Raw genomic sequence first — 282981 nt, 5'->3', positions numbered from 1 at the left:
TTTTTTTTCTATTTTTAAGTTACTTAAAACTGTCATATAGATACAGATTTTGACTAATAACAATAATATTTGCCTATTTTACAAATTTTTACACTTTTGGGACACCCTGTGCATGTTTTTGAAAAATGATGGTTTTTGCCCATTTTTGGGAGGAAGGAGTCGTTTTAAGGCCATAGACTATTTCTTCATTTTTGTAGAACTTTTCAAGATACATCATTTGTTATTTATGCAAAAAGCGCAAAAACCGAACCGTTTTGCCGTTATTCACTGCCAAAGGCGGAATTTTTTACGTTTTTTGCCGTTCCCGAGGATTTAATGCGCATTTTAGGTAGGAAGATGTTGATTTTTCAAGATAACTGTGAAATACTTTTATTTAGGCATTTTATTTTACTAAATTTCATGTGAAGTAAAATTTTTTGTATATCTAACCGATTTTTGTCAAAAGGAATTTCAAATGCACATGGTTTATGTTTCTTTTATTACTTATGTTATAGCAATTATTTATATTATATACACTTCATTTTCTTGTTTTAACAATTGAAATCCATCTCGACGAAAAACAAAAAGCTGCACAAAAAATTTGACTTAATATGAATTTTAGAAAATTAAATTTCCTAAATAAAAGTATTTCAGAGTAATCTTGAAAAATCAACGTCTTCCTACCTAAAATGCGCATTAAATCCTCGGGAACGGCGAAAAACGTAAAAAATTCCGCCTTTGGCAGTGAATAATGGCAAAACGGTTCGGTTTTTGCGCTTTTTGCATAAATAACAAATGATGTATCTTGAAAAGTTCTACAAAAATGAAGAAATAGTCTATGGCCTTAAAACGACTCCTTCCTCCCAAAAATGGGCAAAAACCATCATTTTTCAAAAACATGCACAGGGTGTCCCAAAAGTGTAAAAATTTGTAAAATAGGCAAATATTATTGTTATTAGTCAAAATCTGTATCTATATGACAGTTTTAAGTAACTTAAAAATAGAAAAAAAAATTTAAAAAAAACTAAAAATTTTTTTATCTTTTTTTGAAAATACAGGGTGTCCAAAAAATAGGAAAATATTGATCTGGTCAGAAAACACTATGGCCAAACATACTAAGACACATATGAGAGTAATTTGAAAAAAATAGCCAATTTGGACCAAGTTTTAGCTCTACAGACACAAAAATCACATTTACAGGGTGTTCCAAAATGAAATTTGACAACCTTTTAGTCCCGGGTCCTCCAAACCGTTATATACCACATATGCCCACAGATAAAACACAGGATTTAAGCCAAAAAAAATGATTATTTTTGGACAGGTATTTTGGGTATTACGCTAGATATCCAAAATACACTTTTTGTTGGACACCCTGTAAAATTAGAGTTTTGGCCAAAATAGCATTATGTGCGCTTTTTACATGAATAAACGATCATTTTGGTGTATAAAATGTATAGGTTGGATGTAAGATTGATGAAAAAATTAATTTTTAAAATTGTGAAAAAAGGGGTGTTTTTTAAATTTTTGTTACCTACCTTCATAGATAGCTAGATATCTAGACATCCAGGGACTCTGAAACTTTTTTTTGGCCATCCAGCATCCTTGAATCACCCAACGGACCAAAATATAGAGTATTAACAAAATCGGAGAGGTAGTGCAGAAAAGTGGTACATTTGGCAAATAATGCACCTATATAAGAGAAAACCAAACCAACCTGGAGGAGAGAACTTCTACATTACCTGGAAGATAATAAAATCTTATCTCTCAAATGGCTGATGACATAACGGACAGATTAAATAAATTATATAAAAGCTATATAACAAGGATGACAACATCCATAAAAGCGAAGCTCTGAAACAGTAGGCCGGACAAACGGACATTAACACTTGCATAGTGTCATAACAGAATAATCATAATATAAATGTATAAGAGTCAAAGCAAAATTGTAAGTAAATTTGTTGAAAAACTGCTTGATTCAGGATAATGTTTATGGCAGTCATATCGTTAGTTTCAAAAACTAATTTACGGCTTCAAAATATTAAAATTGGTGCCAAATATTGCTAAATTCCCTAATTTTCATACTGGGGGTTAAACGTGTGAAAGAAAGGGGTTAAATAGGTATTTGATAAATATTGAAATAGCTATACATTTTCATACGGCCAGGATATCGTTGTAAATCACTAATTATCCCTTTCAAAAACTTAGCTAGACCGTTTGATTTTATTGGGCAATTTGAGTTTTTTAAAAAATAGTGGATTTCTCAAATAAAATAGCCTGTTCATATGATCACGGAACCTTCGCATATTTCTAGCAAAAGTTTTTTTTTGTTGGCTTTTGTCTGAAGCTTAACATTAATAAATACATAAATTTTTAAAAGCAAAAAAGAAAGATAAATATACGAATTAAACTATAAGAAGCTACCCTGTAAAGGTCAGCTAGATCAAAACAGACGCACACACGCACATTCAACATTTAAAATTTGTGCCGTGTTGTTATTTTTGTTTTTTTGGTCAGTAGCTTAAGATTAAGAAATATCTGAACTAGTATCCTATTAGTATTATATAGGTTATTTTTTTCTAAATACTTACTCTTCTTATATTTATTTAAGTCTCGTTGTAAAAGATCCCTCCCCTAATATATGATATGATATGTCATCGGTCAACTTTTGCTAAAAGAGGTGGGGGGGGGGGGGGGGAGTATAGGTCAAGTGAAAGTTAAATCCTAAAGGGTATTTATATTTCCATCCAAAGTTGCAAGTCAAATATGAATATGAAAGGGGGGGGGGGGGGGGTTAAAATGTATATTGTCCTTGTTCACGTGACTAAGTTGACCCTTTTATCAATATACCTTGTATATTGGGGAATATTAACAAGGATTAAAACATCCATAAAAACTAGTTCTGAAACTTTATGACAAACGGATACAGGAAGCAAATGCCTACATTACCAGAAATGAAAAAAGCTATCCGCTTTCTTACGGATTGACCAGCCCTAATTATAAAAAAGCTATTGTTCTGTAAGATTAAAACGATTTCTGAAACTGTATAACAAACGGATAATAACACTTAAATAGTTTCAGAATAGTCGATGGAATCAAATGCCTAAATTACCAAAAAAGCTATCCGTTTTTTACGGACGGACAAACTGACCCTAATTATAGAAAATTATTGTTCTGTATGAAGATCTCATATTTCTCATGTGAGTTCAGTTAAGTTGACCCTTCCAGTTTCCCTTCCTTAATCAGGTGACATAAATTTTTCCTCCCCGCCCCCCCCCCCCCAAAAAAAATATTGTACAGCGATTAAGCGAAGATATGTTAATTTTATTTACCATAAAAACGAGTACTTTTAAGTCAAGTTTTTATTTCTATATATCAATGATTTCTTTGTATGTAGATTTCTAGAATGATTTCTATGTTTTTTTAATCAAAAAATTTAATCAACTACTGATATATCATATCTTCATCTTAATTGCTATATAATTGGCCAAAAAGCCTTCATAAAAGACAGGAACTAAAATCTTTAGTTGGAACATATAAAATAAATACAATCAATCTTACCTAACTTCCAGTCAATTTGGTTGGTCTAAATTAAATTACTGACTTTTATGAAAGCTATATTTATATCAAACTTAAGTTAACATTTCTTAAAATATTTTTGTAAAACTTTAAATTTCATTTGTGTTTATTTGTTTTCTGACCAATGAAAGTTTAAAAAATGAAAAACAATTTGAAATATTCATCCTCTTACGGATATTTAATGTACTAAAATTTCAACCACTTCCAACCACCCCCCCCCCCACCATCCCCTCCCGTACCTCTTCATATATACCAGTGGTTACGATATTCTCCACCCCCATCTTGTATCAATGTATTAAATCCTGCTTTGTGAAAACAAAACTATAGATATATTTTAAAAATTAAAATCCACGGAAAATGTCTATAATATGATGCGATGCTGGGGCTGGGGGTTAGCGAGATCTATTAGTACAGACACATAAAAGATAGACAGACAAAAAGAAACCAATCAAATGAAATTCTCCCCTCTTTTATAAGTTTTTAACACCTGCCTTTGCATTTATATTTCTTACAGATTTTTCTTTCTCATAAATTTAAATGAATTCTATTTCAAATATTATTTTTTCAAGATTATATTAAATATTAAACACAATTTTACGGATATAGGATGTACAATTATAATTTTTACTATGAGTTATCCTAAAGGGTACTTATTTCCATCCAAAGTTGCAAGTCAAATATGAATATGAAGGGGGGGGGGGTGAGGAAAATTTTTAAGGTTTAATTTATACTAGGACAATTCTAAGATGCTTAAATTAATAATGAAGAGCTATTAATTACTGACCCAACGGTTTGAAATAGATATTTATCGCATTGTGCCGTATATGTAATTTAGAAGCCATATTGGAATAGATATTTATCCTATCATATTATAGACAACTGACATTATTCTTTTATTTTAGTAATTATGGGAAAAGTGAAACAAATTTAAAATGCACGGAAAAATGTCTATAAAAAAAACCTAATTATGAAATAGCTTCGCTCCAAAAAAAAATAAAATACTGAAGGGAAACAAATCTAAAATCTTAAATATATATGAACATAGCTTTGTAAGTATGTCTGTCCAGTAAGATCTCGTAAATTTACGTAATATTCTTTAAGATTTAAGAAGTTTTAAATGAAAAATAGTGAAGTGAACACAATGGAAATTCTTTTAGCTTGGACAATATACTCCCCCCCTCCCCTATTTAAGAAGGGTTGACCGATATGAAATTCTATATTTAAGAAAGGTTGACCGGTCACCGATATATGAACTTGATTTATGACCCCCCCCCCCCCAAGAATAACAACACAAGGTGACAAGACATATGGAAATTAGGAAATAATAAATAAATTCCCCTCTCCTCTTTACTAAACAAAGCTTTTCTATAATATGTGTTGGTTATAGACGTCAGTCTGTCCATCATCATTAATATCCACTTTCCGGTCATCCGCTTTTAAAGCCGGGATTAATAAGTCTGTATAACATGGGTTGGGGGAGGGGGGAGGCGAGGGGTTATTAATATTAATTTATTTATTACTGCGGAAAGCTGTCTATAATACGTTGCGATAAATATCTATTGTTTTACTTTTTTGTTTTTAGTTTAGACCTTTTAGTTTAGACCTTGGATTATTGGATGTAATGATGTATTTAATTCCTGTCTATAATACGATGCGATAAATAACTGGTATTTATAGTTTTCCAATATAATGTAATAAATAATTCCGAAAAAAAGCCGGGATTAATAAGTCTGTATAACATGGGTTGGGGGAGGGGGGAGGCGAGGGGTTAACTTATTAATTTATTTAAGACAAACAACGAAATTTCATGTCCCACTGCCACTGCGGAAAGCTGTCTATAATACGATGCGATAAATAACTGGTATTTATAGTTTTCCAATATAATGTAATAAAATTCCGAAAAAAAGTTTTTTTTTAATCTTGCAAATGTAACTCAAATTGTAATCTGAATCTATTTATATTCATTTCTATCCACCAATAAGAAAATTTAGAAAGTTACTATTTTTAAATTTATTATTTACAACAATAGTTAAATTAAAATTTAAATACAAGTTACAAAAATTAGTCATGACTGTTACTACAATTTACAAATAATAATAGTTTAATAAAAATACTGGTTTCTTATTTACACAATTACAAATTATATAATGTTTGTTGCTGGTTTTGGAATGATGACTGTTGGTTTCTTATATACAATATGATGCAGATGGTATATACAATGATGAAGACACAAGTTATTACTGGTTGGTTACTGATGATGATGGTATATACAATGATGGACACAAGTTATTACTGGTGATGATGGAGGCCGTTGCAATTTATACTAAATTTTAAATTTTTAATTGTTAAATTTGTAATGGTGCCTGTTAAGCCAGAGAAATGCAAAACAATTCCAGGCGGGTGTTGTACGGCAGCTGGCTGCGCTGGTTCCGGCTGCTGCGCTGGTTCCGGCTGCACAACCGGAACTTGGCGGCCACGACCCCTGCCGCGGACCGGAGCTGGTACGGGGACTGCTTCCGGTTGTACAGGTGGCTGCTGTGCCAGAACTTGGCGGCTGCGCCCCCTTGGCCTGCCGCGGGCCGGAGCCTCACGCCTGGAATTGGCGACATTCACGACAACTCGTGAATTATTGCCTGCTCTTGCATTGATGGTGGTTCTTCTGGTCTTAACGGCCATTATATATGATGATATATGATAAAAATTAAATAAAATTATAATTTATATAATGATGAATGAAGGTTGGTGAGTGAGTTGACTTGGTGACTTGTAGACTTGACTTGGTTACTAATTTCTTAATACTGAGGATATCATAGCTCCAAACCTGTCTTTTATACCCAAGTGGGTGGAGACTTATATTTACGGCCATGGCGGAGCGTCAGCGGTCAAAGGCAAAAATAAAAGAATAGTCAATAGTTATTTGATCTTTCTTTTAAATTATATATTATAATTATCATTGAAAACCAAAAAATAAATAAAATAACAGGATGTCTGTAAAAAGTTTATATTTAAATCACCAAATATTTATAATAATTTAACAAATTTAAAATGCACGGAAAAATGTCTATAAAAAAAAACTTAATTATGAAATAGCTTCGCTCCAAAAAAAATAAAATACTGAAGGGAAACAAAATAATCTAAAATCTTAAATATATATGAACATAGCTTTGTAAGTATGTCTGTCCAGGCGATAAATTTAATTCAAAAAATAGATATTTATCAAATTATCACATCGTATTATAAGCGTATGACCGGAAAGTAAAAACGATTTCTTTCAACTGAAGTCCAAAAAAAACGTATATAGTTATTCCGAATTTTACGATTTGTATTTAATAAAAGATAGACAGACAAAAAGAAAGAACTAAAATTATTAAAGTGATTATCTAAATTTGGTTACTATCATCATATCTTTGTATAATTGGTCAAAAAGCCTTCATAAAACTCCTAGGAAAGTACATAAATAAAAACGAAAATGTCTATAATATGTTAAAAGTAAAACTATAGAAACTAACTTTTGAAGCGAAGCTATTTCTGATTTATTTACATAAATAAAAACGAAAATGTCTATAATATGTTAAAAGTAAAACTATAGAAACTAACTTTTGAAGCGAAGCTATTTCTGATTTATTTACATAAATAAAAACAAAAATGTCTATAATATGTCTATAATACGATGCGATAAATATCTATTTTCTGAAGCAACATAAAAGATAGACAGACAAAAATCAAAATGTATTTCCGTGAGAAATTAAATCTTGTTGTTTATCTCCCTCCCCCACCCCTCCTTCTAACTAACCATTACCACCAGGCTAAACCAATCTAATGAAATTCTCCCCTCTTTTTATAAGGTTTTAACACCTGCATTTATATTTCTTACAGATTTTTCTTTCTCATAAATTTAAATGATTTCTGTTTCAAATATTATTTTTTCGAGATTATATTAAAATAGTATTAAACACAATTTTACGGATATAGGATAGTATGTACAATTATAATTTCTACTAAGAGTAAGAGTTATCAAATATAGTAAAGACTTATTAATCCCAGCTTTAAGTGTATGACCGGAAAGTAAAAACGATTTCTTACAGATTTTTCTTTCTCATAAATTTAAATGATTTCTATTTCAAATATTATTTTTTCAAGATTATATTAAAATAGTATTAAACACAATTTTACGGATATAGGATGTATGTACAATTATAATTTCTACTAAGAGTAAGAGTTATCAAATATAGTAAAGACTTATTAATCCCAGCTTTAAGTGTATGACCGGAAAGTAAAAATGATTTCTTTCAACTGAAGTAAAAAAAAACCGTATAAAGTTATACTTACAAAATTAACTGTATTAACGTAAAACGATTATATATATAGTTATACTTAATAAATTTATATTTTATATCATAAAAATTCAAATCTTAAAACCATGTTAAAACCATCGCAAATCCGTCGTATGATGACCGTAATTATTATTTAATTATTTGTTTTGTATGTATTGTAAATAGAAACTTAAATAACTATATTGAAATTGAATTGTAAATATTATAAAAATAACTTTTGCGTGATATTGTAAAAAATAAATGTGATAGAAACTCAAAATAATAATACTTGTGTTTGGATTAGGAACTTCGGATAATTATATCGCATTATTGGATTTACGGCCTAAACTAACCGGCTGCTTATTATATACACTTTTTATATTGGTGGATAGCTTTTAGATTTAATTTTATCAGACACTTTAAAAGTTTAAAAATGATTCTGGTAAAAAAGAGAAAAGATTTTAAAAAAAACTTAATTATGAAATAGCTTCGCTTCAAAAATAGAGATTTATCGCATCGTATTATAGACAGCTTTCGGCTTTATTTAAATAAATCAGTTTTTATGTAAATAAATCAGAAATAGCTTCGCTTCAAAAAATAGTTTCTATAGTTTTACTTTTAACTTAATTATTAAAACCAGATTTTTTAGCCCCGAGGAGCCGTTTAACTATGAAAGAAATAGCTATCTGTCTTAAAGAACGAACGAATTAAAAAGTAAAAACTTTGTATATTTGTTTTACATAGAAAGAGTAGTTTTTATTGCAAATCAAATATATTTTTTTATCCGTGGACCATGGGACATGAAATTTCGTTGTTTCTCTTAAATCGCCTCGCCTCCCCCCTCCCCCAAGCCATGAAAAAAAGAAAAATCTAAAATTCAATATCAATTTTTCAAATAATACAAAAAGACCCAATAAGTACCCTAAAAATTCATCTCAGAAAAATTTCATTTGATACTTTTTTGTAGGAACAAATTGGATTTGTTTTTTTTTTCTGTCAGTCAATTAGAACATGGAGAAAAATGTCATTTAATGAAGGTGGGGAAAAAAAAAACTGAGATCGCCCCGCTTTACCCTAAGGTTTAATTATTTAATAAACTTGTTTAAAGCTACATTGTGAGATTTTTACAAATTACACCTCTAAATATATAAAGATAGAATATAGATTATTATTATTGTCAACTGTCCTATCCCCTCCTAATATTTATGTTTTTCCCCCTTTTTTTTTGGGGGGGGGGGGAGCTAAACAGATATCCTATTACCTCCTAATATTTATTACATACAACACCAACCCCAATTTTAGGGGGTTACATGGAGAAAATGTTAAAAATTTTGAGATTTTTACAAATTACACCTCTAAATATATAAAGATAGAATATAGATTATTATTATTGTCCACTGTCCTATCCCCTCCTAATATTTATGTTTTTCCCCCTTTTTTTTGGGGGGGGGGGGGAGCTAAACAGATATCCTATTACCTCCTAATATTTATTACATACAACACCAACCCCAATTTTAGGGGGTTACATGGAGAAAATGTTAAAAACCATACGTTTCAACGGCGCGCATTACCACTCCGCCCATATTCATAATGAGCGGTGAAAATGGACAAAATTGTAAAATACGTGATAAAACATTTATAACAATCTTTTTCTATATATAACAATATAGTGTATTTCCGTAAAAAGACTCGGACGGAGGGACGTATGGACATACCTTAATTATAGAGTAACAAGGCTTCTTGTAATTTCATTTTCATTATGTTTATATATATGAGGGGGGGGGGGGGTCACGATTAATTTTTAACTTGGGGAGTGGGTAAGAATAAGATTAATTTTACTTAGGATGCTTGAATAAAAGGGTTACATAATTTGTGGGCGGTTCTTGGGGAGGAGGTAAGATTAATTTTACTTAGGATAAATTTTTAACATGATGCTTAAATAATTTGTGGGCGGTTCTTGGGGCGGTGATTATTATGGGCATAATGGCGGTAAAAAAATTGCGTTATGATGGGTGGAGAAAAAAGATTAAATATATTCAAATAAGAGGAGGTCCTGGAAATTTGGTAACCAAGTGGTTAGTGTTCTTGGGGGGGGGGGGGGGGTTGGAAATTTGATGCTGAAGTGTTAAAAAATGGGGGGATTTCATTAATCTTACGGAGCGTAACATTTTGCACACAGGTATGATTAATTTAACTTTGGGTAAGTGGTTACAAATTTTCATTTAGTTTGTTTAAAAGAATTATCGAGTGATGACTACAAGAAGATCCAATTTTGGAACATTAAATTCCTCTGGAGTTGACCGGAAATTACTTAGGTACAATAAATCAATTTCATTTATTTCTATCTACTAAGCTAATAAGCAAATCTATTATTAAATATTATTTATACAGTGTGTTTTTTTATGAGAACTTTTTTGAAAGCAATTTTACCAGAATTTTACGATTAATGGCTTTATTATTTCTTTCATCTTTCTACGAATATAAAAACGAATATAAACGAATTAAAACGTATTTTCCTTCATGATAGATTCTAATTTTAAATTTTTTTTTCGTTTTGAAACGTATTTTCCTTCATGATAGATTCTAATTTTAATTTTTTTTTTCGTTTTGAAACGTATTTTCCTTCATGATAGATTCTAATTTTAAAAATAGACGCATTTTTCTTATGCTTAAATCTTCTACCCATAATCATATTGAAAGACAAAAATTGGATTTCCTGTATAGTAGTTGACTTTGGGTAAAATAAAATTGGTTTCAAAAAGTTCTCAAAAAACACACACTGTATTATTATATAATAGTTATTTCTTTCTACGAATATAAACGAATTAAAACGTATTTTCCTTCATGATAGATTCTAATTTTAAAAATAGACGCATTTTATTATTACATACAATATTTTATTTCAGTTTGGAATCTCAAGAAGAAATTGAGCAGGAACCCGGGGAGGAAACTGTTCATCAAGTTGTAAAGAGATCAATTGAAGAACAGTATCTTTATGAAGAAGAAGTAGAACAGTATCCAACGAATAAAAGATATAGGTAAGAGATAGAGGTATAGAATAGATAAGAGGAGGGGGAATTTCTTATTGTAGATTTTAGATTTAAATAAAAAATATAGGTAAGATATATAACACTATTTTTTGAAATTTATAAACTTTAAATTTTTTAAAAGCCAATAAATAAAATAGACGCATTTTATTATTACATACAATATTTCATTTCAGTTTGACTTTGGAATCTCAAAATATTTCTGGTGTTGAAGAAATTGAGCAGGAGCCTGAGGAGGAAACTGTTCATCAAGTTGTAAAGAGATCAATTGAAGAACAGTATCTTTATGAAGAAGAAGTAGAACAGTATCCAACGAATAAAAGATATAGGTAAGAGATAGAGGTATAGAATAGATAAGAGGAGGGGGAATTTCTTATTGTAGATTTTAAAAGTAAACTAAGAAAACTAAGTGTTAATTTTTTAAATAATATTTTTTAAACCTATACACTCATGTTATATAAATAAAAGATATAGGTAAGAGATATAACACTAGCGACTACGCCCCTAGAGGCCTCTTATTGTAGATTTTAAAAGAAAACAAAAAAATAACATACAAACATATATCATGTTATATAAATAAAAAATATAGGTAAGATATATAACACTAGCAGCTACGCCCCTATTTTTTAAAATTTATAAACTTTAGTCTTTAAGTTTAAATTTTTTTAAAGCCAATAATGTTATTTTTTTATTTATTTAGGCTGTCAGAATCAGAAGATGAATATGTGCTCCCTGTTATTCCCCAGTTAAATGTGCCAGCAGAGGCAGCTAAGCCACCTAAGACTAAGAAGATGAATGCTGGTACTGGTAGGTCAAAGAAGCCCAGCTTACCCACCGTACATGCAGCTAAGCCATCTAAGCCTAAAAAGATGAATGCTGGTACTGGTAGGTCAAAGAAGCCCAGCTTACCCGCCGTACATGAAGAAGTACAGAGTACTCCAGGCCCATCTAAAAAAGTGTACGAAAAAGTGAAACCACAGGTAGCAGAGTTGGCTAAAGAACTTGGATATGAAGATCAATGTCTGCCTGAGATTTCACAGATTCAGAATCAGTCTGTGCCCGTTACCCCCACAGAAAATGGACAAGAATTTCGGTTTTTCAACACTTCAACACCTATACAGGCAGAGGCAGCTAAGCCTAAATCTAATAAATCTAAGGCACAAGAAACGGAAACCCCCACCAAACCTAAAGGTAGGGGGGGAAGGCAGGTGGTAAGTAACTGGTAACATGATATTACGGTCAGCCAAGGTGTTCGTACAGAAATGTTGTAAGAATTATTCTTTAGAAAATTCAAGCTATATTTTAAATTTGAGAACTTAAGTAACTGATATAGATATTATATTAATTATTATAAAAAAAAATTTTGTTTGGTATATTAGATAAATAAATAGCTATTTCTGATCATTGATACATCAAAGTCAAGCAATATTTTGAAAAATTAAGTATCACATATAGATATTATAAAAAAACCTTTGGTTGGTATATTAGCTACTTCTGAATCTGATGCATCATTGTAACCCCCCCCCCCCCCCACGCCAGAATTCATTAACAATATATATGCACCTGTTTCTCTACTTTGTGTGTGACTCACGTATAAGATATTTTAAGAAATATGATTGGGGGGGGGGGGGGGCTTACATAACATTTTTAAAAAATAATACATAATTAATAAATCTACAAAATCCTATTTCTTTATTTGAACTGACAAACACAACAGAACATAAAGTAACTGGAAAAGTCAAAAGATAAATTAGCAATAACAACTTTGGAGACTTTTTTTCTTTAATTGTGATTGGTTGGTTTATTAAGCATGAAATGCTGCCAAAATGGAAATAAAAAAACAAGCGAAATTAGCAATAAGAACTAATATTAACTATCTTGATAATCTGGCTACGAGATTGCGTGATGCTATAAAAATAATCTATTCACCAAACCTCTATTATTCCAAGTCATAAAATTCTAGTGAGGTCATAAACCTTCTTAGTATGATAATATTTTCCGGAATTTTTATGATTTTCTGACAATGTTTGACCGTAAAGATATGTGAACATATGTAGTATCTTAGAAATACATCCCAAATCTAGCATAAGTTGACCCCTTCTCTCCGTATGAAAATGTTAACAGAGGTGTGAAGTCTCAATTTCCGGTCGTTTGAATATATCGGGGAATTTGTATATTTTTAGGGTTATTTTAGTATTTTGAAAATATTGAAAACAGTAACATTTCTCTACGAAATCACCCATCGTTTACGATTTTGAGTATGTTTTGAAAAATACTATAAACTAAAACTATCATTGGTTTATGGACATACTTACATTTTTAGGATTGTTTATAGAGTTGCTTCGCTTATTAAATTATACTTTGTTGTCCCAGGAATTAATATACCAAAAATCAGATCAATCGGATGATTAGATCACATAAAAATTTGTTGTTAAAAAAGTAAAAAAATCAACATGTTTAAAATGGACGTACGGACATTTTGGTGATGATTATAGAGTTGCTACGCTTTCTAAATCGTACCTAACTACTAAAGGAATCACTATGTAAAATTTGAAATCAATAGGACAATTCTAACATGCCAAAATTATCGAAAAAAGCTATCCGTTACGGACGTACGGACGGACCGACCCTAATTATAGAAAAGCTTTGTTTTTAATAATTATAGAAAAGCTTTGCTTTTAATAATTATAGAAAAGCTTTGCTTTTAAAAAGGTATAATAATTTGTTCATAAGTAGTACAGCACTAAAAAAACTTACAAACTTGTAAAAAAAACTTGTATATGAATTGTAAACTGCGTAAAAACAAAACAACTTTGCAGCTGCACTGGTTCGCAGCTGACATTAACTTTTTAATCAATTTGAACCTGCCAAAAGTAATGCTTTAAATAAAATCCACACATCTATTCAGAAGAACAGACCCTAATTATATAAATGTTTAAATTGATTTGTTTTCCTTTTTTTCTGTTTTAAAAATGTTAGCAAGTAATAGTTATTTACTTGATTGTATTATAGACATCATTTCGCGGACAGTAAAATGAAAAATGTAGGTTCAATTCCAGTTTTATTAACCCTAAGGGTATGCAGTCGCGTGCTGACAAAACAGATAATTTTGTGGTTCCTATTTTATTAGCGGAAAACTCTCTACATTGAACAATACAAGATTTTCCATGTGGTTGAGAACCATTTTGCACCAGCGGATATGAATCGGATTTAGAACCATACTGGAAAACTATTATCATCACGTTTTTGCAATAACTTTTTTCTTTGTCATTCGTGCTAACTTTTTATTTGTTCTTCGACCTTCTTGTTTGATTTTCTTACAAATTTATTTGTTTTATATTATTGCCTTATTTGAAATATTGAGATCATGGCGGTGCTTTTCCTCAAATGGCCGTTAGAGCACTCACACACAACCCCCCACCTTTAAAAAAAAAAAAAAAATTGTAAATCAGAGTGGAATAATTTTTCTATGCCTTTCTCCTATTGGGGTTATAACCCTGTAGGGCTTTCCAGTATATACTTTAAAGAGTGGGGGGGGGGGGGTTAGAAGGGTTATCAGTGCTCAAGAGGTCCCATTGTGTGATAGTGCCAACAGGGCTTAGCAACCTCATATTTTTTTGATCATCTGAGGAGTATTATAAATAATGGAGGATTTACTGAAGGTGGGCTGCCTGTTCACTTTACAGCGTGGGGCAGTCACTCTATATGTGTCAATATCCGTTTGAGTTGAGATTAGCTTTTATAATAAATCGCCCCTAGAAGAAATAAAATTCTCTCAATTATTTTTACTTAAAAATATAAATCAAATCGATCGAAAGTTAGTGTTTCGACTTCCACCCCTCTACCCCACTCCAACTAGCCCCTAACTCCTAAGTTCCCTTAGAGTCCTCAATGAGTGTGGCCGCTGGTGATGTATAAAGTTAAAAAGAAACCAATTAACAGTAAAATATTTTAATAAGCTATTGCAAACCAATATGGCTTTTATAACGGTGATTTGAAATGTCGTCATCCATGCAAGATAATTTAAGAATCTATAAAAAATGGATATAGGATATATACGTTGATATCATGACACGGGAAAATTTGTCGTCAATTTAGCTTGCTAATACGGACCTCAATAATAAGTCAATCACTTTTACAACGATTAAAAAAACCTTCTATATATTTTTTATCGCGCCTTTTCATATTGCCTAATATTATGTGTCAATTAAAAAAAAAGATGAAATAAATAGTTTATAAATACAAATGGAGGGAATGTTAGTGTTAACGGATTTATTATTTTTTTTTGGAAAAGGTGCTTTAAAATAAAGTGCCAGGTGATAAATTCAAATAAATATTAAGTATGGAAAGTGTTTTTTTTCATAGTGGGCCTTAACCCTGCAGGTTAGACTGGCCCAAGAAAACAAGAAATTTTAAATCTTTACCATATTAATTTGCGGATAGCTTGAAGTTGTTACCGGCTCAAATGTAGACCTTTTAGTGAAAACTAGACCTCTCTACAATGAAAATTGATCTCGAAATTTCAATCTTAAGCTTTTTATCAAAAACTTCATATTTTCATGATTTTAACAAGAAATAATTAAAGAACTTTCAACCTAAATTAATGTAACAAGAGTTCAAATATGAAGCAATATCAAAAATTAGGCAGAACCACCATTCCTGCCGAATAATTCCGAAAAACGTCTAAAAACATTGTTTTATTTAAATTGATAATTTGTGTAAGAAATTGAACTAAAACATTAGCTATTAGTCTTATGAGAAGAGAAATGATGAAAAACTCTAAAAAATATACATTTTAAAGACATAAAATAGGAAAAAGTGTTTTTAATAAATTTCATAGCTCAACAGACATTATCGCCAATAAAGAGACAATTTACTTAAATAAAAATTAAATGAAGGTAAAAAAATATGTAGTATACTTATTCTCATATTCAACTTTTAAAAAAGCATACTAATATAAAAATTAATATTGCAAAAAATAATTTGATTGTTTTTTATTAAACCAGGAATAAAGAGTAAGGCTTATCTTTAATTATTTTTCTTCAATGATTTTGCAGTATGAATTAGCTTTCCCAAATTATTGTAATTGTACATAAATAAATTTTTATACTTTCATTCTTCATATGTTTATTCCTGGCGATTTTAATATTTTATTTCAATGTTTGTAAACAAACAGACAGAAAATTTGATGTTTTGCTTTATATCTGGTGTAAGGCTTTCTTTATTTGGGGAAGAAAAGGTAAAAATAAATATGCATTTGACGAAATAGCGATAGATTTTTTCTTAAAATCAATTATAGGGCTAAAATCTACAAACAATACATAACCTATTTTTACATTCCGCACTTTGAAAAGCGATTTAGACCTTCATTTGGGCCACACTACTGCAGGTTCCATACCCAATATAACCTAACCTAAACTTACCTAAAGTAGCAAACAAACAACCAGTGCTTAGCAGGTGCTCAGCAGGTTGCTTTGTTTAGCTTCTGTGACTTTTTAGAATTGTTGAAAATTTTTGCTGTCAAAATACAATAAAACAAGGATGACAACATCCATAAAAGCGAAGCTCTGAAATGGAAGGACAAACGAACATTAACACTTGTAGATTGTCAGAAATGAATTAGCAGAATATTAATGCATCAGTACAAACAATATTTTAAGAAAATTTGTTGCAAAACTGCATAAATAGATGATTCTGTTTAAGGACATACTTACATTTTTGGGACTTGTTTATAGAGATGCTTCGCTTATAACATTGTACCTTGTTGTAATAGGAATCAGTTTTCAAAAAATCAGAAGAATCGGATAATTTTAACATACAAAAATTTGTTGTCAAAAAAGTTAAAAATCGACATGTTTAAAATGGACGTACGGACATTCTGGTATTGTTTATAGAGTTGCTACGCTTTCTTAATTGTACCTAACTACTATAGGAATCATCATGCAAAGTTTGGAATCGATAGGACAATTCTAACCTGTTTAAATTAACGAAAAGAGCTAACTCTCTGTGACGGACGGACGGACCGACCCTAATTATAGAAAAGCTTCGCTTTTAATAAATTTAGCGTTAACAAAATAAATCCCTTTTATAGGTTATTGCTTCAATACAAGCAAATATTAAATCCTAAAATTATTGCCATATTTAAATTTAAATCCGCTCATCTTTGCTAATATTTGGGTTGGTCATTGCATTGATTAGGGACAAGTATTCTTGAAAACATACATACAGACTTATATGAAAACTCGGGGTCTGAAGCCCTAGACTCAGCCATCATCAGCCGTGCGGCTTAGAGAAGCCTAAAAATCAGCCGCGCGGCTAAAAAAAACAAAAGTCACCCGAAGCCTCATTCACAGCCGCACCTGGCCTCATTCAGCGAACTACACTCTAAGCCTTAGCCGCGATCAGCTGCGCGGCTTATAAATATGGAAACTTCAGCCATACCCATCCGCGCGGCTGCTAATTATCATTAAAGATTAAAACATAAATGTTATAAGACAAAAATCACCCAACCTCGTGCAACCATCTAATTCTACAAAGTTGTAAAAGACTGTTTGTTTAGGAACAGGTCTAGGTATCCAGCTGAAGTTTAAAGCTCGTGCATGTTCCCTGTTTGATAATGAATATCCGACTATAAGTGAGTCAAAGTCAATTTTCGCTTCCTTCACCCTTTTATTTAACAACCTTTATTACTTAAAAATTTCAAAAGGCTTTCATTTTTTTTTCTCAGAAATTGTTTTTCTTTATGTAAATTTTATATTAGAAATCTCGAAACATTCGGCGGTTGCAGCTGTATGTGGCAGCTGCCAGCCCCCGCAGTCGGTCGGCGGTCGGCGGGAAAACGGCGGCGGATCTTTATGAAATTTTATTACGTTATGCAGACATGTAAGAAAAGCTTAAGTGTAAAATTTGAAGTCTCTAAGTCAAAAATTGCGGCCACAGGAGGCTTTTAAAGATTTCTGAAGACCTGGAGGATCAGGACCTATAGGAATTATACCTGGAACCTGAAATTGACTTGAACACCTATATTTTATAAAAGATTTTACTACTACGGAATATTTTTGTATTTTAGTAAGATAAAATGCTTTGTTTAAGTCAAAAAATATTTTAGCTTTTTACCTGGATGATGACCCTGCCAGGTTTGTTGGCATCCTGTGCCCACCGAAGATATTAAAAAAATCCAACTCTGAGTTATATATGTGTCATACCCATATTTAAAAAGTCTCTCAGTTAAAGCCCTCTATTTTTCACACACAGAAAATGAGATAAAAAACCAAAAGAGGGGGGGGGGGGTTTCAACGCCCCCCCCCCCCGACCATTAAGGATTAAGCGCGTCTGCAAAGCTCTGGTAGAATAGTTATAGGATTTATTAAGAGCGAATATTTTCTATAATTAAGGGGCAGTTCGTCCGTTTGTCTGTTCGTACGTCCGTAACGGTTAAATCTTTGCGTTAATATAGACATGCTAGAATTATCCTATTTATTTTAAACTTTAAATGATGTTTCATATGACAGTTATATTCAATAAGCGTAGCAACTATATTGTCGTTACCAGAAAGTAAATACGTCCATTTAAAACTTTTACAAAACAGTTTGTAAGTGATATAATTATCATTTTCATCTGATTTTAAAAATATTGATTCCTATAAAAAACAAGGTACTATGTTGTAATCCAGTATTTTGCAATGGATAACATTTATGTTTTGCTTATTCCGTTCTGATACTCCAGAAGTTTTAATGTTCGTTTGACCACATTTCAGACCATTGCTTTTATGGATGTTGTCATCCTTGGTTTAAGAAAAAACTTAGTGTTAAATGTCTTTCTTGTACAAAGGCAGGAGTCGTCTTTGATAACTCAAAGAGTTATCAAGAATATTTTGATATTTTTGTTGAAATCCGCTCCTTATGCGGGCAAAGCGTCTTTTGAAAGGTAATGAACAAATATCTTCAAATTAACTGTAAAACTATTCCCTAACTTTAACATGATACTGAAAATTCATTCTCAATGATTATATAATTACTGAATCTGATGAAATTCACTGCATATTTATAAGAAGCAAAACTTTTCCAAATGTGAATTGTTTGTTAAATTAATAAATTAAAATTTTCCGTTACATAATGTTTGTTTCTTGGATGTTAACTACTACTAGATATTATGACAGGGGAAAAATTATCGTCAATTTAGCTTGCTAATATGGACCTCATTTATTGGTAAGTTCGTTCATGCAGTTGGAGCAGAGGGTATTGGGTTAAATGGCGGTTAAATTTGGGTACTTCTATTAAATTTTTATTGGTTGGTTCTTTAATTTGAGTGTCAAAACGTGTCAACCACTAATTGTAATCTAATTCTTTAGAAGGAGTAATTTTGTGTATAATCATTGGGAATATACATTAATTCATCGTTCATTTTCTTATCCCTGATAGAATTTATGTATTGAAAAACGCAACTTGTATTACGCATATCAAAATTTTAAATTATGTGTGATTTTTTTTGCAATATGCTAATTATTATACGTAATTATTCAATACAATTCAAATTCATTTATAAGGTTTTACTCGAGGAGGACAATTTTATCCTAAAGTGCAAAGTAACGTGGTTAAAAGTTTCTAATTACGAACAATATTGCTTCGCCCCTAACTTTAGGGGAGGGCTGTAGAAGATAGCCACCCTAAAGACGTATATAATTACAACGTATTAAGACAAGTATTTTCAGAGATCTTAAACATTAGACAGACAAAAAGCCTTACTACATTATATCATAGTATGGTAACAATCTATAAAGGACAATAAAAATAGTCAAATCAAAGCTTTCTGAAAGAATTCTTATTTTTGAACAAATTTTGAATTTCAATTAGATTTCTTTCAGATTTGATGAGGAAATGTAGTAGCTAACCGTCCATAATAAAGACATGATGATAATAGTTTTGCTGTAAAAAAGAATTGTTGTAAAATGTGTACTTTATTAATCGCATCGTAGACAGTTTTCCACGGATATCAAAATTAAAAATCATAATATTAACAAAAGTTTTGTTGTGTCGTGAAGGGCCGATAGTTCGGGCTAACAAACCAGGTAAAAATTTTAGGATTTTTATTTTAATTTTGTGGAATATTTGCCTGCTAAACTATGCAATACATGATTTTTCAGCATGGCTAAGAACCGGTTCTAATCCAGCGGATATCAATTGGTTCGAAGCCTTACTGGAAATTAATTTACACTTCCGCCTAGAAGATGAATCAATTCATATGGGAATTAAATTAATTAGAGATAAAGGAGAAGTAAATAAAATTTAGTTTGGATTTTGTAAAATCTATGATAAATGTTTAATGATTTCTATATTTTGTCAAATTTAGTTAAATAATCAATTAATTTTATTGATTTTTTTACTGTTAAATATCTCATCAATTTTATATAAATAATTCATTATTTTTATTTGAAAATGAATAATATTCATAGAGTAGTGTAGTACCAATTCGTTTTTCCCTGATAATGAATACATCATCGAATACCCAATTTTTTCACCATAAAAGTGTTGATTAAAAAATTGGCAAGCACATTTTCCACGAATTTGAATAGTACCCATCATATCTTTTCAATTTGCTGGCCTAGATTTTAGCAATATTCAATGTGTGATTGAATGATTGATCTAATAAAAGAGATTAACTTTGAGTGGTAAATAAATCATCATATTAGACTTATTCATCCATTTTTAGTAGCGAAGCTACTCTATAATTCGAAATGTCCGTCCGTCTGTCCGTCCGTCTGTCCGTCTGAGACAAAGTGGGGGAAACGTGATTTTCTCGGCTCCTAGAAAAGATAGACAGCTGAAATTTTTAGTGAAGATTCTTATAACATATGCCCATCTAATCTATACATTATTTTGTCCATCTGTCTGTTGTTTGGGGTGCTAGATCGATTCCTAGATTTTCATGTTTTTGTAATTTTCTCAACTCCTTTTTAAGATAATGGGCTGAAATTTTCAGGGATTGTTTAAATTTACATTCTACATATTTTCTTTAAGTTTTATTACGATTTTTTTTTATTAGTTGGGGTGCTAGATCGATTCCTAGACTTTTAGGTTTTCTATGGTTTACTCGATTCCTATTCATAATTTGTGGCTGAAATTATCAGGAATTGAATATGCTCATATTCTACATATTTTTTATCAAGTTTCATTAAGATTTGTCTATAAATTGCGATGCTAGATCGATTCCTAGATTTTAAAATTTTCGTGGTTTTTAAGGTTGCGTGATTTTTAAGGTTTCCTTATTTCCCTATTTTATCAACATTAATGTTTATTGTATGAAACTGCTTTATAGCATTTTTTTCCGATATCCATTCATAATTTTTGAGCTTCGCTACTTATGGATGTTGTCATCCTTGTTAGAATAACAATTGCTTCGCCTCAAATACAAAGATTTTATATATTTGAAAATATCCCCCCAACTCTTAAAGACAATATAGAACACTAGTTCTAATTTATATGTAATGTTTTCAAATTTTCTTTTTTATAAACTGCTCTAAATAAATTGAAAACAAGTAAATCATCCCAAAATATTGGATTTCAAAATATAAGAACAGTATTATTTGATTTGCCTCCATAATGTTATCTTTTTAAAATAATTTCTTTTGTATCACAAAATTGAAGAATATTTATTATTTACATGATTTATCTTTCAAAACACAAAATTAATGATTTTTAATACAGTGTTAATTTAATGTTTATAAAATTGCCTCACCAAATAATTAAAATCAGTTGACCATGTTGTTGCCATAATGATTAAGAATGTAAAAATTAAAAAACTATCTTAAAACACCTATATATATTCCTTTTATTGTTTTTTTACACATCTAAATCAAGTGAACCCAAAATATAATAGATATAAAAAATATGATAAACATTTTAATTTTAGATATAGATTGGATAGCTGGTGAAGAACTTTTTTTGTCACCAGGTTTCTTAGTTGTCATTATTTCAGAACTTGTGGTTGATTTTGTACTTTTAGGAGTTATTGTTGAGGTGCTTTTTGTTGTAGTTTTAGGTGTATTCTGATATGGAGGAGTTTTCAACTTATCTTTGTAATCAAAATTACTAAACAGAAACAAATTATATAGCATCATAAGACCATTAAACAAATCCTATAGTGAGAGTAAAAGAGAGAAATATTTTTTCCACCCAGTCAGGGAAGGTCTGTCTGAACAACAATTCTATTAAAATCATGCAACCTCATCACGAAACCTTTAAAAGTTTTGAATGTTATGAAAGCTTCAACTGTTATCAAAAAGGGTTTATAGTAAAGTAGATAAGGGTTTAAATTCACAAAATCTCATCACTAAACCTCACTATTAAATAAGAAATTAGCAGACAATTTTTCAAAACAAACAACAGAATTTTTACTAAACAATTCAAAAGTAGGGAGATTAAAAAAATATTTTTAATTACTTCCTAAAATTAAAATCTTAAAATTTTTTCATATTATTTGTAACTGATTAAAGACAAAAAACAAATATTTTAATAAATTTTTACTTTGATTCATTTTTAAACACTTTTATTAACCCTTGACAATTTTTATTTATTCATAAAATTGAAGGGTAGAGACTTTCAGGGGAAATCGCTCCTTAATATTTAGTTTGAATTAAAGTGTTACAAATACTTTGATACTCACATTCCAGTATTTGTTTGAATCCAATCAAGAAAAAAGGTTACACTAACAGCAACATCAGTAACATTAGGATGGCCACAAGTTGCTATGGTATTGTTTGGAATTGCAACAATATTTTTAAAATAAATAGTAACTAGGGAATTGGTACATGCTTGAAAATAAAATATTATCCATGCAAATTAAGTGAACTCAACAGATTTGAATGACAAGATTTGATCAGTTATTTCAACTTCTCAAAACCCAAATCAACAGGTAGATGCTCTGCATTTTATGGTTCGGTGCAGTTCAGCAGATATGCACCTAGAGCTCTTAAGAGGCATTTAAGGAAGAAAGCCGGGAAGAACGACCTTCAACTTTTAATTTCAGTCTGATGAAGATAAAATAAAAAAGACAGGGGGAGACAGAGTAGCAATTACATTATAACCTGTTATAAAGGATGTTACACCAACCTTAATTTAATAAGTAAATTTCATGGTCAATATTTTAGTATTATAAAAATGATACATTTTTTGAGCAAATAGTCTGAATTAAATAAACTAAAAAAATTTCACCTGAACATATCTTCCATTGACTTGACGAAAAACAGGTCCTCCAGAGTCACCTAAACAAATACAGGTATATTGACTTATTCTGGGGGAGAGGGGGTGTTATTAAAAGTCCAAAAATATCTGTATTATATCCTAATGCTGAATTTGAATATTGACTGTTTTTGTTACTTAGGTTACCACAAGACAGTTCAAATAAAATTCAAAAATTATTTAGATTCTAGAGAAAGTTATAAAACTTGACATGTTAGTACCATTGCACCAACCAGCATATTTAGGAGGAATTGTACATAAAAATGATTTATGCCATATCCGGGGAGAAAGTCTGGGTTGACACTTTTGATTAGGAAGATAAGTTGATCTAAGCTTCATTAAATTTTGTTCTGTATCTGTAGGTTTATCAGGTACATATTTTCCCCATCCAGCTGACAACACCTAAATTAAAAGATTATCTGGTAAATTATACACACCCAAGTTAATATTTCACTAAGCTTTTCCATTTAAAATATTTGCAGTCTTAAACAGGGTATCTTAGTGCCCTAAATGATTCTAACACAAGAAGAAAGCATATTCTGATTCCCATACTTTTCTACAATGTTATTATAGCGTAAGATATTATCAAATGAGAACTACATATAAAAGTATTTATTCCTGGGTTAATCAAAGTTCATTCAGCAGAATTGGCTTATATTGGCCAAGGGAATAAAATAGGAAAGCAACTAGTCCCTGTTAGTCCATTTAAAGGATTTAATCATCTAGAATGTCTACATTTATTACCTTGATCTTTATTGGAGTAAAACTTACCTCTAAACCTTGGATGAATGAAATATGAATAAATGGCAAACAAATTCTTCCAATATTAACATTATCCAGACTCAGTTCAGTCTTTGCTTGTAAGAGTGCCACATCATTGGTAAACAACTTTTAATCCAACCAGTAGGAATATTAACAAAATTAATGTAAGTAATAATTTGTTAGTGAGGATCATTTATGGTAGTACTTAAATAAATTGGACAGTCTGGCAGGTCTATTGAATTTTGCACTGTATGTTTTTGAATAGTGGTATATGTACAACAAATCAGCAGTCCTAAATAGCAGCATTTCTTCGATAGCATTAGGGATAGACTGAGATGAAAAGAGAGTGTGAATTTTAGCAATGATTAGCTAGTAAAAATAAATTACATATTCTTACATCATATTGCGGATGAATTATAATTTTTTCAACTTGAATTCTATGCTTTGGGTCATCAACAGCATCAGCAAATGATATACCCCATCGCATTATTAATAAGGCATAAGAGTCCAAGTTGCCTAAAAAAAATTTTTTTTTAATGCGGAGATATACTAAATCAAGGGTCTTTCCACTACTGATCACTGAGTTATAGATGGAAGTATGTATTATTTATAGGGTAGCTGTGCTAATGAAATAAACTGAATTAATTAAATTTATAATAGGATAATAAATACTGTATCACTTCCACTATAGTCTAGGGATTTTACCCCATGTGGTTAAATGGTCTTCCACCCCAAAAATAAAAAAAATAACATATATTCACACTTTTTCTAAAGAAACAAGGATGGCAACAACCATAAGTAGCAAAGCTTAAAAATTATGAATGGATAACATGAAAAAATTACTAAAAAGTTGTGTTATACATTTAACATTAATCTTGGTAAAATAGAGAAATCATCAAACCTTTAAAATCACGAAACCTTATAATCATGAAAATTTTAAAATCTAGGAATCGTTCTAGCACCACAATTAATAGAAAATCTTAATGAAACTTAAAGCGAGTGTGAACGTAAATATTTCTCATCTGATTATCAAATCTTAACATTTTCTATGCTCATTTCACTACACTGATCAACCGAAAACGTCCTATTAACAAAAATATCCAGAAATAAAGCCTTGATTTTAAGGTATTTTGGAAGGGAAAAAGAAAAAACCGGGAAAATCTGAACGTTTTTGCTTCTTATAATGTTTGTAGGGATATTTAACTTGTCATATATAGTTGAAACAATTTACTTACTGTTAAGGATTTATTTTATGATATAAAATTGCCAATAAAATTTTTTATAACGTAGTAATTAGGTAATAAAGACCTATTTTAAATTTGTATTATTGACAAAAAAAAATACCTCACTGTCTACAAAGGGTTGAATCTCATAGGTTATTTAAAATAAGAATATCCCTTTTTATTGTGTTGGACAATAAATAACCCACTTTTGAGAATTAGTTTACACTTTTATCAGACTGTTTATAACATATAAAGAAATATTGCGTCTTTATTATTTACAAATTTGTAGTTAAAGGTGGGCGAGAGATGGGCCATCTAAAGTTAATTGGATACTAATAAAATAACCTGTTTCTAGCTTTGTTATTGTATTTGGTTTTCAATAAAAAATATTGCTTATTTTATCAATTTCTAAGTAACTATACATTGGTTTAAAGCAAGGATTATGTTAAAAGTCAGCTTAACCGTTAGGAAAAATCCAGAACTATGTGAAAAAGTTTAATTTTAGCTATAATGGGAGAAAAAAGCAATTTAATGCACATTTTATATAATACGGAAAATTTCTTCCTTTCCCTTTACCTTATAAAAATCGTCGGAAAAAGCCGTTTTTTAAGCAAACAAAAGCGCGTTTTGCTCTATCTGTGAGATATTATGAATGAGATAATGTTAAGATATGATATTAAGATGAGAAAAATTTACGTTCACAGTCCCTTTAATGGGAAATATGTAAAACATGAGCATATTCAATCCCTGATAATTTCAGCTGACAATACTAAATAGGAACCGAGAAAACAATAAATCTTAACATAGGGAACATAGGGAAAATATGTAGAATATAAAATTAATTATTCTCTGAAAATTTCAGCCCTGTATCTTGAAACTTGAAACTTGAAAATCTGGGAATCAATCTAGCATCCCAAACAACAGACAGATAGACAAAACAATGTACAGATTAGATGGGCATATGTCATGGTAATATTCACTAAAAATTCCAGCTGTCTATCTTGAATAAGAGCCGAGTAAATCACATTTCCCCTAAAACGTTTCAGACATACATTATACAGACAGACATTTCAAATTATAGAGTAGCTTTGCTGCTATAAATGGTATAGAGTGTCTTTGTATTTTTCTCAATGGAAAAATAGTAAGCATGATAATGATCTTACTTTTATCATAATCATGAAAACAGTGAGCCGCACTGAGAACCCATTTACTGCAAATAGAAAAGTTTTCATTATTCTCATACATACTGCCTGTCTCTTAATCAATGAGGAAACATTATTTTCTCAACCTATATGAAATAAATAAAGTTAAATTCTATATATATATTTCTGTTCTATGCTACTTAAGGATGCAGTCATCCTTGGTTTCATTATGGTTCAGCTTTTATTATGTTTATGTTAACCTTTTATTTATTAAATTTATTTAAACTTACCTTGAAATAATGCTCCCTCCACAACTCGGCAAATTGTTAAATAGTATTTGGACCTAATTCAATTGTGAAAGTTATTAGGGAAGGAAAGGTCATTGAAATATAAATAATACTGAACTAGAAGTTTGTAAACTAGATAGTTTTCATTGTCTTAATTGATTGTTATATTTTCATTGGATTTACAAACTAAAGGTGTCAAACTTTTCCATCTATAATTTTAATTTACATAATGTAAATTTATTTAAAACATTTTTTTTAAGTCCAGGGGGATTCCTTTTAAATTTGTAAATATATAAAATATAAATATATAAAAGATACTACCATCCAGATGAATTCTCCATCATTGGATTGAGTGCCATTAACAATACATGGCTGCTTTAAAGATGATTTAACTTTTCCACATTCCTAACATAAAATACTAAAAGTCCTGAATTTGATAACTCAATTTTTTATTTTAGTTTTTAAAAAAAGATGAAATCATTTTGGAGGTGTGAGTTATTTCCCCAAAGTTGTTAAAAACCTTCCAAGGACCTAAAAGAAGATACCATGTAAAGGAGAACCATATTAGATCAGCAGTTAGCAAGATCACTCAGTACAGACAGACAAACAAAGATCCTGACACTTTATCATTAGAATTTTATAAAAAAAATTGTTTTAAATTTATTAATTTTGCCAATTAATGATGTTATTCTTGTGAAAGCTTAAAAAGATTAATATTCTGCTGATACATAATTTGAACTTACTTCATCTTCAAGCGAACCCAAAAATAGTACTGATAGTAGCAGAACCAATAATATAGTATGATACATTTTCATCATTTTTCCATCTTCAAAAACTGCAAAATATTTATCATTTAATTATTTAAAAGAGCAAACAATGTTTTAAACGCTAAGCTACTTTATTGGTATGTAAGATTCTTAGATTAAAAGTCGGATGACAAATATTTGTGATATTTTGATATTTACTGTTAACAAATATAAATTGTCATCTTTTTTCTTATACAATCACTAAACGTGTATTGACTCAATATCAATAATATTATTTTAACATGTAATTGAATTAAATGTTAGAACCTATAAAAAAACAATAGTGAAATTGAATGCCATGAATTTTTGTTAGTTTTCAGCTACTCTATATGTGTAAATGTTCATTTTACATTTTAAAACAATTAGTCATAAAAAAAAATATTATTACAAGAAGTAGGATGTTCTTTAGTTCTTTGAGTTTCTCTACAAATCTAAAAAACTACAAGATATAAAAATATATTAAAACAACATTAACAAGACATCAATAATGAAATGGATAAAAAATGGCTACACACAGATGACAACATCAATAATCAGTGAAGTGCTGAAGGAATTCAAGTAACATAAAATGTTCTAGATGTCGAAATAGTCATCAATGAGGCTGAGAAAAGAAAGGCTAGAAGTAGCTGACCTCAGCTTTTAGTGGCTGATTTTTAAATTTATTTGTTGAGGCTTCCAGTGGCTTTAAAAATTAGGTAAGTATTTTTAACTGTTAAAAGTAAAAGATTTGTAATTTGTTTTGTTAGTCTATTACTTTAGTCATTTGAGAAATAAGTAAATATTAAAACAGATTAAAGGAACCCTGCAGGAAATACACCGCTATAACTGCTAAAAGACTGTGTAAAGTAGACTTAATACACAAAATTAAAAGCCTCCAACTTCAATAAATTAAAAAAGTTATAGGCATTATGAAATGACATTTAAGGTATATGAAAATTTTTCAAGTTTTCCACACCTCATGTGATAGAAATTAAATTATGTTCTCTAGAATCAAAATCAAAAGGGTATTATCAGCAGAAGGTTAGGTTGTCTGTAACAGATTACATTACCAGTGGACCGTGGCTCAATACGAGCTCATTTGCTAAATAAGTCAGTTTAATTTTATGTTTGTAAGTGTAAAATCATATGAAAAGTGAAACTAATGAAATGTAACCTCAGATGATCAGTTCAACCAAAGAAAAACTCTAAAAAAATCATGAAAACTTAAAACCAAAAGGTTTTAATCTTTTGAAGCATGACCGATAGAGAGACAGACAAAACAATATAGGTATATATTAAATTGCATATGTCATAGAAATCTTCAATAAAAATTTCAGCGGTGTATAAATTAAGTTGTTGAGAAAATCACCCTTTCCCCATAGTGTTATGGACTGATGGATGGAAGGACAGACAAAGTGAATTTGTTGATTCACTACTAAAAATATATTTTTTTTGAGAAATTAGTAGAGTGATTACTCTAGAGAAATAATGTCTAATGTGAAATTCTGCAGGAGGATGGCAGAACTTTAATAACTTGTCATTGGTTAAATTAAACTGAAATTTTCTAGTTTTACACATTAGAGTTATTTAGAGCTGTTCTTTCAACTTTTACTCAAATCAAGTCCATCACATGAAGTACTGCCTTCATATTGTTGTTTCACATCTATGTTTTATCTGTGCATTAATAATAAATATGCTGTATCTATTGTAATTGTTATAAAATAATAAAAATCCCTTTATGAATTTAAATTAATAAAATCATAGTTTTTTCTTGAGTTTCTATTAAAACAAAAAAATAACATCTTGGACTTCAAATATACATGATTTATATTCTTTAATTCGTAATTCATATCTATTAAAAACATTTAAAATACATAAATTCATAGTTTGTTTCATGTTTACCTCGAAATAAATTATATAAAAATAAAATAACAACAAATAGCAATACAACAGTACGTTCGTTACGTTTTCAACAGGACCTAGAGTTGTACTGTGTATACACTGTACACATATGGGTAAGAAGAAATGGCATATTCTTTTTCATTTTGTTCATATAAAGAGTCAGCTGTAAATAGTCGTATTTCTTAAACTGTTTTTAAACTATTTTTAAAAGGTATATTAAAAATATACTTTGACATCTGTAGAATCATACTGCAAAGCCAAAAATGAGAACAATTGCCCACATCAAATTTTATTAGGATTTTAAAGTTTATTTTTTACTATGGATTAAATAATTTTTACTGAATCGTGATGTTTCTTCCCTTTGTAGGTAAAATACTCAGCTTTTAGAGTGTCTTGCTTCGTAAATATTGTATGCTAGTATACAGTAAAGTTAGGTCTTTTGATTTTATCTATCAATACTAATTAAAAATTAATTCTTTACAATATATCAATGAATTAACATAAAAATGTTTCATGTCTATTATACATTAAAACACATAAAAATTGGCTGTAAAGGGTTAAATAAATTAAGATGGATAGCCTGATATCTAGTTGCCGAAAGTGTACGCAGTTTCCTGGGTGTTTCCTCATCCTCGCTCAATATTTACTACTAGCTACAAATCTTCAAACTTCCCTTAAAAAAATCAAAATTTGAATGTGTAAACGATTTATACAATATACATTATAAATTTGAATTTTTTAAATTTTGATTTTTTTTTTTGAAGTTTGAAGCTTTTTTAGCTAGTAGTAAATATTGAGCTAGGATGAGGAAACACCCAGGAAACTGCGTACACTTTCGGCAACTAGATATCAGGCTATCTTAAGATGACAACAAATGTTTATGCAATACAACAAATTTATTTTTGTCACATATACAAATATGATATAAAATAAGATTATTCAAACATATTTTTAAAAATATTTCTAAAAAGTATGTATCTTTTATGAGTAGAGTTTTCATTCTTTTCATTTTTATTAAATAAAATTATTTAACTACATTTGAAATAAGTCACTTTGTGAAAACACTCTTTCGGAAATTCTAATTTCTAATTGGTTTAAATTCAGCATTATGTTTTTATTGTATTATGTCAGATTTTTTAATAAAATTAATTGTTTAAGAAAAAAAATTATTTCCATTGAACAGAGTAATGTTTTTTTTATTGTATCAGTATAAAGTGAATTATATAAAATTGTTCACTAAGTTACAATATTACACGAAGTAAAAAAAGACCTTTTGATCTGGTAAAAATGACCAGAGCAACAGTAAAAATTAATTTTTAAATCCCCCAAAAAAAGTTTATTGGGGACTTAATTCAAATTTGGGCTCTGCAGTCTGATTCTATAGGTGTCCTAGTATATTTTTGACCCCCCATTCAAAAATAGTTTAAAAACAGTTTAAGATAAAGCTTTTCTCACGTAAATTATATCGTGTAAGAATTTATTTTTCTAGTATGTGTAAAGCATATTACAAATCCTTTAATAAGTTAGCTATGGATTGTTGAATTCCTGAATATAAAGTTAGATTTCTAGAAATTATATACTTAAAAAATTTTAAGGTGTTTTGTCAGCTGGAGGAGTTCCTTTGTCAGATTTACGAAAAAGGGGTTCACACCAGTTCTTCTCTTATAATTCTATTGAGAAATTATTGATCATTGATGTAACTTGTGTTTCAGAAACCTGACTCACCAAACTCTTAAATCAATTGATCCAGTTATTTAACCCTTAGCATTGGGGCCCCTTGCTGCAACTGAATCAGTTCAATGCCCCCCCCCCCCCTATTATCTCAGTTCATATTAGAGTCCCCTGTTTGATAATAAATTTCCGACCTTAAGTAAGTCAAAGTCAATTTTCGCTTCCTTCACCCCTTTATTTAAAGAGATCACGAATTAGTTTTTTCAGAATTCATTTTTATTTACCTTTCCTTATTTATTAAGTAATTTTCATACAATAATTTCTTAAAAGCTCCAAGAAGTTAGAAAAAAATTTGATTAAAATGCCAAAATCAATTCCACACGAAGTTAACGTTAAAATTTGAGCAATAATTAAACTATAAGAAAAAAAGCCATTTCTTCACTTGCAGAAAAAAACAAAAAAATCAATACTTAGGAAATAATTTTGTAATAAACCTCTATTAATATTTGTCTTCAAACTTTCCTTAAAATGTAATGAAAAAGTTTGGTTTATTTTATAAAATCATTAACAAAATTTCGGCATGTTTGAGTTGTTATGAAGACAAAAGAAAAATTGATTAAATCTCTATAAGGAATAATATTTAAGAATTAAATTGTTTAAAAAGTGAAAGTATAATATATTTGCTACACACTTTTAGCAAAAGATTCAGTCATTTTACTAAAATATTTCCATAAAAATTAATATTCTTTTTTTTAAGTTAACCCGCGACCGTGGCTCAACACGTAGCGCATCCGCTTGTCGTTGGGAAGGTGTTAGGTTCGAATCTCGGTCCGACACCGCGTCATAACTAAAGACGTTAAAAATGGTTCCCACTGCTACTATGTCAGATGCGCGACGTAAATAGTTAGAGTGGGGGGAATGCCTTGGCCCAAAACAGGCGCAACTCATTACCATGCACAGTTAGGACTTCTCAGACAAAGGTCGTGCATCACAGAGAGTTGGTTGTCTGTAATGTACTGTACCATGGGTATGAGGTGAAGGACCAAGAGTCTGGCCCTGAGTTGACAAGTTGACTGTTCAGTCCAGGTGCAACTCACCCATACGACATTAGCATTAGCAAGTCAATGAAAGATTAGTAATAATCCACACACACACATTGACACACCCCAATTATCTACACACACACACACACTACGTAGCCTAACATTCACACACACACACACGCACACACCCACACACACTTATTCTGCCTAAAATGCCCACTCCCCAAACGTATCTACACACACACACACACACGCACACACCCACACACACTACCTATAACGCCTACCTATAACGCCCACTCCTACCACGTAAATACACACACACGCACACACCCACACACACTCCTACCTATAACGCCCACTCACCCCAGGTAAATACACACACACCCACACACACTCAAACGCACACACCCACACACACTCATTCTGCCCACGCCCATTCCCCTAGGTAGAGTTAGGTATAAAGATGACGGGTAATAAATATCTGAAAATAGAAATGACGCAAATTATACGCAAATTCGGTTCACAATTCTCAAGTTTATCTAAAAATGCAACATATAATAATAGCTATTAAAACAATTTTCAAGCATAACTTTTATCTTATTAGGCTAACAATTAAATAAGAAAAATATTTTTACCATATGAAATTCGTGATCAAACACCTAATTGAAAAAAAATGCATGACATAGCTTTTATTTTAAGAAAGACTAGGGGCAATGAACGCCCCCAAGAAGCCTCTAGGTGTTCTTAAGGTGGGAGCGGGATAAGTCAACCGCCCTTCTACTTTTTAATTTAAGTTTTAATAAGAAATATTCAGAAATAAAATTTGGGGGGGGATTTTTAAGTGGGAGGGTGGAGATACGCTCTCCCAAAATAGTTAAAAACCTTCCCTGTACCTAAAAAAAAGCTTAATTGCAAAGGAAAACCAAACATATGTCATTTTTTAACAATTTTATAAAAAAAACATTGGTGCACTTGTATAAACACCTTATCGCTAATAAGTTTTGGAATAGATAATCCAGAATTATCCACTTCAAAGAAAGATATCCGAAATAGTTATGATCACCAACTTCTACCATCAGGTAGAAAATATTACCTCTTTTGTATACTATATTTAGAGAGAGAGAGAGAGAGAAAGAGAGAGAGAAAGAGAGAATGCGAGAGAGAGAAAGAGAGAATGCGAGAGAGAGAGAGAGAGAGAGAGAGAGAGAGAGAGAGAGAGAGAGAGAGAAAGAGAGAATGCGAGAGAGAGAGAGAGAGAGAAAGAGAGAATGAGAGAGAGAGAGAGAGAGAGAGAGAGAGAAAGAGAGAATGAGGGAGAGAGAGAGAGAGAGAGAGAGAGAGAGAGAGAGAGAGACAGATAGATAGATAGATAGAGAGAGAGAGAGAGAGGTAATAAAATGTCGTGCCGGTAAAAAACATTTATTTTTCGAACTTCGACTATTTTTCTTTTTTGCATTTTTTATCATTAAAATGATAATCATGTTGTGTTACTTTTAAATGACATTTTAAAAAATACACAATGCTTTATCTATTTTGAATACAATTCCCTATAAATGACTGTAATTGTTCGTATTTAATGCATTTATTATTCAGTTTTCATAATAATGATAAGTGCAGGATCGTTATGTTTAGAAAATTTGAAAATTCTTTTTCATCTAAATAAATATTTGTTATTTTTTTAGGCAATATTTTTAAAGATTTATCTTCAATTGTCAGTTATCTACCTATATATATAATGTTATTTGCAAATTCACAGCCACTTTAACGTTTGTTTTTAGGTCCTTTTTTACTTAAAAATTTCAAACGGCTGTAATTTTTTTATTTTTGAAGTTAGAAGAAATTTTTTTTTGCAGAAAATGTTTATTTTTATGTAAATTTTATATTATAAATATCAAAATATAAATTTCAGCTGCCGCAGCTGTACTTAGCAGATCTTTATACGGCGGCGGATCTTTATGAAATTTCAATACGTTATGTAGACATGTAAGAAAAGCTTAAGTTTAGAATTTGAAGTCTCTAAGTCAAAAATTGCTGCCGCAGGAGCCTTTTGAAGATTTCTGGAGACCTGGGGGATCAGGGCCTGCAGGATCATACCTGGAACCTGAAATTGACTTGAACACCTGTATTTAATATGTTGATGTAATACTAGAGATCGATATTTTAGTATTTTGGTAAGATAAAATGCCTTGTTTAAGTCCAAAAAAAATTTGCTCTTTATCTGGACGACCCTGCCAGGTTTGCTGGCATCCAGTGCCCGCCAGGATGGAGATATTCATAAAATTCCAACTCTCAGTTATGTGTCATACCCATACTTAAAAAGTTACGCAGTTTGGAATCTTTATCTTTCACACACTGAAAATGAGATAGAAAAAACCAGATGGGGGGGCGATCAACGTCCCCCCTCCCCCCGACCATTAAGGGTTAATATTAAGGATACAATGATTATAAAAATACATAGAATACATAAAATTTTCTATTGTTTTTATTGAAACAAACCTATATCACGTTTATTAGTTCCAAAATCTAACAGACATAAAGACTATGATGAAAATTTTAAATTTGGATAAAAATTGGAGAGCTGATGATGAATTTTTCTTGTTTCCAGGCTTTGTTGTCATTATTTCAGAACTTGTGGTTGATTTTGTACTTTTAGGAGTTATTGTAGAGGTGCTTTTTGTTGTAGTTTTAGGTGTATTCTGATATGGAGGAGTTTTCAACTTATCTTTGTAATCAAAATTACTAAACAGAAACAAGTTATATAGCATCATAAGACCACTAAACAAATCCTATAGTTAGAGTAAAAGAGAGAAATATTTTTTCCACCCTGTACATTAGAAAGTTTGGATCATATGAAGGAAATGAAGTCATTCCTAAAAAGGACAGAAATTCCCTTCCTTGGGTATAGGAAGGCTATTTCCTTTCCTTTTTCTTACAAATTCTCAGTAAGGAAGGTGATTTCTGTCCACTATCTTACAAATTCTCACTAAAGGAAGGTGACCTCTGTCCACCATCTTACAAATTCTTCCTAGTTCTTAGAAATTCTTCCTTTTCCTCACTATTACAACCATGTTCAATCAATCTACCTTATTTTACCAAATTCTTCCTTATTCTCAGAAATTCTACCTTAATTACACAAATTCTCCCTTATTCTCAGATAATTTACCTTATTTTAAGAAATTCTTACTTATTCCAAGAAAACCTACCTTATTCCCCCAAATTCTTTCTTATTCTAAGAAAATCTACCTTATTCCCTCAAATTCTTCCTTGTTCTAAGAAATTCTACCTTATTCCAAGAAAATCTACTTTATTCTAAAAAATTCTTCCTTATTCTAAGAAAATCTACCTTATTCTCCCATATTCTTTCTTATTCTAAGAAATTCTTCCTTGTTCTAAGAAAATCTACCTTCTTCTAAGAAATTCTTCCTTATTCTAAGAAATTCTACCTTATTCTAAGAAAATCTACCTTGTTCTAAGAAATTCTACCTTATTCTAAGAAAATCTACCTTATTCTAAGAAATTCTTCCTTATTCTAAGAAATTCTACCTTATTCTAAGAAAATCTACCTTATTCTAAAAAATTCTTCCTTATTCTAGGAAAATCTACCTAATTCTCCTAAATTCTTCCTTATTCTAAGAAAATCTACCTTATTCTAAGAAATTCTTCCTTATTCTAAGAAATTCTACCTTATTCTAAGAAATTCTTCCTTATTCTAAGAAATTCTACCTTATTCTAAAAAAATCTACCTTATTCTAAGAAATTCTTTCTTATTCTAGAAAAATCTACCTAATTCTCCCAAATTCTTCCTTATTCTAAGAAAATCTACCTAATTCTCCCAAATTCTTCCTTATTCTAAGAAAATCTACCTTATTCCCCCAAATTCTTCCTTATTCTAAGAAAATCTACCTTATTCTAAGAAATTCTTCCTTATTCTAAGAAATTCTTCCTTATTCTAAGAAATTCTACCTTATTCTAAGAAAATCTACCTTATTCTAAGAAATTCTTTCTTATTCTAAGAAAATCTACCTTATTCTAAGAAATTCTTCCTTATTCTAAGAAAATCTTCCTTATTCTAAGAAATTCTTCCTTATTCTAAGAAATTCTTCCTTATTCTAAGAAAATCTACCTTATTCTAAGAAATTCTTCCTTATTTTAAGAAATTCTACCTTATTCTAAGAAAATCTACCTTATTCTAAGAAATTCTTCCTTATTCTTAGAAAATCTACCTTATTCTAAAAAATTCTTCCTTATTCTAAGAAAATCTACCTAATTCTCCCAAATTCTTGCAATATATAGGGGTCCCAAAGTCAAAAACAAAGTTTCAGCGCGATCGGACCACCTGTTCTTGAGATACAGTGACCTGGTGTTCTTGGTACCTACAGCAAGATTTGGGAAATGGTTCGAATCCTTAGTAAATTTGGTTAAAGTCCAAAAATATTTTGACACTTTGATCAAAATTATTTGTCCACCTGGGTATTTTTTCTTCAAAATTTTGACTAAGTGCCAAAATATTTTATTAAGGATTCGAACCATTTCCCAAATCTCAACATCAGTGCCAAGGACACCAGGTCACTGTATCTTGAGAACGGGTGGTCGGATCGCGCTGAAACTTTGTTTTTGAGTTTGGGACCCCTATATATTTTCTTAGAATAAGGTAGAATTTCTTAGAACAAGGTAGATTTTCTTAGAATAAGGTAGAATTTCTTAGAATAAGAAAGAATTTCTTAGAAGAAGGTAGATTTTCTTAGAACAAGGTAGATTTTCTTAGAATAAGGAAGAATTTCTTAGAATAAGGTAGATTTTCTAAGAATAAGGAAGAATTTCTTAGAATAAGGTAGATTTTCTTAGAATAAGGTAGAATTTCTTAAAATAAGGAAGAATTTCTTAGAATAAGGTAGATTTTCTTAGAATAAGGAAGAATTTCTTAGAATAAGGAAGAATTTCTTAGAATAAGGAAGATTTTCTTAGAATAAGGAAGAATTTCTTAGAATAAGGTAGATTTTCTTAGAATAAGGTAGAATTTCTTAGAAAAAGGAAGAATTTCTTAGAATAAGGAAGAATTTCTTAGAATAAGGTAGATTTTCTTAGAATAAGGAAGAATTTCTTAGAATAAGGTAGATTTTCTTAGAATAAGGTAGAATTTCTTAGAATAAGGAAGAATTTCTTAGAATAAGGAAGAATTTCTTAGAATAAGGTATACTTTCTTAGAATAAGGAAGATTTTCTTAGAAAAAGGTAGAATTTAAGAGAATAAGAAAGAATTAGGAAGAATAAGGTAGAATTTCTTAGAATAAGGTAGATTTTCTTAGAATAAGGAAGAATTTGTTAGAATAAGGTAGATTTTCTTAGAATAAGGAAGAATTTGGGAGAATTAGGAAGTTTTTCTTAGAATAAGGAAGAATTTCTTAGAATAACATAGGATTTCCAAGAATAAGGAAGAATTTGGGGGAATAAGGTAGATTTTCTTGGAATAAGGAAGAATTTCTTAGAATAAGGTAGAATTTCCTAGAATAAGGAAGAATTTGGGAAACCAAGGAAGAATTTGGTGGAGTAAGGTAGATTTTCTTAGATTTAGAAAGAATTTCTTAGAATAAGGTAGGTTATCTGAGAATAAGTGAGAATGTGTAAGGAAAAGGTAGACTTTGTTATGAAAAGGTAGAATTTTGGAGGAACTAGGTTAATTTTCTTAGGATTAGGAAGATTAAGTGAGATTTAGGAAGGTGATTTTTATTCTCTTTTTCAGATATGTGAGAAAAAGGAGAGTGATTTTTGTCCATATTTCACTTATCTGAGAAAAAGGAAGATGATTTCTGTCCTTTTTGCAATGAAATTTCTGTCCTTTTAAGGAATGACTTCATTTTCTTCATATGATCCGAAAGTTTTTATGGTTTCTCTCAATGTCAAGCTCAAGACCTCCCTAATTTAAAGTTGGTTGAAAATAAGGAGGGGGTGAGGGGGTAGTATACCCTTGAGTTATTGCTTCCAATAAGGTTTGATAATAAGAAACCCCTGCGGACCCCCGACTATTTTTTAATTATTAAAAAAATAAAATGGAAGGGACTTTGGGGGGAAATCGCTCCTTAATATTTTGTTTGAATTAAATTAATATGAATACTTTGATACTCACATTCCAGTATTTGTTTGAATCCAATCAAGAAAAAAAGTGACACTAACAGCAACATCAGTAACATTAGGATGGCCACAAGTTGCTATGGTATTGTTTGGAATTGCAACAATATTTTAAAAATAAATAGTAACTAGGGAATTGGGACATGTTTGAAAATAAAATATTATCCATGCAAATTAAGTGAACTCAACAGATTTGAATGACAAGGTTTGATCAGTTATTTCAACTTTACAAAATCCAAATCAACAGGTAGATGCTATGCATTTTATGGTTCAGTGCAGTTCAGCAGATATGCACCTAGAGTTCTTAAGAGGCATTTAAGGAAGAAAGCCCGGAAGTACGGCCTTCAACTTTTAATTTCAGTCTAATGAAGATAAAATAAAAAAATAAGGGGAGTTAATAATTAGGCTTTAAGTGATAGATGTGCAATTACATTATAACCTGTTATATAGGATGTTACACCAACCTTAATTTAATAAGTAAATTTCATGGTCTATATTTTAGTATTATAAAATTATTTTAAAAATGATACATTTTTTGTGCAAATGGTCTAAATTAAATAAACTAAAAAAAATTCACCTGAACATATCTTCCGTTGACTTGACGAAAAACAGGTCCTCCAGAGTCACCTAAACAAATACAGGTATATTGACCCTATTCTGGGGGAGAGGGGGTGTTATTAAAACTCCAAAAATATCTGTATTATATCCTAATGCTGAATTTGAACATTGACTGCTTTTGTTACTTAGGTTATCTAAAGAAAGTTCAAATCAAATTCAAAACTTGTGTAAATATAAAAAAATATAAAAAGTTATAAGTTATGAAAACTTGACATGTTAGTACCATGGCACCAACCAGCATATTTGGTAGGAGTTGTACATAAAAATGATTTATGCCATTTCCGGGGAGAAACTCTGGGTTGACACTTTTGACTAGGAAGATAAGATGATCTAAGCTTCATTAATTTTTGTTCTGTATCTGTAGGTTTATCAGGTACATATTTTCCCCATCCAGCTGTCAACATCTGAATTAAAAGATTATCTGGTAAATTATACACACCCAAGCTAATATTTCACTAAGCTTTTCCATTAAAAATATTTGTAGTCTTAAATAGGGTATCTTAGTGCCCTACATGATTCTAACACAAGAAGAAAGCATATTCTGATTCCCTTAATTTTCTACAATGTTGTGTTACTACTAAATTGTATAATTTATGGTAGCGTACGATATTAACAAAAGAGAAGATACATAAAGTATTGTTTCCTGGGTCAATCCAAGTTAATACAAAAGAACTGGCTTTGGTTGACCAAGGAAAAACACTTCAACAACTAGTGTACAGCTGTGTCCCTGTTGGTTAATTTAAAGGATTTAATCATCTAGAATGTCTACATTTATTACCTTGATCTTTATTAGAGTAACACTTACCTCTAAACCTTCGATGAAAGAAATATGAATAAATGGCAAACAAATTCTTCCAATATTAACATTATCCAGACTCAGTTCAGTCTTTGCTTGTAAGAGTGCCACATCATTGGCAATGATGAAGGGATTACCCTTAATATTAAAGTATGTAATGCAGACCAAGTCAATTCATACAGGCTGTTAAAATTTTTTAATTCTACCATTAGGAATATTAATAAAATTAATGTAAGTATTAAGTTGTTAGTGAGGATCGTTTATGGTAGTACTTAAATAAATTGGACAGACTGGCAGGTCTAATGAGTTTTGTACTGTATGTTTTTGTATCTGTACAACAAATCAGCAGTCCTAAATAGCAGCATTTCTCCGATAGCATTAGGAATAGACTGAGATGAAAAGGGAGTGTGAATTTTAGCAATGTTTAGCTAGTAAAAGTGATTTACATATACTTACATCATATTGCGGATGAATGATAATTTTTTCAACTTGAATTCTATGCTTTGGGTTATTAACAGCATCAGCAAATGATATACCCCATCTCCTTACTAAGAAGGCAAAATAGTCCAAGTTGTCTGAAATATAATTATTTTTTTTTTAATTCAAAGCTTTCCTAAGGTAAGGATCTTTACACTACTGATGACTGAGTGATAGACAGAAAATTAGGTATTTATAGGGTAGCTGTGCTATTGAAACAAAAGTGAATCATTTATATTCACATTAGGATAGTAAATACTGTATCACTTCGCCTATAGTCTTAGGACTTTTATCTCAAGAGCCCAGAGCCTCACCACACTTCCCAAAAAATTTAGAAAAACATCTTTTCACACTTTTTTTAAAGAAAAAATCTTTTATTGTGTTTGTATTTTTCTCGATGGATAAATAGTAAACATAATAAAGAACTTACTTTTATTATATAAACCAAAACAGTGAGCTGCACTGAGAACCCATTTACTGCACAAAAAAAGTTATTTTTTTTCTCATAGCTTCTCTGTTATTTATTTTATTAGTCTGCATGTCTGTACGGCCATGGGGAAACATGATTTTCTCAACCTCTTTCAAATATATAGAGGGTGGGGTAAATAAAACCGGTCATTTTCAAAACTGAAAAAAAGAGGATAACGCCAAATAATCTAATAGTCATACACCTAGTCTGCTTCCCAGTTTTTAAAATCAAATAAAATCTTTAAAATTTACGATCTTATGTTCATTTGTTTACAAATCAGAAAAAGTCCGGTTTTATAGGATTTATAGGTTTTCCCAGTATAGGTGAATTTTATTTATATTTCTGTGCTATGCTACTTAAGGATGTCATCCTTGTTTTCATAATGGTTCAGAGTTAATTTTGGTTAAGCTTTTATTAGATTTGTGTCATTTCATTAAATTAATTCAAACTTACCTTGAAATAATGCTCCCTCCACAATTTGGAAAATTGTTAAATAGTATTTGAACCTAATTCAATTGTGAAAGTTATTAGGGAAGGATAGGTCATTTAAATATAAAAAATACTGAACTAGAAGTTTGTAAACTAGATGAATGTCATTATCTTAATTGAGTGTTATATTTTCATTGGATTTACAAACTAGAGGTGTCAAACTTTTCCATCTATGATTTTAATTTACATAATGTAAATTTATTTCAAACATTTTTTTTAAGTCCAGGGGGATTCCTTTTAAGGAAGTTGTATCAACTTTTTTGCTTTTTATTTAAGATAGCTAGCCGGTCCTTTCAGTAAGTAGTAGATGTAAAATTTTTCATAGAATTCAGATATGCAATCGGTTTTTTTGTAGACCTCTTATTTTTTAAGTAATTTAAGTTTTTTTAAAAAATAATTAAATCGGTTTTAAGGTACTAAAACGCAACAAAATAAAAGAAGAAAATGGCCAGTATGAACAAAAATAGTAAGATCTTTAATTTGACACCTTACTTTTAAAATTCTGTTGAGTAATTATTGAAAAAATCTATTTTTTTAACCTCGGTTTAATAAAAACTTTAGACCTAAATATTTTCTCAAACAGACATAAAAAACATGGGTTCATATATACCTTTAGAATCAGAAATATATTACGAATCTATTCTAAGCAAAATTGAAAAAGTTTTATAAAACTATAATAAAAAAAAATAAGTTTATTTTAAGAATCATAATTTTCGGCTTTAAAGGGTTAGCTTGAACCAAACCTGAACAAAACCTAAACAAAAGACAATGCAATGTAGCAGATATTTTTTAAACACAAGAAACAATAATGTATTTTTAACTGCATTGTTTTGAAGTTTATAAACAGACTGATGCATATTTGTTCATAATTTTTCATTCTTTACATGTTCTTTAATATCACTATATTTATTGTAGTATCTATTGTATATATTGTATGAACGTTCTCCTTTTTTTCTGGCAATTCTATAGGTTAATTTTATAGATTAAGCTTCCCGATTCGTCAATTTTTGCGATTTGTGATTGGCTAGTTTAGTAGTTACAATTCTTAAAATAACTTTTTTATTTTTTCTATTTTTTATTACAATTTTTTAGAACTTTTTCAATTTTGCTTACAATGGATTCATATTATTTTTCTCATTCTAATGGTATATATGAACCCATATTTTTTATGTCTGTATGAGAAAATATTTAGGTTTAATGTTTTGATTAAACCGAGGTTAAAAAAATAGATTTTTTCAACAATTACTCAACAAAATTTTAAAAGTAAGGTGTCAAATTAAAGATCTTACTATTTTTGTTTATACTGGCTATTTTCTTCTTTTATTTTGTTGCGTTTTAGTACCTTAAAACCGACTTAATTATTTTTTTTAAAAACTTAAATTACTTAAAAAATAAGAGGTCTACAAAAAAACCGATTGCATATCTGAATTCTATGAAAGATTTTACATCTACTACTTACTGAAAGGACCGGCTAGCTATCTTAAATAAAAAGCAAAAAAGTTGATACAACTTCTTTGTAAATATATAAAATATAAATATATAAAAGATACTACCATCCAGATGAATTCTCCATCATTGGATTGAGTGCCATTAACAATACATGGCTGTTTTAAACATGTCTTTACTTTTCCACATTCCTAATATGAATAATTTTAATCACTTTTGTTTTAATATCAGTAATAATTTCACCTGTTTGTGATATTTTATATTAGCTAATTGTTTTCAATTTACAAGTTTGCCAATTGAAGTTGCTATTCTTGTTAAAGCTTAAAAAGATAAATAATTTGCTACTATAGAATACTAGAGTTGGCTCAATATAACTATATCGCTATTGGCTAGTTTTCTATAAGTACATATCTATTTATCTATTATCAATAAATAAATTTTCCTCCCCCACCATTACTATCTAAAAGAAAGAAGTAAATATTTATTAATTTAAATGATTTTAAAAAGATTTTTTCAATTATATTTTTTTTCACATTACCATCACCAAAGGGTTAATCTGATTAAAATTTTAGTTTTAATATTTTAACACAAAGGAAGTGTCGCCACAATCGAATTCTTTTAAAATAGAGTTTTCTTAGATTTACTCTATTATGAACGTATATTTTTTATTTATGAAATAAGGATTAAATACTTCAATGTAATTCAAATATCTACATGAAGTGAAAAACTTAATTCATTCCATAAACAAATAGAATAAAGGTCTTATGGCTTTGGTCAATGAGAGTTTAATGAGGATTATTGGAGCACTATGAGTTTTAAACACTTTACCATTGGAAGACTCGAGCTCATTTATAGACGTTTATTTCCTATATAGATCTGTCATGGATCTTGATGCAATAAAGCAGGCTGTTTTGTAAATGTTTAAAATTGGAAGATTTCATTAAATAAAAGTAATCACAAATATACTTAGTAAATGAACTTACTTCATCTCCATGTAAACCAGCAAATAATATTGACACTAGCAGAACCGATATTATCATGTGATACATTTTCACCATTTTTCCATTTCTGCTAACCAAAGTTTCTTCTTAATGATCTATAGAAAGAGAAAATAATGTGTACTTCTAAGCATGATTAAATGTAAGATTCTTGGATTAATATATGGATAACAATTCATTTTGTAGATTTGCTTATGATGGTTGTTGTCATCCTTATTTCATCACTTTGATAAATATAATGTATAAATTTAAAAAAAAATTTATTTCAATAAACTTGATTGAGTTAAATGTACAGAAACAATAGTGAAATTGTATGCTTTGAAATTTCGAGATTTTTCTAGCTCCTCTGTAAGTGTGATAAAAAGTTTGAATTTGAAAATGTAAGATGATATATTTAGAATGTATGTTTGTCCATAAAGGGTGTTTAAAAAAACAATCGCTCACAATTTAAACCAGAGATAAAACCTATAATGTTTAGAGCTTATATTTTTCTATAGACACCTTAACACAATCCTTGCCAATTTGGCATAAAACAGACAGACCCATCAAACATTGAGACATGACATTATTTAATACTTGATGTTTGACAGATATGTCTTTTTGATACCAAATGGCTGCTTGTGACAGTTTGATCTTTACATAAAAAAATACAAAACCGTCTTAATTTGTAATAAAAACAAGCACTATCCTTTTAGCAAAATTCTTCACAAAGGCCAGGTCTCGAGTTATGGTGCTTTGGAGAGTTGAGAAGACTCACAAATCAAAGTTGTTTTCTTATTGACATTGTTTAAGTATGAAACAGATTAACCAAAATAAAGTTTAAACCAATGTTGTAGGGTCTATAATGAACAACCATTCTGTAAGAGATAGGATGTTTGTTTGTATGTCGTGTTTCTTGAGATCTCGGAAGTTACTACAAATTTTGGGTTCTCTTCTCCTGTTAATTTTCATAAAGTTTATGTTTAGGATAATCCTCCAAAGATAAATAGACCAAGTATTTTAATTACCTAACCCTACCATAAAAATAAATTTTAAGTTCTTTGAATTCGACCCCCCTGTCTAGAGATGCCCTTAGAGGTTAAGTATAGTGCTGGATACTGTAGGCTTGTTGCAGCTGAATGAAAACAGTAAAGTGGTTTGAAAATATATTAACTAATATAATTTTTGTATTTGTACATTCTTTGTTTTGGTTGTATGCATGCTTTTCTTTTATTTTACTGTTAAGCTTCTAACATTCCATAGCTCAAATATACTTATAACAGAGTAATAGAATCTATGTCTATCTATGTGGGTGTCTATACCAACGGATCTCGCTAACCACTGAACCAATAGGGTTCTCCTTTACAATGTAGCATCTTATAGGTCATGAGAACCACCTTAAGGGTCCCTAGAAGCCCCAAAGTGCGTAGCGGCTAGTATATGATATCTTATCATGTATTTCTTGGAAGTAATTGTTCTTGTTATATTTGTACAACTGTAGTATTGTATTGAATTAAGCGCATAACTCTTCCTGTTAATATAATTACATTTGGAACAAGTTTAATTTGATTTATAAGTAACGCAGCATAAACAAGATAGCAGAAATTAAATAAGTAAATATAAAGGCATGCACAAAGAGCAACGAAAACAAGGATGACAATATCCTTAAATAGTAAAGCATTGGGAGGAAAACAAGTCATCTATCTTCAATAGCTGCTGAGTTAAAGTTCTTATATTTATTTGTCAGCATTTTGTGTACAAAAAATTCAGCCATTTATCTCTTATACCAGCCCTGTAAAAAAAATTAACATCTTGACAACAGACAAATTGATTACTGGATTGACAGACAGAGTTGCGTAGCTTACACAAAAAAAGAAGACGGGGAAGTGAAAAGAAAGAAGGTAGGTTGGTTAAGAAAGCTAGCATTAATTGTATTTTCTTTGTTGCAAAGTTCCTTCTCTATGTCTGTAGAATCTTTCTAATCGCTTAAGCGATACGGTTCTCCTTTATAGTAAAGATTCTCATAGGTCCTGGGAAGTTGTAGCACCCCCGCCACAAATTTCCCCTCACAAAAAATAATAAAAATTTGGATGGGATCAAATTCAACTCCCCTACCACCTTAAGTGCCATTAGAGGCCTCTAAGGGGCGTAGCTGCTTGTCAAGGATACAGACAGACTGACTACCACAGCTAGGTTGAGTAGTAGAGAAGTTGTGCTTCTAAAAATTTGATTCACATTAATTATATAATTACTGACTAATCAAAATTAAACAAATTTAAATCATATTGTTGTTTTAGAGAGAAGCAAATATACAATTGGCAGTTAAGGAATGTTTATCTGTTACTAAGACATTTATTTCTCTTTTTATTTATCTACTCTCAGTCTACGTATCAATTTCAATACATCTTCAATTTATTGTTCTCATATTCAGCTTTTAATTTTGGTAGCAAAGCCTCTAGAGAATTTTTCTAAGATTCTCGTGTCCATTTCTAAACTATTCAGAGTTTTGCAAAGCAGTGACTTTGCCGCTGATTATAATGGTAAACAAATTTCTTAAACAAGATATTTTTTATAAAAACTTATAACTGTTAGATATGAAAATAATTACAGTCGTTTTTTTTTGTACAGACGTTAAAAAAAACAGAAAATTATTTATGATTCCCATAAGGAAAAAGGATAAGAGGATGAATACTACTTCCCCATCCTTAAATTTGTAAAGAAAATTTAGCAGACGAAAATCGAAAGCCGCCCAGGGCTTTTTGTATGTCAATCATAAATATTAATGTAAATAAAAAGAAAAGCGATATTTAGCAAACAGCCGTGGGCACTCAAAATCAGCTGAATGTGTATTATGAAAAAAATTTTCCCCTTTTTAGAAATGGAAGGATTCGTCTTTCATGCACAAATTTTTTAAAATAAAAATAAAATTCTATGTAATTTTTAATTAAAACATTAAAACGAAAATATCTAATCTAATAGTCTTGCCCCAAAAATGGAAGTAGTGAAAGTAAAAAAATATTTTTTTTTTGATAATTTTTAATCCTCCCATTTGAAAAGTGGTGGAATAGCAATAAAATTTAGCGCGGCAACAGCGCTGAGTAGGCCTCTAGGCCCACTGCCTATTTTCGTCTTCTAGTTGCTTCGATTCCTCTCTTTTATTTTTTTCTCTATGATGATTCCCAAATTCGTTTATATATAAGATATAGTTGTTAGACAGAAACAAAAACGGGATGACGGGTAATAAAAATCTGAAAATAGAAATGACGCAAATGACGCAAATTCTGACGCAAATTCTGAACGCAATTCTCACGTTTATCTAAAAATGCAACATATAATAATAGCTATTAAAACAATTTTCAAGCATAACTTTTATCTTATTAGGATAACAATTAAATAAGAAAAATATTTTTACCATATGAAATTCGTGATCAAACACCTAATTGAAAAAAAATGCAAAACATAGCTTTTATTTTAAGAAAGACTAGGGGCAACGGACGCCCCAAAGAAGCCTCTAGGTGTTCTTAAGGTGGGAGGGGGATAAGTCAACCGCCCTTCTACTTTTTAATTTGAGTTTTAATAAGAAATATTCAGAAAAAAAATTTGGGGGTGTGATTTTAAATTGGGAGGGTGGAGATACGCTCTCCCAAAATAGTTAAAAACCTTCCCTGTACCTAAAAAAAGCTTAATTGCAAAGGAAAACCAAACAGATGTCATTTTTTAACAATTTTATAAAACAAAAACATTGGCGCACTTGTATAAACACCTTATCGCTGACAAGTTTTGGAATAGATAATCCAGAACCATCCAGTTCAAAGGGAATGCAGAAAGAGAGGGGGTGAGAGGGGGTGAGAGGGGGTGAATCTAGTTTGAAGAGATCCGAGAATAGTTATGATCGAGATCTTCCTTCATCAAAAACGGACATATTTATAAAAATTAAGATTAATAAGAACATTGTAAAAATATTTTAACAAAACCTTTTGATTATTCAAAATATAAAAAAATCACGCAACCTTGTGTTAAATTTAAAAACCTTATTTACTAAGTATATTTGCGATTACTTTTATTTAATGAAATCTTCCATTTTTAACATTTACAAAACAGCCTGTTTTATTGCATCAAGATCCATGTCAGATCTATATAGGAAATAAACGTCTATAAATGAGCTCGAGTCTTCCAATGGTAAAGTGTTTAAAACTCATAGTGCTCCAATAATCCTCATTAAACTCTCATTGACCAAAGCGATAAGACCATTATCCTATTTGTTTATGGAATGAATTAAGTTTTTCACTTCATGTAGATATTTGAATTACATTGAAGTATTTAATCCTTATTTCATAAATAAAAAATATACGTTTATAATAGAGTAAATCTAAGAAAACTGTATTTTAAAAGAATTTGATTGTGGCGACACTTCCTTTGTGTTAAAATATTAAAACTAAAATTTTAATCATATTAACCCTTTGGTGATGGTAATGTGAAAAAAAATATAATTGAAATAATCTTTTTAAAATCATCTAAATTAATAAATATTTACTTCTTTCTTTTAGATAGTAATGGCGGGGGAGGAAAATTGATTTATTGAGAAATAGATAAATAGATATGTCCTTAAAGAAAACTAGCCAATAGCGATATAGTTATATTGAGCCAACTATAGTAGACACATACCTACAACTATTTTGAGACCATTATTTTGACCAATATAGCAGTAATATGATTGGATTATTCTGTCACTGTTTTCCTATTGGCTAATTTAGAGAGTATGTTTTATAACATAAGTCCAAATCTCTGTAGTAATGGTAAACTTGTAGAGAAATGCATTCTTTTTTAGAAATGACCTCTTCATACCCCGTTCCCGTATTTTTACTTTTACCTTTTCGACATCGATAAACCAATCGGTAAATCGCCTAAAAAAGAAGGATGAGAACATTTATAAAACGAAGCTCTCAAATGGTAGGACAAACAAACATTAATTCTTGTATATTCTTATATAAATACATAAGTTTAAATAAAATCTTAAGTAATTTTGTTGCAAAACTGAATAATACAGGATACTGTTTAAAGATACACTTACATTTTTAGGACTTGATAATAGAGAAGCTTCACCTATAACATTGTCTATGTTATAAAAATCATATGAATATTGAATAGGATAATTATAAGAAAATTGTTTCAGGAAAAATCTATTTTTATATAAATATACTTAGGAATTGTGCCTGCGCTTACCAAATACAACGGGTTTACTTTATTTGTAAAATAAGTCCGCTACAATATTATACATATATCATCTCATGGTTATTCAGCTTTATAAAAGCACAACAAAGTATATTCGCATATTGAAAACCTTAAAACATACAGAAAGTTGATTTATATTATTGACAAGAATGGCAACATCCATGAGGAGAGATATAAAAATAAAATTTGTTAGAGAAAATAAACTTTGAGCAGAGCAACAGATAAGTTTTAAAGAAGCTACATTTCTGTCTGCAAGGACGTCCGAGCTTTTTTGTGGGATGGGGGAATCTCCAGGGGTGCTTGAAGGGTGATTCAAGTTTAATAGATCCCCCCACCCCAGCTTTATTACTCCCCTAAAACATTTTTAAATGGACAAAACCAAAATTTAACTTATTGGTGAAAACCAAAAACGTTGAAACACGAAACAACCCAATAACTGTTTGTGGAGTGACTACAGCACCCATATCTTGACGACAAAAATTAAAAGTGGGGGTGACTATATCTTCACACCTTCGGAGTACAAATTAAAAAAGGGAGGAGGAGGGTTTAAATATAATACCTTTAGGACTGGAACAATTTTTAAGTATTGAGGAGAAATAACTGATCTTTTTATTCAAGGAAAAATCCTAATGTAACGATGTGCTTTTGTTTTTAGAATCTTCAATTTAAAATGCGTTATTTGTAAGTATTCTAAGAAAGGATACTTTTTAGAAATGGAAAAAAAAAAGAGAGAGAGAGAGAGAGAGAGAGAGAGAGAGAGAGAGAGAGAGAGAGAGAGAGAGAGAGAGAGAGAGAGAGAGAGAGAGAGATAGAGTGGGAGAGAGAGAGAGAGAGAGAGAGAGAGAGAGAGAGGAGAGAGAGAGAGAGAGAGAGAGAGAGAGAGAGAGAGAGAGAGAGAGAGAGAGAGAGAGAGAGATAGAGAGAGAGATAGAGATAGAGAGAGAGAGAGAGAGAGAGAGAGAGAGATAGAGAGAGAGAGAGAGAGAGAGAGAGAGAGAGAGAGAGAGAGAGAGAGAGAGTAAAAGAAAGAGAAAGATAGATAAAGAGTAATAGAAAGGGAGAGAGTAAAAATAAACGAGCTCTGAAAAATTTCATATTCTCCCATGATATTTTGATCTCGTCTAATTTAAACAGAAAGAGATATCTTGAACCAAATTTTTCAAATATATTTAAACATGAAAACATGCATGTATTCCTGAAAGGCTTCAAATAATCACTATTACTGAAACAGTAAATAAATCAACTATAAGATAAATTATGTACCTAATAATCAGTTGTTGATATGTTTCATTCTAGAATCCTGATTCCTTAGCCCCCCCCCCCCCACCTAGTATCTTTAAGTGCCCCTTGAGGCCTCTTAAGGCACAGCCGCTTGCGAAACATAAAATGTTTGTCTATTAGTAATTTGTGTGTGTGATAAGTTCTGTAACTTTAGATAGGACCAAGGACGTCCAAGCTTTTTTTTGAGAGGGGTGGGGGGAGGTTAAAAAATTAAAAATACAATTTTTGTGTTTGATGGGGGGAGGGGTAATCTTTATTTCACATAGGCAAGAACGTCCAAGCTATTTGGGGGGGGGGGGGGGGATAATTACGCCTTTACACCCAACCCCTTGAACGTACCTGGCTAGGACAATCTTTTGAACAATATGGTTCTCCATTACAGAGAATCTTCTTTTTTCAGCCAATAATTCTTAAAAATCCAGATTCAACTGAACCCAAGCACTCAGAAACAGTTTTTTTTTCTAATGCAACATTACCAGTAAAAGAATCAGTATGATGTCTAAAAATAAATATTTAAACGCGGCCTCGCTTCAACTAAAGTATATATTGGCATGTGTTTGCGATATGATTGCTGCATGTACCTTATTTTGCGGATGAAATACAGAAAAAATATATTTGTTCTTTAAGATCCTAAATTTGCTGGACTCAATAATTCTTCATTTTCGGGAAGCTTACTATTAATACAATGGCATTGACTAAATTGATTTATAATCGAATTTGATTATTTTTAGAATGTAAAACTGTAAAAAAATGTTAAACTTTCAATTTTTATATGTTTATCCTTTTATTCCTGAAATTAAAGAAAGGATCCATATTCAGTTATATTAGCACTGAGAAAAGTTATATTAAACATAGCTACTCTTTGAATCACGTTAAAAAAACTTTTAAATCCCCACAATTTTCATTTATAAAATGTGAAAAATTCTAGGAATCTGAAGGTATAAGACAATGGCCGATAAAGTTATGTACATCCCCAATGATAATACATAAAATTAGCCCTTGTTTAGTAAAAGTCCCCAAAGTAATTAAGCCTAACTTTGTGGGAACTAGTGTAATGTAAAGTCCAATGTCCCCTTCCTCCCTGTAGAAAATCTCTTTTAATACTAACCCCCCCCCCAAAAAAAAAATGTGGGGTTCAATTATCATGAAAATAGCTTGATAAAATATAATATACTTTTTCAAACATTAGATACAAATACATATGAACTTAAGTACCTTCTTTGCATGCAACGCTTTCTTGTTTAATTCATTTTGAAGTCATTGTTGACAAACATGAAATCTTTTTTTGTTTAATTTTAGTGCTTGATGACAAATACCTAGTAGTATACAAAGGTCCCTGGTTATTCATTTATAAATGGAGACTTAGAATCAGGGAGCCCTGAGTACTTACAAATTAGGTTTATTTTTTGTCATTTCACATTCAAAATGCAAGTTTTTACATCAAAAAAATTTATTAACCCCCTGTATTTAAATTTTACACATTTTTTGAGCATCACCCATCTCTCAAACTTAAAATACCAACTATATTGCGATTTTGTAACCTCCCCCACAACATTTTTTTTGAAGTTCTCGCTTAGAATTGTTCAAGACACTCCCTAAACTAGATACTGTGACGCAGCCACTAGTGTATTTAAAAAGCATTGGTTTTACATATTCATCTGGTTATAATGTTAAATTCAAAGTTAATTTAGACAGATAATTGGATGGGTTTAGGCTATTTTCTTCTATCCTCTCCAAATACAGAGCCAATGGATGTCAAATGGCGCTTATCTATCCATGTCCATACTTGAGTTACATAAACAATATCTCAATAACCAACTTTTATGAGATAATGCACAGGGATCTCACATGAAATTTTTTTTTTACACGAATTTTTTTTAAAAAGGGAAGGGGGAGAAGAAAAAGGGGGAAAAGGGGAATTAAAAAGGGAAGGGGATAAGGCAAGAAAATTTTAAAAATACACGACTTTTTGGCAAAAGTCGTGTAAAAAACACGACCTTGTGATCACTGATAATGCATAAAAAACGACAAAATTACATTTATTTATTAGATGATTAAGGACTGATGTGAAATACATCATCAACATCTATACAAATAAAAAGAATTTTTTTTTCAGGTGATGGTATATAGTGGGACAATGTGAAGCGGCTAAATATATTATTTATACATATTAAAACTTAATGATAATGTCTTAGTTTCATGTGCCTTAGTACTCCGTGAATTAAAGTTTTTAATGTTAAATTTAATCATTGATTTACTTAAAAATGAATTTACAAAAAAATTTAAAACCTAAATCTTTTTGCTGTAGTCTAAAAATTAATATTAAGACGCCTAGCGGTGGTATTTTAAACTATATGTAACAGAACTTTAAGACCTTGCTTAGTGACAACTGAGAAAAACTATTTTCAGTGAAGTTGGGATAATTATGAATAACATATCTATAGTATAGATGTATATATAGGTAACTTATACATCCCTCCCTTTACCGATGACCTTTTTCGTCTGCTAACAAATTGTTTTCTGCTACTTGGCTGTGTTAATATTCCCGATACCATTGCATTGGAAGATCTACAAAGACCCTGAGATTTCAGTCATTTAACCCCTTTCAAATCCAATGTTTTACTCTAATGTATGAACTTAATTAAAGATGGAAATACCTAAAATATATGATTGTCCTAATTCTGAGATAGATAGATAGTTGTGAATTCGCAGCTCGGGAGAAATAATATATCTTAAAATTATAACTAATAAAATTACATATTAAAATTTTATGAAATTTCTTTATCAAACAGGGGTGGGGGAAAACATATTTTTATCTCTCTAGCTCTATCAGAAGCGAATGTAACAATGGGTGGAGAGTAGGGAGGGAGGGGACATTAGGCTGTTTATAACATTAGTCCCCAAAGTTTTTTTTTATAATAACGTTTCCAATTCAATGGCTTAACAACTTTTTGAACTTTTATTGAATTTTGATTGGTTTGTTCATTAGGTTAGAATACAAACGTTTCAACCACTAATTGTAATCTATAGAATGGGTAATTTGGTATATTATCATTAGGGATGTACATCAATTTATCGGCAATTGTCGTATCCCTCCGATCCCTGAGTGGAAAGGGCGTTTAACGCATTAATAAGCAAATAGACACATTTACAAATTGTAATAGAAATAATGCTTTAACAGATGTATACGCTAAATAATTGGATGGTTTCAGGCTATTTCCTGTCAATTACAAAGTTGTTTTTTTTAATTATCATTACAACAGTCACCATAAGGTTTATTAGATGTTTATAACTAGTGTGAATAGCATCATCGACAACTATCCAATAAAATTTATATTTATTTCTATGAGGAAATATTAGGAAATAAAAATATTCTTATTACCCCATTATTGATAACTGGATTACTCTTAATTTAAATGTTGTGATAACTTTATTGTCTTAGTTTGTTGTGTTTTAGTTTTCTGTAAATTAACGTTTTTTTAATATTCAATTTTATTATTGGCCTAATTGAAAATATAATTTACAATTTAATTTTGAGACCTAAAACATTTTGCTAAAGTTTTTAAAAGAATATTGAGACACCTAGCGGTGACATTGTAAACTACATGTAGTAGTTTTTTCATTCTTAACGCAAAGTTAAACTATATTTGGTCTAGTAATTGGAATAATAGATGAACTGACTATAGACTGTGTTTAATTGGCCTGCTCCTGAAAAAGTGTATACATAGATAGGTAGATAGATTGACATATTATGTATAAACATAAACAGTTAGATATATAGATAGAAAGATTAGAAAGAAATATAGATTGAAAAATCAATAGACAGGTAGATAGATAAAAAGATATAGTTATGAACTGACAGATGGATAGTTAGATAGATAAATACTTTATTTAAGATGGTTAGATATATAGATATAAATATAAATAGAATGGTACTCAGATATATGTACAGATAGATAGATAAAAATACATAGATAAACAGCTAGATAGTTAGATAGATAAATACCTGAAGGTAGATAGATAGATATAGAAAGAGTTACTAAGGGCAGAGATGCGTCAAGGATTGGCTCACTGCAATCAACACAAAGGGGGGGGGGGGAGGTAATTATTGTGGGGGAAGATAGTCAGGCTGACGCATTCAACCACAAGAGGAAGGCAAAAGGCAGATGAGAAGGTTAATGGTTGAATGAGAAAGGTGTTGAAAGGGGAGGTGGGAGGAAAGGTTATGAACTTGGAGTGGTGGGGGGGGGGGGGTGAGCTGTAGTGTACGCATTTGCGTATCTTGGTAAGGCACTCTGTTTCAGTTCTATGAAGGAAGTCATGCAATACGCATATTCAGCGTATATCCCACACACACTTACACACACACTTGCGTATGATCACATATATACGCATGACTGCGTACATTACAAGCGTGTCTCTTGTTAATATATCATCATGTATATATATTAATATATATGTAAATCATCTTCTTTTATTATGCTACTAAATAATTAGCTTGTATGTATATGTGAACTAGAGCGTATGTGTGTGTGTGTGTTTTTAAGGCTTTGTTTGCCTATAGAGCTGGCTTTAATTGTGATTTTAGTGTTTTTGCAATACAGACAATAAAACAGTGATTTATTTAGGCTTTATATTTCAGTTTTGGCCTTAAATTATTTTGAAAAATAAGTTTTTAAATGTAAAATAGTTTTTTATTTTATCCCTTTCTTTTAATTTATACTTTGGTTTAAGGGGAATACTCTAACAATTAAAAAAATATAAAAGATACATTTTCATATTTTACAACAAATATACTTTTGTAAAATCATTTAAATTCTATAGATATTATTTTTGAAATATTACTGTTTATTTTAGTATTGTTTTTACACTAATGAAAAGTGAATAAAAAGCTGCAAACATTATTTAAACATTTTAGTGATAATAATTGCCAAAAATTAGTGATTATAGTTTTTATTTATTCTACTTATGTGATTTGAAGGCTCGGCAACCGTCTAGTGCTCTGTTGCGGCTGCGAAATGTTATTAAAGTCCGACTCTTAAGCGGCTGAAGTATAAATTATAAGCGGCTGTAGTTTTATCTTTGGTATACCCAGAGAGATGGGACAATGGGCTACCTATTACACTAGCCCCCAAAGCTTTATATTAACGTTTTCTGATTCGTTGGCTTAACAACTTTAGTGAAGTTTTATTGGTAGATTCATTAAGTTGAGTGTTCAAACGTTTCAATTACTAATTTTGATCTACAGAATGGGTAATTTCTGTTGTATCATCATTGGGGATGTACATCAATTTATGGCCATTTTCTTATCCCTGGGAAAGGTATACCCATTATAATGGGTATACCTTTTCCAAAATAATATGACTTGTACACGGACTGTATTTGAACGGATTTCTGCGATAGCTGCTTCATAAAAAAAGTGCGGCATAATTTTGCAGCTGCGGCTGCCGAGCCCAGTGTGATTTGAAACCAGAAGTAATATTTATCATTAATATGTACATAAATGTTTTTATTTGTCTATCCATCCATCTCTAATTTAGTGATTAAATCATCTACCCGAAGCGTAATTTTAATAGCGTTAAATTGAATATTAATAATTTAAACACAATATCAGCAATAGAAAATAAAGAGTTGTACATTTACTATAACACACTTGAATTTTTCTATGTAAAAAATTAGGGATTATTGATGTGAAGATAAGGTTGCAATTTACTTTTATTCTGAAATGTTTGTCTGTCTTGTTTTCCCAGTTGGACCTGGAAGTACTTCAGGATTTTGTTTAACTAACCCTTTTCATTTCTTCTTGGTAATATATTAAGAGGGACCACTGGACTGTAAATTATCCTGGCCCTCAAAGTTAATTAACACCTACGCTTATTCGTTGGAACTTTTTATTGCGCCTTGATTTAGTATTACAAACTAACAGTGCCCGTACCAATAATTGTATTCTATAGAAGGGTTAACTTTTTCTATCATAATAGGGAGTGTAAAACAATTCGAGTTCATTATCTTATCCCTTATTACCCCTGGTGATATGTAAGCACATAATATTCATGTAATACACATGCGTTAAATGAATATCATTTTGGTAAATGTAAATTTGTAAGAAGGACGAAAAAAAATTTACATAAAAGGTATAACAGAGGATATATATATTATATGTATATATAAGACATATTCTAAATTAGTCAGAATCTCACTAATTAATCTTTAACAAAGAAAAAGGGGTTAAAGGTGACTATTTTTGCACTTGATATCTAGGACAAACGAAGGATTATCTAAATATTTAGCTGATTAAGTATTTCTATACAGGCGATATCGAAATCAAATACTTTAAAAAAAACATGAATTTAAATAAAGCTTTCTTGAAATTTCTTAGTGTTAACGGGATCTTAACGGACAAGTCCAACTACTTTATATAATAGAATTGATTTTTTAGTCAAATTAAAAATAAACATTTTGAGAATAAGGTTATAAAAATTGAATTATTCAACATGCATAGTTAACAGATAGGAAATGTCTTACTTAGACTTTTGTCTTTCGGCATGGCCTTTACAATTCAAAACTTATTTTTAGTATTTTTAAAAAGCAAAGCTTTTTTTTAATTAGGGTCATATACGGAACAGATGATCTTATCGTTAATTTGGGCATGTTAAAGTTGTCCTACTGATCTTAAACTTTTCAGGATGATTCCCGTATCATCTGGGTATTGTTAGTTTGCTTATGTCACCAGCTACTGAATGATTCATTTATTAGAAATAAGTATATAAGCAGCACAAATAGTAAAAATAATATGACCATTAAAAAACATAAATATTTGAAAAACTAACCTTTATTTACTTTGCTAAAATGCCTCAAAGGTTTAAATAATAGAACACTAATATAAATATTATTTAATTTTTCTGTATCAGTTACCAATGGTTTAAATAATCATAGATTTTGTACATAAGTTGGACAATACTACAAAAATGAAAAAGTTTACATAATGTACAAAAAGTTAGGACGACGTCTAGTTCATCATAAAAATGCATTATAACTTTTTTTTCTCAGGCATAATGAGTTTGAAATCTTGTTCCATACATACACATTTGAGTTAAATGGGTATTTCGTTTCAATTTAGTATATATAAAAAAAAGTGTTAGGTCAGATGAGGAATATGAACAAAAAAGTGATAATAAGCAAGGAAGAAAAGTTATTTGTATTCAAACTAGTAGCTGCGCCCCAAGCATCTAAGGGCTCTGTATATGAATGTGTAGGGAAGTACAGAAAAAAATAGCCTAAAACCATTCCGGAACCCATGTGAAGCTGCCTTAAATGAAGAACTCGTAGTTATGGAAATCTTAAGCTACAGACAAAATACGTTACTATTTTATACATGTAATTTTTTTTACTGCTAATGAGCAATACCTATAATGATTACATAATATTAAATTAATCGCAGGGATGAAAGGACAATGGTATTTAAACTACGCCTCTTCGTTCCCTACTTAAATACATGCTACAAAAGACAGAATTCTACACACAAAATTTTGAAAAGATTCATTTATCATTAAAGTAAGACAATTGGGTCTTTGAATATCAGCCAATAGCGTTGGGAATATTAACACAGCAAAGTCGATACAAAAGAGCAGAAAGTAATTTGGTAGCAGACAAAAAAAAGTTTCTAATACTGGATCCAGGCGTTATACAACTGTACTTACACATTTATTGATTTATCATTCATCAACATATCCGAGTTTGTCTGAAGAATGAATGAAGAAATGATAATTAAAAGATGAGTTGCGGATATTTATTTCTTACTTATCATTTGTAATCACTTTATACTTTCAATAATAGATCTACAAATATTAGTTTTGCCTTAATAGGCTTTATTGGAAATTGATATTTCAATCTTATGGGGCTGTTATATCATTATTAAAAGTTTAATATTGATTTTATCAATCCTTATATGAAAGTAACAAGATGTTTGTCTGTCTTTCTGTACCTAAGGATCTCGCTAACCGCTGAACTGATATGGTTCTCATTTATTATGCAGCTGAGAAGGTTTATAACTATTGATTGGTTAGTTGAAACTAACAGTTTTTTTTAGGAATTTTAATTTACAGAGCGGGTAAAATTTTGTTTATTTTCATTGGTGATATACGTAAATTTATTTTTCTTTGTATTGAAATAATTTAGTTAGATTTATTTGATTTTTTTAAAATTAGCATTTTAATTTTTATTCTGGAACAACGAAAAATATCAAAAATATTTTACATATCTTTGTTGTGGTAGAATTGTAACATAACTATGATTTTATTTCTAAACATAAAGTTAAAATATTTGAGTAAAAATTGAAAATATGAACAATGAGACATAGTTAAAGAAATCCACATAAAGTTGATGCAAATTGTTTAGCTGTTTTTGCCAATTTCCCCAATTTGTTAAAAATAGATAAAAACCACCACCCCTTTACTGCATCTTTTAAATACACAAGCTAAAATATAACTTAATTTGTCTGTACTGTGTACGTTAGCCAGTCCGTCCGGTAATTTACAGAGGAAGCATGCTTAATTTTATTTGTTTTGAAGAAGATTGCTTTTGGAATTTTATCCGTTTATTCATCTGTACAAAGATTATATTTGTCAAATATTCAAAAGAGTACATGGTAGAAAATAAACATTTATATTACCTTTTTACTTTTGAGTATTACATTTTCACTTGATGGGAAACTGTTTATGCAATGATCTCTGTACATGTCATTTCTAAAAATTATTAAAACTGTAAAATCACAGTTAAATTCCAGCTTATAATATTTTTCTAATGTTATGAGAAGATATGTAATAGGATGCCTTTGGAACCAGCGTATGTTGTAACTTGTAACCTTTCAATTTTTGCACGTTCAAATTCTTGGAATGAATCTCCTATTGTCAAATCCCTGGGGATAAAGGGATGGGACAATGGAGTACAAACTCACAAAGAATATATTTCAATTGCATGGAGAGAGGGGACTTTGATCATTTATAAACAAGGTCTCTGATTAATAACCAAAAACTTTGGGCATTTGTACAAACCTTTTATGTATAAAACTTTTCGACCAAAAATTCAAATCTACATAATTTTGTATTTTATTTTTCTTAATTGGGGATTTACCTCGATTACGATTTCGAGTTAGGGGCTATTCGCATAGCATTGAGGTTTTACTATTCTTTGAAGAGTAATATCCAATATTTATATCTTTCATAAAAAGAGGGAAAACCGTGATCATTTTTAGAAATGTTTTAGTGAGAAAATTTTATATAATTTGATATGTTTTATAATTTGATATGTTCCTTACATGAAAAAACATTTTTTCTTCAAAATTTACATATCCCTTTAATGCCAGCAAATCAGGTTAAGCGGGGATGTGTGGCCCGCAGGGGTAGGCCAGGGGGAGAGTGCAATGTACTTACATAACACTCTGAATACTGTGGCTCATACTTGAAGAATTCTTCAAATGATTATGCCCTATGGCTTTTTTTGCTAGCAAGGCAAAAAAATAACTTAATTGATAATAAGTATACAAAAAATAACATGATAGCTGTTTTTATTAAAACAATAACTTTAGTCAGAATGTTATTTTAATTTTAGGGAACTGAAGGAATAGAACAATGGACGATAAATTGATATATATCCCCGATAAAGATAGACAAAACTACTTCCTTACTAGACAAAATTTATTTATTGAAAAGTTTGTACATTTCTAGTTTGGAACCAAACAATCAAAATCCAATAAAAGTAATTAACATTTTTGAGCCAACAAATAAAACTTTGGGAACTAGAGTAATTTATTCAGGGATCCAAAGAGATAAGACTGTGGGCTATACATTGATGTATACATTCCCGATGATGATAAACAAAGTCAACCCTTTGGAGATTTTAATTATTGGTTGAAACATTCGAACACTCAGCTTATTGATCCAACCAATCAAAGTTGTTAAAAAAAGAAGTAAACATTGTTATAAAACTTTGGTGACTAGTGTAATAAAAAGCCCATTGTCCCCTTCCTCCCTGCGTTATTGCCATGAAGTTATTTGTATTGAAAAACATTAGATTTTAATCATGATATAACTTTATACTACAGCCTTCTCTTAACCATTTCGTCGGGGGGACTGCCATTTACACATCCAGCAAATTTACAGTGGATGTGTTTTCGCCAGTGCAATGGATGTATTTATGACAAACTGAATTTTTACTGTATAAATGACAGTAAAATCGATTCTCTTGCCATAAATACATCCAACACTGGCATTTACACATCCATACTTTTTCAATTATATGTCATAAATACATCCGACACAGGCATTTATACATCCATAGAAATTTAATGTAAAATGATAAGAAAACAATACATTTGTATATTATAATATATTTTTATCAGGTTAAAATAAAAAGCATTATAAAGATTTAAATTATAATATATTGGTCAGGTTAAAAAGCATTATGTGATGGATTGTTGTGATGATCTTGATCTTTTAAAGGTTTAAATAAGGCTTTATCATAGAATAACAAGAATGAGCATATCCGTAATATCAAAGGATATAAAGACACACTTTTATCCTCTTACTTAATATAGGATATAAATTATATAATATGTAGAGACAACCATACTAATAGGAAAACAGCGGTGCTATTTTAAAAGTTTAATTAATGCTATATAGAGTAACAAGATTAAGCATATCCGTAATTGCAAAAGATATAAAGACACACTTACAGCCTGTTACTTAATATAGGATGTAAATTATATAAGAACTAACTTTTTATCTTTGTGACATAACAAAAATTCATCTCTTTTTTAGGGGTTTCCTTTCCCACCTCCTCTCTCATCCTATATATAGGTCGACCAAAATCACCACTTAATAAGTGAATCCCTGTACTGGGTATCCATAATACTTCTTTCGAGAAAAAAAACATCATCTTGTATTTGGAATAAGTTATTTCTACATCTGGATTTTCATTTAAATCAAAACATGAAATTTCAGTATCAAGTAATGGAGCTTCTACATTTGACTGCTATGTGACTGGTGCCAATGGACAAATATGTCTTTTAAGATAGGCATTACTGTAGTACTATGAACTAACAATAATATCTAAATTATCATTTTATTTAGAAATAATTTGACCACTTGCTCAAAGGTATTGATGTTTTGTTGGGAGCAACTTGAGAAAAAGGGAAGGGAGTAAATAGGGGGAGAGTAACTAAAATAGGGCATAAAATTTTGAACTATACTGTACATAATCTAATTGATTGTAAATAAATATTCATATAATATAAATTATTCTAGATGTGTATTTGCCAGTGCTGGATGTATTTATGACATATAATTGAAAAAGTATGGATGTGTAAATGCCAGTGTTGGATGTATTTATGGCAGTTGAAAAAGGAAGAAAACATTTTGCCAAAAATACATCAACTGTAAATTTGCTGGATGTGTAAGTGCTATAGCCCCTTTCGTCGACATAACAATTTTAAAAATAGGATATCTAAATTCTTCTAAAGTTTGACTCTTTAACTTAATGCCTTTATTGTGACAAAATCGACAGAAGTAATTTTGTATCTAAAGAAAGAAAGAAAGAATAAGGATGTCAACATCCACCAAAAGGAAATTAGAATGATACAGTGATAGCACTTACAATATTATACATACTGAAATATTGCTTAGAACTCTTAATTAATTTCAAATTGCTGTATATCTGGGTTCTTAATATGGAATTACTTACAATTAAAGTCTTGATCATAAACATACATAGATGCTTTATTATATGTAATCTAAGAGATTTCTAACTAAAAAGAAACATTTTGGTTAAGGGTATATAGTTACTTTGCCTTCCAAATTGCACCACTTTATTAAGAGAATCCCCATGCATATGGACATACGGATATGCGTCACTTTAGAAAAGCTTTATTGTTATAAAAAGACAGCTAGAATTCTTTATGAAGAAATGCTTCATTCACTTAATACAGATAGAAAAATGTCCTGTCATTTTTAAAGTAGCAAAGCTTCTCTGAGTTTAATTGTGCCCACATGTATACTTTATTTACTGCATTTTAATGTACAAATTTACAAAAAAGTTCATAAAACAAGCGTATTGGCCCCTAGAATACTTGGGTGAGAGGGAGATAAAATAACATAAAACCATCCCTTGACCTAGGCTTGCTTGCCGCTTTATTTATTAGAATTATGTGTAACTTTACTGTCAATAAGTTACTTGGTAAAAGATTTTCCATTTTGTGCTATATAACTGTCCTTGACCAATATTTTGTAGTAATGTTTTTTTTTATTTATGTTACAGCAATTTCTAGCTGCGCTACTCTGAATAACTGTTCTTGTTCTACCTGATAATTGATACAATCGACCACTTCATTTTTTACGTTGTAACTGATTGTTTTCACAAATATAGGTATCAACAATTCATAATTGTTTTATTTACAATATATTTTAGCCTCTATACTCATTGGACATAATGTAAAGATATCATAAGGTGCTACGTGGTAGATTTATAATGCTCAATATTGGAGTTAAAATCTTGAATAGTTGCATCAAACTAACTTTGTTAACACTTTTCAATTAGTTTGATCTAAATAAGGGGTAATTTTGTTTATCATTAATGGGGATTACATCGATTTATTATCCATTGTCTTACCCCTGAATATTACTGTCTTCTTAGATTAAATAAAAATCTAAGCATTTATTTGATTGTCTATACTTTTATTCATGAAATATGTGCATTACTTTAAATTGGTATTGCTAGGAATTCCAAGTCATTTTATTGATAGAAAAAATTACCAGGATTTTATCTACCAATAAGTGTTCCTGTTAGTTTAATGTGCTGATATTATGTCAAAATATGATTTAAATATAATTCAAACTTGGTATTTATTGGTTTCTAATAATAAAGCCCAATGCCTGTCAATTTAAAATCAACAGTCGATATGACACTCATTATCTGGGGTCAATAGAAGGATTCTTTTTAACAAGATAGGTATTAGTAAAGTATTTTTGAATTAAATATAGTAAATACCTCTTAGAACTAAGATAGGTATTGTATACAAACTTTTATTTAAGCTAAAGGGGAAATAGTTGATATTACATTCGTCAGACGTCCTAATTGGATTTAATGTATTTATTTCTTGGAATTTTTAGTAATACTTATGAATGTTGTCATCCTTGTTTAAAGATGTGCTAAAATACTTATTATATTCTCCCAAAACCCCAAAGAGGTTGGATTAAAGTGCATTAACTTTCTAAATAACTGTAAAATACTTATGAATGTTGTCATCCTTGTTTAAAGATGTGCTAAAATATTGCTTGTATACCCCCCAAACCCCAAAGAGGTTGGATTAAAGTTTATTCGTGCGTTGCACACGTTTAATCCTAGATTGTAAATCAGTGGGGCGGTAGAACACTTTTCTCCTTCCTAAACGATAGAATATTTCTTTTGCTGTATTTTTTTAGGGATTATTAAGATGTTTCTACCTTTAAATATGTGTTTAGTCCCTCTTAGGTCTCAAGGCAAATCTCCCGTTCTTTTGCAAACATTAAGAAAATTCATCTAGTAACCATAGGGAACGTATTGCCTTTAAGACTACCCTAACCCTTACCTAACCCATTAAAACCTATATAATATATGCTTCAAATATTATTTACACCAGAATGTAGTCATTTTCTTTGCATATATGTCAATAAATTATGAATAGTCAAAATAGAAAATATGTACGATTTAAAAAATGGCATATCGATATTGTGTTAGTCATAGCCACCTCATATTAAAGCCATATATTGGACATAAATTATGGACAAAAATATCTTTACATGGTTGTATTTACATAGATGTTTGAATTATAATTTGCACCGCCTAACTGGTAAATGGCAGAGTTTGGAATAATAAACAAATAATCATTAACCTTACCAAAATTTTAACACACATCGAATATACTCATAGATAAAATAGTAAGTTAAAAGGTCCACAATAATATTATTTGTATGTTTTCATTTTGTATTTGAAAGAAGCTTTCCAGCAAATTAAAACTTTTAGAAAATATTAAACTTTGTTTTAGTTAGCAGAATAAACCCTGATTAGACTATATTACATTTAAAAAGTAGTCAAGGGTGACATATGTATTATTTTAGTTATAAAAAATAACTATTGTTTAGGATCTTATTGTTCTCTATTTGATCTGAAACTATAATTATTTAAAGGCAGAATCATGATTTCTTTATCCATGTAACGCATCACACTAATTTTAAACGGTACCCATCTCTACAGGGATGTAAGGGATAAGACAATGGATCATAAACTGATGTACCCATTTATGATAAACAAATTATCCCTTTGGTTTATCAAGATAATTAGTTGGTCACTGCTAGTTTGAATTAAAAAATGTTTTAGCCAATAAATGAGTGAACGTGTGTATAACACAGTACGGCCTAATGTCTTCTACCTCCCAGATCTATGGTGACCCAATGAGGGAAGGGAACATTGGACTGTAAATTACCCAGAGTTTTAACATTGCGTTATCTTATTCGTTGCAATTAAAACTTTAGTAACTTCCATTGATTTTTAATTGATTAGTACCAAACTAGCTGTGTCAAAAATTTTCAACAAATAATCGTAATACAGAGAAGGGGAAAATTACTTATTTTAGCCATAAATTTTAATCAAAATGTTAAAAAGAGTGTTAAAAATAAGGCGTTTAGCTGACATTTAAGATATTTTCGTCGACATGAGGACAAACACCACCAGTAGTAACCTAATCTATAACTTTGTAGAAACAATAACAGCTAAAACCAGCAGGGAGAAAGGGGACACTGGGCTGATTATTACCCTAGTCCCCAAAGTTTTATAATAACGGGGACATTGGGGACTTCTATCGAATTTTGATTGGTTGGTTCATAAAGCTGAGTGTCCATGGTATTAACAATTCATTGTGATCTACAAAGGGGTAATATTGTGTAGATTTATTGGGGATGTACATCAATTCATCGGCCATTGTCCTATCCCTTTAGATCCCTGCATTATTATGCTGTTTTTAAAGACCGAACTTTATTGAATACTTAAATGTCAAATTGTTAAATATTTCTCGTGGATTATATAGGCATAAGATTTAATATAAGGTCAAAGCATAAAAATTACAATTATGATGTTTTTGATAAAAGATTTTTTCTAATTTCAAATTTTAGTTAATAGGATAAGGAAAATTGTTAATTGGTAATTAAGCTAACATATCTATATTAGAAGAGTGATTCTAAGATTTCCTAGCATAAAATCTATTGGATCAGTGGTTAGTAAGGTCTTAACAATCTTAACAATAAAATACCTCACAACTTTATATATTAGGACTAGCGGCTAAGTCTCTAGAGGCCTCTAAGGGAAGGTAAGGGGGGAAGTCGCGCTTAGCATTTTAAATTTTAGTTTTAAATAGAAAAGGTAAAACAGAGGATTGAGGTTTTTTTCTTTTTAAAGAAGGTTAGTGGTACCCTGTAAAATACACTGCAAAGGATAACTATTTCGGTTCAGTGGTTAACAAGGTCCTTATATAAAAAGTTGATTAAGTTTAAATCTCGTAACAAATCTAGAAGTAATTAAACTAATTAGAACCAAAAGGAAGAAGATATCCTTATAACACACTCTAAAAACTAACAATTTATTTTGTAAGCAAATACATATTTCCTAGTTTCTGAAATGCTTGGGTGTTTGTCTGTGTGTTTGTACATGTGTTTCTTAACCCTTAACGGTCGGGGGGGGGGGGGGCGTTGAACGCCCCCCCATCCGGTTTTTTCTATCTCATTTTCTCTGTGTGAAAGATAAAGAGCCCAAACTGCTTGACTTTTTAAGTATGGGTATGACACACAACTGAGAGTTGGAATTTTTTGAATATCTCCATCCTGGCGGGCACAGGATGCCAGCAAACCTGGCAGGGTCATCCAGGTAAAGAGCAAAAATATTTTTTTGACTAAAACAAAGCATTTTATCATACCAAAATACTAAAAAATCCTCTAGTAGTACATCCTTATATGAAATACAGGTGTTCAAGTCACTTTCAGGTTCCAGGTATGATCCTGCAGGTCCTGATCCTCCAGGTCTCCAGAAATCTTTAAAAGGCTCCTGTGGCCGCAATTTTTGACTTAGAGACTTCAAATTTTAAACTTAAGCTTTTCTTACATGTCTACATAACGTATTAAAATTTCATGAAGCTCCGCCGCCGTTTTCCCGCCGACCGCCGACTGCGGCGGCTGGCAGCTGCCAAGTACAGCTGCGGCCGCTGAAATTTATATTTTGATATTTCTAATGTAAAATTTACATAAAAATAAACATTTTCTGGGAAAAAATTTTTCTTCTAGCTTCAAAAATAAGAAAATTACAGCCGTTTGAAATTTTTAAATAAAAAAGACCTAAAAACAAAGGTTGTTAAATAAAAGGGTGAAGGAAGCGAAAATTGACTTAGACTTATAAAAGGTCGGAAATTCATTATCAAACAGGGGACTTGCACAAAAAAATTTAGCCCTCTAGCTCTAATAGGAACTGAGATAATTAGGGGGGGCGTTGAACGCCCCCCCCCCCGACCGATTAAGGTGCGGCAAGGGGCCCGACTGTAAAGGGTTAAGATATCTAAAATGGCTGAAGGATAATTCTACCTTTTCTGTTAATACTTATAATTTTCCTAATTAATGCAGGGATCTAAAGGGATAAGAAAATGGACGATAACTATATGTACATCCACAATGATGGAGCACAAACTACCCTTTCTATAGATTACAATAGGTGGTTTGAACACTTAACCTAATGAACCAACCAATAAAAAATTATTAAAAGTCCCCAAAGTTGTTAAGCCAACGAATATGAAAACATTATTATAAAACTTTGGGGACTAGTGTAATAAACAGCCCGATGTCCCCTCCCTCCATGTAATTAATGTCATTTGTAGCATACTACACTATATTCAGAAAAGCAGCACATTTTGTTCTAATAATGATTATACGTATATTTAGATTTTTTACAGTGAAGTCAAGGTAATTAGAACGGAAATACGTGGCTCATTTTTTCCCCAAGAGTGTGTTGTAAAAAATGTGGTGTCCTAACTTTGAAGCAAAAATTAATTTTCAGAGTGGGAAAGGGTTCCAATCCCAACAAAGCCCATTTAAATACTTAAAACATAAATTGTACTTTTTCTGTTGTTATGACAGATGCGTGATATCAAAATAAAGTGTTAACCATTCTTAAAAGATTCGAATATTTATTAATTGATTCTGTTTTTTGCTTTTGAAGATATTTCTAACAAGAATATATAGGTCCATAAGTAGAGCAACAACAACAGTTTAGATATAATAGACAAACAAAATAATTTTGCATAATTACATATCAGCATTAATAGAATTTTAGTTTTAATTTTATTATAAATAGATTTGTAAATATTTACAAAAGTATCTAATTTAAAAAAAAAATCTATTAAATTTTAGTCAACCTAATCGGACGGAGTGACATATGATCGTAGAGCTTAGTTATAGAATAGCCGAACTGCAAACAAATATGTTTATTTTGTTGAGTGTCCAAACGTTTCAACCACATATTGTAATCTACAGAAGGAATACTTTTGTGCATCATCATTAGGTGTGTACATTAATTTATCGGCCATCGTCTTATCCCTCTAGATCCCTGCAAATATTCACTACGGAAGTCTCATTATCTTAATAATAACAACAAGAACATGATAACATGAAAATTAATTTTTGTAATAAGCATACTTTTTTTGTAGTGTGGCTATTCTATAACTAATGAATGTCCGTTTGTTTGTCTATCTGTCTTATGAGATGTTAGTAAAGATTACTGTAACGCTGTTTTTAGATTTATAAAATTAGAAATATTACTCTTCTTTATTGTTATGATCGAAATAGTTGTGAATTTGTAATTGTTGCACTACTTGTGAAATAGCTGTCCTCGTTATAATAAGATACTTTTTATTCTGCAGGTTGATAATTATAATTCAAATTGAATTATAATGAGGAACTACGAATAATATGACAAAAAAATATTTGAAGCTTTTCTTCTTTGACAGACTGTCGGTCGCTCTAACTATTTAACAAGTAAACATTTAACATTACATGAAGGAGAGGCGTGTAGAAGGGGGGTGTAAGGGGTTGTACTTACTATCACCCTGGCAAAATTAAAGGGGACGGAGAAACCCCCCCTTACAACTTTACGGGGGTTGATACACCCCTCCAAAACCCTGATACTAACCCCTAAAAAATCAATGTTTTGGGGGTTAAAAAGTCAGTAGATCCAGTAAAAGTGTATTTGATGTGTTGATTATGCAAAGAATGGATACTTTGGGGGGTGTAACCCCCCCCTAAAGTTTATGACGATCTTATATATTAAAACAATTATTTTTGAAAAAGGTAGAAAACAAACAGACAAAAAATTTAATGATCTAAACATTAGTTTTTAAATAACGACAAGGAAAATTAAATTTATCTATTTTAGAACAAAACCATCTAATTTCATATATGACAACAGATGAAATATAATATAGGCGTCTCTTTGTCCAGGGATATAAGGATAGGCCAATGGGTGATAAATTTATATTTTACCTCAATTCTTAAGTATGAGATATAGCTCTTCAAATATGAAGTTGGAGATTGGTTTTGAATTCATCTATCCGTCATTGTTCTCTCCCTCCCTGCTATACTTCTCTAGGACACTATCCCATGTGTGAAAAATTAATAAATTAATCAGCAGCTATCAGCTGGTTCCATAGATTATTTTAATTCAAAGTATCACAGTTGAATCATCGCCTTTTTACTCTTAACCCTTAACGGTCGGGGGGGGGGGGGCGTTGAACGCCCCCCCATCCGGTTTTTTCTATCTCATTTTCTGTGTGTGAAAGATAAAGAGCCCAAACTGCGTGACTTTTTAAGTTTGGGTATGACACATAACCGAGAGTTGGAATTTTTTGAATATCTCCATCCTGGCGGGCACAGGATGCCAGCAAACCTGGCAGGGTCATCCAGGTAAAGAGCAAAAATATTTTTTTGACTTAAACAAAGCATTTTATCTTACCAAAATACTAAAATATCCTCTAGTAGTACATCCTCATATTAAATACAGGTGTTCAAGTCAATTTCAGGTTCCAGGTATGATCCTGCAGGTCCTGATCCTCCAGGTCTCCAGAAATCTTTAAATGGCTCCTGTGGCCGCAATTTTTGACTTAGAGACTTCAAATTTTAAACTTAAGCTTTTCTTACATGTCTACATAACATATTAAAATTTCATAAAGATCCGCCGCCGTTTTCCCGCCGACCGCCGACTGCCAAGTACAGCTGCGGCCGCTGAAATTTATATTTTGATATTTGAAATATAAAATTTACATAAAGATTAACATTTTCTGCAAAAAGATTTTTATTCTAGCTTCAAAAATAAAAAAATTACAGCCATTTGAAATTTTTAAGTAAAAAAGGACCTAAAAACAAAGGTTGTTAAATAAAAGGGTGAAGGAGGCGAAAATTGACCTTGACTTACTTAGGGTCGGAAATTCATCATAACACAAGGGACTTACACAAAAAATTTTAGCCCTCTAGCTCTAATAGGAACTGAGATAACATGGGGGGGCGTTGAACGCCCCCCCCCCCCCCCCCCCCCCGACTGATTAAGGTTCGGCAAGGGGCCCGACTGTAAAGGGTTAATATTTGATTTTTTACAACATAAATAGATATTAGAAACCTTTTACCATGATCACTTCCTAGTGTCAAAAATGTACAAACAACATTTTAAAAAATCTGCAAAATAAAAAATGTACTTCTCATGTTTTTTTTAGGAGATAATAGGTGTATACAATTTAATATATGTCTATCAATTTAAATAATTAAATCAATATTTTTTTACATTATACATCATAGAATTTTAATTAATATTAGAGCTATTTTTTTAATGGAAGGTTGGTATCAACACTTTGACAGAAAAAGGCCTGAACAAAATCATTAAAAAAGCGTCGCCTTTTTTATATTAGTTTATAATCGCGCGTATTTGTGTGTGATTTAATTAAATCATAATATGCTGATAGATTTTTTTCCTATCTAAAGAAGTGTTAACCCTTACAGATCGGGGGGGGGGGCTCAAAGAGCCCCCCCCTCTAGTTTTTTCAATCTCATTTTTTTTGTAGGTAAGATGGAGTGCTGTGACTTCATGACTTTTTAAGTTTAGTAATTATACGTCGGCAAGAGTTGATTTTATTAGGATATCTGGTCTGTGTCGGTCGTGGTGTCCGGTCAAAGTCGGTTGGGTAGCACCAAAATTAGAAAAAAAATTCTAAATAAATCTTAATTTCTACATTATGACTTTTGTGTATAAGGAGAAACCTAAATTTTTTTTGGTGAATACTTAGAAATCAATGACCCTCTGAGAAAAGTTGTGTTATGACCGTTTGACCGCTCCCTGACCGACTTTATGACCGATTTTTGTCCGGCTTTTACTACAGACATATATCATGAATATAGTGGCTTCTATTACAGTTAGAGTCCTATAAATTTTTTTGGTAAATCCTTGAGCAACATCAAACAGATAAAAATGTTAATTGGCGCTGCCAACCGCCGTTTTACCGCCGTAACCGCCGAAAATGGCGGTTTCCGTTATTTGCCGTTTTTTGGCGATGATCAGAATAAGTAATTTTTTTGTTATGAAAAATAAAAGTTCGTCCTAAAATTTGGTCATCCTAGCTGCAAAATTGGCCGCTCTACAGCTGTTTTAAAATTTAGCGGCTGGCCGCTAAAAAGCGGCTAAGGAGCGGCCTGGCCGCTATGACTAGAAAAAGTAATTTTCTCTAAAAATACACATGAACCACCAGAAAAAAATTTTACGTCTTTATCTGTAACAGGAGCCGAGATAGAGGGGGGGGGGGCTCAAAGAGCCCCCCCCCCAATCTATTAAGGTGGGAATTGGGGCCCGAGCTGTAAGGGTTAAATTCCTATAAGTTTGATAACACAAGAAATATTTTATAGACTATGCTATATTTGTATCTTGGGTATTCAACTTCTACATGCATTCAAATCCATATGGAGGGAGTGGATATTGGACTGTTTATTACACTAGTCCCCAAAGTTTTATAATAACGGCTGCTTATTCGTTGTCTAAACAAATGAGACCTATATTAAATTTTATTCGCTTGTTTCAAATTGAGTGTGTAAACGTTTCAACCAGTTATTGTAATCTACAGAAGGGGTGCTTTTGTGTATCATCATTGGGAATGAACATTAATTTATCGGCCATTGTCTTATCCCTTTGGATCCCTGTATTCAACTACAAACAGTCTTAGTTATGTATAAGCTGCGCTATTTTTTTTGTAAAAAAAGCATGGCATTAAAAATGCTTTTTGCCAGAAGGAAGTAATTGAAAATGTTTTTTATTGTACACGAAAAAAGTGCAATTGTAGAGAAAAAATGCTAATGAGATAAACTTATCTTTGCCATCGCTTCTTTTTCAGGCAAAAAAGTTTAATTAATTTGATAAGATAAGGAAGGAAAGAGAAGGATAGGGCAATGGATGGGATTTTAATGTTTTCTCAAATACGTGTTTGTAATATTATTGCTTGGATCTTACACCAGATTTTTATGTTTTCTAATAAAGCGAGACACGCAGCTGGCTAAAATAACAATTCCCCCCTTTTAACCTCTTTATTCCATCATCTTCACTCATATAGGATGAACGAACAGACCATTATTTATGTCCATGTTAGCAACCTAAATTGACGTCAATTTTCCCCTTGTCATAATATCTACATATATTCTACATCCATTATATGTAAAATTCTGTAATTTAAAAATAACAATAAAAGCGAAACTAAGATTTATAGAACCCTTCTTACTTCTTAAAAATGCAAAGGCTTACTTTGCAGAGCTTGTCTCAAATCAAAGGGCTTCTAATTGACCTATTACCGAGTGGAAAATACAATTGTCATCATCGTATAATCCTTGTTCAAAACTAAGACTCACCAAATTGCCCTAGACCGATCCATAAAATACCAATTTCTACTGATTTTTTAAGGGAATTTTATTTTTATCTTTTTTTCAATAAAACTAGTAATCAAAGTTTTTGAATATTTGGTTATTTTCATTTATTCTTGTTTGTTTGGTTTGAACTATTCAGCAGTGTCCAAACTTTTAAACCAATTATTTTAATCTACGAAAGGGTTAATTTTATGGTTTTATTATTATAGTTGTACCAAAATTTATCGATTCTTTCAGAGAGTATAAAATAAGGTTTAAAAACTCAAATTGGATTCGAGTGTCTTGCTTAATTCAATTATTACAATTGATATAATTGTGCAGTGGTATTTAAGTTGTAAATCATGACGATAGTAAAAAGATTTCTAGATAGGCAATGAGAACTATAATCATTTATTTCAGTTTTGTACTTTTATTTAAAGTTTAATTTTATTGTTTGAAATCTTATGAGATATTTTCTTTAGCTTTATGTTATCACTTTAATTGTTTACTAGTTTCTACGCCTCTAGCATATAGGGGCTCTGTATTCAAAGTTTTTAAAAATATCCAAAAACCATTCCAAGGCTTTCTTGAAAAAACAAGAAAGTCTAAAACCTTTCCTCAACCAATGTGAAGCTTCACAAGAAAAGAAAACTCCATTGGTTCAGAAGTAATTAAGATCTTAAGCTTCAGACTAAAAAACCTTACTACTTTATTTAATAGAATGTCCAATTGAAATCTATCTAAGTGTCTTTCTGTACCACTGAACCGATGTGAATCTTATTTACATTGAAGCTTCTTATAGGTCCAGGGGAGGTTTATAACTATTTTTTTAGGGTAGGGTTGAGTACCCTACCAAGAGTAATTGCCACTGAACTTTCCTCCGTCATGTGCTTTGGTGATTTCTAGGGACGTAGCTGCAAGTTGTTATTTGATAATAGCAATGCTTATTCAGTTTTCTAATATCTCATGTCTTTAATGGCAAATTATTCGTAGTATTACATGGTATCTAATAAAAAGAGTATCGTATTGTTTATTTGGTTGATTAAGCCTGTAGACATTGATTTACATGGATTTCCGACATGTTATTCAGGCTTCTGGGGTCGTTTCTTGTTACAGAATTACAATTGATTTTATTTTTAGATTATCCTAGCTTTTGTGGCGTCGTAACATGTGTTAGTCAATTTTAGAATCACATTCCATATTTGATTTTAAAAACTGTTAGAGATGGAAAATAAAATTGAAATGCTATTTCGAATTTTTGTAATTTAGAATCGGCCACCTTAAAGTTAAGGAATGAACTTCATACCCCCCTCAGATAAGGAAATAATCTTTAAGACCATTGGTGCAGCCGTTTTATAGATCTAAAATAGCAAACGAACACGAACACAAAATTGTTAAAATCATTGATATCCTTATAATAAAGGAACAGGATGTTTGTTTGTACCGAAGGATCTCACTAACTGCTGATCCGAAATGTTTCTCCTTTGCAGGGTAGCTTCTCATAGATTCCGAAAAAGTTTATATCTATTTTAGGGTGGGAGAGGGGTGTAACAAATTCAAATCACCACCACCTAAAGCATCTAGAGACGTATATTATATCATAATGAAATTACTGGAAAAAGTGTGCTAAACTTTATATCCTGGTTTTGCATGTGTAAATTATAATATTATGTGCATTAAAACTGAACAAAAAGAGTTATGTTGAAGCCAATTGGACCAATACAACACACTTCTTATAACTTACTTTTTGTTTCAAATATTGGATTAATGAAAGGGATGGATGAAATCTTTTGAGGATATATAATTGTAGTAAAACGTAATAATGATAATATTATTTTGTTTTCAGTTTCCGATTTTGTAAAAAAACCTCTTGATTTTTAATACACTTATTTTTTCTTGATATAGTATACCTACATACTTCTTTAAAAAATATTTACTTTTGAATTTTTCACTGGGCCTATAAAAAAATAGATGCTTTATCCACCTTTTAATACAATGAAAAGGTGAACAATTTAAAGGATTGTTTTCCTTGTCGATGAGGTTAGAAGAAACAAGGACATATAAGTAGCGTAGCAATAACAGTCAACATTAATTCAATTTAGCAAATTTAGTTTCTCATTTTATTGTCAGCAATTTATTTTAGCTTTAGTGTTTTATAGACACGTTCTTTCATTCGTTGTTTTAGTACTCTTGTTTGATTGGTGTAAACTAGCAGCGTCCAAATTTTAATCACTAATTTTAATCTACAGAAGGGTTAATGGGTTAATTTTGTTTATCTTTAATGTGGGGTTGTATATTAGTTTATTTTTCAGTATCCTATTACTTAAATTGATATTTTTAGAGTAGCTGCGCTTACAAAAAAATAGTCCGGATGACTAAAGAGTGACAAATAATAGCTATTAGTGAGAATATTATTTTAATAACACTTTTATTATATTTTAAAGTATGGTGTTTTTTTCTCATGTGTTTTTTTTATTTCCCTTTAGTCAAAGAACGTTTGAAATTACTAAAAGTTCTTGTATATTTGTGTTTATGGACTTGGCATGTTAAGAAAATGGACTAAAATTTATGTACATACATTACCAATGTTGATGAACAATATAACCCCTTCTGTTGGTTTATATTATTGGCTGTGAAGTTTGTACACTGATTCTTTAAACTAACCTATCAAGATCGTGTATATACAACTTTGAGTACAAGTATAATTTAGAGTCCAAAGTACTTGTTTCCTTGGCCACTTCTGGACATAGTTATTCTCTTGAATAATCAATGGGTCAATTTTTCAAGAAATGTTTCCCTGTCCGTCAAAAATAACATGGCAATCATGGAAAATTATGACTTTACTGCCTGTATATGACCTCTGTAAATGACAAAAATGTCTTATCATATCTTCGCATACAAAGGATGTTTGTTTGTTTATAATGTTATTTTTAACTGTTAAGTGGAGAAGCTACCTAGGGTTCTAACTTCTGATCCTAATTATTAAAAAATTAGTAAGATATCTAGTAAATACTATTGTATGGTTCTTCTTTAAGTAAATAATTTTCAAATCATAATCGAGTTAAAAAAAATCTATTAACTTTTAGAACTTTTATTGATGGGAAAAAGTAACACATTTTTATAAAACAGTACAAAGCGCATCAATTTATATGCCTAAGCTTTTTAAGATATGCCAATCACAATGGTCTAAAAATGAACAATTTTAGCCTCTTTAAATTTAAGAGCATACAATCTCAATGGTTTTATGACGAATATTTGGCTTGTAATAAAAGTGGTTATAGCTGACATATTATCGACATGCTGCTGTAAAAAAAGATTGCGTCTATCGTACAGAAAAGCTTTATGAAACCTCTATCTACCTTGTAACGCTATTGTTACTCTGATACATTATATTTTTTTTGTTGCTAAAATGAAACATTTATTGTATTTTTTTCACTGTTTGGCTAAATATGCCATCCGCGTCATTTTGTTTTATCAAATATTGATTTTCCGTACTTTTTTACATCCGGAACTTCTCTTGATTATGAACTTTTGACTTACTTTTAATTTTGAATTGAGATATTTTTGATAAGTTTATATTTACTGGCTTAATTATTTATGTGTGCAAGAGCTTCGCTTTTATCTATGGTTCTACATGTGTCATCATTGTTAACTTAATAAAAAAACAAGCATTTTACTGTATAAACAAAAACCAAGGTTACTTTTCAAATTACCCCATACGTTATATTTAAATTTATACATCAATTTACATTAAAATTATATTTTTGCCATAAAAAATATGATTTTGACTAATTTGAAAATACATTCCTCTTTTATAAGCTATGTACCCTTTTTGAATGGAAATCTTTTCTATAAATTAGTATAAATTATGTCCTTACGTATTTACGGCCTACGTATCATGTAGCTCATTTCTTTAATTCATGCATTTTACAACTGTACGATGATTCCTGTAATAGTTTGGTACGATATTGAAAGCGTAGCAACTATATAATGGTTACTGGAAAGTCGTTACGTCCATTTAAATCAAGCTTATTATTATTATGAAACCCATAAGGTGTATCTAGTTTACACAATTTTAAGTCTAATTGCTTTAAATTGTATCTTTGCTTAATATGACCATATGCAGGGAAAAGAGAATGATATTCTGACAGACAATTATAATAGAAAATTTCCCCCAACACCCTTCCCCTTTTGCTCCCCTTCGTACCCACCCCACTTCAGTTATATGAAAAATCAAGATATACCCCCAGCTAACTTCCAAAGGTTTCGTGATTTTTTTTGTAGAATTGATAGCTAGGCCCGGACCATATGCAGTATTGTTAATTATTTTTAAAAATCAACAATTCAATGCTTCCTTGTGGCACAAATTTCAAGAATTATTGATACAATTGTAATAAAACAATAAAGCCTGTGAGAAGTTTTTACATTGCATTTTATCTTCTTAAGGAAGAAAAATCTCAAGATTCTCAGACTTTTTTATCTTCCTTTCCGAAAAAAAAAATATTTTTGTATCTATGTGTGTTGTGTGTGTGTGAGAATGTTTGAGTGTGTATGTGTGTGTGCGAGTGTATGTGTGTGTATGTTTATTTAATGAAGGAAAAAGGACAAATTAAATAAGGAAGAAGAAATATGATGATCTCTATTAGTACCATAGCTATTCTATAACTATGGTCCGTCTGTCTGTTCGAGTCAGCTATCAAAGTGAAAAGCTTAAAGTTTGTGTGTAGTTTTCTGCTCCCTCCCTCTCAGAAAATGGCTATAAGTTATAAGTAGCTTAGTTTAATCAAAAACATATAAAACTCGCATTTTTCTTCCTTATACATAAATTACATATAACTATTATCTTTTTACAAGGATAACAACATTCATTAGTGCCAATACTTTCTCATTTGTTTGCTTAAAAACTTTGAATACTGTATTGAAATGACTGATTCAAACTAGCAAAGTCTAAACTTTTCAATTAATAATTTTAAGAATTATTTTGTTTATTATCATTAATGTACATCAATGATTCTCCAGAATTCTTATCACGTAAGAAGTTATTGGATATGAAAGGACGTGTATATATGTTTTTAGAAAGCTTCGCCTCTTTAAGTATATTAATAACTTGGGCTGATTGTTATCTATGTCTTGCGCTTTAGCTACTAAACACTTTGTACATATTATTAATAGTCACAAATTTAATCATTTTGGACAATACATGATTATAGATAATTTGAGGCAGTTTTGCTATATTCAATAAATCCCAGATTACGACTTTAATAAAGTATCAATACTAAGACAAGTATATTAAAAACACATAACATTAAAATAGCATGCTGTAATGGTATCAATAAAGTAATGATTTCAATTTTTAAAGGAACCTTTTTTATACTACTAGAAATTATAGAATAAAATATAGAGCCCTAGCTACAAATTAAAAAAGTGTACTTTCTATTTAATAACTTATTAAATCCGAAACAACCCACCTAGGTCTGTCTGTAAGTCTATTATCCCTGGGCGGAACCCAAAACATGAAAATGTATTTATTAGCCAGATATTTAAGTCAAAGCGCATCACGGACATTGGGATACGTAAAAGAAGTTATCATAGAGGGATGGGACATTATATCAGTACCCAATGTTTTAAAAGCACTTTCTCTCACTCGCTAGTTAAAAACTTTGGTTACTTCATTGATATTAAATTCTGATTTCATAGTTCAAAACTTTTTACCCGGTAATTTTTCTACAGAAGGGGTATTTTTAATTATCAAAATTGGGGATGTTCATTGCATTATGTTGTTAACTCACTTTTAGGCACTGGCGGACACATCTATTAAGTAAAATGTTGCAGATATTTTTATCTAATATTGATACAATATGACTTTCATACCGTTCTTTTATCCCGCAAAATCCCCACAAAATTCCATAAACCTAACCATAAAACTCAACCAAAGAATTCTATTTTTGGAATTCTTAAAAAAGATTGAATACTTCTTTATTAAAATAAAGATTTTTTGGGGGTTTTCAAAAAAGCATTATAAATAGTTTTATTCAGAATGTTGATTATTAACTGGATATTACACCAGATTTTCATGCACTCTTATAAAGTGATGCTAGTAGCTGGCTACAAAAGAACGATATTTACCCCCATCCCCTCCCCTCTTACTGGATGCCCTATAAATAAGGTCCATGTTACCAAGTTAAAATGATTAATAGTAACCCCCAAAAGAAGACAAACAGACAAAATTAGTTATGGAGTAGCTTTGCTAATAAAAATATTACATTGATATAAATGTAAGAAATACAACTTATGAAATGACTTTAACTTGTCACGCGCAGACATAGATAAAACCCAGGGCTCGGCAGCTGCGCATTAGCCTCAAATTTAAACCTTCTCCGGTGCTTAAAGGAAATAATGGAATAGACAGATGGCCATACAAGGAACAGTTTTAGACATCCATGTGATTTTTTCAATATAAAATTTCGATTTTGCTGAAGCTTATGGGCGGCTGCCGAGCCTTGGTTAAAACCTTTTAACTGTTTTACATCTCTTTTCCGTTTTATTCTTGTCTCTTTTTTTCTATGTTATGCACTCTCTTTACCTCTACTTTATCATTTTGAACTTTTACCATTGTATCGGATTTTATTTTTTTTCGCTTAAAGTATAAGAATATTAATTATCGCATCGTATTATAGACAGCTTTCAGCGGATATTGTCTTGTCAGTCATTTTTTTTTTTTCATTTGAACCAGGGAATTTTTTTTCATAAAAGTTTAAGACCATTCAGTTAAGTGTGTGTGAGGTCTTACACATATATTCAGATATATTTAATTTTCAATTTTCCTCTATTAATTCATCTCTCTCTCTCTCTTTCTCTCTCTCTCTCTCTCTCTCTTTCTCTCTCTCTCTCTCTCTCCTTCTCTACCCTTCTCTCTCTCTCTCTCTCTCTCTCTCTCTCTCTCTCACTCTCTCTCTCTCCTTCTCTCTCTTTCTCTCCCTCTCTCTCTCTCTCTCTCTCTCTCTCTCTCTTTCTCTCCTTCTCTCTCCTTCTCTCTCCTTCTCTCTCTCTCTCTCTTTCTCTCCTTCTCTCTCCTTCTCTCTCTCTCTCTCTCTCTTTAGCTCATATGTTCTGATTCTAAATGAACAAAGAAAAATCAATTTTAAATTTGACAGAATAGTTGAATTAAAATGGATGTGTAGCTGTCTCTACACATTTTTCTCAAATAAAAATATTTCGTAGCGTAGCTTCTATATGTAATTCGTTGAGTATATATCTTATTATATCCATTTGTCTACGAATATAAAATGCACAAACATAAGATTAAAACCAATTTTTTAGCCCGTGCTTTCGGCATCTCGAAAAGCTGTTTATAAAACAATGCGACAAATAACTATTATGACATTCTTAAGCTCAATAATAAATTTGTATACAATTTATTTTCCATATTGTATTCACAAGATAGGTATACTTATCATACAATCACATATGGCATACCAATATTCACAATATGCGATTCATTTTAAAGATATCTAAATAAGTTATCATTAATTGGTTTTTCGTGATAGTCATTTGTTCCCAAATATGTTAGGTAACAACATTTTTTTTTGGCAACCTAAAGTTAAACATAAATCTTGGATAATAAATCATTATGCATAATTAATATATTAAGATAGGACAATGTCAATGCTTCCCTAAATTTTTATTTTTGCCTATTTGTCTGTAAATTATACTGGAATTGAAAGCATTAGTGTTTAAATTTTTCAACTTTTTATTTTTAGGTACAGAAGGGGTATTTTTGGCTGTCGTCATTATGGATGTCAATGAATTTATCGTATATGATATAATTTATTTATACAAAATTACTTAAAACTAACCCACAGGAAAAAATCTATAAATGTGGACTGGAAAAAGTTGGGTAAAAATCGATTATCTTCTTGTAGAATATCCCCCCAGTAGACAAAATGTAAGTGTATATAACAAATTTGTAGTCAGTAAATCTAGAGCTTTGTCTTGCTAGTAGAGTTTTCATAGACTGTCATGTGATTGATTTTGTAAATTTGTGTTTTCATATAAAGTGAACATAAATAACTCAAAGTCTAATACTTATATCTTAATCGTTGACTCAAAAACTTTGGGCATCTACTTATATTTCATTTTGATTAGTTGATTCTAAACAAGTTGTGTCAAAACTTTTCCATCAATAATCTAATATACAGTTGTTGTAATTTTGTCCGCCATCTTTGGGGCTTTACATCAATTTATTGTCCTTTGTCTTATCCCATAAAATTACTGCCTAAAATAAAATGTGATCATTCTTGAAGTATTTTCTCTGATATATTAAAGATGAGAAGTGTAAAATGTCTGACATATAACATGCAGTTTCTATGAAAACTTTATTGGTTATTGTAATTATTACAGCAGAATCACAGTATTATCTAGACTTTAATTATACTGTAACATTGTAATGAATGAGACCACAAAAATCATCTAACATGATACGTCAATTCACAAAGTCATCACCAAGAAAATCATGCTTAAGGCTATAAAAAAAACAAGCACATCTAACTTAGGTACATTTTTATGTTTAAAAAAATACTTTAAAAGTTTAGTTTAAATGCCAGAAAATTATCAAAATCCAATATTATTAAAGTTAAAGAAATGTTATTTTTAATTGGTAACATTATTTAAAACACCTTGATAATCCATATAAAAATTAGGACTGCAATTTATCATTAAGTACGTTTTGTATTTTGTTTAGCTTGATTCTTTAAATTGTTACACAAGACTGAAAAAGGGTAAGCTAAGCTTGAAAAATTACTGTACTAATACGTTATCATACAGTTTTAAAATTGATCTTTAATCTAGTTTAAATTATAATTATAAATCAGGATTATATAAGTTATAACTGTGTTACTAAATATAAGTAACAAAGAGACATCACATTCTGTATAATCCAATATGAATTATTTCTAAGTACGCTATATTTAAAGGATTTGTTTTGTACACAATTAGTTTGATAAAAATCGATATTTTAAAATCATGTTCCGTCCGTCCCAAGCTCGTCCGTCCATCGTTCGTAACGGAAAGCTCTTATCATCAATTTAGCAATTATAAAATTGTCCTAGCTATTTAAACTTGTCTTAAGGATTGTTGTAATAGTTAAGTACGATTTAGAAAGCATATAAACTCTATTAAAGTTATCAGAAAGTCCGTATTTATGCTGATTTTTAAATGGTAAATTTTTTTTGTCTACAATTTTTTGTAAAATATAATTATCCTATTCATCTAATATTTGAAATTATGATTACTAGAACAATTTTAAAAAGCGAAGTATCTCTAAATTCAAGGCCTTAAAATGTAAATAAATCATTATGCAGTATACTGTATTTAAACAATTTTGCAATAATTATCTATCTTGGAAGTCTATTTATCTATCTAGCTAGCTGTCTTGGTAGTCTATAATTCTGTCTATTTCCTACATGTCCAATTTTTCAAACAAATGAAACACTTTTGATTTAGCAAAAAATTGTAAGAGAGATGACTTGTTCTTTCTTTTCTTCTTAATTCACACATACACACTAAGCATTGCAAAGGGTACTCCAAATTCTAGTTTTATTTCCTTTGATGGAAAAAAGTCTCAGTGGTCATACCAGCAATTAAGCCTTTCTCCAAAAAAAGTTTTTTTTTTAATTTGAGACTTTAAGACAATTTTAGTTAAACAATTGCCAGCATTATTCTCTTTTTTCTTTTACCCTATAACTACGGTATGTTCGTCTAAACGTCACTATATAAATAGTTCAAACGTTGCATGTACTAAATATGCCAACAATAATATTATTACTATTTTGATATATTAGCTACTGACAAATGCTATACCTATACATATTTATTTGTTTCCAAATATGTAAAATGTGGCTTCTATTGATCTTTTTATTTTTTCAGATAAAAATGGCTTTCAAATAAAATGATGTGCTTAAATCATTTTTGATTTTGACCTGAAATGTTACCGTAAGGATTTGTGTGCTTGTAGAAGTGAAAAGTGATTAAATAAGGATAACAACTTTAAAAAATCAGACAGTGTGTCAAACGTGAAAATTAAAAAGCTAATTATTGGGCCTAATCCTATGATGTTTTTTCTTCTACAAACCAAAATGGTCAGAGTATCCTCTTTGGCAAAAAAGTAACCGCAAATGTCTTTTTATCTAATCAAAATCAAAACTTTACAATTTCTAAAGTTGATGTCTTAAAATTTTAATTTTAGATTAACTTTATTTTTTATTAGTCAAATTTCATAATTTATGTACAAAATATTTTTTTATATTATACACCTATCAAATCTTTCTGTAATACTAGCATTTTTAAAGCTTAAAATGCAATAAAAAGTTTGTTATCTTGAATGGTCATCGAATTCCATTCGAAATATTTCATTTTTTGTCGGTATTATTTTTGTATTTCATTATTATCAGGAATCTCATTGGATGAGACAATGGAGATAAATTTTTGTCCATTTTCCATTATATAAATATAATATACCATCATTTACTTTAAATTAATGGTTGAAAAGTTTGGACCATGACAGTTTGAACAAACCAACCAAGATGTACCCATTTAGTATTTGAGCCAACGAATGAGTAACTATGGTTCATGTTTATAAAACTTTGGGTACCAGTATAATGTCCTCTCCCTCCTTGCATTAAAAAGACATGGGATTATATGTACTTTTGAAATAATATGATATTTTAATAAAGAAATATGATACATTTGCGGCAAAGGATTCACACCGTTATAAAAACAGCCATAGAAAATAATCCATTCAATAACGGGACAAAATGAGATTATTTAGAATAATAACATGACAGTCATTTGGTCATTTGTCATAAGTAGCAGGGCTACATTATACATAGAGTATATTTGTACGTTTGTACGTCTGTGAACTCGTCAGAGTAAGTTTTTTTTGTATATTTGAGTTCGATTCTTCAATAAAACATCAATATTATAATAATGGCCGTTAAATTGCATCCCCATTCATACACAAAATTACCACTTCTGTAGATTACAATTAGTTATTGAAACGTATGGAAACTCTACTGAATGAACCAATTAATCAAAATTCTAAAAAATTCCTAAGATTGTGAAGTCAACGAATAAGAAAACGTTGTTATAAAACTTTGAAACTAATCAGTTTTAGCAGCGGTTTGCTGAATCGAGCCACAGCTGCTAAATTATGTTTTTCTTTCTGTCTAAATATATACTTTTTCCGTATTTCAATTGAATGAAAAGCTCTTTGAATACACATGAAAAGGATGAATACTTTAAATAGAAATAAAAGACCATATTGCCGTTGATTTGGGGAAGATGGTTCTTAAAAGTAATTGGTAAAAAGTACATTAAAACTTACTGTGCCCAAAGATGTCTAAGCTTCTTTATATTTTTTTCTGTGATGGGGAGAAAGTTGAAACACTTTTTTCCTCCCTCCCCCCCTGGACGTCCTTGACTGTGCTTATATAAAAATAAGTCATTTTAATGATTATTGTCTCTGTATCATCCTTGTTTGTCGAAACTTTGAAACTTTAACCCTAAAATTAATCTAATATACATAACATTCTTTTAATCTCAGGTAACATTTTTTATATCTGTACTGTATGACACTTTACTGTATTTTGTCTTCTAACTACATTAAAATTCGTTATTGTTGCACTACTTACGAACATATATGTGCCTTTTCAACATAATCGATCTATATCACTTTTACAAGAATCTATTTTTGGGAATTCTATTCCTTGAAACTTAGGACAGACGTTTTTTAGAGACTTTTTTCTCTCATACGCTCAGCTGGATATCCCATTGATATTTGTTTAAGATTTACATCAATTATCTACATTCATACTTCAAGAAAGGGATAGGACTATAGACAATATATGATATATTAATTATATTACGATTTTTAAAAAATCTTCATTTTTTATACGGTACTTGTAAATTTATTTTGATGATAATTATGTGAAATTAGAGATTTTTTTGGGAGAAAGGCAGGTTTAAGGCTGTTCGCCTAAAAAAGAAAGAGATTTAAATACATTCTCCCTTAACATAAAAAAAACACTTACAAATTCGTATATAAGTAATGAAAAATATTTAATAATAATAATCTTTAATACTTTGATAATTTTCAACGTTTTAAGAAAAAAATATGACATAATATTTCTTTTAAATTACTGAAAAATACTAAAATCAAAATGCTAAAATTTTATATTCTCATGAGTACCAGGAATGTATGGATGGGCCATTGGAAAATTAATAAATCTCCTATTTTATCCCACTTTATTTATTTTACCTAGTGAAAGGATTTAATCTTTCCTATTTCAATATCTATTTCACCCTTCTGTTAGTTAATTATAAATTTAATTAGGGATCTTAAGGGATAAGACAATGGTCTATAAATTGATATACATACCCAATTAGGATACACAAAATTACCCATTCTGTAGATTAAAATTAGTTGTTGAAACATTTAAACACTTGACTTAGTTGACCAACAAATAAAATTTCACCAAAGTCTTCAAAGTTGTTAAGCCATCAAATAAGAAATCATTATTATATATAGGATATCAGAGACTAATGTAATAAACAGTCCATTGTTCCTTTTCTCTTTTTAATTTCCTAGGCTTATCACTGTAACCCTGAATGCTTACATATGCACTGTGTTATTTTACCAGGGTTAAAGATATATAAAATGAATTACGATACTGTTTTATTCAGCGTTAAGGTCACTTTATATTAAAATAAGGACGAGAACATCCATATGTAGCGAAGCACAAAAAACCATGAATGGGAATACGGACAAGGAGATTGAAAGAGTATTTGATATTGTTAAAATAATATATTGGAGAAAATAATTACTGATCCTTTTACGTATTTTTACATTGCTCAATACTTATATTTCTAGCATGACTGACAGGCCGACGAACAAAGTAAACTAAATAATGTATCCTCATCAGTTAAGAGAACCTTTCAGCCGTCTATCTTGAACAGCAGCTGAGAAAATCACATTTCCCCCATAGTGTTGGTGGCTGACTAATTGGACTGATGGATTGACAGACAAAGTTAATTTTAGAGTAGCTTCTCTACTAATAAACTAAAAAATATTTCTAAGCACATAATTGTCATAAAAACAATGACTTATATATGACTTAGGATTGAAAATATTTTTATTTATTTATCCATATTTCCCTCTGTATTTTTTCACGCCTATGTCACAAAGAATAATAATGTGTTAAATTAATTTGGCATTAGGAATCTTTATTTCGCACGGTTTTCAGAGGTGTATGCCAAAATGACATTATAGCAAAAACTTTACATCTAATAATAGTAATATACAAAAGGGGTAATTTTGTTTTTCAATATTGGGGATGTACATCAATTTTTTGTATTGTCTAATTTATGTTAAACAAATTGTATTAATTGAATGGCATTACAAATATTTTTTTCTAATTATGATAAATCGAAAAAAAAATAAAATACATAGTTTGAAAAAAGGGCAAGTGAAGGCTAAATGGTAAAAAACATTGGTGCTGTATTAATAATTTACTGATGTGTATAAAAGACTTATTTCACACACCTATTGTCTGCATAATAATACGTGTTTACAATATGTTTATTCATTACTACAAAATAAATTAAAGATGAAAATTGAAAATTGTTAATTTTTTTCATAACATTTCTTAAACGATGGAGGGAAAAGACATTGGTTTGTAAATTATACTGATTCCTAAAGTTTTATAACATGATCTCTATGGTTGCTTTTATTAAATATTGATTGGGTAGCAAACAATAGCTGTGTATAATCTTTTCCACCATTCTACAGAAGTGAACAATTTTATCATCAGTAGCAATGTAACTCAATTTACCTCCAATTGTATATTCCTTAGGCTAGATCAATATACTCTCATAACAGCATTATTTCACAGAATTAGACGAAAATTTTACTTAAATGTGACAGTTTTTTATATAATTTTTGCCTAAACTGTCCAATTTTACAGTTTTGTATGCATACCAATGAATTATTCCTTATCAAGATTTATTCTTGGGAACATTTATTTAAAATGGCTTTACGGATTTATTATGACATGCTCATATTTTATTCTTTTATTTACACTGTACGTTTATGTAAGATGAATTTACTCATAATATACTTTATAAAGGTACAGAGATAGATAATGCTGATGTTAAAAGTTTTAATTCAGACTGTTTCTTAATACAGAAAGATAGACATTCATTTGTAAAAATGGAAGCTAAGCTGCATAGAACAATAAATATATGCATACAATGCATAACATAGTTATTTAACTCTCTTATTATAGACACCTTTCCTCGGATAGTAAATATATAAATTATAAGATTATTTCGGGTTTTGTTTACTTATTGTTTTACTTATTTACTTTTTTGTATTTTTACTTTTTGTAGAAAATTGTCTTTAACACGACACGATAACAATACATGTTTTATTTTGAGTGTGAAAAAACGGTTCTAATTCAGCGGATATAAATTGTTTTGGATGCCATACTGAAAGATGTATTATGTATGTTTAACTGCTTAAAATGTAACATTTGTTTTATAATGTTTTATATTTTTACAAGCAGAAAGATTTGGGAACATAAACGTAGTAGAACAAGAAATACATGGAAATCATAAATTATTACTAATTAAAAGATGCAACTGTATATTAGTATTGTTTTTAACTGCTGCTAATGTGAGAAAATGCGTGATTATTAATATTTTTATAATAGGGGGGCTAACCACAAGGATTAACCATATTATATACACACACAAACACGGATAGACAAGGGCAATAGTTATTTATCGCATCGTATTACAGACAGATCTCCGTGGATATCAAAATGTAAAATAAAAAAGATGAAAACTAGTTAAGTGTTAACAAACGTTATGCTATTTAATTTTATTATCCGAAGAAAATTGTTTGTAATATGATATGATACTTGATTTTTAGTATGCCTGAGAACCGGTTCAGATCCAGTGGATATTAAATTGTTCTGAATCCCTACTGAAAAGTTATTATCCGTGGATAATGAAATGAAAAGTTTTGTCCATCACGGTACAGAACTGATTTCAATTAAGAAGAAATGAATAGAAAAAAATAATTATTCAAATGAAAAAAGAATTATTTTAACATGTTAAAATTAAGGATATCTTATTCCTAAAGAATACAAATCTAATTCTTTAACTAAAATGAGATTTAGATTGTCTTGTAGTAACTTTTCGTATTTTGATTTAAACTTCCCTATAACCCCTTTCTCCTTGAGTTGAAATCCTAAATATAATCCAGAATTAGAACAACAAAATGAACGTCTTACTAAACAACATAAGACACATAGAGCAACTTCACTCCCCAAAATAATAGCTGAAAAATTATTTTTGATTATAAAATGCATTGTTGAATTACAGTTTGATTAATAAGCTTTATATTTTGTCTCATTCTCCATATATTTACAAGGAGGATTGCATTCAGAAGTAGCAAAGCTCATAATTAAACACAATTTACATTTAAAAGACAAAAAAAGAAGAAAGAAATATAGGTATCTTCAACTAATTTTAGAAGCCTAACTTATACAGCAGCTGAGAAAATTACAAATCAAGTCTACTTATTAGCGTAATAGGCGGACAGGCGGACAAAATAAGTTATAGAAGAGATACAAAAAAAACTAATTTCAGCTGGATTAGAACTGGAAAATCATGTATAGCAAATGTATTACTGACAATTATCTGCGTATAATAAAATTATAACCAGTTTTATTAGCTTTCGGCCCCTAGGGGCTGACAAAAACTGGTATTAAAATTCATATTTTTTTTACTATTATCCACGGAAAGCTGTCTTTAATACGTTGCAAAAAAAACTAATGAAAACCTCAGCAGTATACATATATCTTTTGCTGTGTAAAATCCTGATGGACTTACTGATGCCGGACTGACATCATAAGTCATATAGGAGCTTCGTTTCTAAAATAACAGTTATATTTAATTACACATTAATAAAAAGCAATACATAAACAGTCATCATCAACATATGATGAACAATAATAAAACCTCATTAAATCTAAATTCAGTTAATTAAGTAACCAGCCAACTGAAAATTATTATTTTATTATTATAATTTATGAGAGAGATAAAGGGGATATTTTTGTACAGAAGTTGTCTTTTATTATTTCTTAAATACATTATATTATGCTCATATTAACTGTTGGTTATTAAACAAACGGAAGATAGAGCACACAAACTATTAAACATGGCCCAAACCATTCCATGAGCTATGCAAAGCTTTAATTAACTCAATCGTTTCAGGGGTAAGACAAATCGTATCGGACAACAAAAGTTATACTACTTTAAATTAAAAGGATTAGTACATTCAACAATTATTATATATCAAAGATATAATAAAATTTTTTTTTTCAGATATAGAATGACTTTTCGATATGAAAATGCTGTGACAAAAGTTCTTTAATATATTAAATAAAATGTTATGGAAGTCATTTGAAGTCTTGCAGAAGTGAAAAGTGAAAAAAGTTTGATGAAGTAAGGTAAATAATATGATGCAAAGAAATTTTAGTGACACGTTTTAAATTGTTATTCTTTTTTAATAGCGCAGCAACTTCATAACCTTGTTTTATTAATGCACAAACATCTAGGTACCTTTTTTATTGAAGAGGTATGGATGGAAAGGGTCAGAAAAACAGCCTGAAACCATTCCAAAACTAACATTTTAATAACCAAGGACAATCTATAGGAAGCTTCCCTAAAGTGTAAAACTCGATCCGTTCAGGGCATTGCGAGATTTAACGTACAAACAAAAAAATGTACTAGGTATATTTGTTTTTGAAATAGGGTCAAATGAACAAATTTTAGATTGTTCCTTATAATGGCAAAAAAGATGGATTTTACCGTTTTTCATCTTGGAATAATCAAAATATTGCACTTCACGGATAAAGGAATTTTTGTGGTTGTACCCTCCCACATAATAATTATAAACCTTCCCAAGAAATATAAGAAGCTACATTGTTAAAAAGAACCATATCAGTCCAGCGGTTATAGATACCTTTTAGTACAGACAGACAAACATACACACACAGATCCTGTTACTTTTATATGTGGAGTCTAATTATGAAAAAGTGAAGAGAAAATATTGAATTGATAACAAAAATTTATCTAAATTGAAAAATTTGTAAAAAAAAATCTTACAATCCTTATATTCATGAAATAATCAAAATGCTGCACTTGATATAAAGTATATCATAATCTCAATTTTTCAGGGATAAAGTAAAAAAATTATAAATCATTATTAAGACACTATGTATTATTTAACTGGTATTTTGCAACATTTAGCAATATAGGAAAAACTATAGTATACATAAAATAACGTTTATTTTGGAGTCAATGATCTAGTAAGGAAGATTAATTTATTTTCCATTGTTCTATCCCTATTTCCTTGGCATATGATAGGTGCAAGACAAATGGGTCATCACCGCAAAAATTGGTCCATTTTGTTTCGCAATCAATCTCATCTTACAGTGCAAATCAGTGAGGGAGGGGACACTAAACTTTAAAATATACTAGTACCAAAAATTTTAAAACTAGCAGTGTCCAAACTTTTGCACCAATAGTTTTAAATCAAAGAGGGGTTGTTTATTATTAATTGGTTGTGCAGTAATTTATTGTCTTATCATTTAATTTTCCTCCTCTTTATATAAAAAAAAAACATTTAACATTTATTGAAGATGATTTTACGAAGAGCTCTTTATTTCACGATTATTTCAAATATTCTACAAGACTTAACTTTGAAAAATCTTCAATCATTTCATTTACTTGACTAAGATTTTCATGGTTAGGACAATCGACGATAAATCTGCATCCCAAATTAAGATAGAAAGAATTAGCTCTTCTGTAAGATTATAATTATTAGTGCAAAAGTTTTTACTCTTTTGGTTTGAATCAATCAATTATGATTTTATAAAAGTACCCAAAAAAGTTATGCAATCAAATAAGAGTAAATGTTTATAAAACTTTGGGTGCCAGTATCAGGGGCGTCCAAGCTTTTTTATTTAGAGGGGTAAAATTTAAACAAAAAATACCCCCCCCCCACTCCTTGGATGTCTATGGCCAGTATAATTTACAATTATATGTCCTCTCATTGTAAACATTAGCGGACATACATTATTCGGTTAAAGTGAAGCTACGCTACTAGAAAGGCTTTGATTAGTCTAAACCAACATGGTTAAGGGTATGTATGTATGTATGTATGTTTAGTGAACATGAATTTATAACGGCTCAGCCTACAAAATGCTTTCAGAATTAAAGGATCTAAAAAAAATATTTAGACCCAGAAAAAAATGTAGGTTAAAATCTCATATCAATAAGGCATACCGTTGCATTTTGCAAATAGGCATCTATATGACTTATCTAATTTTAAGCTGGCTAATTATGGGTCTTCTAAAGGTTGTCATACCCTTTCCAAAACAAGCCGACAATCTGAAGTTTTCTTGTAAGGTATATTTAAATTGACCCAGTTATCTTGGCACAGACAGATAGATTGACAAACATCCTGCTCTTTAATGTAGTTTTTTTTGTAATCAAATTATGTTTATCCGTGGTTGTTATAGTTTGTGATGAGTCTACAATATTCAAAACTGCCTCAAGCAAACTAAGCCTTGTCAACGGTATTCCACAATTTCTGCTAAATATGTAATAAACAGCTTCTAGTCGCTTATATGTCAGCAATAACCCTTATCATCAGATGTAGTTTAGTTAACATAATATTTACAGTATGTCATTTCTAAGTCCACTTTGATATAATACCTAAAGTTAAAACAACTATCCGTAACTTTTCTATCAGTGAGAAATAGATTTGTTTAAAAATGTGAATGTTAATAAAAGGGTAAATATTTTTTTTCTGTAAGCACTAGAGGTGCGAGGGGAAGGTCGGCTTACACTTTTATTTTAGCTTTTTTATTTTGTGGGGGACTTTAGGGGTGAAATATTTTGGTAGGTTGGAGGTACCCCCCCCCAAAAAAAAAAATATATATATTTATAAACCTTCCCTTTATGAGAAGCTTCCCTGTAAAGGAGAACCATATGGTTTACGAGATAATTTGTAACAAACTTACAGACAATTTTATGAACAGAAACCCTTTAACTTGTTTTTTTTGTGAGATGAATTTTTTCTTTCGGAAAAATTTGTTAATTTGTTGTTTTGAAGGTACACTTTTGTCAAGAGTAAAGTCAAGTAGAGCATACAGGGGAATGGTTTCTTATTAATACTATGCCCAAGCTGAAAAATTAACTTTGATCACAAGAAAAGAATAAAATTGATTGTTTTCTTTGCAGCTATATTAAATTAATGAGATGTCGGTCTGTTTTATCTATTTGGGGAAGGAAAATATCATTCCAAGATTAATCTTCTTGTTTTTTATAGTTACCTCTAGGGGCTCAGCCTCTAGTATCCTATAATACATGTAAAGGTGCGAGTTTTTAAATCTTCGTGTTAAGATCTTGCAAATTAAAAAGCCAATCGAGTTCTCTATTGAAGGGAAGCTTTATTTGTGATATTATATTAAAATTCAAGCTTGTAATGGTTTTATGCTATTTTGCACTCTTTCTTGTAATACTAGCTAAGGTAATAAAGCATCTTTAGTTGTCGTAAAGAAATTTCTGTATTTTATTTTACTGTTATTTAATTCATCCAAAATATTGTATCTGAATTACAATCAATGATAAATAAACAGACAACGTCTAATTGAGAAAATCACACAAAAAGAACAAAAGAGTGCTTTTTATTTTGATTTTTAATGATGCATATCACCAGGAAAGGAGAGAACATTTGACTTTAAATTACTCTAGTCCCCAAAGTTTTATTCTTAATTCATTTCTTGAAAAATTGGGGACTTAATTCTTGATTAAAAAGAAGTATAACTTAATTTTATTCGGGATGTTTATCAACTCATGGTCCATTGTATTATCCCTTAATATCCGTGCATATGACTAGCGCGCAAGGACAAAGCCTAATCACCTTTTATTGCTGATATTTTATCGTTATAATCATTTGAAAATTTTTGTTGTAAAGATTACTTCATATTTAACATATATTTTGTGCTTTATTATTGCCTTAGATTGAAAATGCTTATTCGTGTAAAGGAAATTTTTCTATATTCGTGTGTAACGTAGAACTGTTATCCATAATAAAGAAAAATTATGTTTGCTCGTCTATAAGTTTGAAGCGAACTACTGAATCGTTATGGTTCTCATTTCCAGTGAAGCTTACAATAGAGAATGTGTATAACATTTTATGGAAGGGTACCTTAAAAATCGCCCCTTAAAATTCTTCAAATTTTCCCCCCTTCTTCTTTTCATACCTAGAATTAAAAATAGAGAGTAAAATTCCTTTCCTCAAGTACCCCTATGGTGATCTCTGTAACATTTTAATACGAATACCAATATTGTTAACAGTAAAGCATCTCTACAATCAAGACTTAATCTTGGGAATGTCAATATTAAGCATTACAATTCTTTGGAGAAAGAAATATTTTTCATCCATTGGTCTCTCCTTGCGCGAACATTGGCGTTTATTGTCATACTTCCCTTTGAGCAGTTTTGCTTATATTCATAGGACAGCACACAATTATTTATAAACTTTTTAGAAAAGTCAATTATATCGCCAAAGTAAACAAAAAGTACTCCCCCTTACCCCTTAAGTTTAATCTATACAAATTAAAACCGTAATTTATCATTACAAGAGGAGGCGCTCCGATAAACTAGGGGTAGGAAAGATCAAAAAGTGATTTTAAACCAAGAATCCAATCTGTAATCATACAAGCCTAAAACTAACCACAGACCTAGAATCTTACAACTTTATATATAGGATAAACATTTTTGATAAACATAAAATTAATACTAGTTATGTATCTATCCTAAGGGATAAGACAATGGAGCTATATTACTATAAACAACAATACCCAATCTGTGTAGATTTAAATATTGATGAAACTTAAAAAGGTCCTCAATTTATTTTAGCCAACGAATGTGGGAACTATTAAAGTTTATAGCCATGTATACAAACATCTCTGGATATATATATACTTATTCTGAATCTAATTTATAATTAAAATTAATTTAAATCTAATTTATAATAAAGATTCAGAGTGTCCCATCTACTTACATACCTACTTTATGTATGAATACTCATAAAATAAAGATTCAGAGAGTACCATTTACTTACATACCTACTTTATGTATGAATACACATACAATAAAGATTTAGAGAGTACCATTTACTTACATACCTACTTTATGTATGAATACACATACAATAAAGATTCAGAGTGTCCCATCTACTTACATACCTACTTTATGTATGAATACACATACAATAAAGATTCAGAGTGTCCCATCTACTTAGATACCTACTTTATGTATGAATACACATACAATAAAGATTCAGAGTGTCCCATCCACTTAGATACCTACTTTATGTATGAATACACAAACAATAAAGATTCAGAGTGTCCCATCTACTTACATACCTACTTTATTTATGAATACACATACAATAAAGATTCAGAGTGTCCCATCTACTTACATACCTACTTTATGTATGAATACACATACAATAAAAATTCAGAGTGTCCCATCTACTTACATACCTACTTTATGTATGAATACACATACAATAAAGATTCAGAGTGTCCCATCTACTTACATACCTACTTTATGTATGAATACACATACAATATGACTATACGTGCCTAACTCCTCTCTCTATATACTTAATAATTGCCCGTATATTTATTCTTTTCAGGAATGTAGGAATAGTTTTAATGGCAATATAACATATTTTTCATATTGTGAGAAAGACATAACTAAAGACAATACAACACTGCTATTACAAGTGCTGGAAGAAAGTATTTTCTAGTATGGCATCATAACAAATTAATATCCGCTGTATTACAACCAGTTCCCAGCCATACTGAAAAATTACATATGGCATCGTATTACAGACAATTTTCCAAGAATATTAATATAAAAGTCATAAAATTAATACCAGTTTTAATAGTCTGGGCCTTTGGCCCCTCAAAGCAAACAAAACTAACTTACATTTTTATTATAATATTCTGAAAAAGTTTTCTGTAATAAAAACTTAAAAATGACTAATAATATTTGTAGAGATTCTAATTTTTGAAAATAATTTGTCAGATTACGAATCCCAAATCCCTGAAAATGAGTCCGGGACCCGAAAGTGCCTAAAACGATGCCTAATTAAGCTGCTTTGATCATGAACAATATTACCATTACACCCCTCCAATTTATACACGACATAAGAATAGGCATTAAAATTCATAGTTTCCTTTAAGGAAGGTGTTATAGCTTTATATGATAGGTATACTTATCCTTTCTTTGAACTAAGTTATGAAGCAAAATACATAAAACTTTTATAGGGTCTATACTTATAAACTTTTTAAATTATTGTATTTGTTTGTTAGCATTTACATATTTTTGGTGGTATGAACCTCTGTGGGATATAAAAATTCAAATTAACAAATATTAGTTTCATATTTTAGATAAAAAACCTTTTTAATATTTTATTTACTACAGAAGAAGTAAATTGCTGAGAGTTGTGATTAATTATTATAATTTAGCATCAATATATAAATAAATTTCAGTTTATCCGTCAGTCATGCAATTGTAACGTTACATATATTTCTTATGCAATTTCCAGCGGCTTGTTTTCACAAAGTAAAAAAAGATGTAACCACGATCTTTTAAAGGATAAATATCATTTTAACAAATTTTATCAAGGATAATTCATTACAATGTTGAAAAATATAAAAAAAACTTTATTTAGTTATGGGAAATTGATATATTAATAGATATTCATTGCATCGTATTATAGACAGCTTTCCACGGATATTAAAATTAAAAAAATAAAAGATTGAAACCATTTTTGTTAGCCCCGAAAGGCCGAAGGCCTAGAATAACAAAATGGTTTAATTTTATGATTTTTATTTTAATGTTCGTGGAAAATTGTCTGAATTATGAAGCTATACATGATTTTTCATTATAAACGAAAACCAGCGGGCATCAGTCGGTTTCGAAGCCAAGATGGAAATGTTTTTTTTCTGTCTATTTTCGACCTTTTAGAACCTAACACCAGTTTTTCTTGTTTTTGTCGATTTAAATTAGAAAATCATCTTGATAAAGGGGAAAATATGTTTCCAAATTATAAATTAATAACGATCAAAGTAATAAATAATTTTCAACTTTATTATGACATTGTTTGAAAATTAAAGCCACGATCACCATGCTGATATTCACCGTGACTACATTCCAATAAAAACATACCCATATGACCATTTACAAAAGCTATCATTGAATCTAGCAAAAAAAAAAAAATATTAATCAGAAGTGACTGAAGGTATAAAACGATATATTGATTTATTCTTTATTTCAATACGATAAACAATATTAACCTTTCTGTAAATTGGAATTATTGTTGGAAAGCTTTAGACACTGAAGGTTTTATCAAGACAATTAAGATTTTATATTTGTCCCCAAAGGTTTTCAGTTCACAAATAAAATATCTTATTTATAAATCTTTGAAGAACGGTATAATTTATAGTCAAATGTCCCCTCACTCTTCGCTAATATGCTATATACTATTCATAATTTGAATATTTTTTTATTTAAAAAGCTCCCTTGAAAAGAATAGCCCTAACAAAAGTACATAAAAAACACCATTTATGTTCTAAATAAAAAATTTACTGTTCTGTATGAATGTATTTATTTTTCTTTGATTGTTGGTATAAAAGTGACCATATCAAAAACAAATCACGAATTTCGAGTATAACATTCTTTGGCAAAGATAACGGAAATATCTAATAACTTTATGTTCATCTTTTTAGCAAAGCTTCTAAACATTTAGGTCATTTACGTACTCTTAAAATACATCAAACACAAGTTATTTGGAAGATTTATTTTATATATGAGTTGGTTTAATTAACAGATTGAAATCTTTATTTTTATCGCTTCCCTTTTACATACAGATCTATTGGATTCAAGGGGCGCAGCCCATAGTGCATTAAAAAGATACGAAAATGAATTTAGACAAACAATCTATGCATCAAACCATGCACATTTAAAACTTTTTGTCCAGAGAGGTAAATCTATCCTAAAAACATTTATGATATATGTATTGTTTTACGAATGAGCTTTTGGGTTGTTATAATATCAACAGATGAAACATGTAGCTTTCCACATGTCCTGAGAAGGTTTATGACTATTTTCGGGATGGTGACCACATCCCCATCCAAGAGAAAAAGCCCTCTCAAAATTTTGACTACCCCCCTCCCCCCCAACCTCAAGTGCCCCTAGTAGATTTAATAAGTAGTAATTGATTTTTGATGTTGTTATTTTCTTAAAGAATAATTGTTCCTGTCCTTTTCTTGATATTATATCCAGTCATCCTTTTTGATGATGCCTAATAAGAATTTAGGTAGCTAATTATCCACATAATTATATCAATTACAGATGCAAATAAAATTTTTAAATAATGCTTCTTTAATAACCCAGCTGATTGTGTATATTTAAAAAACAGATTTTTAAAAAACCCTTAGGTTACCATCTATATTTCTATTTTATAAAATTAAAATGATTAGGGGTTTTATATTTTATCCTGTCAAAGAAAATATAGTGGTTTATGTCGACTAAAGGGGCATTTAGGGTGGAGGAGGTTAAAGTTGACCCCCCCCCCCCCTTTAAATTTTAGATATATAAATAAAAGTAAATTCATATTTTTTGCGGGGAGGGTGAGGGGTTTAAACCTTCCCAGAATATATGAAAAGCTTCAGTGGAAAGGAGAACACTATCGGTCCATCGACTAGCAAGATCCGTTGTTACAGACAGACAGACACAAACACAGACAAACACAGACAGACAGACATCATGTTACTTTTATATAAAGATACATGACTCTGTAATTACTATAAAAACCCTGATACTCACCCAAGATAAGGATCAAACTTAAGCTAAGCGTGCCAGCAAAATTGAGAATATTTTTTAAAGCTATTGATCTTAAGAATTTTTATTTAAACAGTTTTGTTATGCTATTTTGAACCCAAAGTTTTCGTTCCCAACTAAAGATAAAACTTTGGGTACCAATATAATTTCCCTATTAACATAATACTATAGCCATAGTGTCATCATTAGCATAGTTTTATATTATAGGTTTAGGTCTTGGTTTTGATGATTTTTTTATGTCTACAAAAAAAGGCAACCAACCTTCAAAATAACAAGTAAATTCTATGAAAGTCAATATAAACTATTAAAAGCTATATGAAAAGATTAAAACATGTTTTTTGGTTGTATTGCAAGAAGTTCAAATCTAGAATCATTTACAATGTTTGTTTGCGGGATCTATTAACATTTATTTGCTCATGCTTGTTCAGTAAGAGCCAAGAACGGAGAGCTATTTAATAGTAGATGTAAGGGGACGTTGGGCTGTTTTTTACACTAGTCCCCAAAATTTTATAATAACGTTTTCTCCTTCGTTAGCTTGCCAACTTTGGGGACTTTTATTATTGAATTTGATTGGTTATGTCATTAATTTTGGTGTCCAAATGTTTCAACCAGTAATTTTAATCTACAGAAGGGGTAATTTTGTCTTTCATTATTGGGGATATACTTCAATGATCGGCCCTTGTCTTATCCCTGAGCTGCAAGGCAGTGTTTTTTTTATAGGTTTGATTTATGTTTTGTTTTCACCAGTGATCTTAAATGATAAGACAATGGATTGGAAATTGATGTACATCCCTAATCATAACATCGGCCTGAGAAATTCCGCTGTTGAAGATGTCTGCGGCTAGAAGTAGTGGCTGAGTGAAGCTTGGGGTTATACGGCTGGCGGTGGATGAGGCTAAAGTTGGTTGATTTTAAATTTTGTTGCTGTGGTTTAATTGAGATGGTTTAGTAAGCTGGGCGACTGTTATTGGGTCTTATTGGATTGCTTACACGGACTCACGGCTGACAGTAAGGTTTTTTGATGAGCCAAGTTGTAAACAATAATTTGCTCGTGGACCATACTGCTGTTCTCAAGTACTAAAGTGCCTATAAAATACTTTTCTCAACTTAAAACGTAAACAAATACAACCTTTTTTGTTTAATTTACAATAGACCATTTGTAAGGCATACTTACTATGCTGGGTCTACAGTATGATTGCAAATGTTGGTCTGTCTATCAGTCTTTAGGTCACTTATTATCAGGGAGGAAAGGGACATTGGGCTGGTTATTACACTAGTCCCTAAATTTTATAATAACGTTTTCTCAATCGATTGCTTAACAACTTTGGAACCTTTTATGGAATTCTGATTGGTTGATTCATCAAATTGAGTGTTCACACGTTTGAACCACTTAATTGTAATCTACAGATGGTTTAATTTTGTGTATCATCACGCATGTAAATTTATCAGTCATTATCTTTTTCTGATAATATTAAAGATAAAAGCCTAAATTTTTGTGTAAAGATTGTAAAACACAATTACTAGTCTTAATTTTATCCTGTTCGTTTGTCTGTTTTTGATGTTTTAGAAGCTATTTCATATAATATTAGCTTCTCTACTGATCATGGATTTAGTCATTCTTGTTTTTAAGTACAAATGGGTTTTAATGTGGTTAAAAAGCACAAACTGTAGAATGTTAAAGTTTATTTGTAGGAATCTTGTTGAACTTAAACCAACTGTAATTAGCCATTAAATAAGCAAAAAAATGTAAAATTGTTTTATAAATATTAATGTCTTTTGTGCTCCAGCCAAATTAGGATAGATGTCACTGCATTTGGCCTACCTATTCTAGTGACGTCAGGAAATACCCTATAAGTATACCCCATCTCTTTTCTAGGTTTTTTTTCTCCCTTCCCTTTTTCTTTCCCTCTACTATGACGTCAATAGAATAGAAAGGCCAAAAGCTGTGACATTTATCCCCAATTTCCTAGGGCACTAAACACAGCTAAACCATTCTCCGTTCATTCAATGAACCGATATACTTACATGTTAAAATTGTAGAAAAGCTTCGCTTTTGATGGCAATGATATTGTGATTTATTTTTAAATTGTTTAGGTCTGATAAATGAAATGTGTGATTGATTGTGTATTTTTAATTTCAGATAAAATGAAAACTATGATCCCAGACAGCCATGGTTTAGGATAAGGTAAGTTACAAACTGTTTACAGCCAATCTGCTCTACAAAGAAGTACGTTGTTATTTGATTGTTAAAAAAATGCGAATGTTTATAAGGTATCTTTTATGATATTTTAATGTTTATATATAATATACATCCCTTAGACAACTAGCTCTTTGATTACACGACATTGATTTACTTTCAAGTATAAAATAATAGTTATAAAAAATATAAAAAAAACTAGCTTTAATCTTATGATTGTACATATACAGCATGACCCTCGAAAAAGTATTTTTAAGCATCTGCAGCCCTTATTTCTCAATGAATTATTAAAAAATGCATATGTCCTTGTTCTCTATAGTATTCCACGTAAGTAGATATAAAAATATTTTTTTTACCTCCATTAACACCGGAGATTTTTAGTGCTAAAGTTTTGAAAAAGTGACTGAGGAAAAAGTAACTTTTAACATGAAACGACTTTTTTAGCAAAATTAAGCTAGAAATCCTTTTATTTTTGTTACTAGCAGAAACTTTATACAAAAATGAAATAAAAAATTTAGTTTTTGAGTAAAAAGCATTTTTTTACACATATTTTTTGAGTCTTTTTAGTTTAATGATATTTTGAAAAACTTACTTATTAGGCAAAATTGTTTAAGATTAAAAAACCAAATAAATCTCTATAAATATAGCAGGAAAATTGTATTTGTTTCACAATCCTAATTTTAATAACAAAAAAGTTATAAAGAAAATAAAAATAAACATAATGATTTTTTAGTCTAAAAAGCTTAATTTACCCCCTATTAAATAGTTGAGATGTCAGAAAAGTAGGCGGAGCAACTGTCATAATTAATCCTTTTCTATAAATAAGGGTTAATAAATAACCTAAAATTTGCAAATAATCAATTCATTCAGTAGTATTTTTTGCCATTAAAAATTGATATTTTTTGGTGGAATAAAAAAGAAATATTTAGTTAACTTGTTTTTCTTTGTGTCTCATTATTCAGTTGCCAGAAAAACATAATTAACCATCCAAAAAATAAGAGAAACAAAAAAAAATTCTTTTTCTCAGTCACTTTTTCAAAACTTTAGCTCTAAAAATCTCCGGTGTTAATGGAGGTAAAAAAAAATATTTTTATATCTACTTACGTGGAATACTATGAAGAACAAGGACATATGCATTTTTTAATAATTCATTGAGAAATAAGGGCTGCAGATGCTTAAAAATACTTTTTCGAGGGTCATGCTGTATATGTACATAAAGATATATCTTTATTCGTAGAAAGCTGGATATAATACGATGCTAGACATAGTTTTTTCGTATGTATGAGAACCGGTTCCTATCCACCGGATTCGAATGAGTACGAGAATAAGTATTATCTGTTGTCAGATTTCTATAATACTTCCATAATTGTCACATGTCTTGCATAGTAGTCGTCACATTTAAGACATAGCAGCAGTAGGTACTACTATGACATGGTGGGGAATATGCTTATTGCCTATAGTAAAGTACAGCCAAGATCTTTAGCTTTAGACAAAAAACTTACTACTTAGTATAATAGTATAAGGTTGTTAGAAATCATGAAAATTGTCACATATTCGGTTTGAATAGGCTCATAACTATCAAAGTCCTATATTATGTTATATGAATAAGATTTGATATGATCAAATGTATAGTCATACAAAACTACCAATAAGTCAAGGTCTTTCAACACTTTAAAAACCAAAGTAATTAACCATACTTGTAATCAATTGCGAAAATATAAGCATGTTTTTTAATTCGATGTTTTTGAAACATTATGCTGTTATCTAAGACTGGCTGTGCAAAGTTAGCTTTTTTACTTTTATCCTATAGTTATCTAAACAATATAGACCTACTGTTTACTAAATTTTGCTCTAAACCATTGGCAGTAATGTATTCGCAACACTGTTATCAATTTGCTTTATGAATAATCAGATAGAATGTAGAATACGAGTACAAACCAAGCATAAAAGGAAACAAAACCTCAGTAAAAAAGATGGGAGACTTTTAAGAAAGTGTCCATTTCCCTCACTAATTGGCTCTTTTTATAATTATCCTTTTCTATTAAACAATACATTTTATGTTAATATTTTCTTAGATTAATCTTTTCGTATTGGTTTCAGTATATTTTTCTAGTAGGAACACTTATATCAGTAGGGCTGCGAAACCGATTATTATCCCTGGATTGAACCGGTAATGAGTCAAATTGAAAAAAAAAACAGTGACAATTTTTTATTAATGATAAAAAAAGTAATAAAATCAATACCTAACTGAATCATTTTTATATCTTTTATATTACTCTCCGCGGAAAGGTGTCTATAATACGATACTTTAAATAGCTATTCTTGCATATCCTTATATCTATGTAAATGTATGCGTATGCATGTAATTAATGCTTGGATGACATAGGACATACGCTACTTCTATCTACATGCATTCAAATAAACACAGTTCAGTGATAGGGTAATAGAAAATATATAGGAATTTAAGAAAAGGAATAAAATATGTTTATCTAAAAAGTTTTCGTTTATATGATTAACTTTGGATAGCCATTAATTTGCGGGCTTCAATTTTTCAAATGTTATCATCCCTATAAATAAAGATCTACCTACACATGACAGAAAGTAAACATGATGTTACATTGATTAGACGGTCAATTGACCGACTAACGAACATACCGTAGTTATAGAGTAGGTGCACTACTACAAACTAACACAAATGTTAATGTGAATACTATGGTGTGTCTTCAATTCTGCACATGAATCACTTTCGCAATTTATCTTATTTCATTTAAAAATATTGGTTATCGTCTCTATAATAAACCTATTATCGTAGATGGCCAATCAGACACAAAAAGTTGATTGATCTCATAAAACGAGTGATAAAGGTTTTGAATATTATAATTTCCTAAAGCAAAGATAAGTTTCTTACTGAATTTTCATATGGATGAAACCAATAAGAGTCCTTTCTAATCAGTAATCTGGTCGTTTTGTTATTTTTTGTCTTCTTATAGGTCCAATCAAGGGATTGAGTATCAGACTTTCTATATTTATTGCCATGTTGATACACTTGAGTTTAACCTATAATTTAAAGTAGTCAAGGTTTTGTCAAAAACTTAAAATATTATTTTCTACTGAAATGATATTTTTAGATTTAATCTTTTGGATTGTCGTAGGTTTTTTTCTGCCCATTCTATATCCATTTGAATACAAAGCCCCTAGATGCTGTGATTACAGCCGCTAGTATTAATATACGGAATTGAATTATCACTACTTATTAATAAAGTGCACATTTAGCTTTTATGAAACTTGGCTGACATTTAAAAATCGTTTAACCAAACTGTACAACTTTGTGGAAAGAAACGAATACAAGGAGAAAAAACAATGAACTAATAAGTGTATTACTATTTTGAGGGTTTAGGCTATTAATTTTCATTAACATTTAGTCACATACGATTGTTTTCCATACTACAAGCGACAATATTTTTCGGTAATACAATTTTCACATACTAAAAGAAATTTATTGAAAGGTTATTATGTAGATGTATTGAAGAAGAACTGCTCTTTCTTACCAAAAATTTCTATACTTTAAGACCAACGACTAGGTTATATTTTTCCTACATTTTGAGACTGTTGGTATACTGAAGGGAATGTTCCTCTAGTTTATCTACATTTATTATTTAGTTATTGGAAAAATTTAGAAAAGAAATTGAAAATAAGAAAGATAAGTTGAAACTATCAAATGATAAAAGTTAATATCGAAAAAAGATAAGAGTGTGATACAAAAGAATTTAAAAATTTTTTTAAAGAAGGCAGTAGAAAAGTTAAACATTAATGAAAAAGACAACCTAACAGGAGATATAGAAGGGAGTGAGAAAGAAAAGAGAGAGAGATAGAGAGATAGAGATATAGAGAGAGAGAGAGAGAGAGAGAGAGAGAGAGAGAGAGAGAGAGAGAGAGAGAGAGAGAGAGAGAGAGAGAGAGAGAGAGTGAGAGAGAGAGAGAGAGAGTGAGCAAGAAAAGAAAAAGAGAGAAAGAAAGAAGGAGAGAGAATGTATAAGCCGGGTAATAACAAAGGTCAAACTCGCTTAGATTCACATTTAAGGTGGTTTTCTTGTCATTTAATATTTTAATATTACAGTATGATTACACCTTTATGTTTTCTCCTATTGTACTGAAACTTGCTAGTCTACAAGGACCTAGGAAATAGTTTCTACCATAGAAAAAAGGCTGTGCTGATATTGGATTTTTTCCTTTCAATATAACGTTCTATTATATAATTCAAGTGTATTGGAAGGGCAATTTTATAAATTTTATGTAACACAAGTTACAAAAAATATAGTTTTCTTCCATTTAGTTTTCAACTTAGAATGCCTAACTTATTTAACTATCATTGGGGACATTGGACTTGGATTGACCTGGTTCCAAAGTTATATAAAAACACGTTCACTAATTCGTTATCTTTTTGATTCTTGAAAGGGTTTGTACAAACGAGCAGTGTCCAAACTTTTCCATCAATAATTTTATTGAATCAATTTGTCAAACATTGCCTTATCCCATAACATTCCCTTTTTTACTCGTTGTCTTATATTTCCTCCTTGAAAGAAATTTCTAGAGGCAAAAGGTGCAGCTTTGATTAATTACATAAGGAAACAATCTCATTAAGACCACATAAAGCTCAAAGAAAAAATGTTAAAAGTTAGATTAAAATAATCGCTTCATGTTATTAAATGCAACATGAAAGGTGAAGTAAGGATTAAAACTAGCGACGTTTATTGGATACAGCATAAGTATAATACGATACTATACATGAGTTTTCAGTATTCCTAATCCAACAGATATTAATCGGTTTAGAAGCCATTATGGAAAAGTAATGCTAGTTCAATTTTTGGCCATTTTAGAAAATTATTTTTAAAGAGTTTGTTATTGATTACAGTCAAGTAAATCTAAAAGATTGATTAATTTGAGTAAATAATATATATAATTCAAACTTATCGCCTAGTTTTTAAAAAGCAAGTTGACCGCAGACGCGAAAACAAATTATAGAATTATTTTTGTTCAGGCTTTCTCTATAAAATTTTATACATTCCCCTGATTCAATGATACAAAGAATAAATTAAACCAGAATTAAAGATAGAAATACATAAATAGAATATTTTGTTTGTGAGTTTACCTCGTATATAAGACTATTTTTTTCCTTGTTTGTCTTTTAATTGGCCTAACCAAATATTTTGTTCTACAATTGAATAAATATTAGGCTATTTTAGTACATTCTTAAATTTTAAACTTGCAATGCGCACCTAAACTAAAACTAAATAGCCTGGGCCGGCCCTAGGAATAATGCATCACTCGTAGTTGATGGGCTGTGGCGAAGCAAAAGCATAACCATTCGGTTTTTTCTTTGACTATGAAATGGCGACGATTATATTGAATAGTAGCGAAACTATTAGAAATTTTAAGTAGAATAATAGGTCAATTGAAAGATTTATATGTCAGATGTGAAAAGAATAAGAAAATTTTAAAAAGAAAGACAAAAAAACCCTGAAGTAATAAAGGAGAAAAAGGAAGCGAATATTGTAGAGTAACTACACTAATAATAATGTTTAAATATTTTCCTTTCTGAGCTAATATTTATTCAGTTTTATTAGCTTTTAAGTTTTAAAAAAATGCCACACCACAAAAACTTAACTTTTTAGAGTTGCTTAATGGTGAAATACCCCTCTTCTAGATATTACTTAAGATAAAAACAAAAGTATTTGTGTCTTACATGGAGTTTTTTGTTATGATGAAAAAAGTATTTTTTATCAAGTTATCATTTACAATATATCCATTACAAAATTAATTAAAATACTAAGTAATTTGGATCATAGAAAGAAAACGAAATAGCGGGTTTCATCGTATTTTCATAGTAGCTTTTGATAGGTTATTTTAGGTTAGGTTAGATAAATGTTGGTGATTGCCAAGCAGGGTTAAGAAATAGGCCCACCATGATTAGAGCCCCCAGCAGGAGCTATTAATAGGAGAAAAGCTACTGTGAAAATACGACGAAACCTACTACTTCGAATTCTTTTCATGATCGAGTAATTTGTATACGAACAAGTGAACAAGTATACGATATTGAAAACAAGCATTTTATATTTTAAAATGTTAAAATCTATCACAAAAAAAGATTTTACATTAAAGATGATTGATGGTTGGTAGGTCGGTCATACTCAGATTATAGAGCAGCTGTTCTAATAATATAGTTCTCAAAACGAAATATAACGTAATTAATCCAAAATCCTTTTAATTAAAAGGAAGTACTATACAATATATATTTATACTTAATTGCTGAGGAAAAAAAAATAATTTCCTATTTTTGCAAAATTACTTTATCTCAAGAAAATTACCCTTTTTTCTGAGCTAATGAAAAGATACTGTAATTAGCGAGAAGCTTTTTTAGTGAATAGATTTATAATAAACATAGAATAATTGAAAAAAAAATACAGGCCAATTTAAGATAAAAAATATATTTTCAATCAAAGAGCTGTATAACTAAATCATTTTGTAATCGATATGATCGATTTATTAATGCTTTGATTTTTCAACAGACTTTCATGTTCTCTCACAAAGTGTAACTAGCAGCAGGCTAAAATGATATACCCACCCTCCCTACCCAATCCCCTTTTTCTCTTAACAAACTGAACAATAAATGAGCTCCATGTTAGCAACCTTGATTGACGAAAATTTTCCACTGTCAAAACATCCCCTTATATAATCTATATACTTTGTTATAATTTACATTAAATTTATTGGGAATCAAGTTTTCCATTTTAAGATTATGTGTACAGTGAGTGGCCCTAAAAAATTATGATGGTTTATTTCAATCTAATTATATAAATCTGTTTAAAGATATAATGGCTTTACAACAAAATTACCTTTTTTTAATTTTTAAAGTTAAGTGCTCACTAACACAAAAAATATTGCAAAATTTTTATTTTGCGAGTTTAGCAACTCTACAATAAGTTGTGTCAGTAAATTTAGTGGTAGTTGGCTTTAAAATGAAAAATTATAAGATTAAAACCAGTTTTTTTTATAGAAACTTTGCTCTTTTTACGATGCTATACATGATTTCTCAGTATGGCTGCTACAGGTTCTAATCTAGTGGATGATAATCGGTTTCGAAGCCATAATCGACAAATATACTAAAAAAATAGGAAAAGCTGTAAATAGATTTTTTATTCTATCTTTACAGTCAAGGTGGGACCAAAATTTAAATTTTATACCTCCAATATTTTTGATAGAATCTTACTTTTATTGTTAAATTAAATGCATAAAAAAAGATGAAAACACATTGAATTCCTTTTTAGTAATAATTTAGTGTTCTTTCAAAACGATTTTATTTATGATTGCAAAACTTAGCTAAACTTTATGCTGACATTCTATAAGCTTAGAAATATCACAAAAATTAGCTTTAAATGGAGGGGACATTAGACTGTCAAATATACTAATATCGAAAGTTTACAAATACAATGTCAATGTCTCATTCGATCGATGTAAAACTTTTGATAAACCTTAGGAGTCATAACTTTTGCTTCAATAAAATTATCTATATTTAGTAATTTTGTTTATCATCATGGGGCATGCATTGTACATAAATCTAGCGCCCATTGACTTATATTTTAAGATACCTGGTTTCGCAATTGAAATGTTTTGTGAAAATACCAAATAAACTATATATAAAATAAAGAATAGGTAATTCATAATAAGGATAGTCGCAACTGTTCTAAAAATCAAACAGTATATCATTTAACAATTTTATAAGAGACGGTTTCCCTAGCATCTAGAGGCTTCGCATTTAATTGGGAATGGGAGGGCAGAATAAAAGCCAAAAACTAACCAATTTGATTTTTATTGAGGTCTTAATAAAGGAACTAAAACCTTATTTCTTTATTCAATGTACACAATTTTTATAAAAAATAATAGACTATATTTTTTATAAAGTTTGTCTCAATTCCACATTGTAACACATATCTTGATATAGGAACTAAAATATCTAAGTTAACGCCCTTTGGCTTGGTCCTAAAGTCAAATAACTTTAGAATAATCACAGCAGAGTCAAAGTGATTTTAAACTAGAATCTTAATGTTTTACTAAAGGTTGTATGGTTAAGAAAGGATCTTTTAACTTCTTCCAAAATCGATCTTTATCATTCTCTTATCTTTGAATGTTTTGCTCAAGATTGGTATACGATAAGGTGAAAGTTGAAGAATATGAAACATTTTTAATAAGTATAATGCTCAGAATAACATTATATCCTGTGTATGATCTTAAGGGAAAAGAAAATATTTTACAAATTATACATGATAAACTTTTTATTTTTGAATTATTGGTGAAAAATATTGAACACAGGAAGTTTGTGCAACCCAATCGTATTTACATTTATATTACAGGTCAGCAATACCCACTTTTTATAAAATTCCATAAAGTCGAAATCAACTTATTATCATTTACTAACAAAACTATTAGTTTATAACCTTGTATTAAATTATCCTGTCTTATCTGTTCCTTATCTCCAAAGTTGTTAGAGATGTCAGATTTTGGGATGTCAAGACCAAAAATAAAATACAAGGCATTAAAAAATAACTTTTTATATAAAAAAAGGCGTTTGTTTTGTTCAGATACCTTTTTTTATAAAAGATAAATCAAATAAAATTATTGGAGGTTTGTGTGTGTTTCTTAATATCTTTAAATGGTTGTGTGTCTAACAATTTTTATATTTTAATATTTTACGATATCATTGTATAATTGCATTAAAGCCTCCAATTTTCGTCTTTGCTTTCATTGAGTCATTGTTTAATTATTAAAATGGACAGACAGACAGGTACCCAGTTACTTTAGTATATGGGATAACAAACGGCTTAGTACCTGACAATCCTAGAGGCTCTGTATACTAAGAGGAAAGGGGAAACGCAAAAATAGCCATAAAAAGTAGCCAACAATTTAGATTTCAGAATAATAAAAACTTTCTTTAAATTTTAGAATATAAGTTTTACCAAAACTTTTTCCTTCAAAAAAAGTTTACTTTCTATTTACCAATTATGAGGGGAGTCATTAGAATGAAAATTAATACGGTAACAATAATTTCCTTCTCTTTATACGTTAGCTTGAAAACTTTGAGTACTTTTATAAAATATTGATTGGTTGGTTCAAACAAGCTGTGTCCGAATGTAATCAACATAAATTTAATTTTATAATGAACAACAATTTATCATCTATTGTCTTATCCCTTGAGTTCTTTGCTTAAACTGCATAGGACAATTACTCAGCTAGTCTAGAAAACCCAGGGAGTAAGGGAGGGGACAATGGGCAGTTAATTCAATTTTATAGTTGTGACCCTTTGAGGTTGAGAACCCAGATATTTCCAGATAAAACAAGTATTTGCAATATAGCAACCTTTAGTGGAAATTTTTGACTTTTTGAATTATTTTTAATTCGAAATGCACCATCCTTAAACTGATGCTTTACTACAAGCCTTTGATTCTAGAGATCAGAACCCTTGTTTACAATTCATTTCCATAATTGTTATTATTTAAACTTCGGAAAATTAAGGAAACATACCATTTTACTTTTACAACATCTTTTACCCAAATTTTTTTATTGTATTTATTAAAAAGCTCAGACATGAAAAAGCCTTTAAATAATTATATTAGAAAACTTACTAAAACAATTACCTTCCTACAGAACTTTTAACTCAAGTTATTTCATTTAACGAAATAAAAATGAGATACCTTGCGTCAAAATTTCATACTACATAAATAAAATAGTTGAGAACATAAGTACATCTTGATTTTAAAGATCTTAAGGTTTAAGTAACATATCTTAGGATAACTGGTAGCTGCGCTCCTAGCATCCAGGACAGAAAAATAAAATAACACCATCTTGAGATTTTAATGATAAACAAACCTTGAACAACTCAGGACTTCGTGAATTTTCTCTAAAAGAAGTTGTATCAACTTTTTTTTTTATAGCTAGCCGGTCCTTTTAGTAAGTAGTAGATGTAAAATTTTTCATAGAATTCAGATATGCAATCGGTTTTTTTGTAGACCTCTTATTTTTTAAGTAATTTAAGTTTAAAAAAAAAAAAAATTAAGTCGATTTTAAGGTACTAAAATGCAACAAAAAAAAGAAAGAAAATGGCCAGTATGAACAAAAATAGTAAGATCTTTAATTTGACACCTTACTTTTTCAATTCTGTCAGGTAATTATTGAAAAAATCGATTTTTTTAAACCCACGAGAATAAAAACTTTGAACTCAATTTTATCATTTCACAAGTAAAAAAATATGGGTTCATATATACCTTTAGAATCAGAAAAATATTACAAATCCATTGTAAGCAAAATTGAAAAAAAAAGTTTACAATATAGTATATAAACTACAATAAAAGGAATTATATGAAAATATCATATTATATTGTACAGGCAACGTCTTAACTCTTCAATTGAGTATAAAAATGGGAAGGGGGTATAGAGGGGGTAAAGAGGGGGTAAAAAAGGGAAGACGATAGTGTTGCCAGAACAAAAAATACAATTGGCCATTTTTATATTTTTATATTTTTTTACTTTTTTTCAATTTTGCTTACAATGGATTTGTAATATTTTTCTGATTCTAAAGGTATATATGAACCCATGTTTTTTATGTCTGTTTGAGAAAATATTTAAGTCTAAAGTTTTTATTAAACCGAGGTTAGAAAAATAGATTTTTTCAATAATTACTCAACAGAATTTTAAAAGTAAGGTTACAAATTAAAGATCTTACTATTTTTGTTCTTACTGGCCATTTTCTTCTTTTATTTTGTTGCGTTTTAGTACCTTAAAACCGACTTAATTATTTTTTTAAAAAAACTTAAATTACTTAAAAAATAAGAGGTCTACAAAAAAACCGATTGCATATCTGAATTCTATGAAAAAATTTACATCTATTACTTACTAAAAGAACCGGCTAGCTATAAAAAAAAGTTGATACACCTTCTTTTGAAATTAATCGGATCATTAATTACAGAAATATTAAGCTAAAGACAAAAAACTTTTGCCTTTACATTAAATCAATAAGAAACATGTCTAAAGTAACGAAAAGAGCTAACCGTTACGGACGTACAAATGTGCGGGACCTAATTATAGGAAGGCTTTGCTCATAATAACTAATAATCTTAATATAATTTCTTTCTACAACGCACTAATCGGAATGAATTAACATTAAACAAGAATTAGATATAAAAAATGTAATGATTCAATTTACAAAATAATTTTCAAAATCAAAATATTCTGTCTGCTTGTTATTGTTTATCTTTTTGTTGACGCGCTAGTTTGCCCCGAGATTATGCATGATTTTGCGTGACGTCATTCATAATTGGTCCCCAAGATTGGTTAGAAACTGCTAAATTCTTGCATGTTCCCTTTAAGCCAGTCCCCAAAGTCTGAGACTCCTAAAAATTGAATATTCGATCCATTGTCCCCTCCCTTACTCCCTGAGAAAACCTCTCCGCCAATCCGTTTTAGATATCTTAATCAACATACATAAAAAATTATTTTATTCTGTTCTTTCTATTATCTTCTCTTTCATGGATGTTTGCATTCTTGTTTTTATCTTCGGTTTGATTTGTAAATTTTTTATATGTCTTCATGGTTTATTAAATTTCTTTCTTTCCTTATCTGGAAAATAAGAAGAGATAAATACTGTCAAAATTATGTCGAGGTCAATTATAAAGATTTTAATATAGACTTTGTGGCTATCAAAACTGGTATTAATTTCATGATTTTAATTTTAATATCCGTGTAAAATTGTCTATAATACGATGCTATACGATATTTTTCATAGATGACAAAATGAATACATTCTAAAGTTGATATAATAAATACATAAAATTTTTATGATTGGCTTTTATATATAATGAAAAGATTAATTTGTCTACCATTGATCTATCTATGTATCTCTTATACTTTTTTTCTCATACTCTCATTTAAAGCCATGTCTAATCTTCATAGTTCGTAGCAACATGAAAATTGTTAGTAATGTCCCTCAAATATCCATTGAAACAACCAAACCCCCTCACCCATCCTCTGTAACGTTTTGATTAAAATAAGACTTTAGTTATTATGTCATTAAACAGCATCTTGATAATATTTCAACTATGACTTCTTTTACTGTAAACAAAAACGAAACATGGATAATTACATTTTTATGAATATACGTTCCTTTTTATGATAATATATAGTCAAGCAAAAGAAAGCTATACAGTAATATATATATATAATATATGTATTTACAGAAAGACATTACATACAATGCTACTTAAATTGTAGCTTTACTAATAAAAATGAGGGATATAATGTGGTGCAATATACATGTATGGGTGATTCTACCAAATTGTTTTGAACTTGAAAATAATTTAATATGTCTTCAACCATAAATGTCAAAAAGAGAAGGCCTGTTAGACCCAGCTCAATTTTGTTGACATAAATTTTAGTTTTTAAAAACATTAAGCATTATTACTTACATTCTAATTAATTTTTGTTCATTTTGAGAATCTTCTTTATAACAAAATTTAAATTTTTGGATGGTGTTTGTTCTTTTCATTCCCTCTTCTTCGAATAAAGAGCCTCTATGTATTTAAGTCAAATTTATGTCTTAATTTTAATGTATTTAATAACAGTTGAAAGTTGAATTTGTATAAATTAGTGAAAAACCATCTTGTTCATGACGATATCAAAGAAGGGGCTAAATGTAAACTTGTATTAGCTTTTAACTATAAAACTTGTTTTAAAAACCTAACTGAAAAAGGTTACATTAAATCCATATAAAACTAAACATTTGATTTTGGATGTAACTCAATGAAGATTTTGTGTATACGCATTCGCGCGTTATTTATTCTAATAATATTGGATATACAGTTTTGTTCTTGCAAAAAAAATTCCAAATTAATACTATAATATTTAATTTTACAAATACAAAATCCTTAAAAGAAGGCTGTGTGTTTGTTTGTATGTATGTACCGAAGGGTCTCGCCAACCGCTTAACCGTTGTATTTCTCCTTGACAGTGAAGATTCTCCTAGTCCAGGGAAGGTTTATTACTATTATAATGGGAGGGTACCACCATTTTTCCAACGGTAATCACCTCTAGAAAAAAATTACTCCTTCCAAAAAGGAGCAAAATATATGTTTGTTTTTAAGAATAAGAAGATAAATAAATTTTAAAATATGTTTTATCCATAAATGTTTAATCCGGCATATGCGCGGTATCTGTGTATTCAATATACTGTCAATCAATATATTTATACAAAAACTCAAAACTTCATGTTAGACTGAAGAAAAATTGCGGATACAATCCTAGAGTCCTCTAGGGGCACTTGAGGGTGGAGGGATGGAAGGGGGGGGGGTTAACTGACCCCCTTCCCCACTCATAAAGAAAAATTATTTTTCTTGTTGGAGGGGGAAGGTTAATTTTTTTTCTAATAAGATTTCTTTTGGGTTGTTGGTGGTGCCCTTTCTCAAAATAGTTATAAACCTTCTCAGAAGCTAAATTGTAAAGGATAGCCTTATTGGTTCAGCAGTTAGCGAGATCTTTAGGTACAGACAGATAGATACAAATCCTGTTACTTTTATAAAAGGATACAATCTTTTCATATTTGTCTGTTTTTAATGGATGAGATAAAATAGATAAAACATATAATTGTAATTTATCAAGCTTTCCTGAAATGGATTAATAAATCGGTTTAGTGGTATTGAGACCTTAATAGATTAAAACCTGTCTACTTTTTATATTGCTAAATAATAACATTTTCTTTAGTTTTACTAAAACTCTACCAATCAAAATGAGAATCAAACACACACACACACACCTATACACAGACATGCTATCTCACACATACCCCTCCCTCCCCCCCCCCCTCCACACTCACACAGAATTCATCTTCAATTTACATCTGAGAGTCAATTTTAAATTCCCAAAGTCTAATTGAATTTGAGATAGGATTCATGGGGAAATAAGGATTGTAAACGAGATTGAAAAATTTATTTTGGCCCAATCTTAACGGAGTACTATCCCTGCGGGTCTGTTTTTACCTTACTATACCTAATCTAACTTACAGGCAAGCATAAAATATATTTTTTCTCCAAAAAAAATTATTTGTGGTCAAAATGCGATATGAGGGAATCTACCAAAAAATAACAAATCTTTTTTTTATAAAAAGAATAGTAAATTGTTATACTTAGATAATAAGAAAAGATTCAAATAAAATATTATCCCTCTTTTCAAAAGCGGATTGGAACATGGTACTTAATAAAATTGAGTAAATTTACTGCCAGTTGACGTTTATGATCTTTACTTTTAATTCCTTCAGACACATTTGTTTAAGTGGTTTTCGTTATAAAGCAATTGAAGCAAACAAAACACTTTAATAAAAAATCACGCAAAAATGTCAATTTCTCAACCCACATTAATAAATGTTCCGACTTGGCTATGTTAATATTTCCGACACTATTACCAACAATTACCTCGTGGACATACAGTTATCTAACCATGCCCCTTCTATTCTTTTACTTCAATTCCACTTCAAAAAATTGCCTAATTTTTACTTTCGTATAAATAAACGGAGTTGCCTTACTTGTGAAAAGCAGCATAACTAAAAAAATAAGGCTTCTAACCAGTGAAATGTTTATCTAAACTGTTTATTACACTAGTCCTCACAGTTGTATAATAACGTTTTCTTATTTGTTAGCGCAACAACTTTTATACAATTTTAATTAGGTGTTTAATTTAGTTGAGTTTCCAAAAGTTTCATCTAATAATTTTAACTTAAAGAAAGGTTAATTTATGTATCATCATTGGGGATGTACATTAATTTATCGACCATTGTCGTATCCCTTTATATCCCTGCTTTTAACCAAAGATGTATTCCAAAAATGTAAATTGAAAGATAACTCTATTTAAGGTTAATAATAATAATCATAATCACAAGGATGACAAAATCCATGGGTAGCCAATCTCAATGATAATTGGATAAAATACTAAAATCACCTACAAGTTATCATAGAACTATAGAATACAAAACTATTAAAAAATCTTTAATAAAAAAAATTTTGAATAGCAGTCCTTAAAGACCATATATTTACGAAATGTCTGATGAAGGACAAGGAAATTATTGAGTAGCTTCGCTACTAATAAGAAATCCTCTTCCTTCCTTTATCCTTCTTTCTCTGATCTTGCCCCCCCCCCCCCCCCCCTGCCACCATAATCGGCCAAGGCCAATCAAATTTTGAATAAGTTATTCAAAAAGAGAAAAAAGCCATGAATATGATTCCCTATGTGTTATGGCACTTTTATATTTATATGGTGTTTTAAACAGGGAGGAAGGTGATGTTTTGATTTTAAATTATACTAATACTCAAAGTTTTTTTAACACGATATCCCATTAGTTTGCCTATAAACTTTTAGGGCTTAGAAATAAAAGTTTCTTCAGTTGTGCAAAATAGCACTGTCCAATCTTTTCCACCAATACTTTTTAATAATAAAAATGTCAATGAATAATCAACTATAGGTTTATCGTTTTTGTCTTAGAAAACACACTTTTTGCTTTTTAAAAGGTTATTCTTTTGATGTGGTTTTTATGAACCAACAATTTAATTCATGTTTTATCTAGGGACACTTTTCCCTTATGTGGAAGGTAATCTTCTGTTTTTAACATACATCATTAGTTAGGTACCTTTCATAACGAAGACATTTGTTTGCCTTCAATAAATTTTACATGGTAAAACTTCAAAGATAATCCATGCTCCCCCCCCCCTCCCCAAAGAAAATGAAAAGCAATTCTACTATTATTCTATGGTATGTAATGTATTTTTACAATCATAAGCAGTCCTATTCTACTATTATTCTATGTGCGTAATGTATATTGACAATCACGAGCAGTGATATTCTACTATTATTCTATGGTGTGTAATGTATATTAACAATCATGAGTAGTGATATTCTATTATTATTCTATGGTGTGTAATGTATATTAACAATCATGAGTAGTGATATTCTACTATTATTCTATGTTGTGTAATGTATATTGACAATCAGTGAGCAGTGATATTCTACTATTATTCTATGGTGTGTAATGTATATTGACAATCATAAGCAGTGATATGTATATTGTAATGTATATTGACAATCATAAGCAGTGATATTCTACTATTATTCTATGGTGTTTAATGTATATTAACAATCATGAGCAGGGATATTCTACTATTATTCTATGGTGTTTGATGTATATTGACAATCATAAACAGTGATAATCTACTATTATTCTATGGTGTGTAATATATATTGACAATCATGAACAGTGATATTCTACTATTATTCTATGGTGTATAATGTATATTGACAATTACAAGCAGTGATATTCTACTATTATTCTATGGTGTATAATGTATATTAATAATCATGAGCAGTGATATTCTACTATTATTCTATGGTGTGTAATGTATAATGACAATCATAAGTAATGATATCCTACTATTATTCTATTGTGCGTAATGTATATTAACAATCATCAGTAGTGATATTCTACTATTATTCTATGGTGTGTAATGTATATTGAGAATCACGAGCAGACCTTCACACTACCATATTTAAAATCACCTTCTTCACGGCGCACTGCCGTGTCGTCGTTCTAGTGTTCAGAAAAGAAAAGGATATATATCCTGAAAAGTAATTAGATGTTTGTTAGTATTTGAATTTCTTATCATTAATGCATAAAAGGCTAGTTGGTGAACAATAAAAATATGCAAAGTAGTATAGATATTAAACTGTACATTATACTGGTAACCAAATTTTTTTACACACGTGCTCCCATTTGTCTGGTTAAATAGTTTGGGTACTTTTATTAAATCTTGATTGGTTGGGTCATAGCTACCATTAACCAAAATTACCTGGCAATAATTTTAACTTAGAGTAGTGGTAATTTTGTTTGTCATCTTTATCGTCCATTGTTTTATCCTAAGCTCCCAAGTCAGAAGTTTTTTCTGGTTTGAATTTTACTTTATATGTTTAAACGTATTTGTTATTTAAGATCTCCTAAATTGATGGATAAATTGATATTTATTTTAGTAGTAGGTGAAAACAGTACTCATTATTTTGCATTTTAATATAATCGATTTTTCAATAAACAATTCTTAATCCTTCTTCTATATAGAAACAAAAGGGAAAAGGCATTGATTTAGATAATGTTTTCTTCAGACATATTTACATATAGACAACTAGCCCTGGGCTATGAAGATCTTTTCTTGGGATAGTAAAATAGCCATATATGCTTTTAGAAAAGTATTTACGTAGGCGAATTAGAATAAAGTAATAAAATCCATATAGCTTTTGGCCAGTTTGATAAAATAAAACGAGGACAATTATATACATTTCATTAATGTTTAGATGTTACATTGTAAAATCCAATTAAAGTTCAATATCAAAGATTTTAACCTTAGAAATGGCATACAAAGTAAATACTTTTTGGGGGGATTGGGGGGGATTATTGCCCCTTCCTCATTGCTATATTTTAATTCTTACATTCCGGAAAGTAGGGGACAATGACTCTAAATTACACTGGTACCAAATATCTTATACGTTGGTTATTAAAACTTATAAAATACTTTTATTCCAAATATATGTCCAAATTTTCCAACCAATATTTTTAATCTACATAAGGGTAATCACTACTCATAGGGGATTTTGTATGAATTTATCGCCCGTTGTCTTATCCCTTTAAATCCATCTATTTATTACTACTGTGGCTCTTAATTAATAAATGTTTTTATTTTCAGATGTGAATATTGTATAGTTCCGAATGGGAACAATGATCACAGAGGATTTCTCTCCAACTTAGCGAGCTAGAAAATGGTGAGTTTTATCCTTGTGTCACGCAACGAATGTTCTTTTTTAGTTTCTCTCACTCAATATTTAAACTAGCGGCTACAGCATTTTTTTATTTGAAGGGGCAAAGAGAGTCCAGAAAAAAGCTAAAACAGCACCAAGACTAATATGTGAAACTCATACAGCCTAAAGCTATCAAAAGAAGGTTTGTAAACCTTACCCAAAATAGAGAACCCAATTGGTTCAGTAGTTATTCAGATCTTAAGCTTCAGAGAAAAAATCTTTAGAACTTTAAGTAGTTCCATAAAATGCAAGAAAACTAAATGAAATTAAATATCTAACTACGATGACTAAAAGTGTAAATTAATACTTTTTTTACAACAAATGATTGATTTAACACGAAAATTTAAACAAATAAAATACCACCTTTTTTCAAACCAAAAAATATGAATAAATTTAAAATACAATACAATTTTTTTATATGCAAAAAGCCATTCATAAAAAATTGTCAAAAACCTTTTTCTGATTTAAAAAAATTTCTCAAACACAAAAGGAAAAAAGACAGAAAAAAGTCATAAATGAATTTTTATTTATAGAAAGTAAGATAGTTGTTGTTAAAAAAAAGTTGAATAGCATATTTCCTTAAACAAAAGACAATTTGAATGTAGGATCTTTGTCTTGAAGTCCTTATTGTGTTATTGCTTGTTATTGCTGAAAACTGTGCCTGTTTTAATAACAATGCATTTTCCCTCCTAACTGTTCCTTACTGTATTACTGTCAGGCTTTATTTAAATGAACCTCAACCACAATAGCCTTGCTCCACATGAATCTTTACTAATAATTCATTTTCCAAATAACTTCTCTGTTTCTTTATTTTATATGCATTTTATCCATTTAATTTAAGTCCAACAGTGCATGTTTGATTCTACTATAATCAGAGATAAGGGGATAAATTATATGGCTGAAAAATATTCTAATTTTTATCAAAATATTTTTATATTTTATATGTTTGAAAGGATTTTTACCAGGTAGTTTTCAAACTTAATGCAAAAATATGCAAGTGACCTATGTATTTTTAATCTATAGTAAATAGAATTTGCCCTAGATGACCTATAATGACTTAAAACTTGGGCTAGCAAAACTGGTTTTAACTTTATTATTTTTTATTTTAATAATCGAGGAAAATTGTCATAAAAAGATTCTGAACGTGATTTTTCAATTTTGGCTAAGAACCGTTTCTAATCTAGCGAATATTCTCACAATTTTGTCAAGCTTAACTATCCCCTCATTCCCTGATGGATAGTACTATAAATGTGGCTGATTCATCGTTGAATGCCAACATTTTCATACCAAATCTCTATAATCAAATGCAACCAAATGTTTTTTTTTCTCTCTCTTCTCTCTTTTGTACTGAATAGCCTGAACTTTACGAGTTGGAAATCCAATTTTAGGCGTTGGACCAATGGAGGTATTAGGTAAAGGGTTTGAATAAATCAAATAATTTTGCTCATAAAATATCAACATAAGGCTGTTCTAAAAATAAACTAATGTTGTTAATAACAGCTGATTTACAAAGGGATTCTTCTACGATATTATGTAAATCATCTAGAAAACCAACCGCTTGAAATGGAATTGAACACTCTTACGTTCAATATAGGATATTAGGTTAGGTACCATCCAACAGACCAATCTTTCGATTCTACCACTTTAGTCTAAAATTAATAACTGTGCATGGTAATAAGTTGTACTTGTATTACTATTTGTGTCACTTGTTAGCCATAGCAATAGTAGGTACCACTTTTATCGTCTCTGGTATGACGAGTTGTGTAACAAACTCAAAACCGACAACTCCCAGTCAGAAAGCAGCCGCATTTACACCCATTAGTGCCGAACCGGGCATCAAAACCCGGTTCCGAAAAATGGAAAAAAAACGGTTTCCGGCTTCATAATTGCATCATTCTCAGAATGAATCCCCCCTCTACTACCCTGACTTTCATTTCCCCCTGGAGCAGGCAGTTTAGCTTACTTCCGTTTGCTGGTATAGCTCAACAAAATTTGAAAATCATGAAAATTCAAAATACCCCTTCTAACTTTTTTGTTTTTATAGTAAAGTCGCTGATTTTTTTTGTGAAATCTAATGTTTATTGACAAGTACATCTATTTGTGAATTCGTTTTATTCAAATTATAATTTTTTATATGATTTTTTTATCGTTTTTTTACGCCCTATTATGACCCGGTTCGGCCAGGCCATAAATACCCGAAAATTTTAAAACCCGGCTCGGTTTCGGTTTTTATTACCCGGTTTTAACTTTTCAACCAATAAAAATAACAGTTTACGTCATTAGTAAGGGTTTGAGCCACCCTAATAACCCTAGTAATCTCTATAGGTGTCACCCAATAGTTTTATGCTCGTTTTCTGATATGTAACACCCAAATTTTATATGTTCTTTTTTTGTAGTGTGTGTCTTTTAAAACTTCGAGCAACGGGTTTTTTTACCCGAAAACGGCGGCACCTATAGCCGAAACACTAAATTTGAAATAAATCGCTTCGTATTATACTTGTAGCTCTTTAGATTACATGAGGTTGTGTAGTTTTCAATTACGGATCGTATCAAAGTTCTAAAAAGTGTTCATCTCACTTTTGGCGTTCAAAAATTACATTTTTCGATTTTTGGTCAAAATAACCGGGTTTATACAGGTCAACCGGGTTTTAAAACTGGGGGAAAGCACCAAAAACGGGTGTTAATGCCTGGTTGGTATTTATGGCCAAGCCGAACCGGGTTTTTTTGCAACTTTCCTGTGCACGCCACTAGAGCAAAACAAAAAAATACGAATTCCGTTTTGACCATTATAAAGCTTCCCTGAAACTTACAGCTCGATCGGCCCATAAAAGTGGCGCTCGGCACTAATGGGTTAATAACAGCTAATTATTGTAGCTGGAAAAAATCCTTGAAATTAACTGAATTTAAATTTCTCAAATGACTTTCTATATGTGTTGATCTTTTGTCTTGATGTTCCCAGAGACGTGGGATAGGTTAGTCTCTAACTGCAAAGTGCAAAATAAATTTTCTTTATTCTAGATATATAAAAGTACATTGTTATATTGTAACTTTCCTTTCAGTTATTCTATTCTTATATTTTAAGAAAAAAAATTTAAAAAATCAATATTATTAAAAACTTGATTTTTCTGTCAAACTTTGTATCATTAGCAAACAGGCATAATTTATAAATTAATAAGGCTAGTCAAAGAGTTAGGAATTCCAAGTCTATATTATTTCTTTTTATCTATGTAAGGTTAATGAAACTCCTGGGCTATATATCAATTTAAAGAGATGTATCAGTAGAAAGTAATTTTGTCTTATACACGCTTCGTTTTTTATTAAATGAATAAGTTGGGGTAAAATGTTTGGCACTTTCGATATAAGTAAATGATAATAAAAAACCCATAGAATGCGATAATAACTTCAGAAAAATCGAAGAAAATAGTTTTCATACTTAATTAACGTTTTTAAGTTTTTCTTCAAAAAGTTTAGATAAGATGCCTTTAAAAGTCGTCTATGATTTTGTCAGGGATAAAAATGTAACTTTAAAATAAGAATTACAACATATTTTTTCAATTAGTACAACGTAAAATTTTGAACATTTTATTGATCAGTATATTTTTTTAAATGTGAAGTAGAAACCTGAATATTTTATCATGAAAATTGTGTTATGATTTGATTGTCTGCTAGATTACAAGAAAAAAGATACTGACAGTACTTGTTGGTTTTTTTAAAAAAATTAGGTAGATTACTTTCAGAACCCCTCTTTTTGCAACGTTATTTCAATAGAACAGAGCCGTAGTCTTAGTGTTCTCAATATCTAGACAGCCAACCATTGTTTTAGAATTGTTCAATTTTTTTAACTTCTGATAAAAACAGAATTAATGGTATTTTTGTAAATATTATACCTCCAAGAAATGGCTATACTTTCCAATCATATGTTGTGTGATATTTAAGAGGAATTATTTTGATATAATGTCATTAAAATATTCGTTGAAAAAAGTGCTATTCTAGCTTATACTTCACATTTTAATGTGTATGATAATTCAAATAAAAGATAATGAAGATTTATATTATATTTCATTGTTAAAATTATAAAGAAAAACCTGGAAACAGTAAAAAACTGACTTTATTTTATTGACGTAGGGAAAATTTTGTCAAATATTTGAATAAAAAATCAATATAAAACAAAATAAATTATTTTTAATATAGTCACAAAAAGGCTTAATGAGTTTAGGAAATATTTCATTCACTAATCATGTCATTTAAACTCTATTTCACAGAATACAGTGTAAAAAGATGTTCTCGTTTTAATTTTAAGTAATTTCAAATGCATTTTAATACCTTTTAATGATTTATTTTTTGAAACATCTTTTTATAAAATGTTATTGATTTTTGAAGTTATATGTTAGAATGTTTTTAAATTTTGTTAACATTTTGTTTTAAATGTAGAAAATTGGTAATTCTAAACATTCAAAAAATGATTTTATTAAATTTTCATCACTTAAATTGCATGTTTGATGAAATTTTCAACTGATAATTCAAGAAAAATCGTTTAAGTTTTATTATATTTTACTTTGAATTGTTAAAAAAATATATTATTGTCAAAAAAGGAGAAGTTATGTTTTCCTCAAAAAAAGACCTAAAACATGAAAATTAACACGTGTAATGAGAATTTTTTTCTTTCAGGTTTAATTTTAAGTAATTATTGATATTTTTTGTAAAAAGGATTTTATATAAAAAGTTTTAAAACTCGAGTTATGTAGTGGTTCTAAAAAAGGTTGCAAATTTATGCAATTTTCTTGCAAAAAAATTTTCTAGGATTTTAAAAATAGCAAAGGGTGTTATTAGACGTACTTACAGATACAATTGCTAAGTCATTTTGGCCAAACACTAAAATCAAGTTTTGACATCTGAGGGTCCAACCGTGCTTAATAATGCTTTTCTTTAGATAAAATTAATCTTGTTCTTTGCTGTATTTTATCTAATTTATTTCATAATAATTTAAGAGAATTAGGTGAAGTTTAATTTGAACTTGTCAAGCTAAGGTTGATTGTTTAAAAATTTTCATTTTACTTCTTTTTTTCTGTTTTAGCAAATTGTTAAAGAAATAGAGACAAACGAGTCATAAGAAAACATCGTATTACTTACGATTTTTTTTCTTCATTTCTTTAGATCAATTGAATGAAACAAGAAGCTTGACATAAATGAGAAACAAAAAAGTTGAGTTGATTATTTGTAACAGTTAGGGAGTTGAATCCATTTTTATAGAAGCAGAAATATAATCTATGATTATGGTTTGGACCCTCTAAAACTGTAATCTACCTTTCCACTTTCCCCTCTCTTGGTGAAGATATCTTCAACGTCGATACGATTTTTGAAATGTAAGATTCTACTTTCCCTTCTCTTGGTGAAGATATCTTCAACGCCGATACGTTTTTGAAATGTAAGATTCCACTTTCCCCTCTCTTGGTGAAGATATCTTCAACGCCGATACGATTTTTGAAATTTAAGATTCCACTTTTGCCTCTCTTGGTGAAGATATCTTCAACAAGAGAGACAAAAGTGGAATCTTATATTTCAAAAATCGTATCGGCGTTGAAGATATCTTTACCAAGAGAGGGGAAAGTGGAAGGGTAGATTACAGTTTTAGAGGGTCCAAACCATAATCATAGATTATATTTCTGCTTCTATAAAAATGGATTCAACTCCCTAACTGTGTAAACAAAAAATAATGAATTTCAATTTTGTTCAGAAAATCCATTTAGTATATATATAAGACAAAAGTGGAATCTTATATTTCAAAAATCGTATCGGCGTTGAAGATATCTTTACCAAGAGAGGGGAAAGTGGAAGGGTAGATTACAGTTTTAGAGGGTCCAAACCATAATCATAGATTATATTTCTGCTTCTATAAAAATGGATTCAACTCCCTAACTGTGTAAACAAAAAATAATGAATTTCAATTTTGTTCAGAAAATCCATTTAGTATATATATAAAACCCAGACAACTAACTGGCCCAAAGGGTGAGGATCTTTTTCGTCTGCTGGCAAATTGCGTTCTGAGCTGGATCTTTAAATGTGAAGCCGTTGGCGTGGCTGTAGCCGTGGCCGTAGTCATGGCTGTGGCTTTAGCAACGCTTTAGCCACACTAACGGACTGTGGTCACTTTTAGCGTGGTTAACCACGCTACGACTACGACCACGCGTTGCCAATATGATTTAAAGATCGCATTTTTTTGTGTGGCCACGGCAACGCGTGGTTAATATGATTTAAAGATCGCTATTAGGTTGGTGGCTGTAACTCTGACCACGACTACGGCAACGGCTACGCTTTTAAAGATCCAGCTCTGCTCTTTTGTAGCGACTTGGCTGTGTTAATATTTCCAACGCTATTCAAAGACCCAATTGAAAGACGGCACCTCGTGGGTAAAGTTTTCTCCTTTACACATAGCTGGTGGTCCTCTCTCTTCGTAAGAGTTTGCCAAACAAAGCGTTTTGCGCTAGCCACCTCTTTTGGGACACCCTTTGATTTTAATATAATGAAATACAATATCGAACATTAACATCTAGAAAGAAACCGTACAGAAAAAAAAGTTTAGATAACTTGAATTCTATCCGCGGACACGGCAAGGTAATATAAAAATATAAGAACAGAATATCTAAAGATTTGATTGACATTTTGGAGATTTGTGAAAATTTCATACATATACAATTTTATTTTTATAATAATCTGCAGCGGGTAACTTTGTTTTGTAGATTTTTAAAATATTTGATTAAAACAAGTTTTATTAGCTCCCAAAGGCCATATGCCCGAGTTGGCAAAATTGTTATTAATGTTATGATTTTTATTTGTTATTTTTATTATGTGATCATTGAAAAACTGTCTTTACAGTTTCCAATCATAATTCCAGAGTGAGATTGTTAGTGCTGCATTACTAATGGATATAATTCAGATTTTGTTTGTTTATTTTGTAGAATGATTATGACTGTTTGTGAAAAATACCCATCTCTGCATAAAGTTCGCATAATCTAAGTTGTTTAACGGCCCTTCCAATGTTACAAATTGATATGCATGTAAACGAATATTTTATCAAAACAGCATATTTATAAGTATAGCGTCATTTTCTCATAACATGATCATAACTTTCTTTTATGTTGAAATTATATAACACGTGATCGGTTTATTTGAGTTTGCTATATATTATATCTCTCTTTACAAAAAAAAGTAAAACAGTCCTAAAACTTTTATTTTGAAAAAAACTCCCGAAACTCATTCGGTTTATTCGACTGGGGGATATGAAAGATCCAAAAATCCTTACTTTTTTCATAACAGAATAAAGACAATGTATTTTCCTAAACTAGTCTTAAAATTATGATTTAATTATTAGTAAGATTGCATAAATACTATGTGAGCAAGTATATAAAGTTGCTTGAGTATACACTTGCCAAAATATTTTATGGCATCCCATTACCCTTTTACCAATGTTCAAACCCCATAGAAAGTGTTTCCTAAACATTTCTAAAAAAAAATATTTGATTTTTCATATAACAAATAGTATATTAGAATAAATCTTATTTAAAAAGATATCAAAATATAACAAATTGGGGCTTTAACTGATCATAGCTTGAGAATTGCCTAAACCCATAAGACCTAAAAAAAGCATGTCTGAAAAGTAATACTCGTTAGGTTCAGCCATTTAAGAGATCTTGCAATTAAGTATTCAAACAATTTTACTAACTTATATTGATTTAAGTATTAGGTGGCTAATTACATCAAACTATTTTTTTACCCAAAAAGTTTGAAAATGTTGTGAAAACATTATGAATGTTGTGTTTACTGTAAATTTAGGAAAGAACAAAAAGTCTTAAGTGTATTTTAGTTGAATTTTTTTTAGACAAACATATACTTGAGTAATAAGTTGTACATATTTAAATTCTTTGATACTTTTTTAGATAAGACTCGATTCCCCTGGGTGACAATAAATTATGATTATACTTAAAGTTTCATAGATACGTTCTATTATTCGTTTGTTGAAAAAATTTTGGATACTTTTTAATAAATTTTTATAAGTTTGTAATCCATAAGTTTTCAAACTTTATCTTCTATAATTCTAATCTACAGAAGGGATGATATATGTATGTAACATCATTAGGGTGTATTTATAAAATAATTTATCTGCATTGGCTTGTTGTCCCTTAAGATCAATGGAATGACAATATTTATCTTTAAAAATTATCAAATTATCAATATCTTTGTCAAAAATACACGCCGTGTTGTAGTTGCACTGCCTATTTAAAGACCTGAAGGGCCCTCCACAAAAGGAAATGAAATAATCATCCTTTATCCTAATGTTCTCACCCCCTGTAGTCATAATATAGTTGGATAGATGAATAATCATCCATTATCCTAATGTTCTCACCCCCTGTAGTCATAAAATAGTTGGGTAGATGAATAATCATCCTTTATCCTAATGTTCTCACCCCCTGTAGTCATAATATAGTTGGGTAGATGAATAATCATCCATTATCCTAATGTTCTCACCCCTGTAGTCATAATATAGTTGGGTAGATGAATAATCATCCATTATCTTAATGTTCTCACCCCCTATAGTCATAATATAATTGGGTAGATGAATAATCATCCTTTATCCTAATGTTCTCACCACCTATAGTCATAATATGGTTGGGTAGATGAATAATCATCCTTTATCCTAATGTTTTCACCCCTGTAGTCATAATATAGTTGGGTATATGAATAATCATACTTTATCCTAATGTTCTCATCCTATATAAAGCACTATCTCAAATGTCCCCCAGTTTCATTAGCCACGATAACGTTTTCAACAAATTTCAGCTGTTAATCTCTAATTGAAGCTGAGTAGATAGAATTTACCCTGTATATATCCATTACTTCTGATAGCATTACTTTTGGACTAACAGACAAAGTAATTATAGGATATAAGAATGAGCTATGCATCTCAAATAGCAAATAGCAGATCGTATTTCCATATACACAAGCAATGCAAAATATTTAATATTTTATCATTGACGAGAAATATGCTCAATCATTCGTTGGCTTAAAAACTTTAGGTATTTTAATAAATCTTAATTTGTTGAATAATCTAGCTAAATATTACCATCCACCCCTCTGTAACAAGTAAACCACACACAAACATATTCACACAGACATTAGTATTATATTTATTTATTTTTCTGGGCACATTAAATAAATGTTTACATATTATAAAGTGGTGCTGTTATACATCCGACAAAATAAAGTAGTGAGGTGTATTTTTGTCAAAAATTATAGTTATAGAAATGTTTTTGGGCGTTTTTTTAGGTTATTATCATGACTTAATCCATCATAACCTAGATGCTAGGGGCAAAGCAACTAGTAGAGCAATACAAACTTAAATATGGATCTTAGTTGAAAAAGTACAAGAAAAACAAAAAGAGAGCAAAAAAACATTTAGGAACAAGAATAAATTTTATTTTTATACTTTAATCATAATGCTATTTAAAAAAACTATTTTCCACGTATCAACTTTTCTATAGTGTATATATATGGATCAAAAACTAACTTCTCCAAAATAAGAGGTCATACGAGAAGCATTAAATTAAAAATTTAAATGAATTGTCTATTCTGGATGTTTTTTTTTCCAGATAAGTTTACAAATGAGAATCGTGATGTAAGACCTCTAAATTATTGGTCAATAGGCACACCCAATGACCTAAGATTGGTTTGAAGAAATTTTAAAAATACTTTCACGGTGCAATATTTGTCTAAAAGATTTGAATAGTGTAATGTGATTCAGTTGTATTTTTTCGTTTGGGGAATCTCTACTAGTACTGTTCCTACAGGAATTCAGGTGTGCTTAATAAGGAATTTGGGGCGAGTGTGAGAAATAAAATTTTAAAGCCTCTTTCCTTTTTTTCCTTGCATAAAAAACCGCAATAGATACGAAATCGATCGAGGTTTTCACAAATTTTCTAAAATAATATAATGTCCAATTTAATTACAAAAAGGCTGAAAACAACCATAAAAGCAAAGCTTTAAAGTCAGAATGTAGGACAAACGAAACATTAAAACTCAAGCAGCATTAGAATTTTATAAGCAGAATATAAATTACTTTTGCTGTGTTTGTTAACACTAGAAAACAAAATAATATAAAATAAAATCTATTGTTTCCAAGGGTCAAAATTTTAGGTGTCATTTATATGTCCCTGATAGGCCAGGAACCATAGGGGACAAGACAACGGGATAAAAATGGATGTAAACTCCCAATTTCAATAAAAAATAATCATTTTGTATATTAAAATTATGGTGGAAAAGTTTGGACACTAAAGGTTTATAAAGTCCAATCTTTATACTTGTACCCAAAGGTTTATAAACTTTGGATACAAATATAATTTACTGTTCATTGTCCCCTCCCTCCCTGTGATAAGCAGAGGTCAAGCAAGCTTCCATGCTATTAAACATAAATATTTTTTAAAACCGTTGCACAAAAACATTATAATAGAGTTTCCATCGATTGGTCATCCTTGAAAAAGTATTTTGTTTTAACTATCGCAATTTAGTTAAGTGTTAATAAGAGTGAACATATAACTACAGAGAGAGTTAAGTGTTATCTGATCATTGTTTATAAAAAAATTCACAATAATTATTAAAAACCTATATCATAAAAAGGTCAAAGAATGAAAAGATGACCTTTGGCGTAGATGCTTATTGTTTAGAGGAATGTAAACAAAATTTCTTCAATTTACAATAGTTGAGAAAGTTCTGTTTTTTTTCAAAATCGTGAGACGGTCAGAGACTGACATTTAAAATTATACGTAGAGTTGCTTCCCTTCTTAAGAATAAAAAATTTATCAATACTAATCATTTTATGTTTGTTTTAGGTAAGTCTATGCTATGATATATGTACGATACCTGCCAACCAATGATATTAAATTCTACATGTCATGAGTGTTTTAATTGCTTGATAATTCAGATAACTTACATTTTTAAAAAATCTTGTCATGTTTTTGTGATTTGAGTTTAAACGATATCTATAAAAATGCAATAATTAAAGTTGTTATATTTTTAGGACTTAAAGCTATAATTATGCACTTGTGAATTTGATGAAATCTAAAATTATAAAACTTTACAAAAACTGTCTTCTATGAATACCTCTATTGGGAAGATAAACAATTGAATCTATTCGCATTTTTGGGATTGCAAACCATTGGCTTACTCACATTAGTGTTCCTTATAACAGGATAAGATATCATTCAGCATGAAAATTCACTAAAAATCAACTTTTGAACTCTTATGTCCATAAGTATTATAATAAAAAATATTATTTCAATTGTAAAAATGTTTACAGTTCAAAAAGAATTTTTTTTGTAGATACTGTCATTAAAGCAAGGATTTCCAATCTTTTTATATATATATATATATATTTTTTTTTGAGGGGGAGATTGATCTAATGTTTTTACAAAAATAGGGGTTCATACGGCACCTATAAATTATTTTGGGGTCCAGGGGAGGGGAAGTAAACACCCCTATATCCCCCTTTAACGTCCTTGTCAACAAAACATAGAATATGTGATTATAGTTAGATCCCAGATTTAATTAATAATAGTTATAATAATCTATCAACATAGAGTTGCTGCACATTTTTACATGGATGTTAGTCATTTTATAAACACACCCAGGGGCCATGCGCAAACACATGAACGACTATTTGCCAACACTTTACAGTGGGACGTTTACGAGCTAAAAAGCCACAAACTACATGCTAAAAATTGCCTTTCTTCAACAACTTGCAATGTTAAAGGGACTGAAAAAAGGTTTTGATAATACAAACTAATATAATTTACTGTTTACTTCTTTGATGGTATATTAGCTTGCTTGGGCTCTTATTCCAAAAGATTGCCTTTAGAAAGGCCTTTTTCAATGGATTTATTAAAATTTGGATCTTACACCGGATTGTTATGTTCTCTAATAAAGGAAAACACGCAGTGGGCTAAAATGAAGATTTCCACCTGCCACCCCCTTTACCCCATCTCTTCCCCTCCTACTAGATAAACCAACTGAACAATAAATGATGTCCAAGTTGGCAAACTAACTTTAATTGAAGACAATTTTTACCCTGTCATAATATTCTACATCCGTTTTTTTTAATTTTTAATTAAATAGTAACATGTAATAAAAAGGTAAAAATAATACGTTATCACTAAAAAATCTTTTAGATGTTTGGAAAGGTGAATAGCAGATGAAAAGCTAAATATCAAGAACTAAAATAGAACAGTTTTTATATAAAACTGTTTTAAGGATTAAAAGTTATTCCCATCTTATAATTATTATTTTACTCAATTATGTTGCTATTTAAAATTCACAATTTTGCATTTCTTAAATTAGCATTTTCCCAAAATTTATTCATTATGATTCGAATAATTAATATGTAAAAATTGCAAAAAAAATGTTTCTATTAAATTTATGTATTTTCCAAACATGTTTATTTATGGAAAATTTAACATGAAAAATGCAAATGTTGTTTTCATTGAAAATATTCCTGTTTATTAATATTTGAAAGCGAACTTTTCTATAGCCATGGTTGGTCTGTCCGTAGGCACGTCCATAGCTCTTATTATTAATTTATTTATGATAAATTGTCCTATTGATTTCAAACTTGGATGATTCCTTTAACTGTTAGATGCAGTTTAGAAAGCGAGCTATTCTATATTATCAGAAAGTACATAAGGCAATAAGGGTATCTTTAAACATTGATTAGGCTTTCTAAAAAATAAAAAAAAAACTGGCAAGAATTTATATGAAAAAAATGGGCAAGGCAAAGCTTATTACAGCTATGTAAAGGAAAATATCGAATAAATTTCTTAGGATTTTACATTTTAAAATGCTTACAATGACAAGCCCAAGTTTATTTGATTGGACTAATTCAAGCATTACTTACAAGGGCTCGGCTGCTGCGAAAAAGCCCGTTTATATGATTGGATAATTATTTTGGTGAGGTTTCGACTTCAAGCTGATTTTTAATATTGTAAAAGGTTGATTTCCACTAGGTTTACGGGCGGCTGCCGGGCCCTGCTATTTACTGAACCATATACTGCTTTTACTTAAGACATCGAATTCTCTTTTGAGTAAGTTATACCATACCTAAAATTGGTGGATTTATAGAAATGCCTATTTAAGAGATCGATATATGCCTTTGAAGATCGGTATACCTAGAAAATTTCCTAGGCTTCAAGCATTCTACGTATAGATTTCTTAGTTTTATTTGTTAGCTTGTTACGTCAAGAAAATCCATAAATAAATCTTTTTTTGTTGCTAAACATTGCAAAGCTTTCAACTATTCAGAGATACATGGATAGAACAATGGCTGTTGAATTGATTTTCAAGTCTTTATTTTCACTGAAATCTACAAGATACTCAAAGTAATATTTTAATTGATTAGATTAGTTTCTATTGCCCTATCCCTAATTCATTCTAAATATTGCAATGGTTTAAAAATGCCTATCTTGTGACAAGCCCTTTCTTTTTAATCTTTATTAACAAGAACAAATATTTTCTAAATTAACTTTAGAGACAAATTGACCATTGCATAATTTTTATAAATATGATTTTTAATGCTCTAAGTTATGCTTATATTGAAGCAATTTTGATTTAAATATCAGTCATTTCTTTTTTATATCAATAAGCCAACAGTTACAAAATTTGTTTAATGCTATACCATTGAAATTGTAGACCAAAAACAAAATCATATTAATATATTGTTTTACGCTAGTTTTGTATGAGTACTAGTTCTTATTTTCAAAATGAAAACAAGTATAAACATGTTCGGTATCGTAACTTCAATTATTGAAATTATAATTATCTTACTTTTTAAATAATAATCTAATTAATCAAGCATTTTAATGACGACAATATCTTTTTGAAAACTAGCAAGGGTCAGCAGACACGCATGCAGCCGCTGAATTTAAATTTGCGGAAGCGGCTCGGTAAGGCTTATGTTGGTACCGGCTTTTTTCTCCTCCAAGTCTCCCAGTATTATCAAATCTTTGTAGAATTTTTTGTAGCTGCGAGTGCAGCTTTGTCAAAGCAGCGTGCTTCAATGCTGACTCTGACTCTGTAAGTAGCACTGTTCAATGCGAGTTTGGTTGCGGATGCAATTGTTGATGCTGAGCCCTGCCATAAGAGTTCTCTTCCATTCTTGGGCATCTGAAAACTTATAGAGTAGCTTCGCTACTAAAAATGCTGATTTACTTTTGAAATGGATGCACTGAAACGCTTGGCCCGGGGTTAATCAAAGTGGCATTTTCAAATGGCCATTCCTTATGAGAACATTATTTTGCCAGGGATGGTGATATTCTTCAAAAATTAAACTTAATATAATATATTTAATTATACAATATGAATTAAAATAGTTGGTATTATCAAACTATGTTCTTTGTCCAGGAAAGATTTTTGGAACATTTTGGTTCCAAACTTGTAGTAGTCATACCTTTCAGCCAATATTTTAATTTACTGAATGGGTAATTTCTTTTTTTTTCTTGACTAAGTAGTAAGTAGGTTTTTTTTAATAAGCATTAAAGATAAAAAAAAATTATTACTTATAGAAAGAGTAGATTTGATTTCAATAGAAAGTTAAATGTCATTTAATTTACAAAGTAGATATTTTTAAAATAGGCATTAGAGATAGCTAATGGGTAACTACATGTATCTCAAGCTTAAAAGTTTTAAGAATTGATTGAAGAAGTTATAGAGTAGCTTCACCTTGATTAGAAAGACGTTAGCAGTAATTCAGTTGACTAAGTTGGTTTTGAAATAGGCATTAAAGATAGCTAATGGGTAACCATGATAAGTTCAAGATTACCATGTTAGAGTTAAGAAAAGGATTGATTAAGTCATAGAGAGTAGCTTCACCTTCATTACAGAGACGTTAAATGACATTTAGTTGACTAAGTAAGCATTTATAAATGGGCATTTGGTTAAGTGTTTTAAAAGTTTGAAACTATCTTCTCGCGCTAGTAACATTAAAATATGCATATGAGTAGCATTTGAAATTTAAAGCCAATTTCTTTTTAATGTTAATCTAAATAATCAAATCAAACTTATTTCTTTTTTTAAAAGGTGTATTAAATGGCAGGAAGGAAGGGGACATTGGGCTGTTTATTACTATAGTCCCAAAAGTTTTATAATGAACTGTCTTATTTGTTGGATTAACAACTTTGAGGACTTTTATCGAATTTTGATTATTTGCTTCATAAAGTTGAGCGACCAAACGTTTCATCCACTAATTGTATTTTACAGAAGGGGTAATTTTGTGTATCATCATTGGGGATTGTATATCAGTTTATCTGCCATTGTCTTATCCCTATAAAACCATATCTAGTTTTTTTTTTATCAATTAGACACTTAAATTTCAACCATTTAGTGAAAACCCTTGTTTGAATAATTGGTATTTAAAGGATCATTTATGCACATATGGCGACGCATTCCCAGTACGAGGAAATAGTAAGCATATATCTTAAGGAATAAAACAATGATGTAAACACCCGATTAGGATAAACAAAATTCCCTAACCCCCAAGTAAAAGGTTGTGCAGGATATAACAGAGGTACAGACAAAAAGCTACACTATTAAGATGTTTTAAACGTCAGCAAAATATCATCTTTTATTTTAAACTAGAAAAACTTAGATTATCTATAAAGGTTAAACGAATATTTTCTTTTAGGCTAGGTGCAAAGGCAATATTCTAAATGTAAGCTTTAAAAAATGTAGGTTTAAGGAGCGGAACCTTACCCTATCTAAGCTTCCTGCCTAAAGATAAATACCTATTGCAAAAAAGTATGCAAATCTGTCTTCTCTTCCCGCGATGTTTTAATAATGTTGCAAAACATCTTTATTTCCATTTTGTCGAAACAAAACTTGAGTAATTCATATCAACGATAATTAATGTATTAAAACTTTTGGCAATGTTGATTTATAGTTGATTTAACCCGCCGAAATTGGCTACTACTGCATCTATATTAAGTGCGCGACATATACAAATACTTGGCAGGAGGAAATGTCTTGACCCAAAACAGGTGCAATTCATTACAAACCCCTGTTAGTTTTTCAAATAAAAAGTTTATGTTCTGAAGTGTGTAAATAATTCCTACTAAATAAAACTTTTTCTTTTTTAGTAATGTGTATTGTTTATATTAGTATGATAACTAAAATTATTTAATTATTTGCAGTTTTGGATAAACATCACTTCCCTATGCAAATGTTTTCTTGGGTGTCATATAAACTATACTTTGCAGTTTGCTGGATATCTTTCTATCTATCTGTTTGTCTATCTATCTAACTGTATGTCTATCTATCTAACCGTATGTCTATCTATCTACCTAACAATCCCATAAAATTTGTTTTTTTTTATCATATAAACTATACTTTCCAGTTTGTTGTCTATCTTTCTATCCATCTGTATGCCTATCTATCTAACTGTATGTCTATCTATCTAACTGTATGTCTATCTATCTAGCTGTATGTCTATCTATCTAGCCGTATGTCTATCTATCTACCTAACAATCCCATGAATTTGGTTCTTGAGTGTCATAAAAACTTACTTTGCAGTCTGATGTCTATCTTTCTATCAATCTGTATGTCTATCTATCTATCCACCTGTTTATCTATCTAACTGTTTGTCTATTTATCTATCCTATTTTGGTTCTTGTCATAAAACTTACTTTTCTTTCTATCATCTCTCTATCTAACTGTGTTTTTATCGCGTTAGCTATATTCATATCCATATATCGGTGAGTATATCGATCCATTCGTCCATCTATTCATCTATTTGTATGAGGCCAATAAACAATTTTGGGTCACCCAGTATATAGCAAAAATATTTACAATTATATCTATTTATTTTTCTACATATAACTGACTATATTCTATTCTTTCATCCTATATTTGTGTGATTGTCAAATAAAGAATACTTTGCCGTAAACTATCATATAAACTATGCAAATTAGAATCATGCATACATTACTGCAATGCAAAATTTCTTTTTTTATATTCTCAATAAAAAAATCACGAGACATAAACTAATTTATCATGAAAAATCATATAAACACTAAATCAATTGATTTCTTGATCTTACAAAAGCTTTACATATGTTCCTTGATTGCTTAATAAATTTTTTATTCGTCAGTTGGGTTTAGGCTATATTACAGCACTAACTCCCATATATGCTAAGGACCCAGCTACTTCTGTCTTAAATAAGAGACAAAATTTGGCAAAATTGTTCAGGGAAAAATAATAAGAATCGCACAACGAAGCATATAGATTTTTAAAACAAATTTCTCCTCTTTATTTTAAGCCATTTTATCTTCATAACATTATAAATGTACAGACAGTCGAACCAACAAAAGTGTGTATTTATAATATGATGTCTGTCTGTCTGTCCGTCTGTCCTTCTGTCTGTCCATCTGTCCCTTAAGATCTCGGTAACCACTGAACCGATTGGATTCTACTCTTCAGAAAATATACCAACTGGTCCTGTGGTGGTTTTAGGCTATTTTCTTGGGGGGGGGGGGGGGGGTGGGACACCCCCAACCCCCCAAAAAACATAAAAATTCCCCCCCTCATTTTTTTGGTTTTTTTAACGAATTATGCGAATTCATTATTTAATCGCGAAATTTTTTTCCTGCTGGGTAGGTGCGAAAATTTGCGATCGTTCGCATTTTTATCTGCTGGGTAAGTAATAGAAGATGTAATTGAATAAAGTAACAGTATTTTAAACTGTCATCTTTTCTTCTAGTGGCTACCAAATTTTGTCGCCAGTAAAACAATTAGAGGCAATTTTATACAATTAGATATTTAAATGTCTTCTTTTTGCGTAATAATGGTCATTAGTGAAAAGATTCTCTAATGATTTCAAATTTGCTAGTAATGCAACATTAGAGTAAATTTTTCCGTACGGCTTTAAAATAAATTTTACTCGTTGCTTATGTAGCGACTGCTGCTATGTCAGATGCGCGACATTATAAGTTATATTAGGGTAATATCTTGGCTTAAAAATGACAGAAATAATGTTTATGTAGGGTAAGTACTTTAAGACAAAGTGCTATCAAAAGATGTATTGTCTGCATTAGTTGGGATGTTAATGTCTTGGGATATATATACTATATAGGTTTGGCCATACGTTGTTGATAACGTTCAACAACCATCCATAAAGTATTAGTAATTATTATGAATCTTTATCCCTTCCCGTATACTAATAGATAAAGAATACGAGGATATTTTGACCAGGGATAAGGGATAGGAAACCTGGCCATTAATTAGGTCCCGGCCTAGATTCTAAAGGGATATTGCAACTTTTACAAATTCCTATCAAACTGGCGGACGCTCCCAAGTAGCTATCGCTCAAAACCAATAAGAATCGGCCTGTTTTGTATCAACCAATCACCAATTGGCGGATAAGAATATGATAAAACGCGGCAATAAAAAAATTTATCTTGTCTGCTAAGAAATAAAAATAGGAATTAATAAGCAAAGGTGTTCGATCACTTCAACTTAAATATCCAATCTGCCCAGAGTTTACAATAAAAAATACCATATATAAAAAACAAAAATAGAGTGATAATTTTTGGAAAGTAGGTAGCTACAAATTTATTTATTTGGTAGTTTATAAATGAAATGTTGTATTTTAAATTTTAAAACTTTATACGGAATTGAATAAAACAACTAATGTACTATTAAATGCTAAAAAGTACAAAAAACATAATTCTACTAACATAGAACAAGATTATTGATAGAAGGTTACCCAAGTACTTATCTACTTCTTGTCCTAAATTTATTTATTTATTTCAAATTCGAAGAGACAAAAAAACATCATAACGTGATTTTAACAAAAGCCATTAATATATAGACTAGCTACCTGAATTTTATTCTATACTTTATCTACACACACACACACACAGCTATTTCATTACTGTCTATAACGAACTACTGCGCTATCCCAAAACTAGTTTTTTAGGCCTAGGCTTGAAATAGGCCTAAAATAATATTTTCCTACGTTTCCTATCCCTTATCCCTGATTTTGACAGGTAAATTTTTGTCGTCAAGTTTAGAGGTCCTCCAATATTTAAAAACACGTTTCTCCATTGTTACATGAGGGGATTGGAATTCGTTGTATTAGTCAGCTGGGAGAAACATTTATCAGGGTATACAAGATCTCTCACTATATCCATGTTTTCTATATCCATTCGTATACAGGGTGCGTCACATAAATCGGGACATTTTGTAATTTTTAAAGAAATGAACATAAAATCGTCAATTTTAAAGATAGTATTGAATTTTAAAAACTTGGAAGCAAAATAGGTATATGACTAGTAGATTATTTAATAAAATCGCCGCCAGCCTCAATCACCGCCTCTACCCGCCTCCTAAACCGCCGGCATGTCCAGGTCAAAATGTACCTGTCCAAGCTGGCGTAGTTCTCCTTGATAGTGGCAATGAGGGAGGTCTTTGTGGTATGGGCACGTCAATTGGTGCATGATTCAAAGTAGCCCCAGGCCCAAAAGTCCATTGAATTAAGATCGGGCTGCTGGGAGGCCACATTTCCTTAAAATCATGAGTAACCGCAGAATCCAATTTCACCCAACTTTCAAGCTGCCCTAAGACACGGAGGATCTCATTAGGACCACAGTTGAGCTAGAAAGACGTTCTTTACCTTTTTGGAAATGGCATGAAGTTTCAGATAGGGTTGTCAATGCAACCCATAGTCTAAAATGAATTTTAAAGTTCCATATGGGTCTCTGAAATCGAGAACCGAGAAATTTTCATGAATTTTCACGATTTTTGACGTTTTTGACATCTCAAAATCTGCCACGTTCCACTTTACTGGAGTACTACGGCCAAGCCATTTCATATAGAGAGCTCTAGTCTTTTCTAGTGTCTTACTTATGTATCTAACAGTATCCCCAGCAAGTTGCATAACTCTACCTCACCTACAGATTGGCTAAGGTTAGATTTAGTGGGCCCTACTCGAGAACCCAGATTAAACCATCGGCGCATTTGGAATCTGCCTTGTTGAACATATGCGCGGCCAGCTCGATGTACACTTCCAACTTTGTCCAAAGATTTTTTTGTGCTAAAAGGTCATTAGCTAAGCTTTCTATAGTGGAGTCAAACGTCCTGATTGGTCAAGTAGTTTTTGCGCTATGGCCGTTTAAAAAATGTCCCGATTTATGTGACGCACCCTGTACTTATATTCATACCCTAAACATAAAATATACTCGGGCACAAAAAGTGCTTGGCTGCATAACATCTGTACTAAAAGTTACAAAATAGTAGGATATTTTCTACATTTTAGTAGCGTAATAGTTTCTAAATAATTTTCTCGTATTCATTCGAATCCGGTGGATAGGAACCGGTTCTCATCCATACGAAAAAACTATGTCTAGCATCGTATTATATCCAGTTTTCTACGAATATAGAAATGTACAATTATAAGACTAAAACCAGTTTTTTTAGCCGGTGCCTCCGGCACCTCGGGGCTAAAAAACCTAGTTTTAGTCTTATAATTGTACATTCTATATCCGCGGAAAGCCGTTTATAATACGATACGAGAAATAACTATTACCGTCTTTGAGATAGTTTGATATAAATCGCATACAAAGCCACCGATAGCTTTCTATATAGGCAAAGATCTGAAGGGATAAGACAATAGTTCATAAATTGTTGTTCGACCCATCACGACAAACAAAAACATGTACATTAAAGTTATTGGTGGACTAGTTTAGACGTTGATAGTTTGTACCTACCAATCAAGATTTTTTAAAAAAGATATGATGTTTTTTTTTATAAAAGTTTGTTTCAGAAGCTCTTTTCCAACTTTTGATATGCACTCCATTGCTTGCGCTGAAAATTAGGCATGAAACTGCAATCAGATATATGCACCTCAATAACCAGGGGAAAAAGGGTGGGACAAATTTGCTAAAAATTTAAATGTTTAAAAAGTGCTTTGCATTGAGGGAGGGGGCATTGGACTATAAATTATACTGGTATCCAATGTTTAATATTCTCAAACTCACATTTTTACTTTAATTGAATATTTATTTGTTGGTTTAAACCTGCAGTGTCCAAACATTTCCACCATTAATTATAATACACAAACATAATAATTTAGTTTATCGTAATTTGCGGAAAACGTTTCTGAAACCACATATAACCTCAAAAAATATATCATTGAAAAACATATTATAAGTAGTTTAAACGATAAAAACTTTCCTATTCCTTAAACACAATATACTTTTATTTAAATACACAGTGGATATGTTTGGTATATTTTTGGTTAAAATAAAAATAATTTAAAAATGAATTGCTTGAGGAATGTATGATAACTGTTAAGACACTTCTACTGATCAATCAAATACCAAAAGAGATAACGCATTTATACATTTTTTATATACTAGTTTGATTTACAATTTAATGTCCACCTTTTACCTAAGCTATTATTTAAATGTATAAATAATTTTGTCCGCTTCAAGTCCACTGTGGACGTCATTATAATCAACACTGAGACATTTAGTTGTTGTGCAAAATTTTAAAATCAAAACATTATTATTCTAATAGACAGCCATAGAAAATAATAGAAATACATAAGGTGTATTATAATATATTCAAGTAAAAATGACTTTATTATTCTAATAAAGAGCCACAGAATACTATATACAATACATGAGGTAGCTATAATCATAATATTAAAATCATAACATCATATTTCTAACATAAAATACCTTAGATAATACATAAGGTAGATTATACTATAAAATCATACTTTATCATTCTTAGACACAATACATGAGGTTGCTATGATTATTCTTAATAACAACATTTTAAAATACAACCGCCATAGAATACTAAGGATGCAATAGACAGAAGATTAAAGAACATACATTTAAAGGGGAATCCTAACTTTTAACATGTGGTATGAATGATTAATTTAATTGACTCAGTTTTGTTAGCTAATTTAATTTAAAGTAATTTTTGTCCAGAGTAATAATTTATATTAATTTCACATTAGTGTAAAAAATTGCTAGTCGATTTAATATTTTAAAAAGAAAAAAACACCTACATTGTTCTATTTGTTCTATGTATGTTTATAATGGATATCATAATGCTAAGGTGCAGTTCCGTAATAAGAATATGTAAACAAGCGAAGCTCAACTATACATTTTTTTTTAACAGGAGGAATTTCCTACAAGTAAGAACAGATAGGACAGACGGACATTTTAGGATAAAAAATACAACTTAAAAGTCAGAATATACCTTAAAAATGTTTTATATATTTAGAATGATTTATAAATTTTATTTTGTGATTTATGTAAGGATTTAAAGTACACTTTTTTTAGGTAAATTTAAAGAAAACTCTTTTTCATTCCATTTTATTCAACCTTTCTCTGTTTGAAGTCTGAAGGTCTTTCTAAAGCTACTCAATTTTAAATTAGAGACACAAGTTCCGTAAACATTTAGGGATAAGCCAATGGACGTTAAATTGAAAAACATTCCCAATGATAATGAACAATTCTACCTTTTCTGTAAATTAAAATAATTGATTTAAAAGTTTTAGCATTGCTTGTTTAGAGAAAAAAAACCAAGATTTAATAAAATTTTCCAAAAGTTTGAATACGAAAATGTGTTTATTGTAAAACTGTTGGTACCAGTATGGTATAAAGCCCAATCTAAATTGTAAATTGAATGTAAATCTAACATGTTCTACTTTAGATTTTTTAGAATTTATGTCCCAATTTTGACTTTTTATGCCACTACATATTTTATTCCTTTGATTATAATAGACAAGGTGTGCATTCTCTGCCGCACATATATCAAATTATGACACAGGGATCTAAAGGGATAAGACAATGACCGATAAATTGATGATACACAAAATTGCCTTTTCCGTAGATTACAATTAGTGGTTGAATCGTGAAATTCAATTTAGTGAACCAATCAATCAAAATTCATTAAAAGTCCCCAAAGTTGTTTAACCAAGAAATAAAAAACATTACTATAAATTTTGGAAACCAGTGTAATAAACAGATCATCTTCTTTCTAATATCAACAGCACAAATAGCCTTTGCTCATAAGCTTTAAACTCATGAGTAAGCAACCAATTTAATTTTTTTGCAATCACCATGTGGATGTAAAAGTATGAGGTAGCGATTACACACTAAAAAAGATATACATCACCTTTTTTTAAAGAAGTATTCAAGATGAAATATTTTTATTCAACTACCTACCTAAAATTTTAAATATTTGGATTTTTATACTTTTCATTAAGATTTTACTGATAAAAAAAATACAATTAGAAAAAGTAAGTATAAGAAAAGAATGTTGTTCAGAAAGGAATCAAGAAGACAGAAAGATTGAAAGAGTTAAGAGCTGGATCTTTAAATCATTTCAGCCAATCACAGTGGCGCATTTCGTATAATGCGCCGCTATGATTGGCTGAAATTTTGCGCGGGGTGATTTAACGCACCATTGAAATGATTTTAAGATCCAGCTCAGGTTGATCTTTAAGATCTTATTACCTAGACAGTAAATAGGATGTTTAATTGACATTTATAAATTGTTTAATTTTGTGAATGATGTTTTTGATAAGATATAACCATAAAAAGTATAACTGAAAAAAAACTCAGTTTAAAAAAGTACCCCTATCCGCTTTAATTATAAAATGTTACTAGAAACATCTTTTTTTAAAAATACTGTAGATAGATAAAAATTAATATGGAAAAAGAAAAACAAAAGGAAGAAAAAAATCAAATGTTTTCCAAAATAAGAAATTTTGGATTTTACCCTGAAAATCTAAATAAGGCTTTAAGGCTTAGTTTATGCGAATATGAAATTAGTCTGAAAGTCCAGAACCTTAAAAGGATTCATAACAAGTGTTCATGCAATGGAGTTTAAGGGTATAATCACAATATGGGATAATTAATTTGTATATCTCAATAAAGATTTGATAATAAGACTAAAATTTTATCAAAGAAATGAGAGATCAAACTTTTAAAAGTTTGTTTATAATAATTTTCTTTTTGTTTATTTAGGTAAGTTTAGAAGATTATTTTACAGTATTGCTTCAAAGCCGATTAATATACGCTGAATTAGAACTGGTTCTCAGCAATACTGACAAATCATTTAAAGCATCGTATTACAGACAATTTTTCACATATATTAAAATAAAATCATAAATTTATTATCAGTTTTATTAGCTCGGGCCTTCGACTAAGTTTAATCTTTAAATTTTCATATTAAAATTCACGGAATACTGTCAATAATACGATGCGATAAATTACAATTATTGAATTATCAAGAAAGACATATATACAAGAAAATCTTGTCTAGTGTCATAACTAAAGACGTAAACCCAGGTTGTCCTTAGTATAGGTAGAATTTTTTTTTTGTATTATAAAAATTATACAAAACATACAAAAGTACTATTGTATCAATTTTTTTAAAACTTTGTACAGTAAATTTTTTTTGGCAAAGTCCCCTTGTACATGTTGTATCAATTTTGTATACAATAGTACTTTTCTGGTTTTTTTTACTAATTAGTATATTTTTTTTTGTATATGTTGTACACTTTTTTTTTCATTTTCGTACTAATACCATTTTCCTGATTGTATATCTTGTATTCATTTTTTGTACAATAGTATTTATTTCAAAAATTTGGCAGAGTCCAAACATTTTTTACTTTACTGAATATTTTAATATGTATACTAAAGTAACAAAAATAATTAGGTTATAATTTGTGGATTTAAAACAGTTTTTTGTTTTATGCTTATTATATTAATTTTTTTATACAATAGTACAAAGTTTTGGAAATTTGGCTAAGTCCAAATTTTAGGACTTTGCCTAAAAATGAACATAGTATTTATTGTATAATTTTTTTTGTATGATAGTATATTTCAAAAATATTTTCCAATATTCCAATATTTTGACTCTAACAAAATTTTAAAAATGTATACAATTGGACAACCAAAAACATACAGTAACCTAAATTTTGATAAGTTCCAAAACTGAGGACTTAGGAAATATTTTTAAAAACATTTTTTTGAATATGAAAAAAAATTTAGAATTTGACAAAAAAATTGTTTAATTCTACAATTTTAATTTTATTTTTGAGTACAAATTTTTTTTTAAGTAAAAAATTTTGGGACTTAGCCTGATAATTGAAAAAGTGTACTACATATACAAAAATTAAATATGTTACTATTAAACATAAAAGTACTATTGTAGACAAAATTGATACAACATGTACAAGAAAAAGATTAAGGAACAGTACAAAATTACAAAAATAATACCATAGTTCTTTTGTATATTTTGTATAATTTTCATAATAAAAAAAAATTCTACCTGATATAGTTCAAATTTTTGTTGCTAGGTGTCTTTCACTTTTTAGAAATTTTTTTTTTTAAATATTGTCTAACTCTACAATTTCAATTTTGTTTCTTGGTTTTTTCTAAGTACAAAAATGGACTGTACAAAATTACAAAAAAAATAATACAATAGTACTTATTTATGTTTTGTATAATTTTCATAATACAAAAAAATTCTACCTATACTAAGAACAACCTGGAAAGACTCTTAATCTTATTATATAAAGTAGTAACGATTTTTTTGCCTAAAGCTTAAGATTACATAGACTACTGAACTGATTGAATTCTCCTTTTAAGGGAAGGTTCACATAGGTCCTGTGATGTTTTTATGCTATCTTATTTTTAGATTTTAGCCCCTAGATGGTAGAGGCTATTTTTATGTCGCCTTATTACACTAAAAGGGGGGCAGCTGCACATAGACGTCCAAGGGGGGGGGGGGGTGGCAATGGGGTGATTACCCCCCCAAAATGAATTTGGGGGTCACCCCCAAAATTTTGGATTTTCAATTTTTACCCCCCCCCCCCAAAAAAAAATACCTCTATAAAATAAAGATAACCCCCCCCCAAAAATTTGTATTCTTAAAATTTTACCCCCCCCAAATAAAAAAGCTTGGACGCCCCTGCTGCAAGTGAATAATAACAAGGATGACATCAGCCATAAAAGCTAAGCTCTGAAACGGTAGGACAGACGAACATTAACCCTTATAGAGTGTCAGAACTTTATTTACAAAATAGAAATATAAAAGTTTTGAAAAAAATATATGTATATTTGTTGTAAAACTTATTAAAATACAGAATTCTGTTTAAGGACATACTGGCATTTTTAGGACTTGATTACAGAATTGCTTTGCTTGAAATCTTGGTACCTTATTGTAATATGAATCAGTACTCCAAAAATTATATCTATCCGATGATTATATAACATAAATATTTGTTGTTAAAAAAGTTAAAAATCACAATGTTTAAAATGGACATACGGACATTCTGGTAACGATTATAGAGTTGCTACGCTTTCTAAATCGTACCTCCGCAGGTATCATTTTGAAAAGTTTAAAATCAATAGGACTATTATAACTTGCCTAAATTAACATAAAAAAGCTATCTGTTACGTACGGACTGACGCTAAATATAGAAAAGCTTCTCTTTTAAAAAGATATACATAGAGAAATATAAAAGAAGAATTCTATTATGTAAAGCAGTAAGGCTGTATGTTCTGAAACTTAAGATCTCAATAACTACTGATCAGGCTTTCTATTTCAGGTAAGCCTAATATTTGTCTTGTGATGGTTTTAGGCTATTTTATTTTCAGTCGTAGATTGGTTTTATGCTATTCTATTTTAAGTTTTGGGAAGGTTTTAGCAGGGTTCGGAAGCCGCGCATAAGCCTCAGTTTTAAACCTGCTTGTGAGCAGAAAAAGAAATTTTTGAAAGAAGGATTGTCTACTAAAGAGACAGTTTTATACATCCAGCTAAATTTATAGTGATAAAATGACGATTTCACTGAGGCTTACACGCGGCTTACGCGCGGCTTCCGATCCCTGGGTTTTAGGCTTTTTCTCTCCCCTTTAAATACAGAGCCACAAGATTCTAGGGGCGTAACTGCTAGTATTATATAATGGGTTATTATTAAATGGATTTTACACCAGATTATCATGTACTTTAATAAAGTGAAACTTGTAGCTGGCTAAAAGAACAAACAAAGAACCCACTTTACCCCACCCCTCCCCTCCTACTGGAAGAACAAACTATCAAATAAATGATATTCAAGTTGTGAACCATCCAATGAAAATTCAATAAAAGTACCCAAAGTTGTTAAGCAAACAAACAATACTAAGACTTTGGGGACTAGTGTAAAAAACAGCCCAAAGTCCCCTCCCTCCCTGTGTATAAAATTGTGGCGAGCTGGCTTTTATTCACTTTGCAATGCACATTTTAAATGGATTGTAACAATTTTCTACCTTATATAGTTAAAATTTTCGCCGCTAAATGTCTCTTACTTTTTAGAAAAACTTTATTTTTTGGGTTTTTTTTTTAAATATATGGTTGTTTAAAAATGCAAGAAGTAAATCTTATTTAAATTTGTTTCCCTTTTAATAGTTTTTTTTCAATATTTTGAAATATTTTGATTTTAATAGTTACAAAATTTAAACTATAGAGGTAAGTCAATCAAATCTAGTCAAGAGTTAAGTCAAGTCATGATAGAGTTGAAAATAAAATTTTCACCTTACTTCAAATTATGAAGCAAAGGATGAGAATATTCCAAGTACTCTTAATATGCTAAAACAGAGTTAAACACATGGAAATATATCCCTTAACTCAATAATATTTTTTCAAACTGTCTGGATGGCATCACATTAAAATTACAAAAATGGTAGTACTTTTGGATAGAAATGTAAACAATTTGGGCTTACTTTTGCATCCCTTCGTATCAATTTTTTAAATGTCGTACGAAATTTGCAAGGGGTCCTAAATTTTTTCTTTTAAATTTGTCGTATACATTTTTTGTGCTTTGTACTAATTTTTATTCGTATTAATTTTTACCGCCTCGTACTAATTTTCTAACCCACTGGATCACGGCCGAAAAATGGCTTTCGTATATAATATATGTCTCTAGTACTAACAAAATTTCTCGTACTCTCGTAAGAATTATTGCATAACGATGATATACTTTCGTAGAACCAACAAATTTTCTATACTATAGTATAACAAAATTGATACAATTTTAGAGTAAGGCCATGTATACTATTGTAAACAAAAATGTATACTAGAAAATGGATTCACGTATACAAAGGACGACCTGGGAACAATGGTACCTAGTGTAGCACTGCATTTGCAGTTGGCTTCCTGTTAATAGTTGATATATGATGCATTGATAAAGATTTCTAAAAATGTCTTAAAATATGTGTTTTTTTTAATGTTAAAATAATTTTAAAGTCATTAATCTATATTATTTCATCACCTCATCTAAATTATAACTATAATAATTACTTTACAGTTTGACAATTAAACAATTAACCATAACCAGAGCAGTATAATTATAATTAGAGTGCTTGAAAATATTCTGTTTGTTTAAAGTGTCTATAAATTTACAGCGAAAATAATATGTAAATATGGTATATCTGTATGTACGAGGTCACAGATACAAATTATCATATAACCACAACTACTTAAAACAATTATATTCTTCTTAAATTGATATTTTTGGGCGAGTTACATTCTTATTTATAAAGCAAAAAGATTTTTTAAATGTCCAGATCTATAAACCATTGATAAGATTTGGTTCTGCATTTTAAGTAAGCTATATTTCTCCCTAAGTTGTTCATGCTATTTGATATAAAACTTGAATTAGTAATTTTGAAACAAAGCCACTTCTACAAAGATATTATATGATATGGCAAAAGCTGGTCAAAAACTTTATTTTCTTTAAAAATTGTATTTGGTCACTTTAAAAAATTCCATAGCTTCATGGATTCTAAACTCAACTTTCAAGTACAAAGAAGATACACTTAACGATTTCTACGGACGGACCAACGGATCGGCCCTAAATATAAAGGCTTCATTAAAAAAAAATACTGATGTCACACAAACAACAAATGTTTAAATTGATTAAAATCTGTGAATATTTATCTCTTGTCACTGGTTAATATGACCTTTCTTGTTATTAAAATGCCCTTTAAACCAATTAACTAAGTAATTATGAGGACAGGGACATTAATTAATAAAAATATTATACAAAATTCCAGAAAAATATTTAAGTGCATGATTCGATATGTAAAGAAGATTATTAGTGTTATAAAAAAAATGCTGTTACCTTGTCATTGCTGCTAAAATTTTCTTTAAATAAAAATCCTTGTCCCAAAATAATTACAATTTTTTCTTGAAAAAAAGATTCCTTTTTCTCTCACCGTTTCTTCACTTTTTGGCATAATCAAATTACCTTTGAGGGTAAAAATGCTCAATATTGTTGAAAATATCAATTTAAACCAAAAGAATGGTTCCCACCGAGACATAAAGATAAAAAACAAGGACGATTAACACCAAAGATTTTTAGCAAGGACAATTATTGCCATAATTAAATAGCACAGCTACAGTAGTATATGATTAGTAAAAATGGAAAAAGTACATTAAAGTACATGCATTCATATCTTATTCATTCCATTTGTTTGGATAAATGAATTTAAATAAGAATAAACCAACCAAGAAATCAAGATGTAATAAAAGTTTAGTATTTTTTAGACAGCAAATTACAGAACTCGTGAAAACATTTAAATGATATAAAAGTCCTCCTTTCTTTGATAGAGTAGCTACAATACTAATATTATTCTAGCAATATTGGGGTATTTTCTATCCCCCATCGTCAAAGTGTGGTATCCGCCGAGGATAAAGGGCAGACACCGGAGTTCAATTAGATTACGGCAGTGTGACAGACGTGGACACCTTACTATAGAGAAGCTACGCTTCTCTAGCTTTCACTAGATAATGATCAACATCTATTTCAGTTGTCACTTTATTGAAGGTTTAAAAGATACTGAAGTTATATACAACAAACAATAATTACATAGATAGGAATAAATAATCATAACATAAAAGCATAAATAATGCATATACAATGGTCAGTTTGGGCAATAATGATCCCCCATCCTTGAAAAGGGTGGGGGAGAATTAAGAATACAGTTAACCATAATAAACATGACAGATTCAATCATTAATTCTAAGCGTAGGGAGGGGGTCACTAGACCCCTTCCCCAAGACTCGGGGGAGGGCCATTGACCCTCCACCGAACCCCAGATCAGGGGTGCCATAGGCATGGCTCACGGTTGCCGAATACCACAAAAGGATAAATTCTGACCTGCGGGTAACTTTTTTTCAAGATCTCACAAAGAAATCTTTATTTCGCTATCTCAGGCTAATCTCACTTTTTATATTTTTCCAAATCCTTTTGTAGAAATTGCAAAGATCAACCAAAAAATCCACAAAAGAATTGAATTGAACAATCTTGGTCATCAGTTTCGTATCAGCGTAAGGCTAAAAAGGAACAGTAAATTGTGTTATTTAATAAAAGAATTAAAAAGAAATAAAGGACTCTATATATTAAGTTAATACTCAGCTATTATGGATGAATAAAAGTTTAAGCAAGAAGGGAAGGGACAATGAACTGAATATTTTAAAAATCAAGATATCTAATTTTTTGGCTTAAAAACTTTGGGAACCTAACTTAATTCTTGATTGGGTTGCACAAAAGTGTCAACATTTTTACATCAATGATTTTAATTTACATAGTGGTTCATTTTATTTGCATAATCACAATGTATGATAATTTAGCATCAATTGCAGTCTTATTATCTTAGAATTAACTGAAGAATCTTGAAGAAATAATCAAAATTATGGAGAAACTGCACTACAGATAGGGACGTGTCTTATGTTTAGATTGATAGCATAGCTAAACTTTCAGATGTTGTTATTTAAATTCAATATTGAATACTATTCCAGTATGACTCAGCCATACTGAAAAACATGTATAGCTTCGTATTACAGATAATTTTCCAATAATATCAAGATAAAAATCATAAAATCAATACCTGCTTTGTTAGCCCGAGCTTTCTTTTAAGTTTTCAGTTAAGTATCCGTGGAAAACTGTCTATAATACGATGCGATAAATAACTACTATACCTTTTATATTCAAGCACAAGTTAATACAGAAATGCTGTAAAAAAATACTATCCATAATAAAGCAATAGATACTCTATGAAATATGAATGATAAAAGCATTTTTATTGCTTTAAGCAGTTAAAAAAGTATTCAAATATTTTATTAAGACTGCAGCAGCATAAACAAGCTGTGAAATAAATACAATACCCAATAAACCTAGCACATATTTCAGTTTTTAATTATATAAATTTTGGTGAAAATTTTCAATGTTAATTTAGAGAGACTGTAATTAATATAATTTTTTAATTCTACAAACCCGTTCTATCATTTGTTCGCTTGATCTTGATTGGGTTATCCTAACTGCTAGTGTCCATTCTTTTCCATCACTGCTTTTGATCTATAGACAGGGTTATTTTGTTTATCATAATTTGGAGTAGATCTTATTGTAAAGTCAACAAAGATAATACTAATTGAAAGAAAGAGGCAAAACTTTTGAAGCAATGGATCTTCAAGTATAGGAAACTGGGCGATAAATTAATGTACTAAGCTACCCTAATTATGATACACAAAATTAAAATCTTCTGTAGATTAAAATCATTGATTTTAGAAACTACTAGTTTAAACCAACCAATGAAGTATAAAGCAATGATATGTAAGGGACAGAAAAGGTTTTCTTAGGTTGAAGATAACAAATATTTATAAAAACCCACATCTAAAAATGCAGCCACCTCTTGTAGCATTAAAAAAATATTTGCCACCCCAATCTAAAACTTTTCTTTAGTATGGTGAAAATTTACTACCTGCAATAAAAAGGTTTTGTTTGTGCAACATCCATGTAACAAGGAATATCACTCTGATTTTAGCTATAGAAGATTCTTTTCCACTTTGGGTTTGAAACCAATTGATTGGAACAGGTCTGAGTCATACTGAAAAATAATGTACAGCATCGTATTACAGATAACTTTCTATGAATAAAAAAATAAAAATAAAATACTTAATACCAATTTTGTTTTACCGCGCCTTCGGCCTCTCTGGTTAACAAAACTGGTTTTAATCTTATAATTTTACATATCTGAGGAAAGCTGTGATAACTATCCAATATTTAATCATCAAATACACATAAAGACATGTTGATGGTTCGATCGTCGTATTCAATCATTATGATATCTTTGAGTATAAACAATATTATTGGGGGCTATGCTGCTTCTTATATATTTGCTTTAAAAAAATGTTAATAAGGATATTTGTGTCCAAACGTAGTGCTATCATTTATAGAAACTTTTTATACTACTTACCCAGCGGTAACAGAAATCAAGTAGAAGAATTATTCCTGTTTCTAAAATGCACCACAATTAAAAAGAAATATTTTTATTGTCAGAGGTCGAGATTCAAATTATTGCTTCCATCTAGCCACTTATACTTTTTCTTTCTTGCCATTTCTTTTTAGTAGCAAAGCTTCTCTATAATATATTTGTATGTTTGTAATAGTGTTTTGATTCAATATTTTTTATACACTTGTTATGTCAGAAAAGCATATTTCATCTTAAGTATTAATTATTTTGTCTACAACTTTAATGTTATTTAAAGAAATATATTATAAAATCAAATAATTACACAAAGTACCCAGACGACAGCTACCGTAATTCTAATGTATATGTGCTATAGTAAAGTAGCTAACAAATAACTAAATAAAATGAAGGCATAGAAAACAAGTCTTTTTTTTGTGATTAATGTCAAAGAAGAAGAATACAATGTTAGTTCCAATAATTTACGAAAGTTTACAATCTACCAAAGGCAAAGTCTTACACATTGAACTATTTATTAGATTTCGTTGTTCTATCTCTGAATTGTTTATTTGATGGTCATTATTGAAATTGATCATTTCATATCTTGCCAAAACAATGAGAGTTTAAAGAACAAATGTAGTTACTGACAAACTGTATACTTTGTACCGTGTAAATCTATCCTAGAATTACATAGATACAGAATTCTAAATAAGAAAATATTTAAGTTTTAATAATTCATTATATGGATGCTTTTCTTTACATTCTGAAATGACAAACGAATCAAAAGTAGAAATTAAAGATAATGTTATTATATCTATAAAAATTTTAGATGTATGTATGAAAGACTATGGTCAAATGTTGATCATCCATACAATAAGTTTCTTTGTCTAGGCATACATTTTATACATAGATGTTCTTATAATATCTTTAATTTATGCCAATACCATTAAACTAAAACACTAGATTAGGTAGGTGTTAAATAATTGTATGACCCAATACAAAGGACCTTGTACTGACTCTTAATTAGGCCTTTGAAAATCAACCTATAGTTTGGGGAATATTTTCAGCATATGACAGCCAAATAATTCATGCTATTGTTTTGTGTGAATACACCTAGGCCCTAGCAACAGCATACAACAGCCATAGAATTCAACAGCAAAAATATGTAGGTTTCATTTAAATGGCCTGAATTATTACCCTTGTACATTATCAATAAATTTAAGTCAAATTAGTTTTTAAGATTTACTAGTGGTTTTACCCCTATTATCTAAGCACAGGGCTCTTAATTTGAAGGAAATGGGGGGGGGGGGGTTGGCTCATACCTTTCCGAAGACTTCAGAAAAATCAAAAGCATTCCAAGGAGCTCCATGAATCTTCCCTAAAACTAAGAACTGAGCTCGCTTATCTCATTGGTTAGCGAAATCTCAACAAAGAAACAAACAAAAACTTACTAATTCATATAGAATGTATAAGAATAGAAATGTTTAGAACATTTAATCAAAGTTGTTCAGTAGCCTTTAAATATTAACACACCAGATTAAAACTTTCTTATAGTACTTAAAGGGACTGTGAACGAGAAAATTTCTGATCAGATTATCAAACCTTAACATCATCTCATTCATACAATCTCAAAGATAGGGCAAAGCTGTCTCTACTTTCCTTAAAAAACGGCTTTTCCCGCCGATTTTATTATGTCCAAGATTGGGGAAAAAAATTTCCGGACTATATAAATGTGCAGTTAATTGTCTTTTTTTCCTTCTATAGCTAAAACTAAACTTTTTGACATAGATCTCTATTTTTCCTCACACTCCCTTTAATAAACCCTTGTCATGGGAAAACAAGTTAAAAGCTGCCCAATAAAGGCACATAATGGTCCTTGTTTATTATTATTATAGCTATTAAAATCTGTTAGGTGTAAAATCTATACATCAGAATTGTACATATTGAGGGGACCGTAAAATATAAAGTACCCAAAGTTGTATAAATACGTTATCAAATTCGTTGGCCTAATAACATTGAGTACTTTAGTTAAACATTGATTGGGTCAACATTTATAAAGCAATAATCCAAAACTAAAGAAGGAACATTTATGAATATTTTGAGTGTTATCGATTTATCAAACATTGTCTTATGCCTTCAGCTCCTTTATTCTACAAAATAAATTTCTTGGTAATACTGCATTACTTATAGATATAATTATTTGAGTGAACACTGCAAAAAAAATCCATGTTCAAAAACAATTCCGACGCGCTTATTAAAATCAAATGAACACACAAGCCCAAACCCATAAATAAATGTTTAATAGTTGGGTTATCATCACTTCCACTTAGTGTCATATCTTTAAGGGATAAGACAATTACCGATGAATTAATGTACACCCCGAATTATGATAAACAAAATAAAGCCTTTTGTAGATTACAATTATTGATGGAAAAGTTTAAACACTGATATTTTCATCACCCATACAATGTTAAAATAAAAGTGATACCATTTTTTAAGCTAGGGAATGTAATAATGTATTTATAAAACTTTGGAGACCAGTAAAATGTACAACCCATTGTCATCATCCTCTCTGGTGGTTCATATTCAGATTAAAATATTATTTTATTTGTGATTTTTTCGATATATTATTGTGGTTATTAGTTTGGCATACAATTAATCCAAATTTAAAATAAAGTTAGATAGGTTGAAGTGATAGGACACCTTTACATGTATACACCATAAAATCATGAAATAACAATATAAAACCAACAATAGAACTATTTCTGTCTCGATTCTAGGTTTAGTCATCCTTAAAGAGTAAGATAGTATTAGAAAAAGCTATTGTGTAAATTCTACTTTGTAGTGTTTCACACTTTTCCTCAACAGTTTAGCGGATTTAAGACCAACACGCAACAAGCGGTCAATGGATCCTATAAATAGACATATTTGCAAAACCAAAACTGGTTTTAGCTAAATTGTATCTGCTCCTTCTTCCGGATTATAGAATTTTTAAGAATTTGACAAAAAATGTGTGATAATTTGACTTTAAAATAGCCTTAGATGTAAAATGTATATTACCTCTAACACATGAAAGCAGTAGTTGTTTTAAAAACTTTTTTTGTAGATTAATTATAACTCATGAAATTGTCGACGGCGGTACCTTCTGGTTTTAATTAATGCTTTTTTTCTTCAAATTACCTTGAACTCTTAAACTTAGAAAGTAAAAAAAAAAGTAATGAAAAATCAACATATTATTTAACTAAACAATTATGACAACATCCATAAAAGCGAAGCACTGGAACGGTAGGACAAACGGACATTAACACTTATATAGTGTCAGAACTGAATAATCAGAATATAAATGTATAAGAGTCGAGGCAAAATTGTAAGTAAATTTGTTGAAAACTGCTTGATTCAGGATAATGTTTATGGACATACTTACATTTTTATGATTTGATTGTAGAGTTGCTTCGGTTATAACATTATACTTTGTTGTCCCAGGAATCAGCATACCAAAAATCAGATAAATCGGATGATTAGATCACATAAAAATTTGTTGTTAAAAAAGTAAAAAAATCAAAATGTTTAAAATGGATGTACGGACATTCTTGTAATGATGATAGAGTTGCTCTGCTTTCTAAATCTAAATTACTAAAGGAATCACCATGCAAAGTTTGAAATCGATCTGACATCTCTAACATGCCTAAATTAACAAAAAAAAAGCTATCCGTTGTGAAGGACGTACGGACGGACCGACTCTAATTATAGAAAAGCTTCACTTTTAAAAATACTGACAGGATTTATTTACAACATATTTACTGTTATTAAAAGCAAAGCTTTTCTATAATAAGGGTCGGTCCGTTCGTACGTCCGTCTGTCCGTCAGTAAAAGTTAGATTTGAAGGTGGAAATGTTAGCTTTTTTAGTGGAACGGTTAGCTTTTTTCCGTTAATTTAGAATTTTCCTATCGATTTCAAACTTTGCAAGGTTATTCCTGTAGTATTTAGGTACGATTTAGAAAGCATAGCAACTCTATTATCATTACAAGAATGTCCGTACATCCATTTTAAACATATTGATTTTTTTACTTTTTTAACAACAAATTTTTATGTGATCTAATCATCCGATTTATCTGATTGTTGAAGAAATTAGGCATTTAATTGATCATTTCAAAGGAAAGTTATTAATAAGTATAGTCTAATTAGTTAAAAACTGAATAGTTCATTATACATTAAATAGTTTTACTATTAAGTAAATTTGTTGCAAAATACAACATACTGTTTAAGGACATTGTTATAGATGTGCCACGTTTATAACGTTGTACCTTGTTGTAGTATTTATTACAAAAAGGTTTAAAACTTTTTGTAGAATTGCTATGCTTTCTAAATCGTACCTTACTACTAAAGGAATAACCATACCAAGTATGAAATCAATAGGACAATTATAAAAGGCCTAAATTAATGATAAGGGCTATCCATTATGGACAGACAGACCAACCCTTAATAAAGAAAAGCTTTACTATTAAAATCAAGCATCAGAAAAAGTCTTGTTTTTTTTTAAATTATAACTATAGATCCACAACGACCAAAATCTTTGACCTATTTAGATTATGATTTGAAAAAGGTTTTGCCATGTCTTAAATAAGATATAAAATTAAATAAAAATTGTTTTCAATTGCTAAATAATCTTTAATACACCAGACATTAATTTGATGTTAAATTAAAATTATATATCTCTATATAAAAATATCGATTGTGCCCCTAGAATCTAGTTGGTCTGTTTTCTAAGGGGTAAGGCATAAAATCATCCAGAGACTAAAAATCAAATAGCCTGAACCCATGGGTCTAATCACATAATCACATCCTGGGTCCTATGTACGTGAAGCTTTCCTAGAGTGTAGAACTAAATCAGCTATCGAAATCTTAAGCTACAGATAAAATACATACTGTTTACATACAAAACATATCAGATGATCATTATCAAATTTTTGTCAACTTTAATGCAATTAAAATTTAAAAACATTTACTTTACCTAGTAACTATTAAGTAATAAAATGGTAAATGAAGTGTGTTCAAGTATATCTTTTAAAGTAATGTTTTTAAATGAACCTTTCGTGTCATATATTAACCTACTTACTGTTTCATTATATCAAAATTTTATCCATATAAAATTTAAAATGGTTTAGAACAGAAAAGATAGACTTTTGTGTAATAAACGGCTAAGTATCTAATCAATTAGGATTAGTGCTTTTTATATGACTTTTTACATCACTAATAATGCATTAAATAACCACTGTTATACATCCTAAATATGCAGTGTTGAAATGTCTTTAAAAATATTGTTTTAAAGCCTCAACAAATATGACAAAATTATATTTACAAGCTTTAAACTATAAGATCATTTTTGATTAAAGGTTATTTTAAAGTCAAATAATCACATATTTTTATTAAAAATCTTTGAAATACTATAGACACGAAGAAGGAGCAGATACAATTTAGGTAAAACCAGTTTTGATTCAGCAAATGTGTATATTTAAAGGATCCATTGACCGCTTGATGCGTGTTGGTTTTAAATCCGCTAAACTGTTGAGGAAAAGCGTGGTTTGTCTATTCGTGGTTTTGTTTCCAATTTTCATTTTAATGATAAATTGTGTCTCCGACTATAGTTTTTACTGTTCTATTATTGGAATTATGATCAAAATTGCATCTATTTATCATTTATTATTTTTTAGCTCTTTTCCAAGTGTTTTCTTTTTAATTAGTTCTTTCATTGAAACCTATTTTAGTAAACTGAATCCTTACGGGGAGGTCATAATCTTTTAAACTTTACCTAACCAAAAGTTTTTTTGTTTTATAGGTCATAAAAAAAAGTAAATTCAAATTGGTATCAAGTTTATGAATAAACAAGGATGACAACATCCATAAAAGCGAAGCACTGAAACGGTAGGACAAACAGACATGATCACTTATATAGTGTCAAAACTGAATAATCAGAATATAAATGTAAAAGATTTGAAGCAAAATTGTAAGTAAATTTGTTGAAAAATTGCTTTATACAGGATAATGTTTATGGACATACTTACATATTTAGGACTTGATTATAGAGTTGCTTCGCTTATAACATTATACTTTGTTGTCCCAGGAATCAATATACCAAAAATCAGATCAATCGGATGATTAGAAAACATGAAAATTTGTTGTTAAAAAAGTAAAAAAATCAACATGTTTAAAATGGACGTACGGACATTTTGGTAATGATTATAGAGTTGCTAAATCGTACCTAACTACTAAAGGAATCACCATGCAAAATTTGAAATCGATAGGACAATTCTAACATGCCTAAATTAACGAAAAAAGCTATCCGTTACGGACGTACGGACGTACGGACGGACCGACCCTAATTATAGAAAAGCTTCGCTTTTAAAAATAGAACAAATAGAGGTGTAAATTAAGTTTATAAACTAATTTTTTTTCTAGAAAAAGGGCTTGTTTCCCCATAAAAAATTCATGATATTGTTTTTTTATTTGTCTATATACAGTAGACAAATTAGTTATATACTGATAAACTAAATAGGAATCAGAATTTGATTTCTTTTGTTTTTTGAGATTTTAGTTGGACACATGAATAAAAAGCAAGCTTATAAAAGACATTGAAAATATGGGTATTTTTAACCTGAGAGAAAACTATATAGTCTCCATTTTTTTCAAACGAAAAATGTTCCTTTTACTAAACTGATTTTAATTCTCTGTAGTTCAATAAGAAAAGTAGATTTTATGAATTTTGTATTTTAGTTGGAGGTTAAGTAAGATTCAAAGCACTAGTAACTTGTAGAAATGAACTAAAACTTCACATAATTCAAATCCTTTAAATTTAATTCTAAAAATACTCTACTGGACGTAACAATATATGCACATTTTATGACCATTGGCCAGAGGAGATGATATTGACTTTTTAAAACAGGGGGCTTGAATCGTATTTTCTAAATAGGGAAGGATAGCAAATTGATAGGAAAGTTGAGTTAAATATCTTCATATAAACATGAAACATACGAGCATTTTGATAATTTAATTGTTAGAATATCTTTACATGATATACATAGACGTAAATATCATAAAAATTTGCTTTTATACCATCATAAAGATAAACCTAATGATAATATACGAAATGTTAAAGTACATCATGCACATGAATTACCCATTGTATAGGCTAATCTTACTGATTGAAAACTTTGGACACTGATAGTTTGATGTTAAGGAAATAGATATTTTTTTTATATAAAACTTTGGGTACCAGTATAATTTTCAGTTTATGTTCCCTACTCTCACATTCTACTAAAACCCCATAAGTACGCTTTATTGTTATTGTATTTGTATTGGTAAATTTTTAGGTGTAGTGTTGACCACCGACCCTCTCTCACCAACCCCCAAGAATAATCAAAACATACGATATTCATTTACGACTATGCAAAACTTATATTGCCCCTCTCAGGGTTAATTCCTAAAGGTATATTTATAGGAATAAATGTTATAAAATCTAAATATATCCCTCTTAAATCTGTCTAGTTAGATGTTAGATTATAGCATTTATGGTAATAACTTGAAGGAATTTTTTTATGTAAGTCGACAATAATGATGTCAATGTAGCCAATATATCAGTAATGACCACTTCTTCTTATGTAAACTGTTATATCGACATAATGATTCCTAAATATGTCATTCATAATCCCTAGGTTCATGGCTACTATAAATACGGATATACATTACAATAATATTGCTATGATGGTGCAGTAATATTCTGGGCCTGATTTTGTACAGTAAAAGTAGATTACCATTAAAGGTTTATTTACTAAAATGTACAAAATAAAATATAAATAAAACTTTTAAAAGCAGTACCTTTATGGGTATTTGCCCAAGTACTTTTGAAACTCACTTACAAACTTGGTGTATTGGATGTCTGTCATCCTAACACTTCCTACATATTTCCAATTTTATTTGACAATGGGTGGGTCAATATGTTTTTATTGTTCTTTATGCATGTATATAAAATTCATAGTGTTTTTAGATATCTTGTAATGTCATGCATAGAGTGATCAAATTATTAAAACATGCTAGATTTATTTGATGATTCTTTTGCACAGTATTTTTTGTTTGTTTCATAACTAATCATCAGTTGGTTTTTAAAAAATGAGACAATTTGGTTTTGTACATCAAATAGACGATCCAGGAAACTTCCTTGACAACGTTTTTACTTAAAAATATTCTTGAAACAAAAATGATTGAGTAATGATATTTATAAAAAAAAAAGAAATCTCATAGTTTTTGACAGATTTGATTTAGATACTTTTTTGTTAATTTTGCTATTCTTCGCAACATAAGTACATGACTTGAAACCAAAAAGTGTAGCTACAAAAAGACAATATGAATTTTAGTTAAATTAAGAAAAGTTTCTCTCATTACGTAGAGAAAAGAGCTTTAAAAGTAAAATATGTTTATGTTTTGAAACTTTATTAGTGTAATAGCCAAAACAAAAATTAAGCAACGATGAGGGGGCCGGTCCTAATTTATATAATTAATATAATTTTAAAACAACCTGCCCAAGCAAAGCCCCACTGAAAGCTTCTGATAATTTACAGATATTTTAACTTGATGTGCTTTATTGGAGAAACATTTGAAATATTGTAACAATAGAAATGAGTTACGGCTCTTGTAGTAAAGAGGGGCACCTTAACTCTTTCCAAGTGTTCATTCAATCTATATAAAAAAAAGTTAGTTTATCAATCTACTATAAATAAAAATCTTTTCTACACTCATTGTATTCGTCACTTTTGTCTACTCTAAAATGGCGTCATTATGGTAATTGTATACAGGCCTATCATTGGTCATTTGTATTGTATGGCGTCATTTTTTATTGGACATTATACGCTTTTCTAACTTTTTTTATTACGAAGGCCTATATGTTCATGACATTCTAATATTTTTTCTTTTTCACTAACTATTGAATCATGAATATTGATGTTGTTATCCTTGTTGATTTTTAAAAGCCATAAGTATTATTATTTATTTAACGACGCTCAGTAATGAGTCTCAAATGTAAATTACAGAAACTCTAAACGACTTACAAACGATTTAAAAAAAAAATTCTCTGTCACATTACAAATATACTTTTACTTCTCTCTCTCTCTCTCTCTCTCTCTCTCTCTCTCTCTTTGTGTGACAAAAATGTTTTGTTACTAACAAAGACGTGTAATGTTCAACAATAACTCCAAACAAAAAAAAATGGGCATAATCCGGTAAATTCCCGCATTTTTGTGAATTGTTTCTTCAGACTTCCCCCACCTGAAAGTGGTTGACATTATGTTATATGGGATGATTTTAAACATTTACATCTACTTTGCACCTAGTAATGGATGTAAAATATGACAGGGGAAAACATGGAACTCATTTATTAGCCTGTTTATTCATCCATTAGGAGATGAGGGGATGGGTTAAGATGTCAATTGAAAGGGGGATTGTATTTTAGCCCACTACAATCTTCACTTAATTAGAGTACATGATAATCTGGTGTCAGATCCAAGAAATAATAATCCTTTGATGTAACAGTACTGAATCTTTACCTTTACTGCAATAGGTCGCTGATTTATTTTCTATGGGTGTATAATTGCTCCACTTGGTGAAAAGTGAATGCTACCAATAATCCTTTTAAATTTGAGTGGCGATAATTTTAACCCGTTCTATTTTTTAGGAGTAAAGCTACTATTCAAAGTAAGATAAAAACTATAAACAATTGTCTGTTTCGGGTTCAGCTCCCCTTAAAGGGAGAACTTAATCGGTTTAGTAGTCAAACTACTTACTACTTTATATAATAGAATTTATATAATTCTATGCAAATGTTAGAAAGCTTTTTGAAACTAATGTGCACTGCCTTTCTTCTTGATTGGAACCTTTTATTTAAGATGCTAAAAATTTTAATGGGTTTTTATGCATTAAAATCTTTATCTTTAAAAATGCAATTTCTTTTAAAGCTCACATTAATTGCAAATTTCATGGGAAAGTATAATTTGGCATAGAAAAAGGGATTAGAAGAAATATTTATATCATGCCCCGGCCGCCAATTTTCAATTCTAAAAATCAGCTGAAAGTCTAAACCTTACCCTATTATGGCAAACCCTCCTTTCACAAATTTTTCAAAGCATCGAAACAGTTTTAAAGTTGTGGCTTAGTCGTGTCTGAGCCCATTCATATCATGACTTTAAAAATTTAAACCTAATAATTGATATAATCTACAAATAGATTTTCGAAATCTTTCTTATATTGATGGTATTTAATATTATCGTGCTATTTGAAACTTAGATCTTCAATCTTCAATATAACTACTACCTACATTATAATGTGAAAGTATTACTACAATAAACTTAGATCTACAACATAATCATTAATTCTATTCTAAATGTATTACTTTGAAAAACAACAATATATTTTGATAAGACTGAATTATATTTTAACAGGAAAATAATGGACACTTACTTATCAGTTTTTCTCTGATAATCATAGTTATTAATCTAGACAAGGTGCAAATTGCATTATTTTTAATTTATACATAAAATATTCTCATAATAGTTATTGAAAAAACAAACAGTAGTAAAATTCAGGGAGGGGAAGGGACATTTGGCTGTAAATTAAAATGGTACTCTGATTGTTGATTTAATAACTTTTGGAACCCATATTAAATAATTATTGGATTGTGTAAACAAAATCCAAACTTTCCTACCAACATTTTTTATACTTCAGCAGAGAAAATTAAGTATATCCTAATTGTGGAGGTATAAACAATTTATCTTCCATTGTCTTATCCCTGTAGACCATAAGTAAACAGTTGATATGAACACAGATCTAATAACACAAAATTGGCGAGTTCCTTGGCTTTAAGTTTAAACACAAAATGATCTTATTTCTAGTTAAAATTGGTTAAAATTATCCTTACAATAGATTTATATTGTAATGCTCACAGTTTATGTTTTGTCGTTTCAGTAATCTTTATCTAAAGATGAAATTTATGTGACTATTCTAAAATAGTTTATTCAAGAGGTATCATCAGAAGTTTAAAACTAAAATTGCAATTGTCAACCTTTTATTTCAATATCAAGGGTTAATGTCGTCTGAATGACATTCAACAAAATGACAAAATGATTATAGTATAATATCTAAAAGCTTATTTTGATTTAACAACAGCATAAAAATTTTTGATTGTTACCGCTCTATGGCATTATTGCTCTGTCCAATAAATTTACAAGGTGCATGTTTGATGAAATAAAGATTAAATGGTCAATAATTTATAGTGTGTATTCATTTCCACAAACATGTGTCACATTATTAAAACAACATATCTGGATATTATTACAACGCGCAAACTTCATATTTCCCCTTATATAGGTAGGGATGGGGGATGTACTTTAATATATACTGGTAACCAATGTTTTATATTGACTTTCCTAATTTATTGGCTTATAAACATTTGAGAACTCGTATCAAATATTGATTAATTGGTAAAACCTGCAGTGTCGCCTCTTTTCCAAAAGAAGAATGGTTAAACTTAAATTTACATAAATTTATACTTCCTTGTCATATCCTTGTTTTTACCACAGTCGATTCATTTTTCATTCGCTATTAAAATCTAAAGTGTGAATATTTCGATAATGATTGCACGCTAAAGAATATTGAAATAAATTACTTTTTTAACACCTTATAGTTTGATTATAGATTGTAAACATAAATAATATTTGAAAGCAATGGTGTACGGTAGGGGGGAGGGGGGATAACACCCCTTAAAGTTCCCTTTTTCATCCCCTATTAATTTGACGCATTCTTGGTGAATTGCTGTGAACGCCATTGTTTGAAATACCTAAACAAATTGAAGAAAAAGACAAATAAATGTTAAGCGTTTAAACATTTATTATCAAATTTTGTAAATGTTTATAAAAAAAGTAGCCATTATTAGAATTTAGTTAATTTTAATCTTATAACATGTCATAAATATGTAATGTATGAACACTTTTAATAATTGCCTTCAAAGAAAACATAAATCTTCAAGAAAATAGCCTAAAAACTGCTTGATTATATTTAAAAATCTAATTATTATTTTTTTCTATTTCAGGTGTATAAATGGCTGGTTGTATGGGTTCATATAGTAGCTCTATTCACCAGGAAAACATGATTTAGGCTTGTCTGTAAATAATATCTATTTCTATGTAGAGAAGCTACTCTTTAGTTGTTTTATTCCGGTTGTATTGTTTAATATCATGGATCTAAAGGGGTAAGACAATGGACAATAAATTGATGTACATTCCCAATGACAAAAACGTTTATGTAGAATAAAAATATTGGTTATACAGTTTGGACACTATTAGTTTGGAACTAACCAATCAATGTTTGATACAGGTACCCAAAGTTATTTAGCTCACGAATTAGATAACGTTTTGATAATACTTTAGGTACCAGTGTATCTAAAAGCCCAATGTCTCCTTCCTATGGGTTCACATAGTTGCTCTATTTACCAGCAAACTAAAACAGGCTCCCTTGTAGCCGGTTAAGAGATCTTTTTTGACATACATACGGACAGAAATACTGCTACTTATGTATGTTAGTATTTTGCTTATTTGAAAATGATCATATTATACGCCAAAATTTTAGTGTTGCATCCAGGCAGATATGAAACATTGGACCGTTTTTTACACTAATCCTCAAAGTTTTATAATAACGTTTTCTTATTTGTTGGCTTTCTATCTTTGGGGACTTTTATAGAATTTTTATTGGTTGATTCATTGAGTGTCCAAACGTTTCAATCAATTATTGTATTCTACACATAGAGTAGTTTTATGTATAATCATTGAGGATGTACTAAAATTCATCGCCAATTGTCTTATCCCTTTATATTCCTGGTTGTATCTAATACCTATCTACCTTCCCATTAATGCTTTCATTCTAATTAAAAGGCAATTAAGTTCTACTGTGTGTGTGTGTAATCAGGGATCTAGGGATTTTTAAAAATTTCAAACTGAATAATTTGGTTCAGGGGCTTTCAGCTTCCCGCACGGACTTTAATCTATCTATCAAACTTAAAGGCTGTACCACAATTCTAGTTTATTCAACAACAAAAAACACTCTTGTACATGATAATCCTATCCCTCAAAGTAAACAAATCCAGGGATATAAAGGGATAAGATTAATTGATCTAGATCCCTTATGATGATAAACAAAATTCCCCCTTCTGTAGATTATAATTAAGGGTTAAAACGTTTGGACACCCAATTAAATATACCAACCAATTAAAATTCTATGAAAGTCTAAAAAACATTTGAGCTAACCAATAAGAAAACAGTGCAATAAACAGCCTATTGTCACCTCCCTCCCTGAAACAACTCAGTAATAAAAAAGAAGGTTGCTATAATCATTTTCCCCCAGAGTCCAAGATATCCAATATATTTAAGGACGCATCAATTGACCTATCCCTAGAGCCCTGAATTGTTGTTGATTACTAAATGTAATAAAAACTAGTTAATACTACTTGAATGCATAAAGAACCCAAAATGTTAATGTGCATAATCCAAAAGGTAAATTGCAATGCAGTGAAAAATAGAAGGACATTTTGAAGAAATATTTTTGTAATTAAAAGAACGTTTTCTTCTTTTTTTGGCTTAAAAACTTTCGGTATTTTGAGTAGATAAGCAGTGTTTGCACCAAAACTTTTATCTTTAGAAGGGGTAGTTTTGTTTATCATCATTTAAATGTACATCAATTTGCCTACCATTGTCTTATCTCTTGAGATCCTTTGTTATTAAAACCTATTTAAATTGTGGTATTTTATACAATTGTCTTTTTTTGGTTACGTCGCATAAACATACAAATTTTTAACTGTAATAGTTGTGTTAGAATATCTGCAAATTGATTACATACCTTTGTCTTCGAGTTTAATGTTACATTGTCAGCAGCATAGCTACTCTAGAAATAGGTTTGTCTTTATGTCAATTATATAGCTTTGTCTTGGCACCATGTTACTTTTTCAAATGTTATTTTGTGTATGTCAATCATCATTTTGTTTTATTCAGCCCTTAATTAACTACAAAGCGTTACTACTCTATATTTTTCTATATAAAATAGCTTTCTTATTTTGGAAAAGTTTTATAGCTATCCTTATCTAACCTTAACGAACAGACATACAGACTCTAATTATACAAAAGCTTCGCTTGTAAAAAGCCTAAATGAGTCGGGTAATTGTAGCCGAGTACACCTTGCCAACTTGAACACTCGTCAACAACAACTGAAACAACAGCAGCGGGTGAGGGTACTGTACACAACAACACCAACAACCTCAACTACCCAACCACAACACAGCCATCAACAGTCACAGGAACATGGATTAGTATTTGAAAATATTGATAGAGCTTTTCTACAGATTATAATCAATGAATTCAGAGATGGAACGTTTAATTAAATAATATTATGTCAAATGCTACCTTTTAAAATAATTTCTGTTCAAAAAATGGTTGTAAAGTAGAAATGATTGAAATAAAACAATCAAAAGATCAAATTTTCCTCCTAATTTAGTCAGTATATAAATTATCACTAAAAATAGAAAAAAAATGTATATTATGAATTAGCATTTATGAACATTGATCATTATGTTATGAACATTGAAAAGGTTTTAGTTAAGATGATTTTATCTTTAAAATTGAGAATATTAATCCTTGACTGTTGTCAGACCCCAATATTAGAAGAAACCACACCGCAACATGCCACGAAGGAGGGGGGCAAAGAGTTGCACAAATTTATCAAAACATTGAATAATTTTGTTGAAAATTTAGTTGTTAACAATGACAAAGATTATAACATCAAGAAGGGTGATTATTATAGTGATAAACATAGTGATAATGATGATATTATAAGTAATGAAATAGAAAAGTTCCATGTGAACACCCTTGCGACACCCCAAGATTTTTATGAAAATGGTACGTCAAAACGGTACCGGCGGGAAAATGATGGCGGCGTGTTGGGGCTTAATAACGGCGCCTGGAACGATTGGGATCCAGTAAGGAAGTCAAAATCAAGCAGTTTTCTCGTGGATGTCGAAGGAGGCGGTGGAGAAAACGGTAATTTCTTCTAGATTGTAATTTTTAACTGGCGGAAAAGGGGATTTTTTGAATATTTAAAAATATGTAAGTTTATCTAAATTTATCTCAAATAGGTATATCTGTACAATTAAATAAAGTAGTAAATATTTTGACTGAAGCCTGAGCTTTCAATGGCTATCAAACCGATTGAATTTTCCTTTATAGGAAAGCGCTACATTGATTACGGGATGGTTTTAGTCTATTTTATATTTTATTTAAGTCTTAGAATGGTTTTAGACTATACTTCTACCACTTTTTTTCCTCTTTCGAATACTGAGCTTCTAGATATTTAGGGCAAATATGCTTGTACTAACTTATACCAAATTTTCCAGTATGGCTTCGAAACCGATTTATATCCGCTGTTTTAGAAACAGTTCTCAGTCATACTGAAAAATCATGTATAGCCTCGTAATACAGGCAATTTTACACTAATATTAAAGTAAAAATCATAAAATTAAGAACAATTTTGTTACCTCTGGCCTTTAGCCCATTTAGCCTCTAATCTTTTCATTTTAATATCGGCGGAAATATGTCTATTATACGATGCGATAAATAACTATGATATGTTATTGGATATTTTTTAAGGAGAGGGTACAGATGAGTATGAGACAGACGTAGATGAGGAATATGTTGAAGAGGTGGAGAACAATCAAGTTGATGAAGAAGAAAGTTCTGATTCTGACTCAGAGGAAACAAATCATTGCAAATTTTTTTAACTGCATAATATTTCACATTTCTCCTGGGATGGAGGGGATATTGGAATTATATTACACTGGTGCTCAAAGTTTTATAAACAGGTTTTCTTTTTCTTTTGCACCAAAGAATATAAAGTGCTTTAAACTTTTTCTTCGTTGGTTTGCACAAAAACTTGTAAGCTTTGTAAGCCTTTTTTGCAAATTGAATGGTGGATTTTATAATTTTCATTGGCCTGTCCCTCCCTGTTGATGAACATATTAGAATATATCTTAATCTTCATTATTCATTGTCCTCATTCTGCAGCATGGATACATCTTCTGGAAATAATACAAACTTCAGCTATTTCAAAATTTATAGATTTACATTAAATCATGACACAAATTTAGGTAGTTTTTCCATTCGAAAGAAACTGTTTTGCCTCCAACCTTTAAATCTTTTAAAACTAGAAGTTTTTTATTTAAAAAAAAAGTATTTTTTTCTTGGTTGATAATAACTACAGCAAAATAGATTGCGCAAATATGCAGAAAAACCAATAAATTATAAATTTTATCTCAATTATGAATATCTTTGCATAACAGAACATACTTTTCATAAAATAATTTTCTTCTAATTTTATGGCATAAAAAAACAAATTTTTTTGGTAATTATTAAATATGTTTTGGTTTTATATAATATTTATAAAACATGTCCTTTCTCCTGATTATTCATTGTGCCATTATAAAACACAATAGCATGATTTGTTTGATGGTATCTGCAGGACAAAAAGCCACCAAAACTAAATGTGAGCGACAAAAACTCCCCCTACGCACTCATTGACAAATATTTTCCTGAGCGAGAGAGTTATTTCTATCAGAATAAGGCAGGATTTATATTTATAGTGGATAAGTAAATTAGATATCAGCCATACTAAAAAATCATATATTGCAGAGTATTATGGACAATTTTCCACGAATATTAAAATAAAAATCATATGATTAATTCCAATGTTGTTACTTCGGTTCCTTGGGGTTATTAAACTGATCAATTATTTTCTTAATTTTTTTAAAATTTATTATCCGCGGATAGCTGTCTATAATGCGATGCGATAAATAACTATTACTGTATCGTTTGTTATTTTATCTGGTTTTTGAGATATTTTTCAATAATCGTTAAATTGATTTAAAAGAAATTTTCTAATTTAAAGATCAGAAAAAATGATTTGAATTAACTTTTGGATTTTTAAAACAAATATGAAAATTAATTAAAATATTCATAGTTTTTAATTTTAATATTCTGTACACATGAGAAGTATGTCGTTCATCAAATCCGACACATTAAAAACTGTCCCGAATTTGTATTAATTTTGAGGAACACGACTCCAGTGACGTCATATTTTTCTTTCCCGAAAAAGGGAAGGGGGGAAGAAAATTTCTTCAAAAGAGATGGGGAAAACCCCCTTTTCTCCCATCTCTTTTTTCTCCCCTCCTTCCCTTTTTTTCTCCCTTCCCTTTTTCGGGAAAGAAAAATATGACGTAACTGGAGTCGTGTTCCTCAAAATTAATACAAATTCGGGACAGTTTTTATTGTGTCATCAAATCCCTTTTTTCATCAATTTACTTATCTCTATAAATACCTGAAATGCAGGATAACTTTCTGAATAACTACAACAAGGGACACAAACCTGACATTGGAAATCTTTATCCAGAGGAGGTAAGTGTATTTAGTTTTGGCAGCGTATCTACTTTGTAGCTGGGGTATGACCGTCTGTCTGAACCTCCAACTTCTCTATCTGTTGTTACATCTATTAGGTGTAAAGTGATAGAACCATGAAAGAATAAACAGTTGTTTGCTTTAATTAAAAGGCAATGACGTGAATGAGTTCAGTGTGTAGAGATGTTGATAGCCCCCACTAAAAATATTATGGAGGCGTTGTGTGTGTACACCATGAAAAGTTTTATGAACTGAAGGAGTGTTTAGTGCTTAATCTAACAAATTCCTTTGTACTCGTCTATCTTTAGTTTATAAATATGAAATCAATGTTGTAAGAAGTAATTCCAATGCAAATTCTCCGTCTGACCCCTAATATTTACCATGAGTGTTAGGAGAAGGCATTGGGATAAAAATAGGATAGGATAGGTAAAGGCGAATGTCTTATAGGATGATTTTATCATACATTAATTGACCACATTATATCATTGAATTCTTTGTCTATCAGATGTAATTACTTGTCTTTCTATGATAAACGTTTTTTGCATAATGTAATTTTTCTCAAATTTTGCGATACCTTTACATTGTTCCGTTAATATTACCAAAAGTTAAAAAAAATTACAAAAGTGCAAAACAATATTTACAATAAACATTAAAACAAAACTAAATAAAGATATAAATATATTTGGATATAATTTCAAATATTTTACGTATTTTTGTTAAAGTATAAAAGTCTCCAAAGTTTTTTAGCCATCGAATGAGAGAAATTTACAAATTTATTATATGTACAGTAAATTTTCATCTTCCGCCCAAATGCAAACCCAAACACAAACGTTAGTGTAGAAAAGCTACGCTTTTCAAATTTGTGTGATCACTAAAAGTTTACAAATGATTGAACTTGACTCATTATTTTTCATAGTTATAGCCAGGGCCAGGGAGGGAAGGGAGGTTACACTGGTACCCAATATTAATGAACACGATTTGCTGGCTTATAAATTTAGGACTTTTTTTATAAATCTTGATTGATTTTACTAACTACCAATTTTATTTAAAATTTAGAGAAAATATAAATTTTTACCATAATTTTGATGTTTATTTATCAATTTACCGGATATTGTCTTATCCTTTTTGATCCCTGATTGAGGGCTAATTTCAACTCAATTTACCAAACATCCATTATAAGTTACAGCGAAGCTTTCTTATAATTTAGGTGCATACATTCTTATTTGTCTTCAATGTAATTTGAATTAAACATAATTGCAATTTGAATGTTTATATTAATCGCATGAAATTAAGTAAAAGTGCTAATCGATGACATATTATAAACATGCTTGATTTTTATTGCTCAAGAAAAGAGGCAACTTTTAAGTTTTTAATAAGGGCATATATCATCAAGGTTTTCAGAATCATTCTTGTTTTAAAAAAACTGTTGGAGTATTTTATAATTAGTATGGTCATTTTTTACACACGAAAAATTAATTATTTTTTAGAATTAATGAATTTTTAATAAATAAGCGGTTCTAATAGTTATTGCACATTTCATAAATTGGGTCTTTGGCTTATTCAGGGTTCTTGGACAATGGACGATAAATTGGGATACTAAATTGATAAATATACAAAAATTACTTAATCTGATAAAATTATTGGTGGAATGGTTTATCCATTGTTGGTTTGAACCAAAAAAAAGTTAAAATAGACCCAAAGTTTTAAAGCCAACAAATGAGTGAAAGTGTAAAACCAGCATAATTAACAGTCTGATGTCCCATCCCTCTTTGATAATTTTATATTCATTAGTTACTATATATCTTTTTTTATGTCTAATAAGATGTTCCTTGCACCTAATTACTAATTTCAAATAAAAATACTTTTCATAAGTTTATGAAGAGATTTTGCAAATTCTCACACCTTTTTTTTCAAAATGAAAATTATAGATGAAGTAAAATCATTAAAGTTTAAAATTTGTTGGCTCCCCGTTTTCTTTTGTCTCGGTCTAATTTGTATCATAGCGTAGGATGACTCATCAAGGCTGTATATTCAGTAGGTCACCTTAATCTTCGTTGCTGTTACTATGCTAGTGTCAGTTCTCGATGTTTGACGGGTCTGTCTTTTCTATACCAATTCGTCTAGGATTGAGTTTGAAACCTGGTTAAGGGGTCTATAGAAAGGTCCTTACATACCCCACCAAAATCTATAGAAATAATGAGCTCTATCTCCAAGATTTAAAATTCTTAAGACGATTTGAATTGTGAGCTATTGGTTTTTTAACACCCTTTATTAACAACAAGTCGATTGTAAAGTAACAAGCTGTCTTTTGGAATAAAAAAGTTTATACTTTTCAGAGAAGCTTTATATTGGTCTTTGTCGATTTAAGGCTATTTACTGTAAGGTAAATTAAATCTTGCATAAAAAATCAGTACCTTTAATTCTATTGTTTCAATCATAAAAATGTAAAAAAAAGTTGCAAAACTCGCGCTGTGGATATCTACCCAAATAAATTACCTTAGTCGTCTCATATTTGGGTCTTGGTGATCATGTATTCTTAACTGTAACTATGGTTATACAGTAATTAGTAGTAGCAAGGGAGTTGTGTAGTTTATAGAATAGTAAGGGTATGATCTGTATTCTTAACTATAACTATGGTTTTACAGTAATTGGTAGTAGCAAGGGAGTTGTGTAGTTTATAGAATAGTAAGGGTATGATCTGTATTCTTAACTATAACTATGATAATACAGTAATTCGTATTAGTAGGGGAGTTGTGTAGTTAATAGTATAGTAAGGGTATGATCTGTATTCTTAACTATAACTATGGTCATACAGTAATTAGTATTAGTAGGGGAGTTATGTAGTTTATAGAATAGTAAGGGTATGATCTTTATTCTTAACTATAACTATGGTTATACAGTATAGTAAATAGTAGTAGTAGGGGAGTTGTGTAGTTTATAGTATAGTAAATTGACGGTTGTGGGTAATATGGTGGGTCCGGCTCTCTGGCATATCTCAAATTTGGCGAACTTAAAACTTTGCAACGCATTGATAGAAATTTATTTTTTCTATTTAGAATATTTACATTCCATATTAAAATACCCTAAGAATTATTAAAGAATTTCATTTTGTATAGCAAAAACATTAATTTGATTTTAGAAATTAGTGGTGGTATCGGAGACAACTTCGCAGGAAACTAAATGAAATTTGTGTTACATCTAGGATGACTTTAGAGTTTAAGTTTTTAGTGGCGAATTTACTCTATGTTTAACCCTAAACGGTCGGTACCCTTTCCGGACCTTAATAGGTGGGGGGGGGGAGGGGGATGTTGAAGGCCCCCCCTATTTTCTCGGCTCCTATTAGAGCTAGAGGGATAAAACAAATGTGTGCTTGTCCCCTGTTTGATAATGAATTTCCGACCATAAGTGAGTTAAAGTCATTTTTTGCTTCCTTCACCCTTTTATTTGACAACCTTTGTTTTTAGGTCCTTTTTAAAAACTTTTAAAATTTCAACAGGCTGTAATTTCCTTATTTTTGAAGCTAAATGAGCAATTTTTTTAGAAAATGTTTATCTTTATGTAAATTTAATATTAGAAATCTCAAAACATAAATTTCAGTGGCGGTAGCTGTACTTGGCAGCTATCGGCTGCTGCAGCCAGAAGTCTGCAGCAAAACGGCCGTGGATTTATATGAAATTTCAATATGTCATGTAGACATGTTAGAACAGCTTAAGTTTAAAGTTTGGATTTCCCAAGTCAAAAATTGCAGTTACAGGAACCTTTTAAAGATTTCTGGAAACCTGGTGGATCAGGACCAGCAGGATCATACTTGTTATTGACTCTAACACTTATATGTTATGTAAGGGTTTACTGCTAGCGAATATTTTAATATTTTGGTAACAGAAAAGGTTTTGTTTAAGTCAATAAAAATATTTTTGCTTTTTTATCTATAATACAAAGAAAGAACGCTGTCTGTTTGTAGCAAAGGATCTCACTAACTGCTGAACCAATCGGGTTCTCCTTTACAGGGTAGCTTCTCATAGGTCCCGGGAAGTTTTATAATTATTTTCTTGGGGGGTGGGACACCCCCAACCCCCCCCAAAAAAAAATTTTCTTTTAAAAAAAAAATTAAAATAGTGGGGTCGCCTACCCCCCCCCCCAAAATTTTTTTTTTTTAATTTTTCTTTTAAATCTAAAATACGAAAAATTGGTTTGATTAGAGGCTAGGGGCGAAGCGGCTAGTTTCTATTAAGGAAATATTTTTCATAACATATTTTTTTTCAGCAGTGATAAATCTTTGCAGATGCTGGTCACTGTAGCCGGCAATTAACTGAAATGTGCGAGAGGGTTTTTTACTTAAAGTGTTCACGAAGCTGGAATTAAGTTGATATATGTCACTGATTAATGTTTTTTAAGATTACTTTTTTGAGAATTAAGTCTTAAATACTTCCCATTTAAAAATAAATCAAACTTTAAAAAAACGAATTTATTCCCTTGAAAACATCGTTGTATTTTGTGTTTTATTATACATATCTAAAAACCTATCAAAATCGACAAATAACAATCTTTTAGTTGAAGTTTACTTGCAAATTTATAGTAAAATAAAAGCTTTTGTTACATACCGTATTAAACTAACCAAAAAATGTTGAAATTGTTATCTACGGATAGATTTAAAATTTTCTTCCGATGGTCACAGAAATAAAGCCATATATGGTAATGAATATCACTGATAATGGTACCTGGATTTTCATTTTTTCCTTTATTTAAAAATTTATATGAATATCTAATTCTACATATCTACATGGCTTTAGATATGTGACGTTAAAAAACATTTAAAATCAGTTAATTGCTTTGTATATGTATGATAAAATGTAATATTACCATTGAACAGGATACATACAGGCAATTGATAATATTATAATTGAAACTATAAAATTAAGCTATTCTCGGGACCATCAATAATGTATCATCTTAATTAACGCCTATCTCAAAAAATGCTTATCTCAGAAAATGCTTTTCTAAAAACATTTTAAAAAGCAAAGCATTGTTTTATATTTAGCAATCAATATATTAATAAGAATATATTTTGATATCATTAATATGACTTAATTATATTCATTTTGTATAAAGACACATTCATTTATTAAAAATTGTTAAGATAAAGTCCAAGCTTTTTAGCTCTAACTAGTGGCTACGCCCCTAGAGGCCTCTAATGGTACTTTAAATGTTTTTTTTATATTTAAAATATGTCTATGTTGCGTTTGACATTTATGTTTCATTGAATGCTCTTTGTTAAATCAAGAAACATAATTTTTTTGTTTTCTTGTGATTTCTCTTAGGAAGATGGTGGTACCCTCCCCCAAAATAGTTACAAATCTTTCCGGGACCTATGAGAATCTACCATGTTAAGAAGAACCTGATTGCAGCGAGATCCTTTGGCACAAATATACAGACACACAAACATCCTGTTACTAATAAAGTAACAGGATGTTTGTCTGTGTGTTTGTACTCTCTTTTGGAATCATACTGCAGAGCTAAAAATACGAATAGGCCCCCACATAATTGGGGGATTTTAAAGTTTTATTATCAATTGAGAAAGTTTTTACAGATATTAAGGTTTTATTTTATTTTGGGGTAAAATTCTTGCTAAGATTATATTTAATTAATTAACTAAAATTTATAGAAGATATTTCAAAGAAACAAACTTTTAAATGTGAATTAATTAAAAGTTTTGCTGTAAGTGTTTTCTAAGATAGGCGTTTTTTGAGTACAGACAGGTTGAATTAAACACACACACACATACACACAGACAGAGTACGGACACCACAGAACTTGATTGTATTAAAGTTTATTCTTCAAAACATGGAATAGGACAAAGAGCACACAAATTCTATTCTTTTAATAAATTTATATATAAATCTGTTGTATATGGATGTACAATAATTAAAGCAAGGCTTTATTTTAATACTAAACAAAATTACGTAAAGATGGTTCCTGAGATATTAAATCAAGTCAGTTTATAAAATAACATGTCTTTTCAGTTATGGGAATACAATTATTTACTTATTATAGTTATTGAAATTGTCCTATATTGGTCCAAACTTATAACTTAAAATACACTGAAGGGACTGCAACTTTTACAATATTCAAAAACGTTTGGTTTCTATATTTCAACATAACAAAATTTGTTGGTACCATTTGTACAATGACAGGTAAGAGAGGGGACGAAGAAAGAAAGAGGGAAATACAAACGGCTATAAGTTGGGTTTATAAACAAAATCTGTATGATTATAAATCAATGAATTAATAAACTTGTTTAACCAAGTTGTCGAGATTTTACATAATATCACCAGGGACGACCTAGGGGGTGGAGGATAAAGGGGTAGGCATCCCCAAAATTTTTAATTTTTACCCCTCTTAAAATAAAAAAAGCTTAGACGTCACTAACTCTATGACATAAAGATTTCTCCCCCAAAAATTAACTTTGTGATGCTGTAGGCATCTCAGAAATTGTAATTTTTAATTCTTCCCCCCCCCCCCCAATAAAAATGCTTGGACGTCCTTGAAAAGTATGATCTATGTTATCAAGATTTTCAATGATAAACAACCTTTTTGTTTCAAAGACCCAACTCTGTGTGAATGAAACAGTGATATTACTGGATAAAAATTAATTAAAATCAACTTATATATTATCCAGATTTTATTTAATTGACGACCTTTTTGTTTTAAATCCCCAACTCTGTTGAATGAAACAGACAACTACTTAAAATAATGGGCCCTGAATGTTTATTTTATATGGATTTTTCATTTAAATAATGTTTAGTTGAAACTTATGTATATTGATTGTAGGAATATGAATTTAAGGCTTTAAAAAAAATTAAATAAAAAACAAAATTTGGATATCTAGGGTTTAAATATAGGCAGGTATTTAGAAAAATTTGACTCTTTTCCGATAATTGGGAGAAAAAAAAGATTGCTTTTGTTTATGGAAAACCTTTAGTAGGACTGCTAATTTTTTTGCTAGATATGTATAGTAAATGATATTTGTTTATTCTTTTTGCCCAATTTTATTCTTAAATCATGTATTTTCTGAAGATTTCAACAATTTTTCATATGTTAGTGTACCTGCATAGATATATCAATATTTGGTAACTGATTTTACGAAATTAACGCAGGTTTTATATTTAATTGTAAACCAAGTTTGAACATTTATTTCAAAAGAGGTGTAGTACAACAAACTTTTTGTAGTATAAATTTCGTTGTTTTTATGTGTAAGCAAAGAAAAGGGTGATTTTTCCTTAGTCTTATAAGTGCACAGATTGTTGTGGTATTTTTGTGAGAAGTGGATCTCGGCATTCTTAATTAATTTATTTCTACCTTTATGGAATTTTTAAGGCATTATTCAATGAAAATTACTTAAAACATAAGAAAAAGTAAATAAAAATGCAATTTGAAAAATTAGCTTCGTGATCACTTTAATCTAAACCTTTAACAGTCTTTAAATTGCTCCTGTTACCACAATGTTAGACCTATAGAATTTAAATCTAATACTTAATACTTTAATAAACACTAGTGGCTTCGCCCCTAGCCTCTAGGGGCTTCGCCCCATGAGGTAATGGAAAGTCAACCCTCCAGAATAATTTTATAATTATATTTTCAAAAAAGTTATTCTTTGCCGAATTACTCTTTGGTAAAATTAAACCCAGGTTGTGCGCCGTATGCAAAAAATTTCAATTTGTAAAAATTAAACCCAGGTTGTTAACCGTATACACAAAAATTAAAAACTCTCCTCTGTAAATTTTATTTAATACGTATAATTGCGACAACTTTTTAAAGATGTCAATTTTTAAAAGTTACAAAAAGCCCAAAAATTTTTTTGGGTGAATTTTTTTTTTTTGGGGGGGGGGTTGGGGTGTCAGTCTGGTTCCCCCAACCCAATTACTGGTTTTTGTTTACAAAAATAAAAAAAAATTAAAAAATTTGGAAATGGGGATTTTTTATTTTTGGAGGGGGTTGGGGTGTCCAACCCTCCTAGAAAATAGCCTAAAACCACCGGAGGACCAGTAGGTATATTCCCAGAAGTGTAGAGCCTAATTTGTTCAGCAATTACTGAGATTTAAAAAAAAAATGTAAAAAAAAAATTTTGTGGGGGTGTTTTTTTTAGTTTTTGGGGGGGTTGGGGGTGTCCCACCCCCCAGGAAAATAGCTTAAAACCATCACAGGACCAGTAGGTATAATCCCTGAAGAGCAGAGCCCAATCATTTTAGCGGTTACTGAGATCTTAAGCTTCAGACGGACAGACAGACGGACAGACGGACAGACAGACGGACAGACATCAAGCTACTTTGTATTATAGATAACTGGATGACATATTAAAAATCCGCCGCGGTTTAACTGCAGACTGAGGCAGCTGCTGCTCTCAAAATTAAAGTAAATGAACCAACCAATCAAAATTTTAAAAAAAGTCCCCACAATTGTTAAGCCAACAAATAAGAAAACGTTATTATAAGATTTTAGGGACTAATAATCAGCCCAATGTCCCCTCGCACTCTTGGTTTATCCCCCTTAAAGAATGATGTAACACTTCTTTTCACAGTGGTCCTCAAGGCCAAAGAAGTTTGACAAAACCCACCAGAAAAATGGACTATATGGCCATCAAATATACCCATTTTGGGGGGCCAGGAACTGATTTTTTAAAAATCATAGCTGTTCCTTCTTGGGGTTTATTCCATTTTAAAGTTAATAGACCAAATTCCTTTAAAAATCAAGGTTGTTTGTCACAATTTTTGTTGCTTTGGATTCAAACCTTTATAACTTTGACTGTATGAAAGATTAATGAAAGCTAAACCTACCATTGGAAAGCTTATTGAATGACAATTTCAGACATAGCTTTAAATTTTTGTAGCTTTCTTACTTTTTGCTCTACAAGGAAAATTGTAACCAAAGGAAGAAAATTTAATGATACATCTATTCTCAGAAAGGCTTTCCCTAGGGTAAAACAGTAACAAGCCCTTTTTACTCCACAGGGGGAGCATAGGCCCCTGACAATTTGTCAGTGTTTCTGTAACAATGTGGCTTTTTTATGGACATGAGATAGGGTTGTCAGCCCTTAGCCCTATGATTGCGATGTAAAGCGTCCATTTGCCCATCAAACAACCCTTTGATTGCACGACCTTTTTCTGAGAAGTCCTAACTGTGCATGGTAGTGAGTTGCGCCTGTTTTGGGCCAAGGCATTCCCCCTACTCTAACTATTTATGTCGCGCACCTGACAAAGCAGCTGTAGGAACCATTGTTAATGTCTTTAGTTATGACGCGGTGTCGGACCAAGATTCAAACCTATCACCTTCCTGACAACGAGCGGATGCGCTACATGTTGAGCCACGGTCCTGGGTATTTTGATGTAAATTTTTCAGGATTTTTCTTGTGTTTAGTGATTCTTTTGATGACAAATGCAAAAATTACACTTTCATACAAATATTTTGGTATTTTGCATCTTGTGTCAAAATATTTTATAAAAATTAGAAGTTTTAGCTTTACAAGGGTAGGTTTAGCATTTGTAAGGCTTCTACACAGCCATAGATATAGGTATTTTAAAACTACACATGTAAAATGTAACAATTAATGGTTCTTAATATTTATTCCTGAAATTTATTTACAACTTTGGACAAAAAAATACACCAATTTCTAATTTTTATAACATTTTTTTGACACAAGATAGAAAAAATGCAAATATACCAAAATAATTGTATGAAAGTGTAATTTTTGCATTTGTCATCAAAAGAATCATTAAACACAAGAAAAATCCTGAAAAATTTACATCAAAATACTCTAGGGAAAGCCTTTCTGAGAGCAGATTTATCATTAAATTTTCTTCCTTTGGTTACAATTTTCCTTGTGGAGCAAAAAGTAATAAAGCTACAAAAAAGTTTAAAGCTATGTCTGAAATTGTCATTCAATAAGCTTTCCAATGGTAAGCTTTCATAAGTCTTTTATACAGCCAAAGTTATAAAGGTTTGAATCCAAAGCAAAAAAATCATGACAAACAACCTTGATTTTTAAGGAATTGGTCTATTAACTTAAAAATGTTTTCTTATAAAAACTAAAATTAAAATAGTGGGATCGTCTACCCACCCCCAAAAAAAAAAATTATCCCCCCCCCCCAAAAAAAAATATTTCTTTTAAATCTAAAACACAAAAAATTGGTTTGATTAAACCTCTTGGGGCAAAGCCGCTTGTATTTAATGAAGTAATACTTCCTATTTTGCTTTCTATTGCCTACAATACGTGGATATTATGACAGGGAAAAAATGTCGTCAATTTAGGATGCTAACATTATTGATCAGTTTGTTAATCCAATTTGAGGGGAGAGGAATTGGTGAAGGGGGTAGATTGGAGGGGGATCTTTATTTTAGCCAGCTACAAGCTTCACTCTAACGCAATTTATTCCTGCAAATATAATTTACTTTCATGCGAACACATGCGAATTAATTGATACTTGATCTGCAGTCGCTTGTAAGTGTTACTAAGAAATTGAATATATTTACATATATAAAATACATTATTATACAGATTTTTATTTTTTTTAAATCTTAAAGGGACTGTGAACGTAAATTTTTCTCATCTTAATATCAAATCTTAACATCATCTCATTCATAATATCTCACAGATTGAGCAAAATGCGCTTTTGTTTTCTTAAAAAACGGCTTTTTCCAACGATTTTTATAAGGTACAGGGAAAGGAAGAAATTTTCCGTATTATATAAAATGTGCATTAAATTGCTTTTTTCTCCCATTATAGCTAAAATTAAACTTTTTCACATAGTTCTAGATTTTTCCTAACGGTTAAGCTGACTTTTAACATCATCCTTGCTTTAAACCAATGTATAGTTACTTAGAAATTGATAAAATAAGCAATATTTTTTATTGAAAACCAAATACAATAACAAAGCCAGAAACAGGTTTTTTATTATTATCCAATTAACTTTAGATGGCCCATCTTTCGCCCACCTTTAATTACAAATTTGTAAATAATAAAGACGCAATATTTCTTTATGAACAGTCTGATATAAGTGTAAACAAATTCTCCAAAGTGGGTTATTTATTGTCCAACACAATAAAAAAGGATATTATTATTTTAAATAACCTATGAGATTCAACCCTTTGTAGACAGTGAGGTATTTTTTGTCAAAAATACGAATTTAAAATAGGTCTTTATTACCTAATTACTACGTTATAAAAAAACTAATTGGCAATTTTATAGCATAAAATAAATCCTTAACAGTAAGTAAATTGTTTCAACTATATATGACACGTTAAATATCCCTACAAACATTATAAGAAATAAAAATGTTCAGATTTTCCCTGTTTTTTCCTTTTTCCCTCCCAAAATACCATAAAATCAAGGCATTATTCCTGGATATTTTTGTTAATAGGACGTTTTTGGTTGATCAGTATAGTGAAATGTGCTTAGAAAATGTTAAGATTTGATAATCAGATGAGAAATTTTTACGTTCACACTCCCTTTAATTATTAGTGGTGAACAAACCACTTTTTTGAACGCCCCCATAAAACGCCCCTATTTCTCTTAAATAAAAAAAGTACATAAAGGTTATTAGGTACATAGATTAATAATTTTTTTCTTCTTAGTATTTAAATTTATTTTTGAAACAAACTTGGAAAAGAAGCTTTCGAGATTTATCACCAATTATTTCTTTTTAAAAAAATTGTTTTAAATATCTGAAAATTTGCCGTCAGTTCTCAGTTGGTAAAAACAAAATAATTTCTAGTAGCGGGGCTACTCTATTACTATCAATATTACAAACATTTTACATTAGTGTTAAAGTAAATATTTTAAGATTAGCACCAGTTTTTATAGTTAAGGCATTCGGAACCTTGTTTTCACTTATTATTCACGGAAAGATGTCTATAATACGATGTGGTAAATTACTTAGCAACATTTATTTAGGATCTACAATATTATAATATAAAAGATACAAAATATATTTCTTTTATTTAATGAAAAAAATATTTTCTACTTTTCATCCCTTTTGTCCTTGTTAACACAGTATAAACTTTGTACAACAGAGAAAGAGTGGGCAATGACAATAGTCCACAAAGTTTTAAAATAACGTTTTCTTATTAGTTGGCTAAACGATTTTGGGGATTGAGTCAATTTAAATTGGTTGCTTCAATAGGTTGAGTGATCATACTTTTCAACCACAAATTTTAATCTACATAAGGGGTTATTCTAAGTATCATCATCGGGGATGTATATTAATTTATCAGCCATTTTCTTATCCCTTTAGATCCATTACACTCACTACTGTATACCCCTTCTAATTTAATTTGCTTTTGTGTATTGATGAAACAATATGCTTATGTGATAATATGCGGAAATGACCGCACACCGTTGAATTGGTACTTTCCCCCTAACTAATTTGTTTCACTACGCCTCCCACAGTACAAAACTGTATAAAAGTAGTCAGTAATTAAGAACGATAAATCATGAGATATTTGATCATGCACGTAAAGCGTGGACCCACCATATTCCCCACAACCAAATTGACACCATCCCACCCTATTAAAGCAGAAAGGGCATATTAAAAGATTATGTTATTATTTAAAAAGGATTAAGATATCAAAAACTACTTGTAGACTAAATACATCTTATTTTTTTCTACAAATATCTCCTTTGAAAAAGACCAAAATAAGAAAATAACTGATTTGTTTGTAACTACATTAAACACCAAGTCATGATGTGTTACGTTAAATGGGTGTAAGGCCAGGGATAAGACAATGGCGATTAACAAAATTACTCTTCCTGTACTTTATAGCTATTGATTGAAAAGTTTGATCAACTGAATGTTTTAGCTAACTAATAAAGTTTTAAGCTAACAAATGAAATATCGTGGTTATGACACTTTGGGAACCAGTCTATTTTTTAGTTCAATGTTCTTTACCTTAGTAGATAGTTTAATGATACATAATGAAGCTTTATGTAATAAATAACTAAAAGTAATGAACAAGGTAAAAAAGTTTAGTCATATTTACAGTAATAGGTTAATAGACGATATAAAGATCAAATTGTAACTATTCATTGGAGAAAAAGTTTAGAAACTGTTCTCTTGTCAGTTTTGATTCACTCTTTCCCCCAATAATTTTAGAAAAAGTCATTTGCAGTTTTTTCATTCTTTTCTCTAATTATTAATAAGAAAATTTCTTTCTAGAAATATAGAAGTGAACAATAAATAAATAAAAAAATATTTGATATATTGTTATGTTTTCATATGATAATTTTTTTAAAACTTTTGTTAAAATCCAGTTATTTTAATTATCTATTATTTCACTTTTCAAATTTAAGCTTTTTTGATTAATTTATTCCTTGTTTAGCATATGTGTACTTAATAGTGCCTAAACTCAAGTCGTGCATTAATGATAACTTTTTCTATTGCAGTCCTTGAGCTTTTTGGTAGCATAGCAACTCTTTAATTTATTGTTTGGGTGATAGAAGCATCGTTTAGGAATTATAACATGGACTTTAGATTTTACTATTCCACAAAGGTTTATGAACACATTTTCTCATTTGTTGGCTTAAAAACATTGGGAACTTTTATTAGATTTTAATTGGGTTGTACAAACGAGTAGTTTCCAAACTTTCTTCTATATTACTAGTTCAAAGGCTTGCTATTTTTACAAAATGTCTTAACATTTCCACTACATGCTACCTAAGGAATGCTGCAATATTGTTTTTATAAAATGGTAACCAACGCACACTCTAGTCGCGAAAATGCTATTTCTAAAACAAACGAACAGACAAACAATAAGAAAAATTGCTTTAAACAATTTGAGTGTCCATACATTGTACTAAAATAGTAATAACAATATATCATATAAATCCTTATTTACCTGAAAAACTTCTACTATTATGCTACATGTCCCAACATTATTGAGAATCTTTTTTTATTTTACTTTACAACGAAATCATTAAATATGTCAATAAAAATATGAATCTTTAATATGATGATTACAATGTTTCGAATTAAGCAATTTAAAAGAAATAATTGAAAAAAATCTGCAAAAATATTGGTAGAATTATTGAAACACCAAAAAAAAACAATTGTAAAAAATTTTTGGAATTGACTATTAAAAAACTTTGTCTTAGTTGATAATTATTCATTGTTTAGTTTCTTTTAATACCATTGTTTAACCTCATCTAATTATTTTGAACTTTTAAAATGAAATTTAAATTACTCTTTAAGTATTTAACTGTTAATTTAGATGATTTTGTAATTTTTTTTGCTTTCTTTTGTTGTAAAAATTTTAATGTTTTATTGTTTAAATCTAATTTGAAGAACGAATTATAGCAAAATATTTAAATTATATGATAATTTATTTTTTTAATCGACAATATATGATAATTAAAAGCAACTCTATTATTCTAAATGTCTTAGCTTTTTATCAAACTTTCATTAAGATAAATCCCAAAATGAAGAAAGATGATATTGATATTAAGCTATTGTCAAATATTTTTTGTTCTTTATATAATTCAAAAATGATAAATTATTATTTGCTACTTGGATGTTGAACCAGATTTTCATGGACTCTAATAAAGATACCCCTTATCCACTTCCTTTACCCCATACCCTCCTCTCCTACGCAATGAACGGACTGACCAATAAATGAGGTCTACATTAGCAACTTAATTTGAAGATAAATTTTCCCCTGTCAATAAGTTTAAGTATACTATATCTATTAATACACAATTAATTCAAAAACTTTGTTCAGGTTTGGCTTGTTGACGAGAGTCTGTTGGTACTAAAGGGGGGAAGTACCAAGGACAATGAGATATTTGAGGATGTGTGGGAGCCCCTGGATGATTATGAAGCCCCATACAGGGAACCTGTCCTACCCCCTCCAGATTTTGATCCAGGTATGACTTCTTAATATTGTTCATCTAAAAAATTTACAATTTAAGTCAGAAATAAAACTTTAATTGATAAATTCTTCACTTTTTATTAAATTAATTAATTTAACATTTATACAAACGTTAATAAAAGCAAATTTAATGAAAATTTAATAACATAACCTAAACAGCATTTAGATTTTCAAGCGCCATTGTCTGTATACGCATCTTAAGAACCAGGGCTCGACAGCCGCACTTCATCCTCCTGTAAGCCTCAAATTTAAATATCAGTTGTAAGTCTGAACCTCGCACTAATATGGCAATTTGTTTTGTCAAAAGTCAAAGCAACCAAACGGGTTTAAGTTCGAGGCTTTTTATGCATTCTGTAGCTACATATTGAATCATGTGCATAAGATGGGTTCCTTTAAGTAATAGAATAATGTGACTAAGAGAACATAGGTTTCCAAAGAAGGTGTATTAACTTTTTTGCTTTTTATTTAATATATATTTAATAAATATTTTCTCAAACAGACATAAAAAAAAGGGTTCATATATATCTTTAGAATCAGAAAAATATTACGAATCTATTCTATGCAAAATTGAAAAAGTTTTATAAAACTATAATAAAAAGAATAAGTTTATTTTAAGAATCATAATTTTCGGCTTTAAAGGGTTGACTTGAACAAAACCTGAACAAAACCTAAACAAATGTACATACACTGTAACAGATATTTTTTAAACACAAGAAACAATAATGCATTTTTAACTGCATTGTTTTGAAGTTTATAAACAGACTGAAGCATACTTGTTCATAATTTTTTATTCTTTACATGTTATGTAAGTATCACTATTTTTATTGTAGTATCTATTGTATATATTGTTTGAACATTATCCTTTTTTTTTGTCAATTCTATTGGTTAAGTTTTGAGGTGAAGCTTCTTGATTCGTCAATTTTAGAGATTTTTGATTGGCTAGTTTAATAGTTAAAATTAAGTGTTGCCTGTAAAAATATAATATTTTTGGCCATTTTTATTTTTTTAAGTTTTAACTTTTTTCAATTTTGCTTAGAATGGATTTGTAATATTTTTCTGATTCTAAAGATATATAGGAACCCATGTTTTTATGTCTGTTTGAGAAAATATTAAGGTTTAAAGTTTTTATTAAACCGAGGTTAAAAAAATAGACTTTTTTCAATAATTACTCAACTGAATTTTAAAAGTAAGGTGTCAAATTAAAGATCTTACTATTTTTGTTCATACTGGCCATTTTCTTCTTTTATTTTGTTGCGTTTTAGTACCTTAAAACCGACTTAATTATTTTAAAAAAAAACTTAAATTACTTAAAAAATAAGAGGTCTACAAAAAACCGATTGCATATCTAAATTCTATGAAAAATTTTACATCTACTACTTACTAAAAGCACCGGCTAGCTATCTTAAATAAAAAGCAAAAAAGTTAATACACCTTCTTTAAACAACTTTGAATATTTCAGACACCCTTGAAATCGGTGTCGGGGTGCCAATCGACCAAGTCTACAAATTCAACCATCAAATGATTCCTCGCCCCGACGAAAATCCGTACGAGAAAACAACCACAACTACTACAACCCATTCGCCTCTGCCGCCAGTTCCCGCCGTTCCAACCCTTAGTTTTTCGCCGGCGCCTGCCTCCGGCCTCCAAAGAGGATATCCCAACTTGGCACTCGTCAGACAAAATGAAATTAAGACTGTTTTAAAGGTAAGGAATTTTGATATAAATAAATAATTTGGTTTAAGAGGATGGAATATTTTTGCACACCTCCTTATCAAAATCCTGTTAACTCCACTGACGTAGAGTTGCCGTTCTACTAAACATTTAAAAAATACATATTTGTTAAAGATTTTGTAAAAATTCTAAAAAATTATTATGAAAAATTTTTATCATTAGGAGCAAGAAAAGCACCGTGTTCTCCCTACCCCTAGTCCCCACAAAATGCGCAGCCCCAAAGTTTCCAGATCCCGGGGGCCAACAAAAGCCCCTGCCCCCACCCCCACAACTGAATCTGAAGTTAAACCTAAAGAAACTCCAAAAGTTCGTGTGTCCTCTTTGAGTCCTCATAATCCCACTCCCGTTCCTCAACTAAGAAGTTATCAGGTATCTTTCTATCCACCTAACTATATACCTATCTATATATAATCATTCTATGTATACAGCAATCTAAATTTTATCTACATATTTTTTCTAATATGTAGAATTTTCAGTCAATATAAACATAAACATAAAACTTAAATTTTTTCAACTTACAATGATCTATCTATCTAACTACATAGAAATGGATTTATTATTACTTGAATCTTACATCAGATAAACATGTAAAATCTAAAATATAGATACCTCCATCCACCACCTTTATCATATTACCTTCCCTCTTTATGGATGAACGAACTGACCAATAAGTTATGTTCATTTTAGCGACCTAAATCGACGACGATCTCCCCCCCCCCCCATCATCATATCCACGTATATTCTAAATCCATTTACCTAGGACACCATCTGGTCCACAGTATCCCCCGTGTACAAAGCCCTGCTGAGGTCTACGGCTGCCCCCGCCCCCTCACCAGCTCCCACAACTCCCTACCCACAACATCTTTCCTCGCCCCATCAAGGAATGTGCTAAAATGTTTATAAAACTAATTTTTGCAGTGTTTTAAATTTGTCATTTAAAATGCATAAAAATTGTTATCTATTTTGTCTTTTAATAAAATGATGTTCTTTTCAATTTCAGAAAAAAAGTTATTTCTAGCATGGAATTATAGCTTTCCGAGGATATTAAAATGTAAAATACCCGAAAGGCCTAATGTTTATTTTTATTTTAGTTTTGTGATAATACGATGCTATACATGATTTTTCACTATGGCTGAGAACCGGTTCTTCTAATCCAGCAGTTATTAATCTCTTAAAAAATTTTGCACATAAAATAGGGCCATTTAAACATGAAGTCAGCATTCCAACACGGCAACCGCCAACAGCTTTGCCGCCTCGCCAACAGCCGCCGACAACCTTGCCGCCAACCGCTATGGTCTATTCAACAACAACTTCATACAACGACGATATAGATACAATTAATAGAGAAATTGAAAATATTATCCAGCCCTTCAAGGAAATTATAAATAATTTTTTGGTTAGATTAAAATTTCATAAACATTAAGACAACATTCATATAACTGAAAACTGTCCATTTATAGTAATTAGATAAAAAATAAAAAAATCAAGATTGAAGTCACAGACATAAAAGTGTCAAATTGATTTTATGTGTAATTGTGCTATGAATTATCAAACATATGCAGTTTTTAAAATATATTTCTGTTTCTATTTTCTGTCTTTTCCTAAAATGAGTAAACTAAGTAATTATACTAAGAATTAGCAAAACGTGTAGTATATAATTAAGAAATATACAAAAATATGATTTATAGGCCATAAATTAGTAAAACTAATTATGAACGAAGCCCAAAATACATAACTTTTGCACCACGTCGTCTTCCTGTGACGTCATAAAATGAGGGAGGTAGATGAGAGGAGAAGTGGGAAAGAAAATCCCTAAAAAAGAGATGGAGAATATGACGTCACAGGAAGACGACGTGGTGCAAAAAATATGTATTTTGGGCTTTGTCCTAATTATGCAAAGTTCATATGTATAATTGTTTAATTATACAAAACTTAGAATACACTCAAAATATAATGTTTAGAATTTAAAAAAATATTTCAGGAATTTCATCAAATTTGATCGAAAAATTTAAGATGCATAACTTCTCTATAACTTTCCACTTCCCTCGCTGAGTTTATAACCATTTCATGGGTTTGTTATTAAATAAGAACTAATTTTAGGAATCAAAATTTAAGGGTGGTTTCCTAAATTGTAAACAAATATCTAAAGAAAAGAAATATTATTAATGCTTGTATTAGGTTAGGTAAAGTTTGTAAGAGCACCGTAGTGTTAAGGCACTCTGCAGTGGCTGAAATTATAAATTAGGTGTTAGGGTCGGTGGTGTTTTTTTTTTTTTTTTGGGGGGGGGGGTGGGGGAGAGTCAAGAAATAGGTTTGAGTGAAAAAAACTAATAATACATTGATATTTATAATTAGAATGAGGTTGAGTTGGGCCAAGATGATTACAAAGCCTTCATTGACGAGGTCAGCCTTTTCATTTCAAAAATGGAAAACTTTCATCCGGAACGAAAATCAGAGCAACGTCAAAATGGCCATGACAGTGTCCATTTATCTGGTAACCATGCTTTGCAACATACATCTGGCAACCATGATGAGATAAATCGTTCTGTCGACCCTGACCGCAGACAAGTATGGAGTGTGCCAGTGTCGCCAGCAGAGGAAGGAAACTATCCAGGAAACGCGCCAAATTTTGGGGCAGATGAACCTGCTTTACAATTCCCCCATAATAACAACAAACAACACCATCATAGTGATACAGAACAAGGGTTGACGTCTCGTGTTCGAGACCCGCTACAGTCACACATAGCCAGGCAGAGCATTGTGCGGCAAGAGCAGCAGCAAGAACAAGAAGCTCCGGTGGTGACAAGCTCTCTGCCGCGCAGAAATATAAATCATATTGCAGAGTTTAGGAGTTTCCCGTCACCCTCCACCCCTCCCCCAGCTTTGAAGTTTGAGGAGGAAATTTCGCCCCCAACGCCACCACCCCCTTCGCCCTCGTTCTACTCAAGTACACAATCAACAGAGGTAGTTTTTTTTATTAGGGCAGCTTTTATACAAATCTTGGTTGTAAGTAGGTCGGTGATTCTTTGGAATTCTTAGGGCATACAATCCAAGGATCCAAAGGGTTTAGACAATAACCAATGAATTGATGTACATACTCAATAATGATACACTAAAATACCTCTTCAGTAGACTACAATTAGTGGCTGGAACGTTTGGACACTCAACTTGCTTAACCAACTAATGATAATCAATGAAAGTCCCCAAAACTAACGGATAAGAAAAGGTCAAAATAAAACCTTGGTGACTAGTGTAATAAACAACCCAATGACCTTTCCATCCCTTATTTACTTCCATTTTACTTGTTTTTATTATCAAAATTCAATTTTAGTTACATTGTCAACCATTTTTAGGCTTTTAAACTAACCTCATATATCAAATATTATACTAAAATCATTTTCATTGTCTTAAGATTTTTTTAAAACACAGACAACTTACCAACTTACTTATTCCTGGTATAAATAACAACAAAAACTGTAGTGCGAGAGGAAAAAGATTTATTAAAATTCTCAACATCCTATATAATTTGTTTGGCGCCATTTTTGGAAGTTTCAAAATTATAATTACAGTTGAGTATGGGAACTTTTGGTGGTGGCATGGAGAATTTGCCAGGACTAAACGTAGTGACAAAGGATTTTTACAATCTTTTTTATAGTTAAATAAATTATGTCTATAATAAGCGCAGCAATGTTATTGTTTGATATATACAAAATAATGAAAATAATGTTTTTTTCTTCATTTCTATCCCTGCAGTTGGCTCTAACCCATTCAGAGGCACTAATTCAGCCATGACAAAACGTTAAGGGGCTACTATTTGCCCAATAAACCTAACCTAACCTATTTCAATCATTCAAAAAAATTAGGTATTTCTGGTGCTGCCATTTTTTTGTGAAGTAGTTTTCCCAGAAAACAATTTTGTTTGGGGGGGGGGGGGCATTTTCATTTTTTGGGGGCTGGGGGTGTCCCACACCCCCCCCCCCCCAAGAAAATATCCTAAAACCACCACAGGACCAATAGGCATATACCCGGAAGAGTTAAATCCAATCGGTTCAGTGGTTACCGATATCTTGAGGGACGGACGGACAAACAGACGAACAGACATCAAGCTACTTTGTATTATAGATTAAAGTTATAGAGTAAATTCGCTAATATTCTGTAAAATAGTTGATATAAGTGCATATTTCTCCCTAGTTACATATCCCTCTATCTATGACTGTGTTGGGGTGTGGAATAAATTAACCCATTAGATGATGGAGGTATGCAGTGTGTGGTTCATACAAAATTACATATTTATAGGTAGCGCATATAAGTTAGACCGTCTATTTGTCTTATATAAACCCAATTAATACCGAGCCTCAACACGTTGCGCATCCTCTCGTCGTCGGGGAGGTGATAGGTTCGAATCTTAGGTTCGGCTTACCACTGCATCATAACTAAAGACGTTAAAAATTCCTACTGCTGCTGACGGATATTAATAGTCAAAGTAGGGGGAATGCCTTGGCCCAAAATAGGAGCAAATCATTACCTTGCATAGTTAGGACTTCTAGACAAAGGTCTTGCCATCAAAGAGATGTTGTCTGATGGGTAATACTTACCTTAAAGGACAGAACAGGATAGGTTTTTGCTCCCCTTAGTTATTCTGGGTTGTTTGATTTGACGTTAGAGTGTCATGGACAGCAGTCTCGCACTTTTGAGGTAATCAGTCTTATAAAAACTATTATAGTAAAGTATAGTACGAAATGCAAATTTAATGATTGATGTGCTTTAAACTGTTGCTAATATTTGTGTTTGATATAGAGAAGCAACGCTATCACAGAATAAAACAATTGTACTTTTTTGTAACAACAATTACATATATCTTCCTTGTATAGTCAATGGCTAATTTTCTTCGCCAAAATTAAACGCACAATACAAAGTTTTGCATATGTTTATTAATTTGATGAGTAAGACATATATAACCATGTTTGTTTGAGGTATTTCTATCTTTACATATGTTTACCTTCTTCCAAATAGTTGTTGGCTAGACATCATTTAAAACTAGTAGCGTATGCGCCCCTAGCATCTAATATCTGCATTTAAATGGGTAAGAAATGGGGCACAAAATAGCCAAAGACCATCACGGGACCTAAGTGAAGCTTTCCTGTATATAATAAATCATTCAGTTTACCAGTATTCAAAATCTTAAGCTTCATACAGAAAGAAAACTATATAAAAGAATATTGCAGTATCAAGCGCCTGACATTGCTACTAAGAATAGCTATACTACTTTGGTTGCAAATAGGAAATTCAATTTTGATATACGGACAAAGGGCGTGCAATTAAAGTGTTTTTCTTAATAGTCTAATTATCAATAAACAGAATAATATCATTTTTGTATATAATTCAAAATTATTGTGATATTTTTAAAACTTCAAAGTAACTGTTAATAAATCTTAAAAAGGCAAAAATAAATCTGACACATTTTAGATTTTTCAAAGGTGTTCATAAAAAACGAACAATATCAGCGTTAATACAAAATTGAATATTTGAATGTCTTGTTAGATTGTAGCGTCAGAATTGATCTAAAATCAACCTAATACCTCTAAGAAACTTTCTTAAAAAGTAGGATTTTTTCGGAGTTGCTTTATAAAAGCCTAAATAATCTATTGAACTTTATAAAAAGGATTTTTACTAATAATCTGTTCGTTTTAAATTTGCTCCCGAGTTGCTGTATAAAAATTTACTATTCTTTTTTTTACAAAAATAAGGACATTTCATCCTTTAGTATTTGAGAAACACCAATAGATACAAATTAAATCATTGGTGTAGGCGATTATCTGATTAAAAATGCACATCAGATCACAAAAGCGACTTAAGATCTTGGAAACGGACAATTATTATCAAATACAAGGCATAGTATGAACACAATATTAAAAGAACGATTTTATATAAAAAAAAACAATTAAGAAAACTTTTGGCAGGTAACGTCAATTAATAACTGATAAAAATAATACTCTAATTAGCTAGATAAGTAATTTTTTAGAACAGTTACAAAAAAGACTAAAACACATGGATAAGACAATGACCGCTAAATTCATGTACGTCCCGTGTAATGACATAAAAAAATTTCCCTACTATAGATTACAATTATTTGTTGAAACGTTTGGACACTCAAACTTAATAAATCAACCAATAAAAATTCATTAAAAGTCTCCAAAGTTGTTAAGCTAATGTATAAGATAACGTAATTTTAAAACGTTGGGGACAAGTGTAATAAACATTCTATTGTACCCTCCCTAGCTGCTAATATCACACGCTTGAGACCCGACCGTTTGGCCGACCAAACGGAGTATTTCAGAATAAATGTCTTTATTTATGACTAAGATGAGCTTTTCTGTATTTGAATAAAGGGCAATTGTAATGTCATAACAGTAAAAATACCATTATTTTATTTTATGCTACACGTTGATTTTTTTGTGGCGAAGCTAGTCTATAATTCACTTTGTCTGTAAGTCCGTCAGTCCATTCGTAACGCCATAGGGGAAACGTGAGGATTCCTATGACATATGCCCATCTAATCTATACATTGTTTGGTCCATCTGTCTGTTATTTGGGGTGCTAGATTGATTCCTAGATTTTCAAGATAGAAGGCTGAAACTTTCAGAGTTTAATTTATCTTACATTTTACATATTTTCACCAAGTTTTATTCAGATTTGATTATTGATTGGGGTGCTAGATCGATTCCTAGATTTTTAGGTTTTCATGATAATCTCTATTCCTATTCAGGATTGACGGCTGAAATTATCAGGGATTGAATATGCTCATATTCTACATATTTCCATCAAGGTTTCATTGAGATTTTTCTCTTAATTGCGGTGCTAGATCGATTCCTAGATTTTCGTGATTTAAAAGGTTGCGTGATTTTAAAGGCATCGTGATTTTTCTATTTTAATAAGTTTAATGATTATTGTATTACACTGCTCCATAGTAAATTTTTTTCCCGATATCCATTTATTATTTTTGAGCTTCGCTACTTATGGATGTTGTCATCCTTATTTTATTTCTATCTAAATAAGATATTCAAATTTGTTGGTGTTACATTTGTCATCTTATGGTTTTTAGAATAGTTGAGCTTACTTTCTTGAAAAGATCAAAAGAAAACATAAAAAAAACTGGAAAGAGAGACAAAATTTTAAGAATACGTATTTTGATACATTACATTGGCTTGATTAAAATCTTTGAGAACTCAACACCGGTGTCCTGGATAGAAAACAGGTTTATTTTGACATACGTCTCACAAGACCTATGTAGTCATGACCGGGAGACAATGACGGTTCAGTACATGACTTTCGTTAAATCACAGCTGATCATTTTTGTGGATTTTTTTGAAAATTACTTTTTTATCCAAAATTTCATAGTTTTTCCCAAAAAAATCTCAATTTTCTCACATTTGCTGCTTAGTTAGCCTAAATTTACGCAAGAAAAGTATAATAAGTAACGGCTGTACTGAAGATTGTGCTATCACCTATAACAAGATCTTTCAGAATAAGATTTGTATTCTTGAAATTGAGTAAGAGTTAATTATTTTGAATTAATGTTCAACAATAAATTTGCATGTCAGAACTGCTTTTATCCTCCAAAGGCTTTCACCTGGCTTTAACATGATTCAATCTATCTGACTTTGCCTTTGACTCCACAACATAAAGTTATTGCCCTCAAATTTCTTTTACTAAAACATTATCTCCTATCAATCCACATGTTAAACTTCTGTTTAAAGACGTTAAAGTTACCGTCCCTGTCCTTCAACTTTAAAAAGTATGCCTCATAATACTTTCCACTAAACAGGGTACCTCTCTCCACCCTGGTATAGCCAGACCTCTATTCTGGCCGGCTGACATGTTTCACCCAGCCTATAAATCTTGATGGAAGTCAGTTTAGAATTCTGACCTTGTTTGTTAATCAACAATTTCACACACTTTTGACTCTTTCTTTATGGCACTTGTTTGCTATTGAACTTGTGGCATGATTTTTGCCATATAAAGGGATAACCTCAAGATTCAGAATAAACTTTCAAGTATTCTTACTTTTTCCTTCTTTGGTTTCCTATGAACCAACTACTGTCATGAGAGATCTTTCCATGAATGAAAGCCAAGACTGCCATGCATCTAGCTACATGGTCTTTAAGACTCCCTTGCCTTAGTTACTTCAGCTAAGAGCTCATATCCTCTCATTCTCTATTACTCAGAAATTCACCATGGTTTCCGCCTACTCTGCTGATTGAAAGTCAGGTGGGTCTATGATTCCAAATTTAACACCACTTGATAGACACACTGCCCTTTATTTTTGCTTTGCTAATCCTACATTTTGGTCTTCCTGTTCAACACCTTCCTAGGTCCCTTTACTACTGATAGCTTTTAGGAAGGGTAGTATTGATCTGCTTAGGACAAAGAACTTGCCTGTGTTAATTTTCAAATTGGATTTTAAAGTCGCCATTGGAAATCACACTTGAATAAAATCCAGTTATGATCATGTAACCAGCATTCACATTCACTCTAGTAATAAGCTACTATTATTTTCTTCAAGCTATGAGCCAAGTGCTTTCCTGTCAGTTAGCTGCTCTTACACTATCTTGAATACACTATCTTGCAAATTATTCATCCAGCTTAGAATCCAATATGTATCTATAATCATTCTGTAGGTTCACCTATGTAAAACCTTCCGTGGTTCTCACTATGACATTTAATCAGTAGTAAAGACAAGCAGTGTGTACAAAAGGCAGAGACTCAATCAAGACCAGCTATAGACTGGTCTTTACACGGATTCCAAGTTCATGTCAAACACTTACAAGTGATAATCCCACTTGTTAAAAATATTAACCTTCTACTAAGCTCTTTTGAACCAAGGACTGGTTGTATATTCAATTGTAGCCTGGTATATATGGTAATATAGGACTTTAAACATGGCAACTGTGGTTGTGGATATATATGTTATACTCCAAGCAGATATTGTTTAACCAATATTGAGCAGGATAACTTGTTAATATTTCAAGGAAACTTGTTTTAAAAATATAATATGTCATGAGGCATGCAACAGGGACATGAAATATTTTTTAAAAAGTTAATTACAAGAGTTGTTTAGACATCAATTCAAATATTTACTTCAAATAACTCTTATTTCATTTCTAGACTACAAATCTTAGATTATTCAAGATTCTTAAAGATTTTGTTATTAATGATAACACAGTCCTTAGTTCAGCTGTATTTATTATACTTTTCTTGTGTAAATTTAAGATAACTAAGCTGCAAATGTGAGAAAATTGTGATTTTTGAAGGAAAAACTATGAAAATTTGGATAAAAAAGTAATTTTCAAAAAAAGCCACAAAAATGATCAGCTGTGATTTAACGAAAGTCATGTACTGAACCGTCATTGTCTCCCAGTCATGACTACATAGGTCTTGTGAGACGTATGTCAAAAAAACCTGTTTCCTATCCAGGACACCGGTGTCAAGTTAAAGATTTAAACGGGTGGTTAAAAATAATAGCCAAAGATAACAATATTTTAAAAAGACAATTTTATTTATCATCATTGGGGATGTACACTAAGAGATATAAGTTTTCCGGAATTTTAATGTAGGGAGTAGATTTGAAATCTGCATCAAATTTTAAGGATTTTTTATAAAATTAATTTTTTGTATTATTCTTTATCTAAAAGCGGAAATACAAATTAAGTTAATTAATTTTGGCCTCCGTGATTGGTGGATTTAAAAAATCTGCGCTCTGATTGGATGTCGTACATCATTCAACCAATTAGAGCGCAGGTAGTTTAAAATCCACCTATCCTATTGGTCAAAATTAATTAACTTACAATGTATTTCCGCTTTTAGATAAAGAATTATACAAAAAAACGAATTTTATAAAAAAAATCCTTAAAATTTAATGCAGATTTCAAATCTACTCCCTAAATTAAAATTCCGGAAAACTTATATCTCTTAATGTACACTGTACATTATTTTTTTTGTTTATTGTCCTAGATCTGATCCCTGACATTCTAGCTTATAAACGAACAGACACCAGAATTATAGAAAATCTTTGCTACATAAAATAACAACAAAACATTTAGACAACAAGCAACAATTTGGTAGCATGTAATTAAATAATAATTATCATAAAGTTTGTTCATTTGTGAAGCCAGCAATCTGTGAAATTGCTTTACATTACATATGAAAGGGTTACCACAAGGCTGGAGGTAACATTGAACTGTAAATTATACTGGCACCCAAAGTTTTATAGAATTGTTCTCTTTTTATTTGCTTAAAAACTTTGGGTACTTAAATCATTTTAAAATATTTAGTTTTTAAGTTTAATTAAATTTAACATATATTTTAACCCTTATTTTTTTTTAAACAGATCTGTAGTATAGATGTATAAACAGACAACTACCTCCATTCCTTTTTCAAAGACATTTTTCGTCTGCTTCTAAATTATTTTCTGCTACTTTGCTGTTTTAATATAAGCGACAGCATTGATTGATTTTCAATGACCCAATAGAAGGAGATACAGTTATTTAACCTTTTCTCCCTCTAGAGTTTTACTCTAATCTTTTGAATCAAGTGCTCTGTTAAAAAAATAAACATTTTATACTTATAATTTGGTTTATTTATTATCTCTATTTGAGAGTACCCATGAAAAAAATACCATAAAAATGGTATAGATAGTGTTGCAGTCAACTGTATGTTTAATTGTGTTTTTAAAATTTCTTTATTTTAGGTAAACCGAGATGACCGTCAAACCACTCTAGCTCGTTCAACAACACCCTCCCCTCCACCTGCCACATCAACCCCCGTCTCCTCTCTTCCCCTGAGATCTCAACTGGTCACCTCCACCCCCTACATCTCCTCCCCCACTACCCCTGGTAGCTCCCCCTCTTCTCCTACTCCCTCTCCCTACAATATTGTGGACGGCCTCGGGTTTGATTATGCTGACGCGCTGGAAGGTTTTGAAGCGGTCAAACTTAAGGCAGGATCACATCGAGGTTCGATCTTTGGAGAAGGTGCTAAGGTAAAAAAAATAAGTTCAAAAGTTCAACACTGAAAAATAAATTAGTTTTAGTAGTAGTTTTTTTTTATAGTAAAACACTAGAGGGATAAATGGTTTTATAATTGTATTTCCTTTTCGTAATGACCTTGTGCCGACTCTCAATTTGATCTTTAAAAATCAACCAATTGGGCCAAGAATATTAACACAGCCACGTATCAGAAAACAATTTACCAGCAGGTGAAAAAGGTCATTGGAAAAGGTTGGAGGCAGCTATCTGTATATACATTTATACTACAGATCTGTTACTCAATATCTGTTTTTTTCATTTAAATAGCAATATTAGATCTATACATATATTAAGATTAAATAAAAAAAATAGTCTCTTCTAATTTTATGAATTTATCAAAGGTACTGCAAAAATGTATTTGTTTGTAATTGTTGTATATTTTCCAGGTGATCAGTCCCATACCCGAGTATGACGACAGAGAAACAGCCACGGAGCCTTTGATTGACCGGGACCACGGGATCAGCCCGTTTCAGCGGCCAGTCTACCCTAGATCAACCACCACGCCCGCCAGCTGGTTACCCACTCCCTCCTCGTCCCCTCCCTCGCCCCCAACTCCATCACCGTCGCCCTCAACCCTACCCACAACTCCTTCATTGTCACCAATTATAGCCACAACTTTTAGTGCTCTAGAATACATAGAAGATAATACTATTGATAACACAATAGCTGATAGTTATAGAGAAGAAAATGATAAATTCTCCAAAAGTCTGCCGGATCCTATATACTCGGGATTCGTACCTATCACCCCGACATCCGCGCCGCGGTTTGGTAGCGCGGCACCGGTGGTTTCCAACCCCTATCCTACATTATATCCAAGCATTTATCCTACCCTAACTGCTCCTGGTATCGGGGAACATTTTGATGAAAATTTTGTTCTGAGAAATCATGAATTTGGAACTAAACTTAGAAATGATAACAATAACTATCCAGGTAAAAAAACTTTTTTGCTTTTTAGCAGTCAAAGTGTTATATTACAAAAAACTGCTTCCTAACCATTAAAAAGTAATAAAGCATCAGAGAATAATTTTATGTCAAATTGTGGCTAAATGTATAAGTATTTCAATTAACCCGTTTGGATGCTTTGAATTTTTTTTTTAATGTATTGTATTGTAATATTTTGGTCAGGTTAAGGATTCCAGCCCATTTTTAAAATTGCAAATGGTTGATTACCCTGAATTCTAATATCATTATATTGGCAATTTTATGATGGCTACGCTACTGAATGGCATAATTGTTTTTGCTATGGGAGCTCAACTACTGTAGTAATTGTGTCTGTTCTTCTAACTGTTTAAAACAACAAATATAATTACATATACAGGGTGAGTCAGAAAAAACTGAGTTTTCCAATTTTCTGATACAACCAGTAGGAATATGGAAAAAACAATTATAGGTTCTTGTTCTCTATAAAAATATACATTAAACTTAGAAAAGGTGTTTTTGAATATCTCTGAAAACAACGGCGCTTTTTAGAGCATACAGATTTCAAAAAGTGTGTGTGATGACTTTTTCGGCCATTATTTTGTACTTTTTAGGTAGATTTATGAATAATAAAAATTTCTACCATTCTAAAAAGATAAACAAACATATTTTTTGATTATTAAAATTTGTATTCAACATATTGTAAATATTTAACATCTTAAAAATACAATTTATTTAAATTAAATTATCACATTATAAATCAAACGTTTTGTTGTAATCTATTGATAAGATTTAATGCTCCATGACTGGAAAACCAGCTCATGACCCGAAATATTTCATCTTGTTACCTAAATTCCTACCCCCTCCCCCTGAATTTCCTCTATATTTGGTGCAAGACTGGATTTAATCTCCAAAATCTCCGCCCCCTTTTGACAAATTATACTTGTGTGTTATAATCCATCATGATAACTTCATTTAAATAGGGTAGGGTTTCTAAAAGGCATTTTTATTTCAAAAATTCAAACCTTGATAACTTTTTTATCTTAAGAGATTTTTTTGTCAAATAAAAAGGTTTTTTTTTCTTTTTACTATAAGCTACGTTATTATAGAAGATTCTTTTAAACCACATGCATCACAATCAAGAAATATGAAAAAATGACAAATTACAGTATTCTAAAAATGCTTTTGTGAGGCGCCAAAAAGCATTTCACTTTTAAAACTCATTAAAGTACTTTTCTTAGACCTTTTTCTAAATAAATATTGAAATTTTAAGATTTTTTTATATTAAATAGATGAGTTATTTTAATTTTTCTTGATCAACATTTTTCACACAAGGCATTTTTTGACACCATACACCTATCATATAGGCCGCATTTTTAGAGATAATGAAAAACACCTTTTACAAGTTTGATGTGCTTTTGTACAGAGAACAAGGATATATAATTATTTTTTCTGTATTCCTTCTGGTTGTTTCTGAAAATCGAAAAACTCAGTTTTTTCTGACTCACCCTGTATATTTTTTAAAGTTTAGCTGCAATATCATTTTTTATTTCGTTAGTCTATACGGCTAGGGCAAAACGGCCTCTGTGATATTTAGATGAAGATTTTGGTGAAGATTCCAATGGGCATCCAATCTTTACAATATCTTTTTCGTCGCGCGTTTATATTTCAAACTCAACTGCACAGTACAGTTCGAACATACACAGAGGGACAGGTAAAATAGCAGCCATGCTCCTTTTCTTATAAATTCTCCCAAAAGACACAAATTTTTATTTTTTGGAAAACATTTAGCAATTCTAATCATTATTAGTTTTTGCATAACAAAACAAAGACGAAATCAAAATATTTAATTTTCAATTTCTTTCTTGGTATGAAATTACTTTCAGATTTTGAGAGATTAATTTTCCAGTTGCACGAATTTGAAGAGCTACTGTCATAATATTGGCTCACATTAACAACATCGGGGATTTAAAGGGATGTGACAATGAACGATAAATTGAATACCCCCCCCCCCTTCCAAAGTTGGAACTCTATTAGTTTATATATATACCCAAATCAAGATTTAATAAAAAAAGTGTTTAATCCTTCGAATAGCAGAATGACTTTATAAAGATTGGAGATTAGTATAATTTAGAGTCCAATGTCCTCCCCCTCCTTCAAAAATAATCAAGTATGACAATATTCTCAAGTAGAGTAGCAAAGAAATTTAAATATAAGTATCTGAAATCTAGACGGACAAACAAATGAAAACATCTCTTTAAGTCCATTTCAAAAGTAAATTTTTTTGTAGCTATAATTAAAGAAAACCAAGCAATGACTAATAAAATAAGTGTTTAAAATTATTGTTTTATCTTTTCTAACAATTTTTGTTTGGTATTTTAATTTCTAAATACTAATAAACTCGACAGGAAAAGGCCTCATATTTTCAAACCTTTGTTTTGTCTTTTCATATTTTTGATTTATTCAATTATATCAATTTAATTAATGAAGCGATGAATTTTGTCTGTTAGACATCAAAAATATTATATAACTAGAGTTGGCTCGATATAACTATCTCACTATTGGCTAGTTTTCTATAAGTACATAACTATTTATCTATTTCAATTTTCCTCCCTCACCATTACTTTCTAAAAGAAAGAAGTAAATATTTAATATTTTAAATGATTTTGAAAAGATTTCTTAAATTATATTTTTTATTTACATTACCATCACCAAAGGGTTAATATGATTAAAATTTTAGTTTTAAATTTGAACACTACGGAAGTGTCGCCACAATCGAATTCTTTTAAAACAGAGTTTTCTTAGATTTTCTATATTATGAACGTATATTTTTTGTTTATTAAATCAAGATTAAATACTTCAATGTAATTCAAATATCAACATGGAATGAAAAACTTTATTCATTCCATAAACAAATAGAAGTAAGGTCTTATCGCTTTGGTCAATGAGAGTTTAATGATGATTATTGGATCACTATGAGTTTTAAACATTTATTCCTTGGAAAACTTGAGCTCATTTATAGACATTTATTTCCTATATAGATCTGACATGGATCTTGAAGCAATAAAGCAGGCTGTTTTGTAAATGTTAAAAATTGGAAGAATCTATTAAATAAAAGTTATCGCAAATATACTTAGTAAATAAAATTCAAAGAGTTAATGCCAACCTAATGATTTAAAATTAAATTTAGATTAAAATAGAAATACTTTAATAAAACGTAAGTTAAAGCAATAATTTTAAAACAAGGATGACACACCCATGAGAGAAGCATATGAATATCTAACAATTTATAAAAATTAGGAATAAAATCTTAAATAATAATTTCCATTATGGCTTTGAAAACTACTAATATCCGCTGGATTAGAACCAGATTCAGCAATACAGAAAAATTATGTATAGCATTTTAATCTACGAATATTTTTCCCCTCGGGACTTGCAAAACTTGTTTTAATATTTTCATTTTAATATCCGCTGAAAGCTGTCTAAATACGATGCGAAAAAAAACAATACCAGAATCCCTCATTTTTCCCTATTAGTAGCCTAGAAAAAAACTATGTATCCATCAAAGCTAGATGAGTAAACGCAAAAATGAGACCCAAGATTAATGAATGCTGGCCATCTTTCTTTTATAGCAGCCGAGAACATCTACAGATATTATTTATATACTTTTATAGCTATTGCTATACTTTGAAGTCAAAAGTGCAAAAAGAATTTATCTTCTACAGATATATCTCTGTGTTTTTTAATCAATGAAAACTTATATTTTTACTTTTAGATCCTTCAGAAAACGAGATCCTGGAAGGTATCGACAGAAAGGGTAAATCCTATCCTCCCCTGGTCAACACAAACTCTCATCACCCAGCGGTTAACTCTCTCTCCCCCTTAACCTTCCAAGGGAGGTCAAGGCGCCCCACCCCTCCACCTCCTCCACCCCCTCCACACCCCTCTATACAGCGTACAACCCCTCCTACCCCTACTCATAGGTAAGTTTCTAATTATTGACCTCTACTGGGTTCAGAAGACAACCCCATGCAAAACCATGAAAAGTTACATAAAAAGAGCCTCTGGGGGCATGCAATTTTTTTTTCATTCTATGTTAAGATAAAAGTTTATAAAAAAATATTTTTTCGCCGCCAGATGGGTTTAGTTATTTTTTTTTGCAATTTATCTTGTGAGGCTGGTTGTACCCTCCCCCAAATATAAACCTTCCCAGGACCTATGAGAAAATACACAGTAAAACAGAACCATGTCGGTTCAGTGGTAAGCGAGATACTTAGTTCAGTACACACAAACAGAGAAACAAACAGAGATCATATTACTTTATAATAAGGCTTGGTCAGTTAAGGCATAGAAACTGGACAGTTAAGAATTATCAAATATTTATATTTTTAGACGAGTATCGCGACCCAATAATACACTTTCAAGGCTGATATCTCGTAGACGAGGGGCTGTCAGGTAAATATTTTTTCCTATGGATTCTAAGAGATAAGACAATAAACGATAAATACACACCCTGTCAGAATGACAGATTTACTACGGCTTTAAATAAAAATTAATTGTTGAAAAGTTTTGACTCCACTAGATTGTAATCTACCAACCGCAAATTCTTAAAGATCTTAAGTTTTATACGGACAGAAAGACAGACGGACATACATCAATCTGTTTTGTATTATAGATAATCTTTACATAGTTTATGTTTTTGCGATTAGATTTTATGCTAATGCAATTTATGCACAGAGTAGGTTTGGTGATTTTTAAAACTTTAAAAAGACTTCTCTCTTTAAATATTTTTTTATTAATTTGAAGTAGTAGGGGAGTTTTGTCTAAATAAGAAAAAGATATATGACATAACTTGCACGACTCAATTATGTTTTTAAGGTAAATTTTATTTATGATTTGTAAATTGATTTTATTATTTTCCCCTAGCCTAGCCTAACCTTCCTCTCTCTCTCTCTTCTCTCTTCTTTCTCTTTTCTCTCTCTCTCTCTCTCTCTCTCTCTCTCTCTCTCTCTCTCTCTCTCTTTTTGCACTACCCCTCTTCTCATCTGTCTTAACTTTTTGTTGTTTAAAGCAAGTAACTCTGTAATTAATTTTATCCATTAAATGAATATGAATGTTTTTAGTTTGAATAAAATGAAATAGATAAGATAGAAATTTATTAGATAAATTTAAAGTTTGAATAAAATGAAATAAAAAATTTTCACTGCTGAAATTTTATCGACTGTTATTTTAATAATGTTATTTAGTATGAAATAGTAGTTATTAATCGCATCATAATATAGATAACTTTCCGCAGATAATAAAAGTTCAAAACCAGTTTTATTAGCCCCTGGGGGACGAATAAATACATACTTTTTTTGGTCCTTGTCTCATCCCTTTATACCCCTGATGATGTAAGATTAAAAAGAATGACATAATTGTTATTCTTCCCTCTGAAAACAATGCAAAGAATGCTAAATTATTTCTGCCTTACAATTCATCTTCAGTTTTGCATATTTGTTACAATGAAAAATAATACCAAGGATCATCATATCCACTTCATTTGGCTTACAAAGTAAAAAATATTTCAATTCTAATAAAAACAACCATAAACAGTAAAAAAAGTAGATTTAACTAATTATACACAAAAATAAAGATAATAGTTATTTCTCGCATCGTATTATAAACGGCTTTCCGCGGATATAGAATGTACAGTTATAAGATTAAAACTAGTTTTTTAGCCCCGAGGTGCCGGAGGCACCGGCTAAAAAATCTGGTTTAAATCTTATGATTGTACATTTTTATATTCGTAGAAAGCTGGATACAATTCAGTGCTAGACATAGTTTTTTCGTATGGATGAGAACCGGTTCCTATCCACCGGATTCGAATGAATACGAGAAAAGTATTTATAGAAGTTTTTTATTGATCAACATAAAAAAAACTTGTAGAAATGTCAAATACAGTGTTTATCAACCTTAAACGTATTACACCTTCTTTTACCCCATTCGAAATCTTTTTAAAAAATACATTAGATTGATTACCTACTTAAAACGTTGAAACCCCTGATTCAACCTACTCTAACCCCTCCCCCAAGAAAAATCTTGGAGGTCCTTGAGAGATGTTACACATGGGAAACAAATGTATGAGATAATATTTTTATACAATATCTTGATTTCCTGATTACTTTTTCTTAGATAGTAGCTTCAAAGAAAAAAAAATTGTTTTAAGTCTATCTCTATAGGCATTATTTTTCTATGTTTCCTATTTAAAGGTTCTAAAAAATAAAGATAAAAAGATTGAGAAAAAATATGACCGATTATTATTAAAATTTTGACTATTGAAGCGCATGTTTAATGACTAATAAGATTTCAAATTATGTCAATAATATTATCAGTAAATGTTTTAATAATAAAATGTTACAAAAGAATATACAAAAATTATTCATTTGTTTATGATATTAACCCTTTTATTACTTTATTAACCCTTTGCCTGTTTTTCATTTTCTTTTAACATGTATGTTGTAAAGCTATATTTTACCCTTTTTTTCATCATAACTTACCAGTAGCTGCGCCCTATCATCTTGAGGCTCTATATTTAATATTGGCAGAATTAAGACAATGGCCGATTAGTGATAGTACACAAAATTACCACTTCTTTAGTAAATTTGTTACATATTAGTTCACTCCTGGAATTTTTTGTTTCCCAAATTATTAGACATTGTCTAAACACCTTAATTTACGTGTTGCAAAAAATCATCTCTGTATTTTTTTACCACTTGTGGATAAATGAGGGAGGTATATTCTAAAAAAATATGCGAAGTTGCGCATTTTTTTTTGTTAAATCAAAATCATTCCTTTGAAAACTATATTGTATTTATTATCAATATATTTTGGCTATGCAATGATTACTTTTGACAGAAGAAAATGAATTGCACAATAATTAGCTTCATTTAAAATACCTAAGGCTTTTTAATTTTTTTTTATTGATTAAATTTTTTTTCTTCATAATATTTATCCTTTTTTCTTACTAGCTCATACATGTCATGTAAGGAATCATTTATTTTAATGAAGAAAGGTTTACAACGGGTTAAAATACATTTGGAAAACTTCATAAACTTAGAGAACTTGATATGTTTTGGTTACGATTGTATTTTCCATTCAGGGAAGCTTCATATTCGTCATATTTATTATTAGATTGAAGTATTATAATGGTTTGGGTATTCTGCCCCTTTCTTCCCCTTTCCAACCATCTGTTTTTCATTCTAAAGAAAAATAGCAAAGCAATCGTAAATAGATTAAAAACCTGGTGTCTTAAGATGGTTTTAAGCTATTTTGGTTAAAGCAAAGAGTAAAGGAACACGGTAGATTAATATTTTAAAAAAAGAACAGTTATACATAGAGCCCTAAAAAATATTTCTGTATATTTTTTGTTAATTAAAAAAAATCAGGGTTCGGAATGCGCGCCTCAGCCGCGCATAAGCCTCAGTTTTAAACCTGCTTGTGAGCAGAAAAAGAAATTTCCGAAAGAAAGATTGTCTGCTAAAGAGCAGTTTTATACATCCAGCTGAATTTTATAGTTATAAAATGAAGATTTCACTGAGGCTTACACGCGGCTTACGAGCGGCTTCCGAACCCTGAAAAAAATTATTATTTAAGGTTCACTTTTTATAGACTTAATTTATTAGTAATTGAAAAATATTTCAAATTAATCTATACAATTAATAAGACAAATAATTGGATATATGATTAAAAGTTTTAAACCTAAAAAAAATTCACAATTTGAAAACTTATAATACATAACTACCAAAAAACTTTTTTTCTGATACTATGCTAATAATTATTTTTGCATTGTGGATTTTTTAGTTGCGTAGCCACTTCAGTACGATGAATGTAGTTTATCCGTCAACCAATAATCACATAATCCTTGACTAAACCACACAAACGCATACCGTATTGATGATTATTGTCTAATTATGTAAAATTATTGTTTATTTTATATCAAATGAAGTATGTAAATCAGTTAGGGAGTTGAATCCATTTTTATAGAAGCAGAAATATAATCTATGATTATGGTTTGGACCCTCTAAAACTGTAATCTACCCTTCCACTTTCCCCTCTCTTGGTGAAGATATCTTCAACGCCGATACGATTTTTGAAATATAAGATTCCACTTTTGTCTCTCTTGTTGAAGATATCTTCACCAAGAGAGGCAAAAGTGGAATCTTAAATTTCAAAAATCGTATCGGCGTTGAAGATATCTTCACCAAGAGAGGGGAAAGTGGAATCTTACATTTCAAAAATCGTATCGGCGTTGAAGATATCTTCACCAAGAGAAGGGAAAGTAGAATCTTATATTTCAAAAATCGTATTGGCGTTGAAGATATCTTCACCAAGAGAGGGGAAAGTGGAAAGGTAGATTACAGTTTTAGAGGGTTCAAACCATAATCATAGATTATATTTCTGCTTCTATAAAAATGGATTCAACTCCCTAACTGTAAATGATGAAGTTAGATTATCAATAATGACTATTTTTATTTAATGTCGTTATTAATTCATGAAATTATGTCAACAAAAAAGAGTTTTTAATGTTCTATGTTATTGCTGTATTACTGTCCTTGGCAATCTACATATTATTAGCTTGTTTTTGCTGCGCTACTTCTGAACAAAAATATTCCTTGTTTTTTTCCACACACAGCAATTACCAGGTAGCTGTTGCAGTAATAATGATACAGTTTACATTTTTATTCAAATATATCATTATCCTTTGACCTACCAGGGAGAGAGGGGATAGTTTACATTTTTATTCAAATATATCATTATAATTTGACCTACCAGGGAGAGAGGGGATAGTTTACGTTTTTATTCAAATATATCATTATAATTTGACCTACCAGGGAGAGAGGGGATAGTTTACATTTTTATTCAAATATATTATTATAATTTGACCTACCAGGGAGAGAGGGGATATTTTACATTTTTATTCAAATACATTATTATAATTTGACCTACCAGGGAGAGAGGGGATATTTTACATTTTTATTCAAATATATTATTATAATTTGACCTACCAGGGAGAGAGGGGATAGTTTACATTTTTATTCAAATATATTATTATATTTGACCTACCAGGGAGAGAGGGGATAGTTTACATTTTTATTCAAATATATCATTATAATTTGACCTACCAGGGAGGGAGGGGATAGTTGATTTGATTGTTCAGAATATCCATACCCACACTTTCACATTAATAATTTTAATATCGACTTTCATATCACATTTATTGTCTTATCCCTAAAAATCCCTGACATATACAAAGAATTAAATTGGTTGCATATAATCTTAGTTTACTTACTTATATACTGTTTTTATAACTTTTGTATTATACTTTCAATATTTATATTTTCATGTAAATCTATTACGTCACCAACTGCTTTAAAAAAAATAGACAGAAAGTTATGAAGTAACATTTTATAAATAAAGAACAATTTTATAATCCTTTTGGTTTATTTTCAATAAATTTTAAAAGAGAGAGAAGTACAAATAATAATTTTTAATTAACCCCTTGCTAATTCGAAGTCAGTATAACAAAGTAAAATTATAGTTTATATTCAAAATAGCGGCCGCGGCGACGAGGCAAAAAGAGGCTTAAAAAATGTGAAAAAAGACTTAAATATAAAAATGAAATAGTCCTCACAGAACCTATATGAATATTATCTAAAAAGAGAACCCACTCAGTTCAGTAGTTATTTAGATCTTAAGCTTCAAACAAAAAAAAACCTTACTACTTGCAGATTAATAAGGATTATAAATTCTAAAAATAAATCATGAATATTAAATAATTATATTTTATATTTAGGCGAAGAAGACCTGTAAACAACAACAACACCAACCGCCAGAGTAAAATCCTGCGGCCGCGCAACCCCGCCCCTCCGCCAATACCCGCAGCCGCGCAGTCTATAGACCGCAGCAGTGCGGGTGCGGTCAGATATGTATCTTTCTTCAGCGGCGTGACCGGAGGTCAAACTTGGGGATATAGTTATAATTTGGGCAGATAAACTAGTATTTTATTCACAGAATTTTTAAAAAAAAATTATTTTTAGTGACTTGGAAAAATAACATATATCAGACAACAAAAAAACAGTAAAGATTGAAATATTTAAAAAATAAAGATTACACAAAAAGAAACATTCTTTCCTTATCTTTTTCCCATTTTTTCCAAACACTTACATATGATTTTAAGTCTTTTCCTTCTGTACAAATATATGCAAAAAAAACTTTCACTATGTGATTTTCTTTAAAGCTTTAATAAACACAATTTTATTTCTCTAAGAAGGGCAATTATTCAAAATTAGAGCATACTATTGACTTGAATATTATTTAAAACCCACAAACATTGTTATCATAAATATACTGTTTTTGTACAAAACTATTTCTTATCTAGTAAAAGAAGGCATTTAATTATGTATTTGTGTATGTATGTCTATGAAAGAATGATTTGCTGAATGTATGATTTGATTGTCAAATATATTATTAGAATTGTTATCAATAAACATTATTACAAAATTATGTTATTGTTTTACCGTCTGCACGACCTGTCAGCTACATTTATGAGGAATGTTATTTTATCGACTGCTATTTAAGATAGAGGGATATTATTTTTTGTGAATATTTGCTATATCGATGCGCATCAAGTTTATAATTTGCCTAAATTAATTAAATTTTGGCTCTAGAAGCAAAAAGTATAAAGACGACATGACAATGGATATAGGATATACGTGGATATATTGATAGAGTAAAATAATCTTCAATGTAGCTTGCTGATATGGACTTTATTTATTGGTCAAGTCGTTCATACAGTAGGAGAGGAGGTAATAGGGGTGAAGGTAATGGATGGGTAGTATCATTATACAATTTAGCCAGTTGCGAGCATCACTATATCAGAATACATGAAAATCTAATACAAAATCAAAGTAATAATAAATCGTTTAAGCTGATCCAACTACACCAAAATTAAATAAAATTCTAAGGTACTTATGAATGATTCCTAACGTGTACAGCTTAATTCTTCCGGCAGTGAGTAGGATCTTAAAGGGCATACCGACAGATAATTTTACTTTTCTGTTCTTATTAATTTTTATTAGTATCGCTACTTATGTGAAATGTGAATAAGTTTCCTTGTTCTCTAATCAAACACAATAATGTTTGATTGTGTATTTAAATATTCACACAAATGTCTGCTTACATAGTTTTGTCTCTTAAAATGTTGGTAATATATCCCTAGACTCTCTATAGAAGCAACAGTAGCCCACTTTATATTCTTTTTTAGTGGTAAATCTACTCTATTGCTCACGATAACTTTTTTATAGAGATTTATTCATTTTTAAAGAGAGAACTAATTTTTTTTTGGTTATTACTTTAGATAATTAGCAAATAAAAATAAAACATTTTGTCTGTCCATATGTCCGTGATTATTTGCAAGAATTAATTGTGAGAATTAATCATCATTAAAAAAAAAAGAAATTCTTTCCCATGAAAATCTCCTCTTTTACCTTTTTTATACAACTGTCTTTTCAGTTTGTCTATATGTATGCAAACACTATTTATTTCTGCGCTGCACTACATATAGTTGCTGACGTCCTTGTTAATTAATGACAAATCATATTTGTGATAGTTAAATTGTTAGGTTGGGTTGGGTTAAATAAGATGAATTTCCCAACAGGGTTAGAGGACTTAGAGGGATTTTTACAGCTGAGCAAAATAAAACTTTTAAAGAGGGGAAAAATGTAAGAAAATGGTGGTGGAGGCGGGGGGGGGGGGACATATGGTCCAATGTACAATAAGAGGAATGTTACCTGAATGTTTACAATAGAAGGGATTGGTTAATATTATTATTATACAGGGACAATAATTGTAAATATATTTCACTAGTTCCTAGTTTAGATACCATTGTTGGGTAATGGGTATGTTAAATAGGAGCTTTGCACCTAGACTCTTGGGAGTTTATAGATAAGGTATTAGTTAGTCAATTAAGATTTTTCAAACCAATTAGAACTTCAAGAATTAGTTACGGAACTTTAAGATTCCTAGTTTAGACATAGATGTTATGTCTGGTTAATTTGATGGGTGGTAGGATAAAATAGGTTCTCTTCGAAAAAGCTTCATACTTACAGTAAAACATTATAGGGGGGAAAGGTCAAATAACTATATGTCGCGACCCCGTGGACCCAGTGTCTACTTTTGATTTGGTCTTTGAATATAAGCCAATAGTATCGTAAATACCAATACAGCCGCAAAAAGAGAACAGAAAGCAATTTGCTAGCAGACGAAAGAGGTCCCAAAAACTTGGCGCCAGGTAGTTGTCTGTGTTATACATCTATACATATTTTCATTTATTTTCATTATATAAGAGCAGAAACCTATTTCTAAACAAAAACTACCATAGTTAATTAAAGAAAAATATTTTTTATCTTCATTAATCTATCCTTGAATCCCTGTGGACGTCCTGTCCAGCGATAGCCTGATATCTAGTTGCCGAATGTGTACGCAGTTTCCTGAGTGTTTCCTCATCCTAGCTCAATATTTACTACTAGCTAAAAAAGCTTCAAACTTCAAAAAAAAAAAATCAAAATTTAAAAAATTCAAATTTATAATGTATATTGTATAAATCGTTTACACATTCAAATTTTGATTTTTTTAAGGGAAGTTTGAAGATTTGTAGCTAGTAGTAAATATTGAGCGAGGATGAGGAAACACCCAGGAAACTGCGTACACATTCGGCAACTAGATATCAGGCTATCTGTCCAGCTTTTCAATTTCATTTGTTGCCACTTTATTGCTTTTAGTTGCGTAGCTGAATATTAATAGGGGACAAACTTTCAAGCATTTTTTTAGGACAGGTTACAAAAATAGATTTATTGACAGTCATATTTGTTGGTGATAATATCATGCAATTCTAGATAGCTAAATATGATTATACTTAAGGCTATTTTATTTACTATATATTAAGAAAATAAAAAAAATAAAATGTAAAATGTTTTGTCAAATAAATAAAAACGCCTTACAGTTCTATTTTGAAATAATGGACAGCAACTGAAGTCTTCCTTTGTCCCTAACCGCGGCCGCTTTACATCTTGAATATTAGATGAATTATTTTTTATGATTTAATTCCTTTATAAACTTAACCTTTTTATTTTTAAGTTAGTCAGCCGCAACCAGTCATTATAAAAAAAGTAAGTCCCAGCGCACTGTTTTTTAGGGTTTTGATTTTCAAACTTGTAGAAAAAACTCCATGTAAATAAATATTTATCTTTTCTGTAGTCATGACTGTCAAATTAAAATTGTCCTATAGATGACTGTTAAGTACACTTTTTGACCCTTCCGACTATTCATACGCAAGGATCTAAAGGGATAAGACAATAACCGATAAATTGATGTACAACCGCAATGACAAAACACAAATTACTTCTCTGTATATTTCTCTGTATATTTAAATTAGTGGTTGAAACAATTAAACACTTAACTTAATTAATCAACCAATCAAAATTTACTAAAATCTCTAACGTTGTTTACCAAAGAGTAAGAAAACGTTACTATAAAACTTTGGGGACACATGAAGCTTTTTATATCATATGAAAGATAACATAATACGTCAACTAAAATATCTTTTGGCTTGCCATTGGTCATTTGTATTGAATCATGTAATTATTTTATAGACACTAAAAGATCTTCCAATTACATGGTCATCGTAAATATCATCAAACTTTATTTTAAGATTAGCATGCCAAATTTTTGTCAATCATGATCAATTTTATTAAAGTTAAAAAGTCGACATAAACCCTCAAACTTTTATATTGATAGAATTCCAATATTATTACAAAGGCCTAATCAAAAAAAGTTATGTTGCGCCTTATTATTTTTGTTAAGAAAGTTGCGTGATTTTTCAATGTTAAAATATTTTCAGACATATAGTTTAAAACAGCCAAAGAGAGTTGTAAGTTAAAACAAGTCCCCCCCCCCCCCCCCCCTTGAAATTCAGGGAGGCTTTACCAATCAAAGATTGATTTTTTGACTTTTGGGTATATACATTTTTCCACTGGTTAGATACCATAGAGAAGTGTACCAATCCCCTGACAGTACAAATTCCCCCTTGTTGCCTGTATTACACCATCTGCACTTCCCTTGATTTTTGTTTATGGAGGCGCCTAAATTTTTTTAGGGGTGCTTCGCGCACAAAACCCTATTAGTGACACTTTGTAGAATTCTTTCTTTTTAATTCAAATTATAAAAGTTTGCCAATGATTGCATAAATTTTGTAATCTGTAAAACAGACATATATAGTATATATATATACTTCCCAATGCCTTCAATCATGGAGTAGCTTCAATCCAAATGGTATGTATGACCGCACGTCAAGAATAAAGATATTATCATAATATTTGTTTATAATTCGTTACAAGCCTTAAATGTATAAATATTAAGCGCACACAAAATTAGTGACATATACCACGTAATCCGAGAATGTACGCTAAAGTAAAAGACAATTAACCATTGAAATACTGCTTTTATAAGTTGAATTTATATTTGGGTGTAAAATCGCCTAGTATTAAACAAATTAGTAAAGTATAAAACTCTCCAAAATTAATGTAAAACTCACAAAAAAAAATGTATGAATATAAAAGGGGCGTGAACTTTCCTGTCATCCAAAATTTGGCAATCCCACAAATATTTGCACATCCAGGCAAAACAACAAATAATGCGATCCTAGCGTCCGCTAGTTGTCAAGGAGGTGTGTGTTTAAGTCTTGATTTTCCTGAAATGGGTTTTCATAAAGTTATTGATTGATTTAAACGCAGACAACAGAAAGAAAGAAAGGGAGGTGAGGTTTTTCTTTCTTTTTGTTGTCTGTATTTAAATCAATCAATAACTTTATGAAATTCCATCTCTGATATCCCCGCTCTTCTTAAGAGGCTAGGGACAAAATAACTTGTGGTTACATGATATACATGAGTAGTGTAGACACTGCTTTATTATCAGCCATCTACATTTATTCTATGCTAGCAGCTGTAAGTTGCTGAATATATCTTTAGGATTTGTAAAAACTCCCAATATCTGCAAACTTATATTATTTCATATGTATGTTTCAGCATTTTTACTGGTTTAAATATTTTTTTGAAGATTTTGGCTCTATAGCGAAGCTTTTCTATGATTAGGGTAGGTCGGTCCATTCGCAACGGTTAGCTTTTTAGTGGTATTTAGTCTTTTATTTAATTTAGACATATCGATTTCAAACTATGCAGGATAATTCCTATAACAGTTAGGTATGATTTAGAAATCGTGGCAGTTCTACAATTGTTACCTGAAAGTCCGTACGTTTATTCTAAACATGTTTATTAACAATAATTTTTATATATATTTATTATAGTTATACTATCTTTCGGTACAAAAAAAAAAAAACAGACAGGATTGTGTAACGAAAGATCTCACTAAAATTATTTTTGAAATTTTCGTAACATTGTAGTAAGCATATCCTTATTGATGTGCATAAAATCCTTTATCTTGTCTAGGAAGTATAAAGATGAATTTATCAAATAAATATTAAATATGGCGTTTATTTTTTTTCTTTTTTGGGGGGCAAATCTACTCTCCATTAAGAACTGATAATATATTATCAATAATGATATAATAGAGTGTTTTTATTTTATGAGAACTTCCTTGAAAACAATTTTACCCCACTTGTAGTTATCTATCAGAATTTAATGATTCATAGCTTATTTCCTTCGGTTTTTAGGTGTCAACATGGGTTTAGTGCATTCTTTTTATTCTCGAATCTTCTATCCTTTTCAAGAATGGCAGGGAGGAGTAGTGGCCAGTAGTCCCTCTCTGGTTGAGATATGGCTTTCAAACTTTATTTTTTAGTACATATGCTTGCCCAATGATATCTGTATTGATTTTTTTCTCTGGATTTCATTTTTGAAGCGTTTTACAGCCATACTAGCAAAACCTTTTCTTACTGATCTGGAGAAAACTCAGGTTGGGGTGCCATGACGTTTGCGTTAGTCACAACATAATTAAAAGATTTTTAAGAAAAAGAAAATAAGCTATTAATCATTTAACTTCTGATAAAAGTGTGGGGTAAAATTGCCTTCAAAAAAGTTCTCATAAAAAACATACTGTAATAATATCAATGTTAAATATACTTTAGATTATCATGTGATGAAATATTTTTTTCATTTGCATTTCGAAGGTCGTCTTCAAGATGATAAATATGCTAAATAATAAATTTACAATGCATAGGTCTGAAGAAATAAACAATGGATGTTAAATTAATGTTAATACCAAATAATTATGAACAATATTACCTTTTCTTTAGATAGAAATTATTGGTTGAAAATTTTTGACAAATATAGTTAGACCTAACTAATCAAGACTCAATACAAGACCTCAATGTTTTGTATGTTTATCAAACTTTAGTTACAAGTGTATTTTAATTTTGCATGGTTGTCAAAAGCTTTTGGACAAATCGAGTTCACTATCTAAACCATTATAGACATTTTGTCTGTTGAGGGATTAATTCGTGAAATACAAAATTAACCCATCTTTAGTTGTGTTTAAATAAATGCACCTAAAGTCATTAATGTTTAAAGTTAATGGTCTAAGTGGCTTGATTATTAAATTAATTAGGATGTAAATATCCATGTGTGTAAAATTTATTTCAATGAATTAATCAATCTTTTAGAATTTTACATATTACATTTTTTATTTAGCTTAAAAATTTATTATGTTCTATAATGTTTAGCTTATGTGAACTTATGTTAAATATCTAACTTATATTGTTAACCAATGTTTAGAATTATTAAATGTGTTAATTAACGGAGTTATTGGTGTTTTTTCAAAACTACACAAAGTCCAATATTTGAACTTAAAGCTTAATTGTGTATCAAAATGGATTCCTTTAGGATCTCTACCACGAATCTATAATCTGCATCTACTCTTTCTAAACCCCTAACGGTCGGGCCTTTTTTCAAAGGGAGGGGGGGTCAATGAACGCCCCCCCCCCCCCGCCTATTATCTCGCCTTCTATTGGAGCTAGAGGGCTAAAAAATGTGTGCATTTACCCTGTTTCATAATGAATTTCCGACTTTAATAAGTCCAAGTCATTTTACGCTTCCTTCAACCTTTTATTAAACAACCTTTGTTTTCAGGTCCATTATTACCCTAAATTTAAGGGTTCTTAGACTGTTATGTTACAATAAAGTTTTTATCTATGAAATGATATTTTCTAGAGAGAAAAAAATTGTTAAAACCAGCCATCTCATAAGTTTATTGATACTCTGCTATATTCAAAACTAACTCAGCGAGTTAGCAGCATTTGAAGCGCTAGTACCCAAAGTAAGTCAGAACCTGCTAAATTCTTGTACATTCCCTTTAATCCAGTACCCAAAGTCTTAAAAATTGAAGATAAAAACCATTGTACCCTCCCATACTCCCTCGGTTGGGGTGCTAGATCGATGCCTACATTTTTAAGTTTTCATGATTTTCTCAAGATAGACGGCTGAAATTTACAGGGATTGAATACTCTCATTAAGATTTGCTTATTGGTTGAGGTGCTAGATCGATTCCTAGATTTTCACGTAATAAATCTTACAAGGTTTCATGTTTTTTAGTTTAAATTTTTTTTATGAAACTGATCTATACTGTTTGAGCTTAGCAAATTATGGATGTTGTCATCCTTGTTTTTCTATTACTAATTGAGGAAGGTGGGATGGGTTCTTCCCATAACACCTTCAGAGTCCCTAGAGACTTTTAGGGGAGTAGCTGCTAATATAAATTAATAAGATAAATAATAATAATATTACAATTAAATTCTAGTTTTATAAATACAGCATCATATTGCACCAAATTTGTTGAGTAAGGAAAAGTTGGCACACTCCGTCAAAATTCCTGCTTAACGATGAACCCCCCGAACCCCCATTGGTTATAATTCAAATTGAAAATAAGATATGGGGGGAAAGGGTTATGTCAGGTTTATGTCCACTGGTATAGGCTCTTCAGGGTTAGACGTAAAAGACCTCCCACCCCCTGATTATATAATAAATTGAAAATAAGTTAATGTAGGGAGGGTTGTGACAGTTTAAATTAGGTTATATTTAGGTCCGATGGTATAGGCCCTTCAGGGTTAGACGGAAGAGATCCCCCTCCCCATATATTTTCAATTAATTTTAAAACTGAAAAGTGGAAGGGGGTATCTACTCATCAGCAGAAACTTTTTTGGTGAAGCATCTATAAATCATTAGAAACTAAATGTATCATTTCTAAGTTGATATTTATGCAAGTTAGCAGTGTGTATTAGTGAGGAGCGGAGATCGGACTTTAAATTTAACTAGTCCCAAAAACTTTAGGGACTTGATTTAATCTAAATTGATTGTCAACCAATAATTTCAATTTATATTATTGGTAATATTGTTTCTCATTGTAGGGGGTGTAGCCCATCCCAACTTCACCGGATTTGAGATTTTCAGTTACACTTCTTCAAGTACTTTTGAATATCAAATGCTATGTTATATTTATTAATTTTATCTGTGGATCTCCGTTTTTATGGATGGTGTCAACCTTGTTTACAATAATATCAACATTTTAAAATCAATAGTGCTGCTTAAAAAGTTTTGTACTTTTCTTTTTGCCTTAAATTGCGATATAATATAATTATTATCATTTAGCAGTAACTACTTTGTTATATTAACGGGGCTACTATATAATTTCTGATGTCCGTACTTTTTTACATCCGTCTCTCCAAAAGACACAAAGTAGGGGAAATGTTATTTTCTCTGCTAATATTTGATATAGAGGGCTAAAACTTCTTCTAAACATTCCCATCAGCAAAATTAGTTCTATCAAACTTCCTGGTTTTATTAGGTTTTTCGCTGTTTTTATATTTTTACATTTCCTCTCAAACCTATTTTTTGACCGATTTTCAAAATTTTTGTATATAAGGATTTCAAATTTAAATTTTAAAAATGTTTAGAATATTTATAATATTATAATAATAGTTCTAGTTGTTATAAAGCTTGTTTAATTGTAGATAACGTTGCATGTAGCTTTATTAAAATTTTAAATTGCTTATGAATTTTTTTTAGATGATCCATCTGATTTAATAACATCCATGAAACAGTGTAAAGTGTCCAATAAAAATGATATCATACAATACTAATAACCAATGATAGGTAACTATACATTGTAATTGACCAATTGTAAATTTTATACTGGGCTAGCATTGGTCATTTTTATTGTATGACGTAATTTTTAATTGGACACTAAACGCTTTTTCATTCTAGATGATAATTTGGTTTTTTTTTCGTTTTGTAGACATCTTTTTAAAACTGTTCTTTAAAAGTCTACTTACAATGCAATGCAATGACTTAAAATCTTGTTTTTTTTAGAAATTGTCAATTTTACTGACTGTTGTTTAAGGGAACTATGCAAGTGAATCTAAGCACCTTCCAGCAGCAAACCCGGTTAATTTTATTGGTGAATATACTAGGTTTATGATTAATATAGTTATATTGACTTAATTAAGTTTCACCATGGTTTTATATAAAAAAAAATTGAAATGATTAGCATTTTATGATGAAAAATCATCAAATGTTTTGTTGAGCTTAAAGAGTGTTTAAGAAAAGTATATTGTATCAATGAAAAATGTATATTTTATAAAAAGAGGTTGTATCTAGTAATATTGTAAACAGTTTAATTAATGTACTTTTGCAATTTTTTTGCTGTGTTATTTTATTTTGTCCTTTAAACTTAAACATAAAACTAGTATATTCCCCCAAAAAAATACTAAGGTTCGCTGCTAAAAGGTGCTTAGATTCATTGCTCTTGTTTGTGCATAGTCCCATTTATGCCAAAATGGCAGCAAATGATTTGGATGATGATGATAGATATATTGATGACCATGCTCAGATGTTGGAGAAATTGCTAGATGAAATTATCATATCATCGATACAAAAAGCCCAATCTAGAGGAGTAAGTAATACTTATTTCTTGCATCGTATTATAAACGGCTTTCCGCGGATATAGAATGTACAATTATGAGATTAAAACTAGTTTTTTAGCCCCAAGGTGACGAAGTCACCGGCTAAAAAAAACTATTTTTAATCTTATGATTGTACATTTCTATATTCGGTGAAATCTGGATGTAATACGATGCTAGACATAGTTTTTTCGTATGGATGAGAACCGGTTCCTATCCACCGGATTCGAATGAATACGAGAAAATATTTTCCAGCAGTTGATCTTATTTTATGTATGCAAAAGATTTATAAAGAACAATACTCAATTTTAATCAAATATAAATACTACTATGTTCATAACAATATCAACTTCCAAATGCTAAAAATAGCAAAATACTATTTATCAACATGTTCTTTTTCTAATCAAGCAGTACACAGGTATTATGGTACATCATTGTAATTTATTTTATTTTGCTTTGTTATTGTATGATAAAGACTTTTTTTTATAATTTTAGAAGGACCATATGATTGATGATTCAACCAATGGGGAAACTGCATTTGATGTTATAGATGCTCTTGTAAATGATGTTATTAATTCAGCAATAGAACAGTCTTGCAAGGTAACCATATCTTTTTATTTTATTTTAAACATTATAGATTATGCCTCGTACAGTGCAATTATTGGTAATACTTTTAATTGAGTATATTATATAGATTTTGTATATTAAACTTTAAGAAAATGAAATTTCCATTTTATTTCTCATATTTAAAAAATCCGTTTTGTTAGTTTTACAATCATTAATAAATATTTAGGTCTTTGTTGTTGATGATTCAACCAATGCACATTGGGGCAAATCAACCAAAAAGGGGATTTAATTATTTAGTACCCTTAAAATTCATCTCACAAAAATTTCATTTTATACTTTTTTGTAGGTAATTTAACAACAAACAAATTCGCTTTTATGTTTTTTTTCTGTCATTTGAAAGGAACATGGAGATAAAGGTCATTTTATGAAGGTAGATAGAAAATTACCCGATTAACCCCTCCCGAAAATGGCCCCCCCTTACCCTATCCATCTATCTATCCATCAATCTATCAATCTATCTATCCATATATCTATCCATCTGTCTATTCATCTATCTATCCATCTATCTATCCATCTATCTATCCATCTATCTATCCATCTATCTATCCATCTATCTATTCATCTATCTATCCATATATCTATCCATCTGTCTATCCATCTATCTATCCATCTATCTATCTATCTATCTATCCATCTATCTATTCATCTATCTATCCATCTATCTATCCATCTATATATCCATCTATCTATCCATCTATCTATCCATATATCTATCCATCTCTCTATCCATCTCTCTATCCATCTATATATCGATCCATCTATCTATCCATCAACTATTCATCTCTTTATCCATCAACTATCAATTTATCCATTCATCAAGCTATCCCTCTATCTATCCATCCATCTATCCATCTGTCTATCCATTTACTTATCCATCTATCTATCCATATATCTATTCATCTACCTATCCATCTATCTATCCATATATCTATTCATCTATCTATCCATCTATCTATCCATCTATCAATCCATCAACTATCTTGAATTTCGTGTTTAAAATGTCTAATTAGGGGTTTTGGTTATCAGAGCAATATGAGAATTTTTTAGTAGCGCAGCTACCCTATCACTAGCTTTTTGGGCCCATTAAAGTGTAACTAGGTTATTTGTAGTCCGATTTTAGTGTTCAAAGTGTCAAATTTGGGGTCATTAAATTCATTTCAGTAGGAGGGGAGGGGATGGTGTAAATGGGGGTGGATGGGGATCCTTATTTTAGCAAGCTACAAGTTTCACTTTATTTTTATGTTTAATAAATCCATTTTAAATGTGGGCATGATTAACATAAATTTTTATTAACTAATATCTATATTTATAATGATATTATGATTCTTGTTTACTGTTTATATGTATACTAGCGGCTTCGCCCCTAGCCTCTAGGGGATTTGCCCCAAGAGGTAATTTAACAAGGATAACAACATCCATGAAAGAAGCGAAGCTCTGAAATGGAAGGACAAATGAACATTAACACTTGTGAAGTGTCAGAACTGAATATTAATGCATGTCTATACAAAATTGTAATTAAAACTGATTAAATACATGTTACTGTTTAAGGACATACTGACGTTTTTAGGACTTGATTATAGAGATGCTTCGCTTATAACAATAGACGTTATTGAAATAGGAATCATTATTCAAAAAATCAGATGAATAGGATATTTTTAACATTCAAAACCATTATTTGTTGTCAAAAAAGTAAAAATCAGCTTGTTATAAATGGATGTACGGACTTTCTGGTAACGATTATAGAGTTGCTGTGCTTTCTAAGTCGTACCTAACTGTTGTAGAAATCAGCATGAAAAGTTTGAGATCGATAGGACAATTCTAGCCTGTTTAAGTTAAGTAAAAGAGCTAACTGTACCAGACGTACGGACGGACCGACCCTAATTATAGAAATATGAAAAAATTGAGGGGGATTTTTATTTTTGAAAAAGATCTTTAAAAAACCACAGGACCAGTAGATATATTCCCTGAAGAGTAGAATTCAATCAGTTTAGTGGTTAGCGAGATCTTAAGGGATGGGCGGACAGACAAACAGACATCAAGCTACTTTGTATTATATATTAACACCTAGGGATCTAAGGAACAAAACAATAACCGATTAATATGTACATCCCCAATATTGATACATATTAAATACATATTTAATAAATTATATTACAAAATTATTTGTCTGTAGATGACAATTAGTGGTTGAAAAGTTTTGATACTCATCTTAATGAATCAACCAATAAAAAATCAATTAAATTTCCTGAAGTTCTTATGGTAATAAATATAAAACGTTATTATAAAACTTTGAAGTTTGGGGACTAGTGTAATTAACAGTCCCCTCCCTTTCTAAATAAAACTGCTGACTTTAAACATGAATACCCTGTAACTACATAATTTAAAAACAAAGCATTACCAATAGACAGACAGATAGACTACTTGCTAATTCCAATTTAGAATGATTATAAGAACCTCACGTTATTTGCATATTAACTTTACCTTTCCGCAGTGAGGTAGGGGACATTGGGCTGTTTATAACACTAGTCCCCAAAGTTTTACAGTTGTGTGTTAAAACGTTTTAACTACTAACTTTAATCTACATAAGGGGTAATTTTGTGTATTATCATTGAGGATGTACAACAATTTATTGACCTTTGTCTTATCCCTTTAGATCCCTGATATTTGTAATAATCTATAGAAACGATTATTTAGTTACATTAAAACATCAAACATAAAGAGGTTTAGATTTAGGTTTAGCCCCCCCCCCCCTCTCCTCACTATCATTTAGTGCAATAGAACTTGAAAATATTCATTATTAACTTTAATTCTAAGTCAGAATAAATATTTCCCAATATGTCTATGTTTTTGTGTCTTTATTTAATTGAATTATATCTTAAGTTTTGACTTTAAAAGCGCATTTAAACGCTTTTTCTTACTAACTTTTCTTGCACCCACCCTCAGAAAACGCGCTAAAAACCCCTACGGGGGCGCGGGGGGGTAAATGAAACCAGTACAGGCGATTATAATATGTCTTTGGGCAATCAAATATCGTATTTTTAGCCGGTGGCAACCTGTGAAAACATGTTTCCTCTTACTGTCTTCTTAAATGTTGATTAAAAAACAAACAAATAAAAACTAAAATCTTGACTTCAACTAGAATTATTTAGGACTAATTTCTTCAATTTGTGTTTTTTTCTTTTATACTGTCAAAATATATGTAATGCATGACTCATCAGAAGTTATTTTGTCTAATTACGTTAATTCTAAGAGATTTTATAAAACTTTTAAAATTGTTGGTGAAACACAAAAAGTATGCCTTTTTCTGTAAGAAAATTTTTGCATTTCTTGACTTCCATGCATTAGAATGCTTACTTAAAAAGCGTATTTTTACGATTCCTTTGAAATCTGATGTACATTGGGTATGATAATACTCATAGAATGTTTAAAACTTGATTTGGGGGTGGTGAATTGTTGCCCCTTGTTGCCCCTATGTGCAATGGGGAATCTTCCTTTGAAGTCAACAATGTCTTCGCAAATGACATTGTTGACTTCCCAATAGTGCAGACTAATATGGTTCATAATTTTTTTGTGATCAATAAAGTTTTAGCTAATCAAAAATTATTTTGAAATATTTTTGGCTGACCATAAACCTCTTGTTGAAAATCTTAATTTTTATTTTTTAAATTAGGTTCTCCAAGTATTAAATGGCAAAGATAATACTCAAGAAGATGATTTAAACAAACAAATTTCAGAGATATTTTTAGCCAAATCTTTTGTGAAATTAAAACCAATAGAAGAAAATAGTTGTGATACTAGATTGTTGATTGATGACCTAGATCAGGTGAAGGAAAAATTATCATTGTTATGCAAGGAAATTAAGTTCTTACTAAAGATTTTAAAGCTTTTATATATGTAGGAGCAGAAAGAAAATCTATCACATTGTTTCTGGTAATTATTGCTATCTATATTTCAAATACTTAATAGATTTTGTTTAAATCTAAAATATTAAATCATAAGTTATATTCTTACAATTTCATATTGCATTGGTATTTTTTAGGAAGTCTAAACTCAGTCAACTGTGTACTATTGCTAACATCTTGTTCTTCTTTCTTGATGTTTGTTTGCCTGCCTGGGATTTTATCAGTGATATGAAAGTTATTGCATTTGTGTATTGGCCAAACTCTAATTTCACTTGGGTAGAGATTTTGTTTCATTGTATATAAAAAAAGTTAATGTTGTGAATAGTCTGTAATGAACTGATTTTTAGATAGCTTTTTAATCTTCCTTTTGTTTATAAAAACAGTACAAACTCTGATTATTTTTTATTCTTATACTTATTTTAGAATGGTTATGTGGAAAAAGCAGGAAAACCCTAATAATTTAAAAATGATATTCTAATCAACATCTATAGAGATTGAAATATTATTAAGTATATAATAATAATAATAATTATATAATAAGATAATATTAAGATATTTAAATATCTATGATAATTCATAAACTATTCATAGAGTCTATAGTACAATAATCAACATTGTAAGAAAATAAAACAATCCTTTTTTTAATCATTATTTCTGTTCATTATAGCAAAATTGTGTTGAATTATGACCTCAATATTTGTATGTCTAACTTTCACCCACAATCATTACTTACATATATTTGCTTTAAAATGTATTGCAGCTTACCAAGCCATAATAAGATGCATTTCATATTTAGTAAAATAAAAATATTTTTATGCTGAAAAGGTGAACTGGATTTATTCAATGTCACAAACAGATATATAAAGTTTGAAAAAGAACAGATGTATTCTGTGGGATTTATTGCTTCAGGTTTTTCATTTATAAATGAACCATGAAAAGTTTTTTTAATGTAGTAATTAGACACAGAAGTTAGTTAGATTTTTAAAAACCCTTAACGGTTGTATGTGTATTTTAATTAACTGCAATTTAGATCTTTTTTTAAATATCTCCATCCTGGTAGGATTCTGATGCCAGTAAACCTGGCAAGATCATCCAGGTAAATAGCTAAATTTTTTTGATTTAAACAAAGCATATCTTCTGGTAAAACATTCTTATATGAAATATAGATGTTCAAGTCTCTTTCAAGATTAGGTTTAGGATCCTGCATTTCCTAAACCTCCAGGTCTCCAGGAGGGTTAAAATCTCAATCTTGATAGTAAAGGACACCAGCAGATTTAACAACAGCTAATGTTAGCAACATTTATATCTAATTTTACAGTTATCATATTGGTGTTACCAAGCTTGTCTCTCATTCTTGATCTTGTTATGGAAGGAAAAACATGCCTAATGGATCTAATGATTGCATTTGCTTATCAGCCTGAAATGTTGTTCAAGGTAAAAGATTATCATGTAAACATTATTATCTAATTGTCCTTTATCTCATGTTTCCCCTTATTCATTTTCTATGACCCTTCTATCTTGGAAACTATATGAGATATCAAGACACATTTAAAAGCAAATCATTTAGTTATTAAAATTCAAGAAGATTAACCTTAAAAAATCAGGCATTCATTGAGATTATTTATCAGGAGAGGGGGTTTGGGGGGAAATTAACCTCTAGTTTGTCAACTTCTAGTCGAGCTAACGGGCTAAAAATGTATAAATAAAGTTGTATATTTGTGCCATTTGAAAACTCAGAAAATTTGTCAGTGTACTTTTAGCACAATTAAATTGTCCCCGCTCCTTATAATATATGCAGTTGGAAAATCAGAATTTTTATATCTTATCTAATTGTTTAACTTTCTTATTGGCTCTTATTGTTAATAATTATTCAGGGTTTCATGTGTTTTATTAATCCAGATGATCTTGAGCTAAGAAGACAATATCAGACACAAAAAGTAAGAACAATGTTTAATAAAAGTCTTGATATATTAACCCCTAACAGTCGTGGGTGGGGGGGCATTGAATGCCCTCCCCCCCTCCAGTTTTTTCTATCTCATTTTCTGTGTGTAAAAGATAGAGGGCTATAAATAGTGACTTTTTAAATATGGGTATGATACATAACTGAGATTTGGAATTTTTTTAATATCTCCATCCTGGCTGGCACAGGATGCCAGCAAACTTAAGCTTTTCTTATATGTCTACATAACATATTAAAATTTCATATATATCTGCCACCGTTTTCCCGCCGACCGCTGACTGCGGCGGCTGCCAAGTACAGCTTTGGCCACATAAATTTTTGTTTTGAGATTTCTAAAAATGTAAAATTTACATAAAAACAAACATTTTTGAACAAAAATGTTTTTCTAGCTTCAAAAATAAGAAATGACAGCTGTTTGAAATTTTTAAGTTCAAAAGGACCTAAAAACAAAGGTTGTTAAAAAAAAGTATGAAGGAAATGAAAATTGACTTTGACTCTTTTATAGTTGGAAATTCATTATCAAGTGGGGGACATGCATAAAACTTTTAGCCCTCTAGCTCTAATAGAAGCTGAGATAATACACCCCATCCCCCTAACTGATAAAGGTGTAGCAAGGGGCCTGACTGTTAAGGGTTAACATAAAGATAAGATCTTTCCAGCTATTTCAAAAACTTTAATTCTTCTGTCTTTTGAACACTGTTAGCTTAGTCCATCAAAGTAAGATACACTTTTATTCAACATTTTAATTTTCAATATTACTTTTATTTAAGATTAAGATTTATCATCTGTTATAATTATATTATAATAGTTATTTTAATATTGCAGGTATATGAAATATGCATTGAATCAACCATGCAAATAATTCTTCAGACTGGAGTTTTCTCATTTCAACTATTTAGCAGTGATCCAATGTCAATTGACTTCATGTTGAATAAGGATTATACAATTGAAATTATCAGCATTACTACATCCCTCATTTCAATTTTGTGGGGACTGAGCAGCTACAAAATAAATGTTTCTCAGACAGAACCTAAGTTTTTTGATAAATTTGTATTGATGGTTCGAAATTCTGTTGACATTATTGCAAGGTCAGGGTTGTTTATTAATTTACACTAGCTAGGATCATTTTGGAGAGGGGCCAACTACAAATTTACAAATTTAATTCTATAACTTACATATATATTTAAACTGTTTTTAACCTATTTTTGAATGTATATCAAAACTATACTCTGATGCCTTAAGAATCATACTGCAGAGATAAAAATGAGAATAATAGCCCACATCGTTTTTTAAAGGAATTTAAAGTTTATTTTTTACAATGGATTAAGTAAATTTTGCTGAATCGTGTTGTGTCTTTTCTTTTTTGGTAAAATTCTTGCTTACAAAGCATTTTTTTCATAATATGATTAAAAGACAATGATAGTAAAAAAATAGCTCTTTTGATTTTATATTTATAGTAATTCATTCAAAGTTAAAAGCGTAGGATATTTCTTTGAATTAACATTAAAACTATGATGATTCAATGAACTACAATGACAAAACTAGAAATCTTTAAATTTTAAATATAGTGTTTTTACAAAGTGACTTATTTCCAATATAATAAAATTTTTATTTGATTAAAATGAAAAGAATGAAAACTAAACACATTAAAGATACATACTTTAAAAAAAATATTTTAAAAATAAGTTTGAATAATCTTATTTTATATCATATTTGTAAATGTGATAAAAATAAATTTGTTGTATTGCATAAACATTTGTTTTCGTTTTTTAAAGATTTGGCACTGAACAGCCGCCTTTCATGTGTTTTACATGGATATAAAGACATGAAACATTTTTATGTTAATTCATTCATATATTGTAAAGAATTAATTTTTAATTAGTTTTGATAGATGAAATCAAAAGACCTAACTTTACTCTATACTAGCATACAATATTCATGAAGCAAAACACTCTAAAAGCTGAGAAATTTACCCCCAAAGGAAAGAAACATCACGATTCAGCAAAATATACTTACTCCATAATAAAAAATAAACTTTAAAATCCTAATAAAAATCGATGTGGGTTATTATTCACATTTTTAGCTCTGCAGTATGATTCTACAGGTGTTAGAGTATATTTTTGATATACCTTTTAAAAATAGGTTAAAAACAGTTTAAGTCAAAGAATAAAGACTGATTAAATGTACCTGTAAAAAATTACCCTAAATACATTATTTTCTTAATTCTAGATAATCTGATATAAAAATGTAATTATTAAATTACAATTTTATCTAAATTTTAGCACTTTTTATTCATTTAGATTGGCAACACTTATGAGTATTATACTCTTTAGTCTTGGATGGAAATATGGTGTACTCATCTCCAGTTCTTGCATGTGCAACTTATTAATTGTCATTCCTTTTCTGGAAATTGTGTATTCCAAATTTTCAAATAGTCAAACTTTTCTTCCTGACAGATCTGTTATTTTCATTCCTGTTCAGTTGCCTCAAGATAAAATAATCATGGATACTAAGCAATTCCAGGAAATTAGAAAATTAAGAATATGTAACAAACTCAAAGCCATTGTCCTAATAGGAGTAGTTTTGTTACTTCAATATGTTTTACATCAAGAACTGTTGCCTTTTCCTCAACAAGATTTATGGTAATAATTTTATACCCAATGTTTACCAATCATGATTTTAAAGTATAATAAACTTACTACAAAGTTAAATTTGTATCATCATAATAATATTTTGCACTCAACTATTTATTTTGTACTAAAGGTGGGATTGTCAGAACAGATCAATAATGATTTCAAAGCTACTAAAGATTATGTGGATAATGATTGGATGTTGTCTAGCCTTTTCTTCTGTGGAATTTATACAGTATCTGAAGTTCTCAACAAGCTGGGTTGACTTTGTATTTAGGCCAAACACGTTTTATTCAAATTTGGAATTTGAAGGTTTGTATCAAAAAAAATTTAATATCAGTCACTTTACTATTAAACTTTTAAATTTATATTAAAGAATAATCTTTCTTAGAATTAAAGTTAGCCAACAATTATAGAAGATTGAATTGGAAAAGGTTTGTAAGTATTTTGACATATTATTTACTAGTGGAAGTGATATAATACAATATATATTTGTATTTTATTACAGATTGCAGAGATTTCTAAAGAAAACAATATTTGACATTCTTGGAGGTAAATGTATTTATCTTTATTCCTTTCTAGTCTTTTACTTCAATTACTACAGAATTAAATGGAAATAGGCACAATCCAATCAAAAGACAAAACATTTTTTTATAAGGGGTATGATTTATCTTTTAGGCTTTTGATGATGTAAATATGAGTTTATAAGAGATATTTGTTTGACTATTCAGGCCTAGGAATTAATTGTCAAATTCATAAATTAATTTTTTTTGGTTTTAAAATAGACATATTTATAAAATTCTTATTGAAGATTATTGTTATGATTTGTATAGGGCTGTAAATTTATTATACTAAAGCCATAGGAGATTCCTAAACACTTTAGTTATTTGAATGCTCCATATACCGGATACTTCTGGTGTAAGGTATACCTGTCAATGGCATCTCTATTGCACAAAAGGCTCAAGTGAGTTTGTTATTAACCCTTAACAGTCGGGCCCCGTACCGAACCTTAATCGGTTGGGGGGGGGGGGGGAGGCGTTCAACGCCCTCCTCTGTTATCTCAGTTCCTATTAGAGCTAGAGGGCTAGTGCAAGTCCCCTATTTAATAATGAATTTTCGACCTTAAGTAAGTCAAAGTCAATTTTCGCTTCCTTCGCGCTTTTATTTACAAACCTTTGTTTTTAGGTCCTTTTTTACTTAAAAATTTCAAACGGCTTTAATTTTTTTATCTTTTAAGATAAAAGAAATTTTTTTTGCAGAAAATGTTTATCTTTATTTTTAAATTTTATATTAGAAATATCAAAATATAAGTTTCAGCGGCCGCAGTTGTACTTGGCAGCTGCCAGCCACCGCAGTCGGCGGTCGGCAAGAAAACGTCGGCGGATCTTTATGAAATTTTAATGCGTAGACATATAAGAAAAGCTTAAGTTTAAAATTTGAAGTCTCTAAGTTAAAAATTGCGGCCACTAGTGCCTTTTAAAGATTTCTGGAGACCTGGAGGACCAGGACCTGCAGGATCATACCTGGAACCTGAAATTGACTTGAACACCTGTATTTAATATGAGGATGTACTACTAGAGGATATTTTAGTATTTTGGTATGATAAAATGCTTTGTTTAACCCTTACAGATCGGGCCCCAATTCCCACCTTAATAGATTGGGGGGGGGGGGGGGGGGGCTCCAAGAGCCCCCCCCTCTATCTCAGCTCCTGGTACAGATAAAGACGTAAAATTTTTTTCTGGTGGTTCATGTGTATTTTTAGAGAAAATACTTTTTCTAGTCATAGCAGTCAGACCGCTCCTTAGCCGCTTTTTAGCGGCCAGCCGCTAAATTTTAAAACAGCTGTAGAGCGGCCAATTTTGCAGCTAGGATGACCAAATTTTAGGACGAACTTTTATTTTTCATAACAAAAAAATTACTTTTTCTGATCATTGCCGAAAAACGGCAAATAACGGAAACCGCCATTTTCGGCGGTTACGGCGGTAAAACGGCGGTTGGCGGCGCAAATTAATATTTTTATCTGTTTATTATTGCTCAGGGATTCACCAAAAAAAATTATAGGTCTCTAGCTGTAATAGAAGCCACGCTATTCATGATATAAGTCTGTAGTAAAAGCCGGACAAAAATCGATCATAAAGTCGGTCAGGGAGCGGTCAAACGGTCATAACACCACTTTTCTCAGAAGGTCATTGTTATCTAAGTATTCACCAAAAAAAATTTAGGTTTCTACCTTATACACAAAAGTCATAATGTAGAAATTAAGATTCATTTAGAATTTTTTCTAATTTTTTTTTGCTACCCATCCGACTTTGACGTGACACCACGACCGACACAGACCAGATATCCTAATAAAATCAACTCTTGCCGACGTATAATTACTAAACTTAAAAAGTCATGAAGTTACAGCTCTCCATCTTACCTACAAAAAAAAATGAGATTGAAAAAACTAGAGGGGGGGGGGGCTCTTGGAGCCCCCCCTACCCCCCCCCCGATCTGTAAGGGTTAAGTAAAAAAAAATATTTTTGCTCTTTACCTGGATGACCCTGCCAGGTTTGCTGGCATCCTGTGCCAGCCAGGATGGAGATATTCTAAAACTTTCAACTCTCAGTTATGTGTTATACCCATACTTAAAAAGTCACGCAGTATTGGCTCTTTATCTTTTACACACAGAAAATGAGATAGAAAAAAACAGAGGGGGGGGGCCTTCAATGCCCCTTCCCTCCGACCGTTAAGGGTTAAATGTTACTTTGTGTTTGAGCAAAAATAGAAACAAGTTGTAAAAGTATTTTATCACCTTTATAAAAAACCAGGATTTTGGCTAGCTTGTGTGGCCGCCAGGATTGATATAACAAAAAAAAATCAAAGAAAACAAATTGCTTATTTGTGCCATTTGAATAGTCAAAAAATTGGGTAACTCTCTCTTTCACACTATAAAAACAATGATGACAACATCCATAAGTAGCAAAGCTCAAAAATATGAATAGATATCAGGAAAACAATATATAAAGCAGTGAAATACAATCCTATAAAAATCTAGAAATCGATCTAGCACCCCATTAAACAGACAGATGAACAAAACAATGTATAGATTAGATGGGCCAGTGGCGTGCGAAGCACTTTGTCTAGGGAGGGGGCATTTTGAAGATTTTGTAAAATTTTGCCCCCCCCCCTGAAGCAAAGTGCCCCCCCGGGCCTTCTACTCTTATCCCTTCTTCCCCATCCCTTCCCCCATCCCTATTTCCCATTTATATCCCCCATCTCTTCCCCCCCCCATCTCTTCTCCCCCATCCCTTCTCCCCACCCTGCAATGACCCCCCACCACAAAACATTTTTATGGGTGGAAGGGGATGTTATAAATTCTCAGATAAAAACACTCATTTTGGAAATAATTTACCAAAAATTAACCTAATATGTAAAACTGATTTTAAATATTTCATTATTGTATGACAACAAGGATGACAACATCTTTAAGTAGCAAAGCACAAAAAATCATTAATAAGAATACAGACAAGTAGATTTAAAGAGCATCTGTTGAAATAAATATATATTTTAGGTAGAAAAGTCACAAATCCTTTTTCCTGTATGTTGTGTGATGACAGTCAAAGTAAATTACATACTGGATGCTCGAAACAGCAAGAAATTTTATTTTTTTAAATATTATAATCCACAAAAAAATTTATCATACCATAAAAACCAAAGATATAAAAAACTATAAAAAAATTTTAAAAAATTACTTGTCCTTTCATCTACAGATATAAAAATCTTTTAGAAATATGGAAAACGTTGGGGTATAGTCTCTTTTGTGGCAACGCCTCTTAAGGGGCATTTCTAGGGGGGGCAGGGGGCAGGGGGGGGCGTTTTTGTCGCTAGGGGGGGGGGGCGATTGCCCCTAATGCCCCCTTCGGTTCGCACGCCACTGAGATGGGCATATGTCATAAGAATCTTTAATAAAAATTTTAGCTGTCTATCTTGAATAGGAGCCGATAAAATCTTGTTTCCCCCATAAGGTTACAGACTGACTGATGGACAGACAAAGTGAATTATAGAGTAGCTTTGCTACTAATAAGAGTCAAGAAACATTAGCAGGGGTGGGTGTGCATGAAATGACATCCACACACTATATGTCACCTACTCTCAATCACCAAGTCACAGCCATCAATGGTAAAATTTATAGTATTTAAATAATTGAGCATTTTTGCATACTTTTATAAAATTTATTTTAGGTCTTGTACTTTTTGTATTTGTCACTGGATCATTTATTGTCATTGTTACCAAAACTACAAGAAGTCAATATTATGTGGAAGTTCAAGAATCTATTGACACATCAAATCTAATTCAGTACATTGAAAAAAATGCCAATAAGTAAGAAAAACTTATGAAGTAGACACTAAAATATTATCTTTAATAATAAACTGAGTTAATTTCAGATCTGAAGCCTTGTGTTTGGTGATGCAAAATTCTTCTGATTCTGCCAGTAAGATATTTAGTTAATTTTGATAACTTGTATTATTGAGATGATAAATCTATATTTTGAAAACTAGTTGTGTCTGCTGTTCATAATATGATTGAAAGTCACAAATATAAAATATCAGAAACCTTTATCAGAGTGTGTAAACCTGAACACAAAATGTTAAACATTTCCAGGTGAGTTTAAAAATGGTTATTCTCTTATATTTTTTTTACAGTAACAACATTCAAATTGATTATGTTTAGTAATATTATCAAAGTTCATACTGGATTTCACCATTTGATTACCTCATGCCAAACTTTTCAACAAGAAAATAAATGTAAGGATGTCAACATAAAAATGAATGAGGAGGATAAATGTGAGAAAATATTTTTTGATTGTGAGAGTCTTTTCAATACTTTGTTGGTTGTTTATAAAAATGATATAAATACAAGAGATGAGAAAGGTAATTTATTAATATATTTATTGTATTTACTATTTGTCAATTCGTCCCTTAATCAAATTTTTATTTGATAGCTTTAAAGTAAACATCACTTTTATAAACATAAAACCAAATTCAATTGAGAATTGTAATATTCCAGTATTATATTCGAGTAATTTAGATCTAGTTGTTAACAATCACTAACCTGCAATTGTGGCATAACACAAATCTTATTTTCATTAATATATTTGTATTGATTCTCAGCACAAACCATGTCGTACAGATATGCTTCATTAATAGTAAAAGTAGAAAGCCATAGACTTAAACACCAAGAACTCATTATATGCACAGTTAAGACTTCCACACGAAGGCAATTATATGGTTGGTTGTCTGCAATAGATAGGGTGTTAGTGATTTGAGATCTACCTATGTTATTAACTATTCCCTCTATATAATCAGTAGTTTGCATTTACTTGTATATTTATTTAATGGTCATTGTTTAGGAAGAACACCACTTGTACTTGCTGGTGTTGATAACAAATTTGTAACAAAACTTCTAGAAGCAGGAGGTGATCCAACAATTGCAACGTATGATGGTGGCTTTATGACCAATGATAAAGATGTTGGCAAAATGCAATGTAGAGGTAAATCTATTGACAAAGATTTTTCTAAGATATATCTTTTATATATTTTCTTTTTTAAATAGTAAAAGATATCTTTGATTACAAGTGTTTGTATTTTAGCTTCTGAGAAAATGTACAAGAGTAATGGTAAATATTAATCCCAATAAGAAATTAAAAAGGATTTTTTGTTAAAGAGGACTATCCACGAACAAGAGCAAGTGATTCTAAGCATCTTCCAGCATTGACCCATAGTATTTTTTTAGTAAATATACTAGGTTTATGTTTAATATTTGCTTTATCGACTAAAAAGTTAGGTTTCACCATGGTTTATTATTAAAAAACTTGAAATGTTAAGCATTGTTTGATGCAATATCATCAAATGTTTTGATGAGTTCAAACTGTTGATTAAAAGCTTTGACATAAAATAAACAATTGTGATTAAAAATGTATATTTAAAAAAAGGATTTGTAACTTGTAAACAGTTTAGTTAATGTACTTTTGCAATTTACAACATTTGATGCTTTTCTGCAGTGTTATTTTATTTTGTCCTTTGGACTCAACAACGCATTTGATGATATTTCTTTAAAAATTGCTAAACATTTCAAAGTTTTTTCCTATAAAACCATGGTGAAACCTAACTTTTTAGTCAATAAAGCAAATATCAAACATAAACCTAGTATATTCACTAAAAAATACTATGGGTCAATGCTAGAAGATGCCAAGAATCACTTGCTCTTGTTCGTGGATAGTCCTCTTTACTAAAAAACAAATTTACCATTTACATCATGAAAGGTTGTTATATACAAAAATTAAATTTACATCAAGAGGGGGGGTGGGGGGTAGATTTCCTTTAGATAATAGATTAGATAAAAATATCTGGACTAAAGCCACTATGCTTTGTATTGTAATTCTAGCTTTATATATGGCATCAGCTAAAGGAGATAATTATGCAATATTGGAACTATTGAAAGATGGATATTCTGTCAACTCTATCTATAACTCTGGTAAGTCTATGATTCATTACTTTTGAATATGATCTATAAGGAAAAAAATACTTTTATATATAAATATTAGATATATATTTATATTTTTGGTTGTATAAATGGCAAGTTACCCACGAATATGTGGGTCCGGGATAATTCAAAATGTAAACTATGTATTCCTTTTAGTGGCCCAATTGTACTCTTAAGTTCTCTGATCAAATATTATATTTAAAATTAAACTTTAATTATCCTACCGGTTTTTATTTAAAGTCAAATAATGTAAAAAGAACAGGTTGTAATAATCGCCGCTAATGATGGTAACAAAATAATTTTCTTCTATATTATATTTCAGTGTAATCTATTTAATGGTTATAATCTAACTCAACAAATATAAAATTTAATAATAATACATCACATTTTTACAAGTGTGGTTAATATCTTTTATTTACGTCATAGAGATCATATTTTATTTAATTCAAAACAATTATCTACAATTTCAATACTTAAATTTTATTTAAATATTACTTTTAATTAAAAAGTGTTACAGTCTGCCCTCAAAAAGCTAAAAATTTCTTTTAATTAGGTAAAACAAAATTTTAATTAGACTGTTTGATAAAAAATTTTCTGAATAAACTTGAATATTTGAATGTAAAAATATAAAAAAATTACTTTTCTAATTGTTTTACTTAAAATTAAAAATTTCAAAATCATACTGTAGTTTTGCTTATTTAAAGAAAAAAAGGAATTTTAGCTTGTATTTAGAACTCAAAATTGTAGAAATTTAAACACATTTTGGAAATATTTAAAAGATTAATAAGGGATCCATCTGGTGGCAGCTGCTGTTTCAGTAATTCTAGTTGTAGGCACTCCTGGCTGCATATGTGGTTACGGATCATCAGCTCCTGATAATTCCAATTAAGTATCCAATGTATACATTTCTCCATATTCCAGGGAGAGAAGGATGTGCATGTTGTCTCAGCAGATTGGTGAACTTCTCTGCTTTTGTTTGTCGGACTCGTACCCGGAACGACTTGTTGACTCATCAGTCAGGTATAAGTGATTTCCCTTTAATTTGTATCAATAATAATTCCAAAAGCGATATATAAAAAATTTTTTAAGTTCTAAATTGCTAATCAAAAGATAAAAAAAAAATTTTAATTTGCTTATTCATAATATTCAAATGATTAAAATGGAAAAAAATTTTCTTCTGTAATTTTACTTTTCAACAAAAAAAATCTTAATTTGCTTATTACTTTTCATAAAATTTTTACTGAAAACTTTCTGAGGAGACCTTAACATAATTTGTAAAAATTTCTTTAATAATAAAATTTTCTATTTTTTATAAAAAGGAAAATAAACCACTACTTTTACATTTAATTTGCAATGAAAAATTAAATAAGAAATCACTTTACTATCTCTTTATCCTTGTTAGTTTTGGCTTCTTTAATTTCAGGTTTTTGTTGTTACTGGTTTCAACCCAATTTCCTATAATGTTTTAATGATTAGTTTTACAGTGGCCAGTGATCTATACACGTCTACTAGAATTTATCATTTTTACTTTTAATTTTTATAAAATTATCTTTTAAACTTTCAATAACTTTGTATGGTTATCATAAATCTTCCAAAAGTAATATCTTTTTAATACTTTTTATAAATTATAAGATTATCTTTTAAACTTTCAATAACTTTGCATGGTTATCATAAATCTTCCAAGAAAAGTAATATCTTTTAATATTTTTTATAGATATTTTCTAAAATGAACTGTAGTAACACCATTTACCTTCAGTTTACCAAACTCATGTCTGTGTTTACTGTGGCACAGGCATTTAAATTTCTAGTTAATGAACCGTTCAGCGCCATTTCATTCTTGTCAGGGTCTGTTGACCTATCCTTGGACACCTTAAAAGTAAACAGACTTTTAATGAATTTTTCAACTATCATTTAATTCGATACACTTTTAAATTAAATATCTTAAAATTTCCTTTAAGCATTTTCTCGCGTAAATTTTCTTTAACCATTTTATCTTTCTATTTAAATTATCATTCTAATATTTTTTCCCAGGATTATCATAAAATTATCTTATCTTTTTATTTTTTATTTAGGATAAAATTCAGTACCTTGATGAGATGGATCTTCCCACCGTTGATTTCTCTGGCATCATATTATGGATATCTTTGATTTTCAGCATTCTGCTAAATTTTTTCTTGTTGTGTCTCACAGGTATTATCTAAAATTAATTTATATTTTAGTTAGGGTGCTGTGGGGTTAAACTGAATACGCCTTTGGTTTCTAGCTGGTCTAACCATAGGTCTATTTTCGTCATTTATTTCTTTAAATATTATCGTTTTATAAAATTTCATAAGTTGAAACCTTAAATATTTCACAAATTTACCATTTTAAAGTTTCATTAAATTTGAAACCTTAAATATTTCACAAATTTACCATTTTAAAGTTTCATTAAATTTGAAACCTTAAATATTTCACAAATTTACCATTTTAAAGTTTCATTAAATTTGAAACCTTAAATATATCTTTAATAGCATATGATAAGTATCTTTTTGAGGTTTAAACCTTAAGATATGGATGATATATGGAGGATTTAAGGTTTATACCTTAAAATTATCATAGAAAAAACATTAAACTATGGTATGGCATTAATTATCTGACAATTTATGAGTAAAAGGATTTGATGAGTATTTAATAATCACAGGAAATTTGAGTATTTACATTTCTTTTTTGAGCATTTAATTACAAATATCACTGAAAATTGAGAATTTTTTAATACCATAAGCGTAAGAATATTTTTAATACAATGTGTGAAATTAAATTCTGAAGAAAAATTTTCTTTCTAGGATGGAACACTTATCTCAACTTTGTGCACGCAGCTATTGGGTATAAACGTAGCTATTCTTCGCTACCTACTTGTCTGTTATTCCTTTGTTATGGTTTTGCAGGTGAGTAGTAACTTTACATGAACCCCATATAAAATTACCCCTTTTAAAATGAATTTACCATTATTACTTTTCATTTTAAAAGTATTATTACCCTTGACTTAATAAGGGTAATCTTTTTTAGAATTACTTTTAACATATACTTCATAACTCTAAAAAAGCTTGAATCAATGGTATCATAAAATAATTAATTCAAGAAATTTTGCTATAGTTAATAAAGACATTTCTGAACGTTTACCATTTTAATTTGTTCTTTCGAGGGATATCTTTTATTATAGTTTACTAGATTTTACTCAATTCTCTAGTTTACTAGCCTATAGACTTTTTTTGTTTAGGTTATCGTACCACTAGTCTATCTGGTGACTTTCTTTAAGTGGCTGCACAAATTTTTGAAGGATTACTGCGACAGAAAGCGTGCTACAGAAAAAAACCCATCTACTGAAGAAGAATTTAAGTAATAATTTTTTACCTAATATCATATCTTTTCCTTTCTCTAACTCTCCCTTGATCCATTTTCTTCTCTGAAATTTCACATTACTTTATATTATAATTTTAATTTATTTCACATTTCAAAATAAATTAAACCAAGAATTCTTGTTTTACTATAACTGAGATTAACTGTTTTAATTTTGAGATATGTTTGCTGTAAGAGTATTTTTAATGAACTAATGTCATACCAGCTACTTTACTTTGGGTTGACAATTTTTTGTCCAGTTCTAAAAAGATGTTTTATAAAAGAACAGTCTTATGTTTGTTTAAAAAGATGTTCTATTTAAAAGAACCGTCTTATCTTTGTTTTTCTAAAGTTTTTTCCGTTATTTATTATTTCAATTTTAAACAGATTTTTATATTTCTTTTGCTATTTTTTGTTAATAATCTATTTAATAATTTTTTAACAATATTCATTTCACTTTGATATATCAACCGACCGAGTGTCCCTTTTTAAAGCATAATTTATAAAAGGACAGTCTCTTTTTTCTTTTGACTTTCTAGCTTATTTTTAACTTTATTTCAACAATTTTTTATCACCTAAGTTATCTTTTATCATATTTCATAAGCCACATTATCTTTTATGAAGAATAATTTTCAAGTCTTTTATTTTTATAACCTAAGTTACTTTTTATTATATTTCATAAACCACATTATCTTTTATGAAGAATAATTTACAAGTCTTTCATTTTTATAACCTAAGTTATTTTTTATCATATTTCATAAATTACATTATCTTACTCATAAATTTTCCTTTATAAGTGTCCCTTTAAAAAGTTAGTTTATAAAAGGACATTCTTTATTTAATGTTTCCTTAAATAATCACTTTAATATGTCACCCCTGTTAAAATGAATAATTTCATTGGGGGGGGTGTTTTGGTTTTATTTATTTGGTATTTATAATTTTCTATCTTTAAATTTTTTCATTATGTTGGAGGGGGAGGGGGTTATTTTTCGTGATGTTATGTGTTTAACGTTTGATTTTTTATTTTTATTTTATTCTTCATTCTTTTATTTAATGTTTTCTTAATATGTCACCCCTGTTACAATGTATAATTCCGGGGAGGGGGGGGGGTGGTTTTATTTGGGTTTATTTGGTGTTTATAACTCTGACACTTTATCTTTTTTTGATTATACTTTCATCACAGCTAGGTTCTATTTTTATCCATTTTATTTTTTCCATTGAATAATCATTTATTTTATTCAATACTAATGGATAATTTTTTCCTTGTTAATCATTTTTTTTTTTTTTTTTTTTTTTAAGTTTAAATATTCTAAAGATTTGAATTTATTTCTATAATTTTTACATAGATAACACCTGTTCTTTAAATTGAAAAGGTTTAAATACCCTATTAATTTACTTAAACACTTGTGCATCATTTCATTTTTATCATATTAATATATAATTCATAATTAGCATAATTTTGGCTTAATTTTTTATAATTTTCGTCATTTATTTTTCCAACTATAAGTTTTTCCAAAAAACAACCATTTTTTAGCACTAACTCATTTTTTGAGTCATTTTTATCATTAATTAGTTTTTCAACTTTTTTATACCATTTTTCATTGAATTTATCTTTTATTGGTTGTTTTTTATTTTCTCTAAAAAATTAGCCTTTAGGCATTCTTCTGGGGTATGGTGGTATTCATATTTTTCTGCCGCTTCACACCTTTCGCATGGTTTAGGAACCAATAGTTTCTTAAATATTTCGCAGTTATTATCCTTATGTTGCCCCTTACATTTACATTTTTTTTCAGTATGTTGGGGGGGGTGGTGTGGTTTTGTTTATTTGTGTGTGTAATGTTTGACCCTTTATCTTTATCTTTATATCTTTTTTTCCAACTTTTATTTTTATTTTAATTCAAAGTAAATCATTTTGCTTTCTTATTTTACTAAAAGAGTGTCTTTTTCTTAAATTGGAGACCCCACTTTATTTTTACCTGACCGTTTTTATTCATAGTGTATAGGACACTCCATTTCTTAAGCATGTTTTTTTCTTCTAACCAAATTTATTGTTTCTATGAATAATTTTTTATTTTTGGTTATATTTTCCTTTTATAAAAGCACATTTTTAAGATCATTTTAAACACAAAACCCACTCTACGGTTTTTTATTTATAAATGTTTAAATTTATGTACAATTTTAATTTTTAAAAAGTAATGATTGTCTTTTTAATTACCACATAATTGTTGTGTATATCTTTTTTTTTTTTTTTTTTAGACATACATTTTAGTTTCAAATTTTAGACTATTATTAGATTAGACTATTCAAATAATCAGCAATTATTTCATATCTCCTATTTCAAAACTATAATAAGTTACTTTACACATTTAAAATACAATTTTTGTTTATTTAATCATTTTATTTTTATATGACCTCAAAACTTTTTAAATTTTTATGAATCATATATCTTTGTGAGTGTTTATTTTATCATTTTAATTTTATATGACCTCAAAACTTTTCAAATTTCTATGAATCATATACATTTTCAAGTGTTTTTATTAAACATTTATTAACTAGTGTACACTTTTTATTTAATTACCCTTAATTAGTGTGATTAGGTCTATTTTACAGGTGTCCTTTTTTACGGTTTTATGGCTATCATTTTTAAGTATCAACACCTAATTATATAGTATATTCAATTTCCTAATTTTTCTTTTTAAATATACATTGATTTTTCAAAAATATCAATAAATAGTACCATTATTCTTTGTTTATCAAAGAAATTATCATTTTGAAGCTTTCATTATTTCTTATCATTTTTCCAACCAATGTTAGGCCAGTAAACACAGAAAGAAATTATCATTTTGAAGATTTCATTATTTTTTATCATTTTTCCAACCAATGTTAGGCCAGTAAACACAGAAAGAAATTATCATTTTGAAGATTTCATTATTTTTTATCATTTTTCCAACCAATGTTAGGCCAGTAAACACAGAAAGAAATTATCATTTTGAAGATTTCATTATTTTTTATCATTTTTCCAACCAATGTTAGGCCAGTAAACACAGAAAGAAATTATCATTTTGAAGATTTCATTATTTTTTATCATTTTTCCAACCAATGTTAGGCCAGTAAACACAGACTTTTTAATTTCTCAAAATTATCTTCAATATTATTATGGAAATTTATCTTATTTTACATTTGTAAACCAGAACATGTTTCTTCATTATAGGGTTTTATTATGAACAAATCTAATATATCTATTGATTTGGTTCTTGTTGAGAAGAATGAAATCATGAAGTGTATCAGCACTAAGATTTTTACCTAATTTAGCTTCTTCTAATCTTAATATTGACAGTAAATCTTCTGGCAAATACTTTCTCATTTGAGAATGTATTTTTCTCTCTTTTTCACTAACACGCAATCATAAGTACGTTCAATTTCCTATTTTCTTTCACAAGTGTTCTTTTTACTGTTTTATTACTTTTTTAATTACTGTACATTCAATTCTTTACCTTTTAATTTATCATTTTATTTATCATTTTAATTATCATAAAAATTATCTTTTTTAGAAAATTTTCATTATTCTTTCCACAATTTATTTAATAGATAATTTCCATATTATTTCCATATTTAAATTATCAATTTTCTTTTTCAAATCATCCATATATTTTTTGTTTAAATAAGAGTCTCTATTTTTTTGAAAATTATCTTTTCTGTATTGTCTAGAATTTCTTTCATTTCTTTCAAAATATCTTTCATTTCTTGGATATCTTTGTTCTTGTCTATAATTAAAACCTCTATAATCACCCCACTGATTTTGATATTGATTATTTTCAGGGTCATTTATGTTAAAATTTTCTCTATCAAAATTAAATTGATTAGAATTATCTTTATTTTTATTAAAATTTCTTCTTTCAAAGTTCATTTCTCTGTCCCTTTCATCCCTGAGATTTCCAAGTGAAAAATCATCAGCAAGCTCTGTAAAGTTATCGTTTGTCACATAACTTTCTGCCTCTCTGTTGCGCAATAAATCCATTGTTTCTGTATTGAAATTTGCATGTACACCCTTGTAATCTTCTCCATTTAAATTTTCCAAGTTATCTTTATATTTTTGTAGTCTTTCTAAATATTTTTCCTTATTTTTAAGAAACCAATTACTAAACTTTCTTCGTCTGGCACCAGCAAAGTAAGGATCATTTTGTTGCTCTGTGTCCGACATCTTTTATTTTCTTTACCTTTATGTTTTAAGAAAAAGATTTTTTACAATGTATTATAAAATAAAATTTGGTTACCGTTGGGGGTTTTATTAATATCTTTCTTATTTTTATTTTACCAAATTATAATTCAGGAACAATTTTCTTGGCGGAGACTATCTTTATTTTAGATTTTGATGTAATCTGAACAGGAACAATGTTTTGATGACTTTCCAGATAAATCAGGTAGAGTTATTTTTCAAAATTATCTTTACCAATTTTTAGATCAACAAGTAGAATTATCTTTTTAAAATTATCTTTACCTAAAAAATTTCACAATGTTTGTTTGAACTTAATTCTTATAATAGTTATAGAACCAAGAGTAATTTGACAGCTTCGAATTTTTTCAATCCAATTTTGTCCTCTAATTTCAGAACATAGAATTCTTAATTTCCATAAACCAAGAATATTTAAGCAAAATTTTATCATTTAATTATTTTAACAATAATTGCTTAAATTATAATTTTATTAGCTTTATAAATTGAACTTTTCTTTTGTGTTCAATATACAAAACTTTTATTTTACCTTTTTTAATTATCTTTATATTTAGTTTTATAATTTAGACTTTTCTTTTGTGTCCAAAGTACAAAACTATAATATTATTTTCTTAACAATTTTTTAAAATGTTAGGTAATTAAAAAATTTTCAACTTCCCAACTTTTTAATGTCATATAATGTAATGATATAATTACAGTGTATGTCCGGTGTACACACTTGTGTTTTAAATATTTGCACTTTTATACAACAATTTTCATGAAATTTTCAATATTTTTATATTTTGATGACGTATATTTTTAAAACTTTATTCCGAATCAGAATGATAGATATTATCAATTTGACTGTTTCCAATTATTATCGTTCCACCTAAATATCTTCTAAACTCAGGAAACCTGTCTAAAGTTCTATTTATTCCAAAATGACTAAATGTGAAAGGACCTGCTATTTCTTGATCTACTTCTTGTCTATTGTATGATGAATTATTATTCAGATTCCCCGCTGTACCTCTATCTCCTATACCTGTATTATCTTGTCTTATTAAATTATATCTATCTTGAATTAATCTTTTAACTGCATAATATAGAATTTTCAAATTTTCCCCAATTTTAAATGAGAAATTTGCTTCATAAACATAAAAATTATTATCTTGATTTATTGATTGATTAAAAGTTTTCTTTTTTACATCAAATTTAATAATAACTAGTTCAAAAATGTTGATTATCAACCTTAGAACGTAATGGAGCATAAATTTAATTTTTGTTGCCCCCTATTTTTAGTAGACAAACTTTATTTTTACTATCTTTTAGTCCTTATCAGACCAAATTATCTTTTTTGTATATCTACCGTAACTAAATTTTATCTTTTTGCCTCTATTTTTAGTAGACAAAACTTTATTTTTACTATCTTTTTGCCTTTATCAGACAATATTATCGTTTAAAAAAAGGAATTAGATTTTATTCACAAATTTTATTCACAATCAATTAGATATCTTTTGAAATTATAACTTAGATTTACTTTAATTAAAAGTTACCATTCATCCGACTAAAAAATTTTGAAAAAAACAAAAATTTACCAAGTCCAAAAGAAATTTTCCTTGATTCTTGACCGATGGGTTGCCATTCTGTAATAATCGCCGCTAATGATGGTAACAAAATAATTTTCTTCTATATTATATTTCAGTGTAATCTATTTAATGGTTATAATCTAACTCAACAAATATAAAATTTAATAATAATACATCACATTTTTACAAGTGTGGTTAATATCTTTTATTTACGTCATAGAGATCATATTTTATTTAATTCAAAACAATTATCTACAATTTCAATACTTAAATTTTATTTAAATATTACTTTTAATTAAAAAGTGTTACAAGGTGATACAAGAGATTTATTGTCATGAAACAAATATATATAATCTAAATATTTTGGAAATTAATCCATCTACTTCAGAAACTCCACTTCATGTAGCAGTTAAGACAAGAAAAACCAGCACTGTTGAGTTGTTGCTTCATCATCGTGCAGATGTAAATGCAAAAAACAATAAAGGTGTATATTGATTATATTAGCAGGGGTGTCCAAGCTTTTTTTTGGGGGGGGGTAAAATGGCGTGCGAAGCACGGTACAAATTTTTTTTACCCCTTCAAAAAATTTTTCCCCGGGATAAAAAATTTGCTTAGGGTGGGTAATTATCCCCCCTGAAATCTGTTGGCAGTGGTAAATTTTGTTACCCCCCCAAAAAAATTTACCCCCGGGGTAAAATTTTTTGGTGGGGTAATTTAAATTGTATCAAATATTTAGTATTAAAAATGTTAAAGATTTTTTTATTTTTTTTTGGGGGGGGGTATTTACCCCCCAAAATTGTTTTTGGGGGGGGGGGTTGATTACCTCCTTCTAAATGCTAGGGGTAAATTTTAAATGGAGGGGTAAACCCCACTTTACCCCCCTCCCCCCCCTTGGACGTTTTACCATGTACTGTAGATCCCTAAATTTAGCAACATTCAAGATTTTAATTATACACCTAGAGTCATAATTTCAAAGTGATTAACTAAAAGTAATGTTAAGCTATGTGTGATGATCAGTGTCAGGCAAAATTTACTACTTTTACCATTCAAATTATAAGATGAGATTTACAGAAAACCACATGCACCCTGTATAAGTCGATCTATATATTTATTAGTCTATGCCTATATAATTGTTATTATACCTTTTATGTTATTTCTCTTTTACTAATTCTGTATTTATTTATCCTCAGGGAAAGAAAGTCTTATGTTTGCATCAGAAAGAGGATACACTGAGGCAGTAAAACTACTCATAAAACATGGAGCATATGTTAAAGCCAGGGATGTTAATGGTTAGTTGCAAAGTGTATAATACAATTTCAAGATAAATATATATAAGCTGATATTAACTATAAAACAGAAAACCACAAGCACCCTGATTCTAAATATTTATTAATATATTTATCAAGTTATGCTTTATTTTTGTTGAGCAGATACTAAAGCCAAGGATACTTAGTTTCATAGTGTTTAGCAAAATATAAAGATAGACATTTTCTTTTGACCAAAAATAATGATTATGTGTTTATATTAAACAATTGAATGTTTTTTTACTGTAAAATATCTTTACTTAGGTAAATCTTGTCTTATGTATGCAGCAGAGGGAGGACACACTGAGGTTGTTCAATTACTAATAAAACATGGAGCAGATGTCACAGTGGTTAGTGATAAAGGTTAGTTACTTAGTATTAACAATATATAAAGAGTGTTTTGGTAACAGCTTCATTTTTGGTCAAAAATTAATTATTAGTCTAATATAGTAGGTCTTTAGATATGAAGCCCAGTGTAGGTAATAAGATTATTTATTTTATCATCATTATTTGGAGAAACAATTTTTGACCAAAAATAATGATTTAACTTTTTAAGAAATGTGTTTGTGTTACACTTTTAAAATTTGCATTTATATTTTTGTTTATAACTCTGTATTGATAAAATAATGTACATTGTAATTGATATATACCTAGGAAAAACTAGTCTTATGTATGCAGCAGAGGGAGGACACATTGAGGCAGTTCGATTACTAGTAAATCATGGATCTGATATCAAAGCCAAGACTCTAATTGGTTAGAAATAAATTTTTTAATTTAATTTCTAATTTAAAAGGCAATAATATTTTTAATCCTACAAGTATTATTTTAATACACTTTTTACTTAGGAACAACTTGTCTTATGTTTTCATCAATGGGAGGAAATACTGAAGCAGTTAATTTACTAATAAACCATGGAGCGGCAGTCAATACAATGAATTTCAATGGTTAAGTAGTATTATTATATATGACAAAGTAGAATGATATTTGTCTGTCTGTTCTTACATACATTAAAATCTTATTGCCAAACCAATAATTTTATGTTGTATTAACATTTGTATTTTTTTAATGAATTTTTTTTCTCCCTGCGTCTATTTTATTTACTCTAACAGATTACCTAGATTTTCTAGAAATGAATTTTGTATTTTAGCCCTTTCATTACTGACAGAAAAATTATTTATCAACTGAAAGTTCTGTTTATGCTCCTCCAATTATTGTGCAATATCTAGTTCTCAAGAGTAGAGAGATTACTCTAGAGAGATAATGTCTAATTGCACCAATAGAAAGAGGGTGGAAGAGCATTTACCACTTGTCATTGGTTGAATTAAACTAAAATTTTCTACTTTCAACATTAGAGTTATTATAGATCTGTCCTTTCAACATTTACTTGGATTAAGTCCATCACATGACGTACTGCCTTCATATTGTTGTTTCACATCTATGTTTTATCTGTGCATTAATAATAAATATGCTTTATCTATTTCAATCGTTATAAAATAATAAAAATCTCTTTATGAATTTAAGTTAACAAAATCATATTTTTTTCTTGATTTTCTATTAAAACAAAAAATAATATTTCATACTTTAAATGTATATGATTTATATTCTTTAATTCGTAATTTGTATCTATTATAAACATATAAAATATATAAATTCATAGTTTGTTTCATGTTTACCTCGAAATAAATTCTATCAAAATAAAACAACAAATAGCAATACAATACGTTGTGTACACATATGAGTAAAATAGAACATAATCTTTTCATTGTGTTCATATAAAGAGTCAGCTGTAAATAGTTGCATTTCTTAAGATAAAGCTTTTCTCACGTAAATTATATTGTGTAAAAATTTTTTTTTTAGTATAGTGTAAAGCACATTACAAATGAATTTCTTAATATAAAGTTAGCTTTCTAGAAACTAAATACTCAATAAAATTTTTAGATGTTTTGTCTGCTGGAGGAGTTCCTTTTCAGATTTACAAAAAAAAGGGTTCAGAACATGCTTCTTGACACATAATTCTATTTTTAAGACATGTATTAAAACAACAGTCTCATTTTATGATAGTCTATATAATACATATTTTTTGAATATAATGACGCATAATACAAAAATATGAATATCTTTTTTTTTCAAATTATATACTTAAATATTTGGGTATTTCAGTGTCCATAGAAATAAATATGTAATTATCTCAATGAAAAAAATGTAATATATTTGTACCTAGGAAAAACTAGTCTTATGTATGCAGCAATGGGTGGACACACTGATATAGTTCTACTACTATTAAAACATGGAGAATATGTTAATATCAAGACTTTTCATGGTAAAATTTTATCTATAGGGTGCGGTGGTCCAATTGTCACCAACTTTTAGGCGTAATGAATCAAAATGAAAACATAAAAAAAATATGCAACAATTTGATCGCTGAACCCTGCATATTCATTGCTCAGGGTAAACTGTTTGGCACTTTCAATATAAGTAAACGATAATAAAAAAAACATAGATTAAGATATTAACCTCAGAAAAATTGAAAAAAAAATAGTTTTCATAATGAATTTTTCACACTTCATTTTTGTCAGGAAACTTAAAAATAAGAATTACATCACATTTAAAAAAAAAAATTAAGATATGCTTTTGGTTCTGTTTTACTAAAATTCTAAATGTTTCTGATTTAAATTCTGACTTCGCAAAAAAATTGTATCTCTAGGAAAAAAAACTAGTCTTATGTATGCATCTGAGGGAGGACACACTGATATAGTACTATTACTATTAAAACATGGAGCTGAAGTCAATGGCAGGGATTCTTTAGGTAAAAACATATTCATAAATTGCTATAATGCTCATCTCTTTAAATATATAGAATTACTACTTACAAATTATAATCTTATTTGATTAAAAATTCTATTATGTATTATATTATGGTATCGAGTGAGATTAAACCCCTGTTGAAAAAATAAACCCCTCCCACGGCATCTGTGAAAAAAAACAGCCCCTCCCCCCCAGCATCATGTGATTTTGTACCCCATCTTAAATTTTGTACCCTGTAGTAATAAAGGTACTAAGAAAGAGAGGTAATGTCTGATTGAGCCAAAAGGAGAATAACATCGGTACATACATTTAATCTCATTGGTAGAAATTGTGTACACATTTTGTTATGAACGCATGTTTTTATTCATTTCATACATATAGATAAAAGTCAGCTGTAAACAGTATATTTTCTTAGTAGAAAGCTTTGCGGAATCAGAATTATTGCCCAAAAATTTCTTCTTTAATTTGAAAGCTACAAACAGAGGTGGATTCTTAAAAAAAAGTTAGGCTGGCTAATCGCTTGTGAGGCAAAATTTTTTTTGTTATAAAAATCCTCCAAAATCAATTAAAAAAATTTACAAAAATTAAATAAAATCTTAAAAGGGTTATTAACATATGATTTTGTTTAATTTTTGTAGATTTTTAATGTGCTTTTGGATGATTTTTCACAAAAATAATTTTACCTCACTATCAAGTAGCTAGTCTATCATTTTTTAAGAATCCACATCAGCTTGAGTCAAAAGTAAACAATACTTTTGTCTACTAGAAATGTTCCTCCTTAGATTTGACGAAAAAAGGGTTCAGAATATGCTTCTATTCTTATATTTCTATTCCTGTATTTTTTTGATGTATAAGGCTAAGCTTGGTGGTAACAAACTATAAGTTATAAGAGTACAAAAATTGATATGGGGGGCAGAAAACACACACAGGGTAACACTATTTAGTATGGGGGGAAAAACCACACATGGGGTTAATATTTAGTGAATGCATATAAAACTCACACAAGGGGATACAAAAATTAATATGGGGGTGATTTTCTCATGATAGATAAGGTTCAAGTGCTTATAGTGTTCACGAAGCTGGGAAAAAGTTGATATATGTCACTGATTAATGTTTTTTAAGAGTACTATTTTGAGAATTAAGTCTTAATTACTTCCCATTTAAAAAAAAATCAAACTTTAAAAAAACGAATTTATTCCCTTGAAAACATTGATGTATTTTGTGTTTTATTATACATATCTTAAAACCTATCAAAATCGACAAATAACAATCTTTTTGTTAAGGTTTACTTGCAAATTTAGAGTAGAATAAATTCTTTTGTTACATACATATTAAACTAACCAAAAAGGTTTATAATTTCTTTTTACGGGGAGATTAAACGATTTTTACCGATAATCGAAAAGATATTACCAAATATGGATATAAGGTCAGCTGATTTATAGTTGTCGATTGTGAACATAGCACCCTCATCCTATCTCAATATTTACTACTTACTAAAAAAGCTTCAAACTTCCATAAAAAATTAAAATTTTAAATATTAAAATTTTTAATGTATAATGTATAAATCGTTTTGGAGGGTGGTGGTATTCTCCTCCGAAATAGTTATAAACATTTCAAGAACTTATGACGAGCTACCCCGTAAAGGAGAACCATACTGGTTCAGCTGTTAGCAAGATCCTTTAAAACAGACAAACATACAGACATCCTGTTACATTATTATCACAATTTATATTTAGGATGTGTGTATTACTTAGATATAATTTATTAACTTAAACAGAAAGAGGGCTACTTATAGTAGATATTCAAAATAAGCTTTAAAACACAAAATAATTTATAAGTTTTGGGTCATGGAAAGGAAACAAGTTTGTGGGTTTTGTTGTATTTGTATCCTTTGTATCCTTTCCATGAACAAAAGTTTTTATTATAAGCGTTTTCTAAGATAGGCATTTTTTTAGTATAACCCCTCTCTCTCTCTCTCTCTCCCTCTCTCTCTGTTTTTCTTTCTCACACATTCAGATTTTTACCTGGGGGGTTAGTTGTTAAATAAATATTATTTAATGTATAAAAAGAAACCAAATCTAAATTTATATTTTTCTAATTTCTATTTAATCCACAAGCAACTGCGTCTCTAGTATCTACGGATATTCAAAGGGATATAAAAGGGCAGAAAAATAGCTTAAAACCAACAAATGACTTTTTTAATAAAAATAAAATAGCCTAAAACCTCTCCCAAAAACTATAGGAAGCTTTACTGTAAAAGTGAACCATATCGTTTCAGCGGTCCCTTATCTACAGATTAAAAAAGCTTACAACTTTATAAATTAGGATATTGTTAAATCTTTTCATTTAAAACTAAAACCTTCTGTATGTAATTGTATGCAGGGAGGAAATGGATATTTGGCTTTTTATTACATCAGTTCCCAAAGTTAATGACATTTTGTTAGTTGGCTAATTAACTTAATTGGTTGGTTTATTACTTTGAGTGTCCAAATGTTTATACCACCAAATATTGTTTACAAAATGGGTAATTTTGTGTATATTTTCATTGTGTATATCCATTAATTTATCGGCCATTGTCTTATGCCTCTGGTTCCCGGGTTATTTAGGTAGCAAGTGGGTTTGTGGGTGGGTGCGTTAAGTGTGTGTGTGTGTGTTAGTGTTATACTATGATAGTGTGTGTGTGCATTTGTGTGTGTTAGTGCTATACTACAATAGTGTGTGTGTGCGTGTGTGTGGCAAGATAGGTAAGGTATGTGTGTGTGTGTGTGACGAATTACAATAACTTTTCATTGGAACAAAAAAAATAATGTTTGTTTTTATGGAAAAACTTTAATAAAATGATTGAATTTTTTGCTGAAGTATATAGCAAATATAATAAATTTTTACTTTTTAAACAATTTAATTCCTAAATATCATTCTTTCTATAGATTTAAACAATTTTTCTATTGTCTTTATACTAGCTCAAACATACCGAAATTCGGTTAATGATTTTATAAAATAAACCAAACTTTTTCATTACATTTTAAAGAAAGTTCAAAGACAAATATTATTAGAGATGTATTATAAAAATATTTCCTAATTATTGTTTTTTTTGTTTTTATCTGTGAGCGAAGAAATGGCTTATTATTTCATAGTTTAATTGTTGCACAGATTTTAATGTGAACTTTAGGTGAAAATAAACTCGGCATTTTAAACTGATTTTTTTCTAACCTAATTGAACATTTAAGGCATTATTCTATGGAAATTACTTAAAAAATAGGAAAAGGTAAATGAAAATGCATTTTGAAAAAATGAATTCTTGATCACTTTAAATCTGGAGAATGGTAAGAAATAGAGGGTAGGTTGCTAGACTGTGGTAACTCAGATTTACAGTAGGAAGCCATATGTGCACATTGGGGTTCAAAATTTATTATGGAGTCATTTTTTCAATATGGGGGTAGGTTCAAGCACTTATATCTGGAGAATGGTAAGATAGAGGGTTGATTGCTAGACTTTGGTAACTCAGATTTACATAAGGAAGCCATGTGTGCACATTGGGGTACAAAATTTAATATGGGGTAATTTTTTCATGATGGGGGATAGGTAAGTGCTTATATCTGGAGAACAAAAGGAGATTGAGGGCTAGTTGATAGACTGTAAGATAAGATAAAATAAGAATTTATTTCCTCTAAGGTGCATATAATATAGGGCGATTACTAGTTAAGTTACAATTTTTACTATAGGTTTCTTCCTGAAAGAGATTGCATATTAACAAAATTTACTAAGATTTCTTTCCTGAAAAGATTGCATATTCATTTATTTAATTATTATATATCTCTTTCATCATATCATAGTTACAATAAAATTGATTTATTGTATTGCAACTTATTAAGAGTTTAATTACAAAAGTTTAAAAACTTATGGACCTAGCTCAGGGCTGTAGTGAACAACTCCTTCCCGTTCACCTACATTTTATTCATTTGCTATACGATTTTTTAAGAATTAAACTCTGAGCAAGCTTAGGTATGAGTGGATGGCTTAACCCCAGCCGGGGTTGTTGAACCGCTGATTGTCGCGGCGCTTACCAAGTCGTTCCTGAGCATAGAAAAACATAGTTATAATATGATAGTTGTGTATTACATTAAAGGACGCCTGCAAGAAATAACACGCTTTAACTGCTGAAAGACTGCCACAAGAAGACCCAATACCCCAAATTTAAAGCCTTCAGCTTCAATAACAGAAAAGTTCTAGGCATTTCAAAATAGCATTTTATGTACAATGGAATTGTTGAAAGATTTCCAATGCTCATAAAAGAAAAAAACAATATTAAATTACGTCGCCTAGACACAAAATTATAACCTTATCTTTGTCAGAAACTTAGATTGCATGTAACTAATTATATTTTTACAATAAAAACACCACATTTTATAGTCAAAATCTATGAAAAAAATTCGATTTAAATTGCATTTTTAAACGAAAATCATAGCGGAAACAAAGGGGTAAACTAATACAAGCTTAGCTGTGATTGGTTGTTAAGCTGATTCAGCCTTCTGATTGGCTACAGTACATTCGGTACAATGCAAGTAAAACTTAATTTTTTTTAATGATTTTGACTATAAAAATGGGTATTTTTATTGTAAAAATATAATTAGTTACTGGAAACCTAAATTTTTGACAAAAATAAGCTTATAATTTTGTTTCTAGGCCACGTAGTTTAATTTCAAAGTTTTCAACATGAGCATTGCAATTCTTTCAAAATTTTCATTGTACATAAAATGTCATTTTAAAATGCCTAGAACTTTTTTGTTATAGAAGCTGAAGGCTTAAAATTTGGGGTATTTGGTCTACTTGTGGCAGTCTTTCAGCAGTTAAAGCGTGGTATTTCTTGCAGGCTTCCTTTAAAGACACATATGTGATAACTCATATCTACATAAAGATGCTAAATATGCACATGGGGGTACAAAAATTAATATTTTTTACATGATGGGGGGTAAAAATTAATATAGGGGTCACTTTTTCATGATGGGGGGGGGGGAATTAGGTTATGTTAGGTCAGATCAGGTCAGGTTACGTTAGGTAAGGTAAGGTAATATTGAGTAGCTCCACAGGGTTAAGGCCCCCTGCAGGGGTTAGATAATATTGAGTTGCCCTGCAGAGGTTAGGTAAAATTGAGTCGCCTGCTGGGACTCACAAAGGGGGTTGGGTAATATTGAGTAGCCCCTAACCTAATTCCTCCCCCCTTCATGAAAAAATTAACCCCATATTAATTTTTGTAACCCCATGTGCATATATGGCTTCCTTTTGTAAATCTGAGTTACCAGAGTCAATCAACCAACCCTCTTTCTCTTACCATTCTCTAGATATAAGCACTTGAATCTTCCCCCACTGTAAAAAAATGCCCCATATTAAATTTCAACATGGCCTTTGGTTCACTCCTTAACTAAAAAGTTCCCTATACACTTATATTTTTTTATACAAACAATAGTTAATTAGGAATTGTGTTCCTTTCTAAATAAGGAGATTTTTAATGAATAGGAACAACAAGTCTTATGTATGCAGCAATGAGAAAGCACACAGATACAGTTGCGTTTCTAATAAAACATGGTGCTGAAGTCGATGCCAAGAATTTTAGAGGTATCCTATTATATAAAGTAATAAGCGTTTTTTGTCTGTCCCAAAGGATCTCGCTAACTACTAAATCGATATTGTTCTTTTTTACAGTAAAGCTTCTTATAGGTCCTTAAACTATTTTTGGGAAGGGTGTCTTGAACCCCTCCCAACAAAAAATTTTTTTTTTTATTCTTTTGAAACTCAAATTTAATATGGGATGAGGTCGACTTTTCCTCCTCCTAACTTAAGTGTCCCTAGAGGCTTCTAGGGGCGTAGCCGCTAGTCTATAATACAAAGTAGGTTGGTGTCTGTCAGTCTGTCTATCTGTCTGTCCCTTAAGATCTCGGTAACCACAGAACTGATCGGATTCCACTCTTCAGGGAATATACCTACTAGTCCTGCGGTGGTTTTAGGCTATTTTCTTGGGGGATGGGACAACCCTAACCCACCCAAAAACAAAACGTCCCCCCTCCAATTCTTTTTAAAAGAATTTGCTGAAGATTCCTTGGTACTTTTACGAATTTTGCCTTAATTTTTTTTTTAATCATCTCTTGGGGCAAAGTTTTTGTATAAATCATATTCGGATTTATGGTCAATCATATACAGCAATGTTGGGCCAAATACTTTTTTTGTCGGATATCGGATATCTGGCTGGTTTCTAATGCAGAATATCCGGTTCCGACTGGATATCTGGTCAACGTTCGATATCCGGTATTAAAAATCAGCCAGATATCCGGTATCCGGATATTTTCAATATCCGATTTCCGGCCGGATATTGAAAATGGTCAGATATCCATTAACCCTTACAGATCGGGGGGGGGGGGGGCTCCAAGAGCCCCCCCCCTCTAGTTTTTTCAATCTCATTTTTTTTGTAGGTAAGATGGAGTGCTGTGACTTCATGACTTTTTAAGTTTAGTAATTATACGTCGGCAAGAGTTGATTTTATTAGGATATCTGGTCTGTGTCGGTCGTGGTGTCCGGTCAAAGTCGGTTGGGTAGCACCAAAATTAGAAAAAAAATTCTAAATAAATCTTAATTTCTACATTATGACTTTTGTGTATAAGGAGAAACCTAAAATTTTTTTGGCGAATACTCAGATATCAATGACCTTCTGAGAAAAGTTGTGTTATGACCGTTTGACCGCTCCCTGACCGACTTTATGACAGATTTTTGTCCGGCTTTTACTACAGACTTATATCATGAATATCGTGGCTTCTATTACAGCTAGAGACCTATAATTTTTTTTGGTAAATCCTTGAGCAACATCAAACTGATAAAAATATTAATTGGCGCCGCCAACCGCCGTTTTACCGCCGTAACCGCCGAAAATGGCGGTTTCCGTTATTTGCCGTTTTTCGGCGATGATCAGAAAAAGTAATTTTTTTGTTATGAAAAATTAATAGTTCGTCCTAAAATTTGGTCAACCTAGCTGCAAAATTGGCCGCTCTACAGCTGTTTTAAAATTTAGCGGCTGGCCGCTAAAAAGCGGCTAAGGAGCGGCCTGGCCGCTGTGACTAGTAAAAGTAATTTTCTCTAAAAATACACATGAACCAGCAGAAAAAAATTTTACGTCTTTATCTGTAACAGGAGCCGAGATAGAGGGGGGGGCTCTTGGAGCCCCCCCCCCCCCCCCCCCCGATCTATTAAGGTGGGAATTGGGGCCCGAGCTGTAAGGGTTAATAGTAAATGAGTTTGTTAGCCAATAGGAGATGAGACGTTGTATTAGCAAATTAATGATTAGATAATGAGGAAGACATATTTTCATGTTAGGAAGGGGGTCTATTGAGCCCCCCCCCCCCCCCACTTCCCCTTTTGCAAAAAGATATAATTCTGTTCTAGGTTTGACAGCCTTGGACTTCGCAAAGGGACATACTGAAACTGAGAATTCTGGCGTTGGCAGGTGTCCTTGCCAGCTGCCGCTGTCAGCAGCCAGTGAAAAACTACTGATGATTCTTAGTAACTTTGAAATGTTTATCAAATAATCTGCAAAAGATGAATTGGTAGATATCTTAATTTCAACTTATTTCAATTTGTTTAATCAACTGTAATTTTTATATTATTTTTTCTTGGCTACATCAATAATTAAAACAATAGTTCTGCTCGTTTTAGATCTTTAGATTTGAAAATTAATACCTACTAATTAATCTTTTCAAACTTAAAAACAAAAAGATACCTCTTAAATATTAAAAAAAAAACATTTTTAAAACTCCTATCACACCTTTATACTACTTTATATTACATATCTGATCATTGTTTTTAGTTAAGTTTTTTCACTATATTGATTGATAGATCTTGAAACAAGTTATTATTTTTTTTTTAATTTTCTGATAGATTTACACTAATTATGAACAATTGTTTTGAAGGTTAAAATACATTTTTAATTTTAAATCTGTATACAGAAAAAATCAGTGTGTTGCATTTATCAGACTATTAACATCAAAGTAACTATCAAAGCTTATTTAATAAGGGGGTATTTACCCCTTACAACAGATACCGTGAAGGGGATAATTACTGCTCTAAAGCATATTTAGATGCTGGGTAAAAATTTGGTTGACAGGGAAAACGAGCTTTGCAAAACATTTTAACCCTCTCCCAAGACCTAAATCTTAAAATGAAATAGCCTAAACCCATAACAGGACCTATGTAAAGCGCCCTTAAAAATAGAAAACTATGTTTATTATTGTGTGATGTGATGATATAAGGAATTTAGCTGGGTTTTTTCTTATTGTAAAGGTCGTCATCCAGATGAAAAACATTAGAAAAATCACCAGGAAACAGTCATCGTTTTATTTTGTACAATAGTTAATCAGAGACCGTTATAAAACAAAATTAATTAAACTAAAAAATAAATAAAGTAGGTTAATAAATAAAAAAAAATAATAGTAATATGCTTGAAGAATATAAAAATAAAAATATTTAAAGCAGATTTATATGAATCGTACATGTATTTTACATACAATTAACAGTGTTGATTAGTAATTAACATTGCAATGTATAATTAGGTAATTATTTTGAAGATGTATTGAGTTAATTAAGATGTAACTGTTTGTCATCTTGGTCAATTATGGTCATTTGTTAATTATTTCTAACAAAGCAATTTGTTTCATTAATATAGTTTTGACATTTTTAATTTACAAGAAAGAGAATAAGCAAGGATATAGTAAATCACGAAACCTCCTTATATACAATTTTGATTTTTTTTTGTTTTTCTTTCTTTCTTCTTAACTTTTTCTATTTATCTCTATTAAACTATAATTATTAACGCGACAGAATATAACTATGGCAAATCCATCAGATCGTTTTTTTAAGTTTGTCACATTAACATTGGCTAGCGTATACGCACAATTGGCCTCTACGAGGTTGGTGGTACCTCCCCCAAAATAGTTATGAACCTCTCCAGGACCAATGGTTAGCTTCACTGTAAAGTAAAACTATATCGTTTTAGCTGATAATGTGATAAAGACACACATCCTTTTGGAAATGTATGATATCATAAAACATGATCTCATATATTTTCTTTATTAAAGTATTTAGTAAACTTTCATGTAATAAACAAGTTTAAATTTTATAATTCTCAAAATTATGATGCAGCTTACTGTAAGCTAAAATTAAAGTAATTTCCGGAATTTTATATTCAGAGCATTATAAGTTGCGATGCTATACAAAACAACATAACAAAAGCCATAATACCAAGGTATGTTGAAGAAAACACATCATTATGTAAAGTTACATTCTTATTCGTAATGCTAAAGGGATTTTTTTCAACCCTTTCCCCCCCCCCAAAAAAAAAAAAAAAAAATATTTTTGTAAGGTGGTAAAATTTATAGGGATGTAGGAAGAGTAATTTTGTTAAGAAAGAAGGTAAAATAAAAATTTGGAGCAATTAATGCTTTAAATTAAATTTACCTGATTTGTGAAAGTGTAGCCTATAAACCAAGCACCCAAAAATTAGTTTGTTTAAACCTAACTTCCAAAAACATAATTAGAAGTAAATTTGTAATGATAAAATATATTCATCAAACAATTTATGTATTTCTATACTCACCCCCCCCCCCCCCCAAACAATTCCCCTTTGGGCGTCCTAGTGTAGTTGTTTGCAAGTTTTCAACACTTGTTGGGCAATCATAACTCTTCATGGTCAAAGTAACTAACTGGTAAATTTTTATTAAACAGTTTTATAGAAACTCCCATAATGTTCACATTAACTTGTAATAATGTAAAAACTTCTTCAGAAACTACTTCACTCCTAATTGGGTCTTAATCAGAGAAAAAATATTCATATTTCTAAATACAAATTAAACCTCAGATTAGTCCTGAAATGGTTTGTCTCAAATGCATCTTGTAAGAAAAGTAAAGGATCTGGGTATGGTATGGTTCTCCTTTACAGAGAAGCCTTTCATATGTCTTTAGAAGATTTCTAACTATTTAAAAGGAAGGGTACCTCAATCCTACTTTTAGAATATTATAAATAAATACATATAATTAAAAGAAGTATTGTATAAAATGCATAGTAAATTTAGGATCCAACTTAGTTGGACAAAAACATTTAAAATTTATTTAACTTTTGCTAATCTCTATTTTTTGCTTTTAATTTATATTTTACTCAGATAAAGTTAGGCTAAGGGGGGCTAAAACTATCCAAAGGATAAAAATAAGATGTTTAAATAAATATAAAATCTGTTGGCATATACTGCACTTGATCCAAAAGTTTTTATGCACTAAATATTTGTTTAATAATAAATAAAAACTTTACCAAGAATGTGAACATTTTTTTTACACTTTTGTGTCATGTTCTGTACATAAATAACTATACTCAAATTGTAGTAAAATTAATGGAGATAAAACATTAAAGATTTAAAATTAAAAGAATATTTAGAAATAAGCAACTAAAATATCAACAAAAAAGTAAGCAGGCAAAATACAATTGAATTTCGACTATAGGAAGCTTTTGGTTTATATTCAGACGAAGATCAAAATACATAACTTTTGCACCACTTCTGACGTCATATTCTCCATCTCTTTTTCAGGGGTTTTCTTTCCCACTTCTACTCTCATCTTTCTCATTATATGACGTCACAGGAATCAAAAGTGACACAAAAGTTATGGATTTTGGTCTTCGTCTATAATTCGTCTTATTATATTTTATAGTATGAGCTCAAATTTTTTTTTTGAAAAATAATTTTAATATTAAGCTTTATTGTAAGTTGAATTTGAAGCTATTTATCTTTATTATAGTTATGATATGAAAAAAATTCCTCTCATACACATTCGATCATAATTTTGATCATTAACGTTGTTCATATTGTTTTATTCAAGAGATTGATTATTTAAAGTTTCTATATTTTAAATTTTTTGAAAAATTAATTCAATACTTTATAATTTGTCTAGAATCTAGGGGTAATGAAAGGGTAGAAAAAAGCCTAAGACCATCCAAAGGCTAAAACTAAAACCATCCCTGGACAAAAGTAAAGCCTACTTGAAAAAGAGAACCCTTTGTTTAAGTATCTATTAAGATCTTTTGCTTCAATCAAAAATCCCTTACTAATTTATACAATAGGCTATGTCTTTTTAAAAGCGAAGCTTTTCTATAATTAGGGTCGGTCCGTCCGTCCGTCCGTCCGTCCGAGATAGATAGCTTTTATACGTTAATTTAGGCATTTTAGAATTGTCCTATCGATTTCAAATTTGCATGGTGATTCCTGTAATAGTTAGGTACGATTTAGAAAGCATAGCAACTCTATAATCATTACCAGAATGTCCGTATGTCCATTTTAAACATGTTGATTTTTTTACTTTTTTAACAACAAATTTTTATGTGATCTAATTATCCGTTTGATCTGATTTTTGGTACATTATTGATTCCTGGAACAACAAAGAACAATATTATAAGCGAAGCAACTCTATAATCAAGTCCTAAAAATGTAAGTATGTCCATAAACATTATCCTGTATCAAGTAGTTTTTTTAAAAATTTACTTACAATTTTGCTTCGAATCTTATACTTTTATATTCTGATTATTCAGTTTAGTCACTATACAAGTGTTAATGTCCGTTTGTACTACCGTTTCAGTGCTTCGCTTTTATGGATGTTGTCATCCTTGCTTCTCTAGATTGTACCTCCTAGTTTCCTTCTATGCATACTTCCATATTGTAATATGTAATATGAATAAATAAAACCAAGGTTATATCAAGTATGATTAGTTATGTAAAATCAAGGGTTGTCTGTTTAAGTTTAAACATTTAATAATCTCAATTCTGGTGCAGTATAAGTGTATAATCATTAAATAAAAGTAACAGGATACCTGTATGTGTGCTTGTTTGTTGTATTTTGAAGAATCTTGCAAGCCGCTCAAATTATATGGTTCTCCTATACAATGTAGCTTCCCGTAGATTCTGGAAAGGTTTATAACTGTTTTAGGGAGGGAGGGTACCAACTTACTCCCAAGAGAATTTGAAAATGGGAGCGTATTATCTATAAATCAAAAATCTGTAAAAAAAAATAATTTATTCACATCATCAAAATTCAATTCCCCATATTGTCTAAATTCTAATTGTCAGTTATTTCCCAAACTTTAAGTTTGGAAATCATCAATAAAATAGAAGCAGGTATAATAATTTATTGATATAATTTGTGTATATATAACTATGTAATGATTTTGCAGATAACTTTATCATATACATATGGTTATATACCTTGGGATTTTCAGTAGCAAAGCTTCTCTCTAACTAAGGTATGCTAGTAAGTATTAATTTTTTTATTTGCCAACCTTTTCATTATATTCAAGAAAACGTACTAATCCTTTTTTACTCTTATTTATCTGTCTTGTACTAAATCACAGACACATACATAAAATTAAGAAACTAATTAAGCACAATTATTTTTATCTAAATTATTATTTTCACATGGCATCTCTGTCTGGGTCCTCTTCCCTCAATGACTTAGAAATGTTTTTTTACCGCTTTTAAAGTAAATGCCATAGAGTCAAAGTTATTACAGTATTTTAGTGTGGATAACAACTATTTATATTTTAAACATTATTTGATAGTCCCTTTTACAAAATAAATCTAATATATTTTACTTTCAGTAGATTGTACATAAAAACCTATTCATTTTATTATCTTTTAACCAATTTTATTCTTTAAATTTGCTAGGAGGGAGAGAACAACAAAAGTTAAATAACACTCTTTCTCTCTATTATCATATACGTGTATATATTACATCTACGCAACTATCACCGTTTCCGGTATTATTTGTTATAGTTTCGTTACTTCAAGATATAGCTATCCTTGTAAATAATGTACTACGGAATTTTGATACATAGCTCTCATCAATGCGTTTATAAGGAATATTTATAAATAGCAGCAAAGCCTATACCAATGGAAAAAAGAATTTATTGTGTATGTCTAATGGAAGGTTAAGATCTCGTTAACCGTTTGACCAATATGGTTCTCCTTTATAGTGAAGCTTCATAAATGTCCAGTTATTGTTTTGAAGGGGAAGGTGCCTTGAGACTCTAAAGATAAATCTACCCTGAAAAAAAATATCTCCGCATGAAAAATATTTTACTTTTTCTTCTTAAAACTAAAATTGAGAATGAAGGGTCTATTCTACTACCTCTCCTTCCATCAAGTGCGCTTGAAGGCCTCTAGGGGCGACGTTGATTAGAATTAAGAAGTTGTAGTTAAATGCTACACAAAAGTCAAAAGAACAAAAAATGTAACTAATTTCTTTATACTCTTAGGTTTAGTAATAAGACAAAGATAAATTGATGCCCACCCCAATACTTATGTACAAACCAATAAAAAAATAAAAAAGGCCCAAAAAACTTTGGGTACCGCCATAATCTACAACTAATATCCCCCCTATCCTGTTAAAACATGCGTAAAAGAACTATTTTGCTTGAAAGAAAAAATCTAAAAGACAAAAAGAAAATATTGGGTAGATCAAGGTCATTACTGAAGCTGACGGAAAATTATCATTTTATCGACATTTTGATCATGCAGAAAAATGAACAAGATAAAAAGGATCCAGGAAAAGTTGTATAAATATATCCTTATATAAAGTTTATAGTACAGGTTTTTGTCTAAAGCTAAAGCTATCGGAAAATAGTGGTTTAATTTGGTTGTACTTTAGAAGGACGCCTTTTAAATAACTTGATATTGTTCTAGGCTATTATTCTGACTTCTATTGCCCTCTCCTAGAAGTTAGGGGCGAAACAACTAGTATTATTTATGGTAATGGCTTTTTTGTCTGAAGCAAAGGAAATCGCTAACCACTGAACCGATATGGTTCTGATTTACAGTTTAGCCTCTTATAGGTCCATGGAAAGCTTATAATTATTTGGCGAAGCGTATCTCAGCCCTAAATCAACCTTAGAAAAATTCTCACCAACCCTCCACTTCTTTTTACTTTAAATTGAAAGGGGGGTGGCTGGTCGATTTACCCACCCACCTTTAGTGCCCCTAGAGGCTTCCAGTGCAGCTTGGTATAAAATAGTATATAACTTTTACTATGTCCGTATGTGTTTTTTAGTAGCGAAAATACTCTATTATGAGAAATGTCCGTCTATCCGGTTATAAGCTACGTTCAGACGGCTCCTTTTTTTTGATGAAGATTTTTATACCAATGATCATCCAGTATTTAATCTACTTAGTACATCAGTATGACAGTAATACTACTGTGACAGTCGTTGGATAACTGTAGAAAAAAATGATCTATTTATGGTTTTTTTCTACAGCTCCCTAAGAACAACTATGTACTATGTTTCGTTTTTTATTGTTCTTGCGATCCGAAAGAAAAATTGTAAATGTAATCGAAATTAAGATATTTGTTACATGAACTCAAGGAGGGAGAGGACATTGGACTAAAAATTATGTTGGTGCCAAAAGTTAATTTTGGGTACTATTATTAAATCTTGATTCAACTGGCAGTGTCCAAACTTCTTAATCTGAAATAATATAAAATTTGTTTTTTTTGGGAGTTTATTTTATTTTTGCTATTGACGAGGCAAGTGCAATTTGTACATAGGTAGCGAAACACATATCAAGATATTTATTGTTATATACTAATTTTATAGTTGCATTTGTTGGTAAACAGAAAGGAAAAAAAATGTGTTGGTTTTAGGAAACACCCTCCCTGAAGCACATGCCTATTATTGGAAACAGCCCCTAGCAGTCCAAAGGCGGTTTCCGTTGGCAAGATGTTCCAAAATAACAAACTACAATTACAGTCAAAAATAAAGCTCTTGGGTAATGTGATACTTAAGTCACAATAAGACTCCAGGAATAATATTTATTGAGTTTTTGTTTGTTATTGATACACTGTCTTATTTAATTATATATTCACCAAGCTTTATAGGTTTTGTCCCTTTATAGTCTTGGAGATATAGTAGCCGTTACCTTTACCTAATCAATTACCTCATTCGAGCGGGGATGCTGTTTATGACACTTAAAATCCAGGCCCAACTAACCAGGATAACTCAGGGAGCAAAATGTCTCCTTTTCTGTCCAAACATCCGGAAAATATTGTTTAATTACTCTTTATAGACAATGAGAAGGACGTAAGAACACAGCATAGTATAGAATAGCTTTAGTACTAAAACATTGGGGGGCTACTTCATATACTGAAGCTTATAAGGAAAATGCCAACTTTATTGGTTTATTATCTTAGACACAAGAACAGAATAACAAAACAATTTTGAAGAATAAAATTATATTTTATGAGATAGTTTTTTCATCTTATTTTCTTTTATCTTACCATGTAGAATAATTTAATATAGAATTAAATTCAACAAAATTTCACTTCAAACTAATAAGTAAATCAAATCAAAAGTGTTTTTAATAATTATTTAAATATAGGTGTCTATGAGAAATGTTTTATTATAGAACTAATACCAATGGTGAATTATAGCAGACCAGCGGCTACAAATTTGGAAACCTCTAGGGGCACTTGAAGTCAATCTCAACTTTTGATTTTAGAAAAGGAAGAACAAATTATTAGTGGGGAGATATTTTTATCAATTGCGATTGGACCTATGAGAAGCTACACTGTAAAGGAGAGCCATATATGTTAAGCGGTTATTCGGTATACACAAACATCCTGTTACTTAAATATATGATAAGATCCAATAACAGTAATATGGCATTTATAAACACTTTTCTCGTATTCATTCGAATCCGGTGGATAGGAACCGGTTCTCATCCATACGAAAAAACTATGTCTAGAATGGTATTATATCCAGTTTTCTACGAATATAGAAATGTACAATCATAAGATTAAAACCAGTTTTTTAGCCGGTGTCTTCTATTTCCGCGGAAAGCCGTTTATAATACGATAGGAGAAATAACTATTCTCGTATTCATTCAAAACATTTTAATATCCGGTGGATTAGAACCGGTTCTCATACAAACGAAAAAAACAATGTTTAGCATCGTATTATTTCCAGTTTTCTACAATTATAAAAATCTACAACCATCAGATTAAAACCAGCCCGTGCATTTGGCATCTCAACCAAACCAATAAAAAAGCATGTCAATGTAAACCTATTTGTCTAATAAGACTATCTTGTTAAGATACATTTATTACATTTTTGTAATTACAAGCTATAATTATTCTGGTAAAGAAAACCTGCCTGGTAATAAATCATATGAATGAAACACAAAGTATTCCTACTATAAAGAGAAACTCTTCTATACTGGTATATTATAGGTTTACATACAAATTTCTCACTATTTCTCTATTGTGATATCACATGTAGCAGGGAACCAATAGGACCGCCTCACCCATCCGAAAGAATAAGGATTTACAAAAACCACCCCCTTTCTCCTTCAGACTCCCGAAATAAGGTCACACACAGTTTTAGATTCTTGTTTATGTAAAAAAAACATTTGTTAAAGTAATGTAGTATCTCTTTATACACAGCCTTAGATTCTTATTATGAGGAAATGTGCAATGAATGTCTAATAAAGGTTTTTTTTCTTTTGAGGTCTTATACAAGAGATATTATGCTAAGAAATATTGTAATTATTTAGGTAATATTTTTCCCCCTCCCCCCAAATGTTTATTGATTGAGTCGCTCATTACACTCCTAACTTAGGGTTAAATCTTTATGCACGTTGGGGTCAATCTGCCAGAGACCTGGAGGATCAGACATGTAGAATCATATTTGGAATCGGAAATTGACCTGACCACCTATATTCCATATTAGGATGTTCTACATAGGAAAATTTTTGTATTGTATCGCATCAAATACTTTGTTTAAGTCAAAACAATCAGTAATGTTAAATCACTACATATTTAACCCTTACAGATCGGGGGGGGGGGGGCTCAAAGAGCCCCCCCCTCTAGTTTTTTCAATCAAATTTTTTTTGTAGGTAAGATGGAGAGCTGTAACTTCATGACTTTTTAAGTTTAGTAATTATACGTCGGCAAGAGTTGATTTTATAAGGATATCTGGTCTGTGTCGGTCGTGGTGTCCGGTCAAAGTCGGTTAGGTAGAAAAAAAATTAGAAAAAATTCTAAATAAATCTTAATTTCTACATTATGACTTTTGTGTATAAGGTAGAAACCTAAAATTTTTTTGGTGAATACTTAGATATCAATGACCATCTGAGAAAAGTGGTGTTATGACCGTTTGACCGCTCCCTGGCCGACTTTATGACCGATTTTTGTCCGGCTTTTACTACAGACATATATCATGAATATCGTGGCTTCTATTACAGCTAGAGACCTATAATTTATTTTGGTAAATCCTTGAGCAATAATAAACAGATAAAAATATTGATTTGCGCCGCCAACCGCCGTTTTACCGCCGTAACCGCCGAAAATGGCGGTTTCCGTTATTTGCCGTTTTTCGGCGATGATTAGAAAAAGTAATTTTTTTGTTATGAAAAATAAAAGTTCGTCCTAAAATTTGGTCATCCTAGCTGCAAAATTGGCCGCTCTACAGCTGTTTTAAAATTTAGCGGCTGGCCGCTAAAAAGCGGCTAAGGAGCGGTCTGACTGCTATGACTAGAAAAAGTAATTTTCTCTAAAAATACACATGAACCACCAGAAAAAAATTTTACGTCTTTATCTGTACCAGGAGCCGAGATAGAGGGGGGGGCTCTTTGAGCCCCCCCCCCCCCCGATCTATTAAGGTGGGAATTGGGGCCCGATCTGTAAGGGTTAAAAAGGTCACTTAGTTACAGCCACCTATCTTTCAAAGACAAAAAAATATATTAAGGGTTAAGAATAAAGTTTCACATATAAAAATCTGTATCCTTGACCCCTGAACCACGCCCAGACATAATTATAGCACAGACAAATTATTATTATAATACATATATCTATCCTTGACCCCTGAACCACGCCCAGACATAATTATAGCACAGACAAATTATTGGCATGCATGATACAGCGCCTTCCAGGGATTTAAGAATGGCCAAAAAACGAATAAATTTTAGTTGTTTTTCTCTATGCCTTCTAGTACCCAATAAATCTTAAACTAACCTGACCTAGCAATCATCTAAATATTGGGATGCGATACTTCAACGCCCATAGATATCATATTAGGTTGTATGTGGAGAAAGTCGCTGAAAAAATCAGCATGTGATGCCATAAAAATAAGGGATTATCCATCTCTTTTTCAAGGGTTTTCTTTCCCACTTCTCATCTCATCTTCCTCCTTTTTACGACGTCGCATGCTGATTTTTAAGCGACTTTCTCCTCGTACTATTAGGTTAGGATAAATCCAACAGACAACCAACTCTTTGATTGCAAGACTTTTGTCTGCAAGTCCTGTACATGGTGATTAGTTGTCCCTTATCAAGGTTCAAGGCATTCCCCCTTAAATGGACCAGACTCGAAACCGACACCTCCCTGACAGCAAGCAGGCACGCTATCATTTACGCTGATCTTTATTAGTAATCAGTATGTCTGCCGCCAAAGGCGATATCCATCACATGTTTTAAAACTTTAGTGTGATATTTTGGATATGCAATAATCAATTTAAATATTTTTACTTACCCCTTTACACTATTAAGAAAACAGCCAATACAATAGAAAATAAATGATTATCCAAAGTATTGATATTATTAATAGGGCAGGACAGACAGACAATGCATTAATAATGTAAGACATTAGATCCTTTTTGGTCTCTCTACACAGATAATAGGACGCATTTATATTAATCATGGAGGTAAAATTATAAGATGTGAAAATGAAACTTCTAAAAAATTTTAATCAACAATTTTATGAGTTCATCTGTCTAAAAACCTTTCAAGTTACTTTGATCAAAATTTCTTGTAACGAATCCAATATATTCTTAACAGGCTCTAAATTTCAATATTTTCATCTGTTCTTTTTAAAAGCGATGCTTTTCTATAATTAGGGTCGGTCCGTATGTCCGTCCGTCACGGAGAGCTTTTTTTTGTTAATTTAGGCATGTTATAATTGTCCTATCGATTTTAAATTTTGCATGGTGATTCCTTTAGTAATTAGGTACGATTTAGAAAGCGTAGCAACTCTATAATCATTACCAAAATGTCCTTACGTCCATTTTAAACATGTTGATTTGTTTACTTTTTTAACAAAAAATTTTTATGTGATCTAATCTTCCGATTGATCTGATTTTTGGTATATTGATTCCTAGGACAACAAAGTATAATGTTGTTAGCGAAGCAACTCTATAATCAAGTCCTAAAAAATGTAAGTATGTCCATAAACATAATTTTGTATAAAGCAGTTTTTCAACAAATTTACTTACAACTTTGCTTCGACTCTTATACATTTATATTCTGATTATTCAGTTCTGACACTTTATAAGTGTTAATGTCCGTTTGTCCTACTGTTTTAGTGCTTCACTTTTATGGATGTTGTCATCCTTGTTTATGTTTGAATCATACTTGTATTCGGTGTAAGTTGTATTCTTAAGGTACGCATTTGTAATCATAATTGATATATAATATTTTGAAGCCAAAAATCACCTTTACATCCCCTTAAAATATTTTTGGTAAGGAAATAAGTTATGGTCTTTGTATTATTTAAAATACACCAGGCAACGGGTCGCCAAAAATTGGGCTAAAGACGTTTCTTAAGAACCTACATCTAATGAATGTCTGTCGGTGTTAAAGGAATGGGATAGTGGGTCTAAAGACGACATTCTGGTTGATTTGGACTCTAATTGTCTCTAACTAAATTGTGTGCTAGAAAAAACGCAGTTATAACAATATTGATTATGATCTTGTTTTAGCTTGTTTGAATCCACAAGTAAAGTGATTTTTCCAAGGTTAAATTTTAGATAAAATAGAGTTTATGGAACACAAAGAAAGAAAAGTACGTTGTGTTACTAGAAATTACAAACTCTAAATCAATGTGTATTATAGTAAAACTCTAGAGGGTAAAGAAGTTAAAAAAAATGTATATAAATATACCATGACCCCATGCCGAAACTCTAGAGGGTCTTTGAAAATCAATAGTTTCAGGAATATCAACTCAGCAAAGTGGCAGAAAAAAACTTGCTTGCAGACGAAAAAGGTTCTTGGAAAAGGGAAGTAGGTAGTTATCAATAAATACATCTACACTATAGATTTGTTATATTAACAGAATATAAGACTAGGCAAGTTTCTGTGAGAGAATTAATAAATCATTCTGGTAACCTCTTACCATCATTAATCTTTGATAAAATAAAAAGGGAACAATATATCTCTGAAAGGACACTCGATGAATAAATAAAGCATTCTATAGTAGCGGAGCTACTTTATAAATTACCACGTTATTTGAATTTCCATCTGTCTATAAAAAGTAATGGTTTAGTTAGTTGCTATTTTATGTAGTATTTTTTTTAATTGAAGATTCTCTTAAACTTACTTTATACCAGGGAGGGAGGGAACATTGGGCAGTTTATTGCACAAGTCCCCAAACTTTTAACAAAATTAGTTGGCTTAACAACTTTGGGGACTTTTTATTATTTGGCTCATTAAGTTGAATTTCCATACATTTTAACCCTTTAGATCCATGACTTTCTATGATCTTCTAGTTTATGAACAACTTTGTTTGGATTTTATGTATTTTCTACTGAAAATAGGCCTTGCACAAAAATTATGTAAAATATATATTTTTTACTTACTTTTCATATAAGCTTTGTATTATTAAAATTATATTTTTTCCTAAAACTTCTTGAAAAGAAAGGTGTCCTCTTTAATAGACAATATTCTGTGTCCAAAACCTGATAACCCATTATGATATATCATTTCTTTTCAATATTTCTTTCCTAACACTATCATTATTTTTTGTACGTGTATTAATAATCAATTTATTTCTTTTATAATGATTTTATCACAAAAACTCACATGCATTTATCAAAAACCCAATTTTCAAAAATCTTTTACAATTTTCTAATTTAGAAACAAAACCAGTATATTTATATTTCAAATGGAAAAGTTCGATATACAGGTGGATAAAGTAAACGAAAGAGCATTAGTAACTTGAATGAAGAACAAGTATATCATAATTCCATCTTGCAATGTTATTAAATACAAAGAAAAATAAATTCTTCATACCATTGACGCTGTAAAGTTATCAGAGCTGGATCTTTAAATCGTTTTGTAGTGCGCCAGATCGGGGCGATCCAAATTTCAACCAATGAGAGCACAGCATTGTAGGAAATGCCGCGCTGTGATTGGCTGAAATTTGGCGCACCCCGATCTGGATCACCACTAAAATGATCTAAAGATCCAGCTCAGTAGAAAAAATGCTCATTAGTCAGATATATCTCCTAAAAAATCAACATTATGTCTTAAAAATCACCCAAGAAATTCCTTTTAATAGCTCCAATATAAGGCAAATTCGAAAACAGACATTGATGTCAAATCATGGGGCGATTTTATTTTATTGCATCGTATTATAGACAGCTTTCTGCTTTAGATTAAGATTATTTCAAGTTTAGATGGCCCTGAGGGACCGAAGTCTCGTATTAAGTAAACTGTAGGTTTTATAATTTTTATTTTATTATATGCGGAAAATTTTCTGTATTACGATCAAATCAATTTATTATAGGTAAGAACATGTATTACAAGAATAATTCATAGATTTCAAGGGACAATACCCCTCGGTTCACTGGTTGCGTGTCTGTTGACGCACTGGGAGAATTGCTGGAAACATGATTTTTCAGTACGACTCAGAAACGGTTCTAATCCACTGGATAAAAATTAGTTTCAAAGCCATACAGGAAAATTGTATATAATATGGATAAAAATAACAAAATATACATCAGGTGTAAAACACTTTATTTTAATATGAGCAAATATTAATTTTCTAATATTGATAAAATATAATATTTTGTAAACAATGTTACCAACCATAAAATTAAATTAACCAGGTTTCCAGTGACATGCAAATTTTTGGCTCATTGCTCATAAATTTGAAAATTACAAATTTAATTTATTATTATAACTGGTTCTAAAATATTTAAAATCATGTAACATATAATAATACAAGCGGCTTAGCCCCAACAGGTAATTAAAAAAAATTATGTATGTGCCTATCGTAGGAATCATTACATCTTCTATTACCAACCCAGCTGAAAAAATTGCAAATGGGTCGCCAATTTTCGCGCCTACCCAGCTGAAAAAATCTGAATGGGTCGCCAATTTTTACGAATAAATGGCGAATTTGCAAAACATATACAAAAAGAATTCTTTAAAAAATTGGGGGGGATTCTTTTTTTTTTGAGAATAATGGTGTCTAATCCCCAAAGAAAAAATCCTAAAACCACCACAGTACTGGTAGGTATATTTCCTTAAGAGTAGAATCCAATCGGTTCAGTGGTTACCGAGATCTTAAGGGACAGACGAACGGACGGACAGACAGACAGACAGCCAGGCATCATTCTACTTTTTATTATAGATAATCAATTTGAATTACCCACGAAAAATAAATCCCAATTTTGTTGGCCCTGATTTGGATTCGAGTTGGTTTCTTTTTACTTTCGATTCAAGTAAAGCTTTTCTACAAGAGGACTCTATAAATGGGTTATTATTTATTTTGGTCATGGAAAATAAACAAATGCATGCTTTTAAAAAATGTATTCCATTTTAATCAGTCAAATGTTTGGGTATAGTCCCTTTCGTGGCAACGCCTCTTATTGTCGTATTTTCAAAAAAGCTTTTGTTAGATTATTTTAGGTTTGGTTAGGAAATTGGTCCCGCAGTGTTAGAGCCTCCGCAGGGTCTAGAAATAGGGGAAACACTATTGTGAAAATATGACTTAACGCCCCTTAAGAGGTACTATATCCAAATGTTTTTATTAAAATTCTAAGAGATCAAAATATAATAACAATCTTAAATTTCCTCTTATATTGAAGTGTGGCCGTTTTTCCATCTTTTGCTATTCCTTTATCCTTAAATTTGATAGAATATTGGCATAATATTTAATATTGCCCCCCACCCCTCCACCCACCCCCATCTCGTAATTTCCTCTCCATCAATTTTTAATATGAGACAAAAATTGAATTTTACATCGAATATCTAAAATTTTATTCTTTTTTTTGCATGATGGGGAATTTTTACTTGCACAACTGCTCTTTAGTCAAGGTATGCCCGTCTGTGCGTCATAAAACTAAAAAAATTAATTTAAATTTAATTACATTTTGTAGTAAGACATTGTCAAAGTCGACCAAAGTAAATTTTCATAAACTTTACTTTACTTTTTTACTATTTTTATCCAAAGAGATTTATCAAAACGCAATAGGAGCCATCATGCAAGATCATGTATAACAAAACTGGAATAAATCTTATTTTTATTCATTTCACTATCCGCAGAAAGCTGTTTATAAATGGTATTTTATTAATCATAAATAATGGCATTATTGGTAGACATATTATTCTTGTTTATCTTTTCCTGTATGCAGAATTTTTCCCTAAAAATATGTTTGATCTTTTTTATGTACAATGTGTTTTGAATTTATTAAAATTACAATAAAGGAAAATTTGGGTATAAATAAAAAAAAAAACAATCACTTATTATTTAAACCGGCATAAGTACTTGAGATCCCATAATGTTTAGAGTTTTTGATGGGGCATTTAAATACCTTTCTATAAACGGATGAAAAAATTACCTGAACTGAAGATAGGCAACCCTCTAAAATTACAAAGATAAGGAAAGATGGTATATAATATGTAATTAAATACAAAACGACAGATAGAACGACAGACAAAATGACAGACATATTTACAGACAGAAAGACAGACTTAAGGAAAGACAGAATGACAAATAAACAGAAAGTCATATTCACTTATAAAGAAGGTTCGCTACTAAAAATAATGTGTTAAAGTATGTGTGTGTATTTGTACAGTTTGAACTGAATAGGTATTTGTAATATTCATATCCATCTATCTATCTCACTATATATATCTATATTTGGTCAGAATAGTATGCAAATAACTTCAATTATTCAAAAACTTTTCTAGAATTTAGAGGTACCTCAGCTTTCCATGAATCAGAATTATGGTAAATTAATTTTGAGTAGCTTTGCTACTAAAATTAAAATATTACATTAAATACTAAATTTTGAAATATCAAATGAATAAAAATTAGAACCAAAAGATTGTTTAATCAAAATTAAATCAAATTAATGTAGATTAGGAATAAAGAATAAAAGCTAACCCTCCCCACTATTTTCAATTTAAATTATAAAAAATGTGTGCTTAGAGTTGGGGGGGGGGGGGGGGGGGATGGAAGATTTATTTGTTGATCGTCAGGCACATTTAGGGAAATAACCATTAATTTTATTATTATTTTTTACTATATTATGCGAAATATTTTTATGAATAACTGTCCATATAGGTATACATTCTAAAAAGGTGTGCTGTTAAAATAAAAAAAGTTTTCAAGATTCATTGTATTTCTGATCATTCTATAGTGTCGTTTTTGTACTATTTGGTACTATTTTGTTTGCGTAACATTTATTTATGACAATGTCTCGTATGCAAGTATCTTGAATTGATTTTGAAATGCTAAAAAATTTTTGCAATGATGGCTGAAACGTCTATGAAACTATCCTACACATTTACCATTAAATCAATGCTCAACTTTGTTTGCAATAGTTTTTAGAATATCCAATGAGCAATGCCCTTCAAAAGGCCAAAGCCACAGCAAACCAACCATAACCTGGGTAATAGATAATAGTAATGGTATAAACAAGGATGGCAATATACATAAGTAGCGAAGCTCACAAATTATGTATGGACATCCGGTAAAAATGAACTATAGAGCAGTATAAATATACATTGAACTAAATAAATCGCGAAACCTTTTAAATTTTATAACATGAAAATCTAGAATCGATCTAGCACCCAAATTCATAGACAAATCTTAATAACTTAAAAATGTGAGCTTATTTAATCCCTAAAAACTACAGGCGTCTTTGCTGAAAAGGAGCCGAGAAAATCACGTTTTCCCCCAAAACGTTTCAGACGAACATACGGACGGACAAATTTCAAATTATAGAGTAGCTTTGCTACTAATAAAGAACAGCAACTCGTGTTTTTTAAAAAGAATTTATAGTTATATTATCGAAAAATATAACAACAAGGATGACAACATCTATAAGTAGAGAAGCAAAAACATTCATAGATGGACAAACTGACAAACTCATTCCAAAACATTAATATTTGTTTAGCTCAAAATTCTTAGCAGTCGCCCTAGAGGCTGGAGACAAAGGCACTGCATAGGTAAACAAATATCAATCTCCCAAAATAAGTTTTATAAACAAGTTGTCTTATTCGTAAAATTGAATCTTTAATGGTAAGTACAATCTAGCACTTTCCAAACTGTACAATAATCCATTGTCTTATCCCTTAAAATCCCTGAAAAATGAATATGCAGAACCAAAGTATCCTATCCTAAATGTACCCCAATAAGAGCAATGATCCATACATATCCGATAGTAACGCCACACTATTCCCCAGCTATAGGGACAGCTTTCCGTGGATTTTAATATGAAAAGGATTAAAACCAGTTTTGTTAAACACAAAGGGCCAAAGAATATAATCTTTCTAATGATTTTATGATCTTTGTTGAAATATTCTTGGAAAATTTCTGTTACACATTGCTACACATGATTTTTCAGTATGTCAAAGAACCGGTTCTAATCGAGCTGATATTAATGGATTTCGAAGCCATACTGGAAAACAAAGTAAATAAGCTCGGTACCCTAAATAAGAATATATCCTTCTAATATGGTAACAGGATGTTTGTCTGTCTGTCTAAAGGATCTCGCTAACCGCTGAACCGATCGGGTTCTCCTTAACAGGGTAGCTTCTGATAGGTCCCGGGAAGGTTTATACCTATTTTGGGGGAGGGTACCACCACCCTCCCACGAGAAATCGCCTACCCCCCAAAAAAAATTTTTTTCACTTTCTTTTACAATCTAAAATAAAAATTGGGTTATCAAATAAGACTCCTACCTCCTCAAGTGCCCCCCAGAGGCCTCTAGGGGCGTAACCGCTAGTTTAAGATATTTGATTACAAAAACATAAAGACTTAAACTTAATTTTCACCAAGAATTTTAACCTACTGAATGAGTACTTTTGTTCATATTTTTTGGGAATTCATTGATTTATCTTTTATTATATTATCCTTGTAGTTTGTATATTATTATGTCTGTACTTATTGTATACCTTATTTTGATTGTATATATTTGAGGAAAACTACAACAAAAAGGCTAAAGGTGATGGATTGGGTCAATTTTCCAACATTTTCCCTAAACTTTACTTGTAGCTTTAGATATTTATCTTAAATCTTTTTATGTTACTAGCGGCTTCACCCCCTAAAGGCCTCTAGGGACACTTGAGGAGGGGGGAAGAGAATCCCCCCAAGCCGAATTTACCAATTTATTTTTCTTAAATGTTTTTTTTTCTTTCGGGGTGGGGTTATTTTGGGAAGGTGGTATTAACCTCCCCCCAATAAAGTTAAAAACCTTCCCGAAGCAAATGAGAAGCTACCCTGTTAAGGAGAACCAGATCGGTTCAGCGGTTAACGAGATCCTTAGGTACAAACAAACAGCAGACATACAGACAGACATCGTTCTACTTTGTATTATAGATATTGCTGCATTGTTAGATGCCCCCCCCCCCCCACATATTTTGTCTGTATTACAACTCTCTAAAGTTTACGTTCCCTCGATTTTAATCTGCTTCCCTCACTGAATGAATGTCTGACTCTTGCTCTATTTCACTCATTCCCTACGAAATATTTTTAGGTGATTATTAATTCTATTTAATATCATTGGTTGTGGACATAGATTGACTAGCTCTCTCTTCCCCCTTGTACCTCTTTCATTTTTCTTATGTTTGCTTTAATACTTATTGTTTAGATATGTAGATAGGTGTCTTAATTCAAAAAATTGTTGTATCTACGACTATTTGCGGCCTTTGTAGTACTGCAATTTATTATAGTTGTCCTTGTTAATGGGATTTGTTAATTACGCTCTATTTTCTGTGATCTATTAAAATTAAAAGAAATCATTGCTAATTATTACTTTTAATGATTTCTATTTGAACTTGATCTTTTCTCTTCAGCATTGCCTTTCTTAAAAAAAGGGACACTACATATCTTTGCTATGACAAGATAATCTGGAATTTTATTTTTCTAGCTTTTCTATAATTAGGGTCGGTCCGTGCGTCTGTCATTACGTACGAACGTCCGTAACGGTTAGATTTTGTAAATTTTTTTTTGTTAGAATTAGGCTATCGATTTTAAACTTTGCATGCTGACTTCTATGACAGTTAGATACGTCTTAGAAATCATAGCAACTCTATAATCGTTACCAAAAAGTAAGTACGTCCATTCAAGACTAGCTATTTTTTTACTTTTTTGACAACAAATTTGTGTATGTTAAAATTATCCTATTCATCTGATTTCTTGAATACTGATTCCTATTACAACAACTTAACAAGGTACAATTTTAAAAGCGAAGCATCTCTATAATCAAGTCCAAAAGACTTCAGTATGTCCTTAAACAGTGTTATGTAATTAAAAAGTTTTGTAACAGATTTACTTACAATTTTGTATAGACTTAATATTCAGCTTATTCAGTTCTGACACTCTACAAGTGTCAATGTTATTTTTTCCTTCCATTTCAGAGCTTCACTTTTATGGATAGTGTCATCCTTGTTATCAGAGTATTTCAACTCCACAAAATAATTCAAAATTAGATTCTTTAGGGGGAAAATTGTCATTGATTTTGGTTGCTGTTTCCCCTAGAGTTTAATGGCCAATTCGTTCATTAGTAGAAGGGGGGCTGGTGTAAAGGGGGGGGAGTGTAGAACGGATCGTTGTTTTAAACTAGAGTACATGATAATCTGGTGTAAGATCCAAGGAGTAATACTGTGGTATCCGCCGAGGGTAAATGGCAGACACCGGAGTTCAATTAGATTACGGCAGTGTGACAGACGTGGACACCTTACTATAGAGAAGCTACGCTTCTCTAGCTTTCACTAGATAATGATCAACATCTATTTTCAGTTGTCACTTTATTGAAGGGTTAAGAGATACTAAAGCTATATACAACAAACAATAATTACATGGATAGGAATAAATAATCATAACATGAAAGCATAAATAATACATATACAATGGTCAGTTTGGGCAATAATGATTCCCCCATCCCTGGAAAGGGTGGGGGAGAATTAAGAATACAGTTAACCATAATAAACATGACAGATTCAAATCATTAATTCTAAGCGTAGGGAGGGGGTCACTAGACCCCTTCCCCAGGACTCGGGGGAGGGCCATTGACCCTCCACCGAACCCCAGATCAGGGGTGCCATAGACATGGCTCACGGTTGCCGAATACCACAACTCTCCCCTCGGAAGGCTGGGAGGTGGTTTCCCTATCAGACTTCCGACAGTGGTTGAGGCCTTCGGCCCGCTCCTTAGGGCTAAAATATATATACAAACGATAATGATTCAATGGAATCCTAGTGGTGAGTATCTTCTTAGGGTTGATGGGCTCCCAATGTGGGATAGAAGGCAGAGGCTGACTTGGGTTGGATACGTTGGTCAGCGCCGGCAGGTATCAGGTTTGCTGGTGGCACAGTTGTTGCTGGAACGGTCAGCAGTGGGACCTGCGGGTTGTTGTTGGCAGCGGCTGGGGCACTGGCTGCCAGGTTGATTGTCTGAGCAGCGGCCTGTCCTCCTGAGGGGCCGCGGGGTCGGCCAGAGGGCGGTCCTGGCCTACCTGGGCGGTCATGCCTGCTGTCAGTTGATTTCATAGACACCATTTCCTCGGCTGCTTCCCTGCCGATGGGAATGGCATCCCAGTCCACTGAAAAGTCCCGGGACTTGGCATGGTTGAGCCTGGCTCTAGCCAGCGCTTTCCTATATAAAGCTGGATGGTACAGGAACACTTGTGATATCGCATTCAGGGCTGCCCGGACTCCTCCTTGTGCTGCTGCCAGAGAAATGATGGTTAGGTCCCCCAGCAGTTTGAGGATCAGCAACAGCAAGCACAGTATGGCGGCGCCATCTCCCCACTCGTGGATGGCTTGTCTAAATCCTGCCCAGACATCCAGGGCTGCCTCTCCTTCCTCCGCCAGTCGGTCAATGTTGTAGGACACTATCCCATGGTCTCCTGTGGCCGAACAGCTGCCTTGCTGAACGCAGGAGCCATAGGATAGGCCGGTCAGCATGGCACTCTTGTATGCTGGGAACGCCAGCAGTTGTTGCCAGTCGTTCAACTCAGCCTGCGAATACAAACCACCTGAACTGAAGTCATCTAAGGGTTCTGTCAACAACTGCTTAGGCGTATCCAGCGGGGGTGGCCTCTTCTTGGGAGCAGGGGTTAACTCTATCCAGCCTTCCTCCGCGTGCACAGTCAGGGGGTAGGTGGAGGAGCAGGGAATCTTGGTGGCGTGCTCACTGTATACCCGTGTCACAGCGTCTACAAAACCTGTGGGCTCCACTGGCACTTTGTCCCAACACTCCTTGTGTTCGCGGACAACATACTTGTGCCTTTGGCAGGTCAGCTGCAGCAGGATGTCTCCCCTCAGTACCGAGAACGTGCTCCCCTGGACACGCACCGGGTGGGCCGGATCTAGTTGCTGGAGCTTCCAGCAGTTGGCCGCTACTTCTTCCGCTGCAGTGCTTTTCATGCGCGTTTCCAGGGTAAACCCAATATAACCTGCATGGATCTGTGCTTGAAGGGGAACGTCAACATCCCTGGCCGACACTCTGGGCAGCGCAGCCGCGGCTGGGTCAGCTGCCACGAACAACGCTGGATGGTTGGTGGCATGGGCCTCGAAGTCGCAGTTCACAATTGAGGTGGGGTTGGTCATGTTGATGAAAAACTGGGCCTGATGGTCAACCAGATATGCATCCCTCACCAGGCTGGGCTGGAGGCTGCGGATCAGCCTCAAGGGGCAATCTCTTCCCAGGTGGTCCCACACGTAGGTTGCTTCCCCAGTGATACAGGACAGCTCAGAATGGGGACACTCGAGGGTCAGGTGGTCAGACTGGGACTCCACCCGTCCATCCTCCACCACATAGGTCTCCTCCTTGACCAGCAGCCGCCGCTCCTGGAGCACTAATTCATTGCGGTATAGCTGGCCCTCAAAGTGGACGTCCTCCCCCTCGCAACCCACCCCCTCGGGGCTGTTGACGAGGGCGCCCACCATGTCGATGGTGAAGAACAGGGGGTGGTTCAGCTGGAACGTCAGTGGCTGGGTCTTGCCTGGCAACGTGTATACTCGGTTCCTGGCCAGGTCTCGGCACGCTTCTGGGTCTATCTTGGTTGGCCTCATGAGGGTGGGGACCGAGGTCACCTTGAGGTGACCCCATACCCCACACCTGAATGTCCACTGGGACACGGTGAGCTGACAGCTGAACCCAGTGGTTTCCCTCACCTTGACTTGCTGCAGGACGTGTATTTCATGGCCCAGGGGCACCTCCTGGTGTAGGGGCTCCGTGTCACACATCTTTTCTTTATTGTAAGACGTGACATGGGTGGGGTTGGCACAGTCCCACCCCACCAGGATGTAGCTGGTTGTAGGCCACACGGCTGCCAGCAGGAGGCCCCACAGGACCATCCACCAATGGGAGAGGCTTCCAGGTAACCATCTTCCTCGTACACGCGGCTGGGGATCTCCGGCTCTGGTCACGGCTGCTTCTTGGGGCTGGACACGGCTGGGCTGCTCCTGGCTAGATACAAATTTCCATTGAGCGTTATCTGTATGCGGCCGAGGCACCCCGATACCCTCCCCAATGACAGACTGGCAAGCGACTGGCACTTGCCTGGGTGTCGGCTCCCCTAGCCCTAAGTGCTCCCTTCCCTGGTCCAAGGCATGCCCAGTGGCATGGGGCTGAAGTGCATGTGGCACAGGCTCGCCCTTACTCAATGCCCTCCCCTGCCCTAGGAACTCAGGTGCATGTGGCACAGGCAAGTCCTTATTTTCCCAAATTTCAATCTCCCCAGCCTCAGGTGCAGGGGGCACAGGCAAGGCTGGGTGTTTACAATATTTTGGATACAACACATTTAACAAATTCAACTTATCCTGATGGTGAGCAGCTGGGTTCCCTTGGCTGGTAGAGGGCTCTGGATGGCATGTAGCTGGACTCTCCCTGCAGGCTGGTGGCGCTGGCTGGCTGGGGGTGACGGGTGTCACCCCTTCCTCTGGGACCGCTGGCTCGTTCCAGGACTCAGGTCTCTCGGTGGCGGCGACGGTTGTCGCCCCAGACATCAGGTTGGAGGCTGGCTCGTTCCAGGATCCAGGTATCTCGGTGGCGGCGACGGTTGTCGCCCCAGGCACCAGGTGGGAGGCGCTGGATAGCACCCCCCCATCATCCCAGGTGGCGACGCCGGGTGGCGTCCCATACATCGATGCAGAGGTGCTGGCTAGCACCTCCTGCCTCTCTCGTTCAGCGGCTGCCAGGGCCTCCCCATACACCGTCTCAGGGACGCTGGGCAGCGCCCCTCCACTCTTGCTGGGTAGGCTCAGTCGGGCAGGTTCCATCATGTTGAGGCTGAAAGGCTGGGGCCTCAGCACCTCTGGCTCGGCTATGTTGTTGGGCTGTATCAGCTCTGGCCCCAGATGGTTAAGACTGAAGCCTAGGCCAACCCGGTTGGGTTCAGCCGCGCCGCCCAGTACGTTGATCCTAGCTGGGACAGTCCCGAACTGCGGCATCCCATCGGCTCGGTCCGCAGCTCTGGGGGCGGCTGCTTGCGGTGGTGGTGCTGGGGGCGCGCTCCCTTCCATATGGGCCACTCTGCTGGGCTTCCCTGGAGGGGCACCCTTGTCGGCGGTGCGCCTGCGGCTGGCTACCTGGGCCCAGTCAGCTCTACAATCGGCCGCCGTGTGACCGTCATAGTGGCAACGCTCACACTTGGCAGAACGGTCACGGCGTGGCTGGGTGCGCCTCTCCTCTAGGCTAACTTCCACAGGCGTTGGACAGTCTCGAGCTCGGTGGCCTCTCCCCTGGCAGCGGTAGCAGCGGCCTGGAACCTTGTCATCTGGAGCGACCTTCCCCATCTGGTGGAGACCCGGAGCCAAGGAGCCAATCTCCATTGGCTCCGACTCGTCATATTGGGGCAACTGGATGCAGGCAGATCCAGTCAGCCCGTCGGTCGAGTCCACTAAGCACACACCTTCCTTCAGCTGTTTAGTAACCATGGTCACGGTGAACATGGCCTTGCGAGTGTACTCAGGTACACTCGCAATTTCATGGTTCATCATGAGGCGTTTTACATTGGCGTTACGAATTCCACGATTTAATTCGTCCACCAACAACTCAAGATCCTCATGGTTGTAGGCGTCCCTATACAAGGCGCACTTAGTTGATATGTATAGGTTCTGTCGAGTGTTGCTTGTAATCCCTAAACGCTTGTTTAAGCGTTTGGGATTCAAAAGCAGGGCGAAATAGCAATTCACACTCGGTCTTGACCTGTTCGTAGGTCAAGGCTTGGCCTGCCTCGCCAAACAGATGGGACGCCATTTCCGCCGCTTGCCCTACCAATGACAGTAGTAGGGCGTTGCGGCGGTTGAGGGAATCATGAGGTGGCACGCGGTAAGCCGCCCATGACATCTCAAGTCGGCGGATATGTGCCGACCAGGATTGCTTGGGCGGCCCTCTAAACTCCGGCAGATTGCTCAGCATCAGCTTGCGGTACTCGGCTGGGGCCGGCTGAGGGTCATCCTGGAGCCATCCTGGGGCTTGGTCACCTCCTGGGACTTGATGCTGGTCCATTGGGTCAACGGTGAAACGGCGGGCACAAAGTTATACAGTACTACAATGAATGGTTTGTCACTTGAGGCTTCCTAGCCTAACAGCCAACACTGTTTGTATCACTAGGTTGGGAGTTTAGTTGCAGAGATATAACTTAGCTGTACTTATCAATAGTTAGGTGTTGAGGTAGATAGATGTTGAGGGTCTGAACTGCTGTCAGGAACTGATTGGGTTTTCCCTTATCACACTAGAGCTAGGAGGAAAGAAACTTGCAATTCTTTATTTGCTAAAACTACCCCTGTTAAATGCTATGGGGTAGCTCCGCTCTGGTGTGAGAGTGTGTGTGTGTGTGTGTGCGTGGAATCTTCTGTCCTTGTAACGCGCGTTCGCGCCGTCAAATCCGCGCACACGGGGAAAACGCGCTCTCACCCCTCAGCTCGCTCTCTCATTGGTCCGCTTCGTCCGTTGGATTTATGATATTTTCCGCACTCTGTTGCGCTACCCGTGAATGGCGCTCTGTGTATCCGATCGCTAGCTCCACACTACAGACGGACTTAGTCTAGTGTGGGTAGGAAGGGGGAAGCGCGTGAGGGGACGGGGGTAACTCCGTCCGTTCCCCCTGTGAGGGAGGGGGGTAACTGTGTGCTGGTGTAATAGGGCCTTTTCTTCATAATCTTAGGCTTATCTGTTATATCACCCTGATGGTATTTGCCTTCAATGGAGAGGGGCCCCTCCCCTTCCCTTGGAATAAGGGGTGTATTGTTGTTGTGCTGTGGGCTTGAGATTGTTTTGATTATATTGCATCTAGCTTCTATTTTTTGTCCTTATCACAATTGCATAACAGATTTGTTGACCAACTCTGTTCTATTTTTAGCTGTTATCACAATACACAGTAATCCAAGCCTGTTCTATTCTTAGATTTATCACAACACAACAATTTGTTTGCCAAGCTTTGCTCATAAATCTATTGTTTGGCCATCACACTAGGGTGGTAATCCCTGCAAATGTGATATAATATCTGTTTTCTAGATGGGTGGCTGCGTTGTAGCTTCTCAGGATACTCGGGGTTGACGTAGTTTTTCTCTGTTCTGGTGCACTACACCCGTATGTTAGCTCGCAGCTTGCAGCTATGTGGCATGTTTCAGCCTATCGGCGGCAGGGAATGTCCCGTCCTGCTAGCGCCGCTGATCCAAATCCGGCTGATGGCGGCAGGGAATGTCCCGTCCTGCTAGCGCCGCTGGTTCGGATCCTGCTATTTCTTGCAGTAAAGTTGGCCTATTTTCAGCCGTCTACACGTATTTGGCTTGTTTCAGCCGGTCCGCAGGCCTGTTTCAGCCCTTTTGGCGCTCAATTCTCCGTTAGATATCAGCGCTGCTCGCGGTTATTCGTCAGATTTCGCTGTTTCGCTTCCACAACTGCCGGATGCAGAGTTAAACTTTGCTGTCCAGGGTGGGTAATTCAGGTTGCTTGCGTCAGTTTTGCCAGATTCACTGCTGGGAGTACCTTAGCCTCAGATGCGCGTCTGCTCTACACTTGTGGTTCGCCGTAATCTCACACAGCTGTCACCAAAGTTGTGGTATCCGCCGAGGGTAAATGGCAGACACCGGAGTTCAATTAGATTACGGCAGTGTGACAGACGTGGACACCTTACTATAGAGAAGCTACGCTTCTCTAGCTTTCACTAGATAATGATCAACATCTATTTTCAGTTGTCACTTTATTGAAGGGTTAAGAGATACTAAAGCTATATACAACAAACAATAATTACATGGATAGGAATAAATAATCATAACATGAAAGCATAAATAATACATATACAATGGTCAGTTTGGGCAATAATGATTCCCCCATCCCTGGAAAGGGTGGGGGAGAATTAAGAATACAGTTAACCATAATAAACATGACAGATTCAAATCATTAATTCTAAGCGTAGGGAGGGGGTCACTAGACCCCTTCCCCAGGACTCGGGGGAGGGCCATTGACCCTCCACCGAACCCCAGATCAGGGGTGCCATAGACATGGCTCACGGTTGCCGAATACCACAATACATCCATTGTTATGTAGTACTAACGGATTGTCTTTTTAATTATGTGCAATGCTTGTTGAATGTTTTCCTATCACGAACTAAATTCTTCCTTTTCCACAGTTTTATTATCTAGCTAATACAAATTAAGTGCAAGTGCATTCTTGGCCAGGGACACGAATATATATCATTAAAAATATTTTTCCTGTCATTGCCTTTAAATAGCAAAATACTTGTTCATAACTAAAACTGATTTCTTTTCTGAAAATCTATATTTAATTACTTGGATATATTGTCAGGGGAAAATTTTGGCTGCTAATATGGACCTCATGCATTGGTCAGTTTGATCATCATGTAGGAGGAGAGGGTATGGAGTATGGTTTATGGTGGATAACGTTATTTTAGCCAGCTTGAAGCATCACTTTAATAGAGTAAATGAGAATCTGGTGCAACATCCAAATAATTTTATATCGATTTTTTTCTGACATTTGTCTGCTGGTCAATCCAACCATTTATCAGATCTTACTGGACAAGTAAGTAGTTGTAACCTTTACTTTTTATTCTTGCTCGAATAAAAAACTTTTAAAGAATACTGATTCTACGAGATAAAATCATAACTTATTAGTTTCATCACTTGAAACAATGAGTAAACAATGAAGGTTAATGATGATTTATTTTTTGATCTGTTGATTAGCAACTGCAATGGCCTTCAAGAATAGGAATCATGAATAGGAATAGGAAGATCATGAAGAAATGTTAGATTGATAAATCCTACTTGAATTTATTTTAATATTCCCCCCTCCCAACCTTCATTCGTTTTAGTCACTTCAAACCCCTTTTCTGTAATACTTAGATACTTGGTTCTTCTAAAATGAAGATATAGGCTGGAATAAGGTTTTTTTTTATTTTTATAATTCACATTAATATTAAGAAATGCTATTTTTCTTTGCCATAAGGGCTAAAACAATAAAAAGTATTTTAAGACATAAGAAATACAAAAATAATGTAAGATACTCTGATAAAAAAACTTTTATATATATTTTTTGGGTTTTTTTCCTTCTTTTTCATATCTGATCAATCATAATCCTCAACAAAATGGAAAAAGTTTTTAGTCGATTTAATCTTCCTCTACAATTCTTTGGATTGTCCCAGGGAGGGAGGGGACATAATTACATTAGTCCCCAAAGTTTTATAATATCATTTTCTTATTCGTTGGCTAATTTTTAGGGGGGATTTTAAATTTTGGTAAGTTGGTTTTATAAGTTGAGTTACTTTAAGCACATACGGTTATCTGCAGATGGGGTGATTTTGAGTAGCATCTTTGGGGATGTACATCAATTTATCGGCAATTGTCTTATCCCTTTGGATCCCTGAGATTGCCCATTTAGAGTGTGCTTATACAGACAAACAAAATTATAAAGAATCGATAAATAAGACAGCATTTAACATTAAATTGTATCTAAGTAATAACTGTATAAGTACATATAATCCAGAGAAATACCTGACCAAAGTGATGGAGACTCTTTCCATCTGCTTGCAGTTCTATGTTTGGGACTTAGCTGTGTTTAAATTTCTGACGCTATAAGCTGATTGAATCAAAGACTCTGGACAAAATGGGGACAGGCTTTTATCTATGAACAAAGGATAGGTTAATAGACAATAAAATTCCCACCTTATGTAAAGAAATAAGCATAGACTATGAAGGTGTGAACAACAAATAAACTAAACATATAATGAAATTGCTCAAAATTTTATAAACAAAGAATAAGATATCGTATTTGGGTTCCATACAATATAGAGTCAAATGTCCCATCCTTCTCTATATTTTCCCAAACGTAGTGTAAAGATACAAATTTTAAGCTGAAATGGTTGATTTTTTTTGGTTAAAACTTTCTGCTGTAATGATTGAAATCTCTTTTGTTGAACAAGTCTCAAGAATTGTAAAAAACTTGAAGAAATTGTCCTTTTTGCGGATTCATCATAACTTTCTTTTCTTACCAGTTTTCTTTATAAAGCCGAGCCAGGCAGCCGCGACTAAGCCTCAAATTTGAACCCGTTTGAATATTTTGAAATTTTTTTGAAAACATGGATTGACATATTTAGGTCAGGTTTAGACTTCCAGCTGATTATTAAATAGTAAAAGGTTTATTTCCCTAGGGGTTACAGGGGGCTGATGCGCGACTGCTGATCAGATTTTCTAAAAATTTGACCTGTTCGCCAGTTTGTTATAATCTGATGAACGAACGGAGAGGGCTTTAATTATCTATGGACTAGAAAAAAATGCCTAGTCGTGAAACATTAAAACCAATAAAAGGTTCTAAATACGTATTTTTTTGGTGCAATTATGATTTAATGGAGAGTAAAATATTATTGGATTTTCTTTGGGGTTGCTGGTGTTAGGTTTTTGTGGTAATATTTATATTGCGCATCTACTCTACAACTTTACTAGAAGAAATTATCACAAGATTATAACAAGCTATATTTGCTTGATTCATTTCACTAAGAGACAAAATGCAAAATGAATTGAATATGATTGCTATAATCGAAATATATCTTCATGTCTTAGAATAGTGTTTTTTTAAGGTTGAAAAACATACTGGCTTTAAAAAATGTATTAAACTTAACATAAACATAAACTTCTTAAATAGTATATCCTTAAGAAGTAAGGTTTTTTGTTTTGTAAGATCTCGCTAACCACAAAGCCGAAACAGCAAACCCACCATAAGGAAAACTGCACATAAGTTGCAAAATAGCTCTTGTTAAATTTATTTAGCATTCTAAAATGAGTCGCGGTTAAAAAAATTAAATTAAAAGACAGACAATCTTAAAAACTTGTAAGCCAGATAAAAAAAGTTTTCTGTAGTTCTATCTTTAGCTAGTTTAATTTAAAAACTTTTTATCATTTAGGTTTAATAGAATGAGATTTCATATATGAACAAGAACAAGTTCATAGCGCAAAATGCCTAGCTTTGTATTCAAATGGCATGCATAAAAGTCAATTCTATTATTGATATTTTTAAAAAATCAAAGAAATCATTTCGATATTTTATTTAAAATCATTAGTGAGGCCAATCTTTGATATCTGATAAGATATTTTTTGATTCCGATGAGAAAGCTCCAGGTATAATGAGGAATAAGACAATGCACGATAAATTCACATAAATCCCCAATGAGAAAATATCCGTAGATTATAATTAGTGGTTGAACGGATTTGACACTTCTTGTTTTGAACTAACTAATCAAAATTCAGTAATTGGTAACCAGTATTATTTACAGCCCAATGTTTCCTCCATTTCTGGTAACCGATTTTTGTTATTTATTCGTGGACTAGCAGACAACGTTTCATTGGTACCCTAATTATAGAGAAGTTGCGTTTCTAATCTGTTAATGCTTATTTGAGCTAAAAGGATTAGATTATTAAAACTCAGACCAAGTTTTTTTATATCTTGATGATCTTATATCAAAACATGAATTAAAATCTATAAGCATGAGATATAGCTTTAATCTATCAAATAAGACAACAAACACGATCTTTCATTAGTTGGCTTAAAGTTTTGCGTGGGTCTAATAAAACAAGCAGAGTCCAAACTTTTCTACCGATAATTATTTCATGCACAGATGGGTTATTTCAATTTTATGTATTTGAGATAAATTGATTGTCCATTGTCTTGTCGCT

General features: G+C 30.8%; 5 protein-coding genes and 3 long non-coding RNA genes across 8 annotated transcripts; 5 read left to right on the top strand and 3 right to left on the bottom strand.

The window, feature by feature from the left end:
* Window positions 1-21718: 21718 nt before the first annotated feature.
* LOC145314022 (serine protease SP24D-like) lies at window positions 21719-27396 on the bottom strand. Its single transcript, XM_080153747.1, has 11 exons — window positions 27309-27396; window positions 26887-26970; window positions 26569-26621; window positions 26300-26346; window positions 24311-24429; window positions 23923-24039; window positions 23373-23553; window positions 23125-23174; window positions 22998-23022; window positions 22577-22658; window positions 21719-22002 (listed from the first exon to the last, which is right to left on the bottom strand). The coding sequence occupies exons 1-11, from the start codon at window positions 27381-27383 to the stop codon at window positions 21762-21764; spliced, it is 1074 nt and encodes a 357-aa protein (XP_080009873.1). The 5' UTR covers window positions 27384-27396; the 3' UTR covers window positions 21719-21761.
* Window positions 27397-34438: 7042 nt separating this feature from the next.
* On the bottom strand, window positions 34439-43502 carry LOC145314021 (tryptase beta-2-like). The gene is made up of 11 exons (XM_080153745.1): window positions 43373-43502; window positions 42497-42580; window positions 40908-40960; window positions 40416-40462; window positions 39965-40083; window positions 39518-39646; window positions 38936-39116; window positions 38672-38721; window positions 38534-38558; window positions 38093-38174; window positions 34439-34708 (listed from the first exon to the last, which is right to left on the bottom strand). The coding sequence occupies exons 1-11, from the start codon at window positions 43445-43447 to the stop codon at window positions 34480-34482; spliced, it is 1074 nt and encodes a 357-aa protein (XP_080009871.1). The 5' UTR covers window positions 43448-43502; the 3' UTR covers window positions 34439-34479.
* A 55560-nt stretch (window positions 43503-99062) lies between these two features.
* On the top strand, window positions 99063-206108 carry LOC145314860 (uncharacterized). Its single transcript, XM_080154940.1, has 19 exons — window positions 99063-99109; window positions 116938-117013; window positions 161523-161572; window positions 163646-163775; window positions 164127-164514; window positions 165121-165226; window positions 165991-166090; window positions 166855-166920; window positions 181684-181828; window positions 183293-183537; window positions 183727-183933; window positions 184325-184451; window positions 184761-184960; window positions 185920-186528; window positions 194312-194602; window positions 195035-195578; window positions 199342-199549; window positions 199959-200021; window positions 205402-206108. The coding sequence occupies exons 2-19, from the start codon at window positions 117011-117013 to the stop codon at window positions 205598-205600; spliced, it is 3681 nt and encodes a 1226-aa protein (XP_080011066.1). The 5' UTR covers window positions 99063-99109; window positions 116938-117010; the 3' UTR covers window positions 205601-206108.
* A 9039-nt stretch (window positions 206109-215147) lies between these two features.
* Window positions 215148-216763, top strand: LOC145315239 (uncharacterized). The gene is made up of 3 exons (XR_013877991.1): window positions 215148-215564; window positions 216067-216171; window positions 216365-216763. It is a non-coding gene; the product is annotated as an uncharacterized LOC145315239 (long non-coding RNA).
* A 2922-nt stretch (window positions 216764-219685) lies between these two features.
* Window positions 219686-220578, top strand: LOC145315237 (uncharacterized). The gene is made up of 5 exons (XM_080155269.1): window positions 219686-219753; window positions 219869-220021; window positions 220097-220128; window positions 220238-220376; window positions 220524-220578. Exons 1-5 carry the CDS (start codon window positions 219751-219753, stop codon window positions 220554-220556), a joined length of 360 nt encoding a protein of 119 aa, XP_080011395.1. The 5' UTR covers window positions 219686-219750; the 3' UTR covers window positions 220557-220578.
* A 163-nt stretch (window positions 220579-220741) lies between these two features.
* LOC145314018 (uncharacterized) lies at window positions 220742-252279 on the top strand. Its single transcript, XM_080153744.1, has 24 exons — window positions 220742-221009; window positions 221419-221534; window positions 221975-222037; window positions 222886-223148; window positions 224361-224702; window positions 224824-225002; window positions 225082-225124; window positions 225199-225242; window positions 228914-229052; window positions 229118-229164; window positions 229232-229334; window positions 229404-229603; window positions 230083-230223; window positions 230323-230349; window positions 231117-231206; window positions 240775-240870; window positions 241577-241675; window positions 241955-242053; window positions 242345-242443; window positions 242536-242634; window positions 243912-244010; window positions 244395-244496; window positions 250010-250108; window positions 251924-252279. The coding sequence occupies exons 1-24, from the start codon at window positions 220982-220984 to the stop codon at window positions 252064-252066; spliced, it is 2760 nt and encodes a 919-aa protein (XP_080009870.1). The 5' UTR covers window positions 220742-220981; the 3' UTR covers window positions 252067-252279.
* On the top strand, window positions 231885-239123 carry LOC145314019 (uncharacterized). Its single transcript, XR_013877595.1, has 5 exons — window positions 231885-232235; window positions 233288-233405; window positions 234038-234139; window positions 234472-234590; window positions 238957-239123. It is a non-coding gene; the product is annotated as an uncharacterized LOC145314019 (long non-coding RNA).
* Window positions 232482-233400, bottom strand: LOC145314020 (uncharacterized). The gene is made up of 3 exons (XR_013877596.1): window positions 233303-233400; window positions 232966-233084; window positions 232482-232670 (listed from the first exon to the last, which is right to left on the bottom strand). It is a non-coding gene; the product is annotated as an uncharacterized LOC145314020 (long non-coding RNA).
* Window positions 252280-282981: the final 30702 nt, after the last annotated feature.

This window comes from Acartia tonsa, chromosome 3, assembly GCF_053477335.1.
Source record: "Acartia tonsa isolate MP-2025a chromosome 3, ASM5347733v1, whole genome shotgun sequence".
NCBI classification, from domain to species: Eukaryota; Metazoa; Arthropoda; class Copepoda; order Calanoida; family Acartiidae; genus Acartia; species Acartia tonsa.
Note: the sequence above shows the minus strand (reverse complement) of the source record. Positions and strands in the feature narration are given on the sequence as shown.

Coding starts and splice junctions, on each gene's coding strand:
- LOC145314018 (XM_080153744.1), top strand. CDS start 220,982: ATGTATTCTGTGGGATTTATTGCTTCAG. Junction 221,010..221,418: donor TGTGGGATTTATTGCTTCAG/GTTTTTCATTTA, acceptor CTAATTTTACAG/TTATCATATTGGTGTTACCA. Junction 229,053..229,117: donor ATTGAAAAAAATGCCAATAA/GTAAGAAAAACT, acceptor AGTTAATTTCAG/ATCTGAAGCCTTGTGTTTGG.
- LOC145314022 (XM_080153747.1), bottom strand. CDS start 27,383: ATGATGAAAATGTATCATACTATATTATTGGTTCTGCTACTATCAGTA. Junction 23,554..23,922: donor CATTCATCCAAGGTTTAGAG/GTAAGTTTTACT, acceptor CTTTTAATTTAG/GTGTTGTCAGCTGGATGGGG. Junction 23,023..23,124: donor TCAATGGAAGATATGTTCAG/GTGAAATTTTTT, acceptor TATTAAATTAAG/GTTGGTGTAACATCCTTTAT.
- LOC145315237 (XM_080155269.1), top strand. Junction 220,022..220,096: donor TGATTGATGACCTAGATCAG/GTGAAGGAAAAA, acceptor TTATATATGTAG/GAGCAGAAAGAAAATCTATC. Junction 220,377..220,523: donor CAAACTCTAATTTCACTTGG/GTAGAGATTTTG, acceptor TACTTATTTTAG/AATGGTTATGTGGAAAAAGC.
- LOC145314860 (XM_080154940.1), top strand. Junction 166,921..181,683: donor GAAATCTTTATCCAGAGGAG/GTAAGTGTATTT, acceptor AACTTTGTTCAG/GTTTGGCTTGTTGACGAGAG. Junction 200,022..205,401: donor CGTAGACGAGGGGCTGTCAG/GTAAATATTTTT, acceptor TTTTATATTTAG/GCGAAGAAGACCTGTAAACA.
- LOC145314021 (XM_080153745.1), bottom strand. CDS start 43,447: ATGGTGAAAATGTATCACATGATAATATCGGTTCTGCTAGTGTCAATA. Junction 40,084..40,415: donor TTTTGGTTTATATAATAAAA/GTAAGTTCTTTA, acceptor ATTATATTTCAG/ACAACTTGGACTATTTTGCC. Junction 38,722..38,935: donor ATATGCTGGTTGGTGCCATG/GTACTAACATGT, acceptor GTATTTGTTTAG/GTGACTCTGGAGGACCTGTT.